The sequence below is a fragment of the Zalophus californianus genome, chromosome 8 (assembly GCF_009762305.2).
Source record: "Zalophus californianus isolate mZalCal1 chromosome 8, mZalCal1.pri.v2, whole genome shotgun sequence".
Taxonomy (NCBI): domain Eukaryota; kingdom Metazoa; phylum Chordata; class Mammalia; order Carnivora; family Otariidae; genus Zalophus; species Zalophus californianus.
This window is the reverse complement of record NC_045602.1, coordinates 124,774,955-125,061,143: the sequence shown is the minus strand read 5'-3', so window position 1 is coordinate 125,061,143 and position 286,189 is coordinate 124,774,955. Positions and strand designations below refer to the sequence as shown.

General features: G+C 45.5%; 9 protein-coding genes across 23 annotated transcripts; 4 read left to right on the top strand and 5 right to left on the bottom strand.

Annotated features, from left to right (window-relative positions):
- The first annotated feature begins 20,409 nt into the window (after window positions 1-20,409).
- On the top strand, window positions 20,410-22,764 carry LOC113938043 (antileukoproteinase-like). Its single transcript, XM_027623121.1, has 4 exons — window positions 20,410-20,506; window positions 21,190-21,351; window positions 21,821-21,970; window positions 22,552-22,764. Exons 1-3 carry the CDS (start codon window positions 20,425-20,427, stop codon window positions 21,967-21,969), a joined length of 393 nt encoding a protein of 130 aa, XP_027478922.1. The 5' UTR covers window positions 20,410-20,424; the 3' UTR covers window position 21,970; window positions 22,552-22,764.
- Window positions 22,765-39,331: 16,567 nt separating this feature from the next.
- LOC113937031 (antileukoproteinase-like) lies at window positions 39,332-45,235 on the bottom strand. 6 transcript variants are annotated; one of them, XM_027620659.2, is made up of 5 exons: window positions 45,049-45,235; window positions 43,793-43,954; window positions 43,248-43,397; window positions 42,394-42,800; window positions 39,332-40,875 (listed from the first exon to the last, which is right to left on the bottom strand). In XM_027620659.2, the coding sequence occupies exons 1-4, from the start codon at window positions 45,131-45,133 to the stop codon at window positions 42,769-42,771; spliced, it is 429 nt and encodes a 142-aa protein (XP_027476460.1). In that variant the 5' UTR covers window positions 45,134-45,235; the 3' UTR covers window positions 39,332-40,875; window positions 42,394-42,768. The 6 variants fall into 6 exon arrangements, with proteins under 6 accessions (XP_027476460.1, XP_027476461.1, XP_027476463.1 ...); XM_027620660.1 differs by having other exon boundaries at window positions 42,363-42,496; XM_027620662.1 differs by having other exon boundaries at window positions 39,332-40,842; window positions 42,363-42,496.
- Window positions 45,236-84,452: 39,217 nt separating this feature from the next.
- PI3 (peptidase inhibitor 3) lies at window positions 84,453-86,218 on the bottom strand. Of its 2 annotated transcripts, none has more exons than XM_027622358.1 (3): window positions 86,084-86,218; window positions 84,868-85,095; window positions 84,453-84,635 (listed from the first exon to the last, which is right to left on the bottom strand). In XM_027622358.1, exons 1-2 carry the CDS (start codon window positions 86,160-86,162, stop codon window positions 84,869-84,871), a joined length of 306 nt encoding a protein of 101 aa, XP_027478159.1. In that variant the 5' UTR covers window positions 86,163-86,218; the 3' UTR covers window positions 84,453-84,635; window position 84,868. The 2 variants fall into 2 exon arrangements, with proteins under 2 accessions (XP_027478159.1, XP_027478160.1); XM_027622359.1 differs by having other exon boundaries at window positions 84,453-84,631.
- Window positions 86,219-92,645: 6,427 nt separating this feature from the next.
- On the top strand, window positions 92,646-97,678 carry WFDC5 (WAP four-disulfide core domain 5). Its single transcript, XM_027622882.1, has 4 exons — window positions 92,646-93,164; window positions 96,437-96,577; window positions 96,660-96,800; window positions 97,179-97,678. Exons 1-3 carry the CDS (start codon window positions 93,077-93,079, stop codon window positions 96,797-96,799), a joined length of 369 nt encoding a protein of 122 aa, XP_027478683.1. The 5' UTR covers window positions 92,646-93,076; the 3' UTR covers window position 96,800; window positions 97,179-97,678.
- Window positions 97,679-105,021: 7,343 nt separating this feature from the next.
- KCNS1 (potassium voltage-gated channel modifier subfamily S member 1) lies at window positions 105,022-112,368 on the top strand. Of its 2 annotated transcripts, XM_027623088.1 has the most exons (4): window positions 105,022-105,196; window positions 106,096-106,201; window positions 107,466-108,494; window positions 110,990-112,368. In XM_027623088.1, exons 3-4 carry the CDS (start codon window positions 107,469-107,471, stop codon window positions 111,458-111,460), a joined length of 1,497 nt encoding a protein of 498 aa, XP_027478889.1. In that variant the 5' UTR covers window positions 105,022-105,196; window positions 106,096-106,201; window positions 107,466-107,468; the 3' UTR covers window positions 111,461-112,368. The 2 variants fall into 2 exon arrangements, with proteins under 2 accessions (XP_027478889.1, XP_027478887.1); XM_027623086.1 differs by lacking the exons at window positions 105,022-105,196; window positions 106,096-106,201 and having other exon boundaries at window positions 107,461-108,494.
- Window positions 112,369-123,898: 11,530 nt separating this feature from the next.
- STK4 (serine/threonine kinase 4) lies at window positions 123,899-216,010 on the bottom strand. 4 transcript variants are annotated; one of them, XM_027621448.2, is made up of 11 exons: window positions 215,874-216,010; window positions 210,070-210,150; window positions 203,931-204,059; window positions 200,817-200,931; window positions 195,806-195,970; window positions 191,603-191,770; window positions 189,946-190,083; window positions 187,379-187,507; window positions 186,215-186,401; window positions 164,585-164,742; window positions 123,899-127,927 (listed from the first exon to the last, which is right to left on the bottom strand). In XM_027621448.2, the coding sequence occupies exons 1-11, from the start codon at window positions 215,906-215,908 to the stop codon at window positions 127,769-127,771; spliced, it is 1,464 nt and encodes a 487-aa protein (XP_027477249.1). In that variant the 5' UTR covers window positions 215,909-216,010; the 3' UTR covers window positions 123,899-127,768. The 4 variants fall into 4 exon arrangements, with proteins under 4 accessions (XP_027477249.1, XP_027477251.1, XP_027477252.1 ...); XM_027621450.1 differs by lacking the exon at window positions 123,899-127,927 and adding an exon at window positions 134,877-134,948; XM_027621451.1 differs by lacking the exon at window positions 123,899-127,927 and adding an exon at window positions 143,168-143,300.
- An 8,270-nt stretch (window positions 216,011-224,280) lies between these two features.
- TOMM34 (translocase of outer mitochondrial membrane 34) lies at window positions 224,281-240,385 on the top strand. 2 transcript variants are annotated; one of them, XM_027623681.2, is made up of 8 exons: window positions 224,281-224,533; window positions 228,290-228,389; window positions 229,486-229,638; window positions 232,549-232,718; window positions 235,451-235,598; window positions 239,147-239,273; window positions 239,493-239,608; window positions 240,124-240,385. In XM_027623681.2, the coding sequence occupies exons 1-7, from the start codon at window positions 224,407-224,409 to the stop codon at window positions 239,595-239,597; spliced, it is 930 nt and encodes a 309-aa protein (XP_027479482.1). In that variant the 5' UTR covers window positions 224,281-224,406; the 3' UTR covers window positions 239,598-239,608; window positions 240,124-240,385. The 2 variants fall into 2 exon arrangements, with proteins under 2 accessions (XP_027479482.1, XP_027479480.1); XM_027623679.2 differs by lacking the exon at window positions 240,124-240,385 and having other exon boundaries at window positions 239,493-239,757.
- Window positions 240,386-241,821: 1,436 nt separating this feature from the next.
- Window positions 241,822-262,087, bottom strand: PABPC1L (poly(A) binding protein cytoplasmic 1 like). 4 transcript variants are annotated; one of them, XM_027624263.2, is made up of 15 exons: window positions 261,393-262,087; window positions 259,470-259,663; window positions 257,907-258,022; window positions 255,917-256,056; window positions 255,597-255,691; window positions 252,050-252,187; window positions 251,639-251,734; window positions 247,401-247,667; window positions 246,534-246,618; window positions 245,786-245,914; window positions 245,207-245,310; window positions 244,288-244,381; window positions 242,930-243,060; window positions 242,369-242,443; window positions 241,822-241,994 (listed from the first exon to the last, which is right to left on the bottom strand). In XM_027624263.2, the coding sequence occupies exons 1-14, from the start codon at window positions 261,583-261,585 to the stop codon at window positions 242,375-242,377; spliced, it is 1,851 nt and encodes a 616-aa protein (XP_027480064.2). In that variant the 5' UTR covers window positions 261,586-262,087; the 3' UTR covers window positions 241,822-241,994; window positions 242,369-242,374. The 4 variants fall into 4 exon arrangements, with proteins under 4 accessions (XP_027480064.2, XP_027480063.2, XP_027480065.2 ...); XM_027624262.2 differs by lacking the exons at window positions 241,822-241,994; window positions 242,369-242,443 and having other exon boundaries at window positions 242,935-244,381; XM_027624264.2 differs by lacking the exons at window positions 241,822-241,994; window positions 242,369-242,443; window positions 245,786-245,914 and having other exon boundaries at window positions 242,935-244,381.
- Window positions 262,088-263,327: 1,240 nt separating this feature from the next.
- On the bottom strand, window positions 263,328-284,592 carry YWHAB (tyrosine 3-monooxygenase/tryptophan 5-monooxygenase activation protein beta). Its single transcript, XM_027621565.2, has 6 exons — window positions 284,390-284,592; window positions 270,386-270,688; window positions 268,087-268,210; window positions 266,588-266,751; window positions 265,567-265,662; window positions 263,328-265,259 (listed from the first exon to the last, which is right to left on the bottom strand). The coding sequence occupies exons 2-6, from the start codon at window positions 270,677-270,679 to the stop codon at window positions 265,203-265,205; spliced, it is 735 nt and encodes a 244-aa protein (XP_027477366.1). The 5' UTR covers window positions 270,680-270,688; window positions 284,390-284,592; the 3' UTR covers window positions 263,328-265,202.
- Window positions 284,593-286,189: the final 1,597 nt, after the last annotated feature.

Genomic DNA, 286,189 nt, shown 5'->3' with positions numbered 1-286,189 from the left:
TTGCGGATATCATGTTGTAAATGGTCAACAGCTCTTGATAAAATTCTGAGCAAAAGATAAACTTCCCTGAACTTAGATGGTGGTTGCGTTTCTGGAAAAGAAAAAAAAAGGTTATTAAAACTGGACAAAGAATATTTTGTGCTTATACATAATGTGAGTTTAGTACCAGGCTCATATAAAGATATGTTTCACCTTCAAAATGTCCGCAAGACATTTAAAAAAAACTTTTATAATGAAAGTACAATTCATATAACATAAATTTACTGTTGACCATCCTCAAGTGCACAATTCAGTGACATTTCTGTAGTCACAGTGTTGTGCAACCATCACCTCTGTTTTGTCCAGAGACACCACCCCAAAAGGAAACCTGTCCCCCCATTAACCAGTTGCTACCCATTCCCCTCTCCCCCAAGCCCCTGGGAATGACTGGTCTGCTTTATGTCTCTATAGATTTACTTATTCTGGAAGTTTCATACAATGGATTCATAAAAGTGGGTGATCTTTGGTATCTGACTTTTCACTTAGCATAGTGTTTTCAAGGTTTGTCCGCATTCTAGCATGGATCAGGACCTCATTCCTTTTTATGGCTTAATAATATTCCATTGTATGGATGTACCAACACTGTGGAAATCAGTTCAGTCCTTCCTCAAGTAGGTAAACATAGAATTACCATATGACCTAGCAATATTGCCCTAGGTATGTATATACACAAAAGAATTGAAAAGAGTATTTAAACAAATACTTATACACGAATGTTCATAGCAGCATGACTCACAGATACGGGACATTTTGACAGTCATGCAAGATGTTGACACTTGCTAGGTGTGAAAGATTTTCTGTGCAACATATGATGTCTGCCATCTTCAGCCCTCATCCACTAGAGGTGAGTACTCCTTCAATCATTTGAAGCCCCAAAACACCTTTACAGGTTTTCCAAAGTCCTCTGGAGCTTTGCCACTGCCACTGAGATCGTGGATGGGATCTCAATGTTCTGTGACTAGAGAGGCTGAGGCCCAGAGAAGGCTGTTTGTTCACACAGGGGGTCAGGTGAAGCCAGGGTTAGAACTTGCCTCTCTCCAACCCAAGCTGGTGGTCTTTCTGTGCTGAGCCTCCATCCATCCCATTGAACCCTAAGGTTGGGAAGAAAACACAGCAGGTCCCCAATGCTGAAGCATGGGCATGATTGCATCCCCCAAACTTGATTCCCACCACCAACGGGAGAGAGTGGAAACTGCTCTCAGTAGAACATAATCTCCTCATTTTCTACAAGGTTGAAGAGGACAGGGACAGAGTTTTCATTACTGCTGAATTCCCCATGCGTAGGAAAGTGCCTGGCACATAGTGGGTTTTAACATGTATGTGTTGAATGAATGAATGGATGTACAGTGTGCAGTCCTGTGGTCCAAAGACTCTCTTTCTCCTCCCTGGATGGAAAAGCAGAGGATTTGTCCCTAGTGTGAGCACATCCTTCAAGAATAACTGTGGATTCCATTCATCTGCATGCCCCGAGCACTCAGCTCAGGGTCAGGCACATAGTGGGTAATACACACAGTGAATCAGTACATGCCTTCTGCACGTTCAGTTTCTGTCTGGGACAGAAGTCTGGCCAGGACCTGTGGGATGATGGAAGGAGAGGGAAAGGTGGGAGAGGTAATGGTATTTGTGTTCTTCCTCTCTCAGCATGAGAAGTGGAAAGAACAGAGGGCTCTGAGTCAGACAGATCATAGCTTGAATCATAGTTGTGCATTATTAGCACTCACATGCTGAGCCCATGACTTCACCTGTCTGAGCCTCCATTTCCAGGTATGTAAACTGGTCAATAATACTTGCTTTCTTCTATGGTGGTGGGCATTAAAGATGTTATGTTTCTGAGATGAGTACACAGTGATTGTAGACAATAATGGTACATATTTATTTTCCTTTAGGCTGAGCTCCAGGTTCTTCTCTACACCAATGCACACTCCACCTCCGATTGAAAGTGTTCCTAATTGCTATTGACGGTCAGGTTTAGGACTTTCTATTGGGCTTTATTCAGAAATTAAGATAGCACACACAGGGGTGAGATGCTCCTTGATTTCATTTTTCAGGAGTTGTAACAAGGGTCCGCACTGAACTGCTCTAGTGGGGACAAGATATGACCAGTCTTTCCTCCCTCTTTGTCTTTTCTGGGTTCGGGAAGAAATTCAAAACCTGAATAAAGCTATAATCATTAAATAATTCGAAGTGGTAATTAAATTTCTCCCTTCGTAAAATGAAATAGGTTAAGATATTTCAATTTGGTGATTAAATTTCTCTCTTCAAATATGGAAATGATAGGTGGTGGATTAGTTTTTTGCCAAACTTATAATAAAGAGACAATTTCTACCCCAAGCTATTTCAGAGACTAGAACAAAGAAAGCATGGATAGAAACTTTGTGGCTTTTATTTTTTATATCATATGTTTGATATTATAATTAGAGTTTGAGAAGAGAATTATAGACTTGTTTCTCTCTCTTTTTTTTTAAAGATTGTATTTATTTATTTGACAGAGAGAGAGCGAGAGAGGGAACACAAGCAGAGGGAGTGGGAGAGGGAGAAGCAGGCTTCCCGCGGAGCAGGCAGCCCGATGCAGGGCTCGATCCCAGCACCCTGGGATCATGACCTGAGCTGAAGGCAGACATTTAACGACTGAGCCACCCAGGTGCTCCTTAGACTTGTTTTTTTCTTATGAAGATATGATAGGAAAGCCGTAATTAAAATGTCAGGAAATTGTTGATGTTGAGTTCCCTGAAGTCAATGACTGCCGTATGGTTATGTAGAAGAATGCCCTTATTCATGGAGAATACATCCTGAAGTACTCATGACTAAATCTGATTTATACAACTTACTCTCAAGGGACAATACAGAACATTATGTTCTCGCTCACACATGGAGGAAAGAGAATAATAAAACAAATGTGGTAAAATGTTAACATTTAGTGGATTTGTGTGAAAGGAATATGACAGTTCTTTGTTCTGTTCTTCCAGTTTTCTCTATGCATTTGAAATTATTCCAAAGTGACAAGTATAGTACGTGTTAGGATATTGAGTGTGTTAAAAAGAAATCCCTCATAAATAAGTAGGGTACATCCCAGGAATGCAAGGGTAGTTCAAGAACAGAAAATCTCTCAGTGTGATCAAGCAAATTAAAAGTTTGAAGAAGGGAAGTCAGATGAGTCTTTACATCGATTTATAAAAATCATTCTATATTGTTCTATGTTCATTCATGATAAGAATACACACTATGCTAGGAACAAAAGTAAACATTTTTGACGTGGTGAAGGGTATTTACCAAATACCTAGCAGCAAATATTATACTCAATGGTGAAACTAGAGAAGCAGCATCCTTAAAGACAGTACAAGTCCAAGATGCCCTCAATGGCCACTCTCTTTCAAAATCATATTCGTGATCTTAGACCAATGCAATTAAACAAGACATAAAAATGAAGAGGCATATCTATGTGGTTGCCGGGGGAGGGGGGGATGGGCAAGATGGGTGAAGACGAGTGGAAAGTACAGGTTTCCAGTGATGGAAACGAGAAACCATTAAAACTCGTGAGAAAATACACTGAGCGTGTGATGCCACGTCAGTATACAAAAAAATTAATTGCATACTTACACACCAGAAACAATTAAATATGTGAAAGGAGGAAAAAATCCTATGTTCACAGTAATCTTAAAATTGATAACTACCTAAAAATAAACCAAGGCAAAGTTTGCAAAAATTATATGAAGATAATAAAACATTTTTTTCCAGATGATAAAACTTTATCGAATGACCTGAAGAGGCCTTGGATAGACTGATGCTCATTGTTTTTTCATTTGGGAAGACTTACTGTGGTAAATATTTTGGCTGCCCCCAGTAATTTAGAGCTTTGATGCAACTATAATGAAAATCTCAACAGATTTTTTTAAGGACCTTGAAATATTGATTCTAGAGTTTATGTGGTAGAGTAAAAGCACAAGAAAGGCCAAAACAATTCTGAATGAGTGAAACAGAAAAGAAGTATGCCGCAAAGCACCAAGATATATAAAACATATGTGTTAATTAAAGGAGGACCAGGGCGCCTGGGTGGCTCAATTGGTTAAGCGACTGCCCTCAGCTCAGGTCATGATCCTGGGGTCCTGGGATTGAGTCTCCCAGCGTCGGGCTCCCTGCTCAGTGGGAAGTCTGCTTCTCCCTCTGACCTCTCCCCTCTCATGCTCCCTCTCACTCTCAAATAAATAAAATCTTTTTAAAAAATAAATAAAAAAATAAAAGAGGACCAAAGAAGACTGGTTTGAGTGTGGACAGACTGAGAACACCTAACAGAGTACAGAAACACGTCCGGCTATAAGTGAAAACTTGGCACAAAACAGATGTGGTTTTATAAATTAACAGGAGAGCAATGAGATGGAGGGGGAACAATTGGCATTCCATACTGGAAAAAATTGAAGCAAGATCCCTAGTTCAAGCCTTTCACAAAAAATAAATTCCAGATGGAGTCATGACGAAATGTGGAAAACAAAACTTTAAAAAAGGTTTAAAGAAAATATAGGGGATTGTTCTCAGGTGAGGATGGTCTGCTTAAAATTGCCATAAAAAGTAACAACCCATAAAAGAAAGGGAGGGTGAAACTGACCGCATCAAAATAAAAAAATATACATATATCCTTTTTAAAAGATGACAAAAAGGACAAATTTATGCTACTCGATGCTTCTCTCTGGAGCTCATTCATGGTTTGTACACGGGGCCCAACATCAGCTGCACAAACTACAGAGGTGACCCTCTCAGGGGTTCTCTCCCCTGATCCGCAGCTTCGGACGGATAGCGTCAGCCCACAGGCAGCCCTCTGTCAACCTCACCCAGAGTGTTCCCTACTCCCCTTACGTTATGTGGGAGGCCAACTCTGAGCCTTATTTTTGCTGTTTGTAAAATCAGATGACTGTAGCACCTACTCAATACAATGTCACGAGGTTTTGAAAGTGATCAATCAGGCAAAGCGCTCGATGCCGGGCCTGGCATGTAACAGGTGCTCAGTAACTATTAGCTGTAACGATCTAAAGGAGCATATTTATTAAGGGGGGGGAGGTGTGTGTGCGTGTCAAGATTTAGAAGCAGGTCAGTCTAACTCCAAAGTCTGTGATCTTTTAATGGAAGTCCCTGAAATCAAGCAGGAGGAGTTGGAAGTTGCTCATTTGGGGGATGTTTCCCGGGAGCCTGGGGTCTGCATCTCCTTGCTCTGGAGTTTCACGGCTCCTTTTCGCTCTAGTGTAGCTGCCGATCGCCTCGTCTCCAATGCTTGCTGTTCTCCCCAGCATTTTACGTTGTAAAATAAACACGCATTCGGAAGAACACACAAAATAAGAGGACAATGTAATGGGTAATTACAAGGCAAACATAAGGGCCACCACCACGGCCAAGGCCACATCCGTTTTCAGTCTGGTTTCTCAAGCCCCCAAACCACTTCTTTATGGACGGGTCACAAAGCTTCTTTTCTGTCGGTCTCTGAGTAAACAGATGTCTTCCTTTTGGGAGATAGCCAGGCCCTGTGGGAGAAGTGAGAGAAAATCCTGGTCTGAAATCTGACATTGTCACAAATCATTTCGAGTGTGGTGAGGTCTCAGATGCTCTGGCCATGGGCGCTCCCGGCTTCTACTTCCAGTTCAGACACTTGGCCGCCCCTGCCCCCAGCCCCCCTCATTGTCCTCCCCCTTGGGGTCTCTAGCTCTCCTTTGTACTGATTTCTTTTCTGAGGGGAACAACCCTCCTCAGTCTTCCCAGCACTGCAGGAAAGGATCCAACCTGGATAAAGAGCAAAAACTCAAGACAAGGGAAAGCAATGAAGACCCAGCTTGCTCTGGATGCCTGGACATGGTGACTCTGCCATGTTCTCACCCCTCCCCAGCCTCTCTCGGTCCCACATCTGTGTGTTTTTTATTTTTCTTTCTGAACCTCCCACTCCCACTCCCATACCTGCATCTAGCCAGTCCCCTGGGGCTTCCGGCCTTAGGGTTCTTCACTTCGGTGGGGGGCAAAGGAAAACTAAGGAGGACTGGAGATGAACGGATGGCCACTGGTGGCCTCTTCCTGGGTTTGTTCACGCAGTCATTCATTTACTCAGTGGCTCATTCATTCATCCAGTTGTCCTTACATGTCAGGCTTTGGGCTAAGCGGTGGGTATACAACAAAGAACCATATAGACATGGTTTGTAAACTCATGGAATTTACTACCTACATTTATTGAGACCTACTGACTATCAGTACTAATAAAAAGCAAAATGGACACAAATTTTTTTCCCTCCAGGAGATCATAGTGGAGACATCAAATGGAAAAGAGGTAGATAAAATGAGGCACAGAGAGGGGCATCTAACACAGAAAGGGAGAGTCAGAGAACCCCTAGTACCCCAACACCAATGGATGGCAAGGCAGATGGTATCTCTGAGTGAAAGAGAGAAAGTCCATCAGACAGGCATGGGCTTGAGTCTTAGGGCCAAGAGGAACCGGAGATGAGGTACAGCCACCTCTCTGAAGAAGGAACAGCCACAGTCTTCTCCTGCCTTCTTTTTCCACCCTAAACCTTAGGAGACCACCCTGTGAACAGAGCCAAGAAGGCTCTTGAGAACAGGAGAGGCCATTAGCAGTGGGGTGGGGCATCCTCAACCTGTGTTGGGGGTCTTGAATGACATAAGTTCTAGATGAGATCTTCATCTTCTCCTAGTTCAATTTTCTCACAAACGTGTGGAGAAATTGAGGCTCAGAGAGCCACCATGTCCTGACCAAGGTCACACAGTGGGTCAGTGACAAAAGCTCTAGAATCTGGAAGTAAATTAGATTGACAGTTAACTGGACTGAGTAAGATCTTTCAATATATAATGATCTCAGTTGATGGAAGACCTGATATCTTTCTGTGAGCTCCAGTGTGCGTGCGTGTGTGTGTGTGCGCGTGGTGCCAAGATTTGAATCCAGATTAGGTTAACTCTGACGTTCATGCATTTATCCACTATACTCTACGGCCTCTATGTGTCCTAGAAAATATGCCCCAGGGCCTGGCATATTGCCTTGCTCATAGTAGGCACCCAACACATTTTTTTGAGTGAGTGGATGAATAAGTGTCCTTAAGACTCAGTAGTCTTACAGGATACAGGATATAGGAGGAGATGACAGCGGATGGATGGAGAAGTAAGAATCTGGACTCTGGATCAGGCCAGGAAGTGTGTGGCCAAATAGAACAGGCTCTGGTGACTAAATTCAGAGAAACCACATCTCACATGTGTAACTAATTGACCTGTGACTATGGATGGGTCACCTCCCTATGGGATTCTGTTTTCTTCTCTGTAGAGCATATTGGCCTCAATCTATTCTGAAATACATTTCAGTGCAAACAGTCTATGATTTTAAGATCGGAACCAGTTGTAATCAGCTTACAGATGATAGATATCTGGTCCTGTCCCATCCTCTGTGCTCACTGATCGCTAATCAAGCACAATGCTGTCTTATGAGTTCTTCTCAAAGTTCAAGAGCCACTACCAACTGCTCAGTGACAGACTCTTTTAAGATTGTGTGCACCAACAGAGCTACTATTCGGAAGAAAATATCAGACAATTCCAAACTCCAAACCTCATGAAAGTGTGCGCATGAATTTATTAGAGGACAGGGAGAGGGAAAGGGTTGCAGGTCAGCAGGAAGAGTCAGTGCCTTTGACCCTCTCCTTCTGGGTGGTTATGGTGAGAATCAGAAATCAAGCCAAGGTCATGGCTACCCCAACAACCTATAAAAAATGGCAGAAACCAGAATAGAGATATCAATCTGCATTTCCTGTGTGAGAACTATAAGGTACACACTAGGTTAGTAAATCATACCGACCTCCTTCCTTTTCTACCTCGACCAATATATAATCCGTGTGTCTTCTTTTTGCAAGGAATGACTCTTGCTTAGCTGTCTGATTGGAGAGGAGCCTAAAATTAAATTCACATGGAAGCACCACTGATTGATAATTTGATTCTCATTCACAGGAGGAAAAATAATGCCAAATAAGACAGTTATTTTTAGGTGCCTGTTGACTGGAACTAGTTCTCTTTTGACTTCATTTAAAATAAACAATGATGCTGAATGTTCAGGACATGAATATACCTAATAATTGCTCAAAATGTTGTTCTGCTTTATTTACTAACAGGGTAGCCGAAAAATACACATCATTTAGATTTCCCAGATGGAGATAGATCTCTCTCTCTTTCTCTCTGTCTGTGTTTATATACATATATAATACATATATACTTATGTACATTCCAAATAGTAATTCTGGAAATAAAAAATGAATGGAGAATAAAAATAGAAGGTCTGACAGTTAGCCAATGGAAGCTCCAGAACGAGAATGAAGAGGATGCAACATTCAAAGAGATAAATGGAAGAAAAATCTCAGAATTAAATAAAGACATGCATCTTCAGATTAAAAGTGCACATTTAGGACTGAGCAGAACACATAAAAGGCAAACATGACTTGGTGAGACTTCTGACTATGGCTACTAACTTGTGCTCTTATTTGAAGCAAATGGACCAGGAGTCAACTAAGTAAGAAACCCAAGCCTCACCAGCAACGGTCACTGATGGCTCATGCCAAAATGGATATCCTACTGTGGCCTTATTTTTTAAAAATTTTTATTTAAATTCAATTTAATTAACATATAATGTAGTATTAGTTTCGGAGGCAGAGTTTAGTGATTCATCAGTTGCATATAACACCCGGTTCTCATTCCACCACGTGCCCTCCTTAATGCCCATCACCCACTTACCCCTTCCTTCCCACCCACACCCACCTCCCCTCCAGCAACCCTCAGTTTGTTTCCTAGAGTTAAGAGTTTCTTATGGTTTGCCTCCCTCTCTGTTTTTGTCTTAGGTTATTTTTCCTTCCCTTCCCCTCTGTTCATCTGCTTTGTTTCTTAAGTTCCACATAGGAGTGAAATCATCTGATATTTGTCTTTCTCTGACTTATTTCTATGGTACCCTTATGAAGTGAATTCCTCAAAAAGGTGCAGACCCTCCTTCCCCAAAACGGCACCCTCTGCAATGCTTCCCTTAGTTATGGCCATGGAAGGCATTGGGCAAGGGAGAGGCTCCCAGATTGCAGAGCTGGATCAGCCAGATTCACTGAACAAGAAAGTCACTCCACCACCAGGTAGGAACTCCTCACACCTCTGTCTTCTGGGATACTCAACATGCACTACGGGCCAGTGACCACCTGTATGTTGCTTCCCACGTTTCTCTTTTGCAAATAGGAGTTTTTAGGACAGTTATTCTGTTCTCATCCTACCTTTTTATGTTGGGTACATTCAAAGTGGTTACACTTATTTAAAATTCTTATATTTACTTCATCGGTAAAGTCTATGGAGAACCTTCCCTGGACTTCACTGAGAGAACTGCTTTCATCCAGATTCCGGAGTTGGAGATGAATGGGGTGCTAGAAGAGACACTTTGTTGTCTTTCTCGGGAGAGAGATTGAGTGCACTTTATGTGAATGTTGGTGGTTTGGGGAGGGTTTGAATGTGACTTTACGACGACGTTGATTTCAGTAGCCATAAGGGATAGACCTTAGAGATCACTGTTGGCTTTCCCACTGGGCACCCTTTCACCCCTTCTGGTACCTATGCCCTAATTTCCCCTGAAGAATCACTCCCTCTCCCACTTCTGAAAATCGAATTGCATTTGGGGCTTCATCCAGTGAGGAGCACGGTGACTTTGGCATGAATCAGTCTGTACATCCATGTCCCTGGCCCCAATCGTTGGTTCAAAGGTTTGATTCTAGTCAATTCTAGTCGCTTGGGTTACCCAGAAGAAGAGTTTAGGCTTTCTTCCTGGACCTGGATTTGAGAAGATGGAAGGAGTGTGACAGTCATCTGACAAATACCAGGAGGGAGCCTCCCAGTGAAGGGCAGTGGAGTGGAGATAATCTTCTGGGAACTATCATTTGAACCCTTGATCACACTGCACCTGAAAATAACACCTGTTCTTGGTTTATTCAGTTTTTCCTGAGCCAGTAAATCCTATTTTTTCCTATGCCTGTGTGAATTAGATTTTCCTCTCAAGTGCAATGAGTTCTGACACAGTCCTCCATTGCACTCAGAACTTGGCCATGCAAGCTGGCGGTCTCATTCCAGGGAGATCCCCCATTCAAATGTTTTCCATTTCTCCCCCAACCCTTCCTGTTCTTTGGGGCCTCAGGGTCTTCCCTGGAGCAGATAAGCCATTATCGTTGCTCTGAGCCAGAACTGTGGGTGTCTGGCTGAGCTTCCTGACTATGTAGCATCAGCTCAGAAAAGCCTAGCCAGTTCTGGAAGGGGAAGGAAGGAAAGCAGACGTCACAAGGCTGGGAATGGGCCATCACAACCACTGCATCTGCCCCCACTATGAAACCCTTTGTGGTGATTCCCAACCTTGAAATTCTGGCACCCGAGGCTGTGGAAGTTGCCAATAATGGTTGCAAAGTCACAGAAGAGGCTCTGGCTGGAGGCAGGTGGCTCATTCTCTGTGGCCCCACAGCCCCTGCAGGTTCAGCGGACGGCCTGCTTCTACTGGTGGTGTTTCTGAGCATCCAGAAGTTTCTGTTTCTTCTCCCACTCTGTGGCTCTTCTTCTCTGCCTATGTCTAACTGTTTTTAAATCCGTGTTTCTCTCTCTCTCATTATCTCTTCACCCTGTCCCTGATTCCAGATCTGTCCCCTTCCTTCTCAGTCTGGATCATTCACTGGTTTGTCTGTCTTTTTCTTTCACGATCTTTGTCTGACTCATTGTCTTTGCCACTAACTCTCGGTCTGTGTTACTCTGTTCTTGCGCCATAATGCTGTTCTCTGACTTTCTCCCATCTCTCGTACTCTCTGCTGCTCTGTTTCTCCAGCTCTGTGAGTCTCTGACCTTCCCTGGGCTGAACCCTTGGCTTTGAGCTCCGTACTTGTTCTCAGGCACCGTTTCTCCTTCAGCCAGACAACTGGCTGATTTCACTCCTCCTTCCCCAGAGTCGTGAGTGTCCCCTTGACTTTGAGGCTGGCCGTCATCTCCCTCTCATTCTGGGAAGTATGTCCTAATGTTCCGGGTTAAGAACAGTGATTTAGCCTCAATGATCCCCCGGATCTTTGATCTGCCTTTTCAGAATCTGGCTTCTTCTTCCCCAAATGCCACGCCCTCAACTACCGGAGTGACTAGAATCGCTGGAGAGACAGGAATATCAACCTCATACTTGTGACCGCAAATATGAGGATCCCCTGACATTCTAGGCTTAAGTGATTCGATTCTAACTGAGCAAAGAGGGACTGGGAAGGACCGAGCCTGAGGTCACAGAATCTCAGAGCACAGAAGGTGGACTGGGGTGTACGGAAGAAACTGCCCTTTCTCTCCTGACTTTGCAAACCTCAGTCTGTCATCCCATGTCAGCTGGTCAGTCAGCAAACCCACCACCCCGCTACCCAGTCCCTCAGTGTCCCAGGCAGCCTGCCAGCCAGATGTGCTCTAGTACTGACTGGTGGCCCGTTCGGCTTCCAGGAGTGCATAGAGCTGGCCCTTGGGACTAAGGCGGGTGGCAGGGGTGATGTCCACCACTCCAGGCAGGAACTGGAGTGCTTGGTGGGTGTTAGGACTTCTGGTTTCTAGCCTGTTCTTTCAGGCTAGAAAGAACCTTGTTCTTTCCAGATGAGGTGAAACCTGGAGAGTTTTCAGTGGTGCCTTTCCAGGAAGAGAGCTCATCGTCCCAAACTTCGAAGAAAGGGTGGTCAGGGCCAAGGATATTCAGGTGCCACAAGGAACATTCAGGAAAGCAGTGTACGCCTCCCCTACGTCAGGAGGAATGCTGCAAGGAGTTGGTCTGGTTTAGGTCATCTAACTTCTTCTAATCAGTGCCCCCGGTGGTCTCAGGGTCCTGGTACCCCAGGCCCGGGGGCAGGGGGCTGCCCAACACCTCACCCCTCAGCAGGGCTTCTGCCTATTCTCTCTGCCTTTCTGCATCACTCTTGCTTGCCATTTTAGAGCCTCAAGGATCCTCTGGGCAGTGCTTCTATCTCGGGCATCTCCAGCCTAGGGCTAGGAGTGAAGGCACCAGAATGAGGCAGCACGTCGCTGAAATCTGAAGACTCACTGTGCCGCTGACTTACTATGATATTATCTTAGGCAAGTGGACTTACTTCTCTGAGGTTCCCCTTTCTTCTAAGATGGGCTGTGACAGTACTTGGTTCCCTGTGAGACTCTGTATGCATCGTGTCTAATTCTAGAATTCTTCTCCAGGAAGGGTTGGTCTCTCTGGCTCCTGAGTATGGTGCGGGTGGGGGTGGGGTGCTTCTAAGGCCAAATCCTGGCCGAAGTTCTAGATCTGCCGCCTCTAGGGATCATCTGTTCCAATGCTCAGATCTTTTTTTTTTTAAGATTTTATTTATTTATTTGAGACAGAGAGAACGATAGAGAGAGAGAGAGCACATGAGAGGGGGGAGGGTCAGAGGGAGAAGCAGACTCTCTGCCGAGCAGGGAGCCCGATGCGGGACTCGATCCAGGGACTCCAGGATCATGACCCGAGCCAAAGGCAGTCGCTCAACCAACTGAGCCATCCAGGCGCCCCCAATGCTCAGATCTTACAAATGTGGAAATTTGAGGCCCAGGGCAAGCAGAGGTCCTGCATTGAGTGAAGGATTCCAGCTCCGTCTCCTGAGGACCACAGGCCCCTGGGGGCCAAAAGTGATGCTGTCCAGTGCGGGTCCTCCATCATCTTCAGGCCCGCTGCTCTGTTTGGGCCACCGAGATGCTCTCTACGGACCTCAGGCCTGGACATGCAGAAGCCTCCAGCTGCAGTTCCCCCAATATCCTGCTACTGCCTGGCAGGCTGCAGGGAGAACTTCCCGGAGACTCATCTGTAAAACAGGACGGCATCGGTACCTACTCAGTACCACGGGACAATTAAATGTGATAAAGCATACAAAGGACTTAACCCTGTGACTCCCTCCATAAATGCTTCCCAGTAAATGTTTGGAATGGTGACTGCCCAAAGTAATACAGCTCTTAAGTGGGGAAGCCAGGATCAGTCCCTGTTGTGACTGATTTCAGAGTCTGTAATGTTTGCAGGAGACCATACTATACTCCACGTGCAGAGTTGGAGTCTAGTGGTGTGGGGAAATGTTTTCCCAGGCTGCTTCTAGCTCTGCTCCGGAATTTAAAAATTCAGTTTTTCTTTCCCTCCGTGCCTTCCACAGGTAGTCTTTCTCACGGTGACTTGATGTCCAACACCTGTGTTCTTTTTTGTCTTCCCAGACCCATAAGCATTTCCTCATGGCAAACCACAACCTCTGATTCATCGGCCTCACAGAAAACAGTGTCTTCTCCTAGGGAGACATTCAGCCTTTGAAGGAATAAATTGTAGAGCCCTGACCTATACAGCAACCACCTCTTCAATGGGTAGGTAGGAAGACACATGAGATTTATCCTTGTCGGTTATTTCCATCCATCTTGGATGGATGGCCATTTTTCATGTTTGCTTGGATTCTGCTTAACTTGGGAGGTCCCCATGCATTCACATCTGAGCCTAAAAGAACAGTTCATTTTCCTCAGTTGTGTCAGGAATCCAACGAGTGGCTGGGGAAGGAAATTCAAACGTTGTAAAACTCAAATGTTCTTGGGTGGAGAAACGCTAAGAAGGAAGTGGCCAGGCCATCTTTTGTCTCTGAGGTGTGGGGAGATCTGGCTGCCACCTCTGTCACCCGTGGATCTCCTGAGGTGACCGAAATGACCCGCCCTGCCCTTGTTCTAATTCCTTCTCCGTCTGTTCTTTCTGCCCCAGCTCGGCGGTATTCTTCCCCGATATGCTCACCACCCCATCTGGCTGTTTCTGCAGCCCTCCTGGCTTCTGCCTCTCCATTCCCCTTCAGTCATTATTGCGTATGGTGTGTGTTCTGTTTGAGGGAGTATTTCAAGTTAAGTTATAGACAATTGCAAAAGTCAGAACATGGGCTGAGACTCCTGGGGTGTGTTTATGACCTGGAAGGAAGCAGGGTGACATTGCTTCTTACAGAGTCACTGTATCAGCTTGAGACGGATGGAGGAACTGAGTCACAGAAAGAGCCAGTGGCTGCCTTATCCATACAGGAATGAGCCATGAGAAACTGGTCTCCTGACTTCTGGATTCTGAAAGTGTTTTCGTTTGGTTTTTGGTTTTGAGACTGAGAAAGATAATGAATTTTAGCGAAAGGCGAAGATGCTGTTTGGATCAGTATGGGGAGCTCGGAAACGTAGCTCCCCTAGACACGGGTAATGGGGGCTCCTGCCCAGGGCCTTACACCTCACAGGCCCTGCACTTTAGAGCGCCTTCCTCCGAATTGTCCGTGTTCCTTCCACTGCCTGGGGCCAGCCAGGGCGGGCAGAGCCATTGCGGGGCGGGGGCAGGGGTGGTGGGGGGGGGGGCGCACCTCCAGCCTGGCCTGAGACCTGCATGGGTTCTGGTTCTCCTTTCTTCTCTCTGGTGCTCTATCCCACTTCCTATGCTTGCCCTCATTGCTGGCGTCCACGGCAGTCCCCGCGGGACCACAGCCCTAGAGACCCTCCTGATAGATGGGGTGGGATTTTTGTTGTTGTTTTTATCTCTGATTGACCTGTGCTCTCCCGGGTCACACTTGAGCCATGCTGGGTGAGGAACAGACATTTCCTGTGCAAAAGGACTGCACCTCTCACTTCCCCTATGAGCCCCTGCAGGGTTGGCTACCTAAGTTGTAGGGCCTAGGGCAACGTGAGCATGTGGGCCCTTTGTTCAAAAGCAGGGAAAATGTGCCATTAAAGGCATTGAAATACCCCTAACTGACCAAAAACCCCAGTTTTCCCTTTCTTCTGTGATTGGTCATGGTAGTTTTTATTTGTCATGTCATATTGTTGCCCCTCAGGGATTCGCACAGGAAGAGGGCAGAACCTCACAGGTGCCCTGGGTCCCTGCTGCACTAGCATGTCAGTGGGCAGGACCCACCAGCCACAAGGCCCCCTTCCCACTGGCTACCCCGGTGGTAACAACAAAGAGCAACCTTCCAAGCACCAGTTGGAAGTCAGTAGCGAGGTTTGGCATATTGGATGATGTGGTCTCAGGGGCAGTGGTGCAACTGGAGTTGAAGAAATGATGTTGGGAATGCAGAGGGAAGGGGCTAGGATTGGCCGGGGTTCTGTGGAGAGACAGAAGAAATATAATATATGCATATATTAACATGTATAATATTGCATAATATACACATAATATACATGATAGTATTATATGATAGATGATAGATAGATAGATAGAGGGGGGAAGAGAGAAAGAGAGAGAGAGAAGGAGACATTTCATTTCAAGGAATTGACTTATGTAATCCTGAGGCCTGGCAAGTATGAAATCCCCAAGGCAGGCTAGAAATTCAAGAGCTCAGGTTGCAGTCTTGCCGCTGAACTCTGCAGAGCAGCAGGCTGGAGAGTCAAGCAAGCTTTCTAGGTTTCAGTCTTAGCGAATACTACTTTCTTTGGGAAACCTGTTTTTGCTCTTAAGGCCTTCAACTGATTGGATGGGTCCCACCCACTCTATGGAGGGGAATCTGCTGCGCTCAAAGGCTACTGATTTAAAGGTTTAATCACATCTAAAAAATGCCTTCAGAGCGATACCTAGACTGGTGTTTGACCAAACAACAGGGCAAATTAATCACTACAAAGGTCTACATTGTTTTAATACAAACGTCATAAAGCCTTGGCGCTCCAAGCCACAACATGGCTGCCATCTTTCCTTCCCCCAGGAGATCTGAAACTAGTCACATCTGACCATAAGGAACATGAAGGGCTGGTTTCTGGACCCGTGGAGGAAGAAATGATGCCTGGACACAGAGGAAATTTCACGTGCTTTCACTGGACAATAAGCCAATGTACTGGCACCCCCTCTCACTATTCCAAATCTTCCTGGATAAATCACTGTGCCTGTCATGGGTGCAGTGAATTTTGTAATATATATATATATATATATATATATATATATATATATATATATAACAAATTATAATTATATATATAACAAAATATAATTAAATATATATCTAAAATTAAAATTTAATTTATTAACTATATTAAAGTATAATTAAAATATATATTACAAATATACATTACAAATATATCTATTTAATTAATATTACACATTATAGAGAATTAATTAATATTACAAGTATATATATTTAAGTTTTTTAATTTTTTTATTTTTAAGTAATCTCTACATACAACGTGGGGGCTTGAACTCATAACCCCGAGATCAAGAGTTGCATGCTCCACCAACTGAGCCAGGCAGGCGCCCCTATAATATATTTTTTAATCACATTGTTTATATAGACAGAGGACCCTCAGGAAATATTTGCCCGGGCCCCCAGGTGTCCTTGAAGCAGCTCTGTCCTGAAGGCTCAGTTGGGCATTTAATGGGGCAGAGCAGGCAGGGTCCAAGGTCAGGGGCTGTCGTTCAAGCCCACCAGCATCCTGTGTGCCCAGTGTACTGACTACAATGAGAACCATGTCTGCCCTTCTGAGTGGACTAGACTGAGTGCTGAGTGCTTGCCAAAAACCCCCCGCAGCAGCCATGTGATGTAGGAGAAACCAGTACTACCCTGAGGAAACAGGCTCAGAGAGGTTCAGCGACTTTCTTCCAGCCCAGGGAACTCTGACTCGTGTTTAGGTTCTTAATGACTGTGTGGTATTGACTCCATGTGTCTTCTTCACTGCAGCCTCAGGGCCTAGCACAGTACCTGGCAGGCAGTAAGAATTCATGAACTGAATGAATGAATCCGTAGTATTTAGGAGAAGCAATAGAGGGCGTGTGACACAGGCTTTGTGAATCAGTCTCAGGTTAGGAGGGGAAGTGTTCGCCACCAAACAGGTTCTGGGGATCAGCATGGGAGTACCCCGGCTTTAGTAAGATCTTGGTCTGGTGCTGTGTAACTAACTCCTTATGCAACTCTGGGCTTGTACCTGCTCCTGAGGGCCTCAGTCCCTTGCTGCAAGCTGGAGGTTTGGTCTAGATCAGGAGTCAGCAAACGTTTTCTGTGAAGGACCAGAGAGTAAATATTTTAGGCTTTGCAGTAAGTTTAGGTCTCTGCTATAACCACTCTGCCATTTGTGGTGGGGAAGTATCCTCAGAAATACATAAATGAATGAATGTATGGTTGTGTTCCAATAAAACTTTATTTAGAAAAACAGGCAGCTGTCTGGATTTGCTCGGGGGGCTGTAGTTGGCTGACCCCTTGTCTAGATGACCTCTGAGATCCCTTTTAATCGTAACAGTCTATGATTTAAAGACTTAGAACCAATGGTACAAAGGACAGAAATGATCACACAATGTCATTATCCTCCTATGGCGCCCATGGCAGACATTGCTAATTGATCACAGGACTCCTTTCCGAGCGGAAAGGAGTTGGCTTTTGCAATCAGTCACAGATGGAGAATTCCAGCTGGAGCATTGCCCCTTTCACCCTTTAAGACACAAACATTTAGAAGACTCCAGACGCTCTCCTGAGTGTGGCATTGAGGAAGATAGGAAGCAGCAGAGAGTGAGAAATGTGACAGATTCTCCCACTCTCATATCCCCGTGCGAGAGGAATCAAATTCACCCCGGGGGGCGGAAGTGAAAGCCCAAATCCAGGGTGTCTGAGCTGATGGTGCTATTACCCATGGGTGGAAGTCAGACGCTCCATCTTTCTCTTACTTGCCCTACTGAGCTCGAGCTAGGAGCGGACACTTGGCACTTACTAGTTACCCAGTGTGCACTAATTTTCTTCCTTTTCTTTTCCCACCAGAATGTAAACCGTTGAGGGACTTCTGCACAGAGGGATCTGCTGACAGTTGACTGTTGGAGAATACTTTACAAATTAGTTCCCAGTGGAGCCGTTGTTGCATGATAATGCCCGAATCTTTCGAGTCTATTTGAATTTCCACAAACCTTCATGTTGAGGAATGAATGGGGAAATCCCAAGCATCTAGAAGTCACACGATATAAGGGCTTGGGCTGAGCAGTTAGACAAGTTTGGGTCGAATTTTAGACACGATGATCACTTTCTTGATAATTAGAAGCAATATCCGCAGACGGGGTAACACACGGAGTAAGTTTAATATATGGCAGCCATATATATATATTCTTATCTTGGGAGCTCTGTAGGGGATTTTGGGGTAGGAAGCATCCCTCTGGCATCTCCAATTATGCACTAATAGCTACATGTTGATTCTGGTGGCCTGGGAGCCCTTTGCACCTTTGTCTCAGATTCATTTCAATGTTCTTCAGTTGTAAGGGATAGAATCCATTTGTTCTTTGTCCAGCTCTTCCAGACCCTCAATCTCACAACTCTCTGAGAGGGGCTGATTGCTACAGTTGGGAAAACTGAGCTCCAAAGAAATTTGCTGTGGGCAGAGTTCTTCTTCTGCACCTTTTTATTTGATAACTGTTTTTAAAATTTAATTTAATTTTTAATTTTTTTAAAGTAACCTCTACACCCATTGTGGGGCTTGAACACACAACCCCAAGATCAGGAATTGCATGCTCCACTGACTGAGCCGGCCAGGCGCCTCTATTTGACAATTGTTTAGTGAGCACTTTTCATGTATCAGGTATGGACTAGGCACTGGAGATAGAATGGTGTCAATATTTCAGGGAAATAAATATCTGTTAGTTGACTGATATGTCATCTGAACTTTTGAGAAGGAAATTGCATTGAGCAATCAGCAGAGAGTTTCACAATTCCCGAGAGTCCAGGAATGTGAGAATTAGGGGGGCCTTGCACAAGGTCTTAGCTGAGAGTTCACGTCTGTGGTTTTAGCTCCACATCTACGTAGCTTCTTTGCAGCTGACCCTTCTTGCCCTCTCCTCCCACCAGGGTAATGGGCTTGGGGCCTCCATGACATTCACTGTTCACACGGATACCTGAGATGGCCTTCTTTTTTTAAAAATTTAAATTCAATTTAATTAACATATGCTGTATTATTCGCTCCAGAGGTAGAATTTGGTGGTTCATCAGTTGCATACAACACCCAGTGCTCATTACATCAAGTGCCTTCCTTAATGCCCATCACCCAAATACCCCATCTTGCCACCCACTTCTCCTCCAGCAAACCTCAGTTTATTTCCTAGAGTTAGGAGTCTCTTATGGTTTGTCTCCCTTTCTGTTTTCATCTTATTTTATTTTTCCTTCCCTTCCCCTATGTTCATCTGTTTTGTTTCTTAAACTCCACATATGAGTGAGATCATCTGATATTTGTCTTTGACTGACTTATTTCACTTAGCATAATACCCTCTAGTTCCAGCCATGGTTGCAAAAGGCAAGATTTCATTCTTTTTGATGGCTGAGTAATATTCCATTATATATATATATGTGTGTATATATATATATATATAAATATACATATAGAAATAGATAAAGATGTGGTACACATACCACATCTTCTTTATGCATTCATCTGTTGATGGACATCTGGGCTCTTTCCATAGTTTGGCTATTGTGGACATTGCTGCTATAAACATTGGGGTGCATGTGCCCCTTCGAATCACTATATATCCTTTGAATAAAATACCTAGTAGTACAATCGCTGGGTCATAGGGTAATTCTATTTTTAATCTTTTGAGGAACCTCCATACTGTCCTCCACAGTGCCTGCACCAGCTTGCACTCCCCCTACAACAGTATAAAAGTGTTCCCCTTTCTCCGCATCCTCACCAACATCTGTTGTTGCCTGACTTGTTAATTTTAGCCAGTTGGTGTGAGGTGGTATCTCACTGTGGTTTTGATTTGTGTTTCCCTGATGCCTAGTGGTGTTGAGCACTTTTTCATGTGTTTGTAGGCCATTTATATGTCTTCTTTGGAGAAATGTCTGTTCATGTCTTCTGCCCATTTCTTGACTGGATTTTTTTGTTTTTTGGGTGCTAAGTTTGAAAAGTTCTTATTTATTTATTTATTTATTTGACAGAGAGAGAGAGATAGTGAGAGCAGGAACACAAGCGGGGGAGTGGGGGAGGGAGGAGCGGGCCTCCCGCGGAGCAGGGAGCCCGATGCGGGGCTCCATCCCAGGACCCTGGGACCATGACCCGAGCCTAAGACAGATGCTTAATGACTGAGCCACCCAGGCGCCCCTGATAAGTTCTTTATAGAGTTTTGGATACTAGCCATTTACTGAGATGGCCTCCTTACCAGCCTGTGACATCTTCCAGGCCAGCCTCTTCCATTTCTTCCCTGGCAGTTACTGTAGGCCTCACAGTCTTGCCTGAGACAGGAAAGAGCTGCTATCTCTCTGGTATCAGCATTGCTGGTCTCACCTACCTTCCTGTGTGTGCAATCACAGCTGGGAGGGGCCAAGGAAATTCTGTTGGGGCCACACCCACTAGCAAAAGTATAAATAATGAGATTCGACGTTGCCCTTCAGAGCTACACCTCCTCTCATCATGCAGTCCAGCAGCCTCTTCCCTCTGGTGCTTCTTGTCCTGGGAACCCTGACACCTTGGACTGCAGAAGGTGTTGGAAATGGTCAGTTGAAGCCACCCCGGCACAATCTTGGCTGCAGGGCAGAGGTGGGGGCTCCTGGTGGAGTGAGGGTGTCTCCTTCTAGAGGCTCTGATCTCTCAGCTTAGTTTCAAGAGACCTCCCTCAGGGTGGGTTCATGTCCATCTGGGTTTCAAGGTCTCTGTGTGGGCTTCTGAGCATTGGGATGTGCTCTTTTACCAGAATCTAGTCAGCTCAGGCCCCACTCCCTCTGGTTTTAACTCTCTCTCTCTCCACCCTATCTGTGAATCTGCAGTCATCTGTCACTGGCTCTCTCCTGTTCCCCATCTCTCTGTTTCTATCCTTCAGTCTCTGTGTCTCTGCCTCTGGCTCTAGCTCTCAACCTGTCCTGTTGGCTCTATTTACCTTTGTTTGTCTCTCTCCATCTCCCTTACCCCCAGACTGCCTCTCTGCCTTTGTGGAGCCTTGTTTTCCCTGGGGTAGGAAACCTTAGCTGGGAGCCCTAAGCCCTTTTCCAGGATCTGCCCATGTGTGTGGCTTACTCAAGCCTGTCACTCCTGGTGGAGGTCAGATAAGCATTTCCTTCTGCACTTTGTGGACAGTCATCTGGGTGAGGGTCTCTGCTGGAGAGTGGTGCTTTGTCCAGGAGTCAGGATGGTTACTTAGCACCCAGCTCCTTCCTTAACTCTTGACATTCTCTTCAACAGCGTTGAAATCTGGAGCCTGCCCTTCTATACGATCTTCTCGGTGCTTTTTTGGCTATGAGCCACCTGAGTGCCAGAGTGACTGGCAGTGTCCAGAGAAGCAGATCTGTTGCTCTGATATTTGCGGCTTCAGATGCCTGGATCCTGTTAATATCTTCAACCCAAGTGAGGAGGTGGAAGGGCTGATGGGGAGGGAGTGAGCCTGAGAATGCAGCACCTAGGGGGACAGCCCTGGGTGCTGGCCCTGCCAGGTCTCCTCTGTTCCAGGAATTGTTGAGTCAAATTTGTCAGCTGGCCAGGGTCACACTGCTCCAGACAGGAGTTTACTCAGCCAGTCTGTCAGGAGGTCAGGTTTTTTGGGCAGTGGTCACCTGGCCATTCAGGTAAAAGCAGGCACATGGCAGCCAGCCAGCCAGTCAGTACTGGACAACTGGTCACCTGCGTGGACAGGGAGATATGAGAGGAGACCCAGATCCTGCCCTGAGGGGATACAGAGGCCCTGGGAAGGAAGAGGTGGTCATGGGGATGGAGAAGAGATGATTTTCCCTGCGAGGGCTGGGCTGGGGCTGGGTCCAGGAAGCAAGGGTGGTGCAGAAGGCACAAAGCCTCTGACCTGTGACTCTACTTTCACCAGTTGAAGTGAAGCCTGGCAGGTGTCCTGTGGTCACTGGCCGGTGTCTGATGCTCAACCCCCCCAACCACTGTGAGACCGACAGGCAGTGTGTGAGTGACTTCAAGTGCTGTAGGGGCGTGTGCGGGAAAGTCTGCGTGGCCCCTGTATAAGGTAAGGAGGGGCCTGGGCCCACCCATCTCCCTCCCACCAGTCCTCTGTCGCAAGCCCCTGGCAGCCATGGCATACGAGCAGGGGGACTCCTGATCCCTCCCCCAAAACAGCTTCTGCCAAGCCCCCTTGTCCTTCAAGGGCACGGCTCCCCAGGCCCCAGGGCCAGGATTTCTGTAGGATCACTCATGGCTTTGATTCTCTTCCAACCCCTCTGGGTGAGGACCCGGGGCATATGGCTCTCTGAGTCTGTTTCCTTATCTTTAAAATGGGCATAATGAAATTGGAAGTGCTTTGTAAAACACTGTGTGTGCTAAGTATTTCTTATTAAGATCATCTCCAGCATGTTATCTAGGGTCAAAGCCCAAAGGATCAATGGATTTTGAGGATAATCTAGCTCAATGCTCTGAGTTTAGAGTTCTACAGTAAAATCGAGACTTGAATTCAGTCTCCTGATGCCAAGACTTTTTCAACAACGCTACCACCTTGCTATTTTCTCTGTCTTGGGGGTTTCTTGGGGTAAGAATGGGGAGATAATTTGGCTGGTTCCTGTATTGAAGCCCTGATCTGATTTTCTCTCATAGTCTGATTCCTGCCATTTGGAAGAGGCTCTTGATTCCTTCTCTGTGGTCTGGGAATTCTGCTTTCTGCTGCCGGACTTGGAGCAATGGGGCGGCACTCTATGGTCAAGACTTGGTTCTACCACCAATATCTCCATTGAGGAAAAGCTTGACACACAGTAGCCTTTCAGGAAATGCCTGTTGATTGGTGAATAAATAAATGAGCAAATTTCTTTCTGTCCATTTGCTTCCGTGGTTTGCTGGTGCTGTGAATTGGGTGGGAGGTGATGAGGCAGTATGTGGTTATGAGGCCTCCCTCGTATAGATACAGAGTGGAAGGAAGAGGATTCAGGGCCATGATGAATCTACATCATGAGTCTGAACATACCAGCTCTGCAATTTTGGACAAATGACTTTATCTCATACATCTTAATTTCTTGACCTGCAAAGTGGCACCACGTTTGGAGCATTGGGGTATACAATGTGTATGAAATGAATAGCAAGTTGCTAAGCCACAGCAGGCTTGAAAAATGGTGGATACTTGCCTTCTGTGGTGATTTTGAGCTTCTTACATTTCTTCTCTCTCCCAAGACACTATTTGTTCTATCTTAAAATAAATGTTGAGCAGAACCACATGCACTGATTATCGGTCCTGAAAGAGGACTCCAAACATGTCTGCCCATGGCATGTGAGTCTCTAAGGAAAGCACAGTGTGGTGAACACTGGGTAAAACAATGCTTTACTTACATAGAAAAGGAACAGCAAGATCAGCTTCCACCTTGGGCCTCCATTTCCCATGGCCCGCAAATCTCTCCCAGGAGCTGATGCAACGCCATTTACCCCCACACAGCCCTCTCAAGCCCCGGTAGGAGGCCCCATTCCCTCCTCATGGAGGACAGACACTGCAGTGGGGTTGGTCAGATGCCATATGGCACACACACCTACACAGAACAGAGGGGCATACAGGGAAGCTTGAAACGGGGGAAGGTACTCCCTCACACAGCCACAAACCTGGCACAGGCCTGTGAGCTCTTTATCTCTTGGTAAGTGAATATTCCAGGTCCAAGGCCGTTCTTATGCGGCTGAGTGGGGGATGCATGCACGAGACTGCCTCTCCCCACAGTGAGAGGGATTGTCAGGGTGGGTCGCGTTATGACCTGCTGCTGGCCAGTCACCCCATGAGGATGATGTTGTTCTTGAGTCCATGGAGCAAAAAGAGGAACAAGAGCTAGACTCCCAGAGCTCAGAGCAAGCAGGGAACTGGGCTCCCCATTTCTCTGTGTTCTTCAGATTCCAAAGAAAGCAGAGAACTTGAGTGGAGAGTGACACAGAAAAAGGACAAAACACAACTGTAATTCAATCCTTTCCTCGAAAATCTCACTGATCTAAAAAAAACACGCCACGTACTACATTCAACCCATGTTCCAGGAGCAGCAACAGGATGTATTAAATTAACTGTTTGAGGGAAGGGGGAAAAGAGGGAGCGCCATTTTATTTATTTTGTGAGTGGGGTAGCCGCCCTCTGAGCTGCCTCCCGGTGGTCCTCACCTCTTGGGATTCCCGCCCTTGTGTGGTCCCTCCGACGGTTTTGTGCGGTGAGTCTGTGTGACCAATAAACTATCCCAGAGTGAGAGGTAACTATGTCCTGATGAGACAAGATGAGTAAAGGATGGCACCTTCCGTCTGGGGAGCACGTGCCCTCTCTCAGATCACCTGCTCTGGCAGAACTCAGCTGCCATGTCGGGAGGACACTCAGCCATCTGTGGAGTGGGCCATGGGGTGAAGAGACAATGCGTCACGCCAACAGCCTGTGAGGAACTGCGCCCCACCAACAAACACGAGCGGGAAATTAGAGGCAGAGTTTCAGCCCCAGTCTAGTCTTGAAAGGACTGCAGTCCCAGCACACAGCTTGACTTTAACTTTGTGACAGACGGTGACCCAGAACCATCCTGTGAAGCTACTCCTGGCTTCCTGATCCTCGAACTGGGAGATGGTATTTATGATTTTAAGGTGCTAAGTTTGGGGGCAATTTGTTATGCAGCAATAGACACCTATTACAACGAGGTCAGCAAAAATCTGCTACTGCAACCAAATATGGACAGTACAAGAAAAGATCATTGAAAGGCAGTCACTGTCTCTGAACAAAGATGGGAACATCCTAAATGAAATGTTAAAATTTGAATTCATGAAGCTTTAAAAAGCTTTCATAGAAGTTCAACATGATTTTTTTTTAAGATTTTATTTATTTATTTGAAAGAAAGAGAGAGAGAGATTGAGAGAGAGAGAGAAAATGAGCAGGGGAGGGGCAAAGGGAGAGGGAGAAGCAGGCTCCCTGCTGAGCAGGGACCCCCCCCCCCCAATGTGGGGCTGGATCCCAGGACCCTGGGATCATGACCTGAGCTGAAAGCAGATGCTTAACCAACTGAGCCACCCAGGTGCCCCCAACACTAATTCTTTATTAAAATTAAGAATAGAAATGAAAGGGTAGAAATTTATTTTTTAAAAAATCAGAAAATCTACCTGAAACTGTAGCAAAACCTATTAAGTTGAATTTTCAGAGATATCATCACTAAAGTCAGAAACAGAATAAGGATGACTGCTATTTTTCAAGGATATATGAGACAGGGAGATGAGATTAGGGAATAGAGGTATGTAAGAGTGGAAAGCAAGATACCAAATTGTCATTATTTGCAGATAGTATCATTTCCTACATAACAACTGAACACATTCAATAAAGTTGTTGAGGTAACTTTCATCAGAGTTGCTGGGTATACATAATTTTACAACATTTCTACACATTATTCATAATGAATCAGAAATAATAGAAGGTAGAGAGAATTAATCAAAGAAACAAACCCTACAATACACCCAGGAAGGAACCTAAAAATTATGCCAGACCTTTGTGGATTAAAGAAGAAACTTGTTGAAGGTCTAAAACAAGAACTGAATAAACAGAGAAATAATGTTTATGTTTGGAAAGAGTAAGGTAAAGATTATAGCTCATTAAAAAAATCATTTATAAATTCCATGAAACTGTAGTAAAAACCCCAACATGATTTTTTTAAAACAACTTGACAAAGTGATCCTCTAGTTAATATATTAGTAGAAATGTTGCAAAAAAACCAAGAACATTTTTTAAAAAAGTACAATAGGAGTTATCCAGACCAAGTATCAAAGTGTTGTTGATTATATTAATTATTATAATAATTAATGGAATATGATGTTGGTACAAGAATAAACAAATAGTCTAATGGAACATCACAGAATGTCTGAAAGGGAATCTGTACATTTGTGGAAATTTGTTATACAACAAGGAGGAGTTTTTTTTTTTTTTTTAAGATTTTATTTATTTATTTATTTGAGAGAGAGAAAAAGCATGAGCTCCGGGGAGGGGTAGAGGGAGAGGGAGAAGCAGACTCTCCCACCAGCAGGAAGCCTGACAAGGGTGGGGCTTGATCCCAGGACCCTCAGATCATGACCTGAGCGGAAGTCAGACGCTAAACCAACTGAGCCACCCAGGTGCCCCAGTAAGGAGGAATGTTTTATAATTGTTTAGGACAAAACTCAAACCAATAATGAAAGCAATTGGCTTTTTTTTTTTAAAGTTCACACTAACAACTTTTACTGAGTTTAATAGTAATTGTTAACATAAGGTTCTCCTGAAATTTTTTTTTCTTTTCTTTCTTTGTTTTCTTTCTTTTTCTTTCTTTCTTTCTCTTTCTTTCTTTCTTTCTTTCTTTCTTTCTTTCTTTCTTTCTTTCTTCCTTCCTTCCTTCCTTCCTTCCTTCCTTCCTTCCTTCCTTCTTCTTTCTTCTTTCTCTTTCTTTTCTTTCTTCTTTTCTTTCTTCCTTCCTTCCTTCCTCTTTCTTCTTTCTCTTTCTTTTCTTTCTTCTTTTCTTTCTTTCTTCCTTCCTTCCTTTCTTTCTTTCTTTCTTTCTTTCTCTTTCTTTCCTTCTTTCTTTCCTTCTTTCTTTCTTCCTTCCTTCCTTCCTTCGTTTCTTGCTTTCTTCCTTTCTTTCTTTCCTTTCTTTTCTTCTTTCTTTCTTTCTTTCTTTCTTTCTTCTTTCTTTCTTTCTTTCTTTCTTACTTTCTTCCTTTCTTTCTTTCCTTTCTTTTATTCTTTCTTTCTTTCTTTATTTCTTTCTTCTTTCTTTCTCTCATTCATTCCTTTATGATGAGGAATTGGCTTGCATAGTTATGGAGGCTAAGTCCCATAATCTGCTGTCTGTAAATTGGAGACTCAGAAAAATCTGTAGTGCAATACAGTCCCCGTCTGAAGGCTTAAGAACCAGGGGAGCTGATGGTGTAAATTCCAATCCAAGGGCAGGAGAAAATGAGGTGAGATGTTCCAACTCAAACAATGAAGCCGGAAAAAAGGTGCGGATTCCTTCTTCCTCCCCTTTTGTTCTATTTAAGCCCCCAGGGCATTGGATGAGGACTACCTATCCTGGGGCGGGGATTCTATTTGACTGAGTCCACAGATTCAAGTGCTAATCTCATCTGGAAACATCTTCACAGACACATCCAGATATAAATGTTTACTCTGGGCATTTTGTGGCCTGTCCAGTTGACACAGAAATTATCCACCACAGGCCCAGCCCATGTTAACTTGGCACTGGTATGCATCTCCTTAAACCATACTTAGCCTCCAAAGAAAGGCAATAACAAGGTCATAATTCTGCCAAACATGATAGTTATTCTTCGAACAACTAAAAACATACTAACTCTTCCCAAAAGAGGAGGTAAAGTCCTTGAGTAATGTTTGATCTCCTCCTTGATATCCAGTAATTTAAATACTATAATGTGAAATTAACAAATACTATGATATAAAGTCTACACAGGGGGCGCCTGGGTGGCTCAGTCGTTGAGCGTCTGCCTTTGGCTCAGGTCATGATCCCAGGGTCCTGGGATCGAGTCCCGCATCGGGCTCCCTGCTCAGCGGGAAGCCTCCTTCTCCCTCTCCCACTCCCCCTGCTTGTGTTCCTGCTCTCGCTGTCTCTCTCTGTCAAATAAATAAATAAAATCTTAAAAAAATATATAAATAAAAAATAAAAAATAAAGTCTACACAGCTTCTGGTGCCTGATAAGGCAATAAGAGAGACAGAAGAAAGAACACACACACAAATGTATTCAGAGCAACATAAGGAGGAAATGTCATAGCAATTACAGTCCTCATTTCTGTAACTGGTCACGTGGTTGTAGTCGGTTGTTTCTTTCTACCCTCTTCCGCTATCCATTCCATATTCCTTTGCCTTCAGCAAGCACCTCAGCTGGTTGTAGTTCTCCGTCACCTGATAGGGTGACCCAAACCTTCATTCCTGAAGGGTCTGCGCCATTAATAGCCTTGCTTGGATTGGGTTGTTGTATTTTTCTGATGACCTTAGTTACAGAACATGACAATATTAGGAGGCGCCCTAAGGGAGCTCCTGTATTCCAGACATATTCTTCCTCATTTCCCTTGTGATAGAGTTCTCCAATTTCCCCTTGGAAGTCAAGATCAGTCACCCTGGCCAACACCATAACTCTCTTCTTTGTTGAACGAGGAGCCCAAAGTGGCCAGGTGGCAGTCTTAACTTCCAGTCCAATGGAATCATTGTTGTGTCTCCTAGTGGAAATGTTTCTCCCTCTGGAACTAACACCTCTAGGCCAACAGCACACAGAATCATGGGAACAGGAAGCAAAAATTTTGCTAATGGGTGACTAGGGGTGATCGTGAGTAGAACCACCCCCATTTCCACCTCTTGATTCCTGAACCTCTGAGTCCTGGCTATGGGAGAAGAAGCAATATATATTAGAAACTGACTGAGAGCCTTATACAGCCTTCTGGAGAACCCAGCAAAGTGCTGCCACCTAGCTGGCACTATGATGGAGTCTTCCAAAATTCCACTGTTCTATGAAGCCAACAGCTTCAGGGTGGGGAACATGGTAAGACCAGTGAATTCCATGAGCCCGTGTCCATTGCAACACTTCTTTGCTATTGCTTCCTTGATCAGAAGCAAGGAATACCTTGATGGTGCAGAAGGCACTGTTAGTATGTGGGTGGTAGTTTGGGCAGAAGCATCACGCGCAGGCAAGTCAAATTCATATCCAGAATAAGTGTCTATTCCAGTAAGAATAAAATGCTGCTCCTCCCATGATGAAAGTGGTCCAATGTCATCAACTTGCCACCAGGTAGCGGACTGATCACGCCAGGGAATGGCTCTGTATCAGGGATCAGTGTTGGTCTCTGCTGCCGGCTGACTGGGCACTCAGCAGTGGCCACAGCCAGGTCAGCCTTGGTGAATGGAGTCCATGCCACTGAGCCCATGCTTCACCTCCATCCCTGCCCCGTGGCCACTTTGTTCACGAGGGCAATGCCAGGGGTAACTGAGGAAAGAGGCTCCTTAGTATCCACAAAGCAGATCATGCTATTCACTTGATTACTAAAATCTTCCTGCTGAGGTCACCTTTTGGTGAGCAGTCCCATAGGACACAAATATCTCCACAGTTTTTTTGCCCATTCAGAGAGGTGTATCCATATATCTCTTCTCCAGATTTCTTTGTCACCAATTTTCTAATTATGTTCCTTCCAACTCCAAATTCCGCTTTCATGGTGAATCTTCTGAATTCCAAGTACCCGTACTCAGAGACTTTAGCAGCTGTCAGATAAAGTGGCTACCTGATCATCGATGTTTCTGTTCAGCCAGATAACCAGCTCTTTCAGGGCACCTGTAGCCAGAAGAAAATGAAGTTCTCCCCTGCCGACCACGCTATGCCTCCATGGGGAAAGTCTCCCATCTGGGGTAGTCCTACCCTGGGATGGTGGTGGGAGTTCCACGGGGGATGTGTGGGGTAGTAAGTGAGGCAAACACCAAGAGGCTGCATGGTGTAGGCCCCAAGCAGGTGTTATCAGATGCTTAAAAGCAGAAGTAAAACAAACAAACAAAAATCCACAGCAAATGGTCAGCAAGACACATGAATCTTCCATCCTCTTACCATGCCCTCAGACTGGTGGCAGCTGAATGCCACATGAGTCTGACCTCGGGAGAGGGACTTGGCAGCAAACATTAGAAAGCTACACCCTACCAAATGTATCATTTTACATGCAAATATTAGTAAAGAAGAAAAGGTAAAAATCAGATAGCAAAGGAGCCATCTCAAGCATTTCCAAAAATAACAACAAAAGAAACCATAAAACATAAGGTAAGAAATGATAAAGAGCAGAGAACCATGAAATAAAAAACAAGGAAGATCCATTGAGAGATCATCTGGGCCAGAAGTTGGTTCTTTTTTTTTTTTTTTAAGATTTTATTTATTTGAGAGAGAAAGAGAGAGAGCATGAGCAGGGGGCACGGGGCGGGGCAGAGGGAGAGGCAGCCGCCCCCCTCAAGGGCCTCACCATGGGGTTTGGAGCAGGGCTCAGTCCCAGGACCCTGAGATCGTGACCTGAGCCCAAGTCGGACACTTAACTGACTGAGCCACCCAGGTGCCCCAGAAGTTGTTTCTTTAAAAAGGTTTTCATAATAAATTAACCTCTGGCAACACTGATCGAATAAATAATAGAAAAGGTAAAATAATCATGATCAGAATAAAAAAGTGGGTGTTGATGGGGTTTTGGAATACAGGTGAGGTTCAGTGGGGTGAGGTCCGGAGCCCACAACCAAGAAAGAATTCTTGAGGCATCTTTGGTGCAAAATGGTTGTTTATTAAAGCACAGGGGCAGGACCCGCGGGAGTCTGCCCTGAGAGCTTGAGGAGTGGCTGATTGTATACTCGGGAGTTGGGGCCAGAAGGAAAAGGGAGGTTTCAAAAGAACTTTCATATGCTAAAGAGGACCTACCAGACACCGGAGGTCTTGCCATTGTCAAGTTAAGGTTGTTTTCCCCTCTAGCAAGGTATTAACATTAAGATCGCTGGGACAGGGGTGCCTGGGTGGCTCAGTTGGTTGGGCGACTGCCTTCGGCTCAGGTCATGATCCTGGAGTCTCTGGATCGAGTCCCGCATCGGGCTCCCTGCTTGGCAAAAAAAAAAAAAAGAGATAGCTGGGACATCCCTGGAAGAATGTCACACATGTCCCACCCAGGAGTGGGGGTTGCAGGAAGGTTGTAGGGCGTCTGCTTGTGCTTTGTCTTCAGCCAGCCTGCTGGTCCCTCGTCAAAATGGAAAAATTCCTAGTACTTCACACGATCTGCCCGAGAGGAGAAAGAGCAAACTAGTACTCTCAAAAAGGCAGGTTCATTGCGACGAGGGGGCCACGCACCGAGGGACAACACGGCATCTCAACAAAGGAGAAGATGGAGCTATCATAAGATTTGAGGGAAAGGTAGGGATTGGGCGAAATTCAAGCGAGTAAGGGATTTCTTAACACATTTCACATTTATCCTAATTTTGTAGTTTAAGGAAACAAGAAATCCCTTATCTGAAGCGCTATACCCAGATTGGAAATCAAGGCTGCCTCTCTAATGTCAAAGTAACTTAAATGTCTCAGGTAAGAAAGGGATGTTTTATTCTTAAGATAAAATTTCAGGTATAGTTTCTGGTAGTCTGTGATTTTAGAAAACATGTTTTCCAGGTGACAAAATGACTTTGGGGGGCACCTGGGTGGCTCAGTTGTTAAGCGTCTGCTTTCGGCTCAGGTCATGATCCCAGGGTCCTGGGATCGAGCCCCTCATTGGGCTCCCTGCTCAGCAGGGAGTCTGCTTCTCCCTCTCCCGCTCCCCGGGCTTGTGTTCCCTCTCTCGCTGTGTCTCTCTCTGTCAAATAAATAAATAAAATCTTTAAAAAAGAGAGAGAGAGAAAATGACTTTTGTTCGAAGAGTGGGTCCTTCATGGTACTTGACAGCTACAGCATGTCATAGGGAGAAATAGCCTTTGTTAACTTTGCAGTGAGATTTAACTCTTGTCCTTCCTCCAGCCTGTTGAATGGCTGGGCAGATTTTTACTTCTGAGTTAATTTTACTTTCTCACTAGAAAAATGCAACTTATGCGAACGACCATAGCACAAAATAGAAACGTGACTATTACTATAGATATTAAAGACATTAAATTTGTGAAAAATTCTAACTCAGCTTTGCTGGCAAGTTTTACCAAGTATCGAAGGAAGAAATCATGTTAATTCTTAAAAAAACTTCCAGGAGATTCAAAGGAAAAGTTGTACTTCCCAACTCATTTAATGAGGCTAGTGTGACCTTAGTACCAATGTGCAGCAAGAACACTATGAACAGGAAAGTACAGGCCCACTTTTACTCATGAACATGGAAAAAAAAAATCTTAAAATATAAGCAAACAGAATGAAACAATCTACAAAAGGGATAATGATCAAGCTGTGTTTATCCAAGAGATAGAAGGTGGTTTTTGCATTAGAAAAGCAATCACTATAACTTTTCACTTTAACATAATAGAGGAGGAAATCACGTGATCATCTGAATAGTTGCAGAAAATGCACTTAATAAAAATTCAGTGGCCATTCAACTCAAAACTTAGCAAACCAGGGGCGCCTGGGTGGCTCAGTCGGTTAAATGTCCCACTCTTGGTTTCTGCTCAGGTCGTGACCTCATGGGTGGTAGGATCCAGTCCCAAATCCGCCTCAGAGCTCAGCAGGGAGTCGACTTGAAGATTCTCTTTCCTTCTGCCTCTTCCCCCACTCATGCTCTCTCCCTTGCATTGTCTTAAAAATAAATAAATCAATCTAAAAGAAAACAAAAACAAAAACAAAAAAAACCTCTTAGCAAACCAGAAACAGATGGAAACAAGCTGATAAAGGGTATCTGTTAAAAAAACCCGACAGCAATCATACTTAAAGGCAAAATGTTGAAGACTTTTTTTTCTTTTGGAAAGCAAAAACACAACAAAGACGCCTGTTATCACCATTTCTTCCAACACTGTATCAGATGTTCAGCCAGTGCATTAAGACAAGTAAACAAAATTAAAGTTATAAGAATTGGAAAGGAAAAAGAAATAAAACTGTCACTATCCAAAAGGATAATGAAAAAAACAAAAATACCTACAGATAAATTATTAAAATTAACCGGGAAGTTTATTAAGTTCCCTGAGTACAAAATCAATATTTTAAAAAATCAAGTACCGAAAAAAATTCGTTTTATGTCTATATTCCAGCAAGAAAAAATTGAAGATGAAACTTCTTACAGTAGCAGAAAAAAAAAATCAAACAAATAGAGAATAAAACTAAGAAAAGATGTGCATGATCTCTTTGTAGAAAATGGTGAAACTTTATTGAGAGAAATTAAAGAAGATCTAAGTAAAATGAGAGCTATACCATATTCATAGATTGGAAACCCTAATACTGTAAAGATGTACTTTCTCCCCACATTCATTTATAGAGTCAATGCAATCCCAAGCAAAATCCCAACAGGTTGTTGTCTTGTTTGCTTATATGTGCATGTATCTTGCAGAAGCTATTTTTAAAAATCATTTGGAAAAGCCAAGGGACAAGAATAGCAAAGACATATCCTTGAAGAATGTAAGAATAAGGCATAAATACTTACTCTACAAGCTATTAAGATTTTTATAAAGTTAGAGTAAAATATTGTGATACTGGCCAAGGTTAGACTCAGAGCAATGGTATATTAGCATCCAGTGAGAAGACAGAAAGAACACAGTGATGTGAACAGGACACACTGAATATGACTGTTATCAATGTTTCAGGGAATTAACTGAAAGGGAATAAAAGAGCAGGCTAAAGAAAACCCTAGAGCTAAGGAAGAGTAGTCAAGGAAGGAACAAACTTTCAGGAGAGTGAATCCTCTCCAAGGTTAGGATTCAGACTCGCTGGAGAGGGTGTGGTGGCAGCCCGTTCGTTGGCAGACAGGTTAGCTGGGTTGTCCCAGACCAGAGCTGGTGCACGGCCTCTGGGTAGAGGATTGCTGGGTGCTGGAGAAAGGCTCTGAGAAGCCGCCTGCTGGTGGTGCTGTTAAACTAGGAAGCGGTAACCAGCAGGTCACCAGGAAGCAAGCTCGGGCACCTGCAGGACTGGCGCTTAGGAAGTTGGCCGGTTATTCTAGGAGGTCTTCTAGGAGCTGCCTGTGTAGAGTTCCACTGAATGCACCGGCTGGGTGAGCTCCACCGGAGCACTCCAACCGGTCTGAAGAGTGAACTTGCTTCAAGCTTATGCACCTGCTGCTTCACCTAAGTCCCTTGGTCTGTAGCAGAACTGACTCTCCTTGAGAGTCACAGACCACTGGCCTTGAGGAGTGAAGGACCAGACTTTCCCAGAAGATAAGGCTGGACCACATTTGAAAGCAGCTGCCTCCAATGCCAGCAAGTCTGTTCGGGGTCACGTCGACGTACGAGTAACCGCCAGCGCACCTGCTTTTCCTCCCCTTTCCACACCTTCCCCTTTACAACCCTCCGGCTTCCCCTGGGCGGGGAAGATAGTCTTTGAGATGTTAGTCCACCATCTTCCCAGGTTGCCAGCAACCTTTCCTTTCTCACCATCACTTGTCTCTCGAGTATTGATTTTTGAGTGTCAGGCAGCCAAACAGAGTTCAGAATCGGTTCTCTGTCTGGTAGCAGTACACACACTAGGGCAGCTGTGAGGGAGCAAGAAAAAGGAAAGCACATCTGGAGCAGGAGAGAAGCCCCTTCTGCCTCCAATGCCTTCCCGCCACTGATTAACCATGTACCAGTCGGCAAGGGAGAGACGTTCCCGTATTTCAAGCCAGCAGTGAAGGATGGATTCGCAACTGAGAGTCAGTCAGGTGGAAAGCAACAAAAACAGTCTCTCCCTTGAGCCCCCAAACAGCTCCCTACATATATGCAGGAAGTTGATTTATGTCACAGGTTGTCCTGCAAACCAGTTAGGGAAAAGAGAGTCTTCTCAATAAATGCCCCTGGGACAAATATCCATGTCTGCACTTTAATTCTTCAATTTTTATTTTTTTAAAGTAGGCTCCACAGCCAGTGTGGAGCCCAACTCAGGGCTTGAACTCACGACCCTGAGATCAAGACCTGAGCTGAGATCAAGAGTCAGATGCTTAAGCCACCCAGGCGCCCCATATCTGTATTTTTAAAAGAGAAAAAGAAGAGAAACCTGATCATCATGTGATCTCATCACATGCAAAATCAATTCCAACTGGTTGTAGACTTAATATAAAAAAGCAAAACCATAAAAATTTTAGAATGTAATAGAGGATAATATTTTCATGACATCAGTCTAGAGAAAGATTTATTTTTTTATTTAAATTCTAGGTAGTTAACATATATGGTAAAATTGGTTTCAGGTGTAGAATTTAGGGATTCATCACTCCCAGTGCTCATTAGAGCAAGTGCCCTCCTCCTCGATACCCATTGCCCATCCAGCCCATCCCCCACTCACCTCCCTACATCAACCCTCAGTTTGTTCTCTATCGTTGAGAGTCTCTTATGGTTTGCTTCCCTCTCTCTCTTTTTCCCCTTTGCCCTATGTTCCTCTGTTTTGTTTCTTAAATTCCACATATGAGTGAAATCATATGGTATTTGCCTTTCTCTGACTTATTTTGCTTAGCATAATACACTCTGTTCCATCCACATTGTTGCAAATGGAAAGATTTCATTCTTTTTGATGGCTGAGTAATATTCCATTGTATATATACACCACACTTTCTTTATCCATTCATCAGCTGAAGGACATTTGGGCTCTCTCCATAATTTGGCTACTCTTGATAATGCTGCCATAAACATCAGGGTGCATGTGCCCCTTCAAATCTGTATTTTTGTATCCTTTGGATAAATACCTAGTAGAGCAATCGCTGGGGGGTAGGGTAGTTCTATTTTTAACGTTTTGAGGAACCTCCATACTGTTTTCCAGAGTGGCTGCACTAGTTTGCATTCCCACCAACAGTGTAGGAGGGTTCCCCTTTAGAGAAAGTTTATTTAAAGAAGACACAAAAATACGAATTATAAAGAAGATTGGTAAGTTTAACTACAATAAATTTAAATTTTCTGTTGAACAATAGATACCGTTAAGAAAACGAAAAGGCAAATCACAGGTGGGGGAAGATATTTGCAAGCAGAATATATAGAAAGAATTCCTATAAATAAATGTCAAGAATAATCGGTTTAGGGACGCCTGGGTGGCTCAGCTGGTTGAGCGTCTGCCTTCGGCTCGGGTTGTGATCCCAGGGTCCTGGGATGGAGTCCCACATCGGGCTCCCTGCTCAGCAGGAGGCCTGCTTCTCCCACTGCCCCTCCCTCTGCTGGTGCTCACTTGCATGCTCTCTCTCTGACCAAAGAAAAAAAAAGGAATAATTGGTCTAGTAGAAAGATCTACCAAATAAACAAATAGCCTCCTCACACACAAAAATGAAATGCATATGTCCAATAAACATCCTAGAAGCATGCAGCCTCATTACTACTCAGGGAAATGCACATTAGAACCAAAAATGAGACACTACTATGTATCCACCAAATTGGGCAACACTGAATTGTTTGGCAAGCCTGAGTTGTTTTTTTATAAGGATGAGAAACAACTGGAACCCTCATCCACTGCTGGTAAGAGAGTGAGCTGGGGGCAATTCTTTGGAAAGCGGTTGGTTGTGATCTCATAAATTTGAGAAAACATATCGTTTCTGATGCAACAAACCCCAATATAAATGCATTCGCATGTGTACAAGAGACAGGTGCAGAAATGTTCGTAGCAGCAACATTCAAAATAGGCCAAATCTGGAAACAACCCAGTTGTCCATCGGCACACACGAGAATGATGGAGAAAGTGTGGTATGTTCATACTATTAGATATAAATGTAAATGGACAATACACAGCTACACTGAACAACTTGGATGAACTTAAAAGCATAATGGCGAGTGAAAGCATACAAATGACTTGAAAATATTTATATAAAGTTCAATGTATAACTAAAAGCAAGGAAGTGATTACCCAAGAAATCAGCTTACTGGTTCCCTTTGCCTGAGGAAGGGGGTTACGGCTGGGAACAGGCACATAGGGGCTTCTAAGTCACTAGAAACATTTTTTTTCATCTTGATCTGAGTGGTGTTTACATGGGGTTTGCTTTATAACAATTCATTACATTTGCATGTTTTATGTTTTAGGCATTTTCTCCCTGTACTGTATTGTACAACAGGTTAATTAAAATATACCTAAGTGTTATGAGTATATTGGCAAATTATATATCAAGTCTGTACACTGGAAGTATTGGAAATAAGAGGTTACTCAGAAAGTGAAAAAACTGACCAGAAAAATAAGGAAAAGTCTCAGAAGTAGGCATACGCACCCCCTCAAAGAGAACGCAGACTTTTCTCAAGTGCCTGAAGGTATTCTGTCACGTGAGACGTTAAATCAGTGTCATAAAAAGGAGCTGGATCCGGAGCTGGCTTCTTTGTTAGACCAACTCCCCTTAGGGGAATTCACCGGCTGGGGCTACAAGGTCAACTGAGAGGAGCCACGCAGATTCCAAAAACACGGGCCAGCGCTTTTCTCCTTTAAGGGCCTCAGTTTCCCTATGAATACACTGCGGAAACTGGATTACATGATCCCTGGAATATCAACTGAACAAAACACAAAGGTGCAGAGTGAGTTGGGGGGTGGCAGAAAGGAAGTAAGAAATGGAGAAGGGATGCTGATGGGTCTCATCCTGGCGCAGGGATGGACAGACCAGAGCTCGGAAGAGGGCAAGGCCCCGCCCGCAAGGTCGCAGGGCGTCAAGAGCGGGACAGAACCAGCGCCCCAGCGCCAAGTGCCCCTTCTGACCCCTCCAGCCTCACTGACCCGGGGCAGCCGAGGAGCTTGCTGCCGTTTAAGGCATGGTACGGAGGAAGGGAAGGCTGCCAGGTTCCAGGAGGTCAGATCCGACATTTCGGGAGGAATCCAAGTCCCATTCGCGGGAGCAGCACTAACTTCAGGGAGGGAATGTCCTGACTGTGTGTCCTTCCCTGCCCCACCCACCCTGGCACTGCCGGACACTGGCCCTTGCCTTATCTGTTCCCGGCTCTATTAACAGGGAAGCACCGGCAGGGGTTTCAATGCAGTCCTAATGAACTCACGGAGCATAGCTTTTCTTGGGTTCTTGGTAGGTGCTAACTGATGGTTTCCGTCAAGCGTGGATCCCTGCCCTCGGAAGTCTGACTCCTGTTTCCTAGTGTATTTCTGAGAAATTGTAAATTTGTGCCCATATGGGGGTTTTTACTTATGTCTACATGTGTGTTTCTATGTGCCTGTTGTGTCTCTGTGGCATACCTGCTTGCCACCCAAGGGGCGGTCCCCAGGCCAGCAGCATCGGCATACCTGAGAGCTTAAGACATACGGCAGCTTGGGCCCCATCCAAGACCCACTGCCTCCAAATCTGCATTTTATGGTTCTTGTGCACGTTAGTATTTGACAAGCCCATCATGCATTTGTAGAGGCCCAGGAGAACACATACTTCATGTGGGCGAGAAGGTTTTTACCAAGAGGATGGGTGCATCTGTATTACAGATCTGGATGTTTATAGGCACACTTGTGTGTCTCTGTATGTAAGTGTGATGTGTCTCTTGCTCAAAGGTGGACAGCATTTCTTGAGGGCTGAGTCTCTGTCAGGCACCCCCGTAAGTTCCTAAGACGATCATTTATATCCTCTGCCTCATTTGATTTTCATAAAGGCTCTGCAGGGAGCAGAGAGGGAATGATATGCGTTGACAGCCTTAAAAATATCCAAACTCTTTGACCCAGTACATTGCACTTCTAGACATCGGTCCTAGCAGAAAAATCTGAAATAAAGAAAAAAAATGATTCACGTGCAAAGATTTACGTATGCGTGTAATCTACAATAGAAACCAAGAACTGGGAACAACGGGTTTGTCCTGTGGAGTTATAGAAATGATGACATAGACTTGAAATGAGCAACAGTGTGGCCATTAGCTGAGTTCAGCTAAACCATGCTTTTCCTGTCCATCCAAGTGTGTGCTGCGCAAAGGGTTCATAGAGCAGATCGACATGGCCTCTGCTGTCATGAAGATCAAGATATTTATAAAGTTTGAATAACACTGGGAGATTGTGTTATAATGTAAACCAAAAAAGAAGATCTAAAACTGTATATCAGGGGCACTTGGGTGGCTCAATCCGTTAAGCATCTGATTCTTGATTTCGGCTCAGGTCATGATCTCAAGGTCATGAGATGGAGCCCCTCATCAGACTCACGTGCTGGGTGTGGAGCCTGCTTGAGATTCTCTCTCTCTTCCCTCCGCCCCTCCCTCTTCTAACAAAATTAAAGGAATATTTGAAATTGTGTATCAGGTGTAATTGCGTTCAAGGAAATGCTTTGTGAAATAACGTGAATACTAACTCCTTCGTGGAGAGCATGGCTTTGCAAGTTATGGGAAAATTTTTAGGAAAATGTTTCTCTTTCTCTGTGTAGATTTAGACTGTGCATTATCTGCGAATTGTTTATGCTTCGGTGGGGGCGGTTGTCTTAAGTCTGTCTGTCATCGGGGTGCTTGGAAAATAAAGATCATCTGCAAATTACAGCAGGTGGAGGGCTCAAAAGGACTAATCACATTATGTCAGTGCTCGCTCTGGATCTTTTGGGGAAACTTGGGATGCCAAAGACCTCCTAGACCATCCAGCAGGGGCGGTTCCAGACTGAGGAGCCCAGACGCAGGGAAATACAGTGCCGAGACATGCCCGTGCGTCACCTTGTGGGAGGGGGAGGCTGAGCCCCGAAAGGAGAGAAAGTTCTGGGCTGCACACAGATCACGTGTGATGCTTGGCTCTTCTCCTTGTCTTTCTACTTTTCTTCTCCAACTGTTTGGATGAATACTTTAAAAAAAATGAAACTCTTACCAATGAATTAAAAAATACTGGAAGAGTTCAGAAATTATATTTGATTCCCTGAATCTTTTTTTTTAAAGACAGGTTTTTTTGTTTTTATTTTTCTTTAGAGGTGTTTCAGATTCCCAGCAAAATTAAGAGACAGGTACAGAGATTTCCTGTATACCTTCTCCCCCCCGCAACATGCACAGCTTCCCTCACTATCACCATTCCCCACCGGAGTGGTACATTTGTTACAATCCACGGACCTGGGCTTGTCACATCACAATCACATCACAATCACCCGGAGTCCAGAGTTTACAGTAGGGCTCACTCTTGGTGTTTGTACGTTCCATGGGTTTGGACAAATGTATAATGACATATATCGATCATTATGGTATTATACATAAAAATCCTCCACTTATTTATTTGCCCCTCCCCAGTCCCTGGCAACCTCGAATCTTTTTACTGTCTCCATAGTCTTGCCTTTTCTGGAATGTCACACAGTTGGAATCATACAAGATGTAGCCTTTTCAGATCCGCTTCTTTCACTTGGTATGAGGCATTGAAGTTTCTTCCCTGTCTTTCCATGGCTTGATAGTTCATTTCTTCTGCAAAATACCTCATTGTCTGGATGTGCCACAATTTATTTATTTATTCACCTACTGAAGGGCATCTCGGCTGCTTGCAAATTTGGGCAGTTATGAACACCGCTGCTATAAACATCCTTGTGCAGTTCTTCTGTGCGGACATAAGTTTTCTGCTCTTTTGGGTAAATACCAAGGGACGTGACTGCTTAGTCATATGGTCAAAGTATGTTTGGTTTTGTAAGAAATTGCCAAATTGTCTTCCAAAGCAGCTGTACCATTTTTATTCCCATCAGCAACGTATGAGAGTTCCTGTGACTCCACATCCTCCCCAGCGTTTGCTGTTGCCAGTGTCCCAGATTTCAGCCTCTCTAACAGGTGTCTACAGTATCTCATTGTTTTTATTTGCATTTCCCTGATGACATAGGACGCGGAGCATCTTTTCTTGTGCTTATTTGCCGTCTATATATGTTCTTTGGTGAGGTGTCTGTTCAGGTCTTTGGCCTATTTTTTAATTGAGTTGTTTTTTGGTGGTTGATTTTTAAACAGTTCTTCGTATATTTTGGGTAAACGTCTTAATCGGATGTGTCTTTTTTATTATCTTCCTTAGGTCAGCTGCTCTGGGAAATGGGTCAGGGGCAGCGATTTATGTGCAGGAGGTTTCCTGGGGAGTATTCGGAGAGCAACAGAGAGGTACAAGAAGCAGACTGTGTAGAAGGACAAGTGGATGTGGGACGCGGTTACAACAAAGGCCTAGCCGATCCCACCGGGAGCTCGGGAGCTGCAGGGGCCCTTCAGAGGTGTCCCTAATCAAACTAGGGAGCTCGACCTCTGTACCCCAACATCCACCAGTCAGCACAGGTTCCCCAGGTTGCCGCAGGAATGGGGTGTACCCTCAGATGTAGCAGCTCACTTCGGCCAGGGAAATTCCCAGGAGGGACTCAGCTGTGCGTGTCTGCAGTCAGTCCTCTCAGCGCCTGCAGGTCTGGGTGCCCCATTCCTGTGGGAGGATCTGGACAACACACCACAGCAACCACTATATCATCTGGAAAACATAAACTCAAAAATAAAGAAAAAGAATGCAGGGCTTTGAGTCTCACCACTGACTTGCTGTATGATCTTGGGCACATTGTCTCCTTGGGCCTCAGTTTCCCCATCTGTACCCTAAGAAGGTGTTACTAGACAGAGAGTCTCTCACTTTCTAGTTGTGGCTACTGGGACACTCCTGAGTCACAATCAGCAGGCAAGCAGGTGCTCTGGAAGCTGGCCAGAGCCACCAGAGAAGATGAGGCTGAGGTGAGGCCAAGAGATTGAGAGAGTTCATGGAATTCAGGGAGTTCCTAGAACAAAATGAGGTAGCCTACCTTTCCAGGGCTTTCCTTCCAAAGTAATCTATGAATCATTAGTTTGTAAAACAGCAGAACAAAGTGGGACATTGGAAGTTGGCTGAACCATCCCTTCATTACACAAATGAGAGGTCATGCCCAGTGTCAACACTGAGTCAACAACCGACCTGGGGACAACCACTGTTCCTGAAGCCTGGCCAGGGGATTTCTCAATGTCCCTGCTGCCTGCACCTCGAGAGAATGGGTCAAGGTTTACTGGCTGGAAGAAAGAGATACCCCCTCAAGCTAACTTCCACGAAGGGAGATCTCTTTGAAAAGGGTCAGGATGAGAGGAGATTTTCTCCATCCTCTTCTTAAGAATGGGAAAAACCAAGGGACAGGAAAGAAGTGACTTGAGTACAGAGCGGTCAGTCAGTGTAGGGCAATTTCAAAATGTATCCAGAATGGGGGAGGGCCGGACGCTCTCTTAGCACAATAAGGTCAGAACGAATAGACCCCATGTAATAAGATCAGATTCCTCCATATAAACCTTAGACTTTCAGGGAAAAGTTAATCTTGTGGTCCAGATATTTGAGTTTAAATAAGCTGGTCAAGAGTGAGCTTGAGCCAGGGTGGAAGACTGCCACCTTTTTCCCTTACCCACTTCCCAAAAGATTGGTTTCTCCCTCCCCTCTTCCAAACCATCTCCACTCCGCCACACAGAATCAACAGACATGGAAATTTGAGCCCCGCGCTTCCCCACCAAACTCGAAAAATTTGCTTGCTGTTTAGTGGACTCAGGAGTGCGGATAAAGTATTGATACGTGGCATTCCTATAGTGAGGGCTGGCACATTCCAGGAAAAGGGGATGTGGAGGCACAGGGAAAGGAATTGTATAAGGAAGGAATAGGATTTGAAGAGAAGGGGGAGAGGTGGGAAGGAAGGAACATCTGGGGAATCCTCCAGAGTTCTGGGGATGATCCACAGGGATACCCCAAAAGGCCCAGCACCCAGGGCAGGGGGTAGGGACATCACTGTGCAGTGTAAGAGAGCAAGGAGGTGAGCACCTTCTTTCCGTCAAGGAAGATGGAAATGCAGAGAAAACCTTGTGTATTTATTTATTCACTAGCCAACCGTTATTTCCTCTTGTGTGTCAAGCCTCACACGACATGGTGGGCATACACGGATAAAACAGGCCCAGCCTTACCCCCCTGGAGGTGTTGGTCACGGAGCCACACCTTCATCAAGACACTTTTGCTTTTCTCGGGCTTGGGGAACAAAGGAATCCTCAGACCACACGTACTGGGAAGTCCTAATCTTGTTGAACTGGCAAGAATACATCTGTGGAAAGAAAATAAAACAGAGCCTCGGCACAGGAACAATCCCAGGGAGCCTTACATTCCTCCCAGCCAGAGGGTCCCCCTGTCAGTGGGCCCCACATCCCTTCGGATAAGAAGAGAGAGAACATGGAGCTGGAATAGTCAAAACAGTGCTGGTCTTTGGTCTAGGACTCCAGAACAAATCCACGTTGTTCTCGGACTGCTCCCATCTTCATTCTGGTAAAATCCGGGCATTGGGCTAGATCATCCTGGAACGGCCTCTCGATCTGGGCATCACCCTGGGGTTTCCTGTGGTTCCGGATAACCTAGCCAATCAAGGCCATCACCTCAGCAACACTCTCTCCACGCACATGGCACTTTGAGGTTTAACAGGAGCTTTTACATGTAGTATCCCGGTGGATATACTTTTGTCCATTTTACAGCTGGGGACACTAAGGCTAAGAAAGATTCAGTCAGTTGCTCGTAGTCACACAGTGGGTCAGAGGCAGAGGCGATATGAAAAGATAAAATTCTTGCCTCTTGTATCATGGCTCCTTTCTTCTGACTCATTCCAAGAAGCCTTTCCTCCCACGACCCAGCATTATTAGTCACAGGTGACCCTGGGAACTGCTTGCTTAGAAAATTGGGGGTGAATGGTATTAAGGGGCGGTGGATCTACTTGGGGGGGCGAGTGGTGCATAGGGAGATGCTAAGCACCCTCTTTCTCATGGCAGAGCACCACACTGGGGATGTGGATCTGCGCCAGATCTTACCTTTCACCGGCTCGACACATGAATTCCCACACACCCCCTTGCAGCACTTGAGACTGTTCAGGCAGTGGCTGTCATTCAGGCAGATGTCTATGGGGTTGGGCCTCTTGCACTGGCCAGTGACCACTGGACACTTCCCAGGATTGACCTTAACTGTTGAGAACGGGGCCACAACTCAGAGGCTTGCCCCCTAAGCATCACCCCTGCTCCTACCCCATCTCTAACCCATGCATGCAAATCACTTCCTCTCTACCTCGGCACCCAACCGAGGCCAGTGCGTGTCCTGATGGAGCCCCCATTCCACCGAGGGGGCCCCAACCAGTGTTGTAAGTGTCTGACAGGCGGAGTGACTCATGAGCTGAATGAACAGCTAACTGACTGACTAGTTCCCCAGCTGTTGGACTCACTCGCCGGGAATAGCAGTCAGTCAGCTGTGGCTCTGCCCCACCCTCAAGCCCAGTTCTGGGGAGCCCCCACCACTTCTCTGACATGTGTGCCCTCAAGCTAAAGTCCCCTGGGTCCACTCTTCCCTGGCTGTGTTTCCTCACCTGGCTTTGATGGGTCTACAGTATCCATGCATTTGATGCCACAATATTCGCGACAGCATTTCTGCTCCTTCGGACATTGCCAGTCGCTCTGGCACTGAGGGGGTTCAAACACAAGGCACATCACACGAGGCGTGAAGGGGCAGACTCCATGCTTGGCTTTTTCTAAGGGTGAGAACAAAGGAGGAGGAGGGAGCTGATTCTGAGTCATGACTTTATAATCCCGGACAAAGAATCAGCTTCCCCAGAGGGGAGAGAAAACTAACTCAGGCAGCCGACCCCAAAGGAAGAGAGGGAACTGTGAGGGTTCCAGGTCGAGGGCAGGTGTGGGGTGGTGCCAGGCTCAGCCAGCCACTCAACCAAGAGGGAGTCAGTGGCACAAGAAAGAAGGTATAGATGGTGGTGTGCCGGTAAGTTGCCAATTTCCATGGTGTAAATACTGCTCCCATGGCTGATTCCAAGCTACCAACATGAGGTCCACTAGCCCGCAAAAGTCTTTTATTTTTAATTTTTTTTGTAAGATTTTATTTATTTATTTGAGAGAGAGAATGAGATAGAGAGAGAGCATGAGAGGGAGGAGGGTCCGAGGGAGAAGCAGACTCCCCGCCGAGCAGGGAGTCCGATGCGGGACTCTATCCCGGGACTCCAGGATCATGACCTGAGCCGAAGGCAGTCGCTTAACCAACTGAGCCACTCAGGCGCCCCCGCAAAAGTCTTGAAAAGTGTAACCTTCGGCTGTTGTGAGCCAGCTCCAGCACACGGCTGGGCAGAGCTCATGGTCAGGTGCTCCTGGCCCGCGGTTGACTGGAAGGGAGGCCGAGCGGGACCGCGGTAGTAGGAGAGGCAAGTCATCAGAGCCTGAAGGAAAGATTGCAGATCGAATGACAAGTAAACTGAGACAGAGTGACCATTCAAAAAGAAACAGTAAGAGAAAAAGAGAGCATTTTGGAAAATTAAACAGAGACCCAAATAATGTGACAGAGCAGAAGACCAAATAGAGAAGGAGCTGCAGAGAGAGGGAACGATAAGCAATACAGGCACTGGGGTCACTGGGTCCATCTGGCGAAAGGTGGGTTTCTGGACGCTCAGAAGCTCTTAGCTGAAGTCCTCAGAGAGATGCTTGAAATTAGGGGCCATGGGCCAGACCACGGGAAAGGTGACTTCAAGGTCAGCCCCTGGACTAAGAGGAGGAGGCTACCACCATGCTGAGCCATCATGGACCCTGGCACCTGGATATGGCTGGAAAGTCTCCAACTTACCTCTGCTGGCACCTTCCACAGTCCAGGATGTGAGGATTTGGAGGGCAGGGAGCTCCGTGAAAGGGATGAGGCTGCCAGGTTTCATAGTGAGGGCAGGTGGGGCGGTGGTGGCCAGTGCCGGCCTTTCCCTTTATACCCCCCCCCCCAGTGTGTGGTCCCTGCAGAAGTGCCGGGTGCCCTCCCTGCTGCTCCCTCCACAGCAGGAAATTCAGGGGAGGACAGTAACTCCGCCCCCCAGAGTATTGATGGCAGGAGCCTGAGGCCTAGGAAGGGACATGTGGAACTTGGAGGGGGAGGTGTCAGCAGGCTGGTTGGGAGGCCATTCTGGAAGCACCTGCCGTGGGCCTTTGCGGGGGGGGGGGGGGGAGGGGGGGAGGGGCCTGGAAGGGAGCCTGCAGGGCAGAACCAGAGGTCATTACAAATGAGCGTTTCTACTTGCCTCAACCTTCCCACACTCCTGGACTGGCTGCCGATTACCCGGCGTCATTCCCTTTCCCAGATTTCAGGTGACGCCTTCCCCTGCTCACTCCGGACTTGTGTCCACGTAAAACCCACAGTCTCGGGCACTCTGCCAATCCCACGGGGGTTTCCCTAGGAGCCCGTGTGACATGACTGGTGAAGAGCGGACAGCAACCCAAACCGCTTCGGGACCGGCTGTGAGGTGGGGGTAGTCCTACCTGCCTGGGTTACTGAGCAGGATCGGAGATAAAGGGGGTAGAAGGGCATTGAACAGAGTGAACACGGGCCCCAGAGTGACGGGGCAGGGGGGAAGTGAAGTGGATGGGAAGCCACATTTGAGCCCCTTTCCCTGAGATGAACTGATAGGACACTTCCCAGCAGTCAGCTGGTTAACCAGGTAAGCAAAGAGTGCCGTTTGTGGTGCTCAAAAGGTTTTCCCACACCCCAAGTTACCCCCACTGTGCTTTCATAATTATAATGAAGGTTCTCATCAACTGAGCGTTGGCTACGTGGCAAGAAGTTCACGTGGAACTTTTCTAAATATCAAAAGGAAGCCCATTAAAGTGTAACCAAGAAAAAAATGCAGGGGATAGAGAAGCCAGAATGTAGGGGAGAAAAGAAGGAAGCCTCAACGATGGGGTGACAGAAGGTCCCAGAGTGACAGCAGAGTGCCAGAAACACAGGGCGGCCAGTCCAAACTGGAAAGGGTCACAGGGTTCCAGGAAATTCACCTTCTGGAAGGTGAAATTAATAGCACATTTTGGTGCATATGAACATGGGTAGGAGGTTTTGGCAACCAATGAAGAGTTTGTGATTGAAAAGTGATATGTATGTAGAAAACCAAGAAAACATAAAACCTGACAATTTTTCATGTCAAAGAAAAAGTTGTGCCAGAAAGTAAAAGTAGTTTGGTTTATTACCTAGTTCAGCCATGACGAGTGTCCACATAGTCATAGTGAGGTAAACAGCAGTGCTGATCTCATCAAATTGTCACATAACTCTCTCTCTCTCTAAAATAAATAAATACGGCTTCTAAAAAAATGGGGTGCCTGGGTGGCTCAGTAGGTTGAGTGTCCGACTCTTGATTTCAGGTCATGGTCTCAGGGTCCTGGAATTGAGCCCTGCATTGGGCTCCATGCTCAGTGAGGAGTCTGCTTCTCCCTCTCCCTCTGCCCCTCCCCCCACTCACATTCTCTCTAAAATAAATAAATTAATTAAAGAAAACCTATCACCTAACTAATGGGAGGGAGGAGATGGAAGGGTGAGTCTGTATACTAGAGGTGTGGGGAGCAAGGCAGTGGACAAAAATCTCATCTTCAGTAATGGGAAGTCAGTAGATTATATCTAAAACTGCAAAGTCAAGTGTAACATAACGTGAATGTTACTTAGAGACAGGGAGATAAGTGACAATGTCTTATTTAGACTAAAACCGGTTTCCTCTGGGGGTGGGTGGTAGTAAGCAAATGCTGTTTGTCACAACAAGCTTTGCAAGATTATATGACTCTTGAGTCTACCGGCATGTATAACTTTGATAAAAATAAAGATATTTAAAAAGAAAGTCTATTATCTCACTTAGCTTACCATGAAGATGTATAATCATCCAGGTAAAGCACTAAACATTATTCTTCTTTCAATAGGGTCCCTTTGGACATAAGACTCTCTGAGTTGGGAGCCCCTCCTCTGTTCCCCATCTTGCCCTGCACTTAACACCCTCTTAATGATTATCACCAAGGATTGTCAGTGTCAGTTTATGAAGATGCTTCTCCATGAGAAGATAAGGTCCTAAATAGGAAAGACTGTGTGTATGTTGTCTGTAAAAGTCACCCAATTTAGTGTGTGGCTCTGAGTTGTCACAAAGGCGTGCAGCCCCATAACCACCACCCCAACCAAGAGAGAGAACAGCTCCATTCCCCTCTTGAAATTCTCGTCGCACACTTTGAAGTTGATCCCGTGACCCACCTTCAGCTCCTGGCAACAACTGATGTGTTTTCTGTCCCTATAATTTTGCCTTTTTGAGGGTTTCATATGAGTGGAATTGAACAGGCCATAACCTGTTGAATCTGCCTTCTTACACTTAGCAGAATGTCTGTGTTCCCAGGAGTTTGTTCCTTTCTATGGCTAAGCAATATCGCGTTGGATGGAGATTGTGGTGTCTAAATGGGGTGTCTTGCGATTGGATGGGGGCCCCCAAATGTGGGGTGATAATCAGGTGGAAGCCAATGGCAAGGGTGGCAAAAGGATTCACCCACAGCTGAACAAAGGAGATAGAAGTTTATTGAATATACCACAAAGGAGCAGTGGTTGGGACAAGCAGAGGAGAAGCTGTCTGCCACGGGTTAGTGGGTGGGGGCTGCTTTTAAAGGAGGGGGATATGAGGAGGTATGGCCATGTATGGAATCTTCCTTTATTGGTAACTGTGCCTAGTTGTAAGTAGCCCATTGGTCAGTTAGGGCCTATGGGTATTCTGAGGTGGGTCGCCTGATGGGTCTGTCTGGATTCCATTGCTCAAGCCTGTTTGCCTAAAGGGGCCTCTGCAGAGATGCCCCAGTTTGTTTATGCATTCCCTAGTTGAAGGATTTGGGGGTTGCTCCCAGTTTTTCGTGATTATGAATAAAACAGTTTAAGTGTTCGTGTACAGGTTTTTGTGTGCATGTGATTGACATTTCTCTTGGGTAGTAACACGAAGTAGGATCAATAGGTAGTGTGGTAACATAGGTTAATTCTAATAAACTGCCAAATGATGTCCAGAGTGTCTGTACCATTTTGCATTTCCACCAGCAGGGGATTCTCACCAGAGTTCTCATTGCTTTGTATCAGTGATTGCACTTGGTATTGACGTTGTGTGTGTGTGTGGTTTTGTTGTTTGCTTGCTTTTGGCCATCCTAATAAATACATAGTGTATTTCATTGAGCTTTTACCTTATATTTCCTTAAAGACTAATGATGAAATGATTATTTTCCTGTGCTTATTTGCCATCTGTATACATTCTTTGGTGAAGTATCTGTTCAAATTTTTTACCCATTTTTATCGGGTTGTTCGTTTTCTTGTTATCGAATTTCGAAGTTCTTTATATATTCTGTATACAAATACTTTATCAGAGATGCATTTGGCCAATAGTGTTTCCCAATTGGTGGCCTGCCCTTATTTCCTTTTTTTTTTTTTTAAGATTTTATTTATTTATTTGACAGAGAGAGACACAGCGAGAGAGGGAACACGAGCAGGGGGAGCGGGAGAGGGAGAAGCAGGCTTCCCGCGGAGCAGGGAGCCCGATGTGGGGCTGATCCCAGGACCCCGGGATCATGACCCGAGCCGAAGGCAAACGCTCAACGACTGAGCCACCCAGGCGTGCCCCTTTATTTTTTTTTTAAATATTTATTTACTTAAGTGATCTCTACACCCAAAGTGGGGCTCGAACTCAAGACCCTGAGATCAAGAGTCCCATGCACCATCGACTGAGCCAGCCAGGTGCCCTTAAATGCTTTCACTTTATTTTTATTTATTTTTTTTTAAAGATTTTATTATTTTTTTAAAGATTTTATTCATTTATTTGACAGAGACACAGCGAGAGAGGGAACACAAGCAGGGGGAGTGGGAGAGGGAGAAGCAGGCTTCCCGCGGAGCAGGGAGCCTGATGCGGCGCTCGATCCCAGGACCCTGGGATCATGACCTGGGCCAAAGGCAGACGCTTAACGACTGAGCCACCCAGGCGCCACCCTTGTCCTTATTTTCTTAACAGTGGTTTTCAAAGAGCAGAAGTTTTTAATTTTGATGAGATCCCACTTACCATTTTTTATCATGTTTTTGGTATTGTATCTGAGAAAGTCACAAAGATTTTTTTCCTTATGTTTTTTTCTATAGTTCTAATTTTTGCAATTACGTCTGTGAACGATTTTGAGTTAGTTTTTGTAAACGATGTGAAGTATGGATCAAGGTTCATATTTTTACGTTTGGATGTTCAAGTGTTCTGGTATCATTTGCTGAAAAGACTGTTTTTTTTTTTTTCTCCAGTGAATTCTCTTTGTACTTTTGCCAACAGTCAATTGACTCTATGTGCATAAATCTCTTTTTGCACTCCCCACTGATCTATGTGTCTGTCCTTTGGCCAATACCACAATGCCTTCATTACGTAGTGCTATGGGCCGAATGTTTGCATTTCCTCAAAATCCATATGTTGAAGCCCTAATCCCAATTGTGGTCGTATTAGGAAGTGGGGCCTTTGAGAGATGTTTAGGTCAGGAGGGTGAAGCCCTCATGAATGGGATTAGTGCTGTTATAAGAAGAGATATGAGAGAGATGATCTTTCTCTCTTTCTCTCTCTGCCATGTGAGGACACAGTAAGGAGGTGTCCATCTGGAAACCAGGAGGAGGGCTCTTGCTGGACACCAAATATGCCAGTGCCATGATTTTGGACTTCCCAGGCTCCAAAACTGTACGAAATAAATTTCTGTTGCCTAAGCCACCCGGTCTGTGATGTTTCCTTATAGAAGCCTGGGTAGAATAAAACACGGAGCTTTATAGTAAAGCTTGATTCCAGCCCAAATTGTTTTGGTTGTGGTTTACCATCAGGTTTTATAGCTGACCCTGGCTGTGCCCTGTCCTTAATCTCAGGGTGCTCCCCATCACAGTACCTGCCAGTGGCATTTAATATAAGCGCCTGGGCTACCCTGCCCGAGGATTTTCTTTCAGCCCAAGTCAGGGGAGCCCAAAGGCCTCAGGGAGCAGAAAACCCCGCCAGTGACAGATGGGAGCTGGAGGATAAATACCCCATTTTTTCACCCTGGATGGGAAATTCCAGGGCAGGTTCTATACTACCTTCCAGAGTTTTCCAACAGTATTGAGCCCCAATTGCACATACCAGCAATATTCTCAGTTCTGCACCCTTTTCAGTTTCCTTCTGCCCTGTCTCACAGACCTATTCTCTGAATAGTGTTCCTTTGTCAACTCCCAAATAAATTACTTGTCCTCAAATTATTGCCCCAGGGTCTTGCTTCCAGGAAAGCCCAGCACCTAGCTCAATAACTGGCACGTGTAGACTGCAATGGTCCTCGCCAGAGCAAAGACAATACCTCTCTGTTTAGTTCAGGAACCCGACACGGTACATGTTGAATGAATGAAACAATGAATAATTCACTGAATGAACTAATGAAGGAAGCCAGGAAGAGCCATTAGCCAAGTTTCAATCCCGCCTTCCCAATTCATGGTAGTCCTTGGGGACATGCATTCATGGCCAGATTTGTAGTGTTTCTTTCTTATATTTGGAAAAGGTTCTCTGAAATATGCCAGCAATCTCCAAGAGGAATGGAGGATCCCTCGACCATGAGGCAGGCCACTTGAGATGGTGGGTTGGGGCTGACAGGTTGGTGGTGGGTGTCAGGACAGAAACCTACTGGATTGAGCTGGAAGATAGAGATTGAGAAATGGGGTAAAAATAAGGGAGGGTTACATCAACCACACCCCTCTCTACCAGTGATCTCATGGATGACAGTAGTTGTCAGATCTCCTCCCACTAGAAATCAGCTTCACAGTTGATTCCTTCCTCCTGGGGTTTTCCCTATGAGCCTCTTCCTAGATGGATCTTTTGAAACTTACAGAAGGTTTGAATGCCCTCTCAACCATCCCCACAAATCCATTGAGTCGGTGGAAGTAAACTCGCACAATGCTATGCCCTTTAGACTTTGCAGTTGCTTGCTAATGCAGCACTAAGTACATGGATATTAATTATACCATGATTATTTGAGTGCTCAAACATATATTTGGCCTCATAAATAATCATGTGTGCAAACTGAAAGAGAACATCAGTTTTCATACAGCAATTGATAAAAAATTTTAAAGTCTGGCCATATATTACCATTACTTTTTAAGGCAATAGATATTTTTTTAAATTTCAATCTGAGATGGATATAGATGCAAATATGGATAGAGGTATTTGAAGCCCTTAACAGCCTTTTTCAACCTGGTTCCTCTGTGAGAGAATGAAGCTGTGGTGTCTAACAGTCACGAGGACTATCGGACAGAGGACTGGTTCTCAACTCAGGTTCGGTTGCTCGCCACTTGAAAATTGATACTCGAGAGAAAAATGATGGTGGGAAAGCAGAGGCTGCTTTATCTAGGAAGTTGGCAACCTGAGAAGGTGGTGGACTAATGTCTCAAAGACCATCTTCCCAGTCCAGGGCAGCTGGAGAGTTTTAAAGAGGAAGGCAGGGAAAAAAGGAAGGGGGAGCTATGTGCAGGAGAAGCAGGTTCCCTGTGCTGTTAGTCGTACGTCACCGTGACCCTGAACAGACTTGCTGGCATCAGCGAGGGCTGTTTTCAAATATAGTCAGGCCTTATCTTCTGGGGAAGTCTGGCCTTTCACTCCTCAAGGCCAGCAGTCTGCAAATCTCAAGGAAAGTACGTCAGTTCTGCTATAGAGCTACAGAGGGACTTAAAGTCTGACCACGTATTAATGGATTAAGTTACAGCAAGCAGAGACTCAGATACCACTGGAAGCAGTATAAATTGGCCCATTCGGTTGGCAGAGTTACTTGATGTTTTCTGTAAGAACAACCTAGCCTTGCCAAAAGGAAAAACCTAGAAGCAATTTGAATTCTAGGTGTACAGCTTAGGGGGAAAACATGCCCCGGGGTATGAGGATTCTTGCTGTGAGAGGGAGTCTCTTTGCTCCCAGAGACTCCCAGCCTCCAGGCCAGACTCTGAATCACAGACACGGGGTACGCAGAGAGAAGCAAGTGCTTTTATTCATTCTCTAATCAAAACTCATTTTCTATGCCCAGCCTTTTTCTGGGTGCCAGGGGTACACGAAGGACCAGGCATGAAGAAGAATCTGTGGTAGAACCCAGGCTTCAGCTTGGAATGCCCAATATTCTGGGCTGGTGTGGGGAACGGACACCCTGGACCCCTCACAGTGGGAATCCTCAGTGTCACCACGCTGGCCACCATCTATCTACAGACAGAATGTTAGGTCTGAGCTTCCACGCCATGGTGCAGCCACCTTACCCCCAGATCCTCCACTTCAAGGGGGACCCCTGGCCATCAAGTTCAAAGGCTACTTGAGGTAGGAAAGAAAGAGCATACAGTGGCAATCCTAGCGGCTTACTGACTCAGTATTCCCACTCGGAAAATCACGACACTGGCTGAGTGATCCTTGCAAGTTCCCCAAGGCTAGTGGTCCTTTAATGGGCTTTAATCTGGACGTCCCCGAAGACCCAGAGGAGCACTCTTTATGGATTACAAAGCCCTGTGTAGGATGTTTCCTGATCAAAGTGATTATGTCCACCTTACAGATGAGAAAACCGAGCCCAAAAAGATACAGTCATCCTTCATAGTCATACTGTAAGTCAGAAGCAGGTTTTTTTTTTATTTAAATTCAAGTTAGCTAACATATACTGTATGATTAGTTTCAGGGTAGAGTTTAGTGATTCATCAGTTGTACGTAACACCCAGTGCTCATTCTATCACATGCCCTCCTTAATGCCCATCACCCAGTTACCCCATCCCCCCACCCACCTCCCCTCCAGCAACCCTCGGTTTGTTTCCTATGATTTTTTTGTCCTCTATGTTTTAAGTATTTTAGAGAGAAGAGGGCAGAAGGGGTTCACTTGCAATTCTGAGATCAGAAACTTATTTTAAAAATAACAAACCACTAGAAGCAAAATAAAGGTCTCCTTGGACATGACCACAGTTAATTTCATCTTCCCCTCCTAGAGGCAATCACAAACTACAGAATACCAGCAGGAAACAATGAATCATGGAACACTATATCAAAAATTAATGATGTAATGTATGGTGATTAACATAACATAAAAATCAAAGAATACTGGCAGGGTTGAGGGATTCAAGAAATTCAAATATCTATACAAAAGTGATCAATTTTCTATTAGTAATGCCTCTGGGTGAATTCCATAATCAGAGCACCTGTCTGGCTCTGTCTGTAGAGCCTGCAACTCTTGATCTCAGGATCATGAGTTCAAGCCCCACATTGGGTGTAGAGCTTACTTTAAAAAAAAAAAAAAAAAAAAAGGAGGCAAACCAAGAAGAAACAGACTCTTAACTATAGAGAACAAACTGATGGTTACCAGAGGGGAGGTGGGTGGGGGGATGGGTGAAATAGGGGGTGGGGATTAAGGAGCGCACTTGTGATGCGCACCGAGCAATGTATGGAAGTAGTGAATCACTGTAATGTACACCGAAAACAAATATTACACTGTACATTAACTAACTGGAATTTAAATAAAAACTTAAAAAAAAAAGTTTCCATAATCAACTAGCAGACTTTGGGCAGCTCCTCTGGGCATAAGGCATATACACCAGGTTCAGTCTGGAGAGAAGAAGGAAAACCCAGAAACTAGTATTATTTAAGACCTACCTGAGCCAGCTCCATAATTTGCGGGGCCCAGTGCAACGTGAAAATACAAGGCCCTTTTCAAAAACCATTAAGGATTTCAAGATGGTGGCAGCAGAACATGACTCCAGTGTGACTGTACAGGCTCCCACACCCATGAAGCTGGCCCACCTTCTGGAAAATCCCAGTTCTGTAATTAACCATCTCTGTGATGCTGCAAAATCATTTAGCCTTCTGAGGCATAGTCTCCTCTTGTCTGAAAGGAGGGGTTTAACTTCCTCACTCAGTAGAGTTGTTCTGACATAGAAAGCTTTCAGTAAATAGTAGGTGTTATTTTTATTACCATGGGGGTCCTGCACATGTCACGCCAGCAGGTGTTGCTGGGCTGCACTCTGGACCTCAGGCCATTGGGTCTGCACTGCAGGTGTTCTGGGCCATTCAGCCCCTGCCCTGTTTCAGATCTGTTTCTCTCTGCTCTGACCAGCACACGCCTTCTTTGCCTTAGATAAAATCCCTTCCTCACTTAGGCCCATCAACACTACGTCACCAACTTGTGGCTGTCCCCGGAGCCACCTGACCTTATCCAGGTATTGCCATTTTATATCATGTTGTTTAAAAAGGCTATTTTTAAAAGGCATTTATGCCTACTCAGACATAGGACAAGTAGAGAGTTCTTCCTTCGGGTCAAGATCTGAGTGGACATGGAGGTTCCAGGAAAGAAACCTGAGACCATTGCCACAGAGAGATTTGGAAAGAGTGGAAAAAACAGGGGGTGTTATAGGTAAAGTTCTTCCCATAACACTTTATGTTAACTACACTGCAGAGAGATTTGGAAAGAGTGGAAAAAACAGGGGGTCTTATAGGTAAAGTTCTTCCCATAACACTTTATGTTAACCACACTGGAATTAAAATTAAATTAAATTAAATTAAATTAAAAATAAGTAAACAAAATTCTTCCTGATCATTGGAGGGAGACAGCTGGGACCCCAAGATCTCCTCCTGTCCTCACAGCCTAATGCCCATCCCGGCAAGGGTTCCTCAGCCAGGTTCTTCCTGGTTTGCATGTTAGAGGTTTTGGCAATGCTGAATCCCCTCCTGGCCACTGCCACAGTGCTCTGCCGAAATGAGAACTGAAGTCCATCCCCAGGGGAGTGGCCCTGGAATGTGGGGAGGGGAGCAGAAAGCATGAACATCTGGGGAAGAGGTGCGGGAGGACGTGGACCGACAGAGGGGGAGCTCAGCCAGCTCCCCAGCCCTATAACCCTCAGTGTGGATGCTCTGTGAAAGGTGCCAGCAGCAACACTGCGGGTTGTTGAACAAACTTCCCAACTGTTTCATTACAAATAGATGCTCGATACTAATATTCTGTTTACCCCAGCTTTTGTCCTGTGTGTTATTTTACAAAACGGGAACTATACTGTCTAGAGTACCACAAATTAATCTGTTTTCATTAACGTAGCAATACATGTACAAAGCTTGAAGATTAAAATAGTACTTTTTTCTTAAAAAACAAAAAAACAAAAAAACACCAGTGGGGCACCTGGGTGGCTCAGTCGGTTAAGAGTCCAACTCTTGATCTAGCTCAGGTCTTGATCTCAGGGTTGTGAGTTCAAGCCCCACGTTGGGCTCCACACTGGGCGTAGAGCCTACATAAAAACGAAACAAAACCAAACCACCAGCAGGGCATTTAGGCCTCCCTCTTGAGTGTGCCAGCCCCCAACTTCTACCCCACTGCCTTTCTGGTCCCCCACAAGTAATGGCCATCAACTCTTCTATTTTTTGTGACATTTACTTCTATACTTTATAATTGTATGTATATACTGCCAACTTCTACTTCTTCAGATGTAGACCTTATCTGCTTACTTCCTGTTACGGATTCTCACTCTTCTATAGATCTCTATACCCTCCCAAAATAAATGTATCACAATTTTCAAGGAAAACACTATTCAAGGAAAACACTATTACAAGTCAGTGTAATTGCTACTGCTGAGTTGAGTTGAATGCCATGATTGCATTCCATTCTTTTTTTTTTTTAAGATTGTATTTATTTATTTGACAGAGACACAGCGAGAGAGGGATCACAAGCAGGGGGAGTGGGAGAGGGAGAAGCAGGCTTCCCGCGGAGCAGGGAGCCCAATGTGGGGCTCCATCCCAGGACTCCGGGATCATGACCTGAGCTGAAGGCAGATGCCTAACTGACTGAGCCACCCAGGCGCCCGACATTTCATTCTTCATACAATTTTTGTTTTTTCCTGAGATCAATTGCTTTATTACTTCATTCTTCTTCCCCTTAAAGAAAAACAGCTCTAGCTAAGTCTGTGACTCTGCAACAGCTCTGTAAAATGCCTCCCACCAAGACAGTGAAGATCTGGGAAGAAATAAACAACATAATTACTACAGTAGTCTTATGGATGTACCGTTGAATTTTGGATACTGGTAACAGAAACTATGATGTTTCTCAAGTAGTGGAACATTAATAAGTACTCATTTATACCAGCTCACAAAGAAACCCCCAATATGTTCTCATAAAGTAGAAACAATACAAACGATATTCTCTAGTAGCCATGCAATGTGGTGAGAGATTAATACTAATTTTTTAAGCGTCTTTCTTCCCAGAAATTTAGAAACTCTCTGTAAAACAACTATTAGGCCAAAGAGGAAATAAAAACTAGAATTGCAGAATTTCTAAAAAATTACTGATAATGAAATGCTACATATGAGACTCTAAATGATTTGAGTCAAGCAGTAATCAGAGGAAAATCCATAGTTTTAAATACAAATAGAAAAAAAAAGTTGAAAGGGTGAAAATAAATTAAATACACAGCTCAAAAAGCACAAAAGAAACACAAAAGTAAACCAAAGCAAAACAAATAAAAAAAATTAATGAAGATAAAAGCAGAAAATAACAAGAACCCCAAAAGTAGAGTTGAACTAATAAATAAAATGGTGTCTTCAGAAAAAGATGCATTAAAATAAACAAATGGCTAGCTAATCTAATCAATAAAAGCCAGAAAGCACAAATACACAACATAGGAAGGACAGAGCAAAGGGAAACAGTTCTCCAACAGGGGAAATTTCTAAAATCACTAGACACTTATTTGTACAGAATTATGCAAATAGATATAAAATTTGGGGTGAAATAAGTAATTTCCTAGGAAAGTGCCATGTCTCAATTTTCCCCCAAAAGAGATAGAAGGTGAAATCTGAGAGAGAATGAGAAATGATTTTCTCATGTGAAAATGAGAAAAAGATTTCTCAAGAAGAAATAGAGACCATTGCAAAACTACCCTCTCTGGTTCCACAGGAGCTGCTCACAAGCCTTCAAAGACATGACACTTTAAATCCAATGTCACTTAAACTATTCCAAAGTGTCGAAAAAATAATTTTCCCAGGTCTTTTTATGAAGGAAGTATAAAATTGACCCACCCAAGCCTGGCAAAAGTTACATAAAAAGAGAAAGTTACACATCAATTTCACTAATTAATACCAATTCAAAAATCCAAAATAAAATATGAGTAAACAGAATACAATAGCATATTTAAAAAGGAAGGCATCATGAACAAATGAGGGTTTTTTTTTTTTCCCTTGAGGAATCCAAGATGGCTAAACATTAGGAAATCCTTCATATAACATATATATATATTTTAAGATTTTATTTATTTATTTGAGAGAGAGAATGAGATAGAGAGAGAGAGCATGAGAGGGGGGAGGGTCAGAGGGAGAAGCAGACTCCCCGCTGAGCAGGGATCCCGATGCGGCACTCGATCCCGGGACTCCGGGATCATGACCTGAGCCGAAGGCAGTCGCTCAACCAACTGAGCCACCCAGGTGCCCTAACGTATATATATTTAAAGAGGAAAAAAATGATAGGATTCATTCTCATAGATGCTGAAAAGACCTTCCAAAAAGTTAACTCACTCTCATTTATTATTTTCTTTTAATGTATTCACATTTGATAAACTAAAAAATTGACCAATACCTTTTTCACAGAGAAACACAAAGCCTTTTTTCCATTAAGGTTAAGAAGAATGATATCCACTAACTTCTCTACTACTTCATATTATATTGGAAGAGGTAGTCAGTGTTATTGTACAGGATTTTAAAAATTAGACACATACAAATTAGAAATAAATAATTAAGATTATCATTGCAGATGACATGATAGTGTATCTATCAAAGCCAAAAGACTCCATGCTACACCTAACATAGAGAGAATTTTGTATTAACATTCAAAAGTCATTGTTCTTCTTACATGTAAAGAAGTTAGGAGATTTAACATGAGGGAATATTTTATTTACAAAACAACAAAAAAATTTAAACAGTAGAAATACACGCCATAAGGAATTACCAAAATTTAAAAACATTTCTCAAGTCCTCAAAAGTATACTTAAATTGGAAGACATCCCTTGTCTTTGGATGGAATGGTTGCAACATAATAAAAATGTCAAATTTCTTCAAGTTTATTTAATATGACCACAATAAAAGTACCAGTAAGGTTTTTTTCTCCCCCAGGGCTTAGAAGAGTTTATTCTAATCTTCATATGAAAAGCAAATGAGCAAGAATAGCTAGGAAATCCCTGAAAAAGCAAAGCATCAGAAAGGACTAGCCTTACTGTATTTTAAAAGATACTATGGTGCCTCTAGAGTTAAAGCAGAGTATGTGAATGGTATATGAATAGGCAAATTAAAGGAATAAAATAGAAAGTTCAAGAATAACATTAGTTACACATGGAAATATCATGTATGATAAATGTGGCATTTCCAGTCACTGGAGAAATATATACTTTGTAACACATGTTATTAAGAAAGCCATAATAATTTTTTAATGCATGGTAAAAAAAGAAAAGAAATTATAGTCAAAATCAAAAGACAGGAAAAATTGGGGAAACTATTCTCAGCTAATATCATAGAAAAACAGCTGATCTCCCTCATATATAAAGAGCTTTTTAAAATAAAGAAGATAACTATCAAAAACCCAAGAGGAATGTGATTGAAATGCAGGAATAGAAAATTCATAGGGAAAAATTAAAATGGCTCCTGAAATAAGGAAAAAATAAATAATCAGCCTCTCATTTAAAAAAACTATACATTGGGGGTGCCTGGGTGGCTCAGTTGGTTAAGTGACCGCCTTCAGCTCAAGGCATGATCCTGGAGTCCCGGGATCAAGTACCCACATCGGGCTCCCTACTCAGTGGGGAGTCTGCTTCTGCCTCTGACCCTCCCCCCTCTCATGTGCTCTCTCTCTCATTCTCTCTCTCTCAAATAAATAAATAAAAGGTTTAAAAAAAAAAGAAAATTATACAGTGAAATTATACTCTGATACCATTTTCTACCAGACTGGCAAAAATCTAGAAGTTTAACAACTAACTCCATTGGCACAGCTGTGAAGAAACAGTCTTTCTCAGACATAGCTGGTAGGAACCCCAAATAGTGCTATCCCTGGGGATGGGAATTTAGCAGGGTTTAACCGAATTATGTGTCTATCCTGTCATCAATCACATTCTAGGAATCTACCCTGAGGACATATGTCAACAATCATGCTAACATAATTTGTGACATTTGTAATAGCAAAAGCTTGCTTATTAATGCAAAACAAGGAAATGAGATAAATAAACTTATGACATATCCACACAATATAATATTATAACATCATTTTTTAAAAACCGAGTGAAGGTCACTATGAGCTGAGATGAAGTAATTGTCAGTTGTACTGGTATGTAGGTAGTAAGCTATCCCTCACATAAGAAACAAATGCAAATAAGAATATATATACATAATGAAAATGTAAGAAGGATAAATAAAAAATAAATAAAATTGAAAAAAAAAGAAGATAGCAGGAGGGGAAGAATGAAGGGGGGAAATTGGAGGGGGAGACGAGCCATGAGAGACGATGGACTCTGAAAAACAAACTGAGGGTTCTAGAGGGGAGGGGGGTGGGGGGATGGGTTAGCCCAGTGATGGGTATTGAGGAGGGCACGTTCTGCATGGAGCACTGGGTGTTATGCACAAACAATGAATCACGGAACACTACATCAAGAACTAATGATGTACTGTATGGTGATTAACATAACAATAAAATTTAAATAAATAAATAAATAAAATTGTTACCTATAAGGGTTGGGTGGAAGTAGGCTAAAGGGCATAGCGATGGGAAAAAACCTGCTATAACTATAGCCTTTTATATAATTTTGATTTTTCACCCCCAGCTTTATTGAGATATGATTGACACGTAATGTTGTGTAAGTTTAAGGTGTACAATGTGATGATTGGACACATGTATATGTTGTAAAATGTTTCCCACAATAGCATTAGTTAACACATCCTAACACATCCTAACCAACTGGGCGCCTGGGTGGCTCAGCTGGTGGGACGACTGCCTTCGGCTCGGGTCATGGTCCCGGAGTCCTGGGATCGAGTCCCGCATCGGGCTCCCTGCTCGGCAGGGAGTCTGCTTCTCCCTCTGACCCTCTTCCCTCTCGTGCTCTCTATCTCTCATTCTCTCTCTCTCAAATAAATAAATAAAATCTTTAAAAAAAATCCTTTATTTCAAATAGTTACCATTTTGTTGTCATTGTTATAGTGAGAACAGTAAAGCTCTACTCTCGTAGCAACTTTCACGTATATGATAGTTTTGTGAACTACAGTCACCATGCTATATAGTGATCTCTGGAAGTTAAGTCATCTTTTATCTCCAAACTTAGTTATCTTATGGCTGAAAGTTTGTACTCTTTGGCTAGCTCCCATTTCCCCCACCCCTCAGCCCTGGCAACCACCATTCTAATCTCTGTTTCCATGAGTTTGGATGTTTTCAGATTCCATACATAAGTGAGAGTGGACAGTATTTGTTTTTCTCTCTCTAGCTTATTCCAGTTAGCATGATGCCCTCAAGGTCCATCCATGTTATCACAAATGGCAAGATTTCCCTCTCTTTTGATGGCTGAATAATATTCCATTGCATATATGTACCACATTTTCTTCATCCGTTCATCTTTCAGTGGACACTTGGGTTGTTTCCCTGTCTTGGCTGCAGTGAATAATGCTGTAGTGAATTTGGGAATGCTGATATCTTTTGGAGATAGTGATCCAATCTCCTTTGGAGATTGTTATAGTTATATTGGAGTTATATAGTTATAGGAATTCTTTATATATTTTGAATATTAATGCCCTTATTAGATATATGGTTTACAAATATTTTCTCCCATCCTATAGGTTGCTTTTGCATTTTGTTGATTATTGATTCTGCTGTGCAGAAGTGTTTTCGTTTGATGTAGTCCCACTTGTTGATTTTTGCTTTCATGCTGTTGGTGTTGTATTCAAAAAATCATTGCCAAGACCAATGTTGAGAAACTTTTTCCCTGTATTTTGTTCCAGTATTTTTTGTTTCAGGTCTTATGTTTAAGGTCCATTGCAAGCTAATTTTTGTGAGTGGTGCAGATCAGAGTCCAATTTCATTCTTTTGCATCTGGATATTCAGTTTTCCCAACACCATTTATTGAAAAGATTATCCTCTCCCCACTGAGTATTCTTGGCTGCCCTGTTAAACATCAGTCAACCATATATGCAAACATCCATTCCTGGGCTGTCATTCCATTGGTTCATGTGTCCGCCTTCATGTCAGTAACATGCTGTTTTTTTCTGTGCTCAGTGTGGGGCTCGAATTCATGGCCTTGAGATAAAGAGTTGCACATTCCACCAACTGAGCCAGCGAGGCGCCCTAGCATTATGTTCTTTTTATCCGTATGGCTTTGCAGAAAAGTCTGAAATCAGGAGGGGTGATGCTCCTAGCTTTGTTCTTTTTCAAGATTCTTTGATACTTTGGGGTCTTTTGTGCTTCCATAGGAATCTTAGGATTGTTTTTTCCATCTCTGTGAAAAATGCCATTGGCATTTTGATAGACGTTGCATTGAATCTGTAGATGGCCTTGGGGAGTATGGACATTTTAACAGTATTAACTCTTCTAACCCATGAACACAGGATATCTTAATATTTATTTGTGTCTTCTTCAATCTCTCCCATCAGTGTCTTGAAGTTTGCGGTGTAGGATCTTTCACCTCCTTGGTCAACTTTATTTCAAGCCCTCTGCCCCTTATTCTTTACACTCCACATGCTTTTGCAGAGAGGCCACACATGTAGATGTCTTGTCACTCACTTCCTCCACCCAGCTACCAGACCAATGAAACTGGACATGAAGAAGAAGCACGTTCACTTATTCATTTTCTAATCAATAGGCATTTCCAGAGTGTCTATGCAAGTCCTATACTGGCTGCTAGGGATACACAGATCAATCAGGCCAAATCTGAACTCAAAGAAGGTCCTGGTGATAAAAGCATGTCTTCATCGGGGAGCTTTGGAAGTTTTCGGGCTTAATGGGGAAAGAGAATTCAGAGACCACATACACGAGGGCTTAGTCTCTCTTAGGAGAGAAAAGCAGGTCAGAGCCATAGCACTAGAACCAGCCAGATGGCCTCCAGGTCCACAGACACCCCCAGCCACCGGTCCCCAGCATCGCCTTAGGCCAGGCAGAGAGGGAGAATGGTGGCGGCAGAGTTAAATGAGCACTGCTCAGAGGTCAGGACCCCGAGTTCAAATCCTGACTTTTTTTTACTGCATCAGGGCCTTACTTTTCCCATCTGTAAAATGTGGCCATTGGACTAATCCAAGTCGTTCTTTGTATTCTGGTGGTCCTATTGGGTTTGACCCTTGGTATCAGGCTAGAATCCATTCAACCTGGGGAATAACCGTAGCAACAGCCCTCCATGTACAAGTGCTTTACAGCAGACCAATTCCCTGGCCTGCACCACTGGTGCCTTGAAGGACGTGATTACGCCCATTTTAATAGTGAAGAAAGTGAGTGTCGCTGAGTCTCAGGCAGGTACTGCCACCGCCTAAGGCAATAAGCAAGGCCGAGGCAAAGCTGCCATCCAAACTGAGGTCTCCTGAGCCCAGCAGCAGGGCTGCTCCTTTATGCTTCTCCCAGCTTCTCCCTCCCAGGGCGCAGCTCAGAGAGATCAGGCACAGAAGCCCTGGCACGGGAGACTCTCTAGGCCAAGGAGTGCAGAGGGTCAGTGGATTTAGGCCACAGTGGGGGAGGGGGATGTCCATCCAGGGGGTCCTATATCTGAGCCTTGTTCATCTTACCTTCCTCCGGGACCACGCACAGCTTCCTGCTCCTGCCCTTGTCCCACTTTAGGCTGTGTCAGCCCAGAGCACCCTTTTTGCAAAAGTTTCGAGGGCTGAGCATCCTACACGTGCCTTTCACCACGGAAGACTTCCCAGGCTTCACCTGAACTGGAGAGAGCAGGTCCAGGGCTCAAGACCCTCCTGCTGTCCAGGACCCCAGGCCTGCCTGGCTGCCCAGCTCCATAGAAGCCAACCCCTCTCCCCTGTCCCGTGCGTCTCATAAAGGAAGGCCTGATTCCTTTAAGCCAGTGGGCCCCCTGGTGGACTGACTGGTAGCTGAACCTCCGTCAGCAGCCACCAGTAAGATTTACAAAGTTGGCAGCGTCAGGGGCCTAGTTAGGCCTGGTCCCCAACCAGATTCAGAGGGATCCCTGTAGCACCCCAAGACTCTCTGTCCTCGTCTCAGCCTTTGCCCCTTCCTTGTAGATAGGACCTTCTCCCCCAGGTTCAGAACATTTGTAGGATTCCTGCATCTTATTCAATAAGCATTGCTTCTTCACTGAGCATGGCTGGTCATCCCGGCACGAACCTGAGGGCTGACCAACCCGGAGCCAGTTGGGGGGTTATAGGGGAGCAGGCTCTAGCTTTCTCTTCCTCTGAAGAGAGACAACATGGACAAGGAAGGAGTGCATGTGACAAATGCACAAGAGAGCATCTTCTGAGGAAGTGAAGGAAGTCCCCAGAAGGTGGCGGGGGGTGAGGGGGGCAGTCAGGACCCAGACATGGGCAAGGGGAGAGTGCCAGGGACAGCCTGATAGGTGGGCAATAAGAGTCCCTGGCTCAGGAGGGAATGCATAGGGTTCACGTTCAGGTGTTCCTGGCCTAGGGAAAGATAGACATGCAGAACAAGGACTGACAGAAACGGAGGGAGAAAATAAAGACAAACCTCTGGGAACATTATGATGAAAACTGAGTGTTAGAGATAGAAGGACAGGCAGACAGACAGACGGACAGACAGAGAGAGAGAGAGAGAGAGAGTAAGATACAGTAATAAAAATTAAAACGAGTCAGAACTTCAAATAAATCCAGACAGCTATCTAGAGGGAACGAGGTGAGGAGTAAGGGCGCAAGGAGATGTAGAGCATGAGAGCGGGGTGAAGGACAACAGAGAGACAGAGGGAATATGGCCGACAGGGCTGTTTAGTCAAGGGATGATTTCAGGTCATCCAGACACCCTCTCAGACGGACTCCTCACAAAGAACCTGCCCAGGGTTTGTCTGAGTTCTCTTTCCTGCCATGCCCAATGGAAGGACTTGATTGAACTCCTGCCTTACGAAAGGAAGAGGAGGTCACCCCCAAGCTAGCCAGGAGCCCTGCCGTCTCTGACCTATTACTCAGAGACAGGGGACTCCCGTGGTAGGTGATGTTCATTCAGGTGCTACCTGTCAGCATGGTTGACACTTTTTATATCGCCCTGTCTTCTGAGACTTCCTCCAACCTGCCCCCCTCCTCCACAGCAGGCAGCCTGCCTCGTGGCCTGATGGGTCTCCTTGTCTCTCAGACATTTCCCCCAATAAACTCTTGATCCAGTCTCGTCTTGACATCTGCTTTTCAGAGGCTCCAAAGAACACATGCATCTATTTGTTTGGGCTTGAATTATTCAGGCAGCGAAGGAAAAGAAAGTAGGGAGGCAGAAGTTTTGGAAGAGAGAACATGTTTTTTTCTGATACATATCACTATCGAATGAAGATGGTAATTAGATTCCACTAGAAACGTTAAAAAGAGTGAGGTCCCCATTTTGTTTAAATGACTATATTCAGCGTATACCTAAAAGTTCAGCACTTACGGCCATGTGAACTATGATGAAAAATATTCGATGTCAACTTAAAACCTTCTAGGCAATAGTAGCTTCCCAGAAATTTGTTTCAGATGTATGTGTCAAGAAAAAATAAATTTTTTTGAAAACCACTCTCCCAGACCTGAAATCCTTGTGTGACCCCTATTCAAGACTGAATCACATAGCAGAAGGTGAGAAAACGCAAGGCTAAATAACACTTCATTATTAGGTAGATCAGGGGCTAAACACCCAAACTAAGATTCAAGGTAGCTAACCTGGGTCACAGCCTTTCCTTTTCCTGATTGATGATGGGCCTAGATTTTAGACCCTAAAGTAGCTTAGAACTAAGGCATGACCTGCTCCATGTCCAGCCCTAAATTCCAGACCTGGCTCTAGATCTTCTAATCCAACAAGAAGAAAGGCTGCAAGCAGCAGTACCAGAGAAAATGTAGCAAAAAGGCTTCTTCCTCCATCTCCAGGTACCGTGTGCACCTTTCATAGGATTCACACACAGAAGATAGGACTCAAAAATGCCCCTGGAATCTGACCAACAGAAAATCTGAGGGTCAGGAGACATTGAAAGAGAGAAACAAATCAGAAAAAGAGAAGTGCAACAACCAACCAAAATTAAATGTGAAACAGTAACCTCAAACTCTAAAGGATCCCCCCAAAAGGCTGAAGACAGAGAAATGGGGGTGGGTGGATATCCAACAGTCTTAGATTTTCATGTAGTTTTAAATATATAACTTTATTTCTTTGTGTTGTTTTCATGTTAATAAGCATTAAACTCTTTTTTTTTAAAGATTTTATTTATTTATTTGAGAGAGAGAATGAGAGAAAGAGAGCACGAGAGGGAAGAGGGTCAGAGGGAGAAGCAGACTCCCTGCTGAGCAGGGAGCCCGATGTGGGACTCGATCCCGAGACTCCAGGATCATGACCTGAGCCGAAGGCAGTCGCCTAACCAACTGAGCCACCCAGGCGCCCAAGCATTAAACTCTTGACAAAAGGAACCGTGGGCGGTGACGAGAGAGCACGGGGGAACTGGGGATCAGTCATCCAAGTCTGAGCCTGTCCGATGGGTCTTCTCAGATCTGATTGAGAAGGGGTTTCTACCTGGGAAGAGACGAGGGAATCAGAGATGTGGGAAGGTGCAAACGTGAGAGGGACATACACTGGGTCCCAAGACCCCCTTAGTCTGCATCCTCCTGGGTGCTCTCCTCCCGGGAGCACGCGGATGCACTGCCCAGGAATCAGGGACAGGGGACAGGGAATTCTAGGAAAGCCATCCTAAGGAATTAGAATCTGATAATCCCTTACTTCACAGTTTGAATGTGGAGACGAAAGTGACTCATTATTACAAGCTGTAAGAAAAAAACAATGGCAGTTGAAAATCGTCATAATAAAACTTCAATAACAGTTGAGGGGCTTGCCAATAACCTTGTCCGAAGGGCCCGGTCACTCAGAAGAAAGGAGGGATGCCCAGGAAACGGAACTGTGCCTTTTTGAGGAAGGGGTCTTGGGCCTCCCTCGCTACGGCCCGACCGGCGAACCAAATTTCAAGGCAGACCCCGGTGGTAAAGCTCTGATGTCACAGATTTCTAAGAGCACTGCCAGTTCTGGCCTGCTGCCGGGACACCTTGTTCTTCTGGAACATTCCCGGGACACAGCCCAGGGCAGCAGAGGGGGGAGAGGGGCTCTCACCTCATTCCAGGCTGAGCCACGGCTCCATACACTGCTGCCTGCAGTTGTAGAAGCAACACTTCTTGTCCCCCTTGCAACCTCTGTCGCGCCCGCACAGAGGTAAGAGGACGAAAGGGCAGCCAAGTGAAAACTCGGGGCAATACCCAGGTTTCTTTACAACTGAGGAGAAACGCCACAGGGTGAGCTGGGGGCGCCGGAGCGTCGTGGCCAGGCAGCGCGGCCAGCAGGCCCCCGGGACCGCTCCGAGGAAGGTTCCCCCACCCCAGCCACGCGCCGGCCCGCCGCGCCCGGGGACACGCACCCTTCCGCTGCCCCTGCAGCCCGGGCTGCGCCGTGTGGAGGCCCAGGAGGAGGAGGAGGTGGATCGCGGTGAGTGCCGACGGGCCGAGCAGCTTCATGGCGCCGCCGGGTGTGTGCGCAACGTGCGGGGTGATTCTTGGCTTATATCGCCTCTGGCGGGGGGCCCGCCGTCAGGGGGCGCTGTGGTTCCCGGGGGGGGGGGCGTTGGTCCAAGGTCACAGGTGCCTCCCTCGGACCTGGAAATAGCAGCCTTCCCGCCACCCCCCCAAGAGAGGCCTGGCAGTGACCCCTCTTTTTCAGGGAGGGTCAGGGCTGGCCTGGCCCTTACTACTCGGTGCTTTACGGTGTGGATTTGGAGGCGGTAGGAGGGAACCGGCTTTTCCGGGGCGCTCCTTGGGTCTGACACACTCCGCTCTTCTCACTGTGTCTCCAGATCAATTTAGAGCAGCGGATTTCAGAAATGCGTACATTTGAAGAGCTTACTTTGAAACAGACACAGGCACAAAGACAAGGCCAGAAAACGAGCTATTAGCAAGATCGTATCTAGACTTAGGGAGAATATCAATGCGTTGGGCGCCGGAGACAGAACTCGAAGTTCTGTGAATGTTTTCTACCTTAACTCCTGTCTCTGTGCCTCCACAACTTTGTGAACATTTCATTTGCTGATCAGGTCTAACTGGAGGTCACTTTGGAACGTGAAACCCAGGCCCCAAGACCCTGCTAGCTCACCCTGCCCTCCCATACAAGGGTGCGTTGTTCCTGCTTGCCTGGTGGCAAAGAACCTACCCGTCCAAACAGATATATGGATGCTCACAGGAGAATGGGTACCAGCTGTGGGAGGCAGAGAGCTGCTGAAAAGGGTCAGTCCCTGCAGCAGCAGCTCTGTCCACCTGTTCCTTTCTTTCCAGCACCGTGTTGTAGCTACCTCCTGGCGTTTTTCCACTGGGCATCTTCCTTTCTAGCTCTAGCTTGGCCTGTTCTCTGTGAAGTTCAGTCCAAATTTAGAAAAAAAAAAAAATCCTTTCCAATGGGTTTAACAGGGCAGTAACTTCAAGTGTCTGCACTTTTATTCTCAAGATTTTTGTTTGCAGTCCCACACGCCCACTCGTGACCTTTCTATTTTCAAAGAACCTTGATATTCACTGCAGTTTTATGCTACTAAAATATGACAAAGATATGACATGCAAGGGAAGCTATATGCCAGTCTTCCTATAAACGTAAGGCAAAAATCCTAAGCACAATATTAGCTAGTGAATTTTGTCATATGTAAAAATGGTGATGCATCATGAACAAGTGGGGACTTATTTCAACCGTTATATGGTTGGTTTAACATTCAAAAGTCAGCCAGTGGAATAGTCCTTACTAAGAAATAAGGGGAAAATCATATGATCATCTCCACATCAGCAGTAGAATATATAAAAAATTATTTATCCATTAATGGTAAAAGAATACAATGGTACAGGATTAGAAGTTCACTTAGTTACTTTGATAGCAAGCCTCTATAAAATCCCTACTGCAGAAGTAAGCATTTTCAGAATGGTGGAATAAGAGCTGCTCCTCCATAAAAGCCGTTAGAATATGAACAAATGTTGTCAAAATCAACCTTTTCAGAACTTTGCAACTTACCAAAGGCGTGCAACAATCCATGAAGTGTTTATTCAAGAAGAACAACTGCATCTGGGCAAGAAGGGAGAGCTTCCTGGCAATCTGACTTGCCCCACTCGCGTCCCTTTCTTCCTGGCTGGGAGGTAGCCTGGAGGCCAGCAGGCTTGCACTGTGAGGGGTGTGAAAACCAGCAGCATGGCACTCACTGAAGTACAGAGTGCATTTGATGCTACTCGAAAGCTCCATCACCAAAAAAAGGGTCCCTATTTGACCTGTCTGGCAACTTCATAAAAAGAGCCTGTTTTATTTCACCCAACTCAGAGCTTGCTGTTTGTGGTCAGTCCTCTCCCTGGGTCAATTTTTTGACAGTATGGCATCTTCAGACAGTGAGACCAATTGGAGCTAGTGAGAGGCTGACCAAAAAACATAAAAAGAACAAGTGGGGAAGGCCACACACATGTGTGGGGGTGTGTCTAGGCCTAGTGCTAGGTACATGCTCTGCGGACAGGCCTGCTGCTCTATTTACATATTGGCCCCATCCTTCATCTTGACTAGGATTTCAGGGCTGATTACGATTGGTGTCTTGTACTTGCTGTTTGGGTTGAATATAGTCGCTGTCTTGGGATCTATCTTGGTGTCCGCCTTGTTGTAGATGATGGAGTGGTTCTCTACCTTGATGTTAGCCTGGCATGTCACGGTATATAGGCCACATCCTTGATCTTGATTAGGATAGGATGTGTCTGATTATGATCATTGTCATATACTTGCTTTAAAGTTAGGATATTGTAACTGCCTTTGGAGCCAGCCTGGTGTCTGCCTTTTTATCCAGAAGAGTGTGGACCTTGTTCTCTGTTTGGAAATCTGTATGATCCATCTGGTGACTGATAATAAGAGTGTTTGGGCTCAATAATCTCCAAAGTTCCCTTCCACCTCTCACCCCTCCCCATCTGCTCCCCACCAACTCATCATGTTCCACAAAGGGCTGTGGCTTGGGTTGCAGAAGAATTAGTTCCCATCAGGAAGAAGAATATGTGCCCAAATAGCACCCAGAAAACCCTTAAAAGTCATTCTGCTTGACAGCTTTTCCCCAAGCCCACCTCCTACACTCACCACTGAGGCCCATCACAGCTACTTGCTCCTCAAAAATGAGGAGCAGAGAAAGGACAAAGATATTGGACTTCATCTTGCCAGGAAAGCCTTGGCTAGAGCTGAATTGAGTTTCTCACATATGCCTACCTTGATTCTGTACCAGGGTCGGCTGAAGTCACAAAAGGCACTGTCCTTTCTTAGCTTATCGATAAACGCCAACTTCTGCAGTCCAGCTCAATAGGGGACACTGTCAGAGTCCCCAGGAACTGCACAGAGACACAATGTCAGAGGCCTTTGTTTTCCCCTAAAGCTCCAGCAAATCTTTATCAATACTCAAAAGTCATCACGCTAAGCCTTCGTTATTTATCGAAGAAATTCAGTACAGAGAGAAGAGACTTACTTCAGGTTATAAAACTAATTCTTCCGTGATGCCCTCATTTAAATACTCCATCACAAATATAACTCTGTACTTCTTGTTTCAAAATGGGCTTCAGTTAACATTCTATTTTACCTGAGAAGGAATAGTCATAGAGGTAGAAAGACACTGAAGACAATGCAACTTCATGGAAGCCAAGTAAAGGTTTCAAGAAGCAAACAGTGTGCACCAATTACAAAACTGGCTGTGAGGTTCATCATGATAAAGACTGACATGTGGGGGCACCTGGGTGGCTCAGCCGGTTAAGTGTCTGCCTTCGGCTCAGGTCATGATCCCAGGATCCTGGGATCAAGCCCTGAGTCAGGCTCCCTAATCAGCAAGGAGCCTGCTTCTCTCTCTCCCTCTGCCCTTCCCCCCACTCTTCTCTCTCTCCCCCTCCCTCTCTCAAATAAATAAATAAAATCTTTAAAAAAAAAAAAAAGACTGACATGTGCCCAAAGCTTTACTGTCTTCAGCTGCTGCTACTAACTTTAATTACAGAAGATTAATTAATAGTTGCTATGTTGAGTTGTCAGTTGGAGAATAGAGAACAGAAGTAGTGTTTTTAAGAAGTCTGAATTTGCAATGGAGTGGGAGTCTGGGCCATACCTGTGGGCAAGGTGAGCTCCAGAGATATTTTCAAAGGGTGGGAGGAATTTAACATGTTTTCATGGTGATGGGAATGAGTGTTGGATAAAGAAGTAAGAGTGTTGGTTTCCTTATTGGGGTCTTTTTAGTAAATCTACCTGAACAACAAAATTAATTTTTTAACAAACAATAGTAAACAGCTACAGCCCCAATAGTCTGTGAGGAATATTTGCCATCATCAATGAATTTATTAATATATTGACAGAAGATGCAAAGAGAATATTTCCAACTTATCTAGAGAAGTACAATTTCCTGCAAATGTGAGAACGTCCTGAATAGTCTAAAGAGCATTCCTTTACTTTAACCCATGAAAATTGGCTTGTGGGCAGACCACAGGACCACTGGAGCATCCCAGTAGTGACCTTATATGCATTCAGAACACCATGGAGGGTGGTTCTGGAGGAAGGATAGCTTGAAAACATATTTCCAATCACTCTATACTAAAATCCTGATCTACCTGCAGGGAATGCCATATGTAAGAGAAAAGGGAAAGACCAACCAAGTTTTTATGTAAAGAACATAGATTAAAAATTACTAAGTTGTCAGACATAAGGCATGTGAGCTACATGCTTTCACTGAGCCATTCTGAGCTCCTACCAAGGTTATATGTGTGCCCCAAGCATGGTAATATCAAAAGCTGAGGGGCAATATTTCCCTCAGGCAGAGACCTGAGCAGATTAAGTTGAAATGTTCCTGAACTATAATTGCCTACAGTGCCTACTGTGCCTTAATTACCTATGCACTCCTTCCCACCATTGCCTCAAAAAAATACCAGAAACCACTCTATTCCAAGCTGACTAATAGAAGAAAAGATCTGACAGTATTAACCCTACTTGTGGATGAAAGAACAAAACCTTTGTCTAATCCTGTGTGCAGAAGGTACAGATAAAACTAGGGGGTGAAGATTTGCAAAAACACAACCAGACAATTGCAAGCCAAAAATAGCACAAGATAATGATACTCATATAAGAATAGAATTCAGTGAAATTTGGGGGGAAAAGGCATTTCAAAATTAAAAAGGAATGTATTGATAAAAATGGAAGAAGCAATCAGTGCTTTCAAAAGCAGAAAAATGGTATGATTGGTGAATAAATCCTTGGTATGGTATCTTGATAGGGGAAGGAAAAGCTCCTCCTGGAAAAATCAAGAAAAGGTTTGGAAAATATTAACATGTATAAAATTTCATATAAGAATGGAAAAATAATATGCTCAAAGACTAAAAGAGGGGAATTTTACAGTGTTTTGCAATTCAAAGCAAAATTACTTGAAAACATAGAAAATGTAACAGAATTAATTACCGTGTTGCTTTAAGAATAGAGACAAAACCCAAACTGTACAAATATCCTGAAAGAAGTATAAAAAAATTGTCTATCTCTTTTTAAAAAAAAGATTCTATTTATTTATTTGGCAGAGAGAGCACAAGCAGGGGGAGCGGCAGGCAGAGGGAGAGGGAGAAGCAGGCTCACCGAGCAGGGAGCCTGATGTGGGGCTCGATCCCAGGACCCTGGGATCATGACCTGAGTGGAAGGCAGAAGCTGAATGAGCCAACCGGGTGCCCCTAACTATCTCTTGCCTTAGGTCCACAAAGAGCTAGGCCCAGATGATTTAATATAGAGCAATAAGATGAGAAAAATCATGGTAGAAATTTCCTGCAGAAACTTCCTTAAGACCGTGGAAGAAGAAATGATGGGGAGAAAGTACAAGCCCCACGTTAATGCATACAGGAGCAGGATGGGTGACACGGACATTCACCAGGGTGATAATTTGGATCAGCCAGTACAGCAAAGTCCACCCCTTTCTATCACTTTTATTTGGAGTAGTGTTCATCTCTAAGAGTTCTATACCCAGCAAAACTACCCAGCAAAAAATGAAGGAGAAATTAAGACACTCCCAGAAAAACAAAAACTGAAGGATTTTGTCATTAGTAGACATGACCTACAAGAAATGCTAAATGGAGTCCTTGAGGAGAACTGAAAGAACACTACGTAGTAATTCCAAACCATAAAAGGAAATAAAGAATAACAGTAAAGGTAAATATTTCATCCACATTCCTTGTTACAGCTGCATAGCACTTCACTGTATACATGTACCACCATTAACCAATCACTCTCCTCCCCATGTGTGGGCATTTAGGTTTTTTCCAATATTTAGCTCTTACAAACAATGCTGCAATTGATGCATGTACTTTAATTCCACACTTTGGCTTATATTATTCTATTGGTCTGGAATTGGTACCAGAAATGTAGCAATTGCTACTGGAAAGTATAACCTATACTTTCATTCAGAGTCAGGCCAAGCCAATGTGTCCATAGTCGTTTTTGAAAGACTCCTAAATCCTCTTGCTTTGGTCTACAACCTATGGAAAGAAAAATGACTTTAAATCAGAACAGATAATTCCCATTCTCAGCTCTGCTTCTGACTCCTAAACAGTTTTCCCGTCTGTAAGATGGAGGCAGTTTTCTGATTCTGTCAACAGGGATTTCAACTCCAAACTCAATGTAAGGTTGTGGCTCAGGGCATCTGTTACAAGCTGCAAAGAACCTGACTCCTAGGGACAGACACACATGGATGGCTAGAACAGAGCTTGCAAGGTCCTGGAAAATGGCTCAGGCGTGCCTAAGCTTATAGTGACGTTCGTTGCTTTACCCCTGGGGTGTGTGAAGACCCTGGAGAGACGGTATCCAGTTCCTTGTCTCAGCAACAACTAGTGGGTACTGGGGAACTTTGGGTGTCTGGTGGAGGGTGGTGTCAAACAATGACCTATTTTCTGGTTTCTTTACTCACAAGCCACACTGAACACTGTCTCTAACACAGCTCCATAGAAGTAGCTCAGAGATTTTGTCCAGGTTAAGAGGCAGTCTGTAACAACAGAGACCTCTGAAGCTCTCCCCCTAAAAATGGGCTTTATTTGGAACAGAGCATGGAAAAGTTCAAGCCTATAGGCGCTCTTTAAAACAATGGAGATTTTGGTGGTAATCAATTAAGAGGAAGCTGGCAGCTCCATGAGAGCAAAAAGCTCAACTACAAGCCAACTAGTTTACTAATTTACAACTAGTAATTCCCAGAAAGATTCATTGAAAAAGACAACTAAGGAGAACCCTTCTAGGGTGGGAACAAACCTCAAGGACTACTTCTGCAAAGGGGCTCAAATAATTAGATAAAACTGCAAAACAATTTCTGCCACAGGGAATGTTTGGGGAAAAAAATAGAACGATCAACTGACAATTTTGTGGAGCCTACAAGATGGGTGTGATGCTGACAGCCACACAGCTTAACAGACAGCCAGGGAGACTGACGATAATCTTCCTAAAGGAACACTGAGGCTGAGACATGGCAAAGGACTTAGGCTTCTTGGAAATTTCCAGTATTTGAGTGTTTTTAGTATTTGGAGGGATCCAGTGTTCTGTTCTCAACCAGAGCGATTTTGCCCCCACCCTGAGGACATTGGGCAATGCCTGGAGACATTTAGTCTGGTAGAGGCCAGGAATGCTGCCAAACATCCTACAATGCACAGGAAAGCTCTGATCCCCACAAAAAAGAATGATCTGACTCAAAATGTTAATAGTGCCAAGACTGAAGAATCCTGGGTTGAGTATGATGGACCAGTACTTGTGTTCATCAAGCACAGTTAAGGAAAGGACATGACTGGGTATTGGGTCCTCTCTGAAAGCCGCAGCATCGAGCAGATTTTGATCAGCTGTCCTTCTGCCTCTTGATCTTCAGGAGACATCAGTTCTTCCAGTGGCTCTTCTGATCATTATACCTAAAGGTCTCCTAATCTGTGGAGTCCAGATTCTCAGCAGGAGAACTTCAGCTCTTGGTTTTATTCTGAAGGTCAGTTTTTTTTTAAATCAGGAGTGTGCTTTGATTTTTAGTTTGTTTACTTTTTAGAGCCCACTGAACATGTTCTGTAACGTGCTTGAAATCTTGTAATTGGAATTTCCTTTTGCAATTTATTTTTTGGTAACAAATGCCCTATTTCAAGTAGAAGCCTATTTATGAGGGGACAGGACAAGTCCCATTTTACTTCAGCTGTTAAGTCCGTCCCCAAAATTGTTTGAAAGTTTTCGGTCTATTTCTAAAGGCTCTTTATCTTTATTTTATTACACTTTTGATTCTTTGTGCAATCTATCCTTGAGAGAAGGCTTCTGAAATGGCCCTAGTGTGTTTCTGGTTTTTCTAGTGCTCTCAAGACCATTTTAAATAATAAATTACTGTATACCATAGATCAAGTAACTTTTATACAATCAATAACCAGTGAGAAACCATAGTGAAAGAGAAGATTCCATTCACAAAAACAGACACACTATTTCTTATGCTATAAATTTGATGCATTGCGATGAAATAACCAATAGTTGAGGTTTACAAATGACCCAAAATTGTTATAAATATCACCTGATAAAGTAAGCATTTGAGATTTTCCAGGAAAAAACTGATGATAAATTATCATGGGAGAAGGAGTTATATATGTATGTATGACACATACCCCCCACCCTCACCCCCATGCTAGGCACTGTCAGGAATTTTTATTTTATTTTATTTTTATTGAGGTATAATTGACATGTAACATTACATTAGCTTCAGGTGCACACTGTGAAATGATGACCACAGTGAGCCCACTGACACATTTTAATGCAATCAAGATTATCATAAATATATCAACATAATTAGAACATACAGGAATGGTGGGGGAATACACACACATATCAGTGGAAGAAAAGAGAAACTCAGTGCCTATAGGAATTTACAAATTATAAAGGTAGAATTCCACATCACCAGAGAAATGTCGGAAAACTCAGTACATGATATCGTAACAGATTGTCAATAATTCAGGGGGAAAATACTGGATTTCTGTCCCATCCATTATCTCAAAATAAGTTTTAGATGATTAAGGATTTAAGTTATAAAAATACTCAAAGAAAACATAACTGCATTTTTATATAATCCTGATATGGAGATGATCTTCTGAAAGCCACTTGATACAGCTAACCACCTACAAATGAAAAACTTTTGTAAGGCAAAAATCAATCATACAGTAGGAAAAACAATTAGAAATTGGAAAAATGTGAGTAAACACATATGATGGGAATATATATTCTATAATGTGTTGAAAGACTGTTTACAACATAGTAAAGAAAACAGATGCCCTAATAGAAAAATGAGCACGGACCATGAATATATGGTCTACAGAAAAAATAATACAAGTGGATAATTCATCTATGAAAATAAATAAAACCTCACTGATAATTAAAGAAGTACAAATTAAAACAAAACATGATTCCTATTTTATCGGGGCCTATGAGACTGCTTTCCCACCGCTGATTTTGGGCAATTCCATCTGCCACTGGCCTCTGTCTCAGGTACTGTGAAATGAGTGACTTGTTCTCTTAGGACCTTTCTCACTTGCGAAAGACTCCAAGCATCTAAGCAAAGGTCTCTGCCTGGTGAGGAGTAAATTGACAAGAGAAGAGCAGAAAGATCATTGGGAGGACACTAAATGATACAAAATACCTGGTGATGATGGCCGACTTGGCATTTTGTGGAGTTGACTTCTTCTCTTCTCCCCAAACCAACATTATCTTTGATTCTACGCTTTGGCTTGAGTCATCCCATCACCATGGAATGCCTGCTATGAACCTGATTTCTGGTTCAGGTAAAACCAATAGATCAACAAGTCTTTTTGGAAAGGTTACCCGTCTTCCAGGGTTAATGAGCATCCTATGGAAAGAGAAAAAATGTAGTACCAGGATAGGTAGTTCTGGGCCCAGCTGTGCCCTTGACTCCTAGTGTGAGCTTTGATGTCTTGGCTAGACTTCAGTTTTCCCATCTGCAGGGTGAGGGTGCTTATCCGGATTATGTCAAAGGGGACTTCCAACGCCACATGCCATGGAAGGTTGTGGCTCAGGGCATCTGTGACAAGCTAAGAAGCACGTGGTGTCTGTGCATGCTGAACTCCTCCAGGCAGACACACATCGCTGGCTAGAACAGAGTCTTCTCCTCTGAGGAGCTTTCTGGACAAGGAGAGCCTAGGAAGTGGCCAAAGGGTGAGCAAAAATTACCAGGGACCCTGGCTACTCAATCCCCAAAGCTCACACAGAGCCTGCAGATATGATATCAGGATTTGATCTCAGCCCAAACCTCCTCAGCTGCGGAATGCTGTGTCTCGGGGAGAAGCATGGTAGCCATTGAGCTGCTCCCAATTAACCACATGCCTTCTGACTGTGCTGCCCATCTTGGGCATGTCCGCCAGCCTCTTTGGGTAATTTCACTAATATCACACAGCCTCCCACATCATGCTCGCTCCCTCTCCTCACCACTACATGCAGAGTTGAAAGTGTCTTTATGGGGCAGTAGGTGGTTTGGAGAATGCCCGCCAAGAGGCTTCAGGGGCCCTACTGCTCCAATTCCCTTCTTTTTACATTTGGTTAAACTTCAGGTCGGAAGCTGGGGCCAGACACAGAACAGAGGGGAGGGTGCTCACAGTGGGAACGGGGGTGGTTTAGACAATGTTCATTTCTTGACAGCTGAGCATACAAACACCATTCCTATAATTAGGGAGTCTCCTGTCGGGCTAGTGTTGGCCGTGGGAGGCAGAGCCCGGGTCCCCCATAGATGATGGGAAGTCCAGCCGCCCGCTCTCTCTGCCTGCTCGGCGGCCACCACGCGTGCATCGGTACTGGCTCAAACGACGCATGCACGGACTGTCGTGGCTGCGAGGGCGAGCGGTGGAAAGCGGACACAGAGATTAGTAAGAAGAGGGAATTTATTCCGGCAGCCAAGGGCTGCAGCATCTCACCGCCAGGGAGGGAGGGAAGGAGATGGCTGAGGCTTTGGCAGTGTGGGCGGACAAGAGGTGACATCAGCTTGCCTGGAGGCAGCAGGGCTGTGCTTTATTGTGATTCGGCAGTAAAAGACCTTGGGTGTTTTAAAAAAGTAAAAGACAACTGTTGGATCACAGATCTGTACTTCTGAAACAAATAATGCAACATATGTTAAGAAAAAAGAAAAAGAAGATAGCAGGAGGGGAAGAATGAAGGGGAGTAAGTCGGAGGGGGAGACGAACCATGGGAGACGATGGACTCTGAAAAACAAACTGAGGGTTCTAGAGGGGAGGGGGGTGGGGGGATGGGTTAGCCTGGTGATGGGTATTAAAGAGGGCACATTCTGCGTGGAGCACTGGGTGTTATGCACAAACAATGAATCATGGAACACTACATCAAAAACTAATGATGTAATGCATGGTGATTAACATAACAATAAAAATTTAAAAAACAAAAACAAAAAAAATAAAAGACAGGTGTTATTGAGGAATTCGTGTCTGCACAAAAACACTAGGCTGCAGACTAGGGAGGACCAAGCATCATGTAGCGTGGAAAAGTTGAGAATGTAAACTGGAATAAGAAGAGGGGCAGAAAAGTGATCCGGGTTTATTAAAAGTGAAATAAATCACTGCTGATGGAGAAACTGGTAACAGAGCTGTCTGCTGTGGAGCTCAGTATGAGAAGGCACTTTCCCAGGACATTCCCAGGGGGACTAGGGAGTGTGGTCTCCGTTGCAGAGGCTGTAACATCTATCCCAGTGGAGTTTCATGGGGAATTTGGAACCTTATGGAAATCCACAGAGGAGAGGCTACTTAATGCTTGTTGACTGCCCACTATGTGGAATTCTCTTCTCATAGGTTTAGCACCTTCCTTTTTAAGTCCGATGAGAGACAGAGAGGGCCTCCCACCATAGAAACTGAACAACCAGGCTCACTTTCATTCACCCCTGACACCTAGGGCTGCTCAGCAAATCCAATATACCTCCTGGCACTTTCGATCTCCCCGAGTGACTCCGAGCAGCAAGGATGCAAGGGTATTCTTTCCCAGGGCCACACAGTAGCCTTGTCCACAGCAGCACCCAAGTCAGGGCCATTGGTGGCCATGGCGAGTGTGCAGCAGTCCATTGCCCACATCACACAGTTGTGGGGCTGTGCTTCTGGCTGTGGTCACGCCGCCTGGAGGCTCTCTTTCTTACAATACCCCCTGAGCTTGAATTTTCATCATCCCCAGAGCCACATTTTGCAGATTGGGTTCTTAGGGGAGCAGGAGCTGAGACAGAGTGAGGGGCGCAAGTTCCGTTGCAAAGGGCCACCGGTGAAAGTACTGGAGAGAAGCAGGACCGGGCACGGACAGGGAGCCATCACTACGCAGACCTGACGGCATCTCTGCCAGCCTAACCGGGAGCTCTGGAGCAAGCATTTTCCATTAGAGGAGTCCTCCCTCCGGCAGAAAGCACCGCAGCCTTAGCCTGTCCCTGGCTGGGGGTCCCCAGCTCAAGCACCGTGGTAGTGCCTGAGAAGCCCTCAGGGGCTCGTGCTCCCTGCAGTGGATGGCCAGGGGCTCCTTTTTAAAGGGGGTCTGAGCTGCACCTGTCCCAGTCAGACCCCAGTGCCGCCCTTGTGCTGCGGGATGTGCGTCTCTGCGGGCATTGGAGGTACAGCTCCTCCGGGGGGGTGCTCTTCCTGCTGGAGACCACAGAAGATGGGGGTAAGTGGGGCAAACTTCGGCACCAGCCCCTGCAGCTGTCCCTCCTCCTCCTCACCCTGCTGGTCACTCCATTCCATAGCCTCCTTGTCCTCGGCTGCCATCAGGGCTACGCTCTGTGGCTTACCTGGTGGTGAGACCCAGACCCTCCTTCTGAGGGGTCACCACACCCTGCTCGGGCCGGGGCAGCTGCACCTGTCCATTCACGGCCGCACGGGGAAGATGCCGAGAAACTCTGTGCCTTTCCTCTGGGCATCTTCCCTGCTGTCCCCTGGCTCTGCCGGGCCTGTCCTCGCTCTGATCCCGTCTGTTTAGGAAAAATCTTCTCGGATTGGTTTTGCAGATCAGGTCCTTAAGAGCCTGCCCTGGAATTCTCCTGATGTTTGTCCCCAGCCCGGCTCTGTAAAGCTGAAATATCATTTCCCACCAGCCTTGAGCACAACAGCCCTGCCGTTCGTCAGTGCATCAGGGAAGATAGTCGCTGGTCCCCTCTGTCCTCTCACTAACAACAACCATGCACGCCACACCCAACAGCGTCCTGCCTCCCTCCCTCCGCCTCCTCACCCTCAGGACAGCAGCCTGAAGGGGTGAGGAGAGAAGCTGGTCTGAGTGGCCTCAGGATGATTGTCTCTCCCAGTACTTGTTTCCACCATGGTGCTTCATTTTATTTATTTCTGCTTCCTTTCTTTTTATCTAGGTTAAGAAGGTAGAGGTTTGCGTATTCGGTAAATATTTTTTTTTAAATAAGATTTTGATTTATTAATTACAGCTACTGTTTTCCCATCCTCAACCTCATAAATTTATTATTTTACCTTTACTATTATTACTTTTTTAGATGTCCCTTGGTTTACTCTATCCTTTTTTTTTCCTGGCTTTTTTGATGTAAATTTTGATGTGCTTATTTTTATTATTTTGTTTTCATTGACGTAAGTACTTCAGGATACTCTCCTCTGATCTTCTGTATCCTTGTTTTTTGTTGTTCACGTGAACCATCTTACAATGATAGTGTGTTAAATTCTATCGTTGGTGAGCTGCAATCTATGTCTCCTTGCATATCCTGAAGTTACTTTTTTTTTTTAATTGAAGTGAACTAATATGATACTAGTTTCAGGTGCACAACATAGTGAATGGACAACTCTGTGCATTATGCAGTGCTCACCATGATAAGCATAGTCACCACCTGTCATACAATGTTACTAAAATGTTATTGACGATATTCCCTATGCTATCCTTTTCATCTCTGAGACTTATTTATTTCATAACTGGAAGTTTGCACTTCTTAATCTCCTTCCTCTGTTTTGCCCATCCTCCACTCCCCTCCCCTCTGGCAACACCAGTTTGTTCTCTGTATTTATGAGTCTGTTTCCATTTTTTGTTTGTTTGTCTGTTTGTTTTGCTGTAGTTACTTCTTTGTGAAGGAGAATGTTATATGTGTTATGTGGTGCTTACAACGGACATCTTTACGGTGAATTGTGGTTAATAACATTAAATGTGTCCTTCTGACAACTTGAGCAACAAAATAAAATGCAACCCAAAGTATAAAATGTCTGTAAGTCCACACTGATATAGTTAAATGAAAAAACAAGGAGGACAGACAAATCTCCCATACAGATTAATTCCAAATAATTGAGCTTCCTCCCCCTCAAGGAGTATCTTTGTTAAAAATTTATTTATTTTTATTTAAATCCAATTAACATATAATGTATTCTTGGTTTCAGAGGTAGAGGTCAGTGATTCACCAGTCTTATATAATACCCCCGTGCTCATTACATCACACGCCCTCCTTAATGTCCATCACCCAGCCACCCCATCCCTCCACCCCCCTCCCCTCCAGCAACCCTCAGTTTGTTTCCTATGATTAAGAGTCTCTTATGGTTTGTCTCCCTCTTTGATTTTGTCTCGTTTTATTTTTCCCTCCCTTTCCCTCTGATCCTCTATTTTGTTTCTTAAATTACTCAGCATCGAGGAGTATCTTAAGTGTGGGATATGCACAGTGACTTTCTCCCTGAGAGAATGATATGGAAAGAGGGAGGGGAAAAAAGGAACTTTACAGTGTAGAAGCCTGATGAACCCATCAGCCTAATGATCAGGTCAGCATCACCAATGATAAGTCAGCATCACCAATGATAGTACATACCCTTGACATGATGTGATGAGAAGGACACTCCCCCTTGGTGGTCTTCCTCCAAAAAACCCATAACCCCAGTCTAACCATGAGAAAAAAACATCAGACCTACCCAACTGCCTAATCAGTGCCCCTCTAAACTGTCAAGGTCATAAAAACGGGGAAGGTCAGAGAAACTGTCACAGCCAAGAGGAGCCTAAAGACACCCAACGGCTAAATGTAACATGGTATCCTGGGTGGGATTCCGAAAAATAAAAAAGAACATAAGGCAATATGAATGAAGTTTGGACTTTAGTTTACACTAATGCATCAATATTGCTTCATTAATCATGACACCCACACCAGAGGAACGTAGGGTGTTTGTTAATACTGGGAGGAATGGTGTGCTAGTCCACAGAATGCTGTGCTCTACTCAGTCTCCTTTCTGGGATTTTCACACTTAATGGAGCCATCCTCCCTGGGAATGATTTTAGGTCAGTTCTAGGCTCTCCATTCATCTCCTCTTCTTGACACAGATATTTCTGGATCTCACTTTGCTCTCTGAAAAGGGTAGAGGCAAGAGTTCATAAGATACCTCCTTGAAAATCAAGAGTCTTTTTAGTAAAGGTAATTTGAAGTTTTTGCTGTTCCCTGACTTTTGACTATATTGATGTCAGAGGGGTTATGTGGTTTTCTTCTTGTTGTTGTTGAATTCTATAGTTGTGAAAGAATGTACTTGAAGATTTAAATTGATAAGGACACCAGCTACCCTGGAAGTCTGGCGAATTTTTTCTCCAGCTTTAGTGAGATGTGAGCGTCCACTGACAGATGAATGGATGAAGAAAGTGTGGTATATTCAACCACATAAAGACAGGAGTTCCTGTATTTTTGACAGCATAGATGGACCTTGAGGGCATTAAGCTAAATGAAATCAGCCAGACAGAGAAAGGCAAATACTGTATGATTTCCCTTAGGTGGAATCTAAAAATATCAACTCCTAGAAACACAGAGTAAAATGGTGGTAGCCGGGGTGGTAACCGGAGGGTGGAGGAAATGGGCTGGTCAAAGGGCACAAACTCTCAGTTACAAGACCAACACATTCTGGGGATCTAACGTGGAGCGTGGTGAATAGTCAACAATGTTGTATTGTATCCTTGAAAGTCGCTATCAGAGAAGAGCCTTTATGTTCTCACCATAACAACAGAATGGTAATTATGTGAGGTGACGGATTTGCTAACTACCCTTATCATGATAAACATTTTGCAATATATATGTGAATCACATGATTACATGTACACCTTAAATTACACCCTATGTCAATTTTATCACAATAAAGCTGGGGAAAAAAGTAAATTGAAGAGGTAAATGTTGATATCTTCCCCATGTGGCATTTTCCCATTCAGAAGCACAGCATTTATTCAATCTTCGTGAACAGTTGTGTAGGTTTCTTTTTCAAGTTCTGCCTACCTCTTGTTACGTTTATTTAAAGGAATGGTATGATTTTGTTGATATTATAAGTGGGATTTTATTCTATTTTATTCTATTTTATTTTTTATTTAAATTTTAGTTAATGAACATACAGTGCAATATTGGTTTCTGGAGTAGAATTCAGTGATTCATCACTTACACACAACACCCAGTGCTCATCACAACAAGTACCCTCCTTAATGCCCATCCCCCATCCAGCCCATCCCCCACCCACTGCCCTCCATCAACCCTCAGTTTGTTCTCTATCGTTAAGAGTCTCTTTACGGTTTGTTTCCCTCTCTCCTTTCTCCCCCCTTCCCATTATAGTCATCTGTTTTCTTTCTTAAATTCCACATGTGAATGAGATCATATGGTATTTGTCTTTCTCTGATTTATATAAGTGGGATTTAAAAATTTTTATTCTGATTATTGCTCGTTTTAATAAAAATGGGATTTATTATGTACTAACTATGTGACTGTGGATGGTTACTGAACCTCTCATGGCTTCAATCTTTTAACAAAATTAAAGATATGAGATAATACCCATTTGAGAAGGTTCTTACAAGAAATAAATAGGACAATACATATAACACAGTTAGTATAGGATCTGGAACAGAAGTAGTCAATACATAAACTAATCTTACTACTGGTGGTGTTTCTTGTACTTGTCAGGCCAGAATTTTGGGCATGGCTCTTGCCTACTTTCCAGGATGTCCTGCTATCACGGGTCCACTGCAGTGCAGCCAGTCCCCTGGAGAATGAGAGGGAGCCCTGGCTTGCATGCCTCTCAAAGGACACAGTGCTCCCTGTTCTCTCACCCCGAGGCTCTGCCCCCCACTTCCGCTCACAGCGGGAACCCAACACAAAAAGGAGAGTTGTCTCAGGGCCAGAATGTCAGGGCTAGACCATACTTGCCGAATAATTACATCCAACCCCCTCAAATTGAGTAGACAACTGAGGCTCAGGGAGGGAAAGACGTTTGTCTGAGGTCATCCAGCAAGTGGGGAGGCTCGGCCCTAGAACACAGGTTCCCTGACTCCTAAGCCTGTGCAATTTCAACTCCATCCCAAATTCTTTTTCTGGGAGAGCTTCCTTGTTCAAGGGCAGTGAAGCTGGTGGGGCAAAAGCAGAGCCCTGAGGTCGTTCGAGTTTACCTAACACACACCCTCCACGGTGTGCACCATTCGAATCTGCCTGCCCCCACCCTGTGCGTCTCCGGAGGACACGATTCACCACCCACGCTAAAGGATCAAGGGCTTGGTGTGTCCTGGCTCCTCATTCACATCTTAAAAATAGAAAGCTGGGGGACGGTGTGGCTTAACCCAAAGGAATTAATTGTTAATGGAGGCATCTCAGGCAGGAACAGGTGAAATGCTTCAAGAGCGGGGATTTCCCTGCTTCTTTCTGTGGCCTCTTGGGAGGATGTGGAGCCCTGGGGAACATGAAAAGGAAAGGCGGGAGGGAGCTACAGGGTTAGCCACTAGGGTAGGTTGGTCCCGCTGGCAGGGCTGTCAATAGCTAGGTCAGGTCACGGGGTCGATGGGAGAGGAAAGAAACAGCCTGCAGTTTGTGTCCTGCTTAGTTTCTTATTTCCCTGGGCTTAGGGCAAAGGCAGCATTCCCTAGTGAAATGCAGACTCCGGGTCTGGGGTCGATTAGTGGATTTCTAGTATTAAGCCCCAGGAATGGGCCCCTTGTTTCGGCCCCCGCTCTCCTTCACACCCACCAGGGAGAAGGAGTCCCAGCCCCCACCCATCTCCCTGGGGTGCCCGGAAGCACAGGAGTTGGCAGAGCCAGAAGCAAACAGAGCACAAAGTCGTCTTTTATTACGAAGTCAAGAAGGGAGGCAGCCAAGCCCAGACTTGGGCATCCTAAGCAGGAGGTGGAATGCCCAGGGAGGGAGAGGGCCGTGCGACAGGGGCCGGGACCAGCAGCCCTGGGGACTTCCCAGGTGCAGCAAGGACAGGCTCCACCTGGCTGGGAGAGAAGAGAACCGGAGAGGTGACTCCGCCGCTCAAAGCACTCAGGGGCAGTGGGGGGCAGGGTCACGTCCAGGTGGCAGCCCTTTCAGGACTCGGTCACAGGCTCTGAGACCCTCAGTCTCTCAGCCACCTCCCCGCAACCTCTCTCTCACCCAACCGGGGTCATTCCCCATTGCTCAGCCTTCTCTGTGCCCTCAGGGTCCTCTCTTCCTCCACCTGGTTCTCACCTCACTGGGGATCCAAGCAGGCCAGCCCACAAGTGCCCTTACAGCACTTCTTGGCCCCCGGGCACTCGGTGTCGCTCAGACAGCGGTTCGGGGGGTTTATCATGGCGCACTGGATCAGAATGTGGGGGCAGAAGCCAGGCTTAGTGGACACGGCACCTTTGGCTTTGACTGGATCTTGACCTTTCACCGGAACACGACCTTTGTCAGTGCCTTGCCCTTTAGGAGGAACTGTTGAAAGAACAAATGTCGCCACATGTAGTCCCCGTGTGCCAGCTTCACTCTCTAGCCTTTCCTCCACGTCCAGCCCCTGCTCACTGCTGTGTTGTCCAAACTGCAGCCTGAGGTGGGGCAGGGTTTTCTGGGCTAGCTGCGGTCTGTGCCCCGGGAAGGCTGTGCCCCAGGCTTTGGGGAGAGGATCTACAGAACCACGGTTCCCTTGGGTGTCCATTTATCCCCCCAACCTCCATGACAAGTCCTTTCAGAAGGAGAGGCCAGACTGGAGTGACTCGCAGAGGTGAGAAGGACACATGGTGCTCCTGGGGGAGAGGGGAGAGCCTGAGACACACACCAGGAGGCCCAAGCTCCTTCCCGGCTCTGAAGATTGTCTGGACAGTGTCCTCCCTCATAAAATGGGGGGGTCTTCAAACTACATGGCTTCTGAGGTCTCCTTGGTGTGTAACCTCCTTTTAGAGGCTGATTACCCAGATACCTTCAGGGGGCAGACAGGCAAGGGCCAGACCCCACACCCCGGCCCAGATTCCTGGGGCTCCTCACTTCACTGCACATTCTGCCCAGGTATCCACACCTGAGGCCATGACCATGTAGCAACACTCCTTTTAGCATTAGTCCTGGTATCTCGGTCCTGATGTGGAAAGCATGTCGATTCCACTGGACAACTTCCTGCTCTCTCTGGACGCAGTGGAAGCAGCCACAGACCACCCATGGGCGCCTGGGTGGCTCAGTTGGTTAAGCGTCTGCCTTCGGCTCAGGTCATGACCTCAGAGTCCCAGGATGGAGTCCTGCATCAGGCTCCCCACTCCGCAGGGAGTCTGCGTCTCCCTCTGCCCCTCCTCCATCATGTGCTCACTCGCTCTCTCACCCTCTCAAATAAATAAAAATTTTTAAAAGAAAGTGTGAGATCCAGCCCTGCCCACTGCCCCAGAGTGCTCCTTGGCAGGGCCCAACCCAGCCTCACCCAGGCCACTTGTCTACTCACCTCTGGTGACACTGGCCTGTGCCACCAGAATCCCCAGGCTAAGGAACACCACCAGGACGAAGAAGCTGCTGGGCCTCATGTTGTCTGAAGTGTGTGGCTACAAGCTGAAGTTGACCCATTTTATGCAGCCCAGCGTGGCCTGGAGCCAGGAGGGTGGGTCTGTGGTTTTCTATGAGACAACACCTACATTTCCTAATTCTACTAGGAAGGATCCACCCCTATTCTGGAAGGGAACTTGGGGCTTTCCCCAGGGATTTTTCACAAAGATAAATGGCAGACACTGTGTTGCATCACCTCTGATAGCCCCGAGAGCTGTCCCACTTTCTCACAGAGAAGCAGGGCTGGCTGTGGGCCCGGTGTTCTGATTTCAAAGCCGAAGATTTCCCCCATCACGCCCTGTTCCTGCAGGCCCACCGAGACCTACCCTAACTGTTCACCCTTTCCAGCATCAAGCTGGGCTTTGCTTTCATGCCCTCTTGGCCCTAAGGAAAACTCTCGAAGGCAAATTTGCTTTGAAAATCTAATGACACATCACTACACGGGTCATCTCTGAGATGCAGCACATAAGTAATCAGGAAGGTGGGATTCTAGATCTCACATAACAATGCTAATTAAAATAATGCTGGGTGAAAAATTCAAGTCTCAAGAGAAAATATTTTGAATTATAGGCTTGCGTATAAGGTTCAAAACTAAGAAACACTAATAGATTGTCTAGACTTACTTATATATGTGGTACAACTCAATTACGCGGGGGTGGATGAAAATGAGGAAGCTATTCACACAAAATCTAGGATAGTGATTACTCTGGAAAGGAGGCAAGAAACATTCTGGATGGGTGGGAAGGACTCAGGTTGGTTTAAGTTTTTGGTTCTTGGTAACACACACGTGTGTGTGTGTGTGTGTGTGTGTGTGTGTATTTCCAAGGCTGTGGGGTAAATAATTTATGGATTATGGATTACCTTTGCTTTCCATAAACCCACAGTGTTGCTCTCTTGGGTGGTTTTCAGTCTTTCACTATAACAAACTATACCCCACGTGGCTTTTTGCATTAACTTGTAAGCTAGAGTCCCAGAAGTAGGTTTGCTGGTACGAAGATTCAATGCATTTGAAATTTTTTTCCAGTTTATTACAGTATATTGACAAATGGATTGTATATATATTTAATGTGTACAATGTGACATTTTACTATACATGCACATTATGAAAAGATGGCCACAATCAAGCTAATGAACATATCCATCAACTCATATAGTTACCATCTTTCAGATGCTTTTGAACTTTTTATACTCTTGTCTTATGTCCTTTGATCTGGGTTGTACCATTTTGTACCCATACCAGTAGTAGATGAAACCACCTGTGTGCATCCAGGCTTTGGCACAGTGTGTTTCATTTGTTTTTTGTTTTTTGTTTTTTTTTACCAATCTGATAGGTGAGAAATCATGCCTTGCTGATGTTTTTAGTTAGCATTTCTCTCATTTTCATTTTTGCACATTTTAGAAGCCAGTTAATTTCTTTTTCTGAAAGCTTCTTTTCCTTTGCTCACTTTTTAATAGATTCATCAGCCTTTTTTCTTCTTAATTTTTAAGCACTCTTTATATATTATGGAGCAAGGTCCTTTGTGGTATGGTTTGCAAATAAAAAAATTGAATGCCATTCTAAGATCTGTTCAGAACAGCTCGGGGTGCTCTCCTCTCCTCATCTTATCTGGACGTTCCCTCCTATTGTTTGGCTACAGTGCACATAGTGAGAGCACGTTTTTAATATGGTTATATTAAACAAATCTGGCTATACTATATTAAGAAGACTGCGCATCATATTAATACAGGTTCACTGAAGAGTTGATGGGGGGATAGAGGTTAAGAAGGTAGAAGGAGAAAAAAGGCAAATAAAAAGAAATAAAAAAGTATTGCTTCACCAAAAAAACTTATGTCTGGTGTGATCCTATTATATTTATAAATATATTAGAAAAAGAATGAATATCGCTAGATCTCTGTGCACTGAATCCTAGAAATATTCATGAAATCTTACCAGCAGGAAAACAAGTTAGAGGATAATATATGTGTTTGATAATACTTCAGTAGAAACACATAAAAGTGCTATAAATGCCTTTATTCATGTACGAAAGAGGAGAAAGATATGAAGGAATACATACTACACTGTTAATATTGCTTACATCAGGGTGATGAGAATGGGAAAGAAACCCAGATGAGCAGGTTTTCCTACTAGTTTCTAATTTTTTTACTTGTCACAACAAAAAGTCACTGTTGTGATGTGAAATATCAAAGAAAATTACAATCCGTAATTAGAAAAAAGAACTCAAGGAATCTTGCGAATAAAGAAAACAGTATAATTGACAATTATATCTAAATAAACAATGAGATACATGTAACCAGTAATACCAGTGTTGAGAAGGAATGCTTAAAATAGAAGTGTCATAATGTAAAAATGTAATAGTGTGTGTCGGGTATGATTCAGATGCCGTCCAAAGAAATCATTCTAGGTAGTTCAAGCAGAAAAAGAATCCAGTATTGTATGAGTGTGTGTGATTGGTAGGAACTTGAATCCCATCTGCAGTTCTGGATGCGGAAGAGTCTGGGACAGATAGTCACTGGATTGCCAACCGCTACAGGGAGACATGCTGGGAGCAACTGAAATTCACATTGATGCAGACACTGCACAGAGCATGCCACCATCCTGCCACTGTTCACGCCCCAATCCATCCCCTACTTACGCTTCCAAACATCAGCAAATATTCACCTCCCAGAAGGAAAAGTGCCCACCTTGAGCAGGTCTGAGAACAAGAAAGGTAGAGCACAAGTACTGGAAAGTGTAGAGAGAAAAGAAATAAGAAAATGCACCCAGGAGAAGGAGGAGGCATATTTAGGAGAGAAGTTATCATCTTGCAGTGGCTGCAGCAATATCTCTTTGGCCATGGCTGATGGTAGGAGCCCTCCTGTTTCAGACGAGTTACTTAAGAATCAGGAAAAGTCCACGTATTTAAGGAACTGCCCATTGTTGTAGCAACGGAGGAGGGAGCCCTTGAGCTAAGAAACTAAGAAACCCATTCTAACTTCCCACCCCTCCTACTCAGGTAAGATAACTCTTTTCACTAGCTGGTCCGTGAAAATCTACTGATTTTAAAATAAGAAAGAAATGTGGAAATCACATAAGCCATACAAAAATACTATTTTTTAAAAGCAGAAAAGAGTAGCAAAGCTTAAAAGCATTTAAAACAGGATTTTTAAAATCTTCAGTAAAATGTCACCACAAACCTGAAAAAAATGGATATTCCAAAATGAATGTCTAAAATTACTGAAGCAAATTGAAACTATGAAGAACCACCATAAAGCAGAAATATAGAAATTCAAAGAAGAAATAGCAAGGTAACAGGAAGATGTGGAGTGAAATCTGACAGACCTCGGGGGAGAGATTGAAGACAAGAACAAAAACATTGCCGAAATAAAGACCAAGTAAGGACAAAAGGAAAGAAAATAAGAAAAGCAAAGAACCACAAACTAAAAATGAAAAATAGCTTTAAAATGATTTCAGAGAAAGTCTTCAGTATAAAAAGTCACTGGAGACGCAACAGACATATAAATCAAGTTGCACAAAGGAGAAAACCAAAACACACACACACACACACACACACACACACACAAGAAGTAAACCAAAACAGTAAAATAAAAGAATTATTTAAAACCCTAATCGAGGGGCGCCTGGGTGGCTCTGGTGGTTAAGCGTCTGCCTTCGGCTCAACTGAGCGGGGAGCCCGCTTCTCTCTCTCTCCCCCTGCCCGCCACTCTGCCTACTTGTGCTCTCTCTCTCTATCTCTCTGTCAAATACATAAATAAAATCTTTAAAAAAAATAAAACCCTAATCGAGGAAAATATTTCTGAAATTAAAGCAGGCTCGAGTCTATGTATTGGAAGTTCACACGGTGGTAAACACAAGACGCATGCGAGTAAAACGCTTGGACTGTAAAGATAGACATAGAAACCTCCAGGAACGCAACTCCCCTCAAAAACCAAAAACAAAAACAAAATTGGAAAAAAAAAATCAGATGGAATGATGGCCAGAAAACAGCAGAGCAAAACTTAAAGGCATTGAAGGAAAGAGTACACACTGAGGTTTTTTTTTTGCACAACTACAAGAATATACTTCTGGACATGCAAGAACTCAAGGGATCTGGTTTCCAAGAGCTTTCCTGAGCAGTTTCTAAGGGACAAGATACACCCAACCCAGAAGATTTGTGGAAATTACTAAAATGACAATTGTTGAGCACTGGGCATTTTAGCTGTGGAATAAAGACTAAGACAAAGTAGTAGCAAATAGTATGTAAATATGCCTTGCTGTGAAAATGTAGAAATAGTAAAATTTCCATCAAATAGAAGGATGATAGGGAAGGAAGTTGGATTAAAGAGTAAGCTCGCTGATTGCTATATATGTAATAGTTTCAAGTCAAAGGATATTTAAAACACAGTAAGCTTCAACAGAATTAACCCCTTTTGTGCATCAAAGGGACACTACCAGGATAGTGAGAAGACCAGCTGCTGGGAGAAAAGATTTGCAAATCTGATATCTGATTAGGGCCTAGTGTCCAGAATATATAAAGGACGTGTACAATTCAACAATAAAAAGATGAAACAACCCAATTTTAAAATGGGCAAAGCACTTGAATAGACCTTTCTCTAAAGAAGATATACAAAAAAATGGTGAGCACATGAAAAGATACTCAACATCATTAGCCACTAGGAAAATGAAAACCCAAATCACAAGATACCACTTCACACCCCTTAGTGTGACTATAAATTTTTTTATCTTAATGGAAACAGACAAGCTTTGGCGAGGAAATGGAGAAGTTGGAACCCTTGTACGTTGCTGGTGAGAATGTAAGATGGTGCAGCATGAACAATCCCAGAGGTTTAAGAGATAACCAAGAGCTTGGGTCTGGTTGATCAATGGGTTCATCTGCTACGTGAGACCCCCTCCGTGAGGACTGGGGGAGGTGGCTGTTTTCTCTAAGGCACAGAAACTAATACAAGCAGACGGGGAAACTGAAGGCTCCACACTGGCCTTTGGACATCTGGAAATCCATCTTCCACATCTGCAGGCAGCTCCCCGCCGGGCACCCCACTTTTACCCCAGCCTCCAGCTCTGCCTGTCCTGCAGCCTCACCAGACACATGCCAAGTCTCACTCTGCAGTCCCCTTCCCTCCTTTCTCTAGGGACTCCTAACCCCGGGGGAGCCCCCGAAATAGCTGCACCCGCCACTGGGAGGTCCCTGTCCTCCCCTGTTAGAGCCTGAGATTCGAACTCCACCAGCACTCCATCCCCCTGATTACACAGGAACCTCTTAGGGTGGTCTCTTTTGAGAAATAAATGATGAGGTGACACCCTGTCTCTGACACCTTAGAGTCATTTAATAGAGTGAGCAGTAACTTGAGGGCAGGACAGACTTGGGGGTGATGGGAGCCTAAAGGAGGGAAGAGGGTTCCTAGACAGACTTGGATGACCTCATGGTTCTGCTGTGTATGCACCAGTCACATGCTCTGCCCCACGGAAGCTCCAAGGAAGGCCAAAGCCCCAGGAGGAGCCACTTTGAGTGTGGTGGGAAACTATGTTTTAGCATATCAGTGCTACAAAATACCATGTATTCATTAAAAATGATGATATCGGAGGATACTTTAAGACGCAGGAAAATGTCTACAAAATCATCTTAATTGAAAAAGCATTTATTCAATATATGTGCGTAGTTTGTAATCGGGGAAAAAAAAATAGCCCCATAAAATTCTCCTTCTACTCCAAAAGAAACACCAGATCATAGAATATAGGGCCCCTCTTTTCCTGAGAGCTTAGAAGACAGCATGAGGGATTCTAGGTAAACCCAGTGAAGAACTTCCTGGCTGTGAGGGTTGTCCTGGAATGGAATACGCTCTTCCTTTCTTAGGGTCAGACGAAGTAATGCCTTGCTTCCAAGGCCCAGGAACTGATGGGGATCACCAGGACGCCATGACAGAAATCCCACCTTGGTTAGGAATCAACCGTGGGTCCTTGAGCCAGTTCTTTCCCATCTCCGGCCGACTGTTTCCCCATCTTTCAAGAGGGAGGGTGGTGAGGATGGTCTTGACCTCCCGCAGTCCTGGTAAGGTACTATGGTTCAGTGGGGGTCTCTGTTTGGGGCCCCTTAAGACCCTGAACCTCCAGGGCCTCTTCCACCAAATGCAGGAGCCCTAAGGGTGAGTCCTTGGCTGTGATGATTTTTTGCTCAGGATCTCTTAGGGCCAGGGAAGGGGTCCCAGAAGCCACCTACATCTGCTGTGACCAGTCACCTCGGCCAAACAACCACCCTGATCATTGAGCCAGTCCGAGGCAGAGGGCAGTTCTACCAGAAGCCACTGGAGGTGATTCACCAGAGGCAGGGAGGTCTCTCTCTCCCCTAACCACGGAAGCCCAGGAGGAGAGGCCACAGCTGGCCTCCCTCACCGTGCCTGCCTGGGCCCACGTTCTCCAGCAGAAAGCTCTGACCTTAACCTGAATTCCTCCTAGGCATCCAGAACTCTGCCACCCCCTTCCTGCCATTCCAAGCTGACTTCTGTACCCTGCCGAAGCCACTGCGGGGGCCGCAAGACCCTGGAGAGCCGGGAGAGGGATCATCGGTCTCAGCAACCTTCATTCTTTGTACGGATGAGAACAACTGAGGCCCGAAGAGGGAGCAGACTTGCCCGAGATCACAGCCCAAGTCCAGCAGGCAGGACTGGACGCTAGCCCCCAACACCAGCACCTGCTCCCACCCACCCATCTTCAGTTCTTGCACAAGCACACCGGAACTGAGGCTCCAGCGTAGGGGGCGGGGCCGGGACGAGGCAAACAAGAGCCACTCCGTCCAGCTCATCTCCTTCCTCCCTTGACTCAGCTGCTCTAGCCTCCCTGGAGCTGCAGGGGTCAATTTAGGGGCCCCCAAGCCCTGCCTTATTAAGTGCTGGTAGCAGAAACATGAGGGCCTGGAGCCTTCTCCTCCTGGTGGCCCTCCTGGCTTTGGGGAGCCAGCTGCCTGCTGCTGCCTCGGCCAGGACGAAGGGAGGTGAGTGTGGGTGGCTTCCTCTGCTCCAGGGACCAGGTAGCTCCTACCTCTCTGGGGAGAGTGAGGGTTGGGAGGGCAGGCAGCGCAGTGTGACGTCTGCATGTGTAGTTGCGGATGCCCGCTTCTGGGAGCTTCCAGCAGCTGGGGTTTGGTTTGCACCTCTCTGTGCCTACCAGCCGGCCTTGTGAGCAGCTGTGGATGTCTTCGTGCCAGGGTCTCGGTGCTCATCTTCCCGTCTGAGTGCGGGATTGTGTGTGCATGTGCGTACGTGTGGGTCTTTGTGCCTACTTGTCTGTATGAGTCTGGGTCTGCACGTGTGTGTTTAGGTATGGCTGCAGGTGTGTGTGTCCTGGGGCTGTGCCTGTGTGCACGCGTGTCTCTGGGGGACGGGGGAGCAAACCTGTCTGTACCTGCTCTTCCGTCGATGTCTCCGTGGATTATTAGGATCTGTGGGCCCGCCTGGCAGCGAGATGACCCCTCCATCATCTTCTGTTGCTACTGAGGCTGTGCCTGGTCTGGTCCCTGCCCATCTTGTTTCTGTCTTTCTCAGGTCCTTCCCGTGTCCCAGAGACCAGTCTGTGCAAGGGACTCCCAAACTGGGTAGGGGGTGCAGTTTCTGGGATCTGTTGGGAAGAAGCTCCACCCCTACCCCTCTTCCAAGCCTCCCGGAAAAGGCTGGGGCTGACCTGTCAACAGGTGGGGGAGGACGGGGCTGCTGCGAGGCTAGACAGGTGCCTCCCCACCTGGGCAAGGCCTCCACTTCCTGCCTTTCTGGGGCTGGGACACCGTGACCTACATACACCCGTGCATCCCTGGCCCTGCCTTGCGGGACCGGGACAGTAATGGGGACAGGTTCCCTCCTCTGTGGGCCCTGGGGAGCAGCCCCCTGCACCTCTCTGCCCCCGCTAGCCTAACTGATGCCTTCCTCCGAGGTGGGGCTCTCTCTTCCCGGGGCGCGAGCTGGTTTGGGGAGGAGAATGCTCAGACCCAGGCTGAGGAGGGAAGCATGCTAGCAAGTTCTAGGGCCAGACCCCTGCTGGCTGTGATTCATGTGGCTCAGCCGCGTTCCTCCTCGCTGAGATGCGGAGAGATTGGGACTATTTTTATCCCCATCTTGCAGGTGAGAAGACTGAGCCACTTGAAATGGCAGTTCTGAGTCTCTCTTCCTTTCTGTCTGTTCAAGGCTCCGCCCCCGACCCCTCCTCCCAGGAGCTCTCCTGGCTGTGGGACCACCCCAGCCCACAGGGAGATCCCTGTCAGACTTCAGGCATCTCCTCTCAGCTCACGCCCTGAGGCCTGAGCACCGCTGGCCAGGGCTACCCCCCTGGACCTCAGAGCCTTCCCAGGGGCACGCCTACCGCCAGCTGGGGGAAGGAGGGGCTAATCCGGTTAGGGGCCTCCCTCGCAGACTAGCTGCTCTTTCTCCAGCAGGGGGCAGCAATTCAGTTTAAGACAACCCAGTTGAACAAGTGAAGTGGGTTTTGAGCACTTCCTGTGTGAGCAAGGTGCCCCCTATGTGTGTGGCTAGCGTCCAGTTAGGAGCTGGAGGGGAAGGGAGATGCAAGGTACAGTCAGGGCGCTGGCCGCAGGCTGCTGGGGGCTCTTGAAACTTTTCTCAGATGCTAGACTAAAGTGACGGCCTGGGACCAGCCTTCATCCTCCCCAGGACTCAGTGGTGGCGAGAGCAGAGGGGTGGGAGGTCAGAGTCCTAGCTCAGGCCCTTGTGGGTCTGGGCAATCACTACCCTTCCAACCCTTGACTTCCTCCTCTAAATGGAAGAAGATACTGAGTCAAGCCTTCTGCATGGAATCTGGAAATGGCCCAAAATCCTAACAAGAAAAATGGCTAGATCAGCTCTGGGACAGAACATTGTAGAGCTGTCAGAGGACCACCTCAAAGGCGAGTTCATACAGATCCCGGACATAAGGCTAACGTGCAACGAGACAAGCACGCAGTACAGGTGTGGCTGACTGTGGCCGGCCGTGTGACAGTGCACCAGGCTGGCAACAGCAGACGATGCTGGGTCGCCCTTCAAAATCCTGTCTTTCAAAGAGTCTCTGAGCCGAGCTGCTGGTGTTTTGCATCAAGGACTGTGCCTCAGCCTAATGGTGAGAGAAGCAGGCAAGGGGTCTATTCTCACAGCCTCCAGCCAAGGGAGAGAAGCAGACAAATAGATGCGGAGTCACAAACGCTGAAGGAAAGAGTGTGGGGTGAGGGGGGGGAGGCTGACCTAGTTAGTCCGGGGTCAGAGAGGGAGGGTGTCCCCAGGATGCGAGGATGCAGTGTTTCCACTGAGACTTGACGAATGTGGTGGAGAGAGCACCGGGCAAAGCGCTCAGCAAAAGCAAGGCCCCACAAAGAGAAGCAGCTGGGGAGCAGAGCAGGAGCCCCGAATGGAAAAGGTGTTGAGGATGAACACAGGGAGGTGGGCAGCCCCAGGCCAGGCACGGCCTGTTGGCCCAGGTGCAGATGTGGAACTTCATTTGTTGCCATCCTTCATGTCATCTGAGTCTCAAACCAGCCCTGGAGGGAGTCCAGCTTCCCACTGCACAGAGAGAAAACTGAGGCTTGCAGTCAAAACAAAAACAAAAACAAAAAACTTGCCAGCCACTTGCAACAGTGTGGATGGACCTTGAAGATGTTACACTGAGGGAGATAAATCAGCCAGGCAAAAACAAATACTGTATGATCTCAGGTCAGAATCAAGAAATCAAAACAAAACAAAAAACAAGCTCCTAGATACAGAGAAGAAATTAGGGTTTGCCAGGGGGTCATGGGTGAGAGGTAGGGGAAATGGGTGAAGGGAGTCAAAGGTACAAACTTCCAATTATAAGAGAAATAAGTCGTGGAGATGTAATGGGCAGCATGGTAGCTATAGGTAATAATACTGTATTACATATTTGAAAGTTGCTTAAGAGAGAGAATCTTAAAAGTTCTCATATCATAAGAAAAAAACGTCTAATGATGCATGGGGACAGATATTAGCTAGACTTGTGGTGATCATTTCATTATATATAAAAATATCAAATCATTTTGTTGTACACCTGAAACTAATATGTTATGTCAATTATACCCCAATGAAAAATTTAAATAAAAACAAATAAAAGCAAGTCCACCCCCCCAAAAAAAAACAGAAACACAAACAAAATAACTTGCCAAAGGACAGGCAAGAAATAAGGGGTAGAGAATTTGGATCTTGCAATTCCCAGAGTGGTGCTCATTATATGACGTGGAACTGCCTCCAGCTGCAAGATTTGGGGGTTTTCTTACAGAGAAATTTGGGGGCTGCCCACCGGACGATGGGCCCTGCCTCCTCTCGGTGCCGGACCACTGCTTGGATGACAGCCAGTGTCCTGCAAGGATGAAGTGCTGCTACAAAGCTTGCTTCCGCCAGTGTGTCCCTTTGATCTCCGGTAAGTGTCCCTCTCTACCTTGCTGAGCGCCCAAGCCCCGGGGCTGGGCACGGGCAGGGCTCACCAGGCCCCTGTGTTTCAGTAAAGCGGGGCAGCTGCCCCAAGGACCACCTGCACTGCCTCAGCCCCGTGCAGCACCTGTGCAACAGGGACTCAGACTGCAGGGGCTCCAATCGGTGCTGCCTCGGCGCCTGTGGTCGAGACTGTCGCAACCCCGTCTAAGGTATGGTTCCTACGTGCCTGGGGCAGGTTCTTTCCCTCTCTTAGCCCCAGCGTTAGATGTCCTTCCAGGTCAATAAGCCTAACAGGACACCTACCTTCCCAGGAGCCTGGGGCTGCCCACGCCAGACCTGGGGAAGAGGATGGGGTCGGAGGGCTCCTGTTGGGACCCGTTAGGACCAAGGAGGAACCGGAGACCCTCCATTCTCTTGCTGATCTTGCAACTGCTCTGAGCTTCAGTTGGCCCTTGTGAAGGAGGGTGGGCCATCCTGCCTGAGTGGCCGCCAGGGCTGGGCTGATGGGGTGGATGGGGATCAAAGTTTCTAAAGACCCCAGAGTCCTGTGATGGGGGAGGTGTAACCCTTTCCTTCTCTCTCCCCAGGCTAATTCTGGTTTTGGATCCTCAGCATGGGGTCCCTAGCAGGAATGGATGATGATAGGGGGCCTGGGACCCTGCCACCCAGATCCCGCTATCTCTGCCAGTGGCAGTTTCAACCTTCTGATGAACACTGATCTGCTGTCACCTCCCTTGCCTCCCATCCACCCCTGGTTTCTCCTCCTGGGAGTCAAGGTGCATAGATAGACTCCTATCACCCTGCACCACCTCCCTATCTCCTCTGGTGTTTCCCCACTTAAAATGCCCAATTCAGGTAGGCCCCTCTTTGTGGGGTCCAAACCCCTCCCTCAGGCAGCCCAGCCACCTTGAACGTATGTTCTAGCGGAGTTTTCCAGACATTATCTATTTGCATACCCCTTTCCACCATTTGTGACACACCTGCACAATAGCATCTCAGTATCTTGCATACTGCCTATACTATTTATCTAATGTCTTTCTTTAAATGGACTCCCTTTTGTATATAAATAAATTTATTTCAAAAGAAAACCTTGACATCATCACTATAAATGGAATACGCAGAATCACTTGCCACGAATAAAATGTGATTGTAAAAGCAAATGCAGTGAAAACAGCTAAGATCCAGGGGCGCCTGGGTGGCTCAGTTGGTTGGGCGACTGCCTTCGGCTCGGGTCATGATCCTGGAGTCCCGGGATCGGGTTCCGCATCGGGCTCCCTGCTCAGCGGGGAGTCTGCTTCTCCCTCTGACCCTCCCCCCTCTCGTGCTCTCTCTCTCAAATAAATAAATAAAATATTAAAAAAAAAAAAACAGCTAAGGTCCATTAAAGTAAATGTTGTCAGATGAAACAATATTAAATAATAGTATTAAATTCTACCTAGATGCTGCCACCTGCCAACACTGTGAGCCTGAAGGCTGTTCTCTGTCTCTGGTAATAAACGAAGATTAGCAAGGGTTAAAGACAAGTTAAAGACACAGATCTCAAAATTGTGACCTCTTTCCCGGAGTAATCAGAAGGACTGAGAAGAGAACTTTCTCAAGCGTCAGTGTTGTAAAATGCTGTATCCAGGTCCACCCTAAGATCATTTCAAATTGCTCCACATTTGGGGAATGTTGCTTGAACGGTTGGGATGTCATTATTTATGGGAGAGTCTGTCTCCCATTGGACGATACCTCATTCACCTGGGATTTCTCAAGGGTCAGTCTGTAGTCAGGACCTAAGAGGGTGGGGGAGGGGGTCAATGAGGGAACGACAGCCATCCCAAGGGACATTCCTGGACCCAGAGGGCTGGATTCCTGACTGTCCCAGTCACCCAGGACTTGCTTTGGGGAGAGGTGGGAGGCGGCAGGCTCCTCCCTGCCTTTATCTGCTGGGTTTCCTCTTGTGTCCCAATGGAAGCCCCAAGGGGGGAATCTGGGGCTGGGCAGTCCACCGAGCAGGTTAAGTTAGGAATCCCGGGTCTTCTTTCCTTGTTTTTTTGACCTGACAGTGTAGTCACGGGTGAGTCACCACTCAGGGATTTTGTTTGGCCTGTTGGAAGATGAAAAGAATCCTACTTCCTCACTCATAGTCCTTCTCATGGGGTTCAAGTGCTGAACTCAAAATCAGCAAATGCTAATTATAGGGATACATGCTGAAGCCCAAGAGTGGAGAGGGAGGAGAATAATCTGAGTCATTGACTCCCTGTGAGCTTGGGTATTTCCTTTCCTTCTGGGCCTCAATTTCCCCATCTATAAACTCAAGTGGTCGACACTGATAAGAGGGTACATTGTACTGTTTGCCCAAAGACACACCCCTTCCCTCCCCACCTTTGCCATGGCTTCCCTCGGGAAGAGCACACATCCCCCACCCAGGGACTTAGGGCTTTGCACTGGGACTGATGGAATGTGGCCCCAAGTGACAGTGCACCAGTTTCAAGGCAAGGTACCTGCCTTCTTGGAGCTTCCACCCTCTGCCATGAAAAGTGCTTGCCCAGAAGCCACTGGTCTTGGGATGAAGGATAGCTGAGGCAGGCCTGATGTTGAGCTGCCAATCCTTTAACTTGCAAGAGCAAAATAAATGTTTGTTATAGGAAGGCGGTGAGATGGGGGGGGGGCAATTGTTATAGATTTATAGCAGTGAGAGCTCGTCGAATTCAGATAATGATTGTTACCCTTGAGTGAATGCCCATTCCATGCCTCACACTCTAAAACATCATTTCATTCTTCCATCCTATAACCCTGAGGGAGGTGGGCATTCTTATTCCCATTTGACAAGAAGAACTTTTGAGATAAGTGACTTGCCCAAGACTCCCAGTTAAGAGGTAAAGTAGCCAGGATTCAGCCATACCATATTCCTTAGGTACTAATAAAATCAGCAACAGCGGAAATGAAAGCAACCACCCTATGCCGGGTGTCACTTTAATTATTTTACACATATAATCTCATTATGTCCTCACAGCCTCACTATGTAGGCTTCATCATTTTCCCCCATTGCACATATGAGGAAACTGAGGCACAACGAGGTTGATTTGGCCAAGATTGTACAGCTGGTAAGTAGTGGAGCTGGGATTCAATGCCAAGCAGTGGGATGCCAAAGCTAACATCCTTACTGACTCCACTGATTACATCCCCTCTTTGAGAATTCCCTCCAGCCCTAAAGACTCCGTTTGCACATCTGAGACATGGGGATCACAAAAAGCCAAGAAGTTTAAGTGACTAGCCTCAGTTCCAGGCAGCTGGAACCCAGCACATTGCCCTGGGTTTCTTTCCTGAAAGTCGTCAGGAGGAAAATTAAGAGACCCCAGGACAAAGATCCCAGGTGAGTGGGTTAGAACGCAGCTGCTTAGGGCCCCAAGGCTGAACTGAGGCCCTGAGTCCCGAGCTAGGATCCTGGAGCCCCAGGAGGGGGCAAGTCACAGGCCACGGCTTCTCTGGCTATAGGTGGCAGCATCTACACAGTCTCTTCTAGAGTCTCCTGCTCAGCTTCTTGGCTAACTAGCTACCTGCCCCCTCAGGTCTGGGCACTGGACTTAGGCCGTGCCAACTCTGTCCTCAGCCACCAAAGTCCAGCCCATCCAGCACCATCTCCACTGCCTGTCTCCACTGCCCTTCTGGAAAGTATTCTGGGAGGCTGGACACCTGTGTCAAGGAGCCTGGGTCTTCAGCCTCCAATCTTGTTTTCTTCCCTCACTCAAAGTTTACTGGGCACTTAGTACAGGCTCTAGGCGGTGTCATCACAAAGCACATGCACTAGAGGATAAGACGAAGCCCCGCTACAGAGTCGCATGACATGCTTCCTAGGGAGAAAACCAGGAGACTGTGGGATGCCAGGGGGAACTTAGCTCAGCCTGGAGACCAGAGAGGATTTCCTGAAGGAGGTGATATTTGAATATTGAATATTTGATATTGAATTTAAGCAGGAGTTAGCCAAGCATGTCACTGCAAGTCATCCATTCTCCCCTTCTTCCTTACCCACAGCAATGTCCGCACTTGGAAACGTCCAGCCACCCCCCGCCCCCAGGCTCCTGGATTGCTGGAGATATTCTATATTTTGACTTGGGTGGCAGTCACGTGGATGCATAAATTTGTAAAAACTTAATTCATTTGTAACTTAAGATTTACTATAAAACATTATATTCCAATTTTAAAAAGTAAAAATTAAGTTTTTAACAATTTGTTTCCCTTACACCTAGAGATGACCATGTGACCCAGAACTGGCCAATCAGAAGCTTGGGGAAGTCTACTGGGCGGGGCTTCCCAGAAAGCCCTTGTCCTACCAGATGTGACAGATCCGTCTTTTGCCCATCATCCATTTGTCCTTTGTCCAGAATTCTGGAACATGGATGCTGCAGCTAGAACGGCTATCTGGTGACCTTGAAGATTGTCTTAGGTGGGTTCCCTGGAAGCAAATCTTTAGATGAAGATTCATAGGATGGTGATGGTTTGGAAATGTTCCAGGAAGAATGGGTCTGGGAGTGGAGAGGTATACCAGAAAGGGGGAGAGGCCAGCAGGGGTGTGACAACAAGCAAAGTCCCACAGGCGGGGGGTTCTAGAGACAAGAGTAGGTGACTCTTCAGAGTTTTCCCGTGGAGCAAGAGAGCTGGAGATTACTGTCTCTGTACCCCTCAGTCATCAGCTAATAACTCCGGGATGGAGGACATACATTCCCAGGCACTTCAGGCTCTCCCTGTGTGCAGGCAGAGCAAGCTGCTCGGCCTTCAGGAAGCCCTTTGACAAAGAGATGCAGATACCAGCTGTCGGAGTGAAAGCGTGCCAGGAGCCCGTGCACACAAGGTGGCAAAGGGATCCGAGGGGATATGGGCAAAGCACGGGCCTCACCTGCTACAGGCATGAGAGCCACAGAAGAGCGGAGGAGGAAAAGTCAGGGAGCCTGGGTCTTCAGTGCTGTTCCTGGGCAGCTGTTCCTGGGCAGCTGCACCTGGACTGCGGAAAAAAGTCACCTCCTCTCCAGAGGCCGCCGTGGCTCATTTTGTGTTTTTGTAACTATATTGAATCTTAACTGATACGCTGGGTAAAGAAAGGGCAGGAAGAGCTGTTCACGGAGAGTGAACATGTGCGCCTCCTTACCACACTCCTGAAAGGTAGGCGTTGTCCCCATTTTACAGATGAGGAAGATAAGAATTCAAGAGGAGACATCACTTGGCTCCTGATCCCACCGCCATCTAGTGGTAAAGGCAGAACGCAAATCCAGTGTATTCGTTATCTATTGCTGTGTAGCAAATTACCAAGCACTAGCCACCAAGCGGCTTAAAACAACACCCGTTTGTTATTTCGTAGTTTCTGTGGGTCAAGAATCCAGGCACAGCTTAGCTGGGTCCTCAGCTTCAGGGACTCACAAAGCTGAAATAAAGGTGTTCAACCAGGGCCGGGGTCTTAACTGAGTTGCAACAGCAGAAGGACCCACTTTTAAATTCATATGGTTGTTGGCAGAATTCCAGTTCTGTGAGGGCTGTAGCACTGAATTCCTCAATTTCTAGTTCAGCGTTGGCCAGAAGTTAACCTTGCCTTACCAGAATGACGACCTGCTTCATCAGAACCAAGAAAAGTCAATCTTATGTTACCTAATCCTGGAAGCAACATTCCCTTACCCTTGTTTGCCATATTCCGCTCATTAGAGGCAAATCAGGAAATCCCGCCCATGCTCAAGGGGGAGGGATTATACAAGGGCATGAATACCAGGAGGTGGACATCACTGGGACACATTCTAGAAGCTGCCTGCCACACCTAGTCTACTTAATTACAAAAATTTCTATACTTTATGCAACATCGAGCTTACTCTTTAGGGTAAACCCTCACAGATTCAGGGGCGCCTCGGTGGCTCAGTCCTTAAGCGTCTGCCTTCAGCTCAGGTCATGATCCCAGGGTCCTGGGATCGAGCCCCGCATTGGGCTCTCTGCTTGGCGGGACGCCTGCTTCTCCCTCTCCCACTCCCCCTGCTTGTGCTCTCTCTCTCGCTGTCTTTCTCTCTGTCAAATAAATAAATAAAATCTTAAAAAAAAAATAAACCCTCATGGATTCAGATGGCCAGACCTGGCTAGGGACTGAAGGAGAATTTGGGGCACAGCCCATTCGCAGCACATAATGGGTATGGATACCCCCCTTTAGCCTCAGAGGTCCATAATGCCTCTCTTCCCATTCCTATCACTGGTGAATTAATCTGACACTCCATGTACTTCCCACGTGATCTGGGGATGAAACCAGATCCTACTTTCCATCTCTTCTGCCCTTGGGAAATAGGTTCGTCTTTTCTCTTTTTGAAGCTACTGCTCTAACTCCAGGGCGGAGGTACCCCCTAAGTTTGGGGGGGGTAGTGAAGGCTACAGAGAGTATGAGGCTAGGAAATGGGAGATCTGCTTCTCCAAAGATCTGCTTCAGTTTCTTTGTTGCTAAAACAAGGGAGTTAGGCAAGATGATTGCAAACTTCCTGCTCTAACTTCTTACTTTGAGGGAAGGACTGAAGTGGCACAGCCTAGAGCTATGCATCCAATATGGGAAGCCACCAGCCACATGAGGCTACTAAGCATGTGCAATGTGATTAATCCAAATGAGATTCACTGTACGTGGATATAGGGAGAATTCTAAGAGGATTCCCACGGACCCCCTCCCCCTCCCCCGTATCATCTCCTCCTCTTTGAGTGTAAATGGAACGTGTGAAATGTGTTCCATGAGGAAAGACTGTCCTGGGTGGGCCTGTCCTAAGCAGGTGAGTCCTTTAAGAGCAGAGCATTTTCTCTGGCTGGTTGCAGAAGAGGAAGTCAACACTCCAGGTTGCCTGAAAGAAAGCAAACATCCATGTTGTGAACTGCCTGTGGGCCACGTGGCCAGGAACTGCAGGCAGCCTGTAGAAGCTGAGAGTGATCCTCAGCAGAGAGCCAGCAGGAAAAGGCGACCTCAGTCCTACAACAACAAGAAAATGAATTCCACCAACAATCTGTGAGCTTAGAAGTGAAACTTCAGATGAGAACCCCAGCCCTGGCTGACACCTTGACTTCAACGTGGTGAGACTCTGGGTAGAGAATTCAGCTATGCTGTGCTCAGATTTCTGACCTATAGGAACTGTAAGGTAATAAACCTGTATTTTTTTAAGTTGCTAAGTTTGTGGTAATTTGAATATCCTGGATTTCCAAGACTTAGTACTAGATAAAAATGTAAAATACCTCCTTAGTAATGTCTTTATTGATCCCATGTTGAAATTATATTATTTTGAATATACTGGGTTAAATAAAATATATTATTTAAAAAATTAATTTCATCTGTTTCTTTTTATTTATTTTATTTTTTTAATGTTATTGGAAAAATTTAAATCATATATGTGGCTCAAACTCTATCTAGTGGACAGTTCTGTTCTAGAGGTCTCAGAAGTAAGCCATTTGACCTTTGAGTTACCCTCAAAGCCTTGCATTTCTTATCTTTGAGATTGGAATAATAATAGTGCCTACCCACAGAATACTGGCAGCATAAATGAGGTGAGGCCTGTAGGACACTAGGCCCAAGGCAAGGTCTCAATAAATGTTGGTTATTATTATTATTAATAATATCTGTGAAGTAGGAATCCTTTCTTGTATCCAGGTCCTAGTCTCCAGCACCTTCTCTTCAGCCTGACACACAGTAGGCACTCAATAAATGCTTGTGGTTACCTACCTTTTTTTTTTTAAAGATTTTATTTTTAAGTAATCTCTACACCCAACCTGGGGCTTGAACTCACAACCCTGAGATTGTATGCTCCCCCCCCCCCCACTGAGCCAGCCAGGCCCCCCTAGATTACATAACCTTGACAAAGCTCTTTGGTACCGTTCTCCCTTACTATCCCAACCCACTTGAGGCAGAAATCAGGGACCCATGGGCAGGTGGGGAGAGAGAACTTCTAGGGGGCACAATATCTGCTTCAAGCTGCACAGCCCAGGCGGCTCTGGGGGAATGAGGCCACTTCCTCCAACTCCCTGACGCAGATCCCCACCTGCAGTCCTGGAAGACACGAGTTCCAATCCCAAGTCCACAACACCAAGCTAAGTGACCTGCGCAGGTGACTGAGCCTCACCTGTCCCTGTCAAGCTTGTGTCAGGAATAACTTGGATAAGTCACCTGAGCAGAGCACCGGTACATACGGAAGACGCAATTAAGGAAGGCATTATTACTGCCGTTGTTGTTTGTCAGCGATGCTCCGGGCTGAAATCCCTCTGTCGCGGGGGCTCCTTTCCCCTAAATGACCCCTCCTCCCCTGGTCCCTGACTAGGGAGGATGTCCTGGCTCTTGGGCCCCGTCTCCAGACACCACCCCCACCCAATCGAGTCAGGAATAGAAATCACCGCCTCCGGCAGCCCGCGGTCTCCCTCCCTCCCCCGGCAGCGAGATCGATGTGGCCTCCGTTGCGGGGGACAGAGGAAGACAGGGAAGTACGGGGCGGCGGGGCCTCCGCAGCAGCGAGGCTCCGCGGGGCAGCAGGGGCAGAGACGAGCCCGGCCAGCCAGCGGCTCCCCGGCCTCAGCGGCTTCTGCTTCGGGGACAGACGCGCCTGGCCGGTGCGCCCTGGAGGGGGCTTGACAGGTAAGGAACTTCTCTCGGGGAGGGGCGTGGCCCGGGAAGGGGCGGACGCTGCAGAGTGGGCGGGGGGGGGGTGCTGCCGGGGTTCTGGTCCCGCGCCCCCTTCGTGAGACCACCCCTCCCACACCCACGAGGGAGCACTGTGGGGTAGCCAGGCTCTGGGGTCTGTCCTGTTGGTTCAACCATAAAATGGGATTAGAAAGCCTCCCCGGCAGGGTTGGTGTAGCAATTAAACCGAGTGAAGTGTATATGGAGCTCTGCGAAGTGACCAGCGCATAGTAGGTGCTCAAAATAAGTGTGTGGAGAGAGCCTTGAATGGAAAAGCCTAGTTTCCAAACTTAACTGTGCCGTGGACTAGCTGGGTAATGTTGAGCAAGTCATTTAACCTTTCTAACTGATACTCAGATCCTTGTTGGGGAAGGTTTGCTGAATTAATTATCCCAATTAATAGAGTAGGAGGGTGAGTTCCAGAAAGAGAAAAGGATTTACCCACAGTCATGCAGCTAATGGGTGACGCAACTGGGTTGGATGCTTCATCTCTTGACACCAAGTGCGGTGGAGGAAGTGGGAGTGGAGCTACATCCCGCCGGAGTCCCGGGTGTTTACTGTGCATGGATTATGTACCAGAGCCACCTTCCTGCCCATAAACATCTTGCCCTAGTTAATCCTCATAACCTCTCAAGAAAAGTGTGATGTCCCCCAGTTTACCGATGGGGAAACTGAAGCTCAGAATGGATCCCCTCAAGGGTCAACAGTAAGTGGCAGACAGAATTTGAACCCAGGTCTGACCAGAAGAAAGTGCAAAGGATTGACATTTATTGAGCACCCGCTGTGTTCTAAGGGCTTTGCACACACACACACAGTAACCTTCCACCCGAAGTGCTGTTCTCCCTGTTCTATAGACAAAAGAGCCAAAGCCCAGAGTGGGAGGAGACTGGCCTGAGGACACAGAAGCGACAGAGCTAAGGACACGACCCTTATCCTGACCAGCTTAACTCCAAGCCCAGGGTAAGTGAAGGGCACCTCACCTGACTCCCTGCCAGGCACCGGACCAGCCGCTTGATGTACATCCAATCCCCTGTCCACCCTGGGAAGCAGGCATTACTGATGGGATGGTACAGATGGGATTACCCAGGATCAGGAAGTGAGTCACTAGCTCTCAGCTCCAGCAGAGCTTGGAGACGTGGGCAGTGGAAGGATCTAACATTTTCTGGTATCAAAAAGGCGGAGCACTTTCCACAAGCTACTTTAGTCCTCCAGCCTGCCTTGAGGGTAGGTGCTTTTGTCTGCATTGTGCATTGTGTAGGAAACTAAGACCTGGAGAAAAGCATCTTCCTCAAAGCCCTAGGGTGCATCAGGGGTGGAGATAAACCCCAGATTTGGCTGACTTGGGGAGACAGTGAAACATGGATAATTTACTGAACCCCTTCAGGCCCCATAAACACAATAGTTCATTTAATCTTTTAACCACACTTGGAGGTGGCTATTTTTATCTCCACTTGACAGAAGTTCAGGGAGGTGACATGACTTGCCTTTGGTCACAGAAGAAATTCAGTGTTCCATCTGATTGACTCCGCAGATGCCTTAAAAGGTCCAAGCCAATGGCTCTCAAACTTGACCATGCATCAGAGTCACCCTCCACGCTTGTTAAAACACAGACTGCTGAATTCCATCCTGAGTTTCTGATTAAGTCTAGAGCAAGCTGAGAATTTGCATCTTTGACAAATTCCCAGGTGACATGATGCTGCCAGTGCAGGGGGCACACTTAAAGAATTACTGGTCTATACTGATGCTCCCAACATCCCTGGGTGGTCAGCATTACTATCCCCATTTTGCAGAGGAGGAAACTGAGGATCAGAGTGCTGGTGTGTCCAAGATCCCACAAGTAGGCCCCTGACATACGAAAATCCAAGTTTGGGAAAGGGAGATACTCTATCTGAGCACCCACCCCCCCGGGGGTGCCAGCATATCCTGCCATTCAGTCACTGTCATAATCCCCCCAAGGCGGATCTCAGCATTTGTTCTGTGCACACGACATGGAAGTGGGACGGCTCAGTGATTTGGCCAAAGACCCTCGGTCGGGGAGTGAAGGGCAGTCAAACCCAAGCCTGACTCTTGAGAGCAGAGGGTACTTGACACGTACTCAGCGCCCACTGCACCCCAGAGCTGGTGGAGGGGACAGGGGGTTTAAATCCGGCCTTCTGGAAGGCAGGCCCGGGGACCCCTCCCCCAGTAACCGCCCCCCCCCCCCCCGCCGTCCCCGTGTCCGCAGGCCATGGTGAGCGAGTCCCCGGGGCCCGGCGCCCGCGTGCCCTGGCGGCGGAGCGACGAGGCGCTGCGCGTGAACGTGGGCGGCGTGCGGCGGCGGCTGAGCGCACGCGCACTGGCGCGCTTCCCAGGCACGCGGCTGGGCCGCCTGCAGGCCGCGGCGTCCGAGGAGCAGGCGCGGCGCTTGTGCGACGACTATGATGCGGCGGCGCGCGAGTTCTACTTCGACCGGCACCCGGGCTTCTTCCTGGGCCTGCTGCACTTCTACCGCACCGGCCGCCTGCACGTGCTCGACGAGCTGTGCGTCTTCGCCTTCGGTCAGGAGGCCGACTACTGGGGCCTGGGCGAGAGCGCGCTCGCCGCCTGCTGCCGCGCGCGCTACCTGGAGCGGCGCGTGGCGCGGCCGCGCGACTGGGACGAGGACAGCGACACGCCGAGCAGCGTGGACCCGTGCCCCGACGAGATCTCCGACGTGCAGCGCGAGCTGGCGCGCTACGGGGCTGCGCGCTGCGGCCGCCTGCGCCGCCGCCTGTGGCTCACCATGGAGAACCCCGGCTACTCGCTGCCCAGCAAGCTCTTCAGCTGCGTCTCCATCGGCGTGGTGCTGGCCTCCATCGCCGCCATGTGCATCCACAGCCTGCCCGAGTACCAGGCCCGCGAGGCGGCGGCCGCCGTGGCCGCGGTGGCCGCGGGCCGCGGCCCGGACGGCGTGCGCGACGACCCGGTGCTGCGGCACCTCGAGTACTTCTGCATCGCCTGGTTCAGCTTCGAGGTGTCGTCGCGTCTCCTGCTGGCGCCCAGCACGCGCAACTTCTTCTGCCACCCTCTCAACCTCATTGACATCGTGTCGGTGCTGCCTTTCTATCTCACGCTGCTGGCCGGCATGGCGCTCGGCAACCGGGGCGGCGCGAGCGGCGAGGACCTCGGCGACCTGGGCAAGGTGGTGCAGGTGTTCCGCCTCATGCGCATCTTCCGCGTCCTCAAGCTGGCGCGCCACTCCACTGGGCTGCGCTCGCTGGGCGCCACGCTCAAGGTAGGGCCTCTGGGGCCGGAGAGAGGGGCTGCGGGGAGGGGGGGTGCGGGGGGAGGCGAGGGTGACCAGAGGGCAGGTTAGCAGGTGAACTTAGAGGCACGTGGTGTCCAGGGGCACAGTGAACCCAGGGGACATTCTATGTGCCGGGCACAGGGCTGGAGACCAGGTGTCCATTTCCCATCCCGTCTGCCCTTCTCAACAGGGCTCTTTGCCAGGGGTGAAAACTGAAATCCGAGGCAGAGCTTTGCTTTTCTTTCTTTAAAAAAACAAAAGCAAAAACACAAGACAGAGAACGTTTTTGGTCTCTCTGTCAAACATCAGATAATACATAGTGCAGAAATTTGCAAAGCAGGATGCTAACTGGCTTCTCCGCTGAGCTTTTCTTCTGGCATTGTGAGGGGGCACAGATATCGTAGGTCACCCTTGACAGACCAAGTCCAGCAGCCGCCCCAGAACTAACACTTACTGAGTGCTAATTCCGTGCCAGTTTTACATCCATTATTGATTTTGTTCTCAGGACTTCCTCAGGAAGATGTGGTTATTTATTCCCTTCCCGTAGGTGAAGAACCTGAGGTTAGAAAGTTGGCTTTCCAAAGCCTGGTTGCAATTTACTGAGTACCCTTCTTTTGCCAGGCCCTGCCCTGGGGATGCATCACTGCTCGGGCAAGCTTCACCTTGAAGGGGAGAATTTAGCCTGGTGTGGGGACAGAGGAAATGTGAACAGCTTGGACAAAGGCCTGGAGAGCGAACAGGGTGAACACTGGGAGGGGACAAGGAAAGAGGGGTGCCAGTTCACAAGGTTGGAGAGGTGCGTAGGATGGGGTACTGAAGGGCCACGGACTCCTGGCCCAGGATTTTGCACTTTATCCCAAGGTAATAGGAGGGGATCAAGCTGGGACAAGGATTATTGTCACTACTTTGCAGATGAGGAAACTGAGGCTCCAGGAGGTGACAGGACTTGTCAGAGCTTCCTCAGTAAGTTGCAGAGCCCAGAGAAGAACCCAGCTGTGTGTGACTCCAGCACCTCCTGCTCTTTCTCCTAAAGCTCTGGGCAGCCCTCCTAAGGATCCCTAGGAGACCCCCGCCCACCCATGGCTTTGTAAAGCCTTTTTCATGCCCTCGTGGCAAGGCAGTCAGGATGCTGGGTACAGGCAGGGTGATGTGAGGAGAATCTTGGGGCAGTGGGCAGGAACAAGGAATTCCATTAACCACATCCCTGAATTCAGTACCTCACCAGGGAAGATGCTTTCACCCCAGAACTCTGCCTTGCCTCCAGCCATGCAGGGAGCCAGGGCCTGGTGCCACCAGCTTTTTCTGCAAAGAGGGAGAAGAATATTGATTGAGGCTGCCAGGGTCCAAGACTCGGGTGTAAGACTCCTGGTTACTCAAAGCAAGGCCCCTGACCAGCAGCAGCTTTCTCATTACCTGGAAGCTTGCTAGAAATGCAGAATTTCTGGCCCTACCCTAGACCCACCCACTCAGTTGAGTTCTGCCTTTTAAACAAGATCCCAACATGATTCCTCCACACATTACAGTTTGGGACTAGGAAACTACAGCTCTAGGCTAGGGGTCTCAGCCTCAGCACTACTGACATTTGGGGGGAGATAATTCTTTGTTGTGTGTGGGGAGGCGGGGGTGGCTGTCTCGTGCATTGTAGGATGTTTAGCAGCATCTCTGGCCTCTGCCCAATAGATGCCGGTAGCACACCTGTCCCAGTTATGACAACCAAAAATGTTTAAAGACATTGCCATATGTTGGGGCGCCTGGGTGGCCCAGTTGGTCAAGCATCTGCCTTCGACTCAGGTCATGATCCTAGGGTCCTGGGATCAAGCCCCACGTTGGGCTCCCTGCTCCCTCTGCCCCTCCCCTGCATGTGTGCTCTCTTTCTCTCAAATAAATAAATAAAGTCTTAAAAAAAAAAAAGTCATTGCCATATGTCCCCTGGAGGGCAGATTACCCTGTTTGAGAACCACTGCTTGGCTTCAGGGGCACAGCATATATAAACCCACAGGCAGGTGCATTCAGTGGGTGGTCTAGGGAACATACACCCTATCAGCTTTCTTGAGAGGCAGACTATATTTTTGTACTTGTCAGAAAGGAGGTAGACCAGCCAAAAGTACATGAAACCAACCCTTTGCATTTGTGGAATACAAACTGTGGTTCTCCGTTGGTTCTGTGACTGGAAAAATCACAAGCTTGTTATTAACTGGCTGGTGCCACCGGTTCCCCCTGCATTAGAAGAAACCACTGTGGCTTAGCAGGCATCCTGGACAACAGAAGTTAGGCCCGTGTTCACGCCCAGGGAGTTGGCTGCCTCTTGTGGTTGAAAGATCTTAGTTTGGAGTCCAGGGACCTGGGTCTCGGCACCAGCTCTACTTTGCTCTATGACTGTGGACCTGCCCCTTCTACTCCCTGTGCCTCAGTTTCCCCATCTGTTCGATACCAGGTCTGTGGGCCCACCCAGCTCTGACTTGGCTTCCCACATTCTCTTCCAGCACAGCTACCGTGAGGTGGGCATCTTACTGCTGTATCTGGCCGTGGGGGTGTCCGTGTTCTCCGGTGTGGCCTACACAGCTGAGAAGGAGGAGGACGTGGGCTTTGACACCATCCCCGCCTGCTGGTGGTGGGGCACGGTGAGCATGACCACCGTGGGCTACGGGGACGTGGTACCCGTGACGGTGGCCGGCAAGCTGGCAGCCTCAGGCTGTATCCTCGGGGGCATCCTGGTGGTGGCGCTCCCCATCACCATCATCTTCAACAAGTTTTCTCACTTCTACCGCCGCCAGAAGGCTCTGGAGGCCGCCGTGCGCAACTGTAACCCCCGGGTGTTTGAGGATTTGCTGAGCAGTGTCGACGGGGTGTCAGAGGTGTCTCTGGAGACGTCCCGTGAGACCTCCCAGGAGGGAAGGTCTACAGACCTGGAGGCCCAGGCCCCCAGTGGGCCTCCAGACTCTCAGGCTTACTAAAACCAAGGCTCGGTGTTCCCCCTTCCCACACCCCTAAGGTCAGCTGAAACAGCCGAGATCCCTGCCCGCTTACAGCGTTCCTGGGGGCGTGACTGCTCAGGATCACTCATCCAGGCCTGAGGAATGACACCCAGCGGCCAAGCCCGTTCCTGCCAAAGGCCCAGGCCAGGAGAACATTGCCCTAGGTTCTGTGAGCCTGGTGAACACACCAGAGAACTTCATACGTGGACCTCCAAGCTCCCCGTGAAGCAGGCATGCGCCAAAGAGAACGTAGAAAGGTTGCTAATGGTTCCTGGCACCTCCTGCCTGTCAGCCCTGCCACATTCATGTCGGAGGATGAGAAAACAGGCTCAGAGAGGTGCGAGGACTTGCCCAAATGTCACCCAGCTGGATGTGGTGGGGCCAAGTTTGGAATCCAGGCTCGCTGGTCTGCCAGGACTGGTGTTCCTTGCATGCCGTCTTTATTCTGCCCTCACAAAGTTTGCATGTGGTTTTAGGGGGTTCACGGATCTCCAGAGTTGATCCGCTGGGTTCAAACTCACTGTCAGGGCTAGAGAGAGGACCAGATAGGGGATTCAGATGGAAGAGTGCTGCACCTCAGCTGTGGTTCTCTTCCAGGAGCTTCCAGCAAGAGTCAGCTCTCAAAGATGAGGTCTGGGAGGAAGGGAGAGGAGCTGCCTCCTTAGCTGGCACGTAAGATTTGCCCAGCACTTGTCCTGCAGCTTCCTGCCAGGGCTGGCTTGAGATGCAGACTCTGAAGGGGCCCTGGCCTGTCCCATCCTAGGATGTGACGTGTGAAGTGGACATGCCCCTGTCCCACCTCCAGATCTCAGCCCGTTGTCAGGTGGTCACAGTCTGTGCCCCAGAGGGAAATGAAAGCCAAATGTAGCAGGAAGTCACTAATTTAAAGCCAGCTCAACTCTGAAGTGTTGGTGGCAGGGAACTGCTGTGCATGGACACCTGTGACACCTGGGTCCCCCCAGGCTGACTTTGGCCGTTCTCTTCTTCCCGCCATGCAGACCTCCAGCCCTACCTTGAGTTACCATCCGGGCAGATAGATGCTTGAGACCTCTGCCCCTTTCAGCCAGCTTCAGCCCCCTCATCCTTGCTGGGGGCATCTTATGCTCACCGGCTGAATCCTCTCTACTTGCTGAGAAATTTGGGAGGGAAGGGTTCCCATAGCCCTGTTCACATACAGTTCCCAGAACACCCATTACTGTCCTGTCATCTCTTGGTTATGCCTCTGTCTGTCCCACCATGAGGAGCTTCAACATGGAAGACATTATTTGGCTGAGCCCAGGCTTGTGAGAAGGTATTTAGCGAATACCTACTCATGGATCAGTTAATTCATACAGCATATACTGTGTGCAGAACACTGGGGAGGGAGAGGAAATGACCAGACAGAGGTCTTGCCCTTGAGAGAGTGTAGACAAGACTGAACAGAAGATTCTCCCAGTTCTGTCAACCCCTTCCTCCTTACTTTATTCATTCAACAAATATCTTTTGGAAGATTCACAAGCTGGGGCTTCACGTGTGGCCTGCAGACATGTTTTATTTAGCTGAACAGTCTATATATATCTATATATAAATATAGATATATAAATATATATATAAATATATATATATTTTAAGATCTCTCTACACCCAATGTGTGTGTGTGTGTGTGTGTGTGTGTGTGTGTGTGTATTTTAAGATCTCTCTACACCCAATGTGGGGCTTGAACTCACAACCCTGAGATCAAGAGTCACATGCTCTACTGACTGAGCCAGCAGGTGCCCCTTAGTATATTTTTTTAATTCAAATGCCTTTGGGTGAGGCACGTTCTCTCCAGTTCCCCACAGTGTGCCTCCGAGACACACACACACACACACACACACACACACACACACACCGCCACTTCTCAGATACAATTGACACACCTGGCCTCTGATTCATTGACTGCTTACTAGGTTCATAAGATACAATGGGGAACAAAATATGTATCTCTGTATTTGTGAAGCTTACAGACCAGGGAGGGAGATGGATTTAAATCCAGGGATCACAGAAATATGTAATAATAAGCTGTACCAAGTACAGGGAGCTAGAAGCATGTCATGTAGCAGGGACCATTAACGGGGGTTGGAGAAGACTTTCTTGAGGGTGACAATTTAAGCTGCTGTCACACGGATGAAGAGTTAATTAGGCAATAGGGGCTCCAGGAAATGTTTCCAAGCAGAGGGCACAGCATGTGTAGGCCCCCGTGTGCGGATGAATGTGAGTCTCCAGATTGAGCAGAGGCCGGAGCTGAGCTGAGGGGCCGCTTGGGTCTCCCCGCCCACACACCGGCCCTCCCACACACTCCCCTAGAGCGTCCAGGCCCCGCTCGGCCCAGGTCGGGGCACAGAGACGGGAGGGCTGCCCGCACCACCCTTGCCGAACTGCTGAACATACCAAGGAGCCAGATAGCTTCCGGACCTTCTGACCCCACAGACAAGTCCCTAAAGTTGGTGGAGGGAAAGCTCAGGGGAGAATCGTCTGGCCTGCATCCATCACCAGGTTATGTGTTGTCTTGGCAGAAAAGCAACAGTCACTCCCAATCCCCGGTGTGAAAGAAAACCGTTATGCAGATAAAGAGGCTGGGCCCAGGGACCTGTTTCTGGCTGTACTGGAGCTGGCCACCCGGCATGCTTTCTGGGTGAACGGGGAGGGTGGGGGATACGTGGAGCGACTCAGAATCCACTTTCTCCTCTTCCAGTGGCGGGTTTGGCACAGGCTGCAAGTGACAGGAATCCAGCTGGAACTAACTTGGTCAAAAAGAGTAATTCATTACAGATAACTGGAGTGATGAACAACACTTACCATTAAGGTTCTTTGGTTACAAGCAATAGAAACTGACTATCTGGGACCCCTGGGTGGTGCAGCCAGTTGAATGTCCGACTTGTGGTTTTGGCTCAGGTCCTGATCTCAGGGTGGTGAGATCGAGCCCCGTGTTGGGCTCCGAGCTCAGTGAGGAGTCTCCTGAGGTTTCTCTCCCCTTCCCAGCGCTTGCGCTGTCGCTTTCCACTAAGGTAAATAAATAAATCTTTTAAAAAATTTAAAAAAATCTAAATTACCTTATGGAAAAAGAAAGAATTTACTGGAAGTGGTATTAGTTCCTGTGGCTGCCATAATGAAGTCTCACAAAACTGATGGCTTGAAACAATAGAAGTTTATTCTCTGACAGTTCTGGTGTCAGCAGGGCCACACCCCCTCCGGAGGCTCCGGGGCTGAATCTTCTTGCCCTCTTCTAGCTTCTGGTGGCTCCTGTGTTCTTGGCATTCTTGGCTCTATGGCTGCGTCCCTCCATTCGCTGCCTTGGTCATGATGTCACCCTGTCCTCTGTGTGCACCAGTCCCTCACAGCTTCTCTCTCAGAAGAACCCAAGTGATGGCATGGAGGGCCCACCCAGCTGATCCAAGCTGATCACATCTCAAGACCCTTAACGTAATCACATCTGCAAAAACACCCTTTTGCTGAATAAGGTAACATAGGTTCCAGAGATTAGGACATGGACACAGCTTTGGGACCACCATTCAGCCAGCCGCAAGGGTATCGGTGAAGTTCGCCCAGTTAAGGAAAAGCTGACTGAGCAGGACTTAGGACATGTAGGAATGAGGGGAGCTCTGGGGACCTCAGTGGTAGGACTCATGAACCTTCTGTTGAGGATACTGTCAGCTAAATGCTCAGTCTTCCGTCACTTTCCTCCCCTGTGTCATTCTGCTCACCATTCCAATCCCAGCCAAAAGGTTGATTTACCTAGCTTGGGTCACATGCCTCTCCCTTGGTGGAGATGGGAGGGCAGGCCCCTGGATTAACATCTGCAAGAGACCACATGGGATGGAAGAATGGTAGTTACCGAAAGAAAAGGTCATGTGACGGGCGCCTGGGTGGCTCAGATGGTTAAGCGTCTGCCTTCGGCTCAGGTCATGATCCCAGAGTCGGGGGATCGAGTCCCGCATCGGGCTCCCTGCTCCTTGGGCGCCTGCTTCTCCCTCTGCCTCTCTTTCTCTCATGAATAAATAAATAAAATCTTTAAAAAAAAAAAAAGAAAAGAAAAGGTCATGTGACATCACCAAACTAAGGGGGAAGGTTGTTAGGCAAACTAGATGTCCACTGCCTTCCCACCCTTGGCTGCCCAGCACACTTTACGCTCACTCCTTCTTCCCAGGCACAGTTTAAAAAAATGTTTCTAACATCAGGAACCTATCATATATATAACCCAAAGCATACTTTGTGCTCTCCAGGCACTATTAATGTGATTTAATCAGTGTAGTGGATCAGTCTGTTATCTTGTGAAATAGGACAATCAAAGTCTTTCCGGTGCAGATCTGGTGAGCTAAGGTATCCCTGAGTTGACTAATAAAGGAAAACTGTTATCCCTTCCAACTAAGGAGCAGAATGCTTCCAGTGGTTTCTGTTTCTTGGAATAGAAAATGAAACCAATAGATGCATATGAGCTCCAGGGACTGTACCGAGGAACGCGTATCTAACCCCGCAGCTGAAATTGGAATTGCCATTTGATTAAAATAGTTCACTGCCATTTTCCAAGACCCATCTAATTTTGCACCGGCCAAACAGGGGAAACTAATGGTGTTTTGATGGAAGTCATCACCCTCCAGGGTCTTTGGTTGTCTCTGCAGCCTCCCCAAAGGTGTGGTACTGCTTTGAGTTTTCTATTTCAGAACAGTTGTTCGGTTGGATCTGTTGGCCTTTTATATTAGAATGGCCTCCGTGGGTCAGGGAGCCAATGTGGGGATCTTTTCCAACTATCACTCAGAAATTGGAGATCTGGCCCTCCGTGACATGGACAAAGGCCAAAATACTGTTTTTCACATGGTTGGTGGACCCATGGTGGTACTCTCAGGCCCAAGAAATTGGTATTATCTTAAAGTTCTTCATCCAGTGATCCCAAAGTTTGGGTGTTTCCCTTTCTTCAGTACCCAGGTACCCTGGTAAATGGCCACAGGCCCTTTTGGAGAATGCAAGAGAAATGTTCGCGTTACACCCGTGTGGTAGTATAGCAGAGACCTTCTCCAAGGGCAAGTAGTATGTCCTTCATTCAAGGGATTTTAGATCAATAAATGAACTCAAGCCTAGGTGTTAGGTGATGATCGGTTTTTGTTTTGTTGTGCTTTGCTTTGTTTCTTATGTTTTATTGGTTATATAAATTAAGTTAGACTGGTGGTCAGCTCTACCTTTCCAGGGCCCTCCAGCAGAGATCCTGCCTCATTCAGAACCTGCTGAATATTATGATGAACATTTTCACTTAATTTCTGAGGCATCAGGGCGCCTGAGTGGCTCAGTCGTTAAGCGTCTGCCTTCAGCTTGGGTCATGATCCTAGGGTCCTGGGATTGAGCCCCACATCGGGCTGTCTGCTTGGTGGGAGACCTGCTTCTCCCTCTCCCACTCCCCCTGCTTGTGTTCCCTTTCTTGCTCTCTGTCAAATAAATAAATAAAATCTTTAAAAAAAAATTTCTGAGGCACCTAAATGCCGACACCTGGCCTCCCACACCTCTGCATTCTTCCTTCCTTCCCTTGGAGATCAGGGAACACTTCACCAAGCACGCCGGATGTAGACTTTCCTCAGAGCAAAGGGTTCAGTGAGGGCCGTAGAAATATTTATGGGAAGGAGGCACAAAATAAATCCAATCCAGCATTCCTGTCTTCAGAAATCTTTGAATCCCTTCCTCTGTATGATGCCAGGGTATTTGGGGCCTTTAAATTTCATTTCACATTTGGTCCAAGTTTGCTTTAGCCATCAATGGTTAGAACCCAGCCAGCTCCTGGAGGTAGCACAGAGAATGCAGAATCCCCGACCCACACATCCATATCAAGGAGATCAGTCTCACATTTTCCCTTCCTTCATCAAGCACCGCAAAAATCCATTCCCACAAATATTCCCCAGGTTTCAGCTGGTATCAGTGAAGTTTCTGTGGTTCTGTGTGAGTCCTGTACTCTTTCCTACTCAGTCTATTTTTCACCCTCCAGGCCAAAACTCATCCCCCTCATCCAGCTAAGCAGCCTTGAGGGCTTGCTGGAGCAGGCAGAAACTTGGGAGCCTTCTCCATCAAGAAGGCAGAGACTGCTTCCAGCCAGTGTTGGAGATTGCCTTGGGTTTCTCCCACATCCTCCTGTGTGGCCGTTCCACTGGTCAGAAGTGGCACAGCTGTGTAGCAGGCCTGTCAGGTCAGCAGCCTGCATACTCAGTTGCCGACTTTGGTTTTTGGAGATCTCAGCCCTGCAGCAAGTCGTGAGGTTCTTTCACCATGGTCATAGAAATGCTCTACATTTCATTCTGTGTCTCCCTCCAACACACACACACACACACACACACACACACAATGATATTTGGGCTTGCTTTGTTGATTTTCCCTTTACATTACTCCGTGCAATTGAAACAAAACATTCTATCCCACAGCCTGGGCATTCTTTTATTTTTATTTTTTTTCTTATTATGTTATGTTAATCACTATACATTACATCATTAGTTTTTGATGTAGTGTTCCATGATTCATTGCTTGTGCTTAACACCCAGTGCTCCGTGCAATACGTACCCTCCTTAATACCCATCACCAGGCCAACCCATCCCCCACCCCCCCCCCCCCCCTAGAACCCTCAGTTTGTTTCTCACAGTCCATCGTCTCTCATGGTTCGTCTCCCCCTCCGATTTCCCCCCTTCATTCTTCCCCTCCTGCTATCTTCTTCTTCTTCTTTTTTTTTTTTCTTAACATATATTGCATTATTTGTTTCAGAGGTACAGGTCTGTGATTCAACAGTCTTGCACAATTCGCAGCGCTCACCGTAGCACATACCCTCCCCAATGTCTATCACCCAGACACCCCATCCCTCCCACCCCCCACCACTCCAGCAGCCCTCAGTTTGTTTCCTGAGATTAAGAATTCCTCATATCAGTGAGGTCATATGATACATGTCTTTCTCTGATTGACTTATTTCACTCAGCATAACACCCTCCAGTTCCATCCATGTCGTTGCAAATGGCAAGATCTCATTCCTTTTGATGGCTGCATAAATTCCATTGTATATATATATATATACACCACCTCTTTATCCATTCACCTGTCGATGGACATCTTGGCTCTTTCCATAGTTTCAGCCTGGGCATTCTTCATCTCCCCAAAACTGAACCGTGACAGAAGCTGCCCTTTCTCTGAGAGCCACATTCTCAGTGGCGCAGATGATACCAAGTAATACAGGAAGTAGCCTTCTGCCGCGGCATCCCATGGACTGCTCTCCAGGGCTGGGGCACGACAGCAACCTCACTGTTTTGCCCCAGGAAAGCCCAATCTTTTTTAATACCCCACACTTCCTGAAGGATGTGGAGTAGCACTCCATTCTACTTCCAATTTCTCTAGGAGTTAGGAGTCTTTGGTTACAAACCAGAGAATCCAACTCTGGAAAACTTAAGCAAAAAATGGCGGAATGGGATAGATACTAGATCAGGTCAAAGTCAAATTAAACAACTAGGCTTTGAGAAAGATAGGAATAAGGGCAACATGGGGATGGAGGTACTTAGAGCCCATGAACCACCTTGTTAGGGGTCCTGCAATTAAAACACCTGAGTGACAACACTCTGCTCTAGCTAAAAATTCCCAAAGACCTGAGTCTAGCTGGACTAGTTTGGGTCATGTGCCTACTCCATTGCTGGGGGAAGGATGGAGGAACTCCCACAGATGGTCTCCCCAGGACACAGATGGTGGAGGCATAGTTTCCTGAAGAACAAGTGGGGTGCTTTCATTAAAATAAGGGAAAGGGATCCTGGGTGGGCAAAACCAACAAATATCTATTATAATACCACCAAGTGGGAATGGTTGCTAGGTGGCTTGGCTCCGGCAACAACAGAAACCAGGAATGCGACAGATAGACAGACATTGGCTGAATCTGTATCACATGGCAGACAACATCTAGCTCCATATCTTGTGGTGCCTCCACCAGAGAACTCCTTCCCAGTTCCAGGTTGAAAAATGCGTCAGGGGAGCTGACTGGCCCAGTTCCAGATGAGGTTGCTGGATCACTCCACTGTGGCAAAGGGTTGGATCTATGAGAACGTGGTAGCCACCATGTGAACTCCTGGCTGGTGTGGGAATCGAGCAGTTTCTAGAAGAGGAAGGGGGTGCTGGACAGATCCCATGGTCATCCCCCTTGCTCCCTTGGGCCTCAGTTTCATCTTCTGTAAAATGGAGAGATGATGTCCAGAGGTGTTCAGGAGTAATTGGGGCACTGGCCTGGAGGGTACATGGGACAGCTCAGGTCGTTCACAGCTCTGGGATGTGATGTCTGTGGTGGTTTCTCCTGTTGGCAATGAACTTGGGGTGTGGACTTCCCTGGTCAGTGAGACATAATGTTCCTCAGGGAGGATCCAATTTAAGATCTTCTCCCTCCCCAGGCCCACATTATTGATCAAAAAATGGAGGTCCAAGGTCATACCTGAGTCTCTATGAAGAGTAAGATTTTTAGCTTAAATAAGGGCCAAGTAGAGTGTTCATATTGGAGAATGGGGGTGAAGAGAATCTGGTTGCCTCCTGAGGTACTTCTTGAGGCTCCCAAGAGTAAAGATGACCTATCAACTAATAATAACAACCCCCCTTCACACACCTGTGGCACTCTACAGTTTACAGTGTGGTTTCACGCCCATTATCTCATATACTTCTCACGATGGCAACAGTGAAAGAGAATTACCATTTTTGGACAGCTGAGGAAACTGTGGCCCACAGTGGGATGATCAGAAAGTGGTGCATCAGGGATCCAAGCTCACGCCTCCTAATACGGGGCTGTACTCAGCGGGCACTGTGTCCCACTCTTCCCGCTCTGTGCGGCGAACTGAGCTCCCCAGGTGCCCCTGAAGGAAATGGCTCTGAAGTGGGGGGTCCTATTATGAATTGCTCCTCATGCTCTGGACACAGCCCTCAGGTGCTGGCTCCATGGGATGGTCCTTGATGACTACCAGACCTCCTATTCCAGGCCAGCCAGGCCCTGAGCCTGAGTGTGGAAGGAGTTCTCCAGGAAATTCAGTAAGTTGCAAAGCTAATCTTGTAAGGCAGGAGCTTTTGAGATGAAAGGGACAGTGTCTTTCAGAATCTTTTCCGCTAGAAAAGAAGAGGAAGATAAGGGCAGATGCAGACTGGTGATCAACCTGTTCAAAAGGAGTGGGTTCAGAACCTTCAGGAAAGTCAGGAGTTCAAGGGTGGGAACTACATGCACCTTGCTCCCGGACTCAGGCCTGGGTTCCGACATTGGCCCCGCCACTTACCAGGTGCCTGACCCTGGATTGGACCTTTGGTCTCCAAGAAGCATGTCTCAGGGTCGACCTCCATCCTCCACTCAGGCTGGGATCCAAAGCCCTCCCCAGCCCCCATCCTGTCCTACCTTCTTGGATGGGTAAGAAATCCTTCCGTTACAAGCGACAGAAACCCAACACAGTGGGTCCAGAGGCTCAGCTGAGGTCACCAGGTCTCCTACCCCTGCTGCCCCCTCGGTACTGCATTCCTGCGTTGCCTTCATTCTCAGGCAGGGAGTTACTACAGACATTGGCTGAATCTGTAGCACGTGGCAGACAACATCCAGCTCCGTATCTTGTGGTGCCTCCACCAGAGAACTTCCCAGTTCCAGGTTGAAAAGTGCGTCAGGGGAGCAGTCTGGCCCAGTTCCAGATGAGGTTGCTGGATCACTCCACTGTGGCGAAGGGTCGGGTCTATGAGGCCATGGATGGGAGAACGTGAGTGACATGACGTGGCGTAGAGGAAAGACTACGGGCCCTGAGGCCAGATGGACTTGTGCTTGAATCCCAGCTACTTATAAGCTGTGTGGTCTTGGTTGGGTTTCTTTGCCTCTCTGAGCCCGTTTCTTGTCTTGATATAATGACACCTACACTTCAGAGTGTTGGTGCCAAGTTCAAGTGAGGTAACATACGTGAAAATGCCTGGCATAATAAATGCCGGAAAGAACACTGGAAATGCATATGAAGGAAACAGAAAGCCAGCAAAGCTTTGGTTTTCTTTGGGAATGGTAAAGCAACCCTGAGCAGAGGAAAGCAAGTAGTCCGCATGTGTAGAGATCACAAACCAGGGTCACTCTTGTACTTGAGGCCACAGTTGGGGTCTCAGCACGAATAGTGGGTTCAAGAAGTCTGGGTTTGAGTCCAGACTAGACATGGCCAGAACTTGGGTCTCAGCTACATTGTCTGTAAGGCAGCATGCTGGCTGAGAGTGAGCACCCCTTACATGGCACAGGTCGGAGTGGTTTCCCTCTGATGCTTCTGTCTCACCAGGAATGACACCCAGACCCCTTCCCGTAGGCCACAAGGCTCTACGTGCTCATCTTCACTCACTCCTCCCATCTCACTGCCACCGACTCTCTCCTTTGTGCTCCGTGTTCCAGGCACGGAGGTCATCCTTCCGACAGATCACACTTCTGTCCTTGCCTCGGGGCCTTTGTTCTTGCCGCGCCTTCAGCTTGGAATGTACACGGTCCACATGTTCCGCCTGGCTGGCTCCTTCGGGTCATTCCGGTCTCCCCTCCAAAGCTGTCTCTTCAGAGACCTGCCTGGATCACTATATAAAGCTGCCTCTGCCTGCGCGCGTGTGTGCACGCACACATGCACACTCACACACATGCGCACATATTGCTCACAATCTCATTCCTGTTTTATTTTCTTCGTGGCACTTCCTCCTTCTCTGAAATGATCATTTATTCATTACATGCGACACAGACTCGCTGTGAGTGTGACAGCCACAAATCTAAACCGATCTCGGTAAGTTGTCTTGCACCCGCAACTCAGATATTGCCAGCGCTGCTGCCGCATGTGGTCAGCAACTCTTGGGAAAGCTCCCAACAAAGCAAACCTCAAGTGTCTCTTCATTCCACATAGTTCGTTCTTGGAAGATTGAGAGTAAAACCTTGTACAGAGTACGTATGTTTAATGTAAATGGGCTTTGATTTAGCATCAGGTGTTAATAAACAAGTTTCTCACCAACATAAACGTCCAGCAGGATTTGAATGTGGGGCTGAGCAGGGGCAGGGCTGTCCCAGAATGCACTGCAGGACATCTAGCATCCCTGCCTCTGCCCCTTAAATGCTGACCGGACCCTGAGATCATGGTCACCACAAAACCACTCTGACGCACTTCCAGAATACTCCCCAGCGGGCCATACTGCACACTAGGAGAATCACGTATCTCCAGAAAGGTGCAGTACTAGATACTTCAGAGTCTGTGCAAAAAAGATGAAACCAGGGCGCCTGGGTGGCTCAGTTGGTTAAGCGACTGCCTTCGGCTCAGGTCATGATCCTGGAGTCCTGGGATCGAGTCCCACATCGGGCTCCCTGCTCAGCAGGGGGTCTGCCTCTCCCTCTGACCCTCTTCCCTCTCATGCTCTCTGTCTCTCATTCTCTCTCTCACAAATAAATAAATAAAATCTTTAAAAAAAAAAAAAAGATGAAACCATCTAAAAGGCTCTGCCATGCGTCTGACTTGTAGTAAGTGCTTAGGAAATGGGAATTTACTTCATCTCTCCTCCCCTCCTTTTGGCCCCAGGTTCTCAGTCTGAGCAACAGGGAACATCTGTCATCAACGCTGGTCACATGGAAGGAAGACATGGTATTTCAGGGAGTGAGGTGAGTAAATTAGGCAACAAGAAACACACATCACCCCCACTCCCAGAAAGGCTGACAGAATAGCATGACAGTTATGCACATAGCCAGTGGGACTATTATATTAAATACTGAAGAGCAGTTTGACTCAAGAGACTCACACTTAAATTTAGGTGTAACTCTATTCCTTCCCTGCTCTGGAGTAAACTTTAAGAGAACCCAAGGTCAGGTGAGGGAAGTATTTCTGGACAAGGACGGGCCGTACAAGGGCAGCTCCCCTCTGAATGCTGGGCTGCACGTGGCCCCGCTTCCTGCAACAACAGAGCGGGATGAAGGATGCCGAGATGACCCTGCATCCAGACTCTCCCACCAGACCCTCTGCAGAGGCTGGTCGCTCTCTCACTTCTTGCCCTTTCTTGACCTGGCCATCTCTTGCTCATTTTAAAGTTCAGGATGTATTACCTCCTCCAGAAAAGCTTTGTGGGACCCCCCGGCAGAACTGATTGTCACTCCCTCCTCCTGTGTCCGCGCTTGGTGCACTTCCGTCTACTGCGGTGTCTCCACGGGCGCTCATGCTTGACCGACTCCCCATCCGGGTCTGCAAGAACTGCGTCTGGTCATCTTTATAACCCTGCCAACCAGCTCAGGACCTGGCACACAGCAGGCACCCAACAAAGTCTTCTCCCTACCCTGCCCCCTTCTCCCCCCGCTTTGGATTCTGGAATAAACACACCACAGAGAGAATATCACAGAGGTTCACAACACCACTATCCAGGCTACAGATGGAAGGTCTCATTTTTAAAAAGAAGAAAGTCTTGTGTTCCAAAGGACAGTTTATTTAAAACAAAGGTGGCAATGTGTGGGAAGTAGGGAGAACAATAATTCTAACATAAAAGCACACAAGAAGCACCTCAAATTAAAAAAAGGGGGTGCAGGGAGGAAGCTATGTCTCATACATATACAAACTGCTGACCTCGATTATTTACATCCAAACTTTATAAAATAGCATTTCAAGTCAGCACTTAAGCCAGTGTTATTAGTTTTTATTACAAAAAGTTAAAGCTACAAACTTCACATTTTTAAGCTGTACACATCAGCAACAGCATTTAAGCTTTTTCCAAGTTGGTTCGAGTGCAAGCTGGTGGAAGAGATTCTTTTTCCCCCAAACACAAAAAAGAACATGGAGTCTAAATACAATGAATACAATCCTGATGAAAACACACAGTGTGTAAGAAAGGATGGGGTGAGAGGCTGAGGAGTTGCAATCTTTAGAGGCAATGTGGTTTGCTAGAAAGGGCACTGGAATCAGAATCAGAAGACCTGCATTGGAATCTGAGCTCCGCCATATTTGAGCTGCATGACCTTGAGCAACAGACTTCACCTCTCTGAGCCTCAGTTTCCTTATCTGTAAAATGAGGACCATAACACCTTTAAGTTTTAATAGATATAGGGCTATTTAGATGATCTATGGAGTGAGCTTTGGTGTTTTGTATCTTTCAGGGAATTTGTCCATTTTGTTTAAGTGGTTGAATTTATTAGCATAAAGTTGTTCATGACATTGTTCTTAGCCTTTTAATATCTGTAGGAGCTATAATGATGTCACTTCTCTCATTTCTGATATTGGTAAAAGCTACTGAAATTTAAATGGTATAATAAGTCTCTGGCATCTGGCAGGTGCTAAATAATTGTTTTCTGGGTCAGAATATACAGTCTCAGGGATTCAAGGTTACAGCTCTTAAGTTGCTTCAGAGTATTGGTCCTATCTACCTACCTACCTACCTACCTAGCCAGCCAGCCAGCCAGCCCAACCTGCATTCATCCATCTATCCATCCATCCAGCTGGTGGCTGGGAGAAGGGACAAAGGAAAAATAGAAATTTGCTTCAAAATTACTGATGAAGAAGCAATCAAGATATCCTTAGAGAATTTGAGATTTTTTAAAGATACAATTGGGTGTGGGTCATTGTTTCTTAAAAGGAGAGAAGAGGTGAAGGCCACAGAGTTCCCTGGGAGCTCGAGTCACAGATGCTGAAGCTCAGGGCTCAAGGAAAGCACGCTGACCTACCCTGAAGTGAGTGCTCACGGGGAAAATGAGGACCGGCCCTCTGCCTTTGCATCACCAGGAAACAAATCCACCGGGCCAGGACACGGACCTGGTCCAAAGAAACTGACTCCTGGCCAGAGGGTCTGTCCAGCCAGACTGGGGAACAGTGGTCTGTGCTGGGCCAGCATGGTGGGGTGCACACATGCCTGGAACAGAATACACTCCGGATCAAGATTCATGACCCAAGAATATTTATGGGGAAAAACTGAAATCTTCTTTTACTTGGATCTAGCTTAGGAAGGAAGAAATGGGCACTTCCCCTCCTGTCTGGCCAAGTACAAAGTCCTTTCTAAAATGGAAGAGGCTGAGGCAGGCCTGTTCGCGAGCACAGCAGATGGTGTGGGGGAATGCACCCTCCATGCTAGGTTGGTGAGACTCACCCGGCTGTCAGACTTGACTAACTCAGCCGTTTTCCAACCTAAAACTGCCAGTTGGAGTTATCTATTCTCTGCAAGAAAAGGTGGTCACTTCACTTTAAAGACTTGTGATTTTCCTGTTCCCTGTGAATACTGGTCCCACATGGTGATGCTATGAATCCTGATTCTGCCGCTTACTAGCCATGTTGCCTTGGGAGATACATTGCCTTTCTCTCTCTGAACTTACTCCTTCACCTATGAAGTGGAGATCAAGTACTTAACTTACGGGGTTATTGTGAAGTTCGGATCTATAAAAAGCCCACCTAGCTCAGTGCCTGGCATATATTAAGTGGTCAACGAATGCTAGCTGCCATTGATTCTTCTAGTGGGATCCCCCAAGTGTCATCTGTTCTCTGTATCTGCCACATAACTGCCTAACTGGCCAAACCCTGCAGACCAACCATTGCCTCTTACATCTTTAAAAACTGGCTTTAATTGCAAAGAACAGAATCTGGCCAGAGAAGAGGAACATGCCCTGCCATTCCATCGATTTTCAGGTTTGGGAAGCAAAAGCAATTATGGAGTCAAATTACCCTATCTTTAGGTGCAGCTGAATCAGGACTCCCCCACCTAAGGGGAAGAGATATAAAAAAATAAGCAGACATTTGCCTTTCCTCACTGTCTCCTCTTTGCTGTGTGACCACACATCATGCTGCAGAGGGATGGCTCAGTGTTGTGGTTTGGGAAGCCCTCTGATCTGCCTGACGCCCGAGATCGCCTGCATGGCACTGTCCGTTGTCTGCCAGAGGCCGCAGAGTCGCAGACTGGCCGAGCCTGAGCCACCTGGCTCCCCGGGGGGCCCCACCACGGTCATCCACGGAAGAGACCAAGCCCAAGCAAGCTTCCCTCGGTAGGGTCCTTGGGACAACCTGACCCAAATGGACACAGGTTTCTCCCCTCGGGGAAAGGAATGCTTGGATCAGTGGCCCAGGAGCGAGGAGCTCTGGTCCCGTCCCAGCCCCTACCTCAACTTGCTTTGTGATTTGGTCACCCTGTCACTTCCCCTCTCCGAGCCTCAGTCAGGCCAGACGATGCCTTAGGGCCCCTTCCAGCTCTAGCATTCTGTGGGCCTGCACGGAGCCTCCTGGGGAAGAGATCTCAGTCTGATATTCATGTATCCTTTCCAGATCCCTCGGCAGTAAAAGCAAAAAGAAAACAGTCACATATTGGAATGTGATCACAAAAGCAATGCCCTCTACCCCTGTCTGTGAAGAAGGCGGAGCAAAATGCCCCTGTGCGATCTTCGCGTGAACAACGAGAACTCTGGACACACTTTCCCTTCTGCGTTCTGCGGACTGCACACAGCCCTGTGTGTGTGGAGAGGTCCTGGCAGGACTGTCCCCGCACTGGGTCACGTCTCCTCTTAAGGCACTGGGCAGTAACTGTGCTGTGACTCTAGGTGGTTGGGAGAGTGCAGATGGATGGAAGGCATTGAAGCCACGAGGGGCAGTTTGCAAAGAGGATGCCAGGCTTCTCCTGGGACTCAAGAAGTAAACACAAATTCTCAAGGCTTTCCCTTGGACATGGTCCACAGCTCCAGAAGCCAGACATGACCCACACAAGGCAGAAACCATGGGGAAGAACTGGCCCAAACCTAATTTTTAAATGCAGCCCTGCAGAAGGGTGAGGTTGGGTCCTGGGAGCAGAGTGACCCCAACAGCCTCCCGGCGCCCCCTGCCCCCCTGCCCCACAGTACCATAATCTTACAGAAAAGAGGCCAACTGTTTAAAACTGTACCTGTACAGAGATGCCACCACACTCAGTGGGGAATCCCGTTATAATTTATATATATGTGCATATTTATATATTTTTAAAAAGTCTTCCGGAAAGAACAATCGAAAGCTATTGGGAGAAGAAAGACAAGACAACATGTAACACTTTCCCAGCTATCACTCATCCTGGAGTTTCTGTTCCTGGGGTTTAAAACTCTGAGTTTAGAAGCGCCGATATGAATCCTTTGAAATAATATAACTGACCAACTGAAATACACACACAAGGTGGCACGCTGATGACAGGCAGCCCTTCCCACTGGCGCACTTCCTGAGCTCACGGAGGTGAAGGTGCTGTGGAGAAATGACGGGGCAGGGGTGTCGGCTACCGAGCCCGAGCGGCGAGCAGCCCGAGTTCACCCACGGCTGGCGTGCGGGCGGGTGCTCCAGGCCTCCCTCAGAAGTTCTGTTGCCGCCGCTTCTTAGCCTCAATGGCGTCCAGGATCGGCTGCCTCTTGGACTGGTACTTCTGCCGGATCTCTTCAATCTCTTGCTCCATCATGGGGTCGAGGGCCAGGAGCCTCTTCTGAAGGTCCTCCACTGTCCAACTCTTAAGCTAGAAGAAGTGGAAAGTACGGTCATGACAAAGCCCAGGTCAGCGCAGAACAGCCGAGACGCCGAGCCTGTCCGGGCACCCAGAAGGGAAGGGTCTTCCCAGAGTCTGGGGTGGCAGTGGTTGGAAAGTGACAATTCATTCACTAACGGCATGCCCCAAGCTCTATGAAGATAATTTATCCCTGGACAAGTTCTCAGCGCTAATCTCTTTGATTTACTCCACCTTGACCAAGAACTTAACCAATAATACTTTCACCCCTATCTTTTCAATGAATTACATATCGATGCATTGTTAGGGCATTAAAATAACAGCCACTTGGGGTACGCAAAATAATGCTTGCCCCTAATTCTTGTCCTACCCTTCAGATGAGCCTCTGGATGGTGACCGTGTCTCTTTCTGGATCCCGCACCAGGGAGAGTGGATGCTCACTGAGGAGCAGATGCTCCCCCGCCCCCGAAATGTCTTAGGCACTGCCATAGTGATCATCATTAACACTTATCAGGTGCTAATCATACACCAGGCACCCCTCGAAGTGCTTCACACACAAGTGTCTTAAGAATAGAGACACAAGCCTTGGGCGTGGAGTGGCAGGGATAGTTGGAAACCTCTGAGATTAAGTTTCCATCATCCAGAGGGAACAACAAGACTTAATATATAAACGAATAATAAAAGCTAGTACTTATATAGTGCTTTCTATGTGCCAACCGCTCCGTGCTCTCCATACACCCATTCATTTAATCCTGGCAACAACCCTATGATGTGCATATACTATCATCCCCATGTTATAGATGAACAAGCCAAGGAAGAAGGCGGGGAAGTAACTTGCCCAGTGTTTCGTGGCAAGTAAGTGGCAGAATCAATATTCAGACCCAGGCGGTGAGGCTCCAGACTTCACGCTCTTAACTGGTATCACAGAAGAGCAGACTCGCAAAGCCCAGTTTTGAGAACCAACTCCATCTGTAGTTCAAACATGGCTCTGCCTCTTGCAAATGCTGAGACTCTGGCAAGTCACCTATCTCTCTCCAGGTGGTTCTCCCCTGTGGAAATGGGACACCCATGCCTCATCAGGCTTAACATAAGAATTAAATGTGATCGTGGCTGTAAAGATGTTGGCACAGTGCCTGGTGCACCGTGTGCTTAAAGCAGGCGGTGCACGTCACAACCCTCTCTCTATATACCAGAGCCCGGGAGTGCGCTCATGTCCGCCCTGTGTCCGCCGCTGTGGGGTAAGTGGTTTCACTGCTGTATGTACGGAGTGTCACTGAGTCCAAGCAAGGCCGGTCCTGGCTGGCAGGGGAGGGAATGAAAGCCCCCATTATCCACAGCAGGTGGTGATTAATTCTGTGCGTTTACAACCAGTCTAATAGGTGCAGTGTTCCAAGAACTCAAAGGCTCACTCAAGTCTTCGGAGAGATTTATGGAATCACCGTGTCCTCCAGCTCCTTCCTGAGGCCTCAACAGGGAAGCGGGTGTAAGAAGGGGGTGAAGGAGCCTCTTTCTGTCCACCCTTCCTTTCCAGGGTGGGGTGCGACCGAGAGGGAAGGACTACCATGGCCTCTCCAGGAATAGTTTAGTGCCCTGTCGCCACAGGAATTTGCCTTGGCCTGCTTCAGGGAGGTGGTCTGAGAAGCAAGAAAAGCCTAACAGTTCAAGACGAAAGGCTCTTTGTGAGGTGGGAATGCAGAGCCGAGAGGGGGGTGGATGCTGGAAAGCTGCGCTCATAAAACCACATCTTGTTTCCAGCCTGTGGTTTCAGACCAGCTGGAGTCTGGGGACTCTCCAGAGAGCAATGCTCGCCTCATTTTTAGCCTTTTCAGTTCCTCCTCTGAAAAGAAACTGCCCCAAACCTAATACTGAGTGTTACTGGTAGCTGGGGTATTAATCTTTAGGATCCCAGATGGTTCGTCTCTAGTGGCTGTGCAACCCTGGACAAGTGACCTCACTTCTGAGCCTCAGTGGCCTCCCCTGGAGAAGAGACCCCGGTTCCGCCATTCTTGGGCTCTCATGAGGATCAGGTGGGTTAACAGGTATGACGTTCTCAGCGCGGAACTTCACATGGTATGCAATTTGCATAAACTGTAGTTATCACCACAGTTATTAATAACTGCTGTTGTTGCTATTAATACTATTGTTATTAATATTTTGAAAAGTCTCTAATGAATCGCCCATAAACAAATTGTTCCTATACCTCTGATCCAAGTCAGAATCAAACAAGTAAAACGAAAATATTCTACTCTATTTCAGGCTAACAATACCGAAGGGTCAGCATTTTCCCACATCTGTTAACTTATTTATAGTTTAACAAAATATTTTTCATCCATCCAACCATCAAATATGCACTGAACACCTACCATGGGCCAGGCACTGCCCAAGGCACACAGGATAAAAAAAAACCAAAAACCAAAAACCAAAAATCACTGCCCTTGTGAAGCTTATTACATTTTAGTGAGGCGAGACAGACACCTGAGAATGAACTCAATAAATCAGAAGATTACTCTCATGCAAGAGAGTGAAAGGGGAAAGGAAAGAAAAACCTTAGCGAAGGAAGGGGAGCTGGGAGTTGGTAGACTCACTCTTCATCATCCATCAGGACAAAGCGTCCACTATGAAGACCTCAAGGTCAGGGAGGCGGCCCTGGCTTTCCAGCTTGTTCGGCAGCTTCAGACCAGCCCCTCCTGCCCGCCCCCCAGGCCTCCGTCTCCCCCCATGTAAGAGAGGGCTGCCGAATGACCTCAGGTCTTGTTAGACTCAGTGGTTCTCTCCGTAGGACCCATGGATCGCGAGCGTCGGAATCACGTGTTAAAGGGCTGTGCGCGACCTGCTCACACCCGCTCTCCAGGTGAGGGTTCTGCTCACTGAAGGAGCTGTGCGAGTGTCTCCTGCGGCCCCTCCGGTCTGCCACGCACGGTTCTACGTCCTCTTCCTTGTTTTTGTCAGAGCAAAACTCGCACACAGTTACTGCTGTCTCTAGTCAAGGCTTCTCAGTATCCAATTTCTATGCAGCCCTTCTGCCCTCCGTCTAATCTGGAAACAACAAGCACCCCTGCTTTACCACCGCCACCTTTGGACTAATTTACTTGCCCTAAGGCTTTGGGCTTAAGTTACACCTGACCCATTAGAACACAGCCGGCCAGTCACCGCTAATGCCTCGGTCACACTCCAGATATGGATTTTTCTGAAAACGAGCTCAGAGAATGGTTCCGTGGCGCCAAAAGTAGCCTCTCACCTTCCTGGTCCTTGGTGGCAAAAATACACTTCCAACGGATATCTTGCAGTGGAGTACCTGTGGTTCTCTGGTTTTGCTAGCCAGCTTGCCGAAGGAGCCAACCCTGGCCCGGCCGTGCAGGGAGCTTGAGCTGTTCACAGTAGTGAAGGAAGTACCACCTTTCGGGACCTTATTTGTCCCCTGGCATTTACACATCCTCTCTGTACTGTGACCCCCACACGTACGGCTCCACAGCAGCATTCTCTTCTGAACACCAGGCTCACACATGCAGGGGCAGATCCTACTTTACATGTCAGCCCCAGATCAGCTCATGGAAATCCAGCACCTTAATCCGACCAAAACAAAACTCTCGAGTCCCACCCTCCCCTCACCCCCAAACCTGTTCTCCTCACATCCCGGCCTTCCCCATCTCAGGAGGGGCACCACCATCCTGCCAGGCATAGAATCATCCCTGATTCTTCCTTCCCCTCACCACCCCCTGCCCACATCCCATCCTTCGATCTCATCTCTAAAACGTGGGAGTAACTCAAATCCAACCCCTCAGCCCAGGCCACCAGCATCTCACGGCGACAAGCATAATTTAAAATACAGAAAGGAACCAGATCACATCCCCCTATGTTTCCTGCTGCACTTAGAATAAAATCCAACAACACACCAGGGCTACAAAGGCCTTCCATCTCTGGCCCCACCGGCCCCTCGAGCTTCATCACCTACCACTCTCCCCTTTGCTCAGGACCCTCTAGCCACCCTTTACTTCAAATCCTCAAACAAGCCACACTTTTTCCGGCCCCAAGGGCTACCCAGTGACTGATCCTTCTGCCCAGATGGCTCGTCCCCCGTTCTTCCTTATCCTTTAGGCCTTAGCTCACAGATCAACCCCTCAGGGAATGTGAGCAAGCCTTCCCTGAGCATCTTCTCTAGAAAGATCACCTCCCCTCATTCTCGATCTCAGTCCCTACTATACTTCCTTCAAAATGATCATGGCACCTTGTAATCAATCATTCTTATTTCTTTTCTTTTACTTGTTGTGTCTCTTACTAGGACGAAAGTTCTATGAGGGCAGTGACTTTATCTTGTTCACTACACTACGCATTTTATTGGTTGAGGGAATGAATAATTTGCCCTTCATTTCCAGTCAAATAATAACGGAAGCCACTGAAACCAAGAAGCAAGCTTCCCCAAGCACCACCACGTGCAGGGCTCTGGGTAAGGTGCTGAGGGGACCCAGGGAGAGAGTCCTGCCTTCAAAGAGCTTCTATTCCTCTCAACATTCTTTTGAAATTGAAGGAAGTCTGCTCCCTTGATTCCCATTTCTGTGTTTGATACTGACTGATTAAGAAACAGGTCTCCAACCCTGGCTTAGTCACCTCTAAAAGTCTGTCCACTTTAATTTTTTATTCTGACAAAAAAGAACTACTACTTTGGAAAGAACGAGATGATCAGAAGACGACAACGTGATCCTTCTGCACAAGACAAAATGCCAAGCCCAGAGCCACAGGCTCCTTAATGAAGAAGGTGGGTTATGCTGAAGAGAATAGACCAAGCACAGGGATTTTCTGCCCTCTTCCTGACAGAGGTCACAGAAGGGAGGAGAAACTAAACTAAGCCCTTAACCATGGTTATTTAGAATCCCCTGACCACCTGGATGCTAATCAACACGTCAGCCTTGAGTAGATGGACACGGATGGGCTCAATCTGACCATGCTGATGTCGTGCGGCTAGACACACTCTCTAACGAACACCTCGACCCCACTCACCATTACCTTTCACCCTCCTGCTGTCTGGCCACGGATGTCTGAGCAAGCAAAGGTGACAGCATGCGTGCAGGTGAGAGTTCTCTTCAAAGGTGTGCTCCGGAAACGTGCCGTATCCTCGAGGGGGCACTTTCTTAGTCTGAACTTCTGCCTCACCCTGTTTCAGCCGGATACAACGATGTCCTACTACTGGATTCTACACTTAGACATGGAGGCAGTACGTTCATTACTTGAGCATATGCCATGCGTTCAGCACTGAGCTAAGCAGGTGTCTGCACAAATAAATCCATCTGATATTATTCTTGTCCTCCTTTTACAAATGAGGTCAATGAGGATAAGAGTGGGCAAGCAATTTGCTCAAAGTGATACAGCGAGGAACTGGAAAAGACTGTAACCACCACCCCTAAGGGTTTCTGGAAACAGGCCCGTGTTAGTGAAAAACCCGGGAAGACTGGAAGAACTACAAATTCGGCTGACATTAAATACATCAGATGGCCCTCGATTTAAAAAATGCCACCATGAGCTATGATGGGTGACTTCAGGCAAGTCACCTGACCTCTCTGGGATCGGGTTTCCTCATCTGTAAAATGGGGATGACACTGTCTACTTCGCTGCCTTTCCTCAAGTAAAACTATGCAAGGGCCTGCTATGTGCCAGGCACCACTGCTGAGGGGCAGTGACCCAATTCAAGGCTGCCAAACATGATTCAAATCGAATCAACCAACTTTCCCGGCAGCTCTACTGGGCCAGGAACGCGGCTGGGCAACGTGAATGTAAAAGGCAGCATGTGCTGGAGAAGCAGCGAGGTTTCGGGGCAAGAACACTGGCTCTGGCTCACATGGACCTGGGTCCCATGGGAGCTCTGCCCTCGGGCAAGTCACCTAATATGTGCCTCACTTTCCTCGTTTTTCAATGGAGGACAGCAGTATTTATCCAGCAGGGAGCTTGTGAGGTTTAGCGGTGTTGGTAAAGTTTATCACATAGTGTCTGGTGGACACCAGAAAGAAAGTGGTTAAGTGGGAGCTACCACCTTAAATCCTTTTTTGGAAAAGGGGGAAAATGTGTAAGTACTATAAACAGTAGCTCTGTTGCTAGAAGAACTGAGCCCGATGAGCTCACAATATGGTGCAGGACACATACCACACACACAGCAGGGCCTCCGGTGAACTCTGTGTGAGAAACCCCGAATCGGATGAATCTGGCTTGTTTCCTCGGGGCCAGACCACAGCAAAACCCTCAGATTCCCAACATTATGAATACATGAATATATGGAAACTGGTTTCTTCTCAAACAGCCTTAGCAACTACGAAACTCTGCATTACACTGCATCAGACAGCCCAGAGAAGAGCTGAGATCCGGTTAAAGTTTCATTACAAGTGATAACCTCACGGGAATTAGAGTGACAATGAGCCTGTCTTGCATGAGCAGAGTCAAGCTGAACTAAACACACGAAAATGTATAGCAGAGCTTCATCCTACCCTGGCAACGAGGCCCACAGTGAACAAACGGGTCTGGCCCATACCCAAGGTACAGGGTTCAAAGTTCTGCTCCTCTGTGGCTAGAAACTCTCATCTTAGAAGTCTATTATACAAACAGAGTCGTGCAACGTCCCCAGAAAACCATCCGAGAGACTTGCCAAAGTGTTTAAGGACAAGCTTCAATTCTGTACACATTACGCTTGTGCACTCCTAATTCTGCATCCAGTATTACAACCAGGATTTCTCAAACACATCATCCCTTCTGGACAGGTGAGTCAGGCTGATGCCCTGTCTGTCACAGGTGATGTTTTTATAGTGGCCCAGAATGAGGAAAGAACACGCCTTTGGAATTTAGCAAGATGACAAGGAAGCTTAATAGAGTCGAATGATGCCACCAACATGCCATTCCTTACCTTCAACATCAGCCACTAGAAGGTCAGCAAAAATGCAATAGAGAAAATGCACCAAGGGCAGTCAAAAGCATCTAGGGTACTGATTTAGTTCCATCAAAGATACTCATCCTTTCTTGATGTGACTGTCTCTATCCAGGAGTAGATTCTAGACTGGGGAGAGGAGACTCTAGTCAGATTCTCAGGGGATGCAGTAATCTCTCAGCAGATGAGTGAGAAGTTAGTCAAGCAAGCAAGCTGACAATCAAATAACAGCTTCTGTGGGTGAAGTCAGTATGAGGCCATTCAATTTCAACACATCTTGCTGCTTAAATGAATCCTGTGAAAATTCTGATGGGAAATTTCCTCTGATTCAAATTACGGTCATGCCAAATTATGCTTCCATCAGCCCCTTGTAAAACCTTCCTAATGCAAAACCTAGTATTAATCCCATTTTGAGTTTATGATTACTTCAAATCAATCCATGGAACTGTTCTCAGAATTCCAACCGAAGAAAACAGGGCTGCATGTATTTCAGATATTTACCAAGAAGACTGGAATGAAACACAGACCTTAATTAAGCTGGGGTAAAACAAAGCAGTTTGGCTCCAGGCAGGCTCCTGATGGAATGACACAAGCTCTGAGGAGGGCCAGGAGCCTGGCTTCAAACAACCTGCAGGCTGTCTCCAGGGAGCCTCCCGCCCAGAGGCCCAGTGCGCACCACACGCGCGTGTGGGTGTGAAGGACGTGCTCTGATACACCGTATACACAGGAGGACAAAACGCAAAAGTGCTTTTTTTAATAATGGGGTTTCACTATAATACAAAGTTTATTACTTGCGTATTGTTAGTTTTTTGTGATTTATCAAAAATCATCCTTCGATTTACATGACAAAATTAATTTCTGAAGTAGTGCTTTTGCATGCTTAGAATTTACTCCAGCTCTGTTCGGGCATGAACTTCCACAACTCACTCTTAAATCACAACGCTCCTGATTTTGTTGTTGTTTTGTTTTTGTTCTGTGAGTTTTATAACAGTCGTTGGCCAAAGGTAAACAAGTTTTGACCAGACCCAGATTTTTTCCCTACCATCGTGCCTCCGGCTTTCCACAGCAAGAACCCATAAGGGAACTTTCATACCGCAAATACCGAAGAATAATGGATCTTAAGAGGCACCGAGTACCGGCCACGTGTGCCAGGCCTGGCTGGGGCAAGAGGAGGGATGGTAGAGGTGGGGGTGAGTAAAGGTGTGTACGGGGCAGAAAGTATACAGCAGGACCCCCGTACACTAGACGTGGAGCTAAACGAGGCAGGCAAGTCATGAAAACAAGCTACAGTCTGTGGCGCTACTGGGTGACTCATGACCGCTAACTGTAATCAGAGCTACTTTTAATTGAGCACTATGTGCTCAGCACTTCACATGCATTATTTCATGTAATCCTCAGAATGGTCCATGAAATAAGTAGTAGTATCTGCCTTTACCGAGGTGGAAACCGAGCCTTAGAGAAATACAGGTATTTGCTCATGGCCCCAAAGCCAGGAAGTGTAACTGGTGGGCTTGGGCTATGAACCCTAGCACGCCTGACTGCAAAGCCCAAGCCCACCTCGTGTCACGGCAGCATGCACTACAAGAGTTCAGAGGAGGAAGAATCCTCGTGGCCAGTCTTGGCAAGAAAAACCTTGCCCTTTGTAAATATACATTTAGAGTGCAAAGAAGGAGCGCTCACTATAATTCAGAACAAAGTCTGAATTGTAGAATTTTTTTAATTAAATGCAAATCTTGTTATTTCAAGTATCTATCGCACCTGAGATACAGGAGACTAATAAAATGAGGTTAGGTAAACAAGAGGACTTAGGAGCTCATCTGTCAATATTACTGACAGCTACTCAAAATTCCTTTGGGTGCCATATTTTTTCACACCTCCATGCGTCTGCTCAACATAATCCTATCTTCAGTTTAGGGAATGCCCATTCAACCTTCCAGAGCAGCCCAAGCTCGAACTCTTCCCTCTTGCCAACTACCTTTTCCTTTCCCTAAAGTGGGAGCTATTTAAGAGCATGAACTACATCTAATATGTTTTCAGAGAGTTAGGCCAGCAGAAAAGAGTTCTCAATAAATATTTAATAAAGAAACATATCCCTAATCTTTACTTGAAAATGATACTGACTTTTTATTTGGTTCCCTCAAGCAGCTTTGGAAATATGTAATCAATAAATAAACCTAAGAGTATGTTTGTTAAATAAGATTACGTCAGTCACTCCAAGCTGACCCACACATGCCAAAATCAAAATGAACAGCACAGCCAGTGCTCAAAGCTACAAGGAAAAATGGACAAAAAAACTCACTCTAGTCTTGCTTGCTTATGATAGCTCTTTAAGAAAAATTCTATTTTAAGAGCAGCTCTACACTGGTTTATAAATTTCACACTGAAGGAAGCTAAACTGTGAGAGGAAAACTTTCAGGAAGTTAGTGAACACCTAATCTGGGATAATGGTAAATGTCAAAGAAGGTGGGGTACAAGAATAGAGCAGAGTGTGATGCTCCTGATAGCAGAAAGCACTAAAGGGAGACATCCAACCTATCAGCATTCTTGTAAGCATATTAATCTTTCAGTAGATATGAAAACCTAAAACCCAAACTGCGCCAAGCTGTTGTTTTAAGGTAGCTCAATAATTCAGGAAGAGAGCTAGCTAGTCACCTAAGAATCCCTACAAGCTGTGCCTCTGTACACTTTCTTGGGCTGGAAATTTCCAAGATAACAAACAGGCCAGGCCTTTTTCTCTGATTTCACCCAATGCAAGAAGCCCAAAGAATCCCAAGCAAAATGAAAGCTAAAATACAAATTGATCTCACTTCATTTAACAAAGGCAGTCTTAAAAGCTATCCCGGAGTAAAGACGGTCCAATTTAAATACACCGAAAGAACAAAATGTTTACAGAAAACTGGTCGAGAATACATCAAAGCTCTCTGAGTAAGCTACTTGGCAGGCCGGAATTTTTACAATTTGGGCTTTCTGATGTGGGAAAACTTGTAAGTGAAGAGCACTTAATTTCTGGAAAGTATATAAGACCTCTGCAAACCCTACTGCTGGGTACTCTCATGTAATGAAATGTCTGAGATTTACAACCTAAATACCCAAAAAGAAATATTCTCTCAATATCCTTTGGAAAAAAAAAAAGAATTCTGCAACAAAAGCAGACTAGTTCTACCTGCAAAGCATGCCACAACCCTTCTGTAATGACCACCGAGTCTTGAGGGCCTGAGCCCACCGCAGTGTCAGAAACATAAGGTCAGAGCAGTGGAGGTGTGTGTGTATGCGCCTAAGACTTCCAATTCTGCCAAAACCACATAACTGCTAAATAGGAATTTGTGTTATTTTTTCTTTTATTTTTCTGTTTTAAGACTGTCTACAAGAGATGGCTTTATTCCTTAGTCTATAAGAGCATTAATATGTATATGTTCTTGGTATTTTGAGATGGCCCTTTATTCTTTTCAACAAGTGTTTAATTGGGTATGGACAATCAAATGTGCTTTAATTTATGCCATGACAATATTTTTCACATGTGTAAAAATTCACAAACCAGAAAAATTTATTTGTAAAGACCACGTGTCTTAGTTTCTTGGTTCAGAAAGGATTCTCACCATATTCCTAGTATTAGCTCATCTAAGCTTGGAGTTAAAAACACTTAGCTTTTAAAAAAACAAAAAAACAACACTTAGATTTCTGGTATGAAACTTTCTTTAAAATTTGTATCCTAGGGGCGCCTGGGTGGCTCAGTCGTTAAGCGGCTGCCTTCGGCTCAGGTCATGATCCCAGGGTCCTGGGATCGAGCCCCGCATCGGGCTCCCTTCTCCACAGGAAGCCTGCTTCTCCCTCTCCCACTCCCCCTGCTTGTGTTCCCTCTCTCACTGTCTCTCTCTCTCAAATAGATAAATAAAATCTTTAAAAAAAAATTTGTATCCTAAATGTTTTCTGTAATGGGCAAGCATCATGAAGAAAGAAACTGCCTCCAACCTGAGGTCTGACATAAAACTTTCCATCTATAATGATCGGGAGGGGGGAGAACAGTGATAATACCATGATGTGTGTGGTAACATACCATGATGAATATGAGATTTATGTATGTCTATAAACTTATTCTTTGTAAGTTCTAATTTTCATAAATCCTTGTCCCCTCGTGAAGTGTCTATGAATAGCACGAGCATGTGGGTAGTACTGCTTTTGATTTGATGGTATTTCTCTTAAAAAGAATGGAAAGAGTATATCAGTTACCGATTTATTACTTCTCAGCTCTGAATGCACCTTCTCTATGATAAATGCTCTGAGGTGAACAATGGTACTTTAAGCACTTCTCCTTTGAAGTATGTGTGACATTAAGTTTTCTCAGCAGAGAGGCTGAAGGGACAGTGCAGGGAGGAAGAGGCTCTCCTGAGTCTCCGGCACAGGGGCTGGTAGTATGGATGTGAGGACAGCTAGTGAAGTGTGGCCCAGTGACAGCCCAGAACCTGGTTTGCCTGAGACCTTGAAGCCTTGGCTTGGCCATAACCTTTTGGCAGCCGTGTTGACACGGACACCAGAATCCCAACTTGGCTCTGAAGGCCTCCTGCCCTCCACCAGCAGCCAGACCTCCTTTGCTCACCCCTGTTACTGGCTGCTGATCAGCTCCTCCACACCTGTACCGCAGAGGGTAGTCTATGGCTGGCCCAGAACCCAGCTCTGGTCTAGCCAAACCAGCCAAACCCCTCTGCTATGCCATGGGCTAATCTCTACTTTCTCCCCTGAGGCTGGAATCTCTGGTAGTTTGTCCTCCCTTGGGCTGTGCTCCCTCAGCCTCAGGGAACCACACAGAGTTTCCCTAGATCTTACAGTTACTCTTTTATCGTAGGCAATAATTCCCTGTATTAAACTGCCCTTGTTTAACTTCCTTTGTGGTTTCTGTCTCCCGACTGGGAGGAAGGGCAGAAGTGAGTACACATGAACATATGCTTGCCCACTAATGGAAAAACCTCTAAATTGCCAAACCCCAAATAAAAATTTAAATGTAAAAAATGCCCAGACAGCCTCAAATCCAGAATAGTCTAGTGTATTTACAGCCCAAGTGCAGAATTAAAATCCTCTGACTCGCTCCCACGGAAAACTATACTGGTGAATAGACAGACACATTGTGGTATCTCTACACAATGACAACTCCGCTGCAGTCAAAAGGAACCAGTCCATAGACAGCAGCAACGTGAATGGACCTCACAACAGCATATGCTAAATGGAAGGGCCAAGCACAGAAGGTGACACCCTGTCTGATTCCGTTCACGTGGCATCGCAGGAAAGGAGACCACTGGGACAAAGACTGGGGCATGAGGGAGCTTTTCAAGGTGATGGAAACATTCCAGATCTTCATTACAGCGGTGCTGATGCAACTGCATTCATCTGTCAAAACTCATCAAACTGTACACTTAAAAAGGAGCAAATGTGGGCGCCTGGGGGGCTCAGTTGGTTAAGCGACTGCCTTCGGCTCAGGTCATGATCCTGGAGTCCCGGGATCGAGTCCCGCATCGGGCTCCCTGCTCGGCGGGGAGTCTGCCGCTCCCCCTGACCCTCTTCCCTCTCGTGCTCTCTCTCATTCTCTCTCTCTCAAATAAATAAATAAATAAATCTTTAAAAAAAAAAAAAAGGAGCAAATTTTATGGTATATAAATGAAACCTCAATAAACCTGAATTTACAAAACAGAAAAACTACATACCAAAAACTGTGGAAGGTATTTAGAGTAATACCTAAAGGGAATTTTATAGCCTTATATGCAGATATTAGAAGAGAGAGATGACTGACAATTGGCAAACTTAGTTGTTCAACTAAGAAGGAAAAACACCCAGAATAAACCCACAGAAAGCAGATAAAGGTAAGAACATAAATTCATGAATTCTAAAGCCAATGCCCAATGGCAAGAATCAATAAAACCAAAAGGTGGTTCTTTCAAATGACTTAAAAAAAAAAAAAAGAAAAGAAAAACTCTGATGAGTCTGCTTTTTAAAAAACAAGAAGAAACAAATATTGGGAATGGAAAGCAATTTGGAATTACAGATACTGCAAATTTTAACATCCAAAACTTTATGCCAAAGAACTTTAAAACTTAGATGAAATCAAGATTTCTAGGGGGAAAAATGACCAGAGTTATCTGGAGTAAAACCATAAAGACCATGGACTGAGGAAGGCGGACCACAGGGACAAAGGAGGAGGAGCAGGACTGCTCGCCGCGCACACCGGAACGTCAGGGCCGCAGAAGATGGAACAATCTTTGCGAACAGATACAACGCTGCAATTACTACGCAAAGGTGCTTCCAAAGGTGCTTCCCTACGCGCGGGACAAACATGTCCATTCCCAGAGCTTCTCCTAGGAAAGAAGGGGAACCCTCCAGGGGACAGAGATACTGTGTGGATGCCTACCTCCCTTCCTCAGAACGCTAACACTGCTCTTCCAGTGAGCCAAGCAAGCTGAAGGGAAGGTTGGACAGAGGGGCCGGCAGAGGCCCCGCTGGCGCCGCCTGGCGGACAGTGCGGCACTTGGGACCTCACTGCGTAATGACGACAGCAACGATAACCGTGACAGTAATCTAAGCCAGTGTTTGAAAACATATTTACTAAACATCATTAGCTGGTCACTACATTAAGCACTCTTCCCATATGATAATCTCATTTGATCTTAATTAAATCTACGGCTCTAATTATTAATCCGTTCCAAAGACGGGAAATTTAAGGTTTGCAGAATTCCATAATCTTAAATTACATAGTCAGCAAAGGGCAGGGACCAAAACTGAATATGGTTCTGTCGGACACTAGTCTGTACTCTTTTTTTTTTTTTTAAAGATTGTATTTATTTATCTGACAGAGAGAGAGGGAACACAAGCAGGGGGAGTGGGAGAGGGAGAAGCAGGCTTCCCTAGGAGCAGGGAGCCAGATGCGGGGCTTGATCCCAGGATCCAGAGATCATGACCTGAGCTGAAGGCAGACGCTTAACGACTGAGCCACCCAGGCGCCCCCTAGTCTGTACTCTTAATGGAGTATCACTCAAAATCTACTACCGGTCAGGTGCTTTTCCCCTCATAGTCTGGATCAGAGCGAGAATAAAGCAGGAAGCTACCATCAAAGCAACACTGAATACAGAGAACACCTAAGAGTTCCTTGCTTGCCTTGGTGACAATGAGTTAGTGTAAGACTGGCAAGGTTTACTCAAGTCACCATAATACTAAGTTAAAAGCAAGAGACTTTCTTGCTTTCTCTACCTGTAAGATGGAATAGCCAGGTAATCTCAGCTAATTGCAAAAAAGTCTCTGTGAGAAACAATCTGAATAAACACATGGGTAGAAGTTCCCGGGGGACAAATCTTGGGCAAAATAAAAAGACAGAGTATCTTCAGGCAGAGCTTTAGCGCAGTGGTCTGGACTACTTCCCGACTGTGGAATCCCGCCTCCTCTCAAAATGACCAGAGCTGGTCAAGAAAACGCTGGATGGTGCCTCTTGCTGGAGAGACAGCAGGAGCTGACACACGTGCCCTGGCAGGACCCTCTGGCCTCAGACAGCCCATCATTCTCGGACTGAGGCTGTGTCGGAATGGCTTACTGAGAGACGACAGCTCCGAGACGCAGACCACTTGTCACCTGTGCTTCGAGTGAAGCCACAGGGAAGTGAGTTCAGGGCTGAGGGCTGAGGGCGCCAAGAGACTATGTGCGAATCTTAGGATCTATTTCTGATCTTCGACCCTATGCCACCTCCATCTCAATTCCACTACCAAAACTCACAAAATCTGCGGTCTGCACTCTGGCTCACCATGTGGTTGAGATAATAACCATCCTATATTTTAACAGTAGAGAATAAATGGCCAGGAAGGACAAACTTTAAAGAAGCAAGCTGCCAAGTGGCCACAGATCAAGCAGCCTCCGAGCCAAACAAAGGAAACGAAAAATAGTGTCAAGCTCACACCGGCTGATACCGTTGAAGCAGCCTCCTGGGGTCACAAAGCACCAGCATTTAGGTCTTGTGTTCAGTGCCATTTCAATAAAACTGAGTTTAAAACTAAGCTCAAATCAGCTGGCGCGAGTCACCAGCAGAACCAAACTGCCGTGACGAGACAAAGACGACATTCATTGGCCATGTGCTTTCTCAAAAAGCATATCTAAACAGCAGGTTTCCCTGGCAATGCTGGATGCATACTTCTTTTTCAGACTGCTGTTCTTGGCTGGTTTTCTGAAAGTAAAAAGTACAAGATCTCATTATATTCCCAAGTACAAATGAATTCAGCCTTAAGAGACTTTAAACCCAGCTTTACGGGGAAAATGAGAAATTTGAAACAAAAATAGTATACCTTTGTCCAGAACGATTTAGGATAGTCTTCTTACCAGAAACTGCTCAGTATGATTACCCAGTAAAGATCCATTAACATGCAACTAGTGTTTATCCTGGCTAGCTCCGGGACGTCCACACGATACTGGAGAGATGGAGGCCACAATACTAATCATAATCTCCATTCATCTTGCCTCCAGCACAGGATTATGAAAAGAAATTCACCAAAAAAAAAAAAAAAAAAAAAAGATTAAAAAGCAAACAAGCACAGAGATACTCCAGAACAGACAGGCAAGAGTCTGAGGGCACCAGGTCTCATGTTGCAAATGCTGCCTGAATTCACAGCCCCAACAGACAAAACAACAAAAGCAAACACGAAGCCTCAACTCCTAAACCTGTCACTGACAGCACGAAACCCAGCCTTCGTAAGGCAGAATGACCTAAAAGCAACCTAATTCCAACCAAAACAGTTCAAAGTTCCAAATACCAAATGCCAAATAAAAGGAGGACGATTAAGTCAACAAAATAATACAATGTGAGGGACTATTATGTAATCATCAAAAGCGATAATTTTATAAAAGTTTTTTTTTAAAGATTTTATTTATTTATTTATAAGGGAACACAAGCAGGGAGAGTGGGAGAGGGAGAAGCAGACTCCCCCGCGGAGCAGAGAGCCCGATGCGGGGCTCGATCCCAGGACCCTGGGATCATGACCTGAGCCGAAGGCAGACGCTTAACGACTGAGCCACCCAGGCGCCCATTATAAAAGTTTTTAATGATAGGAGAAAAAGCTTAAGATATGTTAAGAGAAAAAAAAGTCAAGATACCATATTACACATATAGTATGTGCTCAGCTATGAAAAACAATATACAAGTATAAAAACCCGGAAGCAGCGAGGTTAAAACGTAAACTGATTTTCGCTGGGGGCTGTGGAACCACAGGAGAAATTTTCTTCCCTAAGCTTTTCTTCAATTTCTAAACTTTCTGTAATAGGCATGTATTCTTTTTACACTACGCCGGGGAAAAAAAGAGCAATGCAACATCTCAGGAGGGCAAAGCAACACTAAAACAGATGATGAAAAATAAATTTATTAAGTGCTTCCTGTGGGCCTGGTACTGTCCTAAGTGCTTTGTACACATTATCTCACATGAGATTCACAACAGTCCCACAACAGAGAGAGGTGTGATTTTGTCCACTTTTGCCAGTTACAGAAATTGAGTTAGCCGGGTCACATAACAGGTGCAAAGATGGGTTATGAAGCCTGAATGATGACTCTGGTGGTTTCAACCACTATGTATACTGCCTGTCAACCACAATTGCAGAATCTGCCTCCCTGCCTGCAATCTGAACCTAAAAACAAGCATTGATGATAAAACCTTCTTTAAAAGAAATTATAATAGGGCGCCTGGGTGGCTCAGATGGTTAAGCATCTGCCTTTGGCTCAGGTCATGATCCCAGGGTCCTGGGATCGAGTCCCGCATCGGGCTCCCTGCTCAACGGGGAGCCTGCTTCTCCCTCTGCTTCTCTCTCTCTCTGTCTCTCATGAATAAATAGATGAAATCTTAAAAAAAAAAGAAATTATAATAATTTAGGAGAATATGACTACAAAAGAGGAATCTGCCCAGCTACTAAGATACTCGAGTAAATTTCTAAACTACTGAAAGCACCTCTAATGAAAGCTATAAAGAAAATCTATGTGATAGAGTGACCCATCACTGTGGGGGAAAATATACCAGCACAACAAATCTAACCCACAGCTAAACTCCACAGTACAAGAGAAAGCTAGGACTATCTGTCAAAGACTTCTGATACCTAGTCATCAAACTGCCAAGGAAAAAAAAGCATTTAAAAGATACAATTAGTAGGACTTGAACAAACAGGATCTGAATTTGCCCTTCCCTCCAAAAAACTCCTCAGCAACGAGGGGCATTGACCATTGGGAGGCTAGAGAATAGAAAGAAACTTATGAGAAAAATAAGCATTGTACTTGATGCCAAATGAAATAAGCTGCAATCAGCTCAGGAGGACCCCTGACTCTTTTCTCAGTCCAACACCGAAGGCCTTGTGGTTAGAAATAATCAATTTTGCTTGGCAAAAAAGCATCAAGACATAGAAGTACTCTGGATCAAATTCTGTAGATTCAGCCTATTTCAGGTGCATTAAAGTGAATGCCAAAACCAATATGGTGTTCTGTTCACAGCTCCTTTCTAGAGGTTTTAACAGCAGAAAAATACTGAAACTCAGAGTTTTAAATGGAAAATTCCTATCTATAAAAACAGACACTTTTAGATAGAAGCCATTAAGATTTGGTAATTCCAAATTCACCATGTATATTAAAAATTGCTGGTTGTTTGGAAAACTGGCTAGCTGACTAGAAAAATATGAAGGTGGGTTGCTACCTTACCCTTTATATCAACACAGACTGCAAACAATAAATAGGGAAAAAGAAAAAAAGTATATATTCTAAAACAAAGTAAGGGTTACCATTTTTATAATCTCGGGATGTGAGAAACTTCTAAACATGGCATTAAATTCCAGAAGCCACAAAGGAAAAGCTGCTAAATCAAAATATTTTGATTAACATATATGGTATATTAACATATTTGGTATTTAAACAAATTTTAAGTATCTGAACACTTTGATACCATAAAGTTTTTAAAAACTCGGAAAATCCAGATATTTTACACGCACCGTAATGTTTATAGCCGCATTGTCAACAAGAGCCAAGTTATAGAAAGAGGCCAAGTGTCCACTGACTGATGAATGAAGAGGTGGTATGTGTATGTGTATCACACACACACACGCACGTACATGTATATACACACACATACACAATGGACTATTACTCAGCCATCAAAAACCTGAAATGTTGCCATTTGCAGCCACGTGGATGGAGCTAGACTGTACTGTGCTAAGCAAAATAAGTCAGTCAGAGAAAGACAAATACCGTATGTTTCACTCCTATGTGGGATTTAAGAAACAAAACAAATGAACATGGGGGGGGGCAAGAGAGGCAAACCAAGAAACAGATTCTTAACTACAGAGAACAAACTGAGGGTTACTGGAGGGGAGGTGGGGGGGGTGGGGGATGGGGGAAAATAGGTGACCGGGATTAAGGAGTGCACTTGTGATGAGCACCAGATAATGTACGGAAGTGATGAATCCCTAAATTCTAGACCTGAAACTAATATTTCACTGTATGTTAACTAACTGGAATTTAAATAAAAATTTGGAGGAAGGAAAAAAAACTGGGAAAGTATCTTTACATGTTAAAAGGCCTGTAACCTTACTTTGAAACTAATATGGAAAACAGGAATTCCATTAATGATTACATAAATAACACAAACTGGCACTTCAGACACCAAAAACAACAGGGAAATCTGACAATATGTATCATAATTTCAAATTTATAAACGGTTTGGCCCAAGTATTCTGCTTGCAGGAATTAATTCTAAGGCCATGCATATCATGCAAAGGTGTTTATTAAAGCAATGTTTAATATTAAAAAGCTGGAGGCCACCTAAATGATTTGCGGATTAGTTAAATCAGAGGTCACAAAAGCAAATGTTTTCAGGGGATGGCACAGGAAATAAAAATAAGCTCAACAGGCCAGTTATGAAACAGCAAACAGGAAGTGGTATGCTCTGTGGTGAACTGGAGTGCTCCCGCCCATTTCACTAATTCAAACGGTGAACACGTACATGCCCGGCCAAACTGGCTCTCCCTTGCCCAGGCCCCCCAACCGGCCAGGGCTAAGTGCTGCTGCCTGGGACGACTCTGAGAGCAGCCGGGGAGGCTCCCCTTCCTGGGAAGGAGGCCTGTGGCATGGGAGCAGCTCCGAGAGGTCACTGGGACACATCACTGCCCGACAGAAACCTGAGAAGGCATCTGCTCGCACACTGAGCTTTCCTCGGGGCTATGAGGCATCCAGCCTTGTCCAACAGGCCTAGGCCCAGAGTGCAGAGAAGGGAAGGGGAAGGACGGGGAAGAAAGGGGAGGGCGGGAGGGGGGCAGCAGTCAGGGAGGAAAGACTAGGCCTTCTGTGAGGTCTTCATTTTCTACAGGAACAAAAGTAGGGGGGGAAGAGGGGGTGAGCGAACAGCGGCGAACACGCACAGCACGTTCCTTCTTATATAAGGTACATAAATCCCCACCTAGGGACCTCTCACCAGGAACTCAAGCACTGTTTCTGAAAACGCTCCCACAGAGGGCTGAGTTCAGAGGACCACTGTCAAACGCTCCTTCGGCAGTAAACCTCTCTGGGCAGCGGCTGCCTTCGTCAGCCAAGCTGGCACAGAGAAGAACCGCCACGGATCATGTGATGGATGGCATATGGTATTTTATCACAAGATCTGGACTCAGGCCAGGAACCGGTTTAAATGAATCCTAGAACGGTTGGAGTTTATCATGACAGCCGCACTTCACAAGTGGAAAACATCCACGAGGATCTGGAATGGCACATCTCTTCAGTGTGTGAGGTGTGTGAGGTCCTTCACTTTGAGCTTGGTCCTGCCATATCTGGGGACAAGAGCCCCGTGTGGGGTGGGTGGGGGGGAGACAGCAGATTCCTGACTTCATTTGAAACATCACTCCCTGAATATTCTTTAAACTCCAAAAGAGATATCAAATGGAGAAGAGATTAACAGTTGCCAAGAGTTAGGAAATGTAGTGTGGACGGTGTGCATATCAAAGCCAACGGGAGTGCTCCTTGTGGTGATGGAAGGGTTCTTTATCTTGATATATTAATGTCAACATCCTGGCTGTGGTAGTGCACTATAATTTTGTAAGACTTAGCAGTGCGGAAACTGGGTGAAGAGTACAAAGGACCTGTACATATTATTTCTTATAACTGTATGTGAACCTACAATTATCTCAAAATTTAAAAAGTTTAGTTTAAAAAAGGAATATAAATAAGATTTTTAAAAAGATTCATCCATGCCTGAAGGCTACAAAATCCTAGAATAGTATTTCATATTTAATAGGATGTTCCTAAATAAAGAGCAAATGGAAGGGACTGGTGGATCTGTAAAGGGGATCTGAGTTTGCCCCTCCTCCAGCAGCTGGCCACCTTCTGCTGCTATATCACGGGCAATGCAAACCAGCATTCAAACAGGAGCACCTGCTGGTGTGAGTGCCCAGGTTCGGCTCTCTGTGTCTCTCTGCCGGTCTGTCTTTTTCTCTGATCCTCTCACTTTCTCTCTCAGACACACACACACACACACTCTCGAGCTATTTTATGTTAACAGTGGCACCATCAGGATTAAAACTATTTTAAAAAAGAACATCAATGTGGGAACTTTCCAGGTCTTACAGCTTCCAGCCAGGCACAGAAGGGAAGCAATCTGATCAGAGAATACACAAAAGGTCTGTTTGAACCAGTGCGTTTGATATTTAAATCCTGTGACTAGGAAAGTCACAACAGAATTAGGCTCATCTTAGGTATGAAATAAACACTTCAAAGCAGACAACATTTAACCAGGAAGTGGGAGCCGCTGCAGCGGGGCCCTCAACAAAACCATGAAGTAGGTTGGAGGCCTGGCCCCCAGCTCTCTGCTTTGGGCAGCCCACATCATTACCTTTAACTCTTCCCCTGGTGGTTCATCTCTCCCACCTAAATATTACACGTGTAAGTAAGATTTACTGAATGCCTACTATGTGTCAGGTACTCCGCTAAGCACTTAAAAAGCATTTTCTAATTTAATCTTCTCAATAACCCTGACATAAATATGATTAGTATCTTCCTTCTAGGTTAAGAGACTTGCCTAGGGTTACATATCTCATGAACAGTGAAACCAGCACTGAATCCAGGGCTACTTGGCTCTTGGTCAGTATGTTATACTGCCTCCCATGCTCATTTTGGTCTCCATGGCATCTGAAGCACCACCCTGCATTTCAAAAGGAAAACCCCCTGCGTATGCTGAGCATCTTCTATATGCTTTACATAGGCTTTCTCTTTCAGGCTCAAATAACCCCCATGACAGGTATGCATTATCTCCATTTTAAAGATTAACACACAAAGACAGAGAGTTTGAGGGCTCTTGAAGACTTTTAATCTCACCTCTATTTAGCAGATGAAGAAACAAGAGCCCCAGAAAGATCAGGTGGCTCGCTTAAGGACACAAAGCTATTTACCGTCTGACATCTGATTCCCAATGCATGGCTCCCTTTAACGACATCTAAGTTGTTGCTCTGAAAGGAGCCACCATATAAATAATAAGAGTAGGACCGCCGGGCACTTTGCTAAATGCCTTTCATGCTTTACCCAACTCTGATCTAGGGGGTTCCCAGCACTGCAGCTCCTATCGATGTTTTCTACCAACACCTTACCGAAGAAACGGCAAAACATTTAAATTGCACATCAATCCAATTTATAAGCTAATTAACAGGCTCCTATACACACAGATGAATGGCTATTGAAAAAAATATGAAAAGATTTGGAAAGCTCTTCAAATAACCCACCATGGTTTCAAACAACGTAATCAAAGAACACACTGAGAGCACCTGCGGGCCCCGGCTAGTGCTGGGCACGTCAGAGAAAGAAAATATGGAGCCTCTGAATTAGACAAACGCTCGCCACCAGTGCATATACATCACTTCTCACGTAAGCTGTGTCATGCTGAGAAAAACAACGGTCTTGTCATCAGAAAATCTGGATTTAAAAAACCTAACACCATCCCTTATTGACCTAGAGTCTCTGAGCCTCACTGTCAAGTGCACGGGAATAAAATCAACTGCGTGAGGATTCTGTAAGATGCAAAGGGGGAAAATATTTACAGGGACTGACCACACCATACGCTGTGAACAACTGCTACTTCCATCATTTTCTCCTCAAGTTCTACAACCTTAAGAGAAAAAGTGTCCCTGCCAATAAAATTTGAAGTATGACAAGACAAAAGAGAAGGTATTAGTCAAAGGGCACAAAGCTTCAGGTAGGGAAGACGACTATCCTAGAGATCTGCTCACTGCGTCGTGCCTGTAGTTAACAACTCTGAACAGTACACCTAAACATTTGCCAAGAAGGTAGATCTTGTGTTTACATAAAGAGGGTGCGAGGAAGAGAAAGACAAGATGATGAGCAGCCAACAGGAAGATGACTACAAATGTTCCGTATCTACCACTAAGGTAAGAAAAGTACATTGACAGAAAAGCTAATATTGAAGAGACGACAGAGTCTGAGAGAGAAGAAAGTGGGGCCTGCGTGCCCGAATGAGACCGACAGGCACACTGCGACAGAGACAGGACTCCCAGAGAGAATATCGAATGTTTGCCAGGGCCAGCAGGACTCCTCCACAACAGACACCTGTGTTTTCATAGAGGCTGTATTTGGTCAAAGGGAAAGCGTTCTGAAAATAACGATGCCTTTTTGGTTAGCATGACATTTCCTGAACAACAGCATAAATACTTAATAACCCATAGTTACAAAGTAAATAGTAACAGCAGAAGGTAAAAGTTACATTGTTCCAACAAGGAAAATTATTTACATAAATAATTAATGAAATGCAAAGCTTGTCAATCTGCAGTATGTTCTGAATAAGCATGAAAAAAATCATCTGAGGGGCGTCTGGGTGGCTCAGCCGTTGATCGTCTGCCTTCGGCTCAGGTCATGATCCCAGGGTCCTGGGGTCGAGCCCCGCATCGGGCTCCCTGCTCGGCAGGAGGCCTGGGAGGCCTGGGAGCCTGCTTCTCCCTCTCCCTCTCCCCCTGCTTGTGTTCCTGCTCTCGCTGTCTCTCTCTCTGCCAAATAAATAAATAAAATCTTTAAAAAAAAAACCATCCAAGTCAATTGCTCATGGTTTGTCTTGTTTTTTTTCAGGTAAGAAAGCACCCAAGGATTAACAGAGACAGGAAGCAACCTGGGGATTTAGGTTCTCTGCCTCACTCTGGCATTAAGTAGCAAAGCTGCTTAATGTCTCTGGACTTCAGATCCTCCAACTATGAAAGGCAGAAGAAACCTCACCTTGCCCCCTTCACAGGAACACTGTTAAGCATCACCAAACTAAAGAAAGTATGTATGTACCCTTAACTATATTAAATGCTATATTGACCTAATGTGATAACATCAGCAGCAGCAGCAAACATAGGTATACCACAAGTCTGGGCTTACCTACTCCCCTGGCCTTCTCCTGTGTTTGGATTATTTGTTACTGTTCAAAGATATATATATATTTTTTTTACTAAAGTAAAATAAAAAGTGAATACTAATAAAATAAGTAATACTTAATATAATATGAACCCAAAACAAACATATAAACAGTCTTATAATTCTCTGCTAGAATTCTACCATAGTCCTAAAGACAAACTTGGTTCAAACGACTCCAAACTACATTTCATTTGATCCTTCTTCTAACCCCGTGGGAAAGCAGGACAGGTAGTATTATGCTTTTTACAGAACACCAATCTGAAAACTCAACAGAGGAGTGACCCATCATCCATGGTCCCCGCTGAGGCCAGGGCCATTCACCCATCTTCTGGAACGAGTGAACGTTCACTCTACTCGCTTCACACAAGGTCCAACTTTCAGGACGATGAACTAGTTTTATCACGTGTGGGATGCAGCCAGCCGCCTCTCGGGACCGTGACGGAGTTCCACACACGACAAGTTGGAGGGTGGCATCTATTGGTAGCAAGCGTGTGCTGCCACAGGAACAGTGGGAGCGGCAAGATTTGGAAGTTACCAGTGTGTTAATGATTTATGAAATGAGGGGTGGGTACAAGAAAAACTATGTGGACTAGAGATGTAAGGGAAAGCAAACGAGCACTGGGGCGCTCTAAAAACGAGACCCCTGACCACTATGGGTGATCCATTTCCAATGGGTCGTAGTTAGGGCAGCCTTACATCAGTCTCTTTGGGAGCACGCTTTCTTTGGGAATGAATTTCTGGTTTTAAAATGGAAGTCAGTGTCAAATCACTGGGGAAAGGGGTTTACTGCAGTTTACCCCAAGGACAATGTTTCAGGAAAGGCAGGGAGGAGGGGAGGGAAGGAGGAGAAGTTAACATCCATCATGTGCTTTATGTCGAAGGCACTTTATATGCATTACCACATTTAATTCTCACGTACACACAAAGTCCATCCGACAGGTGCTAGCAAGACCTCCCCGTGGCAGATGGGACTGAGGCACAGAGAGGAAAAGAAACTAGCCCCAAACTATACCCAGTAAGTGCTGCCGTCAGGACTGGAACCCTAAAAGTCAACCACAGCGAGGTTAAGTACCAGGCAACCACCTCAGCCAAAACAGCCGTCACTTAGGTACAGGGACACGTGGGCATCACAGATGTTCTTACAAATAGACCCCACTGCAACTTTGTAAGACCTTCTAAACAAATGTGAATCATAACATCTTCTTGTCTAAAAACTTGGCTGTACAGAATGACCAAAACACCCAATGGGCTGAGTCTTTCTCAGTAGCAGGTCAGTGAGCAACCACCGGCCGTGCCTCCTGTCTGAATCCTCTTCTCTGTAACTCTTTTTCCCTATGCTGTCACCTCAAAATCTCAGGCACAAGGAGTCGACTGCCAACAGTAAGATGTAGAAAGGAAAAGAGACATGCCTTCCATTCAGAGTCACTGCTCCTGGGAGGAAACGTGTCATCAAAGACAAAAGATGCCAGATTTGGTTGTGTTTCATTTGAGTAGTGGAGCATCAGGATTTTTAAGTAAATGTGCTCATGTCAGGAGAGGGAATGATACAAGGAATATATCTCAGGTAACGAGAAAATTCCACATCATGTTTTTTCCTCTAAAGGCATGAGGCTACATGAGCAAATACTACTTTCAGAATTCTAAAAGAGATCCTTTCTTCAGATGGGGGTGAGAAAACTGGCATAAATCTCCTTGCCTTCTCAACACTGCATGTCCCAGGAATATAGATTACTAAAGCGTCAAGAGTCCATGTGAGAACAAAATGGGAGATGAAGCTGAGAAGGAAGACTAGAAAAGTATCTCTGAAGCTCAAAGGAAGAAGAGCGAACAAAGATACCTCTAGGTGAATTAGATCACAATTCAAAGTCATGGCTGTGGAGTCAGCAAAAAGAAAAATAATTTACATTTACCTCAGCTGAAAACTTCAAGCTCTTGCTTTCTAGACTAATAACTAATTTACATTAAAAATTTTTTTTAGTCTTTGGAACCTTCTGATGAATAAATAATACTAAACTTTTTCCTTTTCTTTTCTGACTTCAAATTTTTAGCAAAATTAAAGGAACTAAACTAAACCAAACCTGGCTTTGGTTGTAATGAGATTAATACTTAAGAAATTTCAGGTTCTGATTACAGCAATTAGGAAATCCAGTCCTCCAGGAACCTCTTCACTTGTTAATACCAACTCAGGAACATTCTGATACCTCTGGCATCGAACAGTGTTTGCTGGGAGACTGATTACTCACCTTCCGTTATATACGCGTTATGGCTACATTAGGGTCTAATTAGTTTCTATAAACAGCACCAGACTGTGGCAGAGAGATACCTCTGAAAAAATCTACTTGTTACTAGTAAAACAGAAAGCAAAACACAACATTAACTACAAAAGAAGAAAAGAAAAAAGCTATAAACGCTTGAAGTATGTAACTTGCTTCTCAAAATTGAAAGGCAAAAGCAAGAGCCTTACAAAAGTGACAATTAGAGAAAGCTTAATTCTCTGTTTACGAATAGGGTTATGAAGTGATCAACTTTAAAATCACTGCAAACAACTTAAATGTCGAAACAGAGGACTGGCTGAATAAACTATGGTTCACCTGCACAAGAGAATATAAGCATCAGAAAAAAAGGAATGAGGACTATCTCTCTACAATGCTATGGAGTAATTTCTAGGTCATATAGTTCATTGAAAACAGGTAGATGAAAGTGTGTCAACTGCTTATCTAAGAACGGGAGTACAAATATACATGTATTTGTAAATATATATAATCAAAATTTAACAAAAAAGGGAGGAAACAGTAGAGGGTTTGGGAATAGAAGGTAAGTCAAAGTAACTCTGTTTTGTAGATTTACCTTTGGAACTGAATAGTTTATATAATTATAAACTGAAGTAATAAAAAGCAATATCTAAAGATAGAAAACAAAACAACAAATCTATCTGCATATTGTGTCTGTGGCATAACAACATAGAAATCATTGCAAGTGACTTTAACATAGAGTGATTTTGACTGCATCTCAGCTGGGATATGGCCTAAGGACAAAGAGAACTGCAATACAAATAAATATTAAATTGTTTTCAGTAATTACTGTTGGTGGAAGTGTTGGTATTGTGATTCTGAGAATGGCCTGTGTATTATGGGACATAAAGCAGATGAACAGTTACATTGTTGCTGGGAAGTGAGACATTGAGCATGAGGGAATGAGTTAGAGATGTAGGATCAGTGTGGTTATAAGTACAAGCCCTGTGATACTGAACCTGTACTAGAAATAGCATAAGACTCACAAGTTTGTAATAAACATAGTTTCTGGTTTTATCCACTGAAAAGGCCTAGGAAAGAAATGACCTAACTGCAAGGAGCACACCTTGTACCCAGACTGTGATCTCTAAATACCATTTCCCACTAAAAGGAAGCAGAAAGTTCCCTCAAAAAATGGTCGTTTCCAAGAACTAAAAAAAAGAAAGTAGAATGGTGGTTGCTAGGGGCTGTGGGGGGAGGGGAAAAGGAAAGATGTTGGTCAAAGGGTACAAACTTCCAAGAATAAGATGAGTAAGTTCTGGTGATCTAATGTACGGCATGGTGACTATAATTAACAGCACTGTTATCACATACTGAAAGCTGTTAAGGGAAGAGATCTTAAAACTTTCAAAACACACACACACACACACACACACACACACACACACACACACACGCAGGTAATTATGTGTGGGGAATGAAAGTATGAACTAACCTGATTGTGGCAATCATTTCATAATATATACATGTATCAAATCATCACGCTGTACGCCTTCAACTTACATATGTTCTCTGCTAATAATATCTCAATAAAGCATTAAAAATGTGGCTATTTCCATGTCTGGAGCAGGAAATGTACAACATGAGCCTGGGACATCTTGTCAGACTAGAAAGAAAGGAAGCCATGAGAGAAACTACTGGGGAGTATATTACATCGCTAAACCAGATTTTTTTTTAAAAAAAGAACTTAACTACTGGGATCACATCAAGATGGAAGAATTTGAACATAAAAAAATAATAACTTCAAGGATTGAAACACACCAAATATTTAAAATCCATATCGTTATTTTTCCTATATAAATTATAGCTGAGATTACATAATTAAATAAAGCACTTCACTGCAGAAATATTTCAGTTGGTAAATGGCAAAGGAATGATCAAATGTCACTACTTTGCAACCCTGGATGAAATCATGCATCCAGGCAATAGCCTCAGTGGCTCATACAAGAGAAGAAGAGAGACGAGCATATACCCAGGTATTCTGAACCTCCTGATGGAAGTACACGTCCCATCCATTAACTATCCTCGCTGAAAGGAACGGATTTTAGTCTGAGCAAGCTTCTAGATCAGCAGTTCTCCAAGAGTAGCCTGCAGACCCCTGGGAAACTCCGCACACCCTCTTAAAGAACCTGTGAGATCCAACTATTTTCATACTAATATCGAGACATTATTTGCCTTTTCTACTCTGTTGGCATTTGCCCTGACGGTACGGTACAAAAGCAGCGGTGAGGGAAACCGCCAGCCACTCTGTATGAATGAAGCAGCTCCAAGTGGCAACTAGCAGCTATTACATTCTTCAGGACCACAGTCTCCAGGTAAAAAACCAACAAGCAGCCAACCAACCAAAAAACAATTCCCTGAAGAATGTCCTTGATGAAGTAGGAAAAAGTTTTAATTTTATTTAAGTTCAACCTTGAGTATATGTCTTTTTAATATTAACTGTGATGAAAGGGGAAGTTTGCACACTGTGCACTGAAATAAGACAGTCATCTTGAAGCAAAGTACTTGTGCAAATAAGCGATGATCTAAACCAGCTGCTTTTATCGTGGAGCACCATGTTTACTTGAAAGAATGACAAATTGGTTCTTTGGATTTGGGCGCTTGGAAGCCATTTTCTCAAAAATGAGCAAAGTGAGGCTTGTCACTTCAGGGAAAACAACAGAGAGTGGTTGTTGCCAATGATAAAATTCAAACTTAGACATTAGGTTCCATCCTGCCAATGGAGGCTGGGAAATTTAAGGATGTGCACTAATCTTTTAAAACTCATTTCAAAACAAATGGACAATAAATTCAAAGACAAAATGTTTGGGGAGCCTTTTGTTTCTATAAAATGGCAGATAAAGTTTGAAGTTCCCAGAACACATCCAGATGCATTAATTTAAACATGAGTAAATAAAGCGTCTCTGCCACCATATCAATCATGGTTTTAAATTACAAATTAAGTAGTAATTCCCTTCCACCAAATGTCTAATTTCTGACGTGTGTAACCAAAAGCAAAAAGTGCAACTTCTTAAACAATGAGCAATCAACTATGTCCTGACAGCTTCATAAAGCTTCTTTTAAAAAAACCCACAGAAATCTCCACTTCACAATCATATTTGGAGCTCTGATCTAGGAAAGAAGGGTTAAGATGAAGTTTCAGAAAATCATAGACTATTGTCACCCTCCCGGGGAAACCTCAAGGCTAAAATTCATCCTTCCCTCCCACAAAGAGCCACCTGAATGGCTTTAACTACCCAGGGAATCCAAACAATCAATCTTGTTCAGGTTCTGTTACTTTTATCATATTAATTTAGAATTGACAGTTCAATGGTTTTATATCCTGATGGGCCCATTATCACACAACTTCAGAGAGGTTGTGTGATAAGAGCTAACATTAGGTTAGCTCTTTGGGCTGCATTAGGAATCTATTTTTAATTTCTCTGATACACTCAGGAAAAATCTAAAAAAGTACTAAATACTTCCCAAAAAAGAAGGGCACAGGTGGGCATGATTTACTTCATCGAAGAGCTGGCCTTCAGTCCCATGCCTTTCTGCTCACATACCCACACCCTCTGGGCCTGAAATACAATCTCTCAGTGCTTCCGGGCATCCCACATTCCTCAAGGCCTCCAAGCACCCTACGCCCAGTCTCTGCCTAAAAGGCCCTTCCCCTCCTTTAGCTCAAGAATTCCTATTGTCTGGGGCGTCTGGGTGGCTCAGTTGGTTAAAGTGACTGCCTTAGGCTCAGGTCATGATCCCCGGGTCCTGGGACTGAGCCCCGCATTGGGCTCTCTGCTCAGCCGGAAGCCTGCTTCTCCCTCTCCCTCTCCCCCTGCTTGTGTTCCCTCACATGCTCTCTGTCAATTAAATAAATAAAATCTTAAAAAAAAAAAAAAAGAATTCCTACTGTCTTTCAAAAACCACTTCAAATGAGACTTCCTGATGCCTTCCCTGGGGTTCCTGCTGGGGTTCTTGCTCTCTCTTCTGGGCTCCTACAGCAATTCTTATATGCACTTTATCAACAGAATTAACCACAAGGTGGTTAAGAGGATGGCCTATGGAACCAAACTGCTTTGGTTCAAATCCCTGCTGTGTCCATTATTTACTCCCTTTGAGCCTCAGTTTGCTTATCTGTAAGATGGCAACAACATTATCTGCCTCCTGGGATGGTTATAAGGACTGAGCTAATACAGATAAAGGACTTAGTCCAATGCCCGGTACATCATAAGTTCTCAATAAATGTAAGCTATTACTAGCACAATGTATCAAAGTAATTTGATTAGCTGTCTTTTCTGTCACACTATGAACTCTCTTAGGGTAGTGACTCTTTGTTGAATTAATTCAGAGACTGGGTCAGCATTTAATCAAAAATAGTGTGCTAACTTTAAGCCAGGCAACTGCTAGGTGTTAGGAATACAAAGATAAGTTAAATCAAGTCCTGGCCGTCAAGGATCTTGCAGTCTTGCCTATTCACACAAGGTATACATAGAGGACTTCAATGAATAGAGACTGAGTTAATGTGGGGGCCAGCTACTATCAATTCTGTTTACAGAATGAGTCATAAGAAATCTGGAGGGCGCCTGGGTGGCTCAGTCGTTAAGCGTCCGCCTTCGGCTCAGGTCATGATCCCAGGGTCCTGGGATCGAGGGCCCGCATCGGGCTCCCTGCTCAGCGGGAGGCCTGCTTCTCCCTCTCCCACTCCCCCTGCTTGTGTTCCCTCTCTCGCTGTGTCTCTCTCTGTCAAATAAATAAATAAAACCTTAAAAAAAAAAAAAGAAATCTGGAAATAGGGGCACCTGGGTGGCTCAGTCATTAAGCATCTGCCTTCGGCTCAGGTCATGATCCCAGGGTCCTGGGATCGAACCCCACGTCGGGCTCCCTGCTCAGCGGGAAGCCTGCTTCTCCCTCTCCCGCTCCCCCTGCTTATGTTCCCTCTCTCACTGTCTCTCTGTCAAAATAAATACATGAAATCTTAAAAAAAAAAAAAAAAAGAAACCTGGAAATAACTTCATTTGAATAAATAGGGAACTTACTCCGAAAGCTAATATACCAAGAGTTAATAATCAATAATACTTGCAAAGTTATTAAGATTGAAAAGTACTATATCATCTAGCTCTGCAGAAGCTCTGGCTAACTCTATTTAGACTAAAACAAAGAAAATCTATGTAAAATTTTTAAAACACCTTTTTTTAAAAATTTTAAGCAAGTAACACATTTTGCTGTAAAAAGTGAAAACTGAAGTTTTCCTCAAAGGTGATGACTCATCGAATAATTTCATATGCTGTTTTATCTCTGCAGTCGCACGTGTACACATATATGGAAATATGCATTTTGTGTATTAGAAAATTTACACAAATGGTATCACAGTTTGCATTACTCTGCATTTTATCGTTATTACACAGATTCCTATATATACACAGGTATGTTTCTTGACTACGTTCCTATACCACTAATCTGTGTTCTCTTCTTGTGCCAATTGTCACGATGCTTTCATTGCTGTGGTTTTGTACGTTTTGACATCTGGTGGTGTATGTCTAACCTCACTGTTCTTGTTCAAAAACATCTTGGATACTTTACATTTCCACATAGGAAGTAACAATGGCATAGTGTTTCGACATCTATGTATCTAGGTTTTCAAGCGTAGGGATGTAAAATCATAAATAATAATATTCTCTTATGGCTCTAACGTTCCTCTGTTTTTAGTAACACTCTCTCCCCTTTGCTCTCACAGTTTTTTGGGACCTTCTTTTCAACTTGATCGACTCTGCCAAATGTCAGTTCCTTTCCAAGAACCAAAATTTAGTTTTACATTTAGTTTTACTAATTTGTTGTTTGCTTTCTAATTCACTGAATTCTGTTTATCTTTATCCCATTGTGTCTTATTTACAATCTTTCTTGTATTCTAAAAAGAAAATACATTTTAGGCTATAAATCTCCCTCTGAGTACCATTTTTGCTGCAACCCTGTAGGTTTAATTTATAGAGATCTGAATTCTGTAGGGTACTTGTAATTAATTTTTAAATAGTTTACAATTTCTATTTTATCTTGAAAACAAATACTTGGGAGATATATTCTTACATTCCCAAGTGGAACAAAGTGGTTTTAACTACTTTATTGTTAATTTCTACTTCTGTTACAGTCAGTGAACGTGGCCGTGTGATTTCTGTACGAGATTTCTTTCTGAGCACTTTAAAACATAGTCAGATTTTGTGAATATTCCGTATATGTTTTAAAAGTGTCATAGATACTTGAAAAATGTTCCTATTTTCTGTTTTATCAATCTTGTTAATTGTGGGAACTCTTGTTTGTTTGTTTTTTTTAATCTAACTGAAATGACCATTTTTGGGAGAACACTAAGCCTTCATCTATGACTGCCGTTTTCTCTTTGTTGGTGGTATTTCTAGTAATTTGGGAGAAGTCCACATGCTTACAGAAGTTCACGACTTAGGTCTTCCGGCCAATTACACCTTCCAGCAATATAAAATATCCTTCCCCATATAATAGTCCTTTGTCTTGGATTCAATTTTATCTGATATCAATATTGTTTCACCTACTTCCTTTTAGGGAGGATTTTACCCAGTGTGTCTTTTTCCATTCTTCCATTTTAAACTTTTCCATGATACTTTATTTTCGTTATATCTCTCATAAACAAGATTTAGCTGGATGGTTTGATGGTTATTTTGATCTCAAGGTGATTTTTTAAAAAGATTTTATTTATTTAAGAGAGAGAGAGAGCGCGCGCACACGCACATGGAGGGAGAAAGAAAAGCAGGCTCCCCGCTGAGGAGGGAGCCCAATGTGGGGCTCGATCCCAGAATGCTGGGATCACGACGGGAGCCGAAGGCAGATGCTTAACTAAGACTAAGCCACCCAGGAGCCCCTCAAGGAGATTTTAATGTGCTCACACGTACTCTGATCACCAAAGTATTTACATTTGGGCTGCTGTCCTCTCAGTCACTCTGCTCCAGCCACGACGGGCTTCAGTCTCTCCTGACACATGCCCACTACGTCCCGCTTTGGGGTCTTTGTAGATGCTGCCCCTCTTCATTCATGTACCTCACACTGCAAGGCATACTATCTCATACTATCTCTTTACTGTGGCTTTTTTTTTTCTTTAAATAGCCATTATTACCTGAGCAGATAGACTATCTGTAATGTCTGTTCCCCTCACCACCGTGAGCTCCTGGGAAGTGTGGCCTCATCTGTCGCGTTCACCCCGCCTGGCATTCCACCACCTTAGACTGAAAGATTACAGTGTGTCTGGAGGATTCATGAGCCAAACTGGATTTAAGTTTACAGTCTTTTGTGGCTTTACGACTGGCAAAGTGGGAGGGTCTGACTTCTCCTAGAAGCAACATTCACTGTGTGCAGTCTGTTTATAGACTATCAAATACCAACTTCAGCAAATATTGCATTTTCCCGCATCTTTTATTTATGCTTTTATCACAATATATATTAAACATTAAAGGAAATCTTTGTTGCTTTTCCAATATGGCAAATAAAGTAATTTAATTTCAGAAATGCAAAAGTATTCAATTTCAAAGGAAAATATGAAGGTTTTTTCAGTATCGAATTCTACCACTCCTGATGAAATTACTTCCTATTTGCCATTTTGGGCAAAAAGTTCATTTCAAAATAGCAACTGCCTTCACAGGAAGAAAGAGAATTATCTTTTTTCATAATCAAAACCTGTTAAGTGTATTAAATTTCATAACTAAATACTGTTAAATGCCTACTGGAAAATCAGAGAGTGTCTAAGAAATTGCTGAGGGAGACTTGTTAGCTAGTCTGACACATAACCGTCTACAAGCTCAATGAAATTATTCAGAATACTTTTTTCACTCAACAGTTTGGCTCTTTCTTTGCCAAATGTCACTTACAAAAGGACATTTTCCTTATTTTATGTGTTTCTTTGATACCTCCAATTGGAGTACAGGAGACGCAAAAGGAGAGTAAAAAGGAAACTAAAAAATCATGCAATGCTAATAAAATGCAAATATGTCCTTCTCTCTGAATCTCTATAGTACCTAATAGGAAAGAAAGAAGAAACTTATATAAAAATATACTACACTCTAAAAACCGCTTAGGAGCGCCTGGATGGTTCAGTTGGTTAAGCAACTGCCTTCGGCTCAGGTCATGATCTCGGGGTCCTGGGATCGAGTCCCGCTTTGGGCTCCCTGCTCCGCGGGAAGGCTGCTTCTCCCTTTCCCACTCCCCCTGCTTGTGTTCCCTCTCTCGCTGTCTCTCTCTGTCAAATAAATAAATAGAATCTTTAAAATAAACAAATAAGTAAATAAAAACCATTTAGACCAGAATTTAGCAAGGTAGAATCACATGTAAGGTAGGTTAGAACACAGATTACAAAGTGCTGACCTCAGAGACTCTGATGCAGTGAGTCTGCGGTGGGGCCTGAGAGTCTGCATTTCTACCAAGTTTCCAGGTGACGCTGACACTCCTGGCCTGGGGATGACACTTTAAGAAATTGTCTGAGGCTGTTATTTCAAATGCTTGATTTGGGGTTCATGTAAGAGCTATCTAGCAAGAATACCATGACACTAAAAATCCTTTTCAGGAGCTCCTGGGTGGCTCAAGTGTCTGCCTTCAGGTCATGATCCCAGGGTCCTGAGATCGAGCCCCACAGGGAGTTTGCTTCTCCCACTCCCTCTGCCCCTCCCCCCACCCAGCTTGTGCATGCGCGTGTGCTCTCTCTCTTCCTGTCTCAAATAAATACATTTAAAAAAAGTCATTTTCATTTGATCTTCAGTATTTTTTGGAATAGGAGCTCATATACACCCCACCTAAACTTTCTTTCATTGTTTAGTTTGCAATTCTCTTACAAGAGAAATTATAAATTAATTCTGTTGAAATTTTGACGGTAAAAATAGAATAAAATTTTTATGGCAGGATGGGGTTGGTTCAAGCCCAATGTGGACATATACATATCCAGAAGATTTACAGCAAGAATCCCAGTGCTGAATGCCACTAAGTGCCAGACAGGTTGGTTAATGCAAATGAATGAAGTTGGCCAGACACTGAGAAGACCTGGACCTAAGGAGGGCAGCTGCCACTCAGCTCCACACAACTGTCCTCCAACCATGTAGGTTTATTATGGCTGGCTCTTCTATGTTTTCAAAATAAGCCAGCGAGCCAACATTTCATTTAAAAGTTCTCAAGTTTTAAATACAGGCAGCTACTGAAAGATTTGTGAGCCCTGTATAGGGCACACAAGAAGGTCTGTGGGCTGGATGCTGCCAGTTTGTGAGCTCTGGTGTAGAGGGCGTGGTCTCAGGCCCTCCTCCCACACGGGCCAGGCGTCATCCAGGCTGGGCAATGTGTTCACCCACTCATGGTGCTCACGGCCACTCCCGCCAGCAGTCACCTCCTTCCAGAATGGAAAGCATGCTCTCTAAAGACCCATTAAAGCCCCTCTGCATAAGCAGCTTGCCCGCTGAAACAAGTTCTCCACCAGTGATGCTAGTCTGGGAAAACTACGGCAGAGAGAAGTGAAGTCTTCTAACACGGGAACTACCGATCCGAAAATAATGATTAGAATGACTGGACTTTCAGGATCACTAACTACTATAACATTTAAAAAAAAAAAAAAGTAAACTACACCTAGGAATACAGATTTGAGGATTCTGAAGCTTTCTGTCACAATGATGATATCTGGTATCCAGAAGTTATTTCATCTTTGCCTAGAGACTCACTACACTGAGAAAATCAGTCCTTACAAATATGCCAAAGACAACCACGTGGGCAACAGATAATAACGAAAATGATTCAAATCTCATGAGTCGACTAATAACTGAGTGAATAGCTTATCGTAACAGGTGATGCTGAACAAGTAAATGAGGGCACACGTGATAAAGCAAATGAAGCTGGGCTCTACTGCGGCTTCAGTGGCTCATCAGCTAACCAGCCTCAGGCGAGTTATTCTGGTCCTCAAGCGATCTCCTTCGCTAGCAGTATAAACTGTGGCCTTCCTGCTACTGGACAACAGTAGACATTAGGTTATGGAAGAAGGATGTCATTACCTGGAAGGCCAGTGAGTAGAATGAAAAGCCAGGCCTAGAAAGGCCTCCCAGAATCCAGTTATGACACCCATTCTGAGTTCTTTGATAAACAACAACAGAACCATGACAGAATTTAAGAGTGTAAAAGTTAAAAATCCTTAAAGAGAACATTCTTTTCCAAAAATATTCAGAAAAGGAATGCAGAGTCCTCAGCTTACTTTTTCCCCCAATTTTTTATTGCCTCTACTCATTAAATCTCCGTGAACATTAACAAGTATCTGTGGTTGAGGGAGAATGTTCCACTGCAGAGAAAGGAAAAACACAGCCAGTTTTTCATAAGAAACTGTGGAGCAATTTAATATTCATCCTCAGGCAAAATTCAGAGTAATCCTCTCAGAGGGCCTAAAATTAGGATAATGATTAGCAAAACAGCAAAGATGCTACAAACCAGCATGAACTGCCCTCTGGTCTAACTCTTAAATAGAAAGTCACAATCCCAAATAAATGATGAAAGACACTGTGTCCTCACTCGATGAGTATTTCTTTTTTTTCTTTTTAAGATTTTATTCATTTATTTGACAGAGAGAGACACAGTGAGAGAGGGAACACAAGCAGGGGGAGCAGGAGAGGGAGAAGCAGGCTTCCCACGGAGCAGGGAAACAAATGCAGGGCTCGATCCCAGGACCCTGGGATCATGACCTGAGCCGAAGGCAGACGCTTAACAACTGAGCCACCCAGGCGCCCCTCGATGAGTATTTCTTTTACCATTAACGATTCCAAGCTTGACAAAAAGAAAAATGGCAAGCGAATAAAGGATTTTTAAAGCAAAGATGCCACTAATCAGGAGCCCCAGAACTGCTCAAATGTCAGTCAAAGTGTCATCTCAAACTCACAAGGCCCTCAGCCCGGGGGCTGTTGCCGGCATGGCCAGGGGCTTGCACCGCCTAGGAAAATGCTCTGGCACTTTCGGTGAAGTGCCAGAAGTGGGTGTGTGATATGGCAAATAACCCTCCCCGGCAGACACAACCCTCTACTTCCAGCACTACTTACAAACTCATAGTCTCCATCCTGCGGCACTTTCCAATCTGAGGAGTTCCTCAGGGGACCAGGTACACTCTGGCCGAAGCTGTTGATCTGATTTTCCTTTTCTTTTTGTTCAAAGTATTCAAGGAAAGATGGTTTGGCAGGCTGCATGGTTTCTTCCCTTCCTGAAAGCCAAGAACAATAAAAGGTGAAAAATGGTATCTTCGATTTCAGAGAAGTTTAATAAATACATCTATCTCCAGATTGGCTTCAGCCTCTGTGTTAGTGGCTTTTTGTTAAATAAGGACTCCTACGAGAGTCTAGCGAAAACCACAGGAAAATGCACAAATGCTCACTCCAAATGCTTCTCGTAGAATTTCAGAGGATTTATGGGCCCCCTAAAATACATGCAAATATTTCCCCAGAGCCCCCTTTTTCTGGGTGGAGAGATTTGGGTGGAGGTAACAACTCTGAGTAAGCTGCAAATAGTACTTTGTGGGTCTCCTATAGCAAAAAGTTCCCATGATATTTAGACCGAAAACAGAGAAGCGAGTAAAGATATTGACTTATCATCTATGTATACAACATTTTCTATAGCTAATGGAGTAGGGAAGGGGATAATACAGTAGAGTGACTTCCCTTTGATATTCTCATGATCTGATTGGACTAATAAGAAAAATATGCACACGGGGCGCCTGGGTCGCTCAGCCGTTAAGTGTCTGCCTTCGGCTCAGGTCATGATCCCAGGGTCCTGGGATCGAGCCCCACATCGGACTCCCTGCTCAGTGGGAAACCTGCTTCTCCCTCTCCCACTCCCCCTGCTTGTGTTCCCTCTCTGTCAAATAAATAAAATCTTAAAAAAAAAAAAAAGGCAGACTGCTTCTGCTCTAAAAAAAAAAAAAAAAGAAAAATATGCATGAAAACACAAATATAAGCAAATCATACTCCATCCACTCCAGGAAATATTATGTAAATTTTAAAACCCTGTTTACAAATGGCTTACAATAAAGCTAGAAGTTGAAGATAAGATACAATATTATATAGACAGTATGATCTCAACTCTGTAAAATCATATACATAGGAGAAAAAAAAGAGTGGAGGAAAATATACCAAAATGTTAACAGGATTTGTCTCTCATAGTAGATCTCAAGATCTCACTCTTGAGAGGAGATCTTGCAAGCCGGGGTGGTCAGGGAAGACTGGTAGGGGGTGCTTAGGTTGGGTCCCAAAAATCCCTGAGGAAAGAATTAGCAGTTATTAGCAGCAGTTGGCAAATGGAGAATACAGCAGTTACTGGTTGGGAACTGGTGGTGAAAAGAGTAATTTTACCTGGCATGCCTTAACACCCTAGCTAGGGGAATGTACCTACTTCACAGAAGTTCTGCTTCTGATTAGTATTCTAATACTGAGAAGTATGGAAGTTTTTTCCAGGGCTTTCCATGAACATATGGGTTTATACTGCCCTTTTCCCCAGTAACCAGGAAAAGAGAGCAGCAGGTACAGAGCCCTAAGAAGTGGATGGGGAGGGGTCTAGAAGATAAAGACCAGCATCCTTGTTCCATCCTGCAGACATCCTTGGTCCAGCATTCTTCTCTCCCAATGTCTGCTGGTCCAGCTTCAAGCTAGCACCCTGACTGCCTCTCAGACGTTTGTCATCTCACTTTAACCACTGCCAAGTTCAAGGGCAGCCAATCCTAGATTTGTCCACTTCCAGATGCTGCCAAAAGCCTACTTCACTGTTGCCTCCTCACTTATTAGTGATGAAACACAGTGTTTACTAAGACCAGTCAATGATTATATGCTGAATGTGTGTTGTTTTGTTTGTTCTAGGTGCAATATTAAGTGCTTTTCATGCTTATTTTACTTAATCTTAAGTTTAAGGTATTATTTCATAATCTAGTTCTGAAGGAATTACAACAAAATAAAACTTGTCCAAGTGGAGGTGTTTTGGGTTTGCTGACCAGTCCTTTTGTTCAGTGCCCTCCTCTGGGCCCACAACCAACCCTGCGGCAAGCCTATACCCAGTCCTACACATACAGCGAGAGTGTTTAGCGAGCTCCCAGAAGCACACAACCGTGGCAATGGCACCAACTGCCACTGCAGAGAGCAGCCCGTGCTCTTTCATACGGAATCTCCCGCTAGACGGGCCAACCGGCTGAACAGAACAGAAAGTCCTGAAACAAAACAGAGAGCCCACATGGCTTTCCAAACAGCTAGTTACTTAGAAAAAGACTGAACTGGATGCACACCTCACACCTTAAACCAGGAAAAGTCCACATGGGTAAGAGCTCTGACTGTAAGAACAGGAACCATAAATACTACAAGAAAACTTGTGTGGACGCACTTGAAACCTGGGTGTGGTTTCTGACTATGACAGAAACCCAGATGCAATGAAAAATGGATAAATAAAAGCCTTTTGTGTGAAGAAAACACCATACATTTTTAAAAATTAGTAAGCACACATATAAGCCAAGACAAAAGACAAATGGTGAACTGGATGAAATATGTGCAACAAGTACCTTAAATTTTTTTGAAGAAAATTCTTTAAAATTTCTCAAGAGTTCTTGGTTTTAGGCAGATAAGCTCCTACACACAGACATGCACGCGCACACACACACACACACACACACACACACACACACACACAATATTCCTAAATCTACCAAAAGATGACCCAAAAAAGGTAGAAAAATGGGCTAAAGACTTGAAAGGATAGTATAGTTGACCCTTGAACAAAGGCACAGACCCCCATGCAGTTGAAAATCACGTATAACTTCTGACTCCCCCAAAACTTAACTATTTGTAGCCTGCTGTTGACTGAAGCCTTACTGAAAACATAAACAGTCGATGAACATACATTTTGTATGTTGGAAGTATTATATACTGTATTCTTATTTTTTTTTAAGTTTTTATTTATTTATTTGACAGAGAGAGACACAGCGAGAGAGGGAACACAAGCAGGGGGAGTGGGAGAGGGAGAAGCAGGCTTCCCGCCCAGCAGGGAGCCCGATGTGGGACTCGATCCCAGTACCCTGGGATCATGACCTGAGCCGAAGGCAGACGCTTAACGACTGAGCCACCCAGGCGCCCCTACTGCATACTTATAATAAAGGAAGCTAGAGAAAAGAAAAAGAAAATCCTAAGGGAAAGAAAATACATTTATAGTACTATACTGTATTTACCGAAAAAATTTGCATATAAGTGGACCCACAGAGTTCAACCCCATGTGATCAACTGTATACACACAAAGATATCCAATTAGTCCTTAAACATGAAAAAAAATGCTTAAGTTCACACACGGTAAGAGAAACTCAAATCAAACCTATTTAGAGATGTGATTTCTTACATTTCAAAAGGGCAAAAATTCAAAAGCCTGACAACACCTTACCTGTTGGTAAGGCTGTGGGGACACAGGCACACTCATCCATCGCCGAATCAGTGTGCAAAATAGTACAAGCTCTACAAAGGGGATGTGGCAATAGCTGAACATCAAAGTACGAAATGGGGAAGGTACGAAGAATCTGGGTGTGTTGTATTTGAACTGGAGGTATGAACATGACCTCATGCTTAAAAAAAAAAATTCCAAGCATCGTTCATTAAAAAGCCTTAAAGCAATACCACCCCATTATCAATGAGCACAGCTGGTACTCAGATCTTGGTTTGCAAATACCATCTCCCACTCAAAGGAACTAAGGCTTCTTAAGGAAAATAGCTGACTCCAGGTCTAGGGCAGGAAAAGTACCAAGTGGGCCTGGAACATCTTTTGTGCCATAAAAAGCAAGCAATTTCTCAAAAACTAATGGGTACATATGAACAGGAATTAGGAGCCACCGTAGGGGCTCCCACTGGTAAATTTTCGGACACTTTCAGGACCAAAAAGATCTCACTGAATAAAAAGGACCTATGAGCTCAGAGTAACAATCGAACAGTGAAGGGGTATGGGAGAGAACGGTATTGTCAAGAGATTATACCACTTGACAACTGTATTATCGGAACAAAAGAGAATATCCTCTTTTTTTGAGAAATACACACAGATTCTCTCCTTTCTTAGAAAATACACAATGTTTGAGAGTAAGCTGCATATACCACACACCAACCTCTCATTACTTCTGTCATTTCATACTTGTTTACCAATTCATCTTTAAATATGCAGAGAAATGACTGAAATGAGTTCATCAATAAAAATGGCAACTCTGGCTAAAATAACAGGTAATTTAAAATATGTTCTGGGGCGCCTGGGTGGCTCAGTTGGTTAATCGACTGCCTTCGGCTCAGGTCATGATCCTGGAGTCCGGGATCGAGTCCCACATCGGGCTCCCTGCTGAGCAGGGAGTCTGCTTCTCCCTCTGAACCTCTTGCCTCTCATGCTCTCTATCTCTCATTCTCTCTCTCTCTCAAATAAATAAATAAAATCTTTAAAAAAAAATAAAATATGTTCTGTGGAATTGTTACAAAAACCACAAAGACTTTATTTTCTTAAAGCATCATACCCAACAATAAAAATTGTATAATTGGTACTCTATATTTCTATGATGCTTCATTTGTTCCTTTCAGTTGCAATACAGGTGGATCTTGGAAATCCAAGTCTCTAAACCAGAGATGAAACATTAAAGATAACCTTTCTGTGGCTTAATTCTAAACCATATCATAAAAATCAAAGGAATGTTTGTTAAACAAGAGTATAATCATTTGTCTAATTTCTATCACTGTTTAGATGAGAAAATGAAACACTTGCTTTCTTTATATTTGAGTTTTTTCTCTTATTTGATGACAACAGCCCTTCCTAGGTCAGTTGAAACCTTCTAATATTGTTGAAGGTAAGTCACCATTATTTGTCTCTTTCAACAGCTAAGGGTCAGAAGTAAGAAACTATCTAAAACATCTCTGCTTTCATCTTTTGATATTAATACCAGGGACTTGATTATACCTGATATTTATTAGAGACCAAAGCTCCAAAAACTAGACAGAATTTTGTAATAAGAGAGTTTTGATCTAATCACACATTCAGACATGAGCTGGAAGTAAAATTCACACATGTATACAAAATGTAATTATAGTCAAATGATTAAATGCTCACATGTATCAGATTACAAAAAAGCTAAAGTTGACTTTGGAGACAGCACTAAAAAAATCCCTATCCTGGGGTTCAAAGATCTAATTTTGGTCCTGGGAAAACCATAGGTTCTGAGCTACAAAAAGAGGCCACTGGACCATTACTTCCTATGTCCCTTTGCAGCTCTGAAAGTTTCGTAATTCTACGAATTGGCAGTTTATGCTGAGTTACCAATAAGCACTGAAAAACAGTTCTCATCTCCACAGGGATCGTGACACTTGATGACCTCTAATCTAAAATGTGCCAAGGGGCGCCTGGGTGGCTCAGTCGGTTGAGTGTCTGACTCTTAGTTTCAGCTCAGGTCATGATCTCAGGGTCCTGGGTTCAAGCCCCACGTCGAGTCCCATGTTGGGCTTCTGTGCTCAGCACAGAGTCTGCTTGTGCCTCTCCCCCTGCTCCTCCCTTGCTCATACGTGCTCCCTCTCTCTTTCGAATAAGTAAATAAAACCTTTAATAAATAAATAAAATATGGCACAACTGAGATGTGTGTGGGCATAAATCAAAGACCAGACCAAAGCACAAAACAGTTAGGACTTAACAAGATACTTGTGACAAGACTGTCTCTGACTCTGAGTTTTGTTGTTGTTGTTAGTGGGATTATTTTGGAGGGAAGGCAGGAGCAAGGAAGTCTTTCTTAAAACAGGTGGAAGAAGTGACCAAATTTCCTTGGCCCAAATTGTAATAAAGATATCACCTGGAGACGCTGGTTATAAAAATGTTTTATATAACTAAAGCTGAAGACATGAATGAATCAACTGGTAGGGGAAGCCAACTCAACTGGCAGGAATCAGCATGCATTCCCTCAAAAAAAAAATAGGTGTATTTGTGATTCCTGTATTTACTGATTCCAGAAATTAACTGCCTGCATCACAATGTTCTTTCTTTATGTGTTAAGAGTGCTTCTTGGATTAGGTTCATATGGAGCAGTCAGTGCTCCTGTTGTGACCAACATTTTCTTAATAACTCTGTAATTAGTTATAGCACCTGTTCTCACTCTGGTTTCAGAGACTGATAATTCTCAGTAACTATATATGCATTACTATAATAATTAACATCTCAGATAGAATGTTTGCAAAAACTGGCCATGATGGTTTCTGCCCAGTATCCTTGGTATCCTCGCCCATTATTAGTGCCCTCCCACAAAGGACTCTGGGCCTGGCCATGTGACTGACTTTGTTCACTGAAACAATAGCAAAAGTCTTACAAGCAGGGACTTGAGAATGCTTGCCCATCCTACTACCATGTGAATAAATCTGAGTGAGCCTGCTGGATGACAAAATACCACGGGGCGTGAGGCCCTAGTCAACACTCTCTTAGTTGAGGTCTTCATGCGTCAGCCAGCCCCCGCCACCATCCAGCAGCTGGCCCCAAGCTTGGGAAGGCAGCTGTGTTCATCACTCTAGCACCAATGCTGCGCGGCAAGACCACTAGGTTTGAAGTGGTTTGTTATGATGCAGCAAAAACTAACTGAGATGATCTCTCCCCCCCCCACACACAACTTTGTATCTACAAAAAGAGTTCTATTCTTTGAGAACTCAGGTTCAAATTCAACTAAGGTTTACTGAACACCTTCTAAGTTTCAGACTTTTTACTAGGTGCTTTCGCATGATGTTCCCATCCAAACTTCAAGGAGGGAGGGGGGAGGACCCGTGCTTATTAGGCACCCAAGTACTAGGCGATGTAGCATTTCACTTAATCCTCAAACCTTTAGAGGTATGTATTATTATTTCCACCTAACAGATGAGAAATCTGCCTACGATTATGTAGCCAGTTACCAACAAGGACAGAATATGAACCCTGATCATCAGATTCTAAGTCTTGGGAGCTGCACCTCAGACCGCAAATTCTCTGAAATCAAAATGAAAACTTTTTTTTTTTAAGATTTTATTTATTTATTTGACAGAGACAGAGACAGTGAGAGCAGGAACACAAGCAGGGGGAGTGGGAGAGGGAGAAGCAGGTTCCCCGCTGAGCAGGGAGCCCGATGCGGGACTCGATCCCAGGACCCTGGGATCATGACCTGAGCTGAAGGCAGCCGCTTCATGACCCCAAGCCACCCAGGCGCCCCTAAAATGAAAACTCTTGACATGTCAGAACTGCCACTAAGTTGAGTGTAGAAAGAGTGCGGGAATGGAATTTTCCCAGAAAGCTTGTCTTTGAAGTTTTCTTTTAGCACTCCTGAGCTGGATGATCAAGTAGGCTGGACAACAGCCTGTCAGTACTGAAAAGCATAAGAGAATCAGTCCAAGCTGATTAAAGGCAATGCTGTCCCCAGGGCTTCAGCTGGCTGGTGGGCTTTTTGTTTCAATGTGAGCTAGGGTAATTTTTCAGATGTATCCCAGGAAATGAAGACGTTCAGTTGAATGATAATGTCAGAAACCTGAAGCCATAGAGAGAATGGACTGAGCAGAAAAGTCAAACTTCCCAAACAGCCATCTCTTGCTCTGGTTCTTTCATCTGACACAGGAAATGCATGAATTCCTGTACTATGACTGACCCATTTTTCTTTGCAAGCAGCATACAGCAAACTCAATGGAAATCTGTCTAAGCTCACAGACCGGGGGTGAAGTCATGAGCAACTGTATCCCATACTCACTTTTCTTTGAAAAATGCTATATAAAAACAGAAGGACCGGGGTGCCTGGGTGGCTCAGTCGTTAAGCGTCTGCCTTCGGCTCAGGTCATGATCCCAGGGTCCTGGGATCGAGCCCCGCATCGGGCTCCCTGCTCCGCGGGAAGCCTGCTTCTCCCTCTCCCACTCCCCCTGCTTGTGTTCCCTCTCTTGCTGTGTCTCTCTCTGTCAAATAAATAAATAAAATCTTTTAAAAATAAATAAATAAATAAAAACAGAAGGACCAACAACCCAATGTCCATCAGCTGAAGAATGGATAAATAAAATATGGTATAGCCATACAATAGAATATTATTCCACAATGAAAAGGAATGAAGTACTCACACATGCTACAACACAGATGAACCCTAGAAGTATTATGCTAAGTGAAAAGAGCCAGTCACAAAAGACCACATATCCTATGACTCTACAGGAAATGTTCAGAACAGGCAAATCTGTAGAGACAGAAAGTAGATTAGAAGTCTCCTAGGCCTGTGGGGTGAGTTAGTGGGAAGGCAAGTCACTGCTAATAGATATGGAGTTTCCTCTGGTGGCAACCAGAATTCTCTAAAATTAGTGTCAGCAAAACAGGGTACTATCCATACAATGGAATTATTCAGCCAAAAAAGGAATAAAGTACTGACAGATGCCACAATATGGATAAACCTTGAAAACATGAAGTGGGAGAAGCCAAACACAAAGGCCACATTTTGTATGATTCCAGAAGGGGCAAATTCCGTATCGACAGAAAGCAGACGAATGGTTGCCTGGGGAGAGGGGCAGGGGGGTAACAAGAAGTGACTGCTAACAGGACTATGGGTTTTGGGGGGTGTGAAGAAAATGTCTGGAATTCAACAATGGCTATGGCTGCACAACCTTATTAATACCTAAAACCCCACAGAATTTTATTACTTTAAAATGGTAAATTTTATGATAGGTGAATCGTAGCTCTTTTTGTGAATTATATCTCAATTAAAAATACATTTTAAAAAATTAGATTGTGGTGATTGTTGCACAACTCTGTAAACATACTAAAATCCATTGAATTGTATTCTTCAAATGAGTCAATTACATGGTATGTGAGTTACAGATCAATAACTCAATTTTAAAAAAAGAAGGACCGCTTTCCTCTACAATCTACTTTGGTTTCTGGATTCATATGATCTATGACATAATGTCAGGGTAGTCGTAACTGGGAAAGAGCTTGACCAAAAACTGAAGCCCATCTTTTCCTTTGGAGTGACCACCTGCTGGATGTTCAACTTTATGCCCTTTCGTGTTTACGTTCATTTTTATGACTGTCACTAAGTAAACCATAATGGTCACACTCTGTCCTTAATTTCCACAATAAGAACTCTTTTCTACCTTAAAGAATAGACAGAGCCTGTATTTTCTTCTGTTTCATATATGAATATTTGCAAGAAAAAACTTGACAAATCCCTCAAATGTTTTCTTCTGTCTTGGAATAATATGCCTTATCAGAGGGTTGTTTGTTCTGATTTTTAATCTAACCTTTATTAGACTTTGTTTCTTATGTGGTTTTTGTTTTTGTTTTTGTTACTGGGCACCTAAGTGCTTTCCACATTGTAATTCATGTCATTACACAAGTTTCTATCCAAGTTTCTATGTCTGGTCATAAATATTCCTTTGAATGTTCTTTGAAACCACTACGAACTGCTGGGAATCATAAGTTATAGGATTCCCTGGAGGCCAACTAGAATAACTCTTCCAGTTAACCAATTTTGGCAACTGCCTCTATGTAAACTGACGTGACCTCTGGGTGGTAGTACTTACTTCTTTAAGTCTGCTGCCATGTATCTATTCAAAGAGATCTAAATCCAGATTTTAAAAAGGGTTACTAACGAGAGCAATAGAGGTAGCACATCTAAAAAGATAAAGAAGGTTGACAAGTGAAAATGATCCATACCTTGGTTATTGCAAACACTTCCTAATTGGTCTTCCCTTTTCCTGCCTTTTCAAACTCCACATCATCCCACTGAGTGTCCTAAAAAACCACCTTGTTCTACCACCTTTCTGATCAAAATGTCTTTATAGTACCCTATGACCAACAGAATCAAGTTCAAACTTAGTGTGGCATTCAAGGTCCTTCAATATCCGGTCAAAACCCACTTCAGCCAAATTGAATATTCAATATATGTGTTTACGTTTCTGACTTTGCACCTGCTAAAATAGCCTCCCCCAGACTTTCTGCACATCTAAGTTCTTGCTTTCCTTCTCACAAAACCTTTAATATTTGTCTGTACCACTTACCCAGCATTTGGCCTAGTATTATACTACCTTCATATACAGAGGTCCTATATTCCCAACTAAGTTACGTCATCATCAAATACCACTATCTGAAGCATCCCCGGTAATGTCCCAGACATAAAAGAAATTACAATGAACAGTTACAGTACAGCAGGTTCTCCGTAAATACTAGATAATGATAATGACAAATGTCATCTTCCCCTTTAAACCTATAAATTCCTGGTCAGCAGCAAATGCCTCATTTGGTTTTTGTACACTACACAGTAATGACACAAGTGACTACCTAATAAATACTTTTTGTTTGGCATTAGATACTTATTGTTAACAAATACTGACTCCAACTTGATTTTTTAAAATTAATTAATTAATTTTATTTATTTGACAGACAGAGACACAGCGAGAGAGGGAACACAAGCAGGGGGAGTGGGAGAGGGAGAAGCAGGCTTCCCGCGGAGCAGGGAGCCTGATGCGGGGCTCGATCCCAGGACCCCGGGATCATGACCTGAGCCGAAGGCAGATGCTTAACGAATGAGCCACCCAGGCGCCCCTCCAAATTGATATTTTTTACAGCAGAAACACTTAAGAGAATCATCTACTTTTTCTATATAGAGCCATTGTAAGTTGATCAAAATGCATCTCCATTCCTTTGCTAAATAATAGGCAGGTCAGAACAGCTTAGAGCGCCAGAGAAATATATTCCCCTAACCAGTCACAACTGATTTATCTGCCTCTTTAGGCATAAGAGCCAAAGCGTATCTTTTAGGACTCATTTTCCCTTGCTCTTCATTACTTTCATGGTACTGCTTTCTCTTGGAAAATACATATCCCCCAAGCTATTCTTGGCTCTTGTTTTACCAATTTAACTATAATGGAGCACCTTATCTTCCCAAAAATATAGGCCTTGAGCCCTTCACCCAAGTCACACTGAGATCTGGTACTTTCATATCCTAATACGTGGTCTGGCAGGGTGTTTCCAAATGAATTTTCAGGCACCACGTGTCTGTGCTTTTTGGCTCATCCCAAAAGAATCAAGAATGTTAATGGTTTCCAAAGATAAAATTGAGCCCAACATCTGGACACAATTAGAAAAACTGCACAAACAATTAGGATTTAGTCTCCACTCTAGCAGACTGACCTTGAATTATGTGTGCAATTGTGAGAAAAGTCTAAGGACCAAGAGCCTGCTCTTCTATTGTAAATCCCACCCAGCAGAAAGCTTCTGATAAATGCACAGTGAACCACAGCGATTATCTTTCGGGGAGAGAAAAAAATCCAGTCAGTAATAAATGCCACAGTATTAAGATAACAGTTTGAAACTTAACAAAGGAAGGCTCAGGTGGATCCAAAGCCTAGCCTTCTTTAAAATCTGTCATCTTGTATTCTGAGCTATTTAACAGATTTTCAAAACACCTATATCTTATTGCCAAGGAATGTGAAACACACACACACACACACACACACACACACACACACACACACACAGAGCCACTCTCTCTCATCCTGGCACATTTTTAAAACATTACTGAAACTGACAGGTAACCTTCCTTTAGTTCGACCATTTTCTTTTTCTTTTATTTTTTTAAAGATTTTATTTATTTATTTGTCTGAGAGGGAGAGGGCACGCACAAACGGGGGCGGGGGGCGGCAGGCAGAGGGAGAAGCAGGCTCTCCGCTGAGCAGGGAGCCCGATGCAGGACTCAATCCCAGGATTCCATGATCATGCCCCAAGCCGAAGGCAGATGCTTAACCAACAGAGCCCCCCAGCCATCCCAGCTCGACCGTTTTCATGCGAGTTGCAAAGGCAAAGCAGTGGCACTTACAAAACACCGTTAATACTAAGAATGAAAACAAAAAAAATACCCAGCAGGAGAAAAGGAATTAGGATGAGAAAAGCAGCCTTGGTTGAAGGAATGTTTAGGTCCAATTAAAAAGCCACTGTGGTTCATTAAAACACTCATGAACTTATGTTACTTACCACTTTTAAGCATTTACAGGCTCAGTATTTTACATATATTATCTCTTATCATCTTAACAGCACTACAAAGTAGGAACTTTTATGCCCCATTTTTTCAGACTAGGAAACTGAGGCTCAAAGAAAAGGAAGTAACTTGCCAAGGTGGAATGAAGTTTATTATAAGATGCTGAGCAAGTTTCAAAGCCAAGACTGACTCCAAAATTAATGTTCTTTCCACGATCCCTTTTTCTCTCTCCTACCCTTACACTAAGAGATACATTTCTAACAAAACGAAATGTTTTCAGCTTTAGCTTTGATATGTGTAACTATACCAATGCATGCGAAACTCTCAGTCACTGCTATGAGTGGCAAAGACACACACGGACACTTAATATTCTCTGACAAGAGTTTTTTTTTTTTAAGATTTTATTTATTTATTTGAGAGAGAGAGAATGAGAAATAGAGAGCACAAGAGGGAAGAGGGTCAGAGGGAGAAGCAGACTCCCTGCTGAGCAGGGAGCCTGATGCGGGACTCGATCCCGGGACTCCAGGATCATGACCTGAGCCGAAGGCAGTCGCTTAACCAACTGAGCCATCCCAGGCGCCCTCTCCGACAATAGTTTTAAAAATCCTGAGCGGATAGAAACTGGACAGTAAGGCTACGGTGGTAAAAGAAGTGTTAAAATACCTGCAATACTTGATGTCCTATATACCATCCTTGCAAAATGCTATCACCGGAGTCAGGAAGAATGAGATAGGAAACACACAAGGGAGGCAACACTTTAACAATCCCCTCCAAACAACGGCAGGTGTCAAGAAAATGGGCTTTGAGTCAAGAATTTCCATCTTCTGCAGCTCCGAAATTACTATCTTATGGATGGTGTCGAAACAAAATCATTTCAACAAGAGCCTGGGCTTTGGTTTGGACATGAGGAAACTTATGGCAACAATAGAGGCCTTCATGAGACTTAAGAATTTCTGGGAAACTACAAATATGCCACATTTTCACCACATTATACTATCCCAGGAATTTACCCAAACTGTGCTCCTGAGTTGTCCTAACGTAAGTATGCCACTCACTTTAAAATTCTATTTCCAAGAGATTAATGTGCCCATTGCTCTAGAATAAAAATTGGAAATTTCTTAATGGCGTGCATGTTTTAAATAGAAATCACCCACTTACTCTCTTTCACAGAGTCTACTTTGAAAGGCTTAGGTCAGAACTTGGACCACTGGAAGATGGAAAGAATTTTTTTTTAAGATTTTACTTATTTATTTTGACAGAGAGAGCGCACAAGTGTGCACCTGCACAAGCAGGGGGAGGGGCAGAGAGGCAGAGGGAGAAGGAAGCTCCCCATTGAGCAGGGAGCCCGATGTGGTACTTGATCCTAGGACCCTGGGATCATGACCTGAGCCAAAGACATACGCTTACCGACTGAGCCATCTGGGCGCCCCTAGAAGATGGAAGGATTGATGCCACGGACTCAAGCCTTCTAAATAAGAATGCCCACCACCACCTCTACTATTCAACACTGTACTGGAGATCTTGGTAAGAAAGAAAAGTATATAAGGATCAAAAGAAAGAAGTAAGATTGACTTCTGTGTAGTCAATGTAGAAACAGATTAGGTGAAAATTAGAGGCAACAAAACTATAAGCTGCCATTATTAATATTTACTTTGATACATAAGTAACATTCCCCAAGTGAGCTCTGCACCAGAATTTTAAGTCTTATTTTAAAACTTTATTTAATTCCTTGGTTAGCCATTTTAGCTGATGATGGTTGCAAAACTACATCCACAGTACCATGCTGCAGAAAGAAAGCGTCAGTTCTGGTGAGGGTCTACCAAGAAATCCGGGAAGAGAGAGGAAAAGTTTAAACTATTTTGAGACGTTCTGGCAGACTTCAGTCTTATTTGGACTTTGCCAAGTATGAGGTATCCAGTTTCCTACCTAAATAAAATAAAGACACTGTCCTAGTGTTGCTGCGCTTGCCTAAAATAGATTTTAAAATAAATAAACGATAGTCTTGATGGAGAATAAAGCCTAGCACAGAAAGGGGATTTGTGAATGCAGATGGTCGGGGGGCGGGTAGACACAATTTTAACCATGCTCTGTTACACAGCTCCCTCTGCTGGTCCAGAGAAAGCACAACAATCCTAACACTGACCTAGAACTTCTTCTGCCACTTCAGATCTTTGGGACAAAGTGCTTCTAAAGCCCTTACCAAAAAAAGACACTTACATACACAAATAGAAGAAATCTTCCAAAATCCCCAAACTGATATTTTATCCAGACATAAGTTTTCAAAGTAGTACAGGCCACGGTTTTCCATGGTTCTTACAGATGTTCCTGAAGTCTCTTGTAAGACAGCCAGATCTCACCCCACTCGGATCCCCTCCCTCCAGCTGCAACAGGATTCTTTTTTTTTTTTAAAGATTTTATTTATTTATTTGAGAGAAAGAATGAGAGAGAGAGAGCACATGAGAGGGGGGAGGGTTAGAGGGAGAAGCAGACTCCCTGCCGAGCAGGGAGCCCGATGCGGGACTCGATCCCAGGACTCCAGGATCATGACCTGAGCCGAAGGCAGTCGCTTAACCAACTGAGCCACCCAGGCGCCCTGCAACTGGATTCTTTACTGTAGATTCAGATATACACAACCAAAACATACTCCCTCAGACAACACACCATTAAGCCTATCATCAGAGTTAGGCCCCCTTGGAGAACCATCTGTCCTTTGCTTCTGGAACTCCTGGGGAGACTTGTAGAGCAGCTATTCAGACAACCAGCAAGGAGAGGTACATTCCTGTGGGCTGAGACTCACCAAAGTATGATCTGTAACACGAGCCTCGATCACAATAAAGAGGCTCTGCCAAAGTGGAGTATAACATAATAAGCTTTGAAATCAAACATATCTGGCTTCAAGCCTCAGCTCTTCTATTACTCATTATGTGATCACGAGCAAGTTACTTAATCTCTTTGCAATTTCATTTCTGTTGCTATAAAATGGGAGGTGGCTGTATTTACCACACAGCATGGTAGTAATGATTAATATGTGAAATGCTTGCAAAGGATTAAGCACAATGCCTGATATATATTAAGGGCCTAATCATTAATTATTACTATTAACAGTTATAATGCCTATCCTCCTGAGAATAAACAAGTAATTTATATATAATATATAACTGGTTCTAGAAAAAAGAAAAAGGTATCTCTGGAATCTCCTCAGAAGCCAACACCCATCTGAATCATGAATTTTGATGAGTTCTATATTAGATCTAATGCCCATTAATGTAAGGGTGGGCTTCCAAAACACAATGAAAGTTCAGTAGAATGACAGGAGCATAGACTCTGGACTTCAGATTACCAGCACTGGCACTTACTAGCCATGTGACCATGAGCAAATAACAATCTCTCTACTGAGTCTTCCCTGGTAGAGAAAGAATAGACATATCATCACTACGGACAGCTCAAGATGATTGAATGAGAGGAAGCACTAGAGGCCCCTCTCCTGCTCTAAACACACAAAAGTTCAAAGCTTAACAAAACAGAAACATTGTAGTGCTCAAAACTAGAACAGGAAACTCTGCAAATGGCAAAAGCAACAAAGGAACCCACAGCACTGAAGTGAATGGCCCACTGGGAAAACCAAACCATAGAGACTAGTTTTAAGCCCGATGTGGGAACAGGAACCAGGATAAAGACAGGAGCCAAGACACGTCTATAGGAAGCTAGAACTCAATTCCCAGCACAAAGATAGAAGCCAGGTCAAACTCTACCCACAAGCTCAAGGACATGACTTAGGAATGGCTTCTGCCCCTGTAAGAGGTGGAAAGAGTCAACTTCTAGAAATGTAATTCCCTTGGCTGTTCCACAGGCACACTACAGAAATGAGAAATAATCTAAGAGTGCACTGGAATGAAATACCCCTTAGAGCCCCACAGGGATACCTATGCAACTCAAGGAACATAAGAGAACTCCGAAGAAGATACTTCCCACTGAAGATAAGCCTATAAACAAAAATCACGAAGTGTAAGAAGAAATCTAATAGCATGAGATAGCAGACACAATAAACAGCAGAAATTAGACCCAAGAAACTCAAGATAATAGATTGATCTAAAAAATACCTTACTGGCACCTGGGCAGCTCAGGTGGTTAAGTGTCTGACTCTTGGGTCATGATCTCGAGGTTGTGGAATCGAGCCCCACATCAGGATCTGCTGATCACCTGAGCTGAGCGTGGAGCCTGCTTGGGATTCTCTCTCTGCCCCACCACCCTGCTCAGGTGCACATACATGCGCTCTCTCTCGCTCTCTCAAAAAAATTAATTTTGAAAAATACCTTAAAATAAAGACATTTATAATATTCAAAGAGATAAAGGAATAACATTTGTAAGACAATATTAGAACATTATAGAAGAAGAAAAACTAGATTTAAAAATAACTAATTAAAACTTCCAGGAAGCAGGGCACCTGGGTGGCTCAGTCAGCTAAGCGTCTGCCTTCAGCTTAACTGACTGCTCAGTGGGGAGTCCGCTTCTCCCTCTGCCTCTTCTCTGCTCATGCTTGCATGTGCACTCGCTCACTCTCTCTCGCAAATAAATAAAATCTTAAAAAACAAACAAACTAGGAAGCAAAAAATGTATCCACAGAAATAAATTCAGTGTCTGGGGCGCCTGAGTGGCTCAGGTGTTAAGCATCTGCCTTCAGCTCAGGTCATGATCCCAGGGTCCTGGGATGGAGCCCCACGTCGGGTTCCTTGCTCAGCTGGGACCCTGCTTCTCCCTCTTCTCTCGGCTTGTACTCTCTATCTTTCCTTCTCTCTCTCTTAAATAAATAAATAAATAAAATCTTAAGAAAAAAGAAATAAACTCAGTGTCTGGGTCAAATCATTGATTTGATATGGCTAAAAAATGAATGATAGAAGATAAATACAGAGAAAACACCTAGAAAGTGGCACAGAGATTTAAAACATGGGAAATAAAAAGGAGAGATGGATATAAGGAAGAAATCAAGGGCTCTGATAGCTGCTATTACCCTCGTGGAATGTAAAGTGGTACAAACTTCGGAGGATAAGCACAATATGACAAATACACATGAAACTATTCAAATACTACTGAAAACTTTTCCTAAGAAATACTAAAAAGAAGCAACATTTATATGTAAGCTGTTCCCTGCAAATTTATTTATAATAGTGAAAAATTAGGAACAACCAAAATGTCTAGCAACAGATAAACGATTAAAAAACACTGTTAAGTGTGACAAATATAAAAACGGACTTTGCAGCAACATGGAAAATGCATACACCTATTAAGTGGAAAATAATCAGAAAACAGAATATCTAGGCAAATTATTACTGTACAGGAGCCATACAGGCACATGGTCAAAAACAGGCATTCTTTATTGGAGTGAGAGGGTAAACTACTTCCTTTTTTTTAACAGTGCATTCATATGACTACAATACCGTTGGTATAATAATTTTTAATACAGTAAAAGAGCAAATGAAATATATAACTTTTCAAAGACAAGAAATAAACTTTTAAAAAGATCTGTAAAATATACTCAGTCATCAGAAAGCATTATCAAAAATTTCAGAAAAGTTTCTGACCCAGATGCCCTACACAAATTAAGTATGTGAGTCAATATTCTTATTACAGTTTCTTTAAAATTAGAAACTAAAATTAGGTTCTCTGAAACTAATGCAAACAACTATAGGGATGGGTCTTTTTTGTTGAGTTTATTGAGGGTAACAGTTATAATTTTAATTTTCGAGGATTAAACATTTCACAGAAGGTCAAAGAAGACACTAGATGAAAGCCTATTTATTTTCACAAGTTTCAACTTCTAGAAACTTCAGTTCTCTATTAGTCATGAGTTATACAATCTTTATAGACGTGTGAACTACTTGAGCTGTAGGGGAAAAGGAAAGTACATCAGTTTAATAATTCTTTAATTTTACTGATTAAGGCATGGAGGCTCGTACAAGGAAAGTGACTTCTCCAAGACAACACGGAGAACTAGCAGCTGAGCCAGACTTGGCCAAATAGTCTCTTTTAAATGTTTAAAACTAATTCTGAAGAAATAGGGCGCCTGGGTGTCTCAGTCGCTAAGCGTCTGCCTTAGGCTCAGGTCATGATCCCAGAGTCCTGGGATCAAGCCCCGCGTCGGGCTCCCTGCTTGGCGGGAAGCTTGCTTCTCCCTCTCCCACTCCCCCTGCTTGTGTTCCCTCTCTTGCTGTTTCTCCCTGTCAAATAAATAAATAAAATCTTTAAAAAAACAAAAAACAAACAAAAAAACTAATTCTGAAGAAATGGTATGATGTCTGAGATTTGCTTTAAATTAATTGAGTTTATTTTCTTTGGGGGAGGCTAAAATATGATGGGTAGTGATTTAATTAGGTTTGAAACTGGTGACAGGTCCACTGGGGTCACTCATGATATTATTCTGTGCAGTTTCGTCCATTTTAATTTCCCATGATGAAAAATTTAAATAACATCTAAAACAGTAAGTGGTAAAGATCTCAAAATAAGTGGGAAATCTGTCAAACCTGTGGCCCAAAAACTGAATTACCAGACCTCTAGTAGATGATTGGTGAACTGAGTTTATTTAATGTCACTCAGCTGTGATTGCTGAGGTTTTAAAACAGGTTTTCATCATGACTATAATAAAAGATGCATGTTTCTCATTTAAAAGATGCATGTTTCTCATTAGACACGTTAAACTATCCAAGCTCAGAAACTGAACAACCCACTGAATTAATTAGCACTTTAAATACATTTGGAAAATTACATTTGCAACAAAATTAATTCTTTAAATAAAAAAAGGGCAGATTTTCCATAACATGAGCATGCACAACAGATGTTAATGGGCTGGCCTCTTTACACTATGCAGTACTTACAATCGTCTGTATGATTAAAGCCCTTAAAACTAGTAGAAGATAAAGCACTCAGAGTCAATGAAAAGACAGAGGTCAGCACCTCTCCTTACTGCAAAACAAACCTTCCTAACAAATCACACTGGCTACTTAAAAATAAAAAAACAAAACTAAATTTAGTACATAGCATTCACTTGATAATTTACATAACATCCTAGGGTGCTCCAATCTGGAGTGTAGGGGATGAAACATACCTAAGAACAATGAATGAGATAAGAATTTGAAGGGACTAACAGGGTGACAATGTTTTTATAAACTCTTATAAATATCCATTTTAGGGCCCCCCTCATGCTTGCACGCTCTCTGTGAAGTTAATAAATAAAATCTTTAAAAAATAAAATAAAAAATATATAATCCTACTACCAATAACTACTTTTAATAACTGATTTATTTACCTCCAGCCTTTTTGGGGTTTTTTTTTTCAGTCTTTTTTCTATGTACACATTAACGTATGTTAATTTATCTTCTTTAATAAAACCAGAGTCACACTATAATTTTGCTTCCTTTTTTCACTTAACAACGTATCATAAATATTTCCCTAACTCACTAAGTATTCCCCCAAAACAGGACTTTTAATATTTTTTTTTTTTTAAAGATTTTATTTATTTGACTTTGACAGAGAAAGACACAGCGAGGGAGGGAACACAAGCGGGGGGAGTGGGAGAGGGAGAAGCAGGCTCCTGGCTGAGCAGGGAGCCCGATGTGGGGCTCGATCCCAGGACTCTGGGATCATGACCCGAGCCGAAGGCAGACGCTTAACGACTGAGCCACCCCGGCGCCCCAGGACTTTTAATACTTTTATATGGTATAATAGTCCCTCTTATGGATGTATCATAATTTATTAGATCAACCATCTGCTACTAAACATTTAAATTAATCCAGATTTATTTTTTTTTACAATTATAAGTAACATGTTTGGAAAAATTCTTGAATATAATTTGTCTCGGTCTTCGATTATTTTCTTGGACCTGATTCCTAGAAGTGGAATGTACCGGGTCAAAGGTCTGAACCTTTTAAACTCTTGATGCATACTGCATTCCAGAAAAGTTATACCAATTTACACATCCATCAACAGTACTACTACTCTTCCACCACCTGTATCCTTCTGACCAGAATCCAAACACAGATGATGCCTTGGCCCCCAAAGAGAAAAAAAAAAAAACCTTTTCTCCTCATAAACAAAGGGTTGATTATAAATACACAGACCTGAAGGGTGAAAAGCAGAGGGGGCTGCCTGAGGCCCACAGCCAGACCTGCTCGCTCCAGTCACGAGAAACCGGCTGCAGGCCCCCCGCACTGATCTACCCTTCCCTTGCCGCTGGGACTCCGGGTATGCTGCTCCCTCTGCTGAAACCTCTACCCGCCCTACTCACTGCCAACCTTCCTCCCTTTTTCTCCAGGAATTCTTCAGTAATCCCCAATCCGGACTGAATACTCTTCCACTCTGCTTTGACAAGCCCCTAGATTAACCCTATTTTAGAACTTGTTTCATACACTGAAGTGTAATTAATGGTCTGTCCGCCACACAAGACAGTGGGTTCCTCTGCGGCAACCACTGTTTCTTCTGCACCTGGCAAAGTCCCTGGGATACAGCCCTGAAGAAAAATTCATGGAATGAATTCATCACAAAGCAGAGGGTCTAGAGCAGGGGTTAGAGAACTTTTTCTGTCTGTAAAGAACCAGAGAACAAACATTTCAGGCTTTGGGGGCCATACGGTCTCTGTCACAACCGCTCACTCTGCCGCTGTGGCACAAAAGCAGTCACAGACAATATGCAAATGAATGGACATGGCTATGTTCCGATAAAACTTTATTGCCAAAACCAGGTGGCAGGTGGATTTGGCCCGTGAACCACAGTTTGCTGCTCCCTGGTTTTAAAGGAAGGACCTTTAGGGGCGCCTGGGTGGCTCAGTCGTTAAGCGTCTGCCTTCCGCTCAGGTCATGGTCCCAGGGTCCTGGGATCGAGCCCTGCGTCGGGCTCCCTGCTCAGTGAGAAGCCTGCTTCTCCATCTCCTACTCCCCCTGCTTGTGTTCCCTCTCTCACTATGTGTCTCTCTGTCAAATAAATAAATAAAATCTTGAAAAAAAAATAAATAAAGGAAGGACCTTTAAACTTTAAAAAGGGGGTGGTTAAGATAATGAAAAGAACATGAAGACTTAAGCCTATGCAAAGCTCAGGCTAAAACATGCATCCAGAACTCAATTATTACCGTTTGTATCCCAAATTCCTTTCCTCTGTGAGTTGGTCTGTGATGCAGAGTAAGGGAAGGGAAACAACAGAAGATCAGAGGACAGGACAGCAGCCTGAGATGGGAGCCGAGCCCCAGTGTCAGGCCGCGGCCACAGACCAAAAAGGATGAGCAGGATTCAACCAGAAAGGACTTGATAGGGCTTTCAAAGCTGTACAGTCATCCTGACCATTGACTATCAGAAAACAGAAAATAGACTTAAGATATCTACAGTAAATAGCTTAGAATCTCATCACACTCTGAATTATGCATCAAAACAATACACGTGCTTGCGTCCATGGATCAAATATAAGGAGGAGAAAATGACAACATTCGATGAGAGGTGGCTGTTCTGGTTCAAAAGAAGGTCCTTCCTCACTGCTGACGCTTTCTTGCCTCTGCCACCTCAGGCCAGCTCTCCCCTCCCGCATCCCCAGTCCCCTGCGCAACCAGAAAATGACTCCAGCCTGAGCCCGTGTAGACCATAAGAGCCTGTTTTCTCTGGAATGTGTAGGGGTTGTCAGAGGAGGGAGTATATTTAAGCAGAGCCTTACTTTTCATGGTCCCTTCCTCTTCCTCGTCCTCTGCATTGATCACCATGGTGCCCAGCTGTGACGGCAACGTGTCCCCGTGCTCGATCATAGTGCTGGCTCCATCACTCACGGTGCTGGCTACCCGGACGGTGCCCATCTCATCACCTGCTGCTCGAACCATCGTGCCGGAGTCCATCTCATCCTCCTCCTGTGAGAGGACAAAACCTCAAATCGGGCCTGACTGGATCAAAAGGTTTGAGTCTTTAGAATTACTATTATTCACCTCGGTGAGAACATTTCTGGATTTGACGCTGACTGGGATTCTAGGCCCACACCCCTTAGAACTGAGAGCACTCTTACTTAACCAAAGAAGATCATAAAGTCAGCTGGGCAAGAGCAGCATATCTAACCCGGGAGGACCCTCTCCCTTTCCCCTTCCTCTCTCCTTCCTAAGAGTTTTACAACAGAGGGGCACCTGACCGGCTCAGTCAGAGGAGTCCGTGACTCTTGATCTCGGAGTCGTGAGTTTGAGCCCCACGCTGGGTGCAGAGATTACTTAAATATATATTTTTTAAGATTTTATTTATTTATCTGACAGAGAGACACAGCGAGAGAGGGAACACAAGCAGGGGGAGTGGGAGAGGGTGAAGCAGGCTTCCCGCTGAGCAGGGAGCCCGATGCAGGGCTTGATCCCAGGACCCCAAGATCATGACCTGAGCCAAAGGCAGACGTTTAACGAATGAGCCACCCAGGCGCCCCAAATAAATATTTTTTAAAAAAGTTTTACACATAGATCTAAGGAGCTGAGGTGCACACCCTTGGAATCTCAGGCTTGTGAGGGAGTCTGTGAGTGTAAAATCTACATTTTAGTATGAATCCTTGATTCCCCAAAAGGGCATGAAAAACCAAGTCTCAGACCCGAGCGTTCACTTTTCTGAAAAAAAAAAAAAAAAAAAAAAAAAAAACAAACCTGAGAAAAAAGTTAATTTGAAGGGCCAAAGAGTAAAATTTGAAGGTGTCTTGGGAAGCACGGTGAGAACAAGCACAGCCTCAGCAAGCCCTCAACAGTGCCTGGGGCCGGCGGCCATGATTGCTCCAGGCCACCCCCACTCACGTCACCTGACCTGGCAATCACGACAGAACACGCATGAACGCCTGAGGCCCACAGCAAGGCCTGCCACTCACAGAGTTCTCCTCGTCATCCTGGTCCACCTCCCGCTGCTGGGCTTCCTGGCGTTTCAGCTTCACATCCATGGCCTCGTTAATTAAGTCACGCAGTATGGACACTCCCTTGGCACTCTTGACAAATGGGTGCTTAAATGAGAAAGCAGACAACACTGGAGACAGTTTCGACGGCACCAGTACCCACACAGTGCCTGGCACACCACAGGTACTCAATAACATCTGCTTAATCAACGACCCTCATCTTTCTCTCTCTGTTTTGGGTGAGAGTTGTGAAACCACATTCACTTCGTAACTCTGACCAGATGCACATTCAGGCTTTGCCCATCTTTTTCAGCCTGGCTGCAAAAGTCTCCTCTGTTCCTCTCTGCCAAATCTAGAGATTCTCAACAGGGTGGTACCACCCCCTAGAGGAAGTTTTCTAAACATGCCGGGAGCTTATAGTTGTCACGGTGTTTGGAGAACACGGATGGATTGTGAGGGGAAGCAGGGACACCAGCAAGCCTTCAAGGTGTGGAACGGTCCCACACAACAGTGGACTGTGGCACATTCTGCACATCTTTCAAATGTCACAGAGTATGTATACGCTTTAGGAAATAATACTCCAAATTTTTTTCAAGAGATAAGCAAAAAGTCTAGTAATTTAGGAGATGATTTTGGAGGGTAAGGCTGAAATGTCATAAAGACATTGTTTAAGTATCACTGAATAATTTACTCATCCTGCTCATTCTTCCTATACAATATGCTCCCTAGCATTTCCAACTACAGACTTAGTTAAAGGATTTTGGTGAAAAGCGTAGTTACTGCAGAAATACTAAAACTGGTCACAAATACGTAAGAGATGTAGACCCAAATATCAATCAGCAAAGACACTTGAAACACAGGAATAGCGTGGAATTTCATTTACAAAAAAATGCTTGAATTTTTTAATATGAACACCACTGTACATTTTTGTTATTTGTGTTGCTAGTACAATAGGAAATTCATGCTGTGAAAGTTACACATCAAAATTCTGGTTGGATCTCCCCAACTTATTCTGACATTGTCCCCCCAGTGTTTCTCTTTGCAACCTGTTCTCTATTCCCCAGCACCCACCACAGAAAATGGTCTCTAAGGTCTTTGTAAGTACTCAAGAGATTGGAAGTATGCCTCAGCATGTAGTGGGATTGCAAAAGAGACTTCTTTTCCATAAAACTTCATCAATACCCCCTCCCGGCAAGAAAAGAATCTGTCAATACACTTAGAAATAAGACCCAGCTCATTTGCAAGAATATCATTATTTCCTTGTTCTCTCTTCTCTCCACTTGGAAAATCTCTAAGATCATTTCCCTCTTCTTATCACATACAAATAAGCCTGGTCTGTTATTATTTAACATCACTTTTATTCTAGTGTCCACCCATTCGTTGTCCTGTACTGCCTGAATGGAATGGTTTCTGTGCTTGTCGCTCTTACTCTAAACTCATTATGGTTCTCGGTACAGGTATATAACTATCTCATTACGTCTGCAAGTTGAGTCAAGCTGGAGCCTATCTCTATACTGACACACATTTTTTTATAAATCTTTCTGCCTTCATTATATCACATTATACTCTTTTTAAATTATGGGCACAAACAGATTTTATCATCTAAGAATTTCAATCCGGAAGAGCAGTAAGAGTATTACAAATATACATATCAGTTAAAAAGGGGGGGCACTGGGTCTGACACGGCTGAAAACCATTGGCCTAGCCTAGTAACAACCACAGATATTTGTCAAATCCACAACATACTACTTTTAATATGTGTGAAACATTATTTAAAGTTACACATATTATATCACTTAATATTCAAACAACATATGAGGCAGATACTTGGTCTCCATTTTACAGATAAGAAAACTAAAGCAACAGAGAGGTTATGTTACTTGCCCAAGGTCACAAAGCTAGTAAACAGGGAGCCCAGGATTCAAACCTGGGCAGTGTGACTCCTGAATCCAACCTCCTAGCTACTGAGCAGAGCGCCTGCAAACCCCTCCCATCCTTCCAGGCCCACGCACTGAGGTTACCTGCTCCAGGAGAGCGGTCCTAGTACTGCCAGCCCAAAGAGGCCTCCTCCCATCATGAGCTACAAGAGCACCTACCACTAATCTCAGTTCCTCATCAGAACTGGGTAGACTTGTGGGCACTCCTGCTTTGGACCCAAGAAGACCTTGGTTCTAGTCTCAGCTCTGCTGTTTCTCAGCTGAGTAACTCTAAATGAGTTAACCTTTCTAAGCTTCCATTTTTTCACCTATAAAACTGAAATAATAGCCATCCCTCCTAGGGCGTCTGTGATGATTAAATGGCACCCAGCACACAGCAGGGGCTCACTAAATGGCAGTTCCCAGTCTCTGATCCCACATAGCCCTCCATTTTCTTGCATTATTATCTTGGTCAATGCTTTAACACTCTTTTCTACTCAGATTCAAAGCTCCCTGGAGGCAGGGAATGTCTTATACTTCTTTACTGTCTCTGTGGAGGTGGGTTGGCAGCATCTTTTGGCCAGTATGTGAATGAAACAGAGGGAGGCAGCACCTCGGGGAGAATCATACCTGTAGGAGTTGAGTGGCTGTGGCTCTCTGCTCAGGGCTCTTTACAAGACACTGCTTCACAAAATCCATGAAGTTATCGGACCACAGTTCTGGCTTTCGAAATGTGGGGGGAGGGTTGGTAGGAATCATGAAGATCGCCTAGTTAAAAAAAATTTGGGAGGGTAAAATAAAAGCGATACACTAATAAAAATATGATTAGAGATAACTTTGAGGTTTAAAAAAAATATTTTCCTCTTATCCACTGATAAGCCCACCCAAATGCCAACAAAAGTCTAAGTGTCTCAAAGTAGGAAGTATGACAATTAGAGAAATTGATATAGTTCTCTCTCTCTCTCCCTCTTTCACATGTATTCTTGTCTCCTCAATCTCACAATCTAGCAAGTTTAATTTTGGTTTTTCCTAACCACAGTATACTACCTTTCAAAGTAAAAAGGTAAGACCTGAGAGCATCAATAGCCTGAAGATCATCTCAACCCCATAGTTGTCAAATTTCCCTCCCCCATAAAGTCACCCTCACCACTAGATGTGAGCAGTAACTGCAAGAAGATCATAAACCTGAAAGTCCCTCAAATCACAAGAGATTCATTAACATCTAGGCCAAGCCAATTTAACGTATTTGAAACAAAAACAAAAACACATTGCAGTTAAATTCTACTATTTCAAAAAATTAAAACTATTATTTACTGTCCAATAAAAGAGGCAGAATTAAAAAAAAAAAAACCTCTGTAATAAGCAGCTTAAATTATATTCTTTAAATCTACTAGTAAATCCTCCCACCCATCCCCACTTCCGCCCCCCCAAAAAGAGGGGAGCATATCTTTGAGCACATACTTTTTAAAAAACTATTAAGTCTTTTAATAGAAGAACTAATTAATCAAAGAGGAGGAGCTGGGTTGGGAGGTATGGAGGACTATGGAGCCAATGAGGAAGGCAGGGTCGAGGCCTTTTAACAGTGCTGTGATGAGGGGTCTGGGATGGGTACAACTTACAAACCCCTTAGGGTGCCACGCTGATAGCTCTGGGGGAGACTGGACCTATGGGCCCTTACTATTCTAGAAATCCATGGAGGCTGCAAAGTACAGAGCCTCCAGATGAAGAGAGTCTGGGGATCTACAAAGCAGGACTTACCAATGTAAATACCTCTGAGGGCAAGGCAGGAAAAAGATAACAAACAAATCGGGCTGGGTGTTAGTGACATGAGTTCAGAAAAACAGTTTGCTTTCCTCTTAATACTACGATGAGAAAAACAGTAGAGCAAACACTGTTATGAGTGACAAGGGATACTTGGTGATTAGGGAATCTTGGAGACTGATAAAGTGGAAAGCCGGTGACCTGTATAAAGGAGGGGACCACCACTCAGCTTCAGTTAACGTTATGTTAAAATGTGAGCACCTAAACTATTAAAAAACACACACTGCACAAGCCAAACCAAGCATTTCTGTGACCTATGTCCTGTCAGGTGGCTATCAATACACAACCTCTGGAATGGAGGTGGTGGATCACACTTGAATTGATTAGTGACTACCACTAGTGGAGTCTAGACTGACAACTTACCAATTATACACAGTTAATTCATTTACTGTTTGGTACCTAAATCAAATAAGTCACCAACCTTCTAATGATGCCCAGGAGCTAAGCACCCTACTGGTTTCCTTACCCTCATTGGGTGGATATCGGCATATGGCGGCTTTCCCTCAGCCATTTCTATGGCAGTTATTCCCAATGACCAGATGTCTGCCACACAGTTGTATCCGATTTCCTGAATCACTTCTGGAGCCATCCAAAATGGTGTTCCTATCACCGTGTTCCTTTTGGCCATGGTATCCTAAAAGAGAGAAGAGTAGAGATCAACCGTAAGCATTAAAACTATTGAGAAAAAGAGACTTTTCCAACAATAAGAAACATCTTGTACTTGGGATACATATAAAAACCATACTCAAGGCATGATTGAGCAGGTCACAAAAGAAATTCAAATGACCTAGAAACATAAAAGATTCTCAATTCTTAAAACACACACATTAGAAAACCCATTATATAAAAAAATAACAAACACTAAAATGAAGTTGACAAAAATTTAAAAGGTTAATAATAACTAGTGCTAGATGGGGCGCCTAGGTGGCTCAGGCGTTGAGCGTCTGCCTTTGGCTCAGGTCATGATCCCAGGGTCCTGGGATCGAGCCCTGGGCTCCCTGCTCCACGGGGAGCCTGCCTCTCCCTCTCCCACTCCCCCTGCTTGTGTTCCCTCTCTCGCTGTGTCTTTCTCCGTCAAATAAATAAATAAAATCTTAAAAAAAAAAAACCCAAAAAACTAGTGCTAGAAAGTCAGGCACTGAAACAGCATTACTAGAGTATAAATTGGTACAAGATTTGTGGGCAATGTGGCAATATTTATAGACTTAAATGTCCATTTCCTTTGATCCAAATCTTTTTCTAGAAATGTATCCTATGTGCAGGTACCCTAAGATATATGCACAAGTATTGGAGAAATATTTGTAGGAGAGGCAGGGAAAAGAAAAAGGAAACAACTCAAATAACCATCAAAAGGGTGTAAATCAAATACAATAAATATCCACCATATTTTTTAAAGACTTATTTAGGGGTAGCTGGGCGGCTCAGTTGGTTAAGCGTCCAGCTCTTAATTTCGGCTCAGGTCATGATCTCAGGCTCTGGGGACCAAGCCCCGCATCTGGCTCCCTGCTTGGCAGGGAGTCTGCTTCTCTCTTTCTCCCCCTCCCCACCCCCCTGACCCCTGCTCGCACACATGCTCTCTCTCAAATATTTTTTTTAAAGATTTATTTAGTTTAGAGAGAGACTGCACACGCAAGCTGGTGAGGGGGGCGGGGAGGAGGACAGAGGCAGAGGGAGGGAGAGAGAGAGAGACTCTCAAGCAGACTCCCTGCTGAGCAGGAGACCCAATGTGGGGCTCGATCCCACAACTCTGATCCCATGACTTGAGCTGAAATCAAGAGTCAGACCGACTGAGCCACCCAGGCGCCCCATCCACCATATATTTTTTAAAAAGGAGACAGGTACATTTTCCTGGCATGGAAAAAGGTACAAGACATACTGTAAAGAGAAAATTAGGTTGCAAAATTATATTGTTGTATATATATACAACAAAACAGCAACCGATAATAATAAATATCGTTGTTATATGGATAGCAAAAGAAAAATCTCAATACACACTGAACTATTAACAACAGTTACATCTAGAAGGTAGAATCACAAAGGACTTTTACTTTCCATCCCATATACTTCTGTAACACTCTGATGGTTTACATGAATATATAGTACCTGTGCAATCCGAAAATTAAAAAAGGAAAAATCATATATGTGTGTGTCTATTTACACATATAATTTCTCTTTTATCATATACATATATTCTATAAAATAAAATGTATACATAGAGAAAGTCTTAGTTTGGGTCTTAAAGAAAAACATATGAATCTAGCACACATTACTTGCCTACTTCCCCAGAACAGTGTGGCCTTAATGAAAGAGAACCTTTCTAGAGCTCCTGTATCTTAGGAAGAGAAGGATTTTAAACAGAACTAAATATGCAACAGGACTTGCCATCATCATCACTCCTGTTCCTTCTGAAATGCCTGTGGCCTCAGTTAGGCTGTGCCAGTCAGGAGCAAAGGACAGGTAATATTTTTAAATTGATCTCACTTTGTCAGTCCTATGTAAAAAACTAGCACAGGAACTAACTTATCGCTTAGTCATTTCCTTTGCTCCAAAACTTAAATTTGCAGTTTTCAAATGGGGCTACTCAAAGCTGTTTTCAAGAATTATATCCTTGAAATACTCATTATTTAGAAAGGAGTATTTGGATATCTAGAAATTTTTTGAAAACAGAGAGTAATGAGTGGATACTAACCCAGCTTGGTCTGTATGACAAAGTTATATTAGCACAGTAGCACAACAAGAAAAAATATTAAATCCAGAAACAGACTATGGCTATGTATGTGGTATTTATTTGTGTGCACACATACACACACATGCACAGATACACACATACACACACAGATACATACACACACACAGCTTGAAGATCTGATTAAAATGTCATTCTAAATTACCAAGCAAAGGACAAAAAAAAGTGCTGGTCATCTGGCTAGTCATTTATAAAATTCTGTATTTAATTTCCTAACTTATACTTTCCACCAAAGGAAGTTCAAATAGGTTGAAAATTTAAATACAAAGAACGAAATCCAGAAAGTACTAAAAGGAAGTATAGATGAACAGTTATATACTGTTGGAGCAGAAAAGGTCTTTTAAAGGTGACATCGAGGGGTGCCTGGCTGGCTCAGTTGTTAAGCATCTGCCTTAGGCTCAGGTCATGATCCCAGAGTCCTGGGATCGAGCCCCGCATCGGGCTCCCTGCTCGGCGGGAAGCCTGCTTCTCCCTCTCCCTCTCCTCCTGCTTGTGTTCCCTCTCTCGCTGTGTCTCTCTCTGTCAAATAAATAAAATCTTTAAAAAAATAAAAATTAAAAAAAAATAAAGGTGACATCGAAGGCTGAAACCATAACATAAAAGGGAGGTGGATATAAAATTTGGAACCTCCAGTATTTAAAGAAAAACCATAATCAAAGTAAAAAGATAACTAGCAAATTACAAACAGATGTTTCAACATATATAACAAAGGATTAACAATTTCAACATATAATTTTTTTTTTAAGTTTTGGTTTATCTTTTTCAGCAGAGATTTTTTTTAAAAGGTCCAACACAATTAGGAAAATTAAGATGAAGAGTTAAGTTACAAAAGAATTATAAATGGCCAACAATCAAATGTAAAAATATTGTTTCAAAAATGATTTTAAAAATAAAATTTATTGCTCATTCAGTATTGGCAAATACAAGGGAAAATGGGTACATTCTTTTTTTTTATTAATTATTTTATTTATTTATTTTTAAGTAGGCTGCACACCCAATGTGGGGCTTGAACTCATGACCCTGAGATCAAGGATCACACTCTCTACTAACTGAGCCAGTCAGGTTCCCCCAAATGGATTTATATACGTTTATATACTACAGTTGGAAGCATAAATCGTTCCCTAGAAGCACTTTATGTGTTAACAACAATATCTTTTGAAAGGTCCAGTAATCACAATATGGAGTAAGTTTCTGATTTTCTTTCTTAAACATCAAAGCAATTTTTGTGCCACTGCAATACCTATTAACCTCCCTAACATAATCCAGGCAGATTTACAAACAAAAACCAAAAAACTCTACCTAATACCAGCCCCAAACAAACAAAAAATACTTTTTCTACCACCCCAGAAAACTGTTTGATGTATAATGCTGTTGCAAATTTTAGTACAAATCTGTCCAGAACTGTTTCTATTTTTCTATGTATATGTCATATATACTTAAGTATTCTTCAAAATCAGGTAATTCTGTATTTCCTGTTTTGAAAACATGGTTTTTGTCACTGCCATCCACTGGTGAGGCAGGAGGAGAATCCAAAGACTGTATCCTGGAACCAGACGAGGAGAGAGTTTTCAGTAAAGTAATTGCCAACTGCTACCTGGGTGAGATGGTGTTATGTCTTATTCAAGGAAAGCAGTTTGGAGTGAATTTTTCTCCTTTTGCAAATATGATGAATAGAATTTGAACTTCCACTCTGTCATTTCTTGTTTAAGCTTTTATTTTTATCAAAGTTAAACCATGGGACCTAAACCCCAGGAAAGGATCTATAACGACCTACTAGCTCTTTCGTAACTTAGTGGCACCTTCTATAACCTTTTCACAAATACAATGAAATTGAGTATTTTATTGAAAAAATAACTAAAATGAAAGGAATTCCTTCTCCGGACAGGGCTGAAAGTTACCAATAAAAGTAGTATTTTTACTTACTGTAAGTTGACCTGCTACCCCAAAATCTGCAAGTTTTGCATGTCCTTCTGTATTTAGCAAAATATTTCCTGCCTTGATATCTCGGTGTATTTTCCTCATAAAATGAAGGTATTCCAGTCCCTTAAGCGTTGATTGTAATATTGTGGCTATCTCATCTTCTGTTAGCTAAAAAAAGAACGACAGATTAAAATGCCATCAGTTTACATCATTTTACATTCAAAAAAGGGGGAAAAAAAATCAGATCCAAGCTCCCTTCCCAAAATATAAGGTCTTATTCAACCTGTGACAGCATTTGACAGCTTATACCATCGCTCCACTAACCCCTTCTAAAGTTACATCTCCTGCCCCGTCTCTCCCCAGGTTCACCTTACCTGCCTATACAATATCTCCAAATGAATACCTAACAAGCGTCATTAGCAGAGCACATCAAAATCAAATTCTGTACTTCTACCGCCACCCCACCCCTCTCCTTACCACCCACCCAACCTGCTCTATTCTTCCCACAGTCTGCCCTCTCAGGGAAAGGCCGTTTCAGTTGCCCTGGCCAAAAACCTTGAGGTCACCCCTGGCTCTTCCCTATCTTCAAAATATATCCAAATATATCCTCTGTAATCACTAATCACCCTGGTCCAAGCCACCAGCATGTCCTGCCTGAACTATTCTAATAATTCTCTAACTGGTCTTGCTGCTTCTGCCCTTGACCCTGGACAATGCATTTCCCACATGGCAGCGTGCCATAATGAATCTTTCAAAATGCAAGCCAGAGCTGCTCAAAACCCTCCACTGGCTTCCTAAGACACTCAAAATTAAAGCCAGTCCACCCTAGTCTTACATGATCTGGTTCCCAGCTACCTTCACGCTCTACTAGTTTTTACCTTTCTCATTGTTTCAGCCTCGTAGCCTTCCTCTGCTGTTCCTCACACTCAAAGCACACATCCACTTCTGGACCTTTGCATCTCGGGTTCTCTCTGCCTACACTGCTCTGCATCCAGAAAGTCAGAGAGGGCTTCCCCAATTCCCTCCAGTCCTAGGTCATTCTCCACCCCTTTATCCTACCTTGTTGGTAAACATGGTATTATCCCCATCTGACATATTACATGTTATTTGTATACCTATCATGTGTTATCTTCCCTATTAGGAACATAAGCCCCATTTTAAAATGTCTTTGGGGGCATCTGGGTGGCTAAGTTGGGTAAGGGCATCCAACTCTTGGTTTCAGCTTGGGTCACGATCTCAGAGCCGTGAGATCAAGCCCCACATCAGACTCCGTGCTCAGCAGGGAGTCTGCTTGAAAATTCTCTCCCTCTGCCCCCCCCCCCAATTCATGCACAAGAATGCGCACATGTGCTCTCCCTCTCCCTCTCTCTCTCTCTCTCTCGGATAAATACATACACCTTCAAACTTACTAAAAATAAATAAATAAAAAATAAAATATCTTTGGTTTGTTTACTATTTACTATTGTTTACTATTTACTATCCCTAGCACCAAGAAAGCCACCTGGCACATAGCAGGTCCTGAAAAATATTTGTTGAATGATGATTTATAAATGAAGGCAAGAATGCCGACTGACACAGAATATCTGCTCAGTTCCATGCTGATTTTGTGCAGACCCAACTCCAGTGCTAAACAAATGCAATCCATCAACAAATTCTCAGTCTCCCTTCTGACAAACAACTCACATTTAGAAGAGAGTATGCTGTGGTGCAAAAAACATGGTATTCGGGATTAGAAAGACCTAGTTTTTACCCTTCGCTCTACATTCTAGCTGTGTGACCTAAGTGAGTTGTCGAACTTCTCTTGGTCTCAGTTTCTCAATCTATAAAACAGGACTACCACTCTCATCAAGAATGTCATGAAAATCAAATGATATAAGGCATGTAAGAATACACATGGCTTAATAACTATTATGCTACCAATTAATTAACAAATAGTTAATAAGTATCAATAATGAGCCAGACACTCGGCTAATAAAATTAAAAATAGCTAATTATTAAGCATTTATTCTACGGTAGGCACTATTTTTGTAATCTCATTAAATCCTTATAAAAATCACACTAAATAAGTACTATTATCACCACCATTTTATAGAAAACGAAGCTGAAGCACAAACAAGTAATTTGTGCTAACAAATGATAGAGCTCTCACTGCAGTCCAAGCAAACACTATTGGCAAGGTTGCAAGCTAGAGTCTGGGTACCTTCTGTGGCCTAAGAGAACAAAGTTCATGTGACTTACTGACGTCTTATTCTAACCATTTAAGCTAATCAGTTAAGGGAGCACTGCCCAATAGAAATATAATGTGAGCCATAAGTACAACTTTTAATTTTCTAGTAGCCAACATAAAAAAAAAGCAAAATTAATTTAAGTTTATTTTTTCAGTAATCTCCATACCCAACGTGGGGCTAGAACTCATGACTCCAGGATCAAGAGTTGCATGCTCCTCCAACTGAGCTAGCCAGGCACCCCAAAATTTATTTTGATATTTTAACCATATTTATCCAAAATATTATCATTTCAACATGTGATCAATATATAAAAATGTAAAGTTTTTTTAATGTTTTTCTTTTTGTAATAATTCTTAAAAATTTGGTATTTTATATTTATAGCACATCTCAATTCAGACTAGCCACCTTTAAAGGCCTCAATAACCACACGTAGATAGTGACTACCATGCTGGACAAGACAGAATTAAAACATTTTACAAATTCATGTGTAATTATTAAAGATCAGCACTTAATAGTTAAAAATTACATAAATACAATAAACTAATATTAAAACATCAAATGCACTATCAAAATTAGTTTTGGATTGTTTCAAAATACCTGAAACAAAATAACTTAATGCTGCAGATAAGAAGGCCTGGAACCCCAATTTTTTTTTTTTTTTAAGTAGGCTCCATGCCCAGCACAGAGCACAACACAGGGCTTGAACTCACAACCCTGAGATCAAGACCTAAACTGAGATTAAGAGTTGGACGCTCAACCAACTGAGCCACCCAGATGCCCCTGGAGCCCAATTTTTAATTCAATAAATTATTCAAGCTTTGGGACTTCTTTAAGTATATCTTATAGTAGGTTGTAATTCCTAGCTAAAGAACTTGCTATTTGATTAGAAAAACATACTAACTCCGAATAATGTAAATTAAGAAAAGGATACAGTCATATAGATAATCCAAAAGTTACAACTGTTTAATTTTTATTTTTTTATTTTTAAATTATTATTTTAATTCCAGTAATCCCAGTAGAGTTAACATATAGTGTTATATTAGCTTCAGGTGTGTAATATAATGGTTCAAAAATTCCATTTATTACTCAGTGCACACTACAAGTGTATTCTTAATCCCCAACCCCTATTTCATCCATCCCCCAACCACCTCCCCTCTGGTGACCATTCGTTCATTCCCTATAGTTAAGAGTCTGTTTTTCTGGTTTTTCTCTTTTTTTTTCCCCCCCTTTATTCATTTGCCTTGTTTCTAAAATTCCACATATGAATGAAATCATATGATATTTGTCTTTCTCTGGCTTATTTTGCTTAGCATTATACTCTTTAGATCCATCCATATTGTTGCAAATCACAAGATTTCATTCTTTTTTATGACTGAATATTTAAAATGTATTTGTATATATACATTTACACCCCACATCTTTATCCATTCATCTACCAACTGACAGTTGGGCTGCTTCCTTGATTTGGCTACTGCAAAAAATGTTGCAATAAACAAACGTGCATATATCCCTTAGAATTAGCTTTTGCATTGTTTGGGAAAATACCCAGTAGTGTGATTACTGGATCCTAGGGTAGCTATATTTTTAATTTTTTGAGGATACAACTGAGTTTTTAAATATTCTCACCTTGTAATTTATAGAGTGTCTCACTAAGTACTTTCACATATTTAAATTAATTTTCACAATTCTGCAAATACTCAGTATAGGTATTATTCCTGTTTTTCTCATTAAAACAAAACAAACAGAAAAACTAAAGGCTAAGGTGTCTCTAGCTTCTACTTTTATTCATTCACAGTCCACACAGAAGCCATAGTCTATCACAGAAGCCACAGTTTATCTTCTAAAATGTACATCATCAAATGGCTCCTCACCTGCTTAGAACGCAGCAATGGCTTCCTATTGTAGTTGGAATAAAAGGCAAACTCGTTACCGTGGCCAACAATACCAACAGAATGCAGGCCTGCTCACCTGTCTCACCTCATCTCCTGCAGGTCCTCTCACCTCTCCCCTCTACTCACAGTGGCCTTCTTTGTGCCAAATCCGTTCTAGCCTCAGGATCTTTGCACTGCTTACTGCCCTACCTAGAATGTTCTTTTAGAAATCATAGCTCCATCTTGTCATTCAAGTTTTACTTTAAATGCCACCTCCCTGAGTGGCCTTTCTCAGCTGTCCACTCTCAAGTAGCTCACTGAGCACTCTCCAACAGTCCGCTCCTTCAAAGAAATTATAACTATCTGGTATTTCTTTTCTAGTTACCATCAGTTGGCTTTTTGGCTGCCCTACTAGAAAATGTATGAGCACAAGAGCAGGACTGTTGTGTTCTTTACTATTGTATCCCTAGGGCTTAGAACAGTATTCTAGAAATACTTCCTGAATGAGCAACTGAACCTGAAGTAGAACCCTTGACTCCTAGCTTTTATCCCAGTGATCACAGTAAGGGCAAATAATCTTTCACAGAGATTACTCTTTAATGAAATGTAGAAGAAGTTAATCTGTGAACATGCTGAGTAGGAGGAGAAAACCAAATCTAAATTTAAACATTTCAAATTCATTGCTTCACCAAGATTTGATAGTCATTGTTTTCTTTCCCAAAACATGCTAAATATCACTGGATTAGGCTGGTGTCAGAAACATCACTTTTAGGAGGCAACAGAAAGCAGAGGGGGAAAGAATGATGGAAAAGGGGAAATCTGACAGTCATCTCTCTGGATATGGAAGTAGGAGAGTGCCCACAAATACAAGGCCAGAGACTAGCCCAGCCGCATTGTTCTAGAAGGTAAACTTACCGTTTTATTTCGTAATCGAATGATATCAGACACAGAACCAGCCCCACAGTACTCCATAACAATCCACAAGTCTGTATTCTTAAAATAACTGCCATAATATTTGACTACATGAGGGCTAAAGAGAAAGCAATAATACGAATTAGTGGAACAGCCTTTAATACATGAAAATTTTTCTGCTCAAAAGATCAACTATTCATATTTAAGGTTAAAATAGACACCCTCTTGATAAAAATGTAAATGATAAATAATAATAATACTTTCTAAATAATAAATAACCAAAGTGAGAAAATGTACAGGTCTCTTAACCTGCATTTCTAGGTCTACAGATCATCCCAGGAAAAGAACTACAGCTATTCGAAAAGAAATAGTTACCATCATAGCACGTTTTAACAATGAAAACTTAGATACGATCTAAGTGTCCCACAACAAGGAGTTTATTTAAGAAATAATGATCTAGACATATAATGGAATAACCATGAATCTATGGAAAATATTAGAAGAATATTTGATAACATGGGAAGATATCCTGCTTACAAAAAAAAAAAAAAAGAAAGAAAGAAAAAAAGTACAGGTTACATAATTGTAAGCATGGCTAAACTCCAAAAAGGGATATGTACGCAAAATAGCATTTAACAATGATTCTCTCTCCAAAGGGAAAAGTGGTTTTATTTTCTTTCTGTTTGCATTTTTCCAAGAAGTCAAGTGTACTTTGTAATAAGAAAAAAAAAATCACACTACAATCTACTATAAAGAAAAAATATTCAGGGGGCGCCTGGGTGGCTCAGTCAGTTAAGCGTCCAGCTCTTTTTGTAAAAGATTTTATTTATTTATACTTGACAGAGAGAGACACAGCGAGAGAGGGAACACAAGCAGGGGGAGTGGGAGAGGGAGAGGCAGGCTTCCTGCAGAGCAGGGAGCCCGACGCGGGGCTCGATCCCAGGACCCTGGGACCATGACCTGAGCCGAAGGCAGACGCTTAACCAAATGAGCCACCCAGGCGCCCCAAGCGTCCAGCTCTTGATTCTGGCTCAGGTCATGATCTCAGGGTCCCGGGATCGAGCCCCGCGTCGCGCTCCCCGCTCAGCAGGGCGTCTGCTTGTCTCCCTGTCCCTCTGTCCCTCCCTGCTGCTCATGTGCACCTGTGCTCTCTCCCTCTCTCTCTCTAAAATAAATAATCTTAAAAAAAATTTTAAAAAGAAAAAATATTCAGCATCAGACCCAGAATTCTGGGTCTCAAGCTTGAAGAGAAATACCCAATGAGACTTCAGAGAAAAGTCAAACATCCCATTAAAATGAAATAACCTGCCCACCGAGAGCTACCAGCTTTAATTGGTTAGATTGTTATCAGGGCTAAATAATGTTGCATAATAACCAGAGATGCTAAAAACCTACTCAGCTTCATTAGTGCTCAGAATTTCAAATGCCCCTTCACCCTTGGGAAACATGCCAATGACAAGGACAGCAGGAAACACACACACACACAATTAATGAAGACATGGATGAATAAGTCTCTGAAGGTACAGATTACACATCTGCTCTCCCTTCCTTAAATTCCTGCAGTATTTACTGCCTTTACAAGGCAAGTAATCTCAGCTACTTACTGCTGGAACATGTCCTGTATAATCTTGTATCGTTGGCCAGATTTTCCTGCACATATATATGCCTGGCCTGTCCAATTTGTCTATAAACTCCCAGAGGACAAGAATTCTGCCCTGTATTTCTCTGTACTCCTTACCATGCTTAGCACAGACTAGGCTCTTGGAAATAACTCTTCTTTACTTAGAGATATTTGCATGCTCTGTTTGAAACACAGCTCTTATGTAGCATATCAGAAGTGGCAAAGTCCCTCGGGGTGCCTGGGCAGCTCAGTCAGTTAAGCATCTGACTCTTGATTTCAGCTAGGGTCGTGATCTTGGGGTTGTGAGATTGGGCCCTACGTCGGGCTCCATGCTCAGCAGGGATTCTGCTTGAGATTCTCTCTTCCTCTCCCTCTGCCCCTATCCCTCATGCTCACTCACTCACTTTCTCTCTCTAAAATCAATCAATCAATCTTTAAGGAAAAAAAAAAGAAGTGATAAAGTCCCAATGTGCTGACTAGAAGAGCTTCCATACTGTATCTTGTAGCAGAGGAAAAGGAAAATTTCTACCTAACTCTGGTCAATCTGGTCAAGAAATATGAGGGTTTTGTCTAGTAGAGAGTAACCACAAAAGTATAAAGAATAAAAGGAAGGGAGGGAGGGAGAAGAGAAATAACTGCATTCACAAGCCTGTGAGATCTAAGGTCTCCTGGGCAAATGTCCTCGTAGGCAGCCCCACCTGCCCCAATGCTGAAGTTTTACAAATAAGAGCTACTAAGCTGATCTGCTGAGCAGAAGAGCTTCAGGAGAATGGATGCAGCCTCCGGTGCAAGACGTTCTCATCCTCCTTTCAGCTCCCTAGAGCTGGCGTTGCCCCTAAATTTGTGTTCTCTCTCAAATTTAAACAGTAGTGGGGAAGCCTGCTCCATCACTGTGACCAACTCATGTTGTGACGGAATTTCAGAGCATACCACGTGCTTTTCTGCGGTCGCCTAGTGGCCTGACTTCCTGCTTACAGCATTTGACAAATCTTAGTTCCTCAAAAATAAAATTCTTAACTACTCTGAGCTTGCAGAATTCTTTTTTAAATGTAGGAAGGAACAGTAATACATAAAAAAGCATTCTCTTTTTTAGATCTGTCTGATATTCTAACGTCTCTAGAGCTAAACATATTTGGATTATCTCTTCTTAGCTATCTCTGCAGAAATATTTTCTCAACAGGAAGTAAAAGAGATCATTATCAGAAGGAGAAAAAAAAAGTCAGCAGAACCACCTTCTGCCTCTCTGCCTCTTCTTCCTAGTTTTGAAAGGGGCTTACTGAAAAAAAAAATCTATGCAGAAATAGAAACTATAAAAGTCTAGCTACTAAAACACACATTTTTTTCATCAGATTTTTTCTGAAAAGAACATGTGTAGTGATTCCGCCTAAACTCTTTCGCAAAATCTCTAAGTAAATGCATCTGTACATGTTAAACTCTAAATAATCACAGCTAATCTAAAACTATGTTCTCTCCAAAGTAATACCGCATGCCTTTACCTGTCACATTGCTGCATTATAGAGATTTCTTTGATTATCTCCTGCAGATCTGATTCCACAGGAACTTGCTTAATCGCGACAATCTGACCAGTCTCTTTGTGAATAGCTTTGTATACACTGCCATAGGACCTGTAATTGGGGGAAAGAGAACATTTATGAAGGCAAAGCAAGTCTAGAGATAAAAAGTGGTAGAACAAAAGCAACTCATGGTTCTAATTTATATCCCTACATGCCTAATATACTTATCTACAACTGCAAAACTGAAATAGCTAAAGGACTTTGGGAAAAAACTGTTAACTTCATATTTAACCTTTACTGAATGTATTCATACAAAATAACCACTATTATAGTAGCTCCATGCACTATATGCCTGATCTCTGCTAGAAATTGTGCATCATTCCAATTCATCCTTACAAAAAGTAAACAACAACAATAAAGAAGAGGTCATTATCCCTATTTTACAGGAAAACGTGTAAAGGCTCAGAGGTTACAGGACTTGCCCAATATCACAGAGATGAAAAATAAGTGGTCAGGCCAGGATGTGAATCCAGGTGTGTCTGAACACAAAGCTTATGTTCTTCCCACATCTACCTGGGCTAGAATGCTGAAATGGAGGTCTTTGTGCTCTTGTGTTCACTCCAGTACCATGAGGTTCTTCTGTCCCTGTTCCTCTTATTGGCAATAATACTTAAAAAACATTACAGAAACTAATTAAAAATCTAAGCCCTTTCAAATGCTAGTATCAGGTGAACACAGCACATAGAAAGCCTTTTGCTCCATGTGCCCTTATGAGCTTATTATCAAAATAAATAAAAAGTTTATGTGTCCATTCAATCTGGTGCCTAAAAGAGCAGGAAATTTAGAATCGAAAGACCGAGGATTTGAGCCCTATCCTCATAACATATTAGCCATCATTTACATACATATTAACCTTCTCATGCCTCAATTTTCTCACCTGTAAAATGACAATACAAACTACAAGACAGTTGTGATGGTCAAATGAGACACCACCATCACCCCACACTGATTACATTTTCAGTGGAAACCTTGACGCTGTCCGTGAAAACACAATGAGGAAGCTGTCTTTCCTATTTCCCAAACCCACCTATTTCTTCATACTGCCCTGGCGAAAAAAACATCCACAGAACAGTACCACCTGATATGTCAAAGTAGCTGAGTGCTCTAGCTGCCAAAATGATGCTCCAGACTGTTTCAATGTAAAAGTAACATAAACTAAATTATGCAGAACACATAAAAAAAATTTCCAGCCCATCAGAATCCCTTATGTTGGCAAAACTAGTATAATGATCCTTGAAAGTTACATAATTTTTTCCCCCAGAGAAAGGCAACCACTGACCATGTGTGGAAGGCCTGCCTGCTGCCCTTTCTTCCTTATGAAGTTAAACCTCTGATTCATTGGGGTAGCGAAGGCTTGGTTCTAGGGGATAAAACATGGCGGTCCAGGCAGATAGCATTCCTATTCCTTCTGCCAGTGACCTGGTTCTGGCCAATGAAATTTGAGGGGAATTCTGCTGAAGGGATTCTGAGAGAGGCTTTCTTCCCTGATGAGAGAGAAACACACAAGAAGGCCCATTTTTACCTGCCGCTTCCTTTCCTACTTTGGTTACTGTTACATGAGGCATGATGCGTGAAACTAATGCAGCCATCTTGAGATAGAGAATTACACAAATGCTAAACCATTATCAAGCCAATTAGCCATTCTGGAATCTTTCACCCCAGCTTTATTATTACTTAGTTATTAAATGTCCTTATTAGGGGGCGCCTGGGTAGCTCAGTCATTAAGCGTCTGCCTTCGGCTCAGGTCATGATCCCAGGGTCCTGGGATAGAGCCCTGCGTTGGGCTCCCTGCTCAGCAGGAAGCCGGCTTCTCCCTCTCCCACTCCCCCTGCTTGTGTTCCCTCTCTCTCTGTGTCTCTCTCTGTCAAATAAATAAAATCTTTAAAAAATTAAAAATTAAAAAAAAAATAAATGCCCTTATTGGTTAGCCATTGCTAGTTGGGTATTCTGTTACTTTCCAAAGTTATTCTTGATACACTAGGTCCCATATGTGTGAAGATGTCTGTATTTCACATTCTCTTTGGAATTGGTTGTGCTGGATACAGAGTTCTTGGACAATAGCATCTTTTCTGCAGTTTTCCAGCTTCTATTGTTGCTGAGAAGTCGGCTATCGTAATCTCTCTTTCGGTAGCATTCAGGATTTCCTCTTTATCCTTAACATTCTACAATTTTATTATAATGTAACTAGGAGTTAATTCACTTGGCATTTCGTAAGCTTCTTCCATCTGAAGGCATGTTTTTCTTCAAGTCTGGAAATTCTCAGCATTGTCTTTTTCCTATCTCTTCTACTATCTCTTTCTAGAATTCCTATTGGACCCATACTGCATCTCCTCAATCCATGCTGTCCTCCAGATCTCTAACACTGTACTTTTCTGTCCTGCACTTTGTGATCAGTCTTATTTTTGTCTTTCAATTCACAAATTCTTTCAGCTTGTATAGTTCACTGTTTTTCCAACTTACTGGGCCTCCAAAACTTCAATGATTGTCAAGATTCCCAACTTTAATTCTTCCCGGAACACATCTGTTCATGTTCATAACCTGGTATTCTTCTTTTAAGGACGTTAGTCCCTCCTTTCATCTTTTTGAAAATCGTAAACAAACATGTTAAATCCCTTTTGAGATTGCTCCATTATTTCTATTTCCCTGGATGTGAATTCTCCCATTTGTTCTGCTCATTATCCCAAGGCAGTAGATTCCTTATATGGGTTTCCTTTATCTTGAATGATTTTCCTCTACACAATGCTAACTGCCACGAGCATTTCATGATGTCATGATGGTTTCATGGTTCTCTCGGCCCATCATCTAGACTGTACAACAACTTAAACTTGGTCTCGTGTTAGGAGTTGAGGGTTTCTGCCTCTCTAGATCCCATACCTGAATGCAGGCCAGGCCCAGTTCCTATTGTCAAACCAGTACCTCCATGTTTTCCCCAGGCCACGGGCAAATGATACTTTCTCGTGGTGATCAAATTTATTTCAGCTTTAGTTCATAGATGGGGAGCCTCATCCATCCCACAACTTCATGTAGGAAGCTTACCTGCCATCTCCTGACAAGGACAGGGCAAGCCTTACGCTCCTCTTACTATTATGTATCTTTTCCATCCCTGGTCCATAGCTGGCCATGTATCCTTTTATTTAAAAATTTAATTTCCGGGGCGCCTGGGTGGCTCAGTCACTTAAGTGTCTGCCTTCAGCTCAGATCATGATCCCAGGGTCCTGGGATCTGGAATCGAGTCCCATGTCCGGCTCGCTGCTCAGTAAGGAGACTGCTTCTCCCTCTCCCTCTCTCTCTCTGCCTGCCACTCCCCCTGCTTGTGCCCCCTTCAGATAAATAAATAAAATCTTTTAAAAATAATAAAAATAAAAATTTAATTTTCATTCATTAGTTTTATCTATTTGAAATGGAAAGAGAGGTCTCTGCATATACTCACTCAGCAATCTTAACCAGAACACTATCCATGCCTCTCTATGCTATCTTGAGAGCAAGGAATGCTCCAATACCTTGTATGAACAATTAAGATTCGTGATTCTACATACTGCACTTACAGTAATCTGAAGAGAATTTAGAAGGCTTCAGCAACTGTGCTCACTTTTAGGCAAATCCCATAAGACCTGATTCCCTACAACAAAAACTACAGTGACTTGATGAATTCTGACTGGCAGAGAATAAAAATGGTGGGGACCTAGGGGTTTCACACAAGCCACACAAGGCAAGGATCAATTTGGAAAAACAGAAATAATACAGTATCTGGAGCCAAATTAACTAGATACAAGCCTTAACAATACCACTCACTAGCTATGAAACCAGGGGCAAGATGCTTTTTAATTATCCTAGGACAAAAAATTTTAGTGAGTCAAAGTGTAAAACTTTAAGTATAATAGAAGGAAAAAGGCACTAGGCTCTCATGCAAAACACTTTCCAAGCATGGTCCACTCATCCTGGTCTGGAGCGTTGGCTCTATTCTGCCACAGATCCACAGGATTTCCTCCATACACAGAACAACTGCGGCCTCCAGAGAATCCAACACAGTCCATCAGCCAGAGCTCATTTCATAAGACACAAGTCAGTGAGTGTTCACAATCTACTCATTTTCCAGAACAATTTAAGGATGGCATGGCAGTTTGTGTTTAGACAGCTAAGTGGAGTTAAGGTCTTCCTTCGGGATTCTGTTAGTTAAATGAAGCTTGTTCAGGTTCGTTCAGAAATCCAAGCATCTGTGGTATCACTTAAAAGAGCACGATGGTGATAAAACAAGGAGAAAGATCTTAAGCTTTATTTTGATTTTCTTGGTTTTATCTTTGTAAGGAAATTTCCAAGTTCCTTGATGAAGACATGCATAGATCTAAAAGACAATTAAAAGCAATCATAATTAGCTTAGTTTCCCCTTCCTATATTATCAGAATATATTCCTGATATATTTTGTCTGTAGTTTTCTTTTGGTGTTCCCCAAACCCAATCAACCCAAACAGCACTCCCTTCAGGAATGCCTAAATAGACTGGAGGTTTAAGATTTAACTTTAATTTGACATGACAAGGTCTGAAAAATGCTTCAGTTGGTAGGCTTAAAGATAAAAGAATCATAGTTGCCACTTATTGAGCACTCACTATGTGACAGGCACTGTACTCAGTACTTTACCCCCATTATCTTGGGTAATACTTGACATAACCCAAATGAGGGTGGTACGAATATCTGCACTATATAGAGGTTTCTGAAACTTCAAAATATTAAGTAATTTGCTCAAGTTCACTCGTTTATTGTGACTAATAAACAGTAGAGCAAGGATTTTAACGCAGGTCTAACATCAGAGTCTATGCCCGTACTATCATAACACACTTTTATTAAAAATGAAAGAAACAAGTTAGTTACATATTCAATTATGCCTAACATGCTTTATCTTATTCCAAAGATGACCTGTGAGCACTGTCAGATTAAGGGCATTAGACTCACTGCCTTGAGGAAAATAGCCAGGAGACCAAGCTGAAGCTGAAAAGGACAGGAAAGAGATGTGGAGGGACTGTCGTTTTCCGTACCTTGAAGAATGCCAAGTCAACTTGCAGTCTTCAGAATCATCTTGTACTTGTCTTCTAACAGCACAGCTGGCATTCTCTTTTATTCCCTTCTCAGCTTGATGTCTTGCTTGATTCCAAAGAGTATTGTTCCAACTTACAAAAAGATGACTAATGTTTTTTACAAGGAGGCAATCCATGAAAACCTATGCCATGTAATCTAGGATCGGGTTTAAGATTATTCCTGACCTATATTAGACACAAGTAACACTAAACCCCAAAATAATCTAATGACATATAAGACTTGATTTCAAGGCGCACACGGCACTTAAACAACAGAAATTTTTAAAAGTTAATATTTCAGGTCTTCTCTTGAACTAGAAGTACTCTCGAGAGACTAAACACACACACACACAGACCTGCTTATTAATGCAGAAACTATCACTGAATGATACACAAAAAACCACTATTATGAAATACCATTTCAGCAGTATTTTATACACACTCACAAATCTGGGTTTCAAGAAGTACACTGGTTCCCGACCTGGGATTTTCAATCTCTTGGAAGGTGTAAAGGTAGTGACAGTCCTTGATTTATTTACTATATTTCACAATGCTATACTAACTAAAATGCTGAATTCCATTTTATGGAAACAACAGTTATTACATATTGATCAGAAACTATGAACAGCAAATAAAAATGTATGACTAATAAAAATTGTTAAATTAAGTACAGACTAGTTAGTGCTGTTCCATACATAAAATCCTGTAAACTATAGATTCTACAAGAGAGAAAACAATAGATGCCTTTGGTGTTGAAGAGGCCAGGCATCATTAAATCTGTCTATAACGATGACTGGAGGAAAGAGGGAAAGGGCATCTCAAGCTGTAAATTTCCCGCCCACCCCACTCAGAGCAGTGCCATATGCAATGTTCCTCTTCCTTCTCCTCAGGTTTGTGAATTATTGACATGAAAAAGGTTCAGCTCCTGCTGGTGTTGGGGGAAGAAAAAGACTGGGACCTACTGGTCTACCTGTATTTTCTGTACACTTACCCTTCTCCAAGTTTCTCTAAGACATCAAACACTTCTTCTGGTTGTTTAGTTAAACTATCTTCATCCAACTTTTTCAGCTGCCTGTGAATGAAGAAATAAAAACATAAAATACATTTTACTTGCTAGCAACTACACCACAAAATACATTATTTATATTACAATTAGGATCTTAGGAATTGCTCTACAAAGTCTTTACCGGTAAACAACAACAAAGGCAAGCTAAGAGACATTTTTTTCTATTATTATGTTAGTCACCATATAGTACATCATTAGTTTTTGATGTAGTGTTCCATGATTCATTGTTTGCGTATAACACCCAGTGCTCATTACAACACGTGCCCTCCTTAATACCCATCACCGTGCTACCCCATCCTCCCATCCCCCTCCCGTCTGAAACCCTCAGGTTGTTTCCCAGAGTCATAGTCTCTCATGGTTCATAAAGGACTTTTTTTTTTAAGTTTTTTACTTATTTAAGTAATCTCTACACCCATTGTGGGGCTTGAACTCATGACCTCAAGATCAAGAGTCACACACACTTCCGACTGAGCCAGCCAGGTGCCCCAGCTGAGAGACTTAAGGGCTGTCTATGGCAGTATTACATGTGTCCTGCAGCCCTCTGGTGAGCATAATCAGGACCAGAGGGTAGAGAACTACCAAGAGTCAGACTTCAGTTCAACAGGTGTAAGAAATTTTCCAAGGTGCCTGGGTGGCTCAGTCAGTTAAGTGTCTGCCTTCGGCTCAGGTCATGATCTCAGGGTTCTGGGATCAAGCCCCACATCGGGCTCCCTGCTCAGTGGGGAGTCTGCTTCTCCCTCTCCCTCTGTCCCTCCCCCTGCTTGTGCTCTCGCCTACACTCTCTCTCTCTCTGAAATAAATAAAATTTAAAAAAGAAAGAAATTTCCTAACAACAAAAGTTGTTCTAAAATGGTTTAGACTGCCTTAAGAAGTCCCTAGCTCCCCATCACTGGAGAACTTAAACAGAAAATGAATCATCATTTGGCTGAAATGCTACAGAGTGGATTCCAGCTTTGATAGAACCTTAAAAATCCATTTATATCTTGAGATTCCATGAATTAAGATGGCATAACTATCTCTTCAGAAAAGATGTTTAATGTAAGGTTAACTACGAATTGAAACATGGTCTCAGACTGGAGGCCAAGGAAGACATAGAGACTCTTGCTCTCCCTTAGCAAGATTTTGGTAATTCAGCTAAAACACAGGAATTCTATAGGTATCACAGAAACAGAAAGTGGAAGGTATACACTTATACATGATCAAAAGTGAAAAATAACTATGCAGCTAGGAACTTCAAACAGACTCAGACTCTCCCATGAGTGACTGTGTACATCCAAGAAGCCCCCGAAGTCAAAGATACATGGCAGGTTATAATTCCCTGATAATTCAGATTTTTCTGACTATGCTAGACACAGTTAATAACAAACCTGGGGGGTTATAAATTAACAATATTTTTTTTAAACTAAGATGTCTGAAAATTATCAACGGGCTTAAGGAAGGAGCTTGCCAAGGAACATTTGTGTGTGTGTGTGTGTGTGTGTACGCGCGCGCACGCGTCTGTGTGTATCTTCTACACGATGGTTTCCTGAAACTACAAAGGACAACAAAAAAAAGAGAGCTCAGGAAATGGTGAAATTATGTAAGTAGTAACACTGGAGACTTTTTTGTAGAGAAAAGGTTTAAACTAGCTGGATAATACCAATTTTTACAAGAGAGGACTTGAATTACATACATATATACACACGCACACATACCTTCCTGGAGGAACTAGCAAAACCAGAAGACAGAAAACTCTGAACACGTCGAGTGTATCCACCCATAAACACTGATCTCTAAAGGACAATCTCACATAATTCTGTAAATGTCAAAGACTACACACTAAAGAAATGGAGAAATGCTCCAAGTCAATAACTGCCACAACTTGAAAATTAACAAATGACCGTAGTGACCTTTGAAAATCAAAAGGTCTTAAACATTAAATTCCAGTGACGACATAAAAACTAGCTTCAAAACAAAAAGGGCTGAAGTGAAACTCCTCTTAAACTTCAGAAGTGAAGTGTCTATGAACTCAGATGTTAGAAAGAACATTGCATGAACCAGGAGGGTTTTTTGTTGAAGCGCTGAATTCATAACTGTATAAACAATGGACAATACCTCATTTCTCAAGTATAATTAAACAGCTTATATAAAGGAAGATCAAATGTCTTCCTCTGAAGTACTGACTTTGTGGTTTACAAAAAGCAAAACTCACTATTTCAACTACTCTGAGACCACAGCATAACAAAGGAAACCGCCTGGCATGCGAGAAACAGCTGCAAGCCCCTGATAATCCCCCAACAAACTGTATATACCTGCTCAGAGACTTCTTTCAAACAATCTACTTGGGTTTTGTGTGTGTGTGTGTGTGTGTGTGTGTGTGTGTGTGTGTGTGTGTGTGTGTTAAGATTTTTTATTTATTTATTTGAAAGAGAGAGAGCAAGCAAGAGCACAAGAGCAGGGGGAAGGAGAAGTTGACTCCCCGGGGCTGGATCCCAGATCTTGGGATCATGACCTAAGCCACCCAGGGGCCCCAGTTTTTTGTTTGCTTTTGATCCAGGCTTAATAGATCTTTATCTCTTTGCTGCCTGATAACCCAGAGGTGGTCAATAAATATTTCCTATATGGATTAATGAATGTAACGATGGGAATCCTAAACTTTTATCAGCAATCCTTGTGAGTTTCCAGAACAGAATGCCACCCTAAAAAGGATTACCAGATTATCAACAAATAAGATTCCTTGGAAAATCTTTTGATAAGTGACTCTCAATGATACTTTATACCCTAAGTCTTCATGGAAGAAGCACAAAACAGCCCGACTGATGATTCAGCTCTCAGCTCGGACTTCCCCGGGTCCTAGGTAGTTTCATTGCTTGCTCATAAAAGAACAGGCCTGGCCAACACAGCCTCCGTGGACCAAACACCGGCAGATGCTCCTCTCCTAAGTCAGACGGCCACGTGGACAGCCAACCATCCCAGAAATGCCCTCTACATCCTCCACCACACTATTATTATCTAATGCCAGCTCACTTTAAAAAATCATAATCTCCTACGTAACCCATCAACTTGAATCTCTAATCACTCAGTCACACACAAATGTCAAGCTCATGAATGCAAAGAGCATTTCCTGCACTGAGATTACTATCCCTTGCTGGAAACACATGCCAACTGAATCTCTGAAAAGACACCTGTATCTCTCCAAACACAAACAAGGGTGTTTATGAAATAGTTACTCACAGATTTGGCTAATTCTCAAGCCTCTTTCTCCTATCTTAGAACTCTTGTAAGGTTCATTTTATTTATGTACACCTATCCCTCTTTCCATTCAGATTTTGATATGGTTACAACAAATGTGTAAGATAAATTGGTAACTTTTTAATGATAGTAAAATTCATATGTTGCCCCTCCCCAAATTCCTACATTGAAGTACTAAGTCCCAGGACCTCAGAATGTGTGACTTTATTTGGAGACAGGGCCTTTAAAGAGGTAATTAAGGTAAAATAAGGTCATAGAGGTGGGCCCTAATTCAATATAACTGGTGTCCTTATAGGAGATAAGGACACAGAGAGGTACAGAGGGAAAACCATGTGAAGACATAGGAAGGAGAGAGCCATCTACACAAGCCAAGGAGAGAGGCCTCAAAGAAACAACCCTGCTGACACCCTGATCTTAGACTTCTAGCCTCCAGAAAACTGGGAGAAAATACATTTCTGTTGTTTAAATCACCCAGTCTGTGAAACTGATATGGTAATTCTAATAAATGCAAGTAATAAAGTTAATCTAATGCAGATTAAGTACTTGACTAGTTATGATGAGCAGGAAAGTACCAGTCATTCAAGAATTCAGCCCTGCAATGCTCTTCTCTTGCACATTTAATAAATTTCTTAAAATCCAAAAGGTGCAGGAATGAGCTGGACCAAAAAGTAAAAAGGTTTACGCTTTTGCCCAAGATTATGTAACACAAGGCAAGGTAGAAACAAAACTCAATTCCTAATCCTCTTTTCAATTAAACCGAGACCTCGGAGAAACAATGAATATATTTCAGAAAGAAATATAACCAGTGTACATTTGTAACTGGATCACTATGGTGCTGTAGCAAATACTTGGTAACATACACAGTCCCTGTGAAACAGGGGTACTTCCAGAGCGGCATCAGAGGAAGCAGTTAAGAGCATGGACTTTGGACCAGACCACCTGGTTTAAAATCCCAGCTCTGCCACTTACTAACAGTGGAACCTCCTGCAATCACTTAAAACTCTTTGTGCCTCAGTTTTATCACCTGTAAAATAGAGATACAGAAGTAACCACCTCATAGGATTGTTGTGAGGATCGAAAGAGTCGTAATAAGCTGAACCACACGAAATTACCATTTTTATAGGTCAATTACATGTGGTTCACCAGGAGACAGGGGAAGCACTTTTTGAAAACGGTCCCTGGCATCCAGTAGGTGCCGTATGTGTAAGAATCATTATTATTTCCGTCTCAGCACACTACAGTAGGGTGAATTATGAGTCCATCCCAACCAGCTATTCGCCTTCTGCAATGTTTGTGTACTTCAAACAAACCCCAAGTGTGCAGCCCAGGCTGCCAATTCCTTCCCTTCACCTCTCCTTTGCCCCACACTCCCACACACTGAACACTTCCTACTTTAGTGCTCATTCTGCCGCAGGAAGTCAGAGGTCTCTGTGAAATAGAAGCTAACTACACTGCACCTCAGAGAAGCATGACTCCCTTGATCTCTGCTATTTTTCTCCAGATGTGGCAGAGTGACACAAGACCCTGGTGTCCACAGAGCAAATCAATGATATAACTAAAACCAACGCAGGAGTTCAGACTTTCTAGGATCAGCCACCTCCCGGATCTTGACTTAAAACAATTCCAGGCAGCAGCAGGATCTGGAGCTGATGCAAAACAATAGAGCCCTGAAAAGGGCCCAGTCTGGTCAGGTCGTGACCCAGACCCTAGAGCAAAGAAGGAAACACATAGAACTGTGTCTCAACTCTTCTGGGCCATCAATTTGCCCTTCTTGAAAATATCCTCTTATTTCCTTATCCACCTCCCAATGTCAGGCTTGAAAAGCTGAAGAGGATGTATGGAAAACTAGGAAGGCAGGGGGGCATCAGGAATGAAAGATGTCATCCTCATCCTAGAGTGGGGACACTACCCGGAAAATCTTCCTAAATGCTTATCCTGCATGAAGCCCTCCCTTGCTGGACCTTCAACCTTTCTCGGCACGCCTCCAGCCTTAGGCACAGAGCTTTTCCCCTCAACAGATCCTCCCCACTGCACCCCTCAAGTGGGACCCCCTCCCTTAGGAAGTCCACCCAGCCTTCCTCTGCTTGTTCCTGACCCATATCTTAGACCCCTCTAGGTTCTCATCCTGCTTCAGCATGCCCCCTACCTCAATGAATCGTTCCTAGCATGGCATCCCCCCAGGCGCCCCCGCCCTCAGCAGGTGCTCTCCTTAACTTGTCCCCACGTCCCTCAGCAGCTGCTCCCTTCAGCAGTGCTCCCGTCTACCAGGATGTCCCCCCGCAGCAAGTGCTCTCCCCAACCAGCCCCACGTTTATCCCGCTGGGCGCGTGCTCCCCTCTGCCGGACCCCCTCCCGGCGGAGATTCCCCCACTCAGCAGGTGCCAGGATCGCCTCGCCCCGCAGGTCCATCCCTCCGGGGGCGCACCCGGTGCCTCTCCTCCGCCAGTTCCCGCCTTTCCCTCTCCCCACCCCCTGCCCCTCAGCCAGCGGCCCCTCACCGGCGCGGCGGGTTCCTCAGCTGCACCGTCTCCATGGCGCTGCCGGCAGCCGCCCAGACCCGCTCACTGCTCCATCCTCCCCCGGGACCTCCCCGAGCCCGCCCCGCAGACCCTCCCACACTTCCGCTTTCCGCCCCCACCGGAAGCGGCGCGCAGCGCGCGAGCGGGGCGGAGCGGCGAGGACCCGGCCCGGACCACGTGGTGCGGAGACTGAGTCACGTGGCGCGCGGGGCGGGGCCGCGGATCCCGGAGCGTCCTCCGTAGAGCTCGAGTGCGTCGGCGACGCCGTGTCCGTGTGGGGCGGTTCGGCCGGGACAGTGGGACTCGGGCCGGGAGCTCGTCTCCGCTTCGGCCCGGCCCTCGTTCCTCGGACCGCGATACTGAGGGTTCTTGCGAAGCGCCGTCGGTTCTTAACCGGCCAAGTTCTACGCGATTTCGGGGAAGCGCTGCTCCGAGGTATTTGTGGGTTCCTACCGCTCCTAGCCGGTTGGATTCTTGTTCCAGACGGAGGCCGGACCGCCCTTGGATGTCACAGAGCATCAGGCTGCAAATTGCTCACCCTCTTTTCTTAAGGGCCTCTCACCTTTGAGTTAGTTTGCGGACAGAAAGATAGCTAGCTAACCGTGATTAAGCTCTTGCCATGTGCTTACTTACCTATATATTGTCTCATTTAATCCTCTTAGGAAACCTGTAACGTTATCCCCAATTTTATGTATTATTTGTCCTGCTTTTCCCAAAGGTATGCCATCCATGAAATTAACACCTGAGCAACCACCTTTCAGGACCACCCAGGTATAGCACCCCATGTGCTAAAATAGGGGTAACCGATCCGTTCCCCTTACACAGGAGGAACACATTTACAGAGAATCTATGGGCCAGGCACAGTCCTAGGCTGTCTCTTAATCGTCAAACAACCCTATGAAGTAGAAGTTATTATCCCCATTTTACAGGTGAGGAAGCTGAGACTCACATAGACACAGCTAGTGAGAGAAAAGTTTTTAACCCAAGATGGGCTGGACTCCACAGAATGCATGTTTTATTTGCCTCTTTGCCCTACTACAAATCTGTACAAATGGCAGTAGGAGCCCTGAGGTAGTAAAGATCAAAAGTTCCTATACAAAGTTTAGGAAGCCATCACAGGTCCCTATTACAAAAAGTCAGCCCTCTATCCTCTGAAATCCCCTGGTACTTTTCCTGTACTTCTCCTAAAGCACACTCCTCGTTTGACCTTATGTTCAGGCCCCGCTGCACGCACACACACACACACACACACACACACACACACACACCCCTATAAATGAGGTACTTGGAAAACATTTTTAAAAATAAATGTCAATTTACCAGTACACAATGTCAAACATCCCTCCTTTATCCCCTTCCTGGGATTTTTCCAAAAGGTAGACTGACATTAGGATTGCCCCGTCTTTCAGTAGAATGTCCAGTCCAGCACTGCCCCAAAGAAATTTCTGTGATGGTGGAAATGTTCTATATATGTGCTGTCCAAAACCATTGCCAGTAGACAGACACATGTGGCTGCTGAGCACTTTAAATGTGACTAGTATGACTGACAAACTGAATTTTAAATTATATTTAATATAACTAAGGGGCACCTGGGTGGCTCAGTTGGTTAAGCGACTGCCTTCGGCTCAGGTCATGATCCCAGGGTCCTGGGATCAAGTCCCGCATTGGGCTCCCTGCTCAACGGGGAGCCTGCTTCTCCCTCTTCCTCTCCCCGCAACTCATTCTTGTTCTCTCTCTCTCTCTGTCTCTCAAATAAATAAATAAAAATCTTTAAAAATGAATAAGTAAATAACAAACCTTAGCGAACCATAATATGATAATAGCTTAAGAGAAAGAACCAATGGGGCGCCTAGGTGGCTCAGTCGGTTGAGCATCCGACTTGTGATTTTGGTTCAGGTCATGATCTCAGGGTTGTGAGATTCTGCGTCTGGCTCCGTGCCCAGTGGAGAGTCCGCTTGAGATTCTTTCTCCCTTTCTCTCTGCCCCTCTCGCCGCGTGTGCACACACTTTCTTTCTCTCTCACTCAAAAATAAATAAAATCTTTAAAAAAGAGAGAACCAATGAGCAGCGTTACTCATATTTCATTCTGTGCCTACTGAGCTACACATGCCTGGCACTGTACTAGGCTCTGGCTATGTACTAGTACTCAGGACATAGATGAGTTCTAGCTTTTTTTTTGTAATTTACAGTGTAGAAGACATAGTTGCTAGAGAGGTAATTAATGTAGTGATAAATTATATAAAACTGTAATATGAGAACCTAACCGAGGCTAGTAGGATCAGGAAAACTCTGAGAAGGTCAGAACAGTCATTCATTCATTCAGTCATTCATTCATTCATTCATTCAACAAATACATATCTAGTATCTGCTCTGGGCCAAGCACAGTACTAGGTGCAAAGCAGTGAGCAAAATAAAGTTTCTGCCCTCGTGGATCTTACATTCAGGTGGGAAAGGCAATAAACAAAGCAAGAAAAACCATATAGACCAAAAAAACCATGTGACCGAATTGAGACTAAGTCACACTAATATTTTTAAAGAGCATTTAAGGCAGACGGAACAACAAGGGCAAAGGCTTGTGTTGGAAGAGCAGCTAGAAGTTGGCATGTTTGGAGCAGAATGAATAAGGAACAGGAGGAGATGAGGTAGGAACTGTGGCCGGAGTCACACTGAATAAGGGCAATGTAAAGATGCAAAAAATTGCAAAGAGTTAGTTCAGTGTACCAGTTAACTATCACTATGTAAAAAACCACCCCAAAGCCCAATGGTTTCTAAGTAATCATTTTCCAGTTTTTGGTTATTACAAATAAAACTTACAATCATTTATGTACACGTTTATATGGACATACATATAGGCATACCTACATTTCATTTCTCTTATAAGCACGCAGGTGAGAAATAGCTGGGTCATATAGAAGATACTTGGTTAATGTATTAAGAAACTGTTTTTCAGGGTGATTATACTATTTTACATTTCCACCAACAGTGTATGGGAATTTCAATAGCTCTATGTCATCTACACTGGTATGATTGGTCTTTGCAATTTTAGCCGATCTAATAGTGTGTAGTGGTACCTCACTGCGTTGCCTTTCTTTTTTTAAAGATTTTATTTATTTATTTATTTATTTATTTATTTATTTGGGGGGGGGCATAAGCAAGGAGGGAGAGGGAGAGGGAGAGGGAGAAGCAGACTCCCTGCTGAGCATGGAGCCTGATACGAGGCTTGATCCCAGGACCCTGAGATCAGGACCTGAGCTGAAGGCAGACACTTAACCTACTGAGCCACCAGGCTCCCCTCTCACTGTGTTTCTCATTTGTATTTTTTCTACTGGCTAATGAGGTTGAGCATCTTTTCAAGTGCTTGTCATCTGTATATTTTCTGAACTATCTGTTCAAGTCTTTTGTCCTTCGTAAAATTGCACTGTTTCCTTGTTACTGAGTTTTTAGTGTTTTTTAATATTCTGGATGCATGTCCTTTATCAGATATGTGATTTACAAGCATTTTTCTGGGGCTTGTATTTTCATTCTCTTAACAGTCTCATTTAAAGAACAGAAACTTTAATTTTTAAGTATAGTTTATCCACTTTTTTTCTGAGTCATACTTTTGATGTCATACCTAAGAAGTCTTAGGGGAAGAGACCAACCCTGCAAGCTCACTTCCCAGGTTCCCATGTCAGCTGACCTTTGGCCAGTTTCAGCCAGCACTGGCAGGAGATGGAGGGCAGAACTAAGAGAGAAGCCAGTCTTTCTCTCTCTTCTTTGCTTCTGATCAAGTATCCAACAGTAACTTTGTCTTCAGCTCCTCCTAGAGCATCCTTACTTGGCTCCAGCTTCTACTCTACTGCAGCTTCTGAACTCTGTAAATATCACTGATGAAGGAGCAAAGGCAAACTGAGGGCAAAGCACAAGCTAACACTCCACAACTCCCCCACCCCACCTTGTGGGATATGTGTGACATTCCTCAGGCACTTCTGGCTGCCCTAGAACAAAGGAAAGGAAAAAAAAAAAGGTTAACTGGGGGCGCCTGGGTGGCTCAGTCGTTAAGCGTCTGCCTTCGGCTTAGGTCATGATCCCAGGGTCCTGGGATCGAGCCCCGCATCAGGCTCCCTGCTCCGCGGGAGGCCTGCTTCACCCTCTCCCACTCCCTCTGCTTGAGTTCCCTCTCTCACTGTGTCTCCCTCTGTCAAATAAATAAATAAAATCTTAAAAAAAAAAAAAAAGGTTAACCGATGGCGATCGCAGTCATGCCGGATGCAGGACACAAGTCTCCTTCAGTTTGCAACTGTCTTAATGATTTATAAGGAAAAAAGCAATTTCCGATTGGAGGGGGAGATGAACCATGAGAGACGATGGACTCTGAAAAACAAACTGAGGGTTCTAGGGGGGAGGAGGGAGGGGGGATGGGTTAGCCTGGTGATGGGTATTAAGGAGGGCACGTTCTGCTTGGAGCACTGGGTGTTATGCACAAACAATGAATCATGGAACACTACATCAAAAAAACTAATGATGTAATGTATGGTGATTAACATAACAATAAAAATTTAAAGAACAACAACAACAAAAATTTCCAGAAACCTATAGACTCAATTTCCTGGAGCCCTAACATCACCCTCCTCTCCATAGGATAGAAAATCTTTAATCAGTCACTCCTCATAACCCCAGTGCAGCTCTTTCTACCCCTGGGTCCTGCCTCCGTGCTTTAATAAAACCTACCTTTTTGCCCCAAAGATGTCTCAAGAATTCTTTCTTGGCCGTTGGCTCCAAACCCCAACACTCCAAGCCATATCATCACCATTTCCTTTTTATATTCAAGTCCTGGGCCTAGTAGTCATTTCCTGCTGCTGCTGGCCTTTGGGCTCCCTCACCGTTCTCTGTTGGCTTCTTGACTCCTCTGTCACCTCTGACACCCAATTCCCTGAACTAACTTCTTATTTCAAATCCCTTCCATAAGACATCTTACTCAGTGTTTTCAGATTAGATCATGATTGATACACCTGAACTGAAAAGCATCCAGAACTGTAAATTGACAAATTATGATGCTGTCTATACTTCTTTCCCCAAGACTAATTGGTTCATTATTTGCAGTCAGCATATAAAAGTATTGGCTGTGCCTGGCTCAGTTAAATGAAATGTAAGGTTGTCCTGACTCTTTTTTTTTTTCCTTAGATTTTATTTATTTATTTGCTAGAGAGAGCGTGGGCGAGAGAGTGAGCAAGAGCACGAGCAGGGGGAGCTGCAGGCAGAGGGAGAAGCAGGCTCCCTGCTGAGCAAGGAGCCCGATGTGGGACTCGATCCCAGGACCCTGGGATCATGACCTGAGCTGAAGGCAGCCGCTTAACCGACTGAGCCACCCAGGCGCCCCAGAGTGTCCTGATTCTAACATCTTTACTCACCAGCGTCTCTCAACCAACGAAGGCAGAGATATTATTTAAAGAAACTACCAATTAACCCTGAAAAGAAGTGTTTAAACAACAAAAAGATTACTATCCAATAATAATGTCTGTGCATATTATCTCATTCAGGAGACTACAGCTATAATATCTATTCCTTCCCCATTAAAGCTGAATACAAATTAAATATGGCTTTAATGAGATGGTTAACTCAGAGAGATGAAATCTTAATAAATATCAAAAAGTTATTTCCTGCCCCAAAAAGAGAACCCAAATTTCCATCAGCTGATAAATGTATAAATAAAATGGACACCCAAAATGTATACAATGGAAAATTATTCAGCAATAAAAAGGAATGAAGTTCTGATACATGGCTACACCATGGATGACCATGGAAAACACTGTGCTATGTCAAAGAAGCCAATCACAAAGAATCGTGTATCATATGATTCCATGTACCTGAAAAGTCCAAAATAGGCACATCCATCAGAAGGTAGATTAGTGGTTGCTTTGGGCTTGGGCTTGGGGATGGGGGAGACGGGGTAGGTGAATTGGGCCTGATGACTAAAAGATGTGGGGTTTCATGTTGGGGTAATGACAATACTGTAACATTGATTGTGGTGATTGTACAACACTGACTATAATAAAAACCACTGAACTGTACACAACTTTAAATGGGTGAATTTTATGCTAGCGAATTATTTTTCAATAAAGTTATTTTTAAAAAATCACCTCCTCCTAGAAGACTTCCTCTCTGCCCGGACTCCCCAGTATATCCCTCCCCTAAATTCTTTCAGTTCTGCTTTTATCAGCTCTGCATTTATGGGAAGCATTGTGGGAAGGGCTTACCATTTATCAGTTGCTGTGTTAAGAAACCATTCCCAAAACTTAGTGGCATAAAACATTTTTTTTCTCTCGCTCATAAATCTACAGTTTGAGCATGGTTCCACAGGGAAGGCTCATCTCTTTTCCATGGTGTCAGTCAGGGTCAGTCACCATTTGGATGAATTCTTACCCAAAATGCCTCACTCACATGGCTGACAAGTTGGTGCTGGCTGTTGGCTGGGAGCTCACTTGGCGCTGGGGGTAGAGGGGACTTCTCTGTTTTGGTTAAAATAAATATGGGTAAAGGCTAGGTTCTGAAGGATATTTGTGAAAGGGAGCCAGGTGGAAGCTGCGGTGCCTTTTAATGGCATAGTCTTGGGAGGTAGATAATGTCCCTTATACTGTTGAGGGGACCCCAAAGTCCTGTGCAGTTTCAAAGAGAGCTGAAGACTGGAAATTATTGTTTTGGTCATTTTTGGAAAATACAGCTTGACACAGGTGTACTTGTCTGGTGTACCATTTAGAATATATCCACCTCCAAGCAACAGAAAAAAAAAAAAAAAAACAACTAAATGGTGGCTTAAGGCCCCATGGCATTTGTTGTTTTTATTAATAAGTAGCCCAGAAGTCAGTCCGCCCAGGTTTGATTCAGGGGCTCACCAATGTCAATTTCATCTTTCCCCTCCCCCGCCCCAGGACATTGGTTTTTCATACCTGCGCTTACTGCCTCACAATTGCAAAATGACTACCACATGTCCAGTTGGATATCCTTAATCCAACAGTACCCAAATCATAAAGAGAGCAAAAGAAGCTATTTCGCAGTCCTGTACCTCTTATCTGGGAGGAAAAACTTTCTCATAAGGACCCAGCAGACATCCTGTAACTCACTGGGGCAAACCACGGGCATGTCCACCCCTGACCAATCACTGGCAAAAGAGAGTGAGATTATTGTGATTGGTTTAAAGAAATCCTGATTCATTCCCTGGACCAGGAGAATTCAGACTTCTGGAAGCAAAGATGGAAGCTGTTGAGTAGATAACCAGCAGTGTATGTGCCTGGTCGGGTTTCCCCACCACACTAAGTGTTCATTCTTTCCTTGTGTGGGGCCCGTGCTGGACTGAGGGGATTCAGATGGAACAGCAACTCAGAAAGTTTATAGTCTGGTTGGGTTGGGTTTACACAAATAATTATAACTAAATCCCTGAGGGCAGAGACCAGGTGTTTGTCAACAGACCTTTAGAACGGCATGTTTGGTGCCAGCTCCGATTAGGTCTCGTGGAGACAAAAATAAAGACCTATTTCCTGCCTTTAAAGACCTCACAGTCTTTGAGAAAAACTATAAACTGACAATCACAGAGTGATAAGTGCCAAATGAGGGATAAACCTTGGGAGCAATAGGAGCAGAGGAGGGACAAGGTGAAAGACGTGAGGAGTCCAGAAAGGCTCTCAGAAAGGATGGTTGAGTTGATTATAGGTGGAGTCAGGATCAGGCAAGAGGAAGTGTTTGGAAAAGAACTGCAGGAGGGGGGCACATAAGCCAAGGTCAGGAAGCAAGAGAAACAGCTTCATGTTGCGCTGGAGACAACAAGCAATTAAAAACACTGGCACATCAACCGGGACATAGAGTTAAGTCAAAGGACGCTGAAGATAAGCTAAAGTTTCCCTCTGCGAAAGATCCTCATGAACCTATCAGTGCATTCATTTATTAAATCAACATCTACAGAGCAGTAGGTACCAGTTCATTTCCAGCCTCAGTACCTTTGCACTTGCTATCTCTCGGTCTGGAATAGCACTCCCCAAATCTTCTCAGGTTTCTTCAGCTCAATTAGTCCCTCAGAGACGCCTACCCCATCCCACCCCCCTTATCTAAAATAGTCCCCATGTGGTCACTTTCCATTACATCACTGTTCTGTTTTCCGTCTAGCATTAATCACATTATGAGATTATCGTCTTCGTTTGCTCAGGAGTTAACAGCCTGTCGGTGACCACCAGAATGTAAGCTCCTTGCGAGCAGGGACCCGGCCTCTTTCATTGTTTCACCCAGAGTTTTAGCAGTCCCAGGTTCTCAGCCTACCTCCAGAGACCCTAGCGCGCTTCGCTTGGCAAGTCCCGACCCGAGCATGCGCAAAAGGCCCCTGGCGCGCGCAGCTCTGGCCCCGCCCCGTGCGTCCCGCCCCCTCCCGGGCAGGTTGGCCGTAGGACTCACGTCCTCGCCGGCCGGTGCTCCCGCCCGGACGCTGTTGCGCCGGCCTCCGCGCGGTAAACGGACGCGCCCCCCGGTGCGCCGTCCCGGCCCCGGGATGGGCCCCAAGCTCGCAGACTCCGTGGACGAGCTCCGCGCCGCCGGCAACCAGAGCTTCCGCAACGGCCAGTTCGCCGAGGCCACGGTGCTCTACAGCCGCGCGCTGCGGACGCTGCAGGCTCAAGGTACGACCCTGGCCCCCGTTTCCGTGCCAGGCCGGCCACTTCCTCCGGCGTCCCCCGCCGCGGCCGCCCAGACCTCGCTCCTGCCCGGGGTGCCTGCGACTTGCTCTCCCCGCGGCCAGCTGGCTCACCAGGGCCACCGGGCACCCTTCCCGCCCATTCCCCGCTTCGGCATCCTACGAGAAACTTCCTTGGCCCTCTCTGCCCTTTTTTTTTTTTTAATTGTAATACGGTTTTATTACTGGTTCTTTTTCACTTCCTGGCATATCAAAAACATATTTCCATATTAATGGGTGTTTTATCACATTTTTTTTATTTCGGCAAAAAAAAAAAAAAAACCCACAGCATTAAATTCACCGTCTTAACCATTTTTTAGGTGAAGTATTAAATACGTTCACGTTGTTGTGCAACAGATCGCTAGAACTTTTTGAATCTCCAGCAGTGGAACTCTGTACCCACTAAACACTAATCTTCCTTCCCTCCCCTCGGCCCTTGGTTTCTACCTTTTTACTTTGTGTAGCTATGATTTTGACTAGTTTAGATCGTTCAGATGAGTGAAGTCATACGGTATTTGGCTTTTGTGACTGATTTCACTTAGCGTAATGGCCCTGAGGACATTGTAATCCATGTTGTAGCAATGTGACAGATGTTTTCCTTCTTTTTTAAGGCTGCATAATTTTCCATTGTATGGGTATACCACACTTTCTTTATCCAGATGTAAACAAGGCCTGTCTGATAAGGATCGGGGCTGCAAAGAAGACAAATACAGTGATGTGGTCAGAGAGGTGATTGGGGAGCTCCTTTGGAGTGGAAGATCAAGGACAACTTTGAAGAAGAAGTGACCTTTGAAGTGATATCGGAATGATGAGAAGAAGCCAAGGGCACAGAGTTTTGAGTGCTGAGCATTCCAGGTGGAGGGAACTGTTCATTCCACAGGCCCCCACAGAATAAGCGTGGTGTGTTGTAGGAGCCAGAGCATAGTGAGCCAGTGGGGAATTGTAAGTATTGAGGGCAGTTAGATAGGCAGAGCCCTATTGTGTAGGCATTTTACACGGTAGGCTGTGGTAGGGAGTTTGGATTTTATTCCCTGATGGGAAGCTACTGGGGAGTTTTGTTTTAAATGGAGGAGCAGCATGGCCTTTATCAGTTCTCCCAGCCTCCAGCTCATGGGTAAGACGCTTTGGAGAAGAGGTAAGCCTCATTCCAACCAGCCCGTTGCCCCAAACCTCTCTTCCAAAGTGTCTTACCCATGCGCCCTCATTTTCTGTAGTACCTATGTCCCTTGGCCTTCTCTTCTTGGCTAGCATTTGTTGAGTGCTTTTCTGTGTGCTAGGCACTACAGACCTCATTCCTTTTTATCTTTTTTTTTTTAAAGATTTTATTTATTTATTTGACAGAGAGAGACACAGTGACAGAGGGAACACAAGCAAGGAGAGTGGGAGAGGGAGAAGCAGGCTTCCCGCGGAGCAGGGAGCCCGATGCGGGGCTCGATCCCAGGACCCTGGGATCATGACCTGAGCTGAAGGCAGACGCTTAACGACTGAGCCACCCAGGCGCCCCTCCTTTTTATCTTACAAACCTACAGATAAGACTCTTTATGGACGAGGAGTCCAGAAGAGTTAAATTTGTCTGCACTGGGTTGTACAATGAAGACATATCAGAGGCAGGATTTGAATGCGGGTCTGTCTGATTTGCAAGTCCCAAGTTTTGAATCATTTTGCTAGGCTTCTCCCCAAATCCTCTCTAAATTCCAGTCTGTCTTATTTGAACTTTTGCAATTTCAAGCCCCTCTTTTGCCCCCTCTTGTTTTTCTAGAACACTCCTCTTTAGGCCCGCCTCCTCATCTCAGCCTCACTTGATGAAGTCACTGACGAAGCTGAGATACTGATATTACTGCCTTTTTCTTTCATCCTACCCCAGCTGGTCTGGAAGAGCATGTGCTTTTGTATGGATTTATTCTGGATCCTTAGAAGGGCTGGCCTGGGGTCTAGACTTAGTAGGGGAACAGCATTTGGTTCTGATCTTGCTGTGGATTTTCCAGATGATTTCTGGGCAAATCCCTTGATGTCTCTGATCACTTTTGCTGGAGCAAAAGGACGGCAGGGAGCAAGCTAACAAAATGAACCCTTCCAGCAAGTTTGTGAAGTGATATGTTCATGTGGTAGGGGAGCACACGCGATCAGAGGGATTGAGTGACTGGTGCAGGCTCACGGGCGGGATCCTCAGTTCCTCCGCTGCCCTTCCCACCGCACCTCTGCTACTTGCGACTTGATACGGACTACGAGTTTTGAGTACTTGTGCTTGTTCCTCAAGGGCAAGGATATATTTTACCTTTTTCCCGTACTTTGCAGTCTCACTCAGGGCCTGGCAAAATAAGGGGGAAAGTTCTTATTAGTTTGTTATTGTTGATACTGAATGAACGCCATCATGCCTCAGTATGGTAACATACTTAGTGAGAAAAGAGTAAGTTGCGGAAGGATAGGGAGTAGGGTGCCGCTTAGTTTCGGAAAGCTTTGAAAGATATAAAATGGTATATTCTCTTCCCTGTGAATGCATATGTAATAGAAGTGGGCAAACATGCATACGGGAGGATGTTACCTACCAGCTTCAAGACTGTGCTGGCATCTGGGGGTCTGGGGAGGAAGCAAAGGGAAAGGGTGAGGATGAGTGGACCTTTAGCCGTCTCGAAAATGAAAGAGGTTGGAAGCAAGTATAATGTATGCCAAGTCCAATGATGGATGTCAAGCATCTGTCTTACTGTTTTCTAAATGTTTCGTAATTTTCAGAAAAGAGTTTGTTTTACTTCTTTGGGGTATATACCCAGGAGTGGAATTACGGAGTCAACGCTTAATAATTTTGGGGGTGTTTTGTTTGTTTGCTTTCCGTTTATGGCTTATGCTAGTGGGTATGAAGTGGTTGAAAAATTCCTTTTTTAAAGATTTTTTTATCTGTTTGAGAGAGTGAGAGGAGAGCACGGGAGGGGCGAGGGTCAGAGGGAGAAGCCGACTCCCCGCTGAGCGGGGAGCCCGACGAGGGGCTCGACCCCGGGACTCCAGGATCATGACCTGAGCCGAAGGCAGTCGCTTAACCAACTGAGCCACCCAGGAGCCCCGAAAAATTATTTTTATAAAATTGAAAGTCATTGTGGCTACACAGTAAAAGACATCGGCTTCTGCGATTCCTGAGGATAAGGATTGCCTTTAGAGAAGTGTCTGATAACTCTCCTCCACGCCGGGTCGCTTGAATCCTTCCCCTGATGAAGTCCTGCGTAGCCCTGCCAGACCCAGAGGACTCTTCCCTGGCAAAATCCTTTCTGACTTAACCAGGTAGGATCAGTCTCTCTCTCAGAGTGAAGGAGACTTCAGTCTCCTTACCACATTTTTCGTTTCCTTTTTCAGGAACCCCTCTTAATCGGGTTTACATGCTTTTTGTAACAAAATTCACACACGTGCGTGCACACACGCACACAGACACACAGTTACGGCACGGATCTCCTTGAGCAGAAGCCAGCTGGTTCATGTTTTGTCTTTTGCCTGGTCCCCGCTTCAGTGCTGGAGTGAGTGAAGGAGAAGGTGTTTGGTTCCCCGTGAGTGGCGGGAGGCTTGGTGCTCTCGCTCCCATGTGACAGCGACAGACCTGGCAACCCAACAAGCCTGAGCGGGAAGCCCAGAGAGCTCCGGGTACGAAATACACCCCGGAGTCCCGGGGCGTCCATTTCGCACCCTGTTAATCTCGTACTTTCTGCTTCGCCCTGGCCAGGTGGTTCGAACCCCGAAGAAGAAAGTATCCTCTTCGCTAACCGCGCAGCCTGCCACTTGAAGGATGGCAACTGCAGGGACTGCATCAAAGACTGCACTGCGTAAGTGGGCGGGCGCGGCCTCGGGGGCCTCCAGAGGGGAAGCTGTGTTCATCCGGCCTGTCCTCTTCTTGGGGTCGATCCCAGCAGTTAACAGATACGTCAGATAACGAGGGCGTGTCCCTGAGCGTCACCAGCTCACGGAGGATAGGAGGCTCTACCTGGTGCTCACGGCCCCTGACTTGTGTCTTCGGAGTCTGCCAAAAGAGCAGGAGTCAGGTGGGGGCTTAGAGGTGGGCCTTACGGGCCTTGTGAGATCGGGGACCTGAGGATGCGAGTGAGCTGCAGCCTAGTGACGGGCTCACCCCAGCGTTTTCTTGGGTGGACGTGTGTGAGCGGGAAGGAAAGAGGGACAGAGGTGAGTGAATCGCCGCAAAGGAAGCAAGGAGAAGTTGTTATCCATCGATGACCTGGTGTAACAGGGGTTCAGCGGTTTGTCATACTTCTTTCTTCTGCAAGCCAGTCTGACACCGCCTTCTCTCCTCCTCACTGAGCGGACACACATCTGCAGCATCGCCTTAGGTTTGCGCCCTGGTGGTAGCTGAGGGAGGAGGAGAGGGGAGCGGGCTCGTGGGGCCTGTGCTCAGTGGCTCCGTGCCAGGCCCGTACCAGGTTTCCTCCCCGGAGGGCTCATGACCGCTCTGCGGGGTAAGTTTACCATCCCGCCCAGGCTAGAAGTGGGTTGCAGCCAGTTGAGGCCGTAAGGTGATCTGCCTGGGGTCCCATGGCTGGTGCAGAGGTAGAAGTCAAACACCACTCCGTCTGACTGCGGAGCCTGTTTCTCCCACCGGGTCGGACTCTGTAAAAACACATGGAAGAATGAAAGCCTCAGGCACTTGTTCTTGATCTGGGGGGACTGCGACTCGGAAAACTGGTGCACGAGCACACATTTCACAGTCTTGGTGGTTTTCTGCCCATCGTCCCTTCTCCACTTTGGTCTAAGTTAGAAAGTCCTTCTGCTAAGGTCTGACATTTTTAGCAGCGTCTCTGTGCCAGATATGACCTCCTGTACGCTGAATGCTGCAGATGACCCTTCCTAGAAGGAGCTGCGGGGGGGTGGTGACTCAGCAGCTGGTGACATTTCTTCCTCTGGCTCTAGAGCACTGGCCCTGATGCCCTTCAGCATGAAGCCCCTGCTGCGGCGGGCATCGGCCTACGAGGCCCTGGAGAAGTACCCGCTGGCCTATGTGGACTACAGGACGGTGCTGCAGATTGATGACAGTGTGGCGTCGGCCCTGGAAGGCATCAACCGGTGAGCCTGACTCTGCAGGCGCTCTCTCTGGACTCACTCGGGACCATGGCTTTGGTCATCTCCTGGGGGTCCCCCGAGACCTACTGAGCACGTGGGGAAAGTGCAGAAGGACAGTCCGCTGTTGTGGTTAGCAGGGGCCTAGGGGGTCAGAGTGAGGGGACTGATGGATCGATGGTCCAGCTGCTCCGATTCCTTACCGGGGTAATAAGGTACTGAGCTCTGTGTGTAAGGGATTGTGCCAGGTGCCCTGGGGAAGACCCCGCTTGCTTCACAGACCTAACTAGAGCGGGGAGAGTGGGACACAGGTGCAGGCAGCCAGGACACAAGGCTGTAGGGTGCTGTTTGCAGGGATGCGTCGGCCTGTGGTACTGTGACCCCTTCACGAGGCCCGTCAGGTGCCATCTTGTTCTGAGTTTCTGAGTGGTGCTTTGTTTCCGCCTCGTGGCTGCCCTCGTTTGTGTACTGATCATGTTTCCCCTCTTTGCGTGGGCTGCTAGAAAGCCAAACGCTACACTCACAGCAAACCCTTCAGAGGACTTCGTGGCGTGTGCTTAGTGTATCATTTTTAGCTTGACTGGTTTTCTCTCTGCCTCCTTTTACTTTCAGTCATTCAACAGAATCTGGCACTTCTGCGTGCCCGACTTTGCACTAGGGCCTGGGCTGATGCCCGACACATAGCTCTTCCTGCCCTGATGGAACCCCCGGTCTCGTGGGGAGCCCCAGTCAGTCACAGCCACGTGCACCACAGTGTGGTGAGTGCTGCGGTAGGAGGCGGCCCAGGGGGCTGAGGGGGCAGAAGGGGGCACCTAACCTGCCCCCGGGGCGGGGGGGGGGGCAGGAGGAAGCCAGTCGGGACTTCCCAGAGGAGGTGAGCTGAGGCTGAGAAACGAAGAGATCTGGGGCTAGCGCAGCAGGAAGGGCAGCTGTGCCGGGTGAGCCGGGGTGATGTGTTCCCGGAACTGTGAGGAGTCCCATGTCGCTTGGCACTGCGGGCGAGGAGCTCAGCTCGGATGTGAGGTGGGGCCCGACCACACAGGGCCCGGACCTAATCCAGGCACGGTGAGGCTTTGTGAAAGGGTCTTCAGCAGGGGCGCAGTGTGAGCAGATTTGAGAGGGAAGCTCGCTGGTTGCCGTGTTGCAGGATGACGTGAAGGAGAGCAGAGTCGGAAGGGCTGGGCGGGGACTCAGGTGGTGGAGATGGTGGGAAGGGGACAGTGGGACCAGTTCTGGGGACAGTTAGGCAGCAGTTCAGTGAATCCAAGTGTTGGGGGTGGTGAGAAGGGAAAAATCGGAGAAACATCCTGGTGGCTGCCATGTTGAGTTGGAGGGGACCATGAGACAAGAGACGTGAGGACAGTGGTTGGTATTTACGTGGGTTTTGGAGCAAAAAGAGACAAATACAAGGCAGACCTATGGATTCGAAGGTCATCAGCATAGAGGTGGGTTGAGGTTGTGGGAGGAAAAAAAGACCCCCCACAGCAAGTGAGCCAGGGGAAGAGGTGGCGCTTAGAAAATGGCAGCATTTCCTACAGCCGCTGGAGGGGAGGAGGAAACTCGGAGCCTTTAGGGAAGAAGTATTTCCAGAAGGATGAAAACCTCACGCCCATCAGGTGTTCCAGTGAGTTAGTGGGCTTCTGAGTTTAAGAAAGAGAGTCACTGGTGGTTGCGACGGAAGCATGCGGCGGGTCAGAAGCCCGGGTGGCAGTGGGTTCTAGAAGCCTGGCCGCGAAGAGGCAGAGGAGTCCAGCTGCGATGACAGAGTGGGGTCTCCGGGGGCGGGGGGCGGGGGGCGGGGAGGTCTTACTGAGGAAACGGTTCAGTGCGGCCGCTTGGAGTCGGTAGAGAGAAAGGCTGAAGCTAGAGGAGAGCTGCTGCTGGTGATTCCTGACGGAGGCGGGACGAGGTGAGACCCAGAGCTGAGGTGGAGAGACTGGCCTCATCACTTCTCCATCTGTGACGGGAGAGACCTAGGAAGGATTCGGTGCCCACGCAGGTGGGTTTGTATCTGTGGGACCTGGAAGTTTGCCCCGAAAAAGGAGGAGGGTAAGGGAGCCGGGCTGAGGAGGGTAGAGGTTTGAAATAGCTGTGCCAGTCCGAAAAGCAGCTGTGAGGGCTTCGTCAGACGCCGTGAGTTCGTAGCGATCGCCGCCTGGGACGCTGCCCTTCTAGTCGCACGGGAGCGCAGTGGCTGGGGCAGAAAAAGCATACAGTTGGCTTTATTCACTGATCGAGCACATGCTTACTGGGCCTGGGCGGGTATCAGGTGATGTGCTAGGTGCTGGAAATTTCTTAACCAAATGGACGTGGTCCCTGAGCCAACATTTGAAGCAGGTTAGCTGGGCCCAGAAGGGGGGGGATGGAGAGTGAAGAGGTCATTCCAGGTAGAGGGAAAAGCATGGGCAAAGGCTGGAACATACGGATCAAGAGGGAATGCGGCTCCCCGTAAAAGTGGAGTGGGGGAGGGGGCCGCACCAGATCTCAGGCCCTGTCAGCCTAGGGAAGTGGGAACCGCTGGAGGAGTTCAGAATTTGAGAATGACGCAGGATTCATATTTTATAAAGGTCTCTGAGCATTAATCAAAGGTCAGGTGTTTGCCTGGCCTTATAATAGATCCACTGAGAAAATATAAGACATGTGATCCTTTTTTGAGGCCATGTGTGGTCCTTTGGGGGTAAGGTTTAAGTACCCTTAACAAGCAGCCGTCCCCACTTTGGAGTTAACAGAGTGTGGCCAAGTGAGGGCCAGGCAGGGCACGAGTGTCATGGTGGCAGACATCTGTTCCTTTCCTGCTGTGTGTCGGAAGGCTGTAGAGGGATGGTGGCTCTCTACACCCCCTCTGGATTTATGGGAGGGGGAAGTATCTTCTTGACCCAGCTGGAAACCTCCCTGTAATTCTGTCTGCCTTTCCAGAATGACCAGAGCCCTCGTGGACTCGCTGGGGCCCGAGTGGCGCCTGAAGCTGCCCTCTATCCCCTTGGTGCCTGTCGCAGCTCAGAAGAGGTGGGATTCTGTGCCTTTGGAGTACCACAAAGAGATGGCTAAGAGAAAATTCAGAGAAACCACAACTTCCAAGAGCAGAGGTAAGCTGTGACTTCCTGCCCAGAGTGTTACAGTCTCCCCGTGGCCCCTTTCTTTAGAGTCGTCCTGTAAAAATTGGCCTAGCTTAAGCTGAGCTCTAAAAATTATCTATGAAACAAAAAGTCTTCACCTCTTAGAGTCTTCTCAATTCTATCCTGAGGGCGATGCGAAAGCCGTCCCACCACTGGCTGGATTCAGAGATAGAGAAGGCACGTTGGACGCTCAGCGTGGCTCATAGGTATACAGCTTTAGTGCCCTTCTTTTTTATCTGGCAGCACTGGGGATGGATGATCTAGGATGGTTTTGGTGGCAAGGACAGAAAACTCAACATGGTAAAAATACAAAGAGAACGTATTGGCTCATGTAACTGAAAGCTCCGAGTTTAGGTTCAGGCAAGGTTTGCTCCAGCAGCTCAGTACATTATCAGATTCGGACTCCATTCCTCGGTACTCCTCTCAGCTCTTCTCTGGTGTGTCTGCTTTGTCTTGGGGCAGTCTTCCCTCCCAGTGGTAAAACAGCTATAAAGTAGTTCCTGGCCTCATCCCTATAGGCCATTCCTCGTGGCCCAGAGGAAGAGAAAAAGGTGATTTTTTTTTTTTCTGGGAGCTCCCTAAGAAAGAGAGGGTTTCTTTCCTTTAAATCCCTTTAAATACAGTCTCGGTGTATTCTGGTCTGTTTGGTCACAGGCCATTCTCTGGGACCTGGTCACTGGGACCAGGGGCTGAGATTTTGTGATGATCTCCGCCCTACGCCATCTGCCCCCACCTTCATAGCGAGAGGGTGACGCTTCCCCAGGAACACACACACCACATGAGGCCCTGGAGGTGGAATAGGGAGGGGCGATCCAGGCCAGGTGGCCCCAAAACAGGAGACTGTTCACCTCGACCGTGTAAAATGGAGGGGCCGTTCTTCAGGCAGAGGTTCACCAGCGCCCCAGGGAATTAGCTGGGCCCAGTGAGCTAGGTGTTGAGCAGCGGAGGTGCAGCAGGTCTGAGGGCTGGAGCCTGCTGTGGGTGGTAGTGGAGGGCAGGGTCACCCCCCCTTCCTGGGAGGGAACGTGTCCGGCCGTGGGTCGCATTCACTCTGGTTTGTGGGAACCTGGTAAGTGTCTCCCCACTCTTCTCCAGAATGGAAATGTGGGGCGCTAACGAAAATGGCTTCAGGGCACCTACCAAGTATTTCATTCTTTCAGAGTCACTGAGCCATCTATTTTCCAGCTCTGTGCCAAACAGCATGACACAGAGCCTTTAGTGTTTGGGGAGTTCGAAACAGGAACTAACATGTGTGCACTTGGAGGAGTCAGGGAAAGGCTCCCGGAGGAGGTGACAGGTTGAGCTGGACGTTGAGGGGGGCAGAGGGGGGCAGTCTTCAGCTGGGCGAGGGAAGGGAAGGGCATCTCTGGCGGAGACGGTGGAGAGAGCTAGAGAATGCAGTGCGTGGGTATCGCTGGGGAGCAGTGGGAGTCCGCGCGCCTGCGGCGTGGTGTGTGGAGAGCCGGGGCAAAGCCGAAGGGGTGTGGACCCTGCAGCCCCCGCAAGGAGACGCGCAGGAAGGTTCGCAGCAGGGTGTTTGCAACAGTAAACAACAAAACTGGAAACAGCGCAGGGCTCTCAGCAGAAGGGATGAATGAGCCGAACCACAGCAGTGCGAACGAACTACGGGGGTATGCATCAATACAGCCGAATCTGAGGAATATGGCGCCGAGGGGAAGAAACAAAGCCAAGTCATAGAGGAATACTTGAATTACTTATTCTTTTATACGAGATTTAAAAACAAAATGAACAGCAAATGGTTTGTAGGAACTGTCGTATATAGTTAAGCTACCAAGAAGAAAAAGGGGGAAGGAAGCACAGGATGGGGGATCATGGTTTCCTCCAGGGGTGGATTGACTTGGGGAGGGGGCCCTGCAGGGCTTTAAAGGTCTTAGTAAAGGTTCTATTTCTTAAGGTGAGGGGTGAGTGCAAGGGTGTTAGTTTTGTTCCTAAAACCTTACCCATGTTGCAGATATTCAGGATTTTATAGAGATCATTTTTTAAAAATTAAAGAAACCCGGTGATCTGGGAGCTGGGGCTGGAGCATTGAGTTGCGGCTGCGCAGTGAAGGGCCTGAGGGCCAGGCGAGCAGCCCAGATTTCACCTTGTGTCTCCGTCTGTCAAGGCTGGGGCCAAGTGGCATGGGGTAGGCGAGGGAAGGTGCAGGCTCAGACCAAACAGAGATGGGGAACGGTGGGCTCTTCTGCAAGCCCGGGAGCTACACCATTTCTTTCTGAGATGCTTGCTTATTTAAATATTTATCTCCTGCTTTAAGTTTATAGGGTGTTCCGCACTTTGTGGTGTACTCTCAGGTTTTGTCCTGACGCTAGCCCTGGGTGGGGTAGCTAGTGCCCCAGCGTACAGAGAAACTGAGGTCCCAGAGACTTAGGCAGGTCACCCGAGGTCCCCGGCTACTAAGGGGCGGTGCTGGGGCTAGAACCCAGCTTGCTCTTTACCACATATCTCTTCTTACGTGCAGTCTGTGTGTGTTTCCATCAGGAGTCCCCAACCTCCTCTGACTGAAAACCTCTTTAACTTGTGAGGGGGGCTCCTTCCTACGGGGGGCTGCTTCAGAGCAGTGTAGGAAGTCTCGGGGAGGGGGGAGAGGGTCGCAGACGACGTGGAAGAGCCGATGCCGGCGAGGCCTCATGGATCTTGGGCACCTGCTCCATGGCTTTTTCCTCTTCTGAATTTGCATCTAGCGTCTTCTGCTGGGGATGTGGAGAGAGCCAGAGTTCTGAAGGAAGAAGGCAATGAGCTTGTAAAGAAGGGAAACCATAAGAAAGCTATTGAGAAGTACAGTGAAAGCCTCTCCTTTAGTGACATGGAGTCTGCCACATACAGCAACAGGTACCTGCCACCAGCCGCTGGCCTGGGGGATTTCAGGCCGTCGGCTGTTGTCCGTAGTCTTCTCTCGGACTGGGGCGGGCTCTTCATTCTTAGCGCTTAGTCAGTGTGTCGCAGCTCAAAATAGGCATTCCCAGTTGTTTCGGTCACCATGAGGCAGGTGTGGCCAGTGGCGTTCGCTCTCTTAAAGGAATAGACACTGAGCGATGCCAGGGCACCTGGGTGGCTTGGTTGGGGCGACTGCCTTCGGCTCGCGTCGTGGTCCCAGGGTCCTGGGATCGAGCCCCACATCGGGCTCCTTGCTCGGCGGGGAGTCTTCTCCCTCTCCCTCTGCTTGCTACGCCACCTGCTTGTGCTCTCTCTGTTAAATAAATAAATAAAATCTTAAAAAAAAAAAAAAAAGAAACTGAGCAATGCCAACGTGGAGCCTGGGCTCTGTCAGCCTCCCTCCCCCTCAGGTTTTCATGAACCATCCAAATGAGCACACTCCATAAGTAAGAGCGGCGTGCTTCTACAAACACAGCCTCAACATGTGTCTCATAGCCCTCCCCCTGCCCCAGCCCCACGGGTTCCCCGGACCCTCCTATTAGAAGGGTTGGCACCATCTCAGCACCAGGACAGAACCCAGGGTGTGGACTATCGCCTGGCCTGGGAGCAAGAGAGGTGGTCCCGTCTAGCCTGAAGGATGTGACCTGTGGCGCAGTTGAACACCCTGCACCACAAGCTGCTGGACGTGAATGCTGGTTCTTTCCACCGACAGTGGGGTCACTATTCCTTTATTGGGTGGGAGTTACGGTTTTGCAACACGCTGGGGCGTACTGGTGGTGGGTGGTCTTCCCCTTTTAAAGTCAAGAAATCAGAAGCTCAGATCCAGAAGGGCTTTACCTCTGCTCACCCGGTCAGTAAATGGTAGAGACAGACTTGCAGCCTGGCTCCGATGAGATCTATCAGTTTTACTGTCAGAAGCTTGAAACATTCAGCAAGGGACCTTATCTGATCCAAATCTTGCTTATAAAAGACTTACTACAAAATGTTATAAATTGTTTCTCCCGCCCTGCTAACATACACATAATTACTCTTTAGTTCAAAAATCTTGGCTCTACTATAGTCTTGCCATTCCCTATCCAAAATTCTTGGGATAAAAGGTGTTCCAGATCTGAGTAAGGTAATATGGTCCGTATATTGGATCACATAATACTCCCGCAGGGTCTGGGCGGTGGATGAAGTTCATTGTTAACATTTCTGCCTGAAACACGGGGAAATTCCATGTAACCTCAGGCCTGTGCAGGTCAGGTTTTGCTGTCAAATAAGTTCAAAAGAGGACTTTTCTTTTTGAAGCGTGGATTTTGGAATTTGAGACCTGTGGTTTTACTGGCTGATTGGACCAGGGATGCCTCAGTCTGCCAGGCTCACCGGAAGGAAGGGCTGCTGCCCGTTTGTTCTAGGTTTCTGCTGCAGCATTTTGACGCCCCCATCTCTGGGCCCTCTGGACTCACTTCTTTCATACTGAGAGAGATCTCTATTAGCCCGTTTTCCTGGATTTTTAATACATTCAAGACAATGCTTTGTTTTGTTTAAATACAATTTTTCATACAAGTATGTTTTTGCCACACTTTTTTTTTTTTTTTTTTTTAACAGAGAGGGAACACAAGCAGGGGGAGTGGGAGAGGGAGAAGCAGGCTTCCCACGGAGCAGGGAGCCCAATGCGGGGCTCGATCCCAGGACCCTGGGATTATGACCTGAGCCGAAGGCAGATGCTTAATGACTGAGCCATCCAGGTGCCCCTGCGCCACACTGTTTTAATTATTAGTGCTTTATACTATCTGGTAGGGCTGGTCTTCTCCTTGTTCTTAATCAGAGCATCACTGGCTATTTTCCCAGGTTTGTTCTTCTTGCTAAACCTTAGGATCATTTTGATGACTCCAAAAAGTATCTTGGTGGGCTTTTGGTTGTGGTTACATTGAATTTATAAATTTAATTTCAAGGACTGATAACTTGACACAAAACTGAATTTTCCATCCGTTGTGGCTGAAATTACACCACATCCTGGATGCCATTTTAATGCTCCGCCTTGTGGCTCTGCAGCTCTGTGTACCAGCTCCTCGTCTTTGGCTTCCTTCCCTTCTCTCTGTGCAGTTGGTACCTGAGTGGGGATATCACTCGGGTGCCCAGCACCTACAGCTTGCCCTGAATGGACCTTCAGAAGAGTCTCATTTAAAATTAAAAATAAACCTGAGTCCTTACCTCACTGTGTATTTTAAAGCAAATTCTAAGTGGATCACAGTTTCAAATGTAGAAAATAAAACCACCAAGTCGTAGAAGAATGCATGGGTTAATTATGTTGCAGTGGGGAAAGTATTAAAATAAAATTGTTGTGGGGTGGGGGATAGGGACCAGAGAGGTCGTTAAAGGAAAGGTAAATTTGATTTCATGAGGTTAAAAAGCCTTATGTAAAGATACTGAGCTTTGCCCATATTTAAAGGAACTACATTAAAATGGACCTTGTTTTCTTCCATTATTGACTGAAGTTAAAGATTGACCCCAGGGTTAGTACAGTTACAGGAAAACAGAAAGTTACTGATAGAGCCTAAGAGAACAGGTCCTTTGCAGAGCATTTTGGCAATGATAGTCGCGATTATAAATGCACATATCTGCTGACCCATCCGTTCCGGTAGGCATCTTAAGTTTTATGCACAAGGGTGCTCATGGCAGCATCTCGTATTAGCAAACTGGAAGCAATGAAAATAATATCTCCAGATAAGGAATTGGCAAAATAAGTTGTGGTTCATCCAACTAAGTGAATACTGCTCTGCTCCCATTGGGAATGGTGAGGTGGAGTGGATGGAGTTACAGGAGCGCCAAGACACCTGTTCTTAGTGGCCATCTCCAGAGAAAAGAATGGGGAAGATGTACACACTTTTTTCCCCCGTAGATGCAGAACATTTTGTTGTACGGATGTATGCTGCTATTTTTTTTCCCATGATTATGAAAGTTTTCACAATATAAGGTTGAAAGAACTGTACAGTGGACACGCATACACCTACCATCTGAATTCCCCGTTAACATTTTGCTACGTTTGCTCTGTGGCCACGTAGCCGCTGACCCGGTGCCTCTCAGTTTGGGCGCGTTTCCCGGTGAGCTGCAGACCCCCTTCCGTCTGCCCGCCGCCGTGTCCGCGTGCACGTGCTCGGGGTCCAGCACCTAGCGGTAGATGACTTCTTAATCCGCCGGGGGCGGGGTTCAGGAGCAAAAGAGCACAGGCTGGGAGCGGGCCGGAGGTGGCCCGAGGGACAGGCCACGCGGTCAGGACGGTCGGGGACGTGGAGCGCCCGCCCCCGGGGCTGGCGCCGGTCCCCTCGCCCCTCCGCGCCGAGCCGGCGGGTCGCGGCTGTGGGGACGGGGCCGGCCTCGCGGCGCGGGGGAGGAGGCCGCACGGTCACCGGCCCGGAGCCGTGTTTGCCGCCTCCCAGGCCACCGCTCCGACCGCCTCACGGCTGGTGGGCGGCCGCCAAGCAGTGAGCAAACCCTCCCCAACGGCCTTTCCCCGTCAGAGCGCTCTGCCATCTGGCCCTGAAGCAGTACAAGGCAGCAGCGAGGGACTGCACGGAAGCGCTCCGGCTGGATGGAAAGAACGTGAAGGCCTTGTACCGACGAGCGCAAGCCTACAAGGCCCTCGAGGTAAAAAGAGCCTGACTGCCAGGCCCCCGCTGAGACACCTGTGCCTGTGGTGGCACCTCCAGAGCGCGGGCGGGGGCACGTCCCTTCCCCTCCCAGGGGAGCCCAGGTGGTGGCCCAGGGCAGGCCCGCAGGCTGGGGTTCGAGACCCTGTGTGCCCTGGCAGCCCCGGCGCACCTCGGCCTGGTCTCCGTCCTCTCACGCCTTTGTCTCTCCTCCCAGGACTACAAATCCAGCTTTGCAGACATCAGCAGCCTTCTGCAGCTTGAGCCCAGGAATGGCCCTGCCCGGAAGCTGCAGCAGGAAGTTAACCAGAGTTTAAACTAAAGCCCCAGAAGGTTAGCGGGAAGCCTCTGCCCGAGCTCCCTCCTCTGTGCCTGCTCCCGGGACCCAGCATGCCCCCGAGCGAGCTCTGAGGCCACTCAGAGGTGATGGCTTCCCACCCCGTAGGAGGCTTTGCTTTGTTCACAATTAAGCTCAGAGTAGTAAAAAGAAAAAACCAAACAAAACCCCCAGATGTTGTTCTGCTGGAACCGTCCCCCCTGCCGCCTGCCCCGGACAGCTCGCAGAGCACTCGGTCTGCCCCTGCCCCGAGCATGCTCCCCACGGCTGCCCCCCTAGCTTCCCCAGACCCATCTCACTGGGCTTCACCTGAGCAAACTGAGCGCGGGGGTCGGGAGTGGGGGAGGGGTAAACTAGAGCCCAAAGCGGCCTGTTGAGCTGGTTCTCCAGGGCTGCTGTCCCCACCCAGTCCATGGCAGAGCTCCTGGTGTTCTGAGCTCCGGTGCCTTCTGGCTGGGCCCTGCTCTGGTAGGGACACACAATCCTGACGCTTGGGTGGCCTTGTCTGTAGCTCTGGGCTGCTGCCGCCTCCGGCGGGGAGGTGTGCCTAAGCGGTTTTAAGAGTCCGGAGGTGTGGCCCCTCCTGAAGGTGGGATGGAGAGAAAGGCCTTCTTGAAGTCTGTGGCCTTCCACTCTGGGCAGGGACCTCCTTTTGACCTCAACAGTTGTCTCCCCTAAGCTTCTTGGTTTTTTGTCATGTGAAGTTAATTTGAACTAAAAATGGACTGATTTTGTTGAACTGTGTCTTCAAGCTATTGCATTAAACATCTTTCTGGTACATAAACGTCTGCTGTGCTTCCGTGTGTGCTTTTTCAGCTGTGTGCTTGGAACTTTGCAGGAATAAAGAGCTGCAGCGTGTTGAGCATTTGTGCCCTCGCTGACCAGACTTCCTGGCATGTGTGCATGGGTCAGGCTCTGTGTCCAGTGCGGGGGAAACCACAGTAACCGACACAGTCCCCGCTCTCGGATGGCTGAGGCTCTGGTGGGCAGGGAAGAAGGTGATCAGAGAACCCCAGAACAGACTGCAGCCTGCGCATCTTAGAGGGAGCCATTCACACAGCACCTTCCCCCCCTGACTTGGGGGTAAAGGGGTCCCCGAGGAAGTGGAGCTTGCATTGAGTTCTAACGTGGGAGTTGAACTGGTGAAGAGGGCAGAAAGGCAGTCCCAGCAGACAAAACAGACATTTGTAAAGGCCTCAGCTAGGAGAAGAGGGTGAGGACCGGGAGCAGAAAGTGCTTTCCTGGGCTGTGTCCCAGTTAAAAATAAAAGGGGGGGCGGAATTTAAGATTTTTGAGAGAGAAATTGAGAGAACGAGTGGGAGGAAGGGCAGAGAGAGAAGCAGACTCCCTGCAGAGCAGAGAGCCCGATGAGGGACTCGATCCCAGAACCCCGGGATCATGACCCGAGCCGAAGGCAAACGCTTAACCGACGGAGCCGCCCAGGGGCCCAAATTGCTTTCCCCTTAATGGAGAAGCAAGCAGTTTGAGGACTCTCTAAGAGCAGAGGGATTTCATTGTCCCTTTGCTTCCTGTCACAGGAGTGCTGAGCACCATTCAGCTGGTAGCACAGCTTCTGACCTCTGAAGGATGAGTCCACAGACCTCTGGGCTAAGCAGATTTTAGGGTTCACAGAGAGACCCATGTGCATGGCCAAGGGACCAGAGTGGGGAGCTGTACCCCTTTTATTGTCACCTCTCAGGCAAGACTCTTCACTGATGGGAGGCAGGCTTAGTGGTGACCTCCATTCACAATTGACTTTTTCTTCCCAAGGTCTAGAAGGCAAGCATCTTGATTTGCTAATGAACACATAGAAGGTAAAATCATGACTTGGGAAGGTATCCGAAAGCGATTCTATGTGGTTTCTTCTAGAATTATGTTACACAATCACCCAGTCAGCCAGAGCCCAGAAGCCGTTGGTGTTTCTGGGGTGTATACCTGCGCTGCAGGGCACTCAAGCCAGGCATCCAGAAACCTCCATGTGCGTCAGACACGGGCACCTGTAGCTTTAGTTCCTTCTCTCGGTGCTGTGTGAGGACCACTGCTGGGTGCGGATCTGCTCTGCTGTACACACCTACTTCAGCACTCTCTGGGTTTCTGTTCCTTCCAGGCAATTCCCCAACCCAGTCAAACCCCCACCCCTTGCTTTGCCCCACCTCCCTCAGACACAAGAAGGCCTCCTGGGAGACAAGACAGAGTTTGCAGCACTTTTAATGCACAAAGCAAAAGGTGATAGGCTGGCGGGATGACTGGCCTTCATCCCACATCCGGAGCTCCAGTGCAGATGTGGCCCCATGGGGAGGTAAGTTACGGTTCACAGGGACGGAGAGCCAAGAGCAGGAAACGCCGTTCTCTTGTCAGCCAAGGGAGTGAGGATTCCATTTTCTGGGGATGAAACGGTAGGAATAAATGTTTCTGACATAGAGCAGACTCGCGGCCTTCAACTTAAGAAGGTGGTGGGCCAAGGCAGGCCTTCCGTCAAGGAGCGTGAAGCCGGCCAATGCGCAGGGGCAGCCTGGCCTATCCCCAGTGAGGCCAGGCAGGGTAGCTGGTAGGAGGACGCCCGAACTTTGCACTAATCCTACCGTCTGTCCCTTTCCTTTGATCTTTACAGCTTCCCCCAAACTCCTTGGTGCCTCAGAGAAAGCCAGCTACACAGTTTCTGAGAGTCAGTCCCTGACTAGTTTTTCCCAGCTTCCCTTGGGCTCAGCTGCTTCCGTCTCCGTCTGTCCCCCCGGCCCCCGCCCCGAGCCACCCACCTGGTTTCAGAGCACATTCACCGTCCTCAGCTCTGTGGCCTGGTGTGCCTGCAGCACTGCCAAAGCCTCTTCCACCTGTGGGACACGGGGGGGGGGGGGGGGGGGGGGGGGGGGGGGGGGGAGGGGGGGGACGGGGGGGTTGGTGGTTAGTGCCGCTGCCCGGCGGAGAGTGCCTAAGTGTGCTGGGTACTCGAAGTCCCCTCCCTCCATGGCGCTGCTGCCCCCAAGTGCCCCTGACGGAAACCCCCAGTCACCTGCTCCAGACAGGTGTCCACTGCTGGACAGCTGGGAGAATCTTAACCCTATACTCCGTCACAACACAGCTCCTTGCACCAAAACCTTGCAGGGGGAGCTGCTGCAGAGAATTAATCTGGAAGGGCTGGGATAGCACCCTGCCCCCCACCCCACCCCCGCCCCGCCCGCATCGCTCAAAGATTCAGCAAGTGCTAGCTGGCATTAGGGAAAAGGGAAACCGTCCCAGCCACAGCCTGGGAGCCCTTCTAGGAGAGGTCTTTGTCATGAGCTCTCGCAGGGCACCCTGGCACCCAGACCCCAGACCACCTTGGCGTTGAGGGACTCTGGGGACTCCAGCATGAGCAGCAGCTCCGAGTTGTCGATCTCCAGCAGCATGCCTGTGATCTTGCCGGCCAGCTGGGTGTGGGTATCGTAGATAAGGGGGTACAGACGCTCACCTGTATAGAACACCTGGCTGATACCCCAGCAGCCCAGGGGCGGTGGGGAGGGTGGTGGGTGCTGTGGAAGGGAGCAGTGAGGCATCTGGGGGCTCGTCCCAGAACTGCTCCTTCTAGGCTGTGTCCCTCAGCTCCACTGGGAGCCTCTTTCCCAACCATAAAGTGCGCAGGACAAACCCTGCTTCGGAGGCTAATTTGAAGAATCAAATTTGATATTCTAGGTGAAGTCACCTACACAGGGTCGGACACAGACTTGGGGTTTAAAGACTGCTCTTGCTCATCTTGTAAGAAATAGTTCCCATATACACACCAAAATTCTAGACAAGATATGCTAAGGCCGAACTGGACTTCTGAGGGGGCGGGGGGAGCCACACACACAAGATAAATTCACCTTCCACCGTCAGGCACTTCTAGTGACAGGGCCTAGCACTGGTGGCCAGCCCCTCTCAGCAATGTGTGGAGGGTCTGGCCAGGCTGGGGTGTTGGGGTGAGAGGTTTTCCCGCGAGGAAAGTGAAGAGGTTTACAGGGAACGGCTAACAGCCTCCTGCCTCCATGAAGCCCATGCAGAATTTCCTTTGAGCAGTGGGAAGTGGCAAAACCCCAGGTGAGCTGAGGAAACAACAGGGTGGTGGCAAAGGGGGTCCTCAGAGTGACTCTGGACATCTTGGTGGCCACGGAGGGAAGAACCTGCCACCCAGTAGCAAGCCTGTCATTCATTCGACAGTGAGTAGCATCCTTTGGCAGGGCCTGCCGTAGACACTGGGCTGGGGACGAACCGCACAAGGAACTCACAGCCCAGCAGGGAACGTGTGTTTGCCCCCTGCCCCGTGCACACTTATTTCCCACCTCCCTGAAGTGGCCACTGGGAGCTAGACGACGTGTGGGGACAGCCTCGTCCCCTTCAGGAGAGGTGAGGAGCTGCGACGCCCACCGGCAGAAACCCAAGATCATACCCTAGCTCCTGGCCCCCGATCTGCCCACAGCTGGGCTCTCTCCAGCCTGGCGGGTGCCTGGAACAGCAGAGCTGAAGAAACTTCGGGACCATCTGGTCTGACCAGTGTTTTGAGAGAGAGAGGCCGAGAGAGCCGAGGCGACCCCAGCAAGGTCATCCAGCAGGTTGGTCCGCAGCAATGCTGGACCCCGTCCACACGTCTGACCTCCACTCGAGGTTTCCCCCCACCAGGCTGGCCCCCCCTCAGCCCCCGCTTCCGGCTGCAGCCACTCACCAATCATCTGCTTTTGCTCGTGCAGCGGCGCCGCGGCCAGCATGGACGCCGTCAGGGGCTCCTGTCCCAGGATGCGCACAGCGGGCTCCTGTACCTGTACACGGTGCCGGGACACGTCCCTTAACCACCATGGACAGGCAAGGCCTCGCCACACTTACCCTGTCAGCGGGGCACAGGCCTCCAGGGAAGCTCTGGAAGAGCACGGCAGGGGGCAAAGTAGGGACAATGTCCCTCACAAGGGCACAGTGGGCTAGACACACTCTAACTCAGATGCCTTCCACGGTGCCAGGAACCTAGAACGGCCCCCACCTGAATGCTGCCATAGGAAAGCGTTACTATTCACTTTGTGCCAGATAACGTACTTTTTATCACGTAGCTTTATGGCCACATCCCCAGCATACTCCTGACCCTTCCACATTGTAACTTCCAGCACATTTTGCCATTTAAAGATGACACCTGTTCTTTTTGCAAGAAAGAGTTTGAAGTATACGCATTGAAATTCTAGACAGGATAGGATAATGCCGAGTTTGGGACTTGGGCAGGGGGCAGGGAGATAAATACATAGCTTTTTAATCACAACCTTTCAAATATTCAGCGTATTTCTAGAAGATCTTTCCTTGCTGCTCAACGCTGAATACTAAAGAAATCCAGATTAATTTTTCTAATAACCCAGGCAGAGCAAATCATAATTAATAAACCAAATGTGATCTTGGTCCTCTCCCTCCTTCTGTTAGTAAAGGGGATTGTTTCTTGACTGTACACATTAGTAAATGATACTTCACAATTCAAGAAAAGAAAAAAACAAAAACAAAAACAAATAACAAGGCCCAGAGAGGGCCAATGCCTCCAATGCCTTAGCCAAGGTTCTGAGCCAAGCCTCCCGGAGCCTGGACTAAGAGGGCAGTCAGGCCAGCCTTACCCCAGGGTTGAGTGTTGCTGAGGAATATTTGTGTGTCAGGAGAGGCCCGCTTGGTGTAGAATATCCCACCCCACTGGCTCCTGTGGTCTGGGTGCCAATGTTGGCTGTAAGAAATAAGCAGGAGTGTTAAGGCCTGACAGCGATCTAAAGCCCCAAAGCCTAAAGATGAGCATCCATGTAGTAGGCCAGCGCCAACCAGGAGGCCGGCACATAGATGTGCACACACGGCTCCTGCGTACTCGCTACGGTCCGATCTGAGGCTAAGCCCTGGCACATGTGATCTCATTCACCCGCGGGACCAAACAGGAGTGCTATTTTCATCCCTATTTTAAAGATGAGGTGATCAGATAGTTAGCAAGGTCACAGAGTGAGCTGGCCCCAAGAACTGGGTCTGTGGGACTCCGGGGCCCATGAGAACTCCTATGCCACACAGCCTCCAGTCAGCTCTACTCTCCAAGAGGGCCCATGACAAGGTCACCGTGGAAGCCAGTCCTGACTCCCCACCTGTGCCGACCCAGCACCAAGCCCTTGCCCCGCCCTCCTCACACCCCCATTCCTCTTGGCCCTGCCCACACTCACCCACTCTTTGGGTGTGGGGCACCAGGGGTGGCACCTGGGTAGAGGCCTGCCTGACACTGCTGACCTGGGCCGGGGGGCGCCGCAACATGGCTGGTGGCCGGACCACTGAGGCAGCTGGAGGGTAGGTGGCTTGTGGCACAAAGAACATGGACAGAAAAGTTGGCGGGGCAGGACAATCTGAGTGGCCCCCTGCACCCTGAAGGTTCCAGGGTGAGGAAGGGAATGGGAAGGGGGAACCAGAACGTTCTCAGCAAAAAGAGGAGTGAATTCACTGAGTCAGGCAGACCCAGAACTCCGGGGAAGGGGAGTGTGTGGAAATCTATAATTACAAAGCCAACTTGTTCCTACCCAGAGCCCCAGGAGGCATAGGCATCATGATCACGCCCACAGGGCCCCCAAGACACTCTCAAATCAGGGTGAGCGCCCCTCCTAGGGAGGGGACATCCATCAGCAACACAGCCCCAGGAGTTCATTGTGACGGTCACAGATCAGACCAGTCTTGGGCGCTAACTGAAGAGAATGGCTACACCCGCGAGTCTTTTACAAGTTGGGCACTGCATGGCGCTTCATATACGCCTCGTTCAGAAGAGGAAACTAGAGGTGAAGTTACCCACCGAATTAACACCCGGGGGACTAGCAGAGCCAGGCTTGCCCCCAAAGCCGGTGTTCTTAGCCCCGGGTTCCACACTGCCCTGCGGGGCCCACCCCCGCGGGCCAGGCTGAGGGTACCAGGGGCTGAGTCACTCACAGGAGGGTCTCGGAGGCTGGGCCGTCCACCTGGGGGCAGGCTGCATGGTGGGGCCGGAGGCATAGTATGCAGCCTGGGCTGGAGGCTGTGAGGGAGAAGACTGGTAGTCAGGGGCCTGCAGCAGGTGAGAAACCGCATCCCCTCCCGGACACCCCTGAGGCAACGCCACTGCCCTCTCCAGGGACTGGTTAGTGAGGCCCCACAAGCTGGGATGAGGTCCCTGCTGCTCAGCTCAGGCTGTCCATGAGCCCTGAACCCTCCGGGGGAAGGTCTTAGGTTCAATCCTTGACCCTGATCAGAGCTGGCAGCCCAAAAGCGGCACGAGATGGTCACACCTACTCGGACCTGTGCCGGCTGAAGCTACTGCTAAAAGCAGTCAGTATGCCCATCCCAGTAGCTGCTCATGGCCAACACCTTTCTGCTTCCTCTAAGCCCCGTGAGCTCCCTCCGGAACACAGACCTCCAGCAGGGAGGCTGGCGGGCAGCCCACAGACAGGACCGGCTAAGCCGGGGAAATGCTACACGCTCTCTGCTGGGGTGGGGAAGTGCAAATGCATACCAACACGTTAGGGGAGAGTAATGTGCATAGGCGAGTGTCGTACAGCATAGAAAGCTAGGTCCCTTTTATTTAATGCATTGTTTCCCAAACTTATTTGACCAGAAAGAGTCTCTGAGCAGAACACAAATCTCTCCCTGGGTGGGAAGGGCTGTTTGACAGCAACACGCCTACCCGCCTCTTACAGACGGGGTTAAAACGGCCTGCCTGCCGAGTTTCCAGCAGAAACACGCTGAGAGCCCACATCTACCTGGGAAGCTGTCGTCCTGCTCTACCTGGCTGTCAGGGAAGGGGTGCAGGCAGGTCATCACCTGGGGCACGGCGGGCAGGAAGTAGCCGGTGGGCTGCTGGAAGGAGCCCAAGAGGGGGCCACCCAGTGCCCGCACCGTGGACAGACGCTGCATGTACTGGTTGGTCAGGATGGCCTTCCGCTCCTCTTTGCGCTGGGCCAGTGCCACGTACAGTGGCTTGGTGCCCACGATGCGCCCGTTCATCTCGGTCACGGCCTTGGTCGCCTCTTCTGGAGAGGAAAAACACACAAAGCCAAACCCCTTGCTGTGGCCACCCTCTGTCATCACCTAAAAGCAAGACAAGACAAAGGCTGCTGGGGGTGGGGGAGACTCCTGGGGGCTGTGCTCCCCTCCTCCCCACCCCGCCCCACCGCCCCAGGACCCAGCCCGGCACTGAGCAGGCCCCAAGAAACCGTCTCCCCGACATTGACTGAGGCCCACCGCATGCCAGATAATGGATGCACCTTCTCATATCACGTGTACTGCCACCTGATGGGGGGGCACCTGATGGGGGGGCACCACTCCCACTTCAGAGGCGACAGAAGCGGGGCTCAAGAGTGACTTGGCGGAGATCAGGCCACTTGCTAACTGGGGGCTGCTTGCCGTTTAATAGGACACTCCCCAGAGTCCGTGGGAACCGCTGCATTTCAGGATTTTTATGTTTTCTTTCTGAAATGATTTTCCTAAGCTGTGATGGAAAGCTGGTTTAAACGGAATCTACCTTCATCACATGGGCTATCATGAAGGAAAAGGATAGTTTAGGATTACCTAAAATCTAAGAACAGGGCGGCGTTCTTTACCTAGGGCCACAATCTTAAACACTCCATTTGAGGTCCCTGTGATGAAAATCTGCATTTCGACTACTTTTTGGTTTTTTTTAAACTACCCATACAATTCTTTTGGTTTATTTGGGAATTAGGGAAAGCATAAAATGTTCTTAAGAGTGAATTTCCTAGAAAGTCCAATTAGATTTGTATGGAATATAAAAATGATTTAAATTTATATTTTTGGTGACTTATTCTATTTTCTTCGTGGTAGAAATAACAGTCCTTACTACAATTAAAAAAAAAAAAAAGAGCGACTTCTCTAGGGTCACCCAGCCTGTGGACACCCATCAGCCAGGCTTCAAACCCAATGCAGTGTTCTGGTAGATGTCCATTGCCTCTCCAAGGCACTGAGCCAAGTTCTTTAGGAGTCTGGGGAAGAGGTTCTTAGCTTTGCTAATAAGATAACTTTTAAATTTTGGAATAACTTTAGATGTCCAGAAAAGTTGCAAAAATAGTACAGAGTGGCTATCTTTCAGCCAGCTTGCTCCAACGTGAACAGGGTACATGTGTATATTAACACTGGGACGATACTATTAATTATCAGCCACAATGCTATTAACTGAACTGCAGGTCTCATTCAGCTTTCACTAGTTTTTCTAACATTTTTCTCTTCCAGGATCCAATCCACATTGCATGTACGGTTCGTAATCTTTTTTTGGGTCAAGACACTGGCCTGGCTCACACATTTGGACTTGAACTGACATACTTTTTAAATCTGCTTTATTAGAGCCCATGTTCTACATCATTGGTGTTCAAACTGCACTTTGCCACCCATTCACATGGGGGCCTGGGCCTGAGGGTTCACAGAAACCCCCTCAGGAAGGCCAGGGGATAGAAGTCAGGGGGTCTATGAACTTGGATGGGGAAAAATATGGCCTCTTGTTTTCACATTAGCGTTCCCTTCTATCGTGAATACGGACAACAAAAATAGGGGAGTCTTGGCTGTGCTTGGGATTTTTGTCAGGAAGAGAAAGGAAATATTTTCATATCATGTTAATCACTGCTGCCTTCAAAATATCATCTACGCTAACTGCTACCTCCCTAGATCTTATAGTTGAATATAATAACGAAGCACATACTGCTGTCTCCTCCATATTTTGATAATTATGTTTCAATATAATTGTTTCTCTGTAATCCTGAATTTTTTTAAAAGATTTTATTTATTTATTTGACAGAGACAGAGAGAGCACAAGCAGGGGGAGCCGTAGGGAGAGGGAGAGGGAGAAGCAGGCTCCCCGCTAAGCAGGGAGCCCAACGCGGGGCTCGATCCCAGGACCCTGGGATCATGACCTGAGCCAAAGGCAGACGCTTAACAACTGAGCCACCCAGTCGCCCCTCCTCTGAATTTTCTTTTATGCACTGAAAAATATTCTCAGAAGGGATCCATAGGCTTTCATAACCCAGATTTTCTTGGCACAAAAGTAATGTCTTAACAAGTTAATAAGAACTCCTGTTAGGTAGTAAATAATGACAAAATACATTTATGCAGCTTTACTATAAACATACTATTTCTAGCACTTTATATGCTTTAACTCATTTTCATTCTCACTGTATTTTATATACAATCGAAATCATAAATATAAACTTACATAAAATCCCCACTTTATAACCTAATCGGTCAATTAACAAGATAGTGCCGCAACTCTGAGCAACCCAGATTTTTACAATTCCCTTCCCTCAAGGAGGCCGGTGAATCTCCAGAAATTAGACACCACGTGTGAATAATCAGATCATTTCACTACTTGTTGTGGGCAGGTGCTCTGCATGCAGGCTCCTTAGTGCTCGGGATACCTCGAGAGGCAGGGAATGTTGCTCCCATTTCACAGATGGGTAAACAGACTCCAAAGGGCAAAGTCACTTCCCTCAGATTCTACAGCTAGTTAATGTAGGACTGGGATTTACACCTAGTTCTAATTAACTTTAACATCCCAGTTTTCAACCACAATACTACACAAAGTATATATTTGCTGGGAAAGAAGGCCCATAGCTTTTTTATAATGTTTAAGCAAATTTACTGATGCTTATTTACATGTCCCATAGCTCTGTCATTTTTTCAAAGATCTTTAACTCAAAAATTGTTAGAACCTCTGGCCTAAACACCAGGCTTCCTGAAGGACATTTAAAATTGGACTCAACAGGGATGCCTGGGTGGCTCAGTCGGTTAAGCGTCTGCCTCTGGCTCAGGTTGTGATCCCAGGGTCCTGGGATTGAGTCATGCATTGGGCTCCATGCTCAGCGGGGAGCCTGCTTCTCCCTCTGCCTGCCACTCCCCCTGTGTGTGCTCTCTCTGACAAACAAATAAAATCTTTAAAAAAGACTTAAAAATTTAAACAATGCAATTGGATTCAAAAGGCAAAAGAACTTCTAGACCACTTCCCAAGAACCCAACCATCACATCACATATGCTGGTCTCCAGCCCCATCACTCACACTGATATCTTTGGAAAGTTCCTCCTTCCTCCCTGCAGCTCCCTACCTCCTCACAGTCAAGCCAAATGCTTCTGTCACTGCCACTTCTCGCAGGAAGCCCTCCTTCCTGTTCCCCTGAGCTACCACAGCTCTGCTTCCAATACTCCCACCCCACCCCACAAACACCTTATAATAGATTTGAGTTAGTGATGCATCTGACTTCCCCCACTTGATTATAAGCTAGTCCAGGGCAAGAACCACATCTAACTCATTACTATAGGCTTCCTAGAGGTCCTTGTAAGACAGGTGCTTAAGTATGGAATGAATGAACACTGAATTATATGAAAATCATCTGAGGAGCTTTAAAATAAAATGCCCAGGCCCTACTCTGAAATCTTCCATTTGTCTAACTCAGGTGTCTGTCTGTAAGAGCTCCCCGGGGGGGGGGGGTTAATAAGCCAGGGGGTTGAGAAACATCCAATGAGCCTGACACTCTCATCGTATAGATGAAGTTCAGAAGACATGGGCTAAAAAGTAGAACAGCCAGTCATCACATATCAGGTGCTATGTGGGCTGGGCACGTGGCAAGTGCTCAGTAAATGGGGAAGAATGAATGACGAATGAAGCAGCCCAACCCTCTCATTTTCCAAATGGGGAAACTGAGGTCCAGAAGGCAAGAGTCAGTGGAAATTCTGAGACATGAATTTCTAGAATCTGGCATACAGTAGGCACTCAATAAATGCTTTTCGAATGAACCAAGTTACAGGGAGCCCCGGTAAGTCCAGCTGTGCGACTGGGACTGGACTTCCACCCTCTTCCCCTCCAGAGCAGACAAGGCTGCAGATGGACATCAAGCTCCAATGGGGGTCAGACATAGCCCCCCAAACCCTAAAAGGAGAGGCGCAGCACCAACTCCTTGGAAGCCACGAGGGAGGGAGGGAGGGAGGGAAGGAGGGAGGGCTGTGTAGGCAGCAGGACAGGACCGGCAGGCTCTCTATCCCCTGCAGGTGCCCCTAGTCCTCACCTTAGCACTGGTAATCACTCCATAGGGAGAGAACTCTTTTCTCAGCTTCTCATCATCAATGCAGTCATCTAGGTTCTTAACGTACAGGTTCACGCCCTAGAAAGAAAGGTTATTGCTTGGTGTGTCCCTACCCCTCCAAGCCCCCGGTTGCCAGGTGTCAGGGGCCAACGCAGGCCATGGGGGGTCCTGGAAGCCCTGGCCACCCAGCCTCCTGTTTCCAGTCTTGCAGGGCACCCATGCCCCCCAGTCACTCAGCGTGCCCATCCCCTGGAAGCTACAGCCACCCCCCGCCCCCACAACCTCTAAAGCCAAGTTCCCAGACGTGGGATTGCTGGAGGAAGGCTTCCCATCCAGGGCCCTCCATACACGGACATGCTCACTTAGCAGGAGCTGTCACCAGGGGGCTGTCACCTGGTAACGGGTCAGCCGGTCCTGCTTCATCTGCTCGAACCTGCGCTTCAGCTCATTCTGCCGTTCCACACGCTTCTGGGCCCGGCCCACGTACAGCAGCCGCCCGCTCACCTCCTTCCCATTCATGTCCAGCACAGCCTGGCCAGGGAAGGGGACAGAGTTCTTGGTAACCCCCACCTCCCCCCGAGGCCCTGGTCTCCAGTCCCAGTGCCCGGGCCTGAAGGGGGCCACCTGCAAGCTAGGCCAGCCTCGCTGGCTGAGAATAATTAGAAAGAGGATAAAGGCTATTTAAAGTGGATCCACTTTTTGAAAATATGGGACAAAATTTCAGAGTAAACCACAGATTTAAAAAATGTGGAGACACCTGGGTGGCTCAGTCAGTTAAGCGCCTGCCTTTGGCTCAGGTCACGATCCCAGGGTCCCGGGATCCAGTCCCTCATCAGGCTCCTTGCTCAGCAGGGAGCCTGCTTCTCCCTCTGCCCGCCGCTCCCCCTGCTTGTGCTCTCTCTCTCTCTGGCAGATAAAATCTTTAAAAAATAAAATAAAAATAAAAAATTTGATTGGAGCTGTACTTTAAAAAGTGAAATTGAAATAAGCAAACTTCCCATATTTAACATTTAGGTTCTTAACTGTATCTACACCTAAGACTTCCATGTCTTAAACTGTCAGTGGCTTTCTCTTCTCCAAGACATGCAACTTCTCTTAATGCATTTATACTGAACTGAATTTACATGGACTCATCTGCAAAAAATCAGCAAAAGGTAGACTCGTGTGTATACCAGCTCAATGGTTAGGATTAGACACTAGCATTAGTGAGGAGAAATGTTTGAAAGGGGACTTTTTTAAGTAAGCTCTATGCCCAAAGTGGGGCTTGAACAAAAGGGAACTTTTTAAGTGGTCAGCTGGTTAGTAAATATTTTCACATAAGGGCGCCTGAGTGGCTCGGTCGGTTAAGTGGTTAAGCATCTGCCTTCAGCTCAGGTCATGATCCCAGGACCTGGGATCAAGCCCCACATCAGGCTCCCTGCTCAGCAGGGGGTTCTGCTTCTCCCTCTGCCCCTGCTCCCGACTTGTGCTCTCTCTCTCCCTCTCTCTCACTCACTTTAAAAAAAAATATTTTCACGGGGAGCCTGGGTGTTAAGCGTCTGCCTTCGGCTCAGTTCATGATCCTGGGGTCCTGGGATCGAGTCCCGCATCGGGCTTCTTGTTCCTTGGGGGAGCCTGCTTCTCCCTCTGTCTCTGCCTCTCTCTCTCTCATGAATAAAAAAATAAAATCTTTTAAAAAAATAAATATTAAATATAAATAAAATAATAAAATAAAATAAAAAATATTTTCAAATAGTGACTTTAGCATCCCCTCCTAAACATGCAAATCCATGTAAACATACTCTCGGGCCCCAATAAAGTTAGTTCCACCTCAGTCTTAAAAGGTCGTTACCTTGGTTTTCTATTCTGTTCCATTGATCTGTGTGTCTATTTTTGTGCCAGTACCATACTACTTTGATGACTAGTTTTGGATTATTATTCAGCCATAAAAAAGAATGAAAGCTTGCCATTTCAAGGACATGGATGGAGCTAGAGAGTATAATGCTAAGCAGAATAGTCAGAAAAAGATAAATATCCTATGATTTCACTCGTGGAATTTAAGAAACAGGTGAGCAAGGGAAAGCAAAAAGAGAGGGAGGCAAACCAAGAAACAGACTCTTCACTAGAGAGAACTGATGGTTAGCAGAGGGGAGGAGGGTGAGGGGTGGGTGAAATAGGTTCATTAACACAGTGTAATATTAGTTGCAGGTGTACAATATGGTGATTCAACACTTTCATACAATAGCTGGTGCTCATTACAACAAGTGCACTCCTCAATCCCCATCACCTATTTAATAAGAGTTCGTTTTTTATAGGTAATATTCCACGGTGTGTGTGTGTGTATACACATACACACACACCCCACATCTTCTTTATCCATCTGTCAACTGATGGACACTTGGGCTGATTCCATAATTTGGCTATTGTAGATAATGTGGCTATAAACATCCCAGTGTGTATGGAATTGCTGAATCACTATACTGTACACCTGAAACTAATATAACACTGTAAAAAAAATGTACACTTACAGAAAATAAATAAAAGTCATTGCCAAAGTCTCTAAGACCTTGGAGTCTATGGACCCCTGAAGCTTCAGCCACCTACTCAACTTGTCATTTTATAGTTGAGAAAACCAAAGCCTAGAGAGAGAGTGGGATTTGTCCAAGGGCACGTAAGAGGTCACCTTTGAAAGGGGCCATTTGCACTTAAGAACAAAGCTTCCAAGTCAGAAAGAGCGGGTTCTAATCTCCGTGATGCCTCTTACCAGCTACACCCTTGGAGCACTTGGTGATAAGTGCCGAGCCCACACTCGTGGGGCACAGAGAAGAGAGAGTATGCAGCCCTTAGCACAGCGTCTGGCCCATGCTAAGTGCTCGGGGAGACGTGGCTGCCATCAAGGTGGCACCGGGTCAGATCTCTCTAGCCAGAATCCACAATGAGCTGAGATCCCCCATGTCCAGTGGTCTTAATGGGGCAGCAGCCTGGGAAAGAGCTTTAGAGTGGGAAGCCAAATAGGAAAACATTTCTCCAGCTCTGTCATGATATGACCTCGTTCCATTCACTTGTTCAGCCAATAGGTATCTGGTACCCATTGGCAGGTGCAACGCTAGAGATTTAGCTGTGAAACGAGACCCAGTCTCTACCCTCAGTTCTGTACATGGAGATCTGTGTTACTGATGGAGAGAGGCAGAAGGGATACCTCGCCAGAAGCATGAGGTTAGAAGAGGCTTCTCGGAGGAGGGAAAGTATAAGCGGAAACCCACAGGGTACGCACTAAGTTGTCTAAAGCCACACTGTCCAATATGGCGGTCACTAGCCACACGTAGCTCTGAGCACTGGAACTATGGCTAGTCTGAGCTCACTGTGCTGGGAGTACCAGATTTCAAAGAATACAAAAAAAGGGGGAATGTAAGATATCTCAATTTTTATACTGAATATACACTGGAGTGATAATTTCAATATGTTAAGTTGAATGAGACATTATTAAAATCAGTTTGTTTTTTTTACCCTTTTTAATGTGGCTGCTGGAAAATAATGTGGCTCCCATTATATTTCTATTGGACAGCACTAATCTAAGGAGCAAGAGAAGGGAAACATTTTGAGAAACGGCATTTGCAAAGACCTGGGAGCTAGGAATCACATAGCGCTTCCCCTCCCCGGCCTCAGCCCCACCATCAATTCAGGAAGAGGGCCGTGGCTATCTCAGAGGCCCTTCCACCTCCCCTGTGGGCAAGAATCTACGGAAAGCAGTCGGCCTTAGGGTTTGGAAGCACCCAAAGGAGGCTACAACCTTCTTCTGCCTTTGCCACAGGCAGGAAGGGCCCTGACTGGTGTGGGCCCAGGCTGGGGAGGGACTTTCTTCTCCTCCACAGCAGCTGGGGCCCCCTGAGCCTGATTTCCTTTCTTCCTAGTGCTGGCTTGGTGCCTCCTCCATGAAACAGAGCCACGGGGAGGCTCCTACCTTCTGGGCTTCCTCATGCTTCTCAAAGTTGACAAAGCCGAAGCCTCGGGAGTGGCCACTGTCGTCCCTCATCACCTTCACACTCAGCATCTTCCCTGGGAAGGGCCAACCTGGCTCAAAGGGGGAGTTTGGGAAGCCCCAGGATGTTCCCCTCCCTCCACCCCCCCCACAACCCACCCCACCCCCTGGGGGCTTGAGACTACTTAGTGCTGCCCCCTGCTGACTCCTCAGGAAGCCCCCAGAAAGGCTGCCCCTCCTCCCAGCCCAACCTGGGGATAGAGGACAAAGTGATCCCCGATTCCCTTGGGGAACACACCCACCAAACTGGGAGAAGAGGTCCTGCAGGCCCTGCTCGTCCACGTCCACATGGAGGTTCTTCACATAAATGTTGGTAAACTCCATGGCCCGAGCTCCCAGCTCTGCTTCCCGCTCTCGTCGGGACTTGAAGTGGCCGACGAAGCTGTGGACACACTGACGGGGTAGGCAGCTGCCAGCCCGCAGCCACCCCCATCCCACCCGGCAACCCTGGGTCACTGGCGCCAATTGCTGCCAGCCTCCAAGGCCCCTGTATCCCGAATCGGGAAGCTGGGCAGGGCAATACTCTTTAGATGGACTACAGTCAAGGCCGGACCACTTCCAACAGCCAAGATTCTATTCTCTAAGCATAAGGTTAAGAAGAGTTCATTCTTGAGGCAAAGGCACAGGGAACTCCTACCATACACCAGGCAGCTGAGTATGCAGGAGAGAAGAGCAAGCATGAACTTGAGAGTCATACAGATGAGGGCCTGAATCCTCACGCTGCAGTTGCCTAGTGGTGTGACCCTGGGCAAGTTACTTAACCTCTCTGAGCCTCAGCGTTCATTCCTATAAAAAGGGATGAAGGGTGCCTGGCTGGCTCAGTCAGTGGAGCATACGACTCTTGGTCTCAGGGCTGTAAGTTCAAGCCCCACGTTGGGTGTAGAGATTACTTAAAAAAAAAAAATACAGGGGCGCCTCGGTGGCGCAGTCGGTTAAGCGTCTGCCTTCGGCTCAGGTCATGATCCCAGAATCCTGGGATGGAGCCCCGCATTGGGATCCCTGCTTAGCGGGGAGTCTGCTTCTCCCTCTGCCCCTCCCCCTGCTCATGCATGCTTGCTCTCTCTCTCTGAAATAAAATCTTTTTAAAAAAATACAAAATAAAATAAAAACTGGGGATGAAACCCTGATCACAGGCATTTGCTTATTCATGTAACAGGTACTGGATGCACCAGGGAAGCAGTGGTGAGAGAACCAGACATGGTCCACGCGAGGGTTACTATTGGGGGGGGGGGGGACTGAAGATATTAATTTTCAAAATCGTAACTTCCAAGTTCATGTAAACACATTTAGGAAAGTATCCTAGATTAAGAAGAAAACATAAGAGGGACACCTGGGTGGCTCAGTTGGTTAAGCATCTGCTTTAGGCTCAGGTCATGATCCTGGGGCCCTGGGATGGAGCCCCGCATTGGGCTCCCTGCTCAGCGGGGAGCCTGCTTCCCCCCCACCCCCGGCTTGTGCTGACAAATAAAATCTTAAAAAAAAAAAAAAAGAAAAACGTAAGAAAATTCGATGGCATCTGTAGCACACTCAGCACAAACAAGTGGTAGTGGGCATTAAAAATTACAGAACATGGAGTAGCAAAGGTGAACCTGGGCAAGCCGTAGCTAACAAATATCACGTCCTTCTGAGAACTGGGGAAAGCCCGCCAGGCTTGGTTTCACTGATCGGAGGCTCCGCTGAGACGCTCTGGACGAAGCAACTCTCAGTGCCTCTTCTAGCTCAGAGCCTCCTTCCCTCCCCGGCACTGAGCATGGGGCTGGTAAACAGGGGGGCAGAATCCAAACTGGGGGAGGGGATTCTCGCCAGCATCTGCAGCTCAACTGGCCCACCCGTGAAGCACGGGGGATGTTGAACTTACATGTATGAAGATGGCAGGCTAAGCTTGGGCCTACTTCCCTTCCCGTCCAAAAACCCCATGAAACAACACAAGAGGCTTAAGAAAAAAATTCACAGCCATGCCGAGAAGGCTGGAAAACAGATGAAATCACTGAATCCAGCGGTGATCTGGCCATTAGCTGTTCCTGCGGGAATTTCAAAAGCCCCTCACTTATGACTCAGAGCAATCGTCTTAAGGAATATCAGCAGCCCCAATCTTCCCTGGGGAAAGGGAGCTCCCGAGGGACTGAACTGTTCCGAGGTCACACCGCCAGGAGAGTTCTGGCTGAGGCTCGGTGTCCGGTGCCCAACAGGTGGTGACGGGCAGCCTCCGGCCCCCCACGTCCCACCACTCACACTTTGCGGTCATTCAGCAGCATCCCGTTCATGGTGGCAATGGCCTGCTGCGCAGCCTCATGGGTCTCAAAGTGGACGAAGCCGAAGCCTCGGGAGCCATGATCGTCACACACCACCTGTGCCACAGGGGAGGAGGACGGGGTTGGGGGGCACCCCACAGAGGGTTCAGGTACAGAAGAATGGCAAAGGTAACGAATGACTACTATCTGAGTGCTTACGCTGTGCCCCACACAGGGTCCCTCCACGTTCCACTCCAGCCCGAGCTCTTCCATCCAGATTTAATCATGTTGACTGGGGCCCCACTCTGGGCCAAGCACCTGCTAAGGGGATCACATGCTTATTTTGTCCTACTTGCTATAAGAGCCCCTCCAGGCAATTCTTAACCTCTGAGCCCCCACTGCCTGATGGGGGAAAATGGGAATGAAGGACTAGTCCAAGGTCACTAGCCACCAAAGTTTCTGATTATGATAGCTACCACTTAGAGGGTGCCAGGTGTCCTTTCAATGTCGTGAAGATTACCAGACTTAAAACACATGCACAACAAGCCTATGAGGTAGGTTCTACCACAGCCCCCTTTTAGAGGAAGCCGAGGTATGGAGAGGTTACTCAGCTGGTCCGAGGTCACAGTGCCAGGAAGTGGAAGAGGCAGGATTTGAACCCCACACAGTCAGCACCAAAGTCCAAGATGTGATCAACTGTGTTGTGCTGACTTCTCAGCAGCTGGCCGGACTCCACGGGTTTAGTGCTCTTCCCACCGCACTACAGAAACCTTTCCAGGGCAGCCCCGTGGAACTGGTTTCTATCCTGAGCCTCTGACTACACGGCTCACTAGGCTTCTCTCGCAGAGCCCAATTTCCAGCTTTTCCTAAAAGTCTCACCGTCTCCAACCAGCCTGAGAGCTCCCAGGGTAGGCCCCATACTGTGTGCCCTGCATCTAACCTGGCCCTCCACCACAGTGGGTCCTCATTAGGCCTCAGAGACTCGCCCGGGTCACGTCCAGCTTTCTGACCAATCCTCAGTGGCCCAGAGGAAGCCACGAGGCTTGACCGCCCTGATGGCCTTAATTAGCAGCCTTCCGGTATCCATGCCCTTCATCCTGTCATGTCTACTGTCCTCTCCCTCTCTCTGAATTTGGACTGGTCTTACGACTTGCTTTGGCCAACAGAATGCAGTGGAAGGAAAGGCGGGCCAGTTCTGAGCTTACATCTCAAGAGGCCTGGTGAGCTTCCAGTCTCCTGGGACGCTGCCCTTGTCATGAGACTAGCCTCGGCTAGCCCACTGGAGGAGGAAAGACCACAGGGAGAGAGCCGAGGTGCTCCAGCTGACAGCCAGCCACCCTCTAGAAGCAGAGCCAGTCAGCTTACAGCGGGCATACGAAGGAGCCAGCTGAGAGCAGAAGTGCCCAGCTGAACACAGCCCAGATGGCCAACTGCAGAATTATGAGCTAAAGAAAGGGTTGGTTGTTGACAGCTCAGCAAGGTGTGAAGCGGGGTGCTGCTTGGGATCCGTCTGCCACATGGGTATTTGATACAGACCCTCCCCTGCAAGGACACACACACCCACCTTGCAAGAGAGGATGTTCCCAAAGGTGGAGAAGGTGTCATATAAGGCCTTGTTGTCAATGGAGTCCTCCAGGTTCTTGATGAAGATGTTGCCCACCCCTGACCTGCGGAGTCCTGGGTCTCGCTGCGACCACATGATGCGGACAGCCTGGCCTTTGATCACTTCAAAGTTCATTGTGTCCAGGGCCCGCTCCGCTGGACCAGGGAGGGGGTGAGAGGAGGAGGAGAAAAAGGAGCAAGTAAGGGTATTTCTTTCCCTGAGCCCCGAGGTGCTTCATTGGAAGCAAAAGGGGGGGTGGGAAAGGATCACTGTCTGGGTCTCACTTGAGAGAAGAACCTGGAGCCTCAGGAGAGATACGCAGAAAGAATGAACATGCGGGGCGCTCCTCCCACCTTCCCAGTGGGGTCTCATTCAGCTCCTTGCAAGAGCCGCGTGAGCATGGACTGCTATCCCCACTTCACAGAGGGAAAACAGAGGCTCGGAAAGGGGGAGGGTCAGTGGCGGAGCAAGGTCTACTGCGCTTTTCGAAGGCACACGGAGTAGATGAAAACGTAAAGGACAGCCCATAAGACAAAGAGTGGCAGCAGTTAGGGGAAATCAGAGCTCAGAGGTACTGAGGGGCAGAGTTGAGACTCAATCCCAAGTCGTAGGGTTCTGGGGGAGAACACCTGTCTGAGCTTCTTTCACCTGTGAAGTGGGGATGAGGAGACAGTTACCCCCTTTCCACCTCTAACAAAGGGGGATAATACTATCTACCTCCAGGGGGTCGGACAGGTTGAAAATTAAATAAGATACACAAGGTGCCTCACACTTTGTGCCTGGCACAAAAGAGGAGTTTGGTAAATGGTAGTGTGTTTGAAAACAGCAGGCTACGCCCGTCCTCCTGCCACTGCTAGAGCCTGTTCCCTCCCAGCTAAGAGGCAAAATCCTTTCTCTTCCCTGGAGCTCCATTTATCTCATCTGTGAAGTCTGGCAGAAAGGTCAGAGCGTGCAGGGCTTGGAGGAAGAGGTTAGAGGCAGTGGTGGGTAAAGCAGAGCAAAGGAGAAGGCTCTCGAATCCAGCTCAGTCACCTGCTGGGAAACAGGCAGAACCACCCCGGCAAACCCTCGTTTGGGAAACCTTCCCACCAACCCAGGGTGTTTTACCATGCACCAAAGGGTACTGGAAATACTTCACTGACATAGCTCACTCCTTCTGTGCTATTTATTGGGGAACAAGCCTTAGCCCCTTTTCACACGCGGAGAGGTGTGGAGTTTCGTGAACTCTTGCTCAAATTCACACCCTGGTGGCAGAGCTTTCGGAAAACCCGGTGCTCTTACTGTTTATCCTCTCCACTGTCAAAGAGAGTGTGGCCATAACCACCTGAGAACCTCTAATCAATCCTATCAGCTCTGAGAAACCGGTTTTGGGGCCGGGAGTGGAGACCAGATCTGGCGCAAACTCAGATCTCGCAGCTGGGAAAGGTGCGAGCCCAAGGCCCGGCGCTCCCGGCTTCCCCACTCATCACCTGCATCCTCACCAGGTGCTTTGACTTTCTCATCCTCCCAACTACTCTATAAAAGCAGGTACGCTCCCCATTTTTCAGACAGGCAACTGAAACTCAGAATGGCTGAGTAATTGCTCAAAGTCACACAGCTGCCGCCTTGCTAATCCAAGGTCGGCCCAACCCCAAAGCCCTTGGTTGGCTGTTTTCACTCAGCCTTAATATTTGTCCTCTGTAAGACGGAGCACCAGTAAAACACACAGTAGGCGCACATTAATTGCCCGTTCCCGTCTCAGGGGTAGGGCCCCTTCCGACGCCCTCTGGGCCTGTTTCCCTGGCTGCAAAACGAGCCAGAGATGCCAGCGCAGGCCCCGAGCTGCTGTCGGAAGGCCCGGGCGTCCGGGTGTCCGTGCGTCCGTCCCCCCTCCCCCGGGCTCACCGTCGGCGGGCTGCTGGAAGTTGACGTAGGCGTAGCCCAGCGAGCGGCGGGTGGCCACGTCGCGGCACACGCGAATGGACAGGATGGCGCCGGCGGGCGAGAACTTCTCGTACAGCATGGCCTCGGTCACGTCGGGGTGCAGGTCGCCCACGTAGAGCGAGGCGAGCGGGTAGCCCGGGCCGCTGGCGTTCATGGTGCTCGCCGAGACGCCGCGGCGGGGCTCTCCTCCCGAGCGGCCGCCCCTCCCTTTAGCCCCCGCCCCGCCCCGCGCCCCACCTGGGACCCCTCAGCGCTCCAGGAGCCCCAGGTGAGGCCTCTGGGACCCCGCCTCCGGAGGCGGGGCGCGCCCTCAACCCCGCCGCGGGTCGGGCTGCGGGGACGCCGGTCAGGGACGGCCCAAGACTTGTTCCAGTCCCGAAGGTCATTGCCTTCTGGGCCTCTGGGTCCATTTCCCTTCTCAGTAAAACGGCGACAGCGCTCTGCTCAGGGATCAGAGGGGACCCGGTGCATTCTGGGCGTCTCACAGGCGAAGAGAATCCTGAGGCGGGCACCCAGTTTCGAAGCTCGTGCCCCTTGCCTCCTGAAAGGAGTCTTTTTCTCAACATGGCCCAAATCCAGTACCCGCTCTGGAACCGGCCTTATGACCTGGGACTGACTGCTCCACTTGAGAATTCGAGACCAAGGCCTTCCTTGACACTGGCTCTCGTATCACTAAGGGATATTCCTGGCCCACTTTTTTTTTTTTTTTTTTGAGAGAGGCGGAGAGGGGCAGAGGATTGAGAGAGAGAATCCTAAGCAGGCTCCACCACGCTCAGTGTGGAGCCCAACACAGGGCTCTATCCCACAACCCTGAGATCGTGACTTGAGAGGACATCAGAGTCGGATTCCTGACCCATTGAGCCACCCAGGCGACCCCCACCCCACCCCACCCCAACTTCCTTTTGACTAAGCCATTCTACCTGCATTCCATCAGGAAGCTTCACTGTTACTCTGTGGGGACAGAAGGCACCTGACAGTACAAGGCTGTGGCAGTAGCCCCAAGGTGCGCTTGCAGCCTCAACCTACCGGTGGTGTGGAGGCACTTAAAACAAAATTGCATTGCACTGTGGGCCAGTCGTACTCCCCAATATTTCCCCTTGCCCCTCACAGGGACTCTCCCAGTTCCCTACTGCAACGAAGCAGGCAGGCTCCCACTGACCTTGCTTGAGTGTGGTTTCCACAGGCGGAAGAGCTCTGAACTAGTCTGGTTGCTCAACATACATGCAGTAGCAAGCAAGCGCCAGACTTAATTCTAATCTTGGGCTGAAAAATAACCCTCATTTCTTCCCTCTCCTTATGGGAGTGTGGAAGTTTTTAGAAAGGGGACAAATGCCATGAGGCATTTGTCTGTGCTGTGGGCTCCCAGAAAGTGTTGAGAGAGAACAGTCTGGTAGAACCCTGGGGATGACCAAGCCTTACGCAAGCATCTCTCACAGGCTTGGTTACACCTCAGGGTTAAGAAAGAGAGAGAGAGAGAGAGAGAGAGAGAGAGAGAGAGTGAGTGTGTGTGTGTGTACCTTGAATGGGATGCAAAATAACTGTTCGTAGCATATCTTCGAAGCTACAGAAGAGTGTGTGTGTGTGTGTGTGTGTTTGTACCTTGAATGGGATGCAAAATAACTGTTCGTAGCATATCTTCGAAGCTACAGAAGAGGACCTAACACCTGGATGGTTTGTTGTGGAGTATGGAGAAGCGTCCCCTAATAGGTGGAGAGTGGCTGTTTATTAATGGTAGTTTCTTCCCCTTTACAACACCTTGACTTCTGGTTCTAAATAGGGATGAAATAAAGATGTTCCCTACTTTTAAAGAAAGAGTAGAGCCACGAGTGAGTGTGACTAGAAGAGGTAGCTAGTCCTGGCAGTGACAGAGATGGCGCCATACATCAGTTCACAGGCAACTGATAAAATTTTTTATTTCACTTTTGAATTTTTACACTTTTCCTGATTATTCCGTGTTAAGGTGGAAACTAGAACTGTTTAAAAGACATACACAAATCTAGTACATCAATAACCGGGGATTTTTCTTTTTCTTTTGCTATACTATTTTCACAACCACAGGAGTGCTTGCTAGGCAATATAACCGTCACAGAAGCAAACGTGAGGCAGAATACTGGTAAGGAAAAACGGAAGCAAGAAAGAGCTACCAGATATACAGACAGGCTCGTTCCACATTCACTACTGCATTTTCAAGCGCCAAGTATTAACTGCACATTTTTGTTCAGCTAGAAAGGGGGGAGGGATTTTTTTTCTTTTTTCTTTTTTTTTGGTTTTAAATCAGTGCATGAATGTTTCTTTTCTCATTTCAGCAGATGGACAAACAGGTGGACACTACAGCTACATGGAATGTTTAAGGGAGAGGGGGTACTGTGAGACTGGTAGGCCTGGCTATTCTGGACTCTCCCCACTGTGGTGTTCATGCAACTTCCCTGCTTTATAGGGTCTTGTTCAAACAGGTCTGTGAACTTGGCTGGAGGAACACACTTGGGAGATCTGGTGACAGGTACTAACAAGCGTTATCAGGGCTGGCTGCAACACAGGGAGAAATCATGGGTATTTAAAAACACTTTTTTGATTCAATCTCGGTCTGACTGAAGAACAACAAGCGTGCTGAGAACCGGAGGAAGCCAGAGCTGTGTGCTGGAAGCTCTTCTCAACTCTGAAGCGAGGCCTGCTGACCAAAGTGCTCACCATCTCTGCTCACTCCCTTGAGGCCCCCACCCTGCCCAAACAGTATTAAACAAAGAACAGAAGACAACGACAGAATTCAAAAAGAAAAAAATGTAAGGAAACAGGACAGAAACTTAAAGAGGGAAAAGAAAAACCAAAGTCAACAGTCAAAAAGGACAGTGGGAAGAATGTTTGATTTCAAAATTTAAAAGCCCCAAGCTAGGAAGCACCCAAAGACTGAGTACTTCTTAAGTGAAAGGCAATCTCTGCAGAACATGACTCTTAAAGGTATTACCCAGGAAAACAGATAAGGCCATTCATAAGATACACGGCTTTTTTCTTCTTCAGGTCCTGGTTACAAGGAAAACAGATTCCACTACTGGAGCACAAGTTGCAAATCAGTAAGATGGCTGTGGGAAAGGGGTGTCAGTCACGTGTTCTAGGAACACTGGACCTTTTCCTGGTGTCAAAACCCAATTATCTGCCACAAGGAGTTTCCATTTCAGGCTTCGAGTTTACTCAGAGGAAGACACTGTGGACATCTGCAGTCATGAACTTTCGAGGGGCAACAGCCCAAACTGGCCAAGTGTCTGTAATCCCCCAAAAACAGGCAGAACTACTGTGAGTTGCTGTCACATTTGAATGTCACAGGACGGGTGTCTCACTCCACGTCCCAATATAATCTCTATAACTTTCTGTACAACTTTACAATGGAACTGTTATTTCAGTGACTAGTTTGATATCAGATTAAACTTTCCAAAAAGTTACACATAATTCAGGTCTAGTTTTTCTACCAGTAAGAGTTCTGCTAAGTTACAAAACCCCATAATCACAGTGTTCAGTTTAAAAAAAATTCAACACACAGTAATCCTATCAATGTTAATCAAAATCAAAATTTCAGAATGCCGTGGCATTTATGTGACCAATCTGAGTTTCAGATACAAACACCAGCTGTTTATCCCATGGACCATTTTGCTAGGCTGAGGCTGTGAAAAATTGAAAGTCGACGTACGACTCTTTTTTTTTTTTTTTTTTTTATCGCACAAAGGGATATATGTGGAGGGTACAGAGTGACACTGAACAGATCACGAAGCACAACAGACATTAGTTCTCTCCCTCCCCAGCATCTCCTTCATCTCCCTGGTTTTCCGACGTCCACAGCTGCAAGAGAAAAACAGAGCTCTAATCAAAACAGGGCTCCTAAAATGCACTCAGGGAGGTAGGTCCAGTCTGGACCACCTTATCTCACTTAACTGCTTCAAATTCTTACTGTCTTACTGCAGGCCGCAAGAACTGCGAAGGCCAAAACTTTAGCAGTCATTTACAACCAATTTAACAATTTAGTACATTTAACTACTTACAGGGTACAAATCCCCTCAAGTCTTAGGCAATAATGAATTCTTAGGTGGGTGATAGGAACAAGACTCTAAACCCTCCAAAAGCAGTGTTGTAAACCAGCAGTACTTACTGTGAGATTGTCCCTAAGCAACTGCATGATCAGGGTGCTGTCTTTGTAAGACTCTTCATTCAGTGTATCCAATTCAGCAATTGCTTCATCAAATGCCTACAACAAAGAGCCTTTAGCTGACTGTCACAGGTTCTCTCGAGCTAGTTTAGCCCAATTTTTTTCTGTTAACAAGTGAATATACTTTCTTTTCCTGTACACTACTTTGGGGGAACTGAGGCTATTATTAATGACCTTGTTTGCTAGTTGTTTCAACAGATAATGCATGTTTATAAAGCACCAACCAACAATGACAAAAAATTCCCAGATAGGAACTTCACTGTATGTGATAAGATAGCAGGTATTACTGTCAACCCAGCACAAATCCACATAATTTTTTAATTGCCAAAGATACTTCTGGTAATCCTTTTCTTTCTTTACTAAAACTCAAAAGGTCTGGATACAAGGAATAAAGGGAAAACAGAAGTTCACACCACTAAATCTGATTCAATTAAATGACAGACCTTAGAGAATTCATTTCACGTACTTTTTCCAAAATAAAAAAAAAATTTAAATAACACTGTGCATGTTGAAAGACTAAAAAATATGTAGAAAAGGCGGCTGAATTAATAGAAGATAGGAGGTAACCCAGCACAAAGAAAACCTGGTCTGAGTTCTTTCGTACAGCTGTAACTTCAAATCTCAGTACAAGGACTACAATACATATTGGAGGCCTACAGAGCCCAAAGCTTGACAAGAAACAACACATTACCTTCCCCCTGATTTTTCCACAACGACCCCCAAACCAGTAATTACACAACGAAAACAAAAATCAGCAGGAGATGTTGAGAAGAAATCAAAAAGTGATAGGTCTGTATTTATGTCACAAAAGATCTACTCCTCTCTCCAGAACATCTTCAGAGAGATCTAGGACAATGAGTTGTTAAATTCAGGCAATAAAAAGAAGTTATTAAAAAAAAAAAACCACCACACACACACAAGCAGTGTTTTACTACCATCAGAAACCACAGAGGGTCTTTCTCACCGTTTTTGCCAGGCTGCAAGCCTTTTCAGGAGAGTTTAGAATCTCATAGTAGAAGACTGAGAAATTCAGTGCCAGGCCAAGTCGAATTGGGTGTGTAGGCTGCATTTCTTTCTTACTAATTTCAAATGCTTCCTGGTAAGCCTGCTGGGAGTTCGACACAGTGGCTATAAGAAAGATAAGAACATTAAAGGGGAGGTTCTTTCCTAGGTCATCACATGCTGGATGACCATCCAGTTATTTTACCACAGCACGCAGGAATGAGGACTGATCAAACAAGGGGTCAGTGTCTCCACCATCTGATTAACAACCATCTGTTACATGTTTATTCTAAGCCAAGTACTGCATTAAATGCTTTGGGGGAAAGCAAAAATAACCTTTAACAAGATAGGACATGGGAAACAATATGCTCCAGGGGAAGAATCATGGACTTTATAGAGTCAACAAACTCAAACTCGAATTCCCAACACTCATTCACTAAATGTGAATCTTGGAATAAGTGAAAGCCTCCGTGAGCCTTGGTTTCCTCATCAGAAAAACGGGCAGATCCCCACCGGAACTCCTAGAATGTGTAAGGAATAAATGAGACTAAAATACTTGGCACAGAGTAGGCACTTAATAAAGCAGAGTTGTAGTTCTCACCATCACAAAACGCTTATGTGATAAAAGAAAACGAATCACTATTTACTATGGTGGTTTTGTACTATCAGACATTTTAAAGTTTTACTTCTAAAAACAGAGATATCGGGGCACCTGGGTGGCTCAGTCTTTGAGCGTCTGTCTGCCTTTGGCTCGACCCATGACCCATGATCCCAGGGTCCTAGTATAGAGCCCCGCGTTGGGCTCCCTGCTCTGCGGGAGGCCTGATTCTCCCTCTCCCATTCCCCCTGCTTGTGTTTCTTCTCTTGCTTTGTCTCTCTCTGTGAAATAAATAAAATCTTTAAAAATAGAATAAAATAAAATAAAAAATAAAAACAGAGATACCGGATAATCCTCAAGAAAAAGTTGTTTTTTTGTTTGTTTGTTTTTTTAAGAAAAAGATCTCTTTAGGGGCGCCTGGGTGGTTCAGTTGTTGAGCGTCTGCCTTTGGCTCGGGTCATGATCCCAGGGTCCTGGGATCGAGCCCTGCATGGGGCTCCCTGCTCAGTGGGAAGCCTGCTTCTCCCTCTCCCACTCCCCCTACTTGTGTTCCCTCTCTCGCTGTCTCTCTGTCAAATAAACAAATAAAATCTTAAAAAAAAAAAAAAGAAAGAGAAAGATCTCTTTAAATACTGCATCACACTTTTAATGTTCCCTGCACTTTCCCCTTAGATACACTGATTTGTCCACCCCCGTTATGCTGACCTGCTAACCACAGGTCCGCATAATGCTAATGGTCTTTTAAATTCTCAGTACTGTGACGTTCGTATCTATGGTAAACAAAGCAAAAACTGTTTAAAATTATTAAGGAGAACTGGCTCCACTATTGGTCAAATTTCTTAAAGAAAAAAAAAGTTACTTACTTTGTTTATTATCTCCAGATGCCACCTCAGAAAGATATCTAAAATAATCTCCTTTCATTTTCAAGTAGAACACCTTGCTTTCTGGTTGTGTAGCATTGGGAATAAGATATTTGTCCAACAGCTCCTAAAAAATGATTCACATTCTGTTAAGAATCTGGAAATATTATTTACAAGATGTTAAAACTATGTTTGAGATTCAAGACACACTACCACTTCTAAATAATTTTGAAGATTAAAAAAAAAAAACAAAACATAATTTGCATCCAAAGCTTTTAAGTGGTTTTTAGCCCAGGTCCTAACAGCAGATGCCTGTATTCTTCAGTTAAAAATCACTCTGACCATCCACAGGGGGTTGATTAAAGTATAGCCATACAATGGAATGCCACGTAAGGCCTTAAAAATGATGATGCAGAACTACACCGGTAACATGGAAAGGTTCTCAAAAGAAGTCTGAGTGAAACAAAAAGATCGTAAGTACCACATGAATCCTATTTTAATATTAAAATATGTATGTGTACACACAAATACATAAGGGAAAACTCTTGAGGGATATTTATCAATATGTTAATAATGATTCTCTATATGATAGGATTAGAAATGATTTTTTTACTTTCTGACTTACACTCGTCTGCCTGGTCACCCCCCGCCCCCTTTTTTAAAACCATGAACCTGTATTATTTCTGTAATTTAAAAAAAAAAAAAATCTTTCTTTGGGGAGGAAAAAGGTGATAATAGAGCAAAACTGCCAAAAACTAAGTCGAAAATCAATCAGACCTGGGTAGAAATCCCTCCATTGCTGCTTACCATCTGTGCCCCTGGACAAAAGATTTAAGCACCCTGAGCCTCAGTTTTCCCGGCTATACAATGGGGAAGCACAACAGCCATCTTCTAGGGTAGTTATGAGGATAAATGAGCTAGTGTACATAAAGCGCTTAACACGATGCCTGGCACGTAGTAAGCACTCAAAAAGTAGCTAATACTATTATTAATAATAAATTCCTTTAAACATTTATGCTTACAACAAAAGCAGTTCTGAAGGAGTCCAAGCTTCGTATACAGAGCAATATTTTCGAAGAGTTGTTTTAGAATGTGGCATCCTGAAAAACTGGTTAAGAGGCAGTAAGTACCATGCTTTTCTTCACATTCTTTCAGATGCTCTTAAAAGCTGGTCTACATTTCAGGAATTATGGAACTTTCTTGCCCTTGGAATGCATGCCATACTTCATCTGAATACCAGATGTACCTAACATTCAGGAATTAGTGCACCATTAACAAACCCCCAAATTACCAACAGGCAACAAATTTAGCCGTGACACTCTTACACCACGAGTCTAATAAGAGCAGCTCAATGCAAAAGCTTAGTTGTAAGGGGACTTAATCAATCAAAGTGAGAAGATGCAAGGGGCAGTAGTCATTTTAATACTCTTTGTGCAGACAGACAGGGTGTAACTCCTTATGGTTTAGGGAGGAGGAGTACTGCCTGATGGCTGACAAACTTTGTACTGGTTTTCAAAAGAAAGGTGTCATGGGCAGTAATTCGGAGAGGCAGCCAGCAGGGGAGGAGGTAGATCCACAAGTGTGAATTCCTTTTCCCTTCAAAGCAGCCCTTACCGTTCATTTTTACCTGATTTCACCTGGAAGAAAAAGAAAGTTCCCAGTGGGCTCAGGATGTGAGGGAAAGACAATATGATCATGATTTGCTCTAGGATACGCACCCCTCCCGTCCAACCCCAGACTGTGGCCAAAGCGAAATAGTTACGAATCAATCATCTGACTAAGGCTTATATAAAACCCAGAAGAGGACGATCCCCAGACCATTTTTGATTTGGCTTTGGAACGCAGGCCGAACTGACAGACGTCGCTTACTTTCAGGACCTTACACTGTGCGGACATGACTGGGAGAGAGTGACCGGGAGCTTGGCTTCTTGCTCCCGCCTCCCCGGCTGGAGAGGACATCTCGGCTTGGCCACAGAACAGCCCATCTGTGGCTGCACCTACCTGAGAGCCTGCCTATGCGCACTCAATTTCTAAAGAAAAGATGGAGGGATGTGGATGCAACGCTCCTGTTTGTCACAGGTCTTTTTGAAGGGAGAGGAAAATACCCCATTTGTGATGAGCAACCTCTGATCAAATAGGAGGTGAGAAAAATCACATCATATGCTTAAAAATCAGTTCCGACTGCAGCTTTCCAGTATATTCAGACACCTTTCTCTCATGAGCCACTGGAGAGTTTGCATTTGAACGTTACGTTAATACTGTTTGGAAATCGCCGTTGGAAACCGAAACCCTGGTCTCTTACCAGAACATCATTGCAGATGTCCTGCAGTTCGGCCTCTATCTTCTCCCGGTACTCTTTGCCCATCTGCTGCTTTTTCTCATTCCTCTCGGTTTTCTGCTCAATGCTGGAGATGACGCGCCAGGAAGAGCGGCGGGCACCCACCACGTTCTTGTAGGCGACGGAGAGCAGATTTCTCTCCTCATTGGAGAGTTCGTGCCCCTGTTCCGTGACGGCCTTCATGGCCGCAGCCATGTCGTCATAGCGCTCAGCCTGCTCGGCAAGTTTGGCTTTCTGTACCAGCTCACTTTTATCCATGGTCGTTCCCTAGAACAGGAGCGAGAGGGAGAGAGAGAAGCAAGTGTCAGGCTTCAGGGCCCTGGAAATGCATGTGTGAACCTCCTTCCAACCCGTCTGGCAAGAATCATGTGTAAATATGAAACGTGTACTTGCAAATGCCTTCCGCCATACTGAACGTGAGCACTTACGGGGCTAAGTACCTTGCTAATTGTTTTGCCACTTAATTTTCCCAACAGTCTAAAGGAAGATATGTTCACAACAATCCCTTCCCCCCTCTCTCGAGGTGACAAAACGGAGGTTCAGAGAAGGCAAGGGTTGTGCCCGGCAACAATGCTAAGAGACCGCAGACTCCAGTCTCTCTGTCCCCACGAACCTGATCTGCGTCCCCAACACATGCAGGCTGCTGAAGAACTTATTTCTTTAGAAGCTTATGCTAAATACACTTCCTTAACTTCTTTCAGGAATTGTCTGGTTTTGGCCAAATCTGGTTTTCCCCCACAGTATCAGGAAAAACACCTTAAGTCTGAGGATTGCCTCAATCTTAAAGCAAAGACAGGACTTTAAATGTTACATCTGGCAGTGCCCATCAAGCAGTAGGAATCTAAAAAAATAGGAGCCATTTTTGTGTTATCTTCTGCAATTTGCTAAGTTGGAAGACACACTGTAGACAGGAGCATAAACTAAAGGCAGGCTGATTTGGCTCTTTCTAGCACCAGCTCTGCTACTTGCAAGTGGAGTATGACCTTGGTCACATCACTTAACCTCTGAGAACTTCAATTTCCTTATTGGAAAGTAAGAACATTACCTACTCTCCGTGGGGCTGCTGTGAGAACAAATGATCTAATCTCCGTAAAGGTGCTTTGGGAAGTTTAGAGTATTAGGTACAAATTATCAGGCACTAATTTTCTATATGGTACAGGCTGTAAGAGATAGGAGTATTTTCAAGATGCAACTTCAAACCATAATTGAGTTCATTTAAAAATTTTTCTGAAGTAGACAAAAATTTTAGTGACTTCAGCTTACCAAATCCTCTATACACCGATCAGGAAATACCCCTCCAATTATTCACCTCACCTCAGTCAATTCCCCACTATAATAATAATAACCATTTAGAGAGAATGCATTAATTTTTGGATAATATGCAGCTAAAAAAATTTGTTAACCAATAAGTTTTATGCACTGTAAATTTAAATTTCGATGTCTCCATCTGTGCCACAGTGTAAAAATACACTACTATCTTGAAGCATAATACGGTAAATACTACTTTAAATAGTAGCAGAAGTATCAGTATTCTTAGAACAAATTCTTACAGGGGCACCTAGCTGGCTCAGTCAGTAGCGCATGCACCTCTTGATCTCGGGGTCACGAGTTTGAGCCCCATGTTGGGTGTAGAGATTACTTAAAAATAAAATCTTTAAAAAAACCCCCACAAAACCCCAAATTCTTTCGTTACAATATACACAGTATCACAATTTAAGACTGAAAACAATTAATAATTTTAAAATAGCTTAAGAAGGGGTGCCTGGGTGGCTCAGTTAAGTGGCTGCCTTCAGCTCAGGTCATGATCCCGGAGTCCTGGGGTCGAGCCCCGCATCCGGCTCTCTGCTCAGCGGGGAGCCTGCTTCTCCCTCACCTTCTGCTGCACCTCCTGCCAAATAAATATTTAATAAAATAAAATAGCAAAAGAAGTATTGCCCTCTCCTCACAAAATGGTTTTGCCTGAAGTCATTTCTGTATTTTCAAGTGAGAAATCCTACAGACAGGGCCCTACCACATGAAACTGTTTTATTAGATGGAGCACAATGGTAAGATCTCCCCCAAATCTAAACAATTGAGAAGGAGTTGGTTCTCTAAGTCCAGGAATCCTATTTTTCTTCCCATGGCTTATTATCTAAGTCATACCTGAGTTGCGTCCTGCATAAGGCTTGCCAATTCTAAGCTTCCACTCAGTGAAGCGAGTCTCACCTGATCTGCCTGACATCTTCACCCACGTCACTGGAATGAGACTACAACAGAGATAATAATCCTCACGAAACATTCCACTTGCTCTCCTACATTTCCTGGCAGCCCCCAGGCACTCAGGATGGGTCACAGGGTGAGTTCTGTGTCATGAAACAGCAGAAATGAAGCCATTTCCAGGAGAAAACTGTGAAAAGCCTGTGTGTCATTGGCCAGGCTCTCTTCTCTGACATCAGGTGCCTGGAAGGCCATGTGCTCTCGACGGTGTGCTATAGCGCCTGCGGCCTGAGTCCCTGAGGGACTGTTGTGCGGAGACTCCTACAGGCTGGCACTGGCCATGGCAGTGTGAAAAAGAAATCTGTTGGGTGAAGTCACTGAGATGTTGGTGCTGTTTGTTGCCACAACACAGCCTAGTCTACTCTGAGAAAAGTACATCAAAAGGGGCATCTGGGGCGCCTGGGTGGCTCAGTTTGTTAGGCGTCTGCCTTCGGCTCAGGTCATGATCCCAGGGTGCTGGGATGGAGCCCCATATCGGGCTTCCTGCTCAGCAGGGAGCCTGCTGCTCCCTCTCCCATTTCCCCTGTTTGTGTTCCCTCTCTCGCTGTCTGTCAAATAAATAAATAAAAATCTTAAAAAAAAGGGGGGCACCTGGGTGGCTCAGTTGGTTAAGCGTCTGCCTTCAGCTCAGGTCATGATCCCAGGGTCCTGGGATCGAGCCCCGCATCGGTCTTCCTGCTCAGTGGGGAGTCTGCTTCTCCCTCTCCCACTCCCCCTGCTTGTGTTCCCTCTCTTCCTGTCTGTCAAATAAATAAATAAAAATCTTAAAAAAAAAAAAAAAAGGATGCCTGGGTGGCTCAGTTGGTTAAGTGTCTGCCTTCAGCTCAGGTCATGATCCCAGAGTCCTGGGATCGAGTCCTGCATCGGGCTCGTTGCTCAGCGGGGAGCCTGCTGCTCCCCCTGCTTGTGTGCATTCTTTCTCTCTCTGACAAATAAACAGTATCTTAAAAAAAAAGGTACATCAAAAGGACACCATTCTTCGGCTTCAAATTACATACTTTCTCAGTTTATGTCTAACTTTCTTGACCACTAAGTCTTTCAGTCAGGATACAACCTCCAGCAGCAGATAATCCTACTTCATTGCTCCTCAAAGTGAGAAGACAGAAGTTAACTTTCACACAACTTCAGAAATGTCCAGTCTGCAGACAAATTCAAAGTTAGCAGTCACTCAGTGGCCCATTCCAAAGTTCATCCAACAGCACCTGCGCAACTATTACCAGGAAAGATTCCGATTAATAAAGTACTGGCCAAAAGCCAATTCAGAGCCCCATGCAGGGTTATAAAAGAGTAATAGAGAAATACAAAGGATCAACACTGCTAAAAATGCCATGAAACTCTTTGGCCTTACCAGGCCCCCCAATTAAGCTCCCCTCCCAAACATTGAAAGTTAAATCACACCTCTCTGGAGAATCCTGACTACTCCTTGGGAGCTCCCAAAGGTACATGCCCTATTTCTCTCAAAATCAAATGTGGCCTGTTTGGGGGGCCAACCATTTTAAGATTCTTCAGGATCAATGGAAGAGCCCTTGGACATTGAGTGCCATAATGATATGGTAAGACCAAATGCATGCCTTAAAAAATGTATCCGTCTGTTTAAAAAAAATTTAATTCCACACACACACACACACACACACACACACACACACACACACACACCAACTACAACAAACAAAATCCACAGCTAAATGTCCTGATGCCTACTGCTTACATAACTTTTGACTTATATAACACGGATTTTGAAGCAGCTAGACCAATTTCAACAGGAAATGGGTTACACAACACCCAGCAGTTTGGAGGAAGGCAGGAGACAAGGGAGATCTGGAATTGTTCCTAGTTCTACATCTGCACTAAGCCTCCCATTCACCCTCTCCCTAGACCCACTACCTGTAGTCTCCTTCATGTCTTTATGATCAGACCCATTCTTAAAACCTTGATCGAGTCACTTCCTGCTCAAAATTCTTTAAAGTTCCCTCCTGCTGATATAGTCAGATTCCCTCCTGTCATTGAAGATTTTCCAACCTAACTTCCTCGACTTTTGCCAAAACATGCCTTCCACACAATTTGTGCTTCTGCCAAACTGGTTTTCTTACAGTCTGCTTTTCTGTCTCCTTGTCTTTGCTCACCAAGCCACTCCCTCTGCCTGGAATGTCTTTTCCCATTTACTCAGCATACAAAATTCTTCACAGCAGGGCTCAAGTGCCATCCCCTTCATGAAGCCTTTCTTAAGCCGCTAAACTGGAGATGTCTCATATGATAGCCACAAGCCACAGGTAGCTAGTGTCACATGTGGAAATTGTAATATACTCTCAACAAAGCATTTCATCTATACCTCTCTTAACGTCCTATCACATTTCTCCAGTACTAAAATTATTTGTATATATCTTGAAGTCCCTCGCCACACCATCAACTCTTTCGGGCAGATCTCCCACACTGTCTTGCACATAATTAGTATGAACAAGCATCTGCTGAATGAACAGATCCCCAAATGAAAGAATAAAACTGCAAATTTGGCAGTTTTCTCTCTGCTCAAATAATTCAAAGCACCTGTTCTTTACAAGCACATTAAAACCCCATGTTTTGTATTCCTTCACCCTACTTCAAAATTACTCAGTCAAAGGTGCAGCACAGGGAATGTTGTTAGTGGTACTGTAACCGCACTGTACAGTGACGGACGGTGGCTACATCTGGGTGAGCACAGAATTAACACGCCGACTTGTCGAATCACTATCTCGTACACCTGAAACTAATGTACATTGCGTATTGACAATACTTCAATTAAAAAAAAAGAAGAAAAACAAAGTGACTCTTAGTCCTGCCGTCACCCTCACTCACTCACCTTGAATGACTCTCTTTTGGGCAGCTCCATCTAAACTCTGCCTGGCCTTCAAAGTCCTTCATGATTTTGGCTCCTCCATACCTGTCAGGCTTTATCACTGGCCACACTCCAAAATGTACCTTTCTCTCCAGCTGGACATCTCGAATACCCTATAAATGTCACGCTCAAACACCCCTGAAATTGCTTTTCTAGTTTCTTCATCTAGAATGCTCTCCCATTTACTTCCTGCCTATGCAAACTCTATCCATCCAACTGGCTAAAAAATCTTCCATGGTTACCCCGGCCCCCCCACTGAGGTACCAGCCTGTGAATCCAAGTGCACCTGTAGCCTATCCCACCGTCCAGGGCCTACACTACATGTTTGCTGGTACAGACAAGGAGTAGTGTCCTTTTACAAGCAGTTCCATGTGTATATGTCCTCAAAGGAAAGCTTCACATGTGTTTCTCATTTAAGGTCTCACACTGTGCCAAGCACAAAACTAATGCTCAGATAAGTAGCTGTATTTTTTTTTTTAAAGATTATTAGAGAGAGAGAGAGAGAGGGTGGGAGAGAAAGCACAAGCTGGAGGGGAGAGGCAGAGGGAGAAGCAGACTCCCCGCTGAGCAGGGAGCCCAATGAGGGGCTCGATCCCAAGACCCTGGGATCATGACCTGAGCCAAAGGCAGACGCCTAAACCGACTGAGCCAACCAGGCGCCCCTGTAAATTTTCTCAACAAATCAGTACTGAGAGAGCAGAAAGAACCCAGGGCAGCTGTATGCGGAAGAGCAGAAAGGCAGCACAACTAGGTCTAAGAGAGGGATGTGTACTACAAAGCCATGGGCACTTGTTCATCGTCAGCCTTCCAATCTGTACACTGGAGATACAGCACCCTCCTCAGAAGACGTGCTGTGAAGAGGAGATGCAGGTAATTAAAGGAAATCTTTTTTAAAAATGCATCATGCAAACCAAATCGAAGTACTATTATTCATCTCACAGGACCTACACATCACTGTTTCAGACCACAGCGTGAGCTGGGATTCTTACTTACTTAACATACAACCCATGAAAAGGAAAGCAAGTCTAGATTCATCTCCTACAGGAAGTGAGTATGTTACAGTGTTAACGTTAACATTCCTAGATAAGACTCCACCCTTCAATAGCCTCAAACTGTAACACTTTTACCCAATAGTTCCTAATTGAATTTTCTTGAACTGAATGCTAACAAGTGATGGTTTATAATCAGGACCTACTTTTCTTCTAACTTTCAACCAACGTCCTACACCAAGAAAAACCTCAGCAAGAGAGCCTTTATTTGCCTCCTAAAAAACCTTAAAAGACTGCAGTTTCACCATCAGGCCTGGCACTAATAGCACAAAGACACCAGAGCAAACTTTTCCTTGTGCTGGGCACAAATCTGGAAGACACAGAGATGCCTCCGAACAGTTCTCAAGCACAGCCACAGGATGATGATGGGTGTCTATCTGTTCTAAGCCACTGGATGCAGCACTTCAGAGGAATGGGAAGCATGTGCTGGTTAAATCAGCAATGCTTAGTGAAAAACTGGAAACAATCTAAATATCTAATAGGGGAGAGGTTAAGAGGAACAGCTGGTCCAAGACTATGTGGTTGTCTAAAGAAGACATTTAATGTCATAGATCTGTTAAAGAGATACATATAATCGGAAAAAGGAGAAAAAGATGTGCAAAAGTATTTTATTTTCGTAAAACACCCCTAAAAAATTATGAAAAATAATTCTAAAGGTGCCCATGAAATAACAGAATTTCCTTCAAATACATAAAACCTCAAGTCTGACAGTAAATGCTGAAATAAGAGTTATCTATGAACCAATCAAGGCCCTCTATTTCAAAATTCTTTGCCTAAGGGATTTCTCTTATCCAGGTTCAGGATACTCAGAGGCCATCTCCCAGGGGCCAGAAGCAGACATCCAAGTATAAGATGGAAAAAATAAAAATACAAATGGCTACCCACTGTTAAACCGTATTAAAAAAAAAAAAAGCAGCCTTGCAAAGGAAGAGAATGCCCTTGTGAAATGTGACCTTTAGAAGTAGTGAACTTTCAGCTATGTTTTGTTTTCAAGGAAAAGAAGAGGCTTAATTTTTTTTTTTTTTTTTTGTAAGTAGGCTCCACACCCAATGTGGGGCTTGAACTCACAACCCTGAGATCAAAAGTTGCATGCTCTACTGACTGAGCCAGCCAGGCGCCCCATGCTCAATTCTGAAATACTGAGCTTTAACTGAATTTGATAATTTCCTAGAAATTTAAAATTGAAGATTCCATTATCTATCATGTGTGAGGATTACTAAACCTCCATTATGAAACACACAGGAGTGGAATGTTTCTAGGAAAGCCCTACATACTACAAATCTCAGCTTCTAAAGAGAAATTAGGCGATTTTTAGAGTAACTTCTCTGAACCTCAGTTTCCTTAAATGTTAAAAGGAAACATTAGCAGTTATCAAGGATGTACAAAAAAATGGCTAGATGATGCTGGTCAGAGTAAAGGCTCAGTAGTCACATTCTTACCCTTTTTGTTTTGGTTTGGGTTTTTTTGGGGGGGGTGACAGAGGGAGAGATAATCTCAAGCAGACTCCACGCTCAGTACATGGAGCCCCACGCGGGGCTGGATCTCACGACCCTGAGATCATGACCTGAACTGAAATCAAGAGTAGGACACCCAACTGACTGAGCCATCTAGACGCTCCAACACATTCTTACTCTTATGCTATTTCATAAAAATGTAGTGCATATAATTTAATGTGTGTTGAAACCACTGTAATGAAAACACTACCAGTATGTCTAGGAACTTTTCTCAGAATTCACAAGAAATACAATTAGAACAGCGTGGTGCTCGCCTCTGAGAGCTTACACTCCCCTGGTAGGAACAGAAGACGGCACATATTTAAGGGTTATAAAGCTTCTTGAAGAAGCAACCAGCTAGAATTAGAGGGAAGAGGTTTGGTTTAAAAGTGGCTGGGTCCTCCCTGGTTTTCTGGGCTGGAGAGGTTCTGCCAGGAGAGAAAAAGGATACTCCAGGTAGGTACAAGGAACACCAATGTATGAATAAAGAGCACAGTATGTTTTTCTAGATGAAACTGAGAAAATCAAAGGCCAAAGCAGATAAAGAGATGAGTAGAGTTATGCATCTGGAGAAAAAACTGACAGGTGCATCTTAAAAATCTAGACTCACAAGCTTGCATGGGGTAAGGAACTGACAATAAATTCTGACTAGCGTTCACAGTCGTACCATTCCAGACAGCACCCACAGCACCACAAGGCCAAAGTTACAGTTCCGGAGTCACTCTGCTGAAGGAAAAACAGATGCCAAGCTAAGCAGGAGCGACTTGAGAAAGTCAGTGGGGCCGGGTGGTTAGGGGGTGTTACCCAGAAAAAGTGAAGTACTCCTAGCTCTTAAAGAAAACTATTCACTGAAAAACACCCACTCTAAAAATGTCTCCGTGCCATTCTACACACAAATTTCACAGTCCTGTCATAAACTGATCTCCATTCAAACATTTGCCAGTTCTCTGTTAGAAAATTAAACACAGCATGTCCTAAATACAAAATCATTAGCACTGATGTCCAGCAAACACAGAACTGTGGAGGCAAACTTCACTTCCACTTCAAAATCTCTTCCCTCTTCCACATCAGTTGTTCAGTATCACTGTTAATTATGTCCAATTAGCCAGAATTAAACTTTTAAAAATGGAGGTACTGAATGATATGCCCAAGGTCACGCACTGTGAATCAACAGCAGACAGGACAACAAACTAACCTCTTGGTGTTAGGTCATCAATCCTAGACAATCTGCTAATTCTGATCCATAAACACAGCTCCATTGGTCAATTCTGTGAATAGGGTTCAAAAACTTTGAGCCCACCTACATAATGGACTGACCCAGCCCAATTTACCAGTACCATACACCAACGCCATAGGTTACCTGATCTGTTTTCTCATGCATAAAACAGGCAAATCTATTTAATATGGTTCTTGGAAAGAGTAACTCAGTTCATGATGCAAAATACTTAAGTCTCTACACACTGTAAACACTCAAATGGCAGCCACACAAAATTCTAACGAACGTGGTCAGCCAGGGAAGGGACACTTCCTACACGCCTCATTTCTTTTAAATCCAGATGGATTTCTTTAAAGACTTTTACAAGAAAGGCATATGTTAACTTACCTATGCCTATTTCTAAAGTAGCACTTAGTACAGTTTACTGTAAATGTCTTTACTGACTCCCACACTGGACCGTGAGCTTAAGGTTAGGAACCCAGACTTTTATCTTTGGGTACGCAACGTGTGGCACAATGCGTGCCATGCTGCGTATGACTATTTGATCACTTGGTGCACTTTTTAAAAGAAGTGAACAAGGCTGTTATTTCCTATGTGGACAGAGGTAAGTAGACCACACCTGACCTATAAAGTACAGACTATATTTATCCTCTGCCTTAGTCTACTTTAGAATAGAGCCACCCCAGCTCCAATCAGGAAACAATACTATGCTTTTTGACTAATATTTCTCAATTTTTATATTTACAGATTCGAACTGAGTTTCAACAAGCCCTTGGAGTACTTTCTGTCCATCTCTTTTCAAAAGTCCATACCAGCTGATTCAGTAAATATAACAAAAATACCCATCATTTATAGTTTACCCAAATGTGTAAAGCACTAGGGCTTTATTATCAACTCATTTAATCCTAAACATTCTATGAGGTAGGTGCCACTGTCCCCTTTTATAGATGCCAAGAGTAACTTGCCCAGGGTCACATGGTAAAATGGGCACACACGCTTTCCTCTGTGTGGCACTAACTCCTAACAATCAACTATGATTCTCAATGCTTACTTTTGGGAAAGACAGAATGGACAATTTTTCAAAAAAAAAAAAAAAAATACAGTTATTACAGTGAGGTTTCAGGGATTGGCCTTAATTTATCCAGTTTAAAAATCAAAATTAAGTTAAAAACAGCACATGCCAAAAGCTCAACAGACTGTCAAATAAGCTTTAAGGTGAGGTTTGCGGGCAAATAGTAACAATGGCCAGGACTCATATCTACTTTATTGTCACCTGTGTCCAGGTCAAGGCCATTCAGAAATAACTTTTTACTGCTGGGTCTCTTAGGGAAAACAATGAAATAAAACTAACAGGAAGAAACTTACATAAGAGAGGACTGGCCATATTAAAAAAAAAAAGTCATCTCTCTAACCTACAGTCTGCTGGGAATGACTCGTTCTCTTGAGGCCATCAATCAATCTCAACTCATTATAAGTACATATTAGAAACACGTAACTATGCCTATACTAGAAGATCTTTTAGCCCAGAAAGCAGTAAGCTTTCTTACTTGGCTTTTAGCACACGTATCCCAAAATAGAAAGTACTTTAGTCTCTTTTTCTTCCCTAAGTATTCCCCTTAGAAAAATTCCCTTAGAATCCAGCTCCAACTGTTATGTTTCTCCCCCATGACATACAGATGACTGCCAGAACCATACTCGTGTGGAGACCAAGATGGTTGTAATGCTTAAAAATTGCTTTTATCCAATGAATTTCTTGCCCCCCCCTGCTAGTGTGAATTGTCTGTCACCTCTCCCTAGAAAAATGTAGGAACCAAGGAACGGAAAGTCCCTTTACAAGTCAATCTTAGTTCATTTTGGGGTATCCTTAATCAAAGGAAAATTGCCCAGTTTGGTGCCACCAAAAGAACAGGAAGCCGAATAGGACATAATTCACTATTATAATTTACTATTTCCTCATCTCTTCCTCCCCGACAAAATATGGAAAATCTAAAAATCTACAGAAAAAGTAGTATGATAAACGAAAATTAGTGATGGGAGTCCTGACCAAATTCTGTTAGATGAAGAACCAAGTCTTAGATAAATCAGCATGGAACAAAGTAACTGATGAACTGTCTCCCTAGTATGAAGCAAAGGCTAGAAACACTGGGTTTTTCACAAGCTTGCTTCCTGATGCACACCAGCAGTATCATCCCCACAGGCCAGAAGGAGTATAGTCCCTGCAATAAATTACACAAGTATCTTCAAAAATAGCTAAAATTCTTGTCCAAACACATTCAATAGGATGGATACATGTAAAGAAAAATTAAGGACTAAACGGTGTTCACATGAAACATGCTCCACCACTGGTAGACACTTATCATTAAAGCCAGACTGCCTGGGTTTGATTCCTGGCTCCAGTACTTACTTACCTTGTGCTGTGTGGGTACGTGCACATGCATGTGGGGTGTGTGTGTGTGTACCCCGGAGAAAAATATTTAACTCTCCTCTGCCTCAGTTTCCTCATCTGTAAAATGGGGCTAATAATACTTAGCTATCACTGGTTGTTATGAAGGCTTTGTTAGTTTGTGTAAAGGGCTTAGAACAAAGCTTGGCACATAGTAGGCAACGTGATACTATTTTTATTATAGACTATTTGCCCTGATGCTACCTCATCAGTTGCTGAATAAATCACAGATAGATTCTATGTGTCTATGCTATACAGCAATACGCTGTTATCTAGTCTCTATGCATATTCACGGATATGGTCAAATAATATTTATTAAACACCTACTATACCCCAAATGCTTATTTTGATTACTGAGTTTATCACAAGAACACAACAAAGACTATTACCATTTGCATTGTACAGATGAGAAAAGAGGCTCAGAAAGACTGGAGATGCTGTACACAAAATAAAGTTCTACAATAACATATCAATTTTTGAAAGCAACATGTATACAAGGCAGGGATGGGTCTCATCAGCATGCAGCTGGAGAAAAAAAAAGCCATTAATAGTGAATTCTGTGATTAAAAAAACAAAACCAAAAGCTTATACTTAACAGTTTACAGTTTGTAAAGAGGCCCCAAGACAACTCTGGAGATAAACTAAGAACCAGAGATTAAGTAACATACTGAATATCCCACAGTTAGAAAATGCTGCAGGCAAGACCTGAATCAAATTTATCTGACTCCAGGTCCAGTGCTCTTTGTTTCTGTATCTACAGCCAAATGAGCAAAAGGCACTTTTCGCAGTGGCTCAAATCTCTGGAGACTCTGCCTCCGGAACTAGCATCATGGGATTTGCTCAGCCTGGTTTTATGGAGGCTGCCTCCCTGATCTATAGAGCTCCAATTCTAAAATGGCTTCAACATAACACAAGCACTGCATGATGGGAAATGTACAGATTATAGGGTAGGGGCCATACTCCAGGGGCTGACAGTCCAGAAATATTTGCTCCTGATGAATGAGGATATTCAATCTAAAAACTAGGCGTGTGGTCTAGGCCAAATTACCTCATTTCTCATAAAGACTTCATCTGTAATATGGGTTAATGGTTTCTTATCTCACTGAAAAGAGAGACTAGGAAGATCATTCAGCAGTTGCTACTGGATTATTACTCTTCATTTGGAAGACCACACCTAAAATTCTAAGTTGGGTCTAGTAAAACTAAGAGGTTTTACCCTCACCCTCCTGTATGCTTCTAAGGAAACAGATCCGAGAAAAATGAGGGCTCAGACAACTGAGATATTCCTGAGAAATGGGGTACACTGGAAGCAGTCAAGAAGAAAATCACTAAGAATCAAACATTATTTATACATACACATTTCCAAAGAGAAAATGCGAAAAGCTGAGTAGCCACGTGTCCAGTTCTATAAACTGCCTATATGTGTGGTTTCATATGAACAACTGAGACACAGTGAGAAATGCAGACAATTTTCAAAATCTTGAAAGTGCTTCATCTTTCCTTTTGGATCCTGTGGCGACCTGATTTTGTATGTTCCTAACATCATCCTGCCAAATCCGGTCTCCCACATCCGGCAAGTAAAATCAGAGTCTGATGCTATCTAACCTTACCAAAAAGAAAAGAAGTGAAGACAAGGACAAGAGACATGCATTTTTATGGAAAGGTTGGCAAATTGTCTTACCAATACTGCCACCTTTGAAAACCCCATTACGTGCATTCTCCATTTGCAACAGACAAAGATATACTCAATCCTTTGAAGAAAAGGGGCCCAATCAATCCTATCCCTTCCCCACCACCAGGGAGGCCACCAGGCAAATTTCAGTCCTAAAAACGTGGTAACACACAGTATGGGGGAATTTGGGGTGAGGACAAAAGACGCTGGCATTAAATGACGGTAAATACCGTGGGAAAACACTCCCGATTTTCAGCCTCCGATCTTTTTTTTTCCTGGAGATCGGGCCTGACTCAGTAATCGGTTCCAACAAATGCATTTTCTTGACTCAACCCTCAACCCTGTGCTTCTCAGGAAATCTCGGGTCCTGCCAGGCTCCCAAACCAGCGAACGATGATGAAATGGCTTTACTGCAAAGTGGGAGGGGGGGTTTTTCCCTCTGCTCTCTCCCAAGGTTAAACCCCTTACCCATCCAGAGGGGGTCAACAGAGGCCCTGGGGCTCGAAAACTCGCCCGTATTTGGTTAAATTTTAATTTTTGGAAACCAAAAAGCAAGGAGCAGGGGTGACAGGGCTTAAAGGGTCGGGTTTCGCCGCCCGAGGAGCAGGGAGGGGTCGCGCGGGCATCGAAGGTAGTTGGGGAGGGAGGGTCGGGGGTCCGCGGCTCAAAGTCCCTCGCGACCCCGTATGGAGCCGCACCCCGCCTGCAGGGCAGGGCCGCAGGCGGCAAGGGCTGCCTGGGCCTTTCCGAGAGCTAAGGGGCCCGGCCCCGGAAACAGGGAGGGGCCGCGGCCAGGCCGGGCCCGCGCCACAGACGGCCGCGCAGGGCCGGGGAAGCTGCGCGCCACCACCTCCCGGGGCCCACCCGCGGGTCGCCCGCGTCGCCACGGCGGTCGCTGCCGGGGGGGGGGGGGGCCCTTCGCGCTTGGGCCCCCAGGGGCCCCGGGCGGACCCCGCGCCGCACTCACCGGGGGAGGGCAAGAGGAAGCAAAGACGCTTGTGAGCGAAGCTCCGAGCGCGGTGACCGCTTCCTTCCCAAGCCCACTCAGGCGGCAGCGGCGGCGGCTGCAGTAGCGGCGGCGGCAGCAGCTACCCCGGCTCCGGAATCGGCGGCGGCGGTGGCGGCAGCTCCACTTCCGCTCCGGTCACCACTTCCGCTCCGGCCCGAGCCCCGCCCCGCCCCTGCGCCGGCTCCTCATTGGGCGAGCGGAACACGGGGTTGCCCCGGCCGCCCGAGAGGGGCGCTGACGGAGGGAGGAGGAAGGAGTGCGGAGACCCGGACGCCGCGGACCGGGAGCGGGGCGGGGGGGGGGACGGAGGGGGACGGAAATGGAGGCAGGGGGCGGAAAGAGGCAGTGGGAGAAGAGGGGGCGGAGCTGGAGGGGGGAGAAAGTGTGGGAACCGGGGGTACTGGGAGAAGCGAGGGCTTGGGCGGGCCCGAGCCCCCGGTGCTGCGCTCCCTCTTTGGGCTCGAACCCGGCAGGGCCAGGCCCACAGACGCCGGGTTCATCGGTTCCCTCCCCACCCAAAAAGGAATCGCCACCGGTTCGGAAGCTGAGGTCAAACCCCCTTGGCTGTGTGGTTTGGGAATACTGGACCTAGGGAAGGACAGAAATTGCTCATCCCTCAATTTTCGCTTAATCTTCCCTTCAGCCCTTCGAGGCACTCATCATTTTCTCCTTTTGTGGACAGGAGAGGCCACGTGAAGTGCCAGGAATCGAACCGGCCAAGTCTTTTGTTTTGTTTTGTTTTTGAAGCCCGTGTCTCCGATCTCTTCGTTGAGACACGCCCTTCCCAAGGCTGCTAGGGGAAGCTTAAGGAAAAGAAACTGGCCTTTACAGCCCCTCACTCAGTTCTCCAGAATGTCTCTCACCTCCTCTCCCTCCCTTCAATGCATTCTTTCAACAAATATTTATGGAGCAGGCTTTGTACTTAGTGCTGGAGACACAGCAAGCACAAGGCTGCTGGGCCGGCCCTGCTGTCCTGGAGTTTACAGTCTGGTAGGAGAAAGAACAAAGTAAATAGGCCTTTGTCATCTCTCCTTTACCCTTACTTAGCTGAAAGACTTCTAACTCATCACCCTACCCTCAGCCCTGCCCCCATCAACTCTAAAAAATGCCATTCTTATCTTCCCTTTCTTGCTTAAATCCTTTGGTGGTTACTCAGACCTGGAAGACAAGTGATAAGCTCCTCGAGTGTGACCGTGTCGAGGTTCTCCAGAAGCTGCCCCTAACCTTCCACCTTTCCCTGCTATTTCCCCTCCATCATAAAACCCCATTTCAATTGGATGATGCCTTATCCTCCCACTATGCCAGCTCCAGTATTTCTAAACCATTTGTGTTAGTTGCCAACATTTTTTAAAGACTGAGCGATTTCTGTGTGACCAGAAATCTGCTTCAGTGCCTTGTCTGGCAACACTGTGTCTACATTTCTGTGTGGCAACAATTGGCTGAAGCCAAGGAGTGACTGCCCACTCTAGGTCAGGCATAGACTTTTCCAAAGTGCCAGGGTCGCCTCCTAACCCGAGTCTGCTTTTCTCATTTACGTTATCTGTCCTGACCTGAGTCTGCTTTTCTCATTTATATTATCTGTCATACAGGCATTTGTGCCAGTGACCCCTACACTTTTAACTTGAGCAAGAGTGAAAGAGGATGTTGGGTAATGTAAACAGCATGGATTTGACATTAAAAACATAGGATTTGGGGCACCTGGGTGGCTTAGTCATTGAGCGTCTGCCTTCGGCTCAGGTCGTGATCCCAGGGTGCTGG

Coding starts and splice junctions, on each gene's coding strand:
- WFDC5 (XM_027622882.1), top strand. CDS start 93,077: ATGAGGGCCTGGAGCCTTCTCCTCCTGGTGGCCCTCCTGGCTTTGGGG. Junction 93,165..96,436: donor CTCGGCCAGGACGAAGGGAG/GTGAGTGTGGGT, acceptor GTTTTCTTACAG/AGAAATTTGGGGGCTGCCCA. Junction 96,578..96,659: donor GTGTGTCCCTTTGATCTCCG/GTAAGTGTCCCT, acceptor CCTGTGTTTCAG/TAAAGCGGGGCAGCTGCCCC.
- YWHAB (XM_027621565.2), bottom strand. CDS start 270,679: ATGGATAAAAGTGAGCTGGTACAGAAAGCCAAACTTGCCGAGCAGGCT. Junction 268,211..270,385: donor ACATCTGCAATGATGTTCTG/GTAAGAGACCAG, acceptor ATCATTTTTTAG/GAGCTGTTGGACAAATATCT. Junction 265,260..265,566: donor TGCTTAGGGACAATCTCACA/GTAAGTACTGCT, acceptor TTTCTCTTGCAG/CTGTGGACGTCGGAAAACCA.
- LOC113937031 (XM_027620659.2), bottom strand. CDS start 45,133: ATGAAACCTGGCAGCCTCATCCCTTTCACGGAGCTCCCTGCCCTCCAA. Junction 43,398..43,792: donor TGTAGACCCATCAAAGCCAG/GTGAGGAAACAC, acceptor CGTTCTCAACAG/TTAAGGTCAATCCTGGGAAG. Junction 42,801..43,247: donor ATGTGTCGAGCCGGTGAAAG/GTAAGATCTGGC, acceptor TTGATTGGCTAG/GTTATCCGGAACCACAGGAA.
- PABPC1L (XM_027624262.2), bottom strand. CDS start 261,585: ATGAACGCCAGCGGCCCGGGCTACCCGCTCGCCTCGCTCTACGTGGGC. Junction 259,664..261,392: donor CTTCCAGCAGCCCGCCGACG/GTGAGCCCGGGG, acceptor TCCCTGGTCCAG/CGGAGCGGGCCCTGGACACA. Junction 246,619..247,400: donor TCCTGCCCGCCGTGCCCCAG/GTGATGACCTGC, acceptor TCTCCCTCACAG/CCTCCAGCCCAGGCTGCATA.
- STK4 (XM_027621448.2), bottom strand. CDS start 215,908: ATGGAGACGGTGCAGCTGAGGAACCCGCCGCGCCG. Junction 210,151..215,873: donor CTGAGGAACCCGCCGCGCCG/GTGAGGGGCCGC, acceptor CTTCATTCACAG/GCAGCTGAAAAAGTTGGATG. Junction 190,084..191,602: donor CCGATATCCACCCAATGAGG/GTAAGGAAACCA, acceptor TTTTTTAACTAG/GCGATCTTCATGATTCCTAC.
- LOC113938043 (XM_027623121.1), top strand. CDS start 20,425: ATGCAGTCCAGCAGCCTCTTCCCTCTGGTGCTTCTTGTCCTGGGAACC. Junction 20,507..21,189: donor TGCAGAAGGTGTTGGAAATG/GTCAGTTGAAGC, acceptor TCTCTTCAACAG/CGTTGAAATCTGGAGCCTGC. Junction 21,352..21,820: donor TGTTAATATCTTCAACCCAA/GTGAGGAGGTGG, acceptor TACTTTCACCAG/TTGAAGTGAAGCCTGGCAGG.
- TOMM34 (XM_027623681.2), top strand. CDS start 224,407: ATGGGCCCCAAGCTCGCAGACTCCGTGGACGAGCTCCGCGCCGCCGGC. Junction 228,390..229,485: donor TGCATCAAAGACTGCACTGC/GTAAGTGGGCGG, acceptor CTCTGGCTCTAG/AGCACTGGCCCTGATGCCCT. Junction 232,719..235,450: donor CACAACTTCCAAGAGCAGAG/GTAAGCTGTGAC, acceptor ATTTGCATCTAG/CGTCTTCTGCTGGGGATGTG.
- PI3 (XM_027622358.1), bottom strand. CDS start 86,162: ATGAGGCCCAGCAGCTTCTTCGTCCTGGTGGTGTTCCTTAGCCTGGGG. Junction 85,096..86,083: donor ACAGGCCAGTGTCACCAGAG/GTGAGTAGACAA, acceptor TTCTTTCAACAG/TTCCTCCTAAAGGGCAAGGC.
- KCNS1 (XM_027623088.1), top strand. CDS start 107,469: ATGGTGAGCGAGTCCCCGGGGCCCGGCGCCCGCGTGCCCTGGCGGCGG. Junction 108,495..110,989: donor CGCTGGGCGCCACGCTCAAG/GTAGGGCCTCTG, acceptor ATTCTCTTCCAG/CACAGCTACCGTGAGGTGGG.